The sequence below is a fragment of the Aythya marila genome (assembly GCF_965140915.1).
Source record: "Aythya marila genome assembly, chromosome: 5".
Taxonomy (NCBI): Eukaryota; Metazoa; Chordata; class Aves; order Anseriformes; family Anatidae; genus Aythya; species Aythya marila.
In genome coordinates, this window is record NC_139046.1 from 7,653,020 (window position 1) to 7,941,377 (window position 288,358).

General features: G+C 43.3%; 2 protein-coding genes across 4 annotated transcripts; one reads left to right on the forward strand and one right to left on the reverse strand.

The window, feature by feature from the left end:
* Positions 1–13,496: 13,496 nt before the first annotated feature.
* On the forward strand, positions 13,497–178,666 carry BRF1 (BRF1 general transcription factor IIIB subunit; the record flags this gene model as incomplete). 2 transcript variants are annotated; one of them, XM_082760964.1, is made up of 19 exons in its annotated part: positions 13,555–13,683; positions 24,023–24,176; positions 26,188–26,268; positions 55,669–55,842; positions 80,133–80,164; positions 88,388–88,460; positions 96,320–96,469; positions 98,060–98,153; positions 107,496–107,622; positions 108,957–108,996; positions 109,086–109,178; positions 109,927–110,205; positions 133,669–133,730; positions 135,988–136,069; positions 136,167–136,222; positions 138,068–138,324; positions 173,383–173,434; positions 176,181–176,349; positions 178,491–178,666. In XM_082760964.1, 16 exons carry the CDS (start codon positions 55,749–55,751, stop codon positions 178,526–178,528), a joined length of 1,698 nt encoding a protein of 565 aa, XP_082617090.1. In that variant the 3' UTR covers positions 178,529–178,666. The 2 variants fall into 2 exon arrangements, with proteins under 2 accessions (XP_082617089.1, XP_082617090.1); XM_082760963.1 differs by lacking the exon at positions 24,023–24,176 and having other exon boundaries at positions 13,497–13,683.
* On the reverse strand, positions 88,540–93,487 carry BTBD6 (BTB domain containing 6). Of its 2 annotated transcripts, XM_082762204.1 has the most exons (5): positions 93,157–93,487; positions 92,533–92,824; positions 92,322–92,412; positions 91,896–92,014; positions 88,540–91,654 (listed from the first exon to the last, which is right to left on the reverse strand). In XM_082762204.1, the coding sequence occupies exons 2-5, from the start codon at positions 92,733–92,735 to the stop codon at positions 90,622–90,624; spliced, it is 1,446 nt and encodes a 481-aa protein (XP_082618330.1). In that variant the 5' UTR covers positions 92,736–92,824; positions 93,157–93,487; the 3' UTR covers positions 88,540–90,621. The 2 variants fall into 2 exon arrangements, with proteins under 2 accessions (XP_082618330.1, XP_082618331.1); XM_082762205.1 differs by lacking the exon at positions 93,157–93,487 and having other exon boundaries at positions 92,533–93,128.
* Positions 178,667–288,358: the final 109,692 nt, after the last annotated feature.

Genomic DNA, 288,358 nt, shown 5'->3' on the forward strand with positions numbered 1-288,358 from the left:
TCAGTGTTTTGGACATGTTGCCATTCTTTATTTCAACACTATTTCAGAAGGGCTGCCTTTTAGGCTATTTAATTCTCTGTAGACTTCTGTTTGGAAGCATGAGCGGTTTTTCCAGGCCTGTAGCAGGAGACTGTATCTCTACAAGTGAGACACTCCGTCCCCTGCTGCCTGACCAAGCGGAGCCATGGATGTCCTTGAGCAAAACTCAGAGAGTTCCTGAAGCCTCTCTGAGGATGATGAAAGCCTGGGGAGTAAAGCCCCAAAAACAACTGAACCTAACTTTGTAGTAAGGATTGCACTTTAAACAGGAGTAAGTTGTGTGTGCCTACTAGTAATTAAATGGACGTTTTATATCATTTCTTTGATCAGTCCCTCTTCTTGAAGTTGTGTCTGAATTATTGGCTGATGAAAGTCCAAATGGCAGTCCCGCATACAATCTTTCAGCAGAAGTTGTGTGAATGTGGAAAAGGGAGAAACCTTGCTGAGAGCATATCTGCATGAAAGTGATAGGCTTTGGTGCAATTCTAAGGGTTCATTTCCAAACGGGGCCTGATTCCTGTGCTAATTTGCACTTGACATGACTACAACCATATTCCTTTTTAGTTTTAAAACCTTCTCTCCCCAGTCAGAAACACCTGCCTGTTGTGACACAGGTGCCACTCTAGAGAGGACATTCTCTTCAAGGAAGGGACAACTGATGTACAACAGCAAGCAGAAGGTCGGGAGCAAAGCAGGGAAGCCAGGTAAAAATCCATGAATCAAGGTTCAATATTAAGACTCATTTATTGCCTAAATGGTTGTACTTGTAATACAGTAAGCATTACAGGCTAAGAATTGTCTCTGGATATTTTTTTAGCAAAGATTACTGAAAGATTCCTTTCAGAGTAAATAACACTGTACCCAGTTGAGCTGAGTTATTGGGTGAGAACGAACATCTAGACTTGGTGTGAATTTTGGATTTCTCCATAATGTTCTAATTTAAAACAGAGGGGAAAAAAAAAAAAAAAAAAAAAAGAAAGAAAGAAAGAAAACAACAACAACAACAAAAAAACAACAAACAGGAAGCAGTGGAACAGTAACTTCATTGTGACCATTATTAATACAAAACCATGGCGGTACCTTTGAAATGAGTTCTAGATGTAAGTCTGTGTTGTCAGTTACACTGAAGATTAGAAACATGCCTGCGTAATATATTTTGTCAGAATATTCTTCCATGGTTTCACATTCTCATCCAAGGTACCACCCAAACCAAGCCTGTCCCTGATGGACTAATATCAATGGAGTCACATGTCAGGATTGTGACTCTTTCAGTACTCATTAGTCCAGGATTAAATTGGTATTGAATTGGCCTGGTCTGCAGAACTAACCCCTGGCTCTCGTTCAGTGCACATGTTGCAACAAAACACAAGCATTTAGGACCTGTCGCATCCTTCTCTCCCCTCGCTTTCTCAAGCACCACGGACTTGTTAACCCAAACTGCTGAGGTACATTCAGACCAAATACGCACCTCACCTTAGGCCAAATATTTCTGCTTTGCTTCTGCTTTGCTGAGATCACACTTTTATATGTTTTAGTTCATTTGCACCAAATGTAAACCTCATTTGGAGGCATGGAACAAGCACCTGGGGTGGCTGGAACTCCCAGAAGAGGATCTGGGAGTGGGAGATGCTGGTGAGACCCCATGGCTTTTGAAGTCACTCATGCTTTCTGCCTTTCGGAGAAAGACAAGGACCCTGGCTGGTGACAGCAGGTACTCGCCAGAGGTACTTTCAGTGCATACCATGGGGTTATTTCGGTCTCACAAAATCCACTACCTATGCTATTTATCCTTGAGAGTCTTTTACTAGCAGTGTGTCTATTTATACTCACACAACTATAGCACCCTCCGTAACGCCCATAATTCTCAATGCAATGGTATTTGTCACGGTGAGCAAAAAGCAGAAGCTGTCCCCCCTCAGTGGCAGGCTGTCCGGTGATGTTGGCAGCGTGTCACACAACTCGGTGACTTGTGGCTTGTTTCTACCTGGAAAAGAAACAGAAAGAGGTGGACAGAATCATAGGGCAAGCGGCAGGGGCATTCCCATAAAGGCTTAGTGGTTTTGCCAGGACAATTAAATTTGCTTTACAAGGAATCCGGTAGGTTTAGAGGAAACTTGGATATCTGTGAATGCCAAGAGCTTCTCATCCTTACAAGGAAAAGCTGTTAGCACTCTGCTTTGTGTTGTTACTTCCTGAGGTATCCCATCCTTATCAAATTCTTCAGTTCCCTCAATTCAGTGACAGCATTTTAGTTTGATAAAAGGGGAAATAATTGCACCCAACAAGCTGTCGTTTTACTCTGTTCATGGAAGAGATGATAGAGGGAGGGAGCAGATTCAACATTAGTTCACTAGTTAACAGTTACATCAAAGAAATTAGCTAGTCTTCTGGCTGACGTCTGAAAAAAAAAAAGTAAGATTAATTTGTTTGATCAGAGCACTTAAAAAAATGTAAAATCCTATTTGATAATGTTATGCAATAACCAAGGCACACAGAGCATCTGGACCTTCATGCTCTGCTGGTAAGTGTGTCTGCCTGTTCAGAGGCACACAAATTTCCTGGCACTGGCATGAGCTTTTTGAGGATTAAGCCTTGGTTCCCCCAGCTGACATTCTCCGTAAAGGTCAGTTAGCCTTTCCCGTGTCCCCTGTCAAACTCACTGACACTGAGCCCCTTTCCTTTGCTAAAGATGATCCAAGCCTTGGAATATGCTCTTGACTAATGAGCTATTTTGGTTTCTGAACCAGCTGTTTCACTGGAGCAAGTCAATGTAGCTCTGATTTGAAGTAAAAGGAGCCAACTTTGGCTTTGATGCCCTTAGCTGCTTCGCCAGCATATCTGTTTCAGCAAAGCCTCCCAGCAGACACACAGCTTGTATCCACCAGAGTGCTTCGAGGAGTAGGTCCCATTCCGGCTCCCCGCAAGAAGGGACGTAGAGCAGCAGAGGCTGCTTGGCTGAGGTATCTCATCAATATCTCCTTCATGTGAGGTCTCCCAAATGCTTCCCTTCTCTCCCTGCCTTCTGTGCCAGCCTCAGTGTCATGCTGTCCCCTGAGACCTTGCTTGGTAAATCCTGTGTCCTCCTCCCAGGCAGATCTTTCCTCCCTGCCATGCTAATGCTCCTGACAGCTCTGCAGCAGTCTCTGTCCCACCAGCTCACCACCATGACATCTGCATGGATGAGGCCTCTCCTTCAGTCCCCAGGCTGGTCAAACCCGTGTTCTGCTTGTGTCTTGGATCAGGTCACATTCATCTTTGATTCTTCCACTTTATCCTTGCTCTCCTTTGTGGTCAAAGAAATCTCTTTCTTGGTGTATGTCTCTATGTAATAATCTAGGAGAGCCAAACAAATTATAAGGGGTTTTGAGTATCCATATCTCCCTTTTATAGCTAAAGAACTTGGGCCCAGCAATATCTGGTGTGTAGCCCAAGGCCATAAAGAAAGTCTGTGTCAAAACCTGCAATTATATCCAGTTTTCTGACTCTCATACCCTTCTCTTAGGCATTAGAGTACCTATAATGGCTCTCTTCTACACTGCTCCTTGCACATACTAATGAACGTTTTCTTATTCTATATTTAATGATTTCTTAAAAACATGCTTTCTCTTTACTAAAGCAATGGAGGCATATACTTCTGCTGACAATTAGCTTCTTCAGCTCATGGATCAGCAAAGTTAATTGCTGAATTGTCCTTAATTCCCGAAACCAGTGCTGAGACAAGTCCATTCACATAGCGTTTATCTACTGATGCATTGGAATTGTGAGCATAAAATCCAGACTTCTTACATCAGTTCAAACATACCAGACATTCTCTAGTTCAGTTTTGGGAAAAAGCTGTCATGTTGCTTATGGAGCAACAGTGAATTTTATACATATGACTTACACTCTGGTTTTAGCGTAGGAATATCTGAAGCATGTATCAGTGAGTCATTTGTTAAAGTATTGAATCCTGAAGCAAGGGAATCATTTTGCTGATTGTGTTTCTGTGCTTTCTAGTATGTGTCATGGAAAACATTGGCTATCATGCCAGACTTTGCCTCAGAGGAAGGTCATATTCCTTTAGCACCTCTTGATTAACACAATACTTGAAACTCCCTTCCCTACTTTTAATTAGTAAGCATGATTGAAACCTCTGTGGGTATTTCTAATAGCTGCAGGAATGCTGAGATAGGGGATATTTACCTGTTCTGGCCTGCTGGGGTGGAAGAACCCAGAAGTCATTTGTTTACATTAAATTTCCAGTTCTGGTGAAATTTGCCCAAGAAGACTCCACAGCTGTAGGGTGCTATATCTGCTAACGTGCTGAGAAGTGCTGTAATGATCTTCCAGATCTTCAGAACTGGCTGATTTTTGTCACTTGAATCTTTCAGGCACCTCCTGTAGTACAGAAATAATGCAAAGCCTCATGCACCCTGGAGGAAATGTCGGCTAAGTGGGATTATGTGACAGTGAAGGGCCAAAATAGTAGAGCTGTGGGTGGTGGGAGCTCTGATGAGCCATGGTCCTATGGCAAACAACAGGCTGAAAGTATATATGAGCTACTCTGTGAAATTGTGTGGAGATGTCACCTCCTGAGCCTGGCTTTCTCTCTGAGATGTGGCAGGGCAGAGGTAGTCTGGTGCAGGAGGGCAGTCAGGCAGAAGGAAAGCAACCATGGAGCAGTACCATGGGTATGTCTGCTATGAGCCTGTCTGCAGAAGAGCTTGGCTGAGAAGATCTCACGCTCAAATCATGAGATGTGATGGATGGAACTGGGCAGATGAAGAATGAAAGAGCCATTGGGTGAGCTGGACCATGGCATCCCAGCCACGTCCTTTTGCTCGGCCTGAGGATGCTGCAGGGAGCAAGCAGTGTCCCATCATGTCAATAAAGGAAAGCAAGAGCTCTGTTGGTGTAGCAACTGTACAACTGAAGGCAGTTACATCAGCTCTGTCCCAACTACCTAGCAAGTCGTAGCAGAAACTCAGGATTTCAGCTAATGCTGTTCAAGGTTCACAGGCTTTTCTAGAGGACTGTCAACACTGTCCAGTGCTGTTTGCTTTACAACTGAGTAAAAAATGGTGTGGAGGATACTACATTGGTAGGGTAGGATTTTATTTCATCTGTGTTGTGATTTCACAGCTCAAGCTCTTTGTGTGAATATTGGGCAATTTCCCCCATTATTCTTATAAGTTAATTGCGGGAATTTCTCTTTGAACAAACAAACAGACAAAAACAAAGCAGCACAACAACCATTTGGTTTTGTTATTCAAATGAAAAATTATATCGGGATGCATGCATTTATTGAATTAGAACATTTATTAGTTGCTCATTTATTCCTTTAACTCTGACAGGAAATTTTCTCTTTCTGATCTTTCCCAGCATGGTTCTGTCTGGGAAAGCTGATAATATCTCACTTTTTAGCTGCTATTTCTCATCTTGCTTTTGGCAGACACGATGGTTGCAAATGAAAGGTGACCACGGAGGGAGTGGCTAAGAGGTCATTGCTGTATGGGCTGGTAATTATTAGTCACAATATATATTGGGAAAGGCTCTTCGTACTTCATAATTTTATATGTCACAAAAATAGTTTGTTTTTGCTCTGAGCCTGATAAATTGCTGTTTCAGCTGGATAATTGTTGCAGCTTGTTTGATTACAAAATCTTTGGTCATCTGGATAGTATTTCTGTAGCACGGGTGAGAAGTCATGGTAGTAGCTCCAAAGCTTTATTAGGAAGAAAGTTCTACTGTTGCTGTTTAGCGTGGGATAGGCTATGAAGAAGAAGACAGGATATGTTAGAAATGCCAACAGTATAACTGATTTCTTTTTTTTTTTTTTTTTTTGACATTCTTTCTACTCATATCATAAAGAAAGCTCCTTTCATTAGGGGCTCTCTCTATATAAATTATCATGGGTGAAAAATATATGGGAATGTCTTTCTTCTAATTTTCCCTTCCAAAGAAAATCATATATTAATTAAGCTTAACATTTTCTGAAATGCTGCATGCATATGGGTGTGGGATTGAGCATGCAAAGGGCACTCCGAAATGCTTCTCATGCTGCTATTAATAAAGAAACCTTACTGACAACATGCATTGACAACGTTGTTGTCTACTGTACTCGTTTAAAAAATAATAGTTTTGTGAATTTCTCAGCAATATGGTACAAACATAAGTCATGCAAAGAACAGTGGTTCAAAAAGGGACTGAAAACCTCATTGTTTAGTGGAATACATAATCTGCTGACAGCTCTGTTCAATTTGGGCTTCAGACTGTAAACTCCTAGCTCAGGTTTTTTATAATCTTGGTGTGAGCTGACTGATTGAAGAATGGACAATGGAAGGGCAAGCCAAGGGCTCCAGATCCTACTGGCATATTGTTATATCACATTCTCAATTTCAATTTGCTGTACAAAATGCATGTTTATCCCATGAGCTTGGGAAGAAGAGCTCAGAATTGAGATTTTATTGGTGACAGTTGCTAGTGTGAATTGGCAGCACCTGGAAACTAGATATGCTAAGAGATGTGAAGAGATGTGGGCTAAGAGATGTGAACCGGTGATTCCTCCCAGGGTGGTGCTAGTTCCCAGAACTGCCCCTCAGGCAGACTCTGTGCCATAGCTGCCAATGCCCTTCTAAGAGGATGTGCTGAAAAATGCAGAAGCAAGCGATCATCCTTTACCCTTTGAATAAAGCAGAGATTGGCACTGCCATGGTTATGGTGTTCCCCCTCTGTACTACTGACTTTGACAGTTTTCTGAAGAAATGGCAAGATATACTGCTTTGGGAACCATCCTGTCCTGATTCTGGAGGTGCAAAAAGTATTTCCTGCCTTTGGGTGAGAGCAGAGAAGAAAAGGTATAGCTAGCACTGCACTAGAATTTTTCTCAGAAACTTTTTTTTTTTTGATAAAAAAAAAAAAAAAAGATGCACTGTGATAAAAACTGAAGTTAAATGTCTCATTTTGAAAATTGTGGCAGTTTTTTTTTTTTTATATATACTCTCTCTTTGAAAGTTTCACATTTTAAAAAAGCGTATATATATATTTAACATAGGCTAACTGAAATTATTGGCAAGAAATAGTTTGATTTACTCCAAACATTTTTATGGTGCCCTTTGCAAAATGTTAGGTCATCTAATTTATTCATCTAATTCAAACTGGGAAATCTGCCAAATTCTTGAAAATTCTCCAGAGACAGGAAAGGATTATACTGTGGCTTCTCTAAGCTCTAGCGTTGTCTTTATTTAGCCCACTCATAGCTTTAGACATTGGACAACAACTACAAGTACTGACGGATGGTTTCTTTAGCCCTGGGTTAGCTCTGGCCTATTTGAGGGACTGGTAATCTCTCCTCAGAAAAGCAAGTAATGACACACAGCTCACTGAAAGCAGAATTCTTTGGGTTGTAAAAGACATCCAGCAGGAGAGAGCTGCCCTTGTCCATAGGTCTTGCTATTTTATCTTGCTTGTCCAAGCTGCTTGCTATTTTATACCTTTTCCTGATTCTAGTGGGCTGTTTGAAGGAGGATGCTGTTCCTTGCCCTGTTCCCTTTCCCTCAGAGGCAGAGGCTTATGTGTGACAGCAGCAATGCTCTCTATTCTCTCTGCAAGTTTCTCTGTGAAGGGGGTCCCTGACAGCCAGAGGAGTTGTGACATTACCGTACATACATGTACTCCTTCCAATCTATGTTGAAACACACATTTCATGGTCTTAAAGGACAGTTGACTGGCATATTCTGCTTTTCTGCTAGCACAGCCATTTAGACTATGGCAGACTCCTGCCTATGAAATGCCAACACAGAGAGTGTGGATTATTAATTCCACCTGGTGACCTCAGGATTTTTAACATCCAGCTCTAATGTAGCTAGCTAATCCGTGTTCAAGAGGTTGTTTCTTCTTACAATCCTACGTGTGACTTGTTAGGTATCATTTCTAAATCATGGAATCATTTTGGCTGGATAAGATCTCTAAAATCATCAAGTCCAACCATTAATGATCAACAGTATCTTAGGCACTTCACAGGCATAGTTTATAGCCTATTTTTTTTAACTGCATTGAATTTACTTCAACGCTAAGCAGATAGTCCACTACTGTGTAGCTGCTTTTCCAAATCTATTCTTCAAAATGAAAGGAAACTCATCTTATTTTTGATGTGCTTCTACAGTTTCCCACACACTGGTCTGAAGGTCTGGGCTGTAATTCCAAACTTAAAAAAAAAAAAAAAAAAAAAAAAAAGGAAACTATCAATAAGACACGTGGCTTGTGCCTGCATTTGAATGTGTAAAACCATCTGGTGTAATATACCTGTTTGGGTTTGTTTGTTTGTTTGTTTCCTTTTAAGTGAATATTAACATTGAGTGAAAGCCTCACTTTCAGTCTATATAGAAAATGTATTTGCACCAAAATAGCCCCTCATGAAGTATGCACACAGCAATGCACTTATAACCAGGCATTTCCTCATTTCAGTTTGATTTCTAGGTATGCAGGCAGTTGCTTAAATAGGGAATTAGCTGACTGGAAGTGTTCTCTGATGGTGAGTGAGGATTTCATGAACATTTGAACAAACCAGATGCAGAATACCACAGCTGCAGATAAGCAGAGTTGTATTTTTCACAGGAATATTATTCTGCACTTGCAACCTGAGGTGATGGAGGCCTTCAGTTATTCAGTGCAGAATATAACCAATGCTATCAACAGCAATACTATGTCAACAGCATCCTGGCTTGTATCAGAAACAGCGTGGTCAGCATGACTAGGGAAGTGATTGTCCCTCTGTACGTAGCTCTGGTGAGGCTGCACTTCGAACACTATGTTCAGTTTTGGGCTCTTCACTACAAGAAGGCATCAAGGCCCTGGAGTGTGTCCAAAGAAGGGCAATGAAGCTGGTGAAGGGCCCAGAGAACTAGTCTTATGAGGAGTGGCTAAAGGAGCTGGGGTTGTTTAGCCTGGAGAAAAGAAGACTCAGGGGAGACCTCATTGTACTTTACAATTATCTTAAAGGAAGTTCTTGCGAGGTGGGGATTGGGCTCTTCTCCCAAGCATGAAGTGATGAGGGGGAATGTCCTTAAGTTGTGCCAAGGGAGGTTTGCACTGGATATTAGGAGAAATTTCTTTACTGAAAGGATTGTGAAGCACTGGAACAGGCTGCCCAGGGAAGTGGTTGAGTCACCATCCCTGGAGGTCTTCAAGAAATGTGTAGATGTAGAACTTAGTGGCATGGTTTAGTGGTAGATTCGTCAGTGCTAGGTTAAAGGCTGGACTAGATGATCTTGGAGGCCTCATCCAACCTGAACAATTCTATGATTCTGTGCTTCCTTAAAAAGGGTTTCCTCTTAAGCGACTGCCTTGAACAGATTTTATTTTTTTCCAGACTGCTGCTGATCAGCATTGCAATTTTCTGGAGGAAGAGTTGCTCTTGTGAAGTGATCCTGACTGAGAGAAGCTGTAAAACAGGAGTATAAAATCCTGAATGGCATGAAGAAGGTAAGAAGGGAGCAATTATTCATCACTCGTTATAGCCCAAGAACTAAACATTATCAACTGAAATGTTTAGTCCGTTTTAAAATTTTTTCACTTGCTAACCAACTAAGCTGTGATAAACCCTAAACCACCGGATGTTGTGGATGTTGAATGCATACACAGTTCAAAAACTGATTAAACAAGCAGATAAAAAGTCTCCTGCTGTGTATTAACCTTCAGCTGATGAAGTTCTGAAGCTGCAGATTGCTGGAAACTGTGAGGACATATGTGTTTGTTCCTTGCTTTATTTACATCCTTCCTAAAAGCATTCAGTTATTAGATGTATATCTTCAAGTAGTGTGTGTGCAGGGGGGATTTTAGGAATAGAAGAGCTAGACAGCAGTATTGCACACAGCTTCCTACAATTAGCTGATGAGAGGCTTCCCAAACTGGTGGTTGCTTTGGGACCTTTGTACTCAGTAACTTTCCATCTGCTGATTTCTCTGTGGATTTTCTAAGATGCAGCATTTGAGCTTTCTCCTCACATACTAAGAATTGTGCAAGGCACAGATCCTGGAACGGCAGCTGTGAGAGCCGTTTGGTCTCTCTGCCACTTACCTAGGAAATAAGGCTCAGTTGCAAAGTGCTGTCACTGAACAGCAAAGACGTGATTGCACAGAGATAAATTCAAGTGTTTGCTAATCTGCTTTGCCACCTGATTTAACAGATGCCAAGAACTTTACTTCTCAGAATGTTTTTCCCAAAGCTTTTTTAATTTACCCTTTATTGATAAACGTCACGAAAACAATGTCAGGAAATAATTAGAAAAGACGCAGGAAAAAAAAAAAAAAAAAAAAAAAGGAAAACAGATGGAAAATCAGTCTAACCCGGGGAGCATTGCAGCTCCTCGACCATTTCATTTTCCTTGGGTGCCCCCTCGTGTCCATCACTAGTATAGCCAAATGCATTTGGCCTGGCACAGACAGAAAAAGAAGCATCCAGCTGCCATCACTATCCTTATAAGGTTAATCCATTTCGAAATCCTTTGTTCCCCCTCTATCTAGTTTCCATATGACTTCAGCTCCAAAGAATCTGTGTGCAAATTTGCAGGTTGAATGCATCATTTATTTTGGCTTATTTTGGACAGTCCAGAACCAAAGAAGGTTTCCTCTGTGTTTTGCCCCCACCCCTGTTGTGGGCACATCCCAAACTTATCGTGAGAGTTCAGCCAGACTCTTAGACCAGATTTTAAGGTGCATGATCACAGCTGAAATCCCAGTCTGCTGTGGATACTCACATACTCACAGCAGCTGATCAAGTCAAGGGATTAAACTCTGTGCCTCGAACTTTAACCAAAAATATTTCCCACGCACTTGGGTGCTCGTGGTTGGGAGGCTCAGTACGCAGAAGGTTCAGCAATGATGACAAGGCACAGAGTCCATGGGTTTTTTCTCACATGGTACGTAAGAATCTGCTTCAATTTAGTTTATTTATAGAAGAAGACTTGTTCCTTGTGAAAGTGCAGTGAGTGATGTGTCATCACCTTGCTCTAGCATAGTCCCCGCTGTGCTGTTCAGCATTAGCAGAGTGGAATTCCCTTGCACTCCCGCCTGTTTTTGTACAGCCCATTTGCATTCTTCCTACTGTTGCATGAGCAGTAGGAAAAAAAAATACTATATTTTTCAAGCAAGTGAGAATAGTTCCTTTCTTTAAAACCCAAACATAACCCCAGGGTGGGGGGGGGGGCTTGGGGTTATATTCGGGGTTCCTGCAGACACAGCAGGAAGGAAATCGGTCAGTCTGGGCTAACAGACATCCTGATCACCATTTTTTATTATTTAGAGTGAAAATAAGAGGTATGAAATATGAGGGTAGGTAAAATGGAAAGCAGGTTCTTTCCTCCTCTTGACCAAAAGGGGAAAATGGTGCAGATACTGGGGTTCTGTCAACACAAATTTTTAATCTGTCAGTTCTAACTCCAATTCCAGCTTGAGATGGTTTACTAATAGGTTATTATGCTATCCTAAGTGAACTGAGTAAATGGTCAAAAAGGGTTTAGTTAATACTCTTGCAAGCAGAAAGGACAAAGATCTTACAGTGGTAACGAATGACTTTTGTATAAGAAAGCTTTTCATGAGCAGGAGGCAAAGGACACATTTCCTTATTCAGTATCACATTAAATAACCTTTTTTTTTTTTTTTTTTTTTTTTTTTGGCACATCAGCTGTATGTGATACTCTCACTGGGGCCCTCTGCTGGTCACATTCAAAACGAAAAACTCAAAACGCTCCAAACTTCTTTGGGACTCCCAGGAAAGACTGGTAACACTTAAACAGCTAAAACACCACTAATTTTGGAATGGGGATGCAAAATTTAATTCCTCATGGATCATAAATACATCATCCTCTACTTAAGTGCGTTAAGAATAAACTTTTTTAGGGAAAAGTATTTCATAACTGTTTGCTGCAGGGCTTCTTGTGTTGGTGCTGATCTCTGTCATAGAACTGTATGATGAATGATCTGGTTTCGTAGTTGTCAATTAAAATGTTCTGATACTGCAGAGACTTTTCTGACTGAGAAAAAATATTCTTCTTATTTTTTTTTCATGGGGCTTTCTCCTCCTATAAATAACAAAAATATTTGTTCAGGAATTGCATCTGGAATATCATTTTCCTCTGACATTATCTACATGGTGTATAATTTTGTGAGATTTCTGCATTAATGGACTTGTGTATTTCTAATGCCAACAGCTCAAAGTATACAAAAATCCTGCTGTGGTATCTATTATGCTCAGTTTCGGTCCATGGAATGCCACACTAGTTCATGACATATGGGCTGCATGATAAAGCAGACAATAACCTTGGCTGAAAGTGTATTTGTTGGGTTCAGGAACGAATAACCAAAACAGTTACAATGCACTAGACTTAAATGCTATGGTACCTTAGGCAAAACTCAAAGTACCTACCTGAAACCGATTCATTATGCCCCATAACATTTTTACCTATTTATTATCATAGAATGGTTGAACAGATTTGATTGATGCATAATTTTTGAAGAATAACAGATGCGCTATTTTGAAATAAGAGTTTTGTAGCTCCAATTTTATCTTCAGGGGAACACAAATTGGCATACAGATGAGAAAATGAGGCCCACACTTTTCTCTGCCGCATATTTTTACACAACTTTTAGTTACTGATGGCGTATACACACCTTTTAATTATTATAGGCTTGATAGCATGTCAAGAATAACAGAGAGCAGTCAGGCATGGGAACGGGTTGCCCAGGGAGGTGGTGGAGTCACTGTCCCTGGGGTGTTGAAGGAAAGGTTGGATGTGGTGCTTAGGGACATGGGTTAGTGGATGACATTGGTGCTAGGGGGATGGTTGGATCAGATGATCTTGGAGGTCTTTTCCAACCTTAATAATTCTAGATTGTATGATTCTATACCACTTGCTATCCAAAGTGCAAATTTCCTTGTTTAGTGATACTCTTTTCCCTTGAAATGAAACCACCCGAATAGGAAGGACAAAGACTGGTAGAGAGGAAGCATTTTATTGTACAGAAACCACATCATGAACTGATTAACAACTTAAATAAGCTTAGATAAGAAGCCTATGATGAAATGAACGAAACCTGGGGAAACTTGAATGAATTTTCATACAGCCTGCGACCTCTCACTTTCCCGCAGCTCAACACGAAAAGCTGACGGGCTGGCTTCACAAAACACTGAATACGTTTGAGACGCGCATTTATAACAACCCTATCGGCGACAATCCCCACAAACACCCCTGTGGTGACACCCCCGGGGCCCTTCAGGCACCGCCCCGCCGCCATTTCCTCGCCCCCCCTCCCCGAGGGGCGCGGCCATGTCTCGCGAGAACCGGCGAGGGGGCGGCCGCCGCCGCGCTCCTCCCCGTGCCGGTACCGGCGAGCGAGGCCTGAGCGGGGCCGGGCCGAGCCGGGCCGTGCCGGGCGGTGTCAGTCGGGGGGTGGCGGGGCTGAGGTGAGGGGGGTGCCGCGATGCCGGGCGGGCGGGTGTGCGCCGCTTGCGGCTGCTCGGAGATCGAGGTGGACTCGGCTCGCGGGGACGCGGTGTGCACGGGCTGCGGCTCGGTGCTGGAGGACAACATCATCGTCTCCGAGGTGCAGTTCGTGGAGAACAGCGGCGGCGGCTCCTCCGCCGTGGGGCAGTTCGTGTCGCTGGACGGTGAGCGGGGGGCGAGGAGGGGACGGGGCGGGGGGGGGGGTGGCAGTGGTGTGGGGGTGAGGGTGCTGTGGGTTTTGGGGGCAGCACGTGGAGAAAAGAGCTCTGCAAAGCACGGGGGGGGATGTGGGAGAGGGGCAGTGCCTGCTGTGTGGGGTGGGGGACAGGGAGATGGGGTGGGTGGGGAAAGGTGCTGTGAAAGGTGGGGAGATGCTTCGTGTGTGGCAGGGATAAGTGCATGAGGGGCTGGAGCTGTGTGTGGGGTGGGCTGGGTGTGCGAGGGAAGGTGTCCAGTGGAAGGGGTGGCTGTATGGGGAGCTGTGGAATAATTTGGGGTGGGAGGTGGGACAGTTAGGTGGCTGGTGGGCAGAGGGAGTGAATGGAGGCGTGGAGATGATGTGGAGGCAAAAAGAGGCTGGAAACAACGGGTGAAGGGGCTCATTCTGTAAATAGGGGGGTTGGGGTGTAGCCCTGGAGGATAAGGATGTGTGCATGGCACAGGGCTGCATGCAGAGGACAGGGTGGTTGGAAGAGGAGAGGAGGAAAATAGCTGTAGGGAATAGGTATAGGGAGAAAGAAAAAGCAAGAAACATTGGAAGGAGCCTTGTGGAGGAGCTTAGTAGTGAAAGAAGGGGCCTGAAGTGTTTTATGGTCTGTGGGGAAGAAAGAGTCGGTGTGGTGGAAAGGCCAGCACTGCATGGTGGAGTTTGGGGGTTTGTAGTGTAGGGTTCCTGTAGATGTCTGGTGCCATTGCCAACTTCCATCTCAGGGCGCTGGCATTACATTTCCTCATAAGCTCCTGACTAACTCACGTATCCTGCGCTTTTTCTTGTAGTGATGTGGGGACTCCATTTTTACGGACTTGTACTGCTTTTTACCTCCCACCCAAAATTATGCAGGACAGATGGCGTGCAAGCTAAAACTCATTTTGGGAGCCCTGAAAAAATATCAGGAGAGAAAGAGAGAACTGCACCGTCCTGAGGTTCTTTCCTCTTTGGGCTGAGCTGCACAGCAGTTTCCGAAGTTCCTTTAAGGGATGTTTTGTGCAAGTGCTGGGATGCTGTAATTGGCCTCTCTTTTTAATGGACAATGCAGTAATGAATTTTCAATAGGCAGTTCCTTGGTCTCGTGTAAATAGTTACCTATTACACATCGCACTGAAGAATAACTCTAGCACTTGTGAAGACATAAGCACTGTGAAGATAGGTGGGTGTGTAATAGTGAAAAGCTAATTGGGGTGTGTATTGTGGCTTTATCTGGCTGGCACAAGGTGTGGTTTCAGGGGCTTCACTGCATGCTGATACTGTCATCTTCCAGCACTTAAGTCCCCGTGTGCATTAATGTTTGCATTTTGGTGAAATTGTTTGTGAAAATAACAGAACACGACTTTGAAACCAGTGCTTCTTGTAGATTTACAAAGTTAACGTGAGGAAGAGTGAGGAGTCCTATTTCACACAGTAAATGTTTTAAGGGAATTTGGGTATGATAATTTATATAGGTACAATTTGTTATGCTCCAAGACAAATGCTTCTGTTATGTCATGGATATTTTTTTCCTTGATTTTAAACTGAGGAATACAAGCTAATCTGAAAAGGTGTATTTGAGCTGTAGTAACAGTGTCTTTGTGATGTATGCTTGTCTATTATGCTAGTATGACATTGATTTAAGTACTTGGGAATGGGGATGAAACTCGTTTCCTATATAAGGAAGACAGAATTCATCCTTCTCTGAGTGTTGTCCTGTCTGGGTAGTTTGCAGTGGAATGTACATTTCTTTTAATGTGTTTGCTTAAAACAAGGTTTTCTGGTAAGCTGTAGCTTTCAGTGATTCTTCTGATTATATAAACAGGATTCAATCAAAGTTACCTGTTTTTAACTTATTTTCTCATCATCTCTGTAGGCTTTTTAGCGCTGTGGCTCTGAGGGATCCCCAGTATAAGAAATGCCTTGGGCTAAGTTTCCTTCGACTGCAGTCTGGTGTTCGTGGGCAGCCCCCCAGTGTGGAGTGTTGCAGTGTTAGAGGTGCCTGGGCTACCATTTTTGAGACCCTGACTTCTGATCAGTAGAGGTGGGCGACTCGGAGACCATTGCCTAGGTTTTGCCAGGTGTGAGGGCTGTCAGGTTCTCTGGTGCAGAGCTGGGATTCGAGTGGGTCTCTTTTGTCTGAGGAGTTTGGATTTCCTGGTTGTGCAACAAATCTTGTGAGATTCCCAAGCCCCTCCAGGCTCCATAAGAGCTCCCAAGTGTGTGCTAATATATGTAGAATAGCTATAGATGCCTTTATTCATTATTTATTTTCATATTCATAGAAAAGGAGGAGGAAATGGAAAGCAATGAGATACTGTTATTGACTTCTCTTCGGTACATCTGGCAAAACCTTTTATTTTGCCAAGCTGCGTGTTAAAGATTCAGAAACTTGCATTTGTTTGCTGAAAGAGGGAAGAGTCCTGTGCTTCTCAGCATTGATGCAAAACGGCCTGTCTGCCTCCTGCCAAGTCCTTGACAGTAAGCCCAGCAACCGACACCTGGGAAATCCCTTCTTTTGTCCTCTAAGGGTTGGAGGAAGGTGTGAGATCAGTTATGTTTCCACAGGCAGTACTGAAATTTGGATGTCAGTGTGCCTAGCATAGGAAGCTGATGCCTCTCACAGAGGGTTGGTATTGCCAGTACTTTCCAACGCCCGTGTGTGTGTCTGTTTCATTGTTCAGACAGTTTTAACAACTGAGCATGGGTGTGCTGTGAAAATGAGGGGATTTGAGTGAAAGATCTTGGTTCGCTACTAAAGGGAAGTTTTGAAAAAATGCAGGCTAGTTGGGCAAAGGGACAGAAATGGGCAAAAGGACAGAAACAGTGAAAGACAGAACAGGTGGATGTACAGGTAAATATGGGGGAAGAATGGTTTATGGCAAGGTGAAGTCATGCCTAGCAGAGTTTTTGGAGCTTTCTAAAAAAAGTCAGTAAGTATGTAGACAAAGAAGATTGTTGGATTTGCAAAAGGAGGTCAGTGAGATCCTTCACCAGAAGCTAAAGAGTCTGAGCTGTCATGGGTAAGAGAAAGTCATTACAGAGAAACTACTTAAACACTACCTAACATAGGATATAACTAAATAATAGTAATTCTCATGGAGGAGGTGGCAGTGAAGTTCCACAGACATTCGGGCTGTCTGATAATGTGGAAAACAAGTGAATGTTGTGTTAATGAGACTTGCTGACAACACTAAATTATTTGGGATAGTAAAAACTGTACAATAGCCAGTTGCTAGGAGTAGTCTGGGTAGTAGGGTAGCACATGGGGTTAAGAGTTGTGTGAGAGTGAGGATTGTTCCTTTCCTCCATGTGTGAGATGATGGAATTTGGACCAGTCGTTGTAACTTTAGAAAGAGGTCCTTTAGGGTTTCAATGGATAACTATAAAAATATTTAGCTCAATGTTCATTCCCATTACAAAACAAACAAATAAAACACGGTATGGCTAAGGTAATGTTAGAAGTTTTCAGGAAAAGGCTATAACAGTGCAAGTCACTGTTCTGTATCCACAGCCCTGTCTGCAACTTAAATACTGCGTGCATTTCTGGTCTGTTCCTCTGTTTTTCTCTCCATCTTCAAGAAAATGTCTAGTAGAGCTAGAAAAGAGAGAGGGAGATAAGGTGATCAAGAGGAGCGTTTCTCCTCTTGAGAAATGACTGAATACACTCAGCCTCTTCAGACTAAGAAAGAGGTGATTGAATGGGAACATGATGGAGGTCTGAAATTGCGTACAATATCCTGGTTTCAATGAGCAATTGTTCAGTATCACATAATGCAAAAACGGGGGAGCACTAAGAAAGGTAGCAGGTAGCTTTTAAAGGTAGCAAGTAGGATGTTCAGAAGCATCACGAGTGGTGGTTGTTCTTTTATTTTTGTCTTTTCTTTTTTTCTCTCCCAGAAAAAAACAAGCCAAGCCCCTATTTCATTAAATTGTGAGTCTTAAGTGGTGGGTGTTAAAAGTTCACACGGGTTCAGAAAGGACTGAACAAACAGGACAAAAATGTGGCGTGGCCATTAAGAATAAGATACAGTTTCTGGCTCAGGAAATCCATCTGCCTTAGATCTCTAGAATCAGGGCGATTGCAGGAGTGCTGTATCATGAAAAGGCAACATGACGAGCTTTGCTCTTATGCTTTGTGCTTGTAGGTATGTTTGTTAATGGCCATTACCTTTCAGAGGCAGGATACTGGACTAAGACCTTTGGTCTGACTTGGTGCAGCAGTGCTGAGTCTACAGAGGAAGGTTGTGTCTTTTTTTTTTTTTTTTTTTTTCTGAGCTCTACCCAGATGCTTTTGAGGGTTTTGACTGTCCTGTTAAAACTGGTCTAAGAATCTGAGGGCAATAGTTTTTCATTATAAACATCAGGTGTCCCTCAGTATCAATACTGTTTTCTTTCGGCTTTTGTTTGGGGAAGTGATAACAAAAATTCTCTGATGTTGACAGTTATCGGTATGTTATCTCTTGAAAGCGTTTCACAAAAAGATCAGAATACTTAGTTAGAAGTTGATAGTAGAAATATTTATGACTATGAGAGAGTCTTATTATTAGGTGTCCAGATATCCAGACTGCAAGACAAAAACTTATTTAGAGTGAGGTTTATCAAGTTCCATATGCCATCCTTTGTAATTGGGATCATGAATTTTTCCCTGATGGTAGTTGGGGGCATTTAAAATGAGGTATTGTACATTTATAGATACACAAAGAGGGTGCTAGGCCATGTCAGTCCTGGTGAGACACCCTTTGGAGAGGGGCATGACCTGCCTGTCTCATCAAGACACCAATGCTCTTCATGGCCATGATCTTGATGGAAGAGGAAAATGTGGTTGCAAGTTAGCCTAATCCCACAATTCTTATTACTGCTGCCCAACAGGGAGTGGTGAGTCTTGTGAAGCACCCACCCCTTGGTGGGTGGTGGGCTGGTAAGTCCCTTCAGTGTGAAGGATGCCATCTTCATGCCCTATGAGGGGGCTGATGTGTATCTGTCCATTCTCTGGTGGGAAAGTCCTCCAAGCACGAGCTAGTGAAAGCTTTGGTAAGCCCCATGCTGTTCCAGTTAATTGCACTTCTAAATTCTGTTGCAAGTGGTCACAACCAGGTAAGAACCTAGCCTCAACACTTGATCCTGGCCATGTTATTCTCTCGATGCTTGTGAAGGCCATGCAGAAGAGTGTCATTCCTGAACTTTATTAAACTGATTCAAAAGTCTGCAAGTACCAGTGGAAGAGAGTTGACATGTACATGTGAGCTCCAAGGAACTGTTATCTGCACAAGCTATGTTTGAAATATGTGCTTTTCATACAAGAATCTAGTTTTGAAGAATAACAGTTCAGTTTATAATTGATAGCAAGTTCAGACTCTCACAAAATCATCCAAAGAGGTTGCTGTTTGTGTCTTTGCGCCAAATTTGCAAAGTGATTGAATTAAAATTCCTCATTTTCCTAATTGAAATTGATATAATCTGTTTTTTTCATTGTACCCAAGTTCTTAACAGACTCCTATCAGTTATAACGTTTGAATGCACCTTGACACTGAAGTACAGTGATGCAGGGTCTGGGAATGAGCTACATTTCCACCTCCTCATTATCCTGTAATTGTACACTGGAAAAAGGAGCTCTGCTGAGCCCTCCTCAGCATAGATTTTACAGTCACTGCTTTTGTAGAAAGGCAAATTTAGTTGTATGCCGCATCTGAAAGCAGCGTATCCTCTGATCACTCCTGTACTGTGTCTGTACAGGAGTACCCAGTCTTGTGGTACTTGTTGGGAGAAACGGCTTTCTCAAGTATTTTCCCTGAGGCTGACAGGAAAAATAAGTACGAAAGCGAAGATAGTGTGGAGAGGAAAGCTCAACGTGGAGCAGACTTTGATAGTCCAGATCTCTTCAGATTTTCTCTAAAGAAGCTGAGAAAATGGAAGTCTAAGGCTTCAATCTGACACTAATCAAAGGAGAAGAAAACAGCTCCGTGCTGATGCTCAAGCAGTGCAGCAGCGAGCTGGAAGACATAACTGAAACAAATCAGCGTTGGAAGATAGCAGTGCAAGGCACACTGAGCTTGTGATCCTGAAAGGCACTGTGCTTGGGGAAGCTGAGCTTTAAGTTTCAGAAATGGTCCTTAAACACGTGGTAATTAATTGAGAGAAATAGCATCTGATAAGCTTCGTAGGAGTAACCTGCACGGAGATGCCTGATGCTCTGGGCTGGGGCTGCCCCCAGCCTCCTACAAAGTTTGTGGTCGTATCTATAGTAAAAAATTAAATTAGAATTATTTTTGCATAAGCTTTTGACTAGCTCTTACTCAGCATTGTCTTCCCTAACCAGCTGTGTAGCTTTACAAAATGTAGAGAAACTTCATAGAGACCTCTACCTCAGTTTGTATTAAATTAAAGGTCTTGTCTTTGCTTTACCTTGGTCATTTAACGTCAGATGCAGTCAAGAAGGTTAGCGTGGAGTTAAGTGAAAAGGGGACTTTGTTGCTCAGATATTGGTGGCTGCTATAAAAAAGAAGTCCCTGGTACGTAATGGAGGTAGTGGTGTTTCTGATTTTTTTTTTTTTTTTTTAAATGCTGTCTGTGTCTTTTCAAGTTGGCTAATTCATAGCAGCATGAAAGGAAATCGTACATCCATTTAGACACAGTCATTCTGGTGACGAAACTGTGAAATGGAGAAGACAAGTTAGTGGAACTAGGGTCGTTTCCCAACTCCATATAAGACCTACAGGATATTTTATCATCAAATGCATGTTGTGGAAAGCCTTGATAGGAGGGTTATGGAATGATTGTGGGCTGGTCACCAAAATAGGATTCTTGCCCCAGAGGACTTAGCTTGTATTTGGGATCTGAGATGTGTGTACATCACTAGCATCTACACGTGAAATAGAGCAACATGACTGTCCTGAAATAGGTTTATTTGCAATTTCTATTGGGTTCGGTGACTTACGATTAAAAATGTGATCAACTAAATTACAACCGTGTACCTTTCTCTGAATGCCAGCTTGACATTTGTTGTTTGAGATGTACAATAATGGTGCGAATTAAAATCTTGTTCTTATGTAGTAACTAAGCCAGGAGGGTTTAGGAGGGTTGCAGCTGTATAGGCATGGTCACAGAAATGGGAGGTTGCAAGGGGCACTGACAACATTAGTCCAAGTTCGGCACTGAATCAGGGTCAAGTAAAGCTCATGGCTCTTGTGCAGCATACATATGTAAGATTCTCCATCTGCAAATGTACATAAGATTGCAAAATACCAAATTAAGGCTGATAGGATGAATGTCACTTGTAGGAAGTTATCTGCTTGCTTTTGCTCATAAGGTGAAACGCAAATTGTGAACCAGTAGCCCTGAACGCACCAGCAAGCATTTGTTAAAACTCCTAGAACAGGAGGTTCCACAACTTTAAGTAGTCTGTTTCAAGTATTAGAATATCAAGAGAAAGTTCTGCTAATCCAAATCTTTGCTTGCAAGTATATTATAAGCAACTTACTGCAGTGACCCATTTGTGGTGTCATATATGCTGAATGTGTGTTCTCACTCTGGAGCGTCCCTTGGCAAATTTAACGTAGGCTACCCTTTTGTAAAGCTATGGTATGCTCAATTTTTCAGCTGTGCATGTGGAAGCTTAGTGTAGAGTTTTGTATTTACTACTTTATCCTTAAAAACTACTTTGTTCCTAGATCTGAGAGTGTGAGCAATATTGACCCCAAGTGCAGTACGTGACTGCAGTTTGACTTGATCAAAGTATTTGAGTCTTCTGGGGTTTGTGGAAATGAAGTATGTTGAACAGTGGAAAGCTATGGTCAGCAAAAAGAAAAGACGAGAGGGACTAGACACAGGGAGGAGAATGCTTTCATAATACTTAAGCTAAGCTTATTAACTATTTATCTTCTATGCCTTTTTTTCCCCTCTAGAACTTGAAAGTAAGTACTGACAGAGTGGGACACTTGGTAAAGATGATGATTTCTGTATTCCTATCAGATTATTTGTTTTTTGAATGGTGACTTGTATACAATAAAGGATTATTATGTATTTTTCAGTCTTACAGAAGTGGTAGAAGTAGGGGTTTTGTTTTTAATTGGTAGCTTTTAATGGGTTTCCATGTAGGATGTATTGATAGACAAAGTCCTGGCATAAAATATTTTTTACAGTGCAGCCTTGAACAGTTCTGAAATGGATTCCAGCAGTAATGCACATACTAAACTTGAAACTCTGTGAACTGAAAATAAAAATATCAGCAAAATGCCTCTTATTTGTGGTCTGGATTTCTAGAGATGACAAATTCATGGTTAGTGTTAAATTATGTAGAGTAGTCATGATGTAACTTGCAAAACAGAAGAAAGTATTGGTATACCAGATTTGCAGACCTTTTGGGGAAGTTTTGAAGAGTATATATGCGTTTCACTTTGTGCTAGGTTTTCACTTTTCTGATTACAAAACTAATCATCTTGCATTGGGGAAGGAAGAGGGGAATCTTGCATCTGCTTCATGCATAAAATAATGACTGCAGGTTTGTGACTTGAGCGGAATCACTTTTTGCTTCTCCTCTTAAATCCTCAAGGTGGCAATCTTGCATCAGAGCTGAGCATAGGATTTTTTTCCTGCACTGAATGTTTTCTGTGCTGTCCTTGTGATGGCAACAAGCGCTTGCTTTCAGTGCTGCAGAGTATGCTGCTGTCGGTTGGGTAGATGCTGAGCGTTGCACGTAGCTTGGACGCAGACTGACTTTCAGAGACTTGTGCAGTCTTAAACTTGGGTGTGGTGGACACAACGGTATGTTTATCTCCCTGGTTGGTAGTTACGAAAATAAGCACATAGAAAACTAGCTATGGGTGGACTAGATTAAAAGTTTTGTCTGTATAAATTTATTCAGCAGTAGTGTTTGCGCTGGCTGTGGTGCATGCATGCAGGTTTGTTAACTTCCCTTTAAAAATGGCTGAGAAAAGAAGTCTACTGATTTTAGTTGTTTTTTATGCTCGGAAGACTTTAATTACATCATTTTACTACTGTAGGCATGAATTGTAACGGGACATTGACCTACTCTCCTTTTGACTTTTGTGGTCTGACTTTAATAGGAAGCTCGTTAAGTTTTATGATAGATTACCTAGAGCCCATCCTGACTATGAAACAGCTGGTGGGATGCAGTTTGCATTATTTACTGATTTTTATGATGGGTCTATAAATACGTCGGTTTAAACTGAAGCCTTTTCTCCTATCATGTGCAGAAGAAAGGGCTGGAGTTCTCAAGTTTTAATTTCACAGGGAAGGGTTTTGGTAGCCCTGGTCCTATTGAACAGCAGATATGCTTCAGTTCCACTTGAAGCAGCTTCATTCCTGGTCTTCACTTGCTTGTTCGTTTAGAGGAAACAAAATCCATCTCACTGGGAGTGGTGCTGGTTCTTTTCCAGGTGTTGAATCTGAAGCTCAGAAATAGCCAAGGTGCCAGGGTCTGACCCTTCAGAGGGGAGCTGTGGGGCTGGGGTTGGAAGGGGCCCTTCAAGGTCATCCAGTCCAAACCCCCTGCCCTGGTCGTGGGGTTAGGAGCTGGGTCTGGGCCTGTGGAAGCTTTGCCCAGGTATCGTCACGTTTCCAGGTGTATGACCTCCATCAGCTTTGGTTATCCTCATTTTGTGTCCCCAGGCACTGCATCCTGCCGAGATGACCCCAAAAATTTGAGTAGCTCCTCTTGATCTGCCTAGCACATCTCTCCACGCCTTTTCTTGTCCAAAGACTTGATGTTTTTTTAGGTCCCATCCAACTGAAGCCTTCCAGTTCAAGACTTCAAAAGTATCCAAAGCTAACAGGAAGGGGAGAGAGAGGAGGCTTCAGTGAAGCAAAGCTTGAGGATCTGAGTTGTTTTCTAAAAATAACCAGTAGATGACAAGGTGCCCTGGGAGGCACCACCTCTCTGAGGAGGGTATTTGAGTTGGCTGCGGGAAGTGTTAGTGTTCACGTTGAGGAGTTGGCAGGCAGCGCTCGCAGACACCAAATACTTCTCGGATGTATTCCTTTTCCTCCGTCTCGAAAGCTGAATGTGAAAAACCAAAAGCCTGTTTAATTCATTTCTGAAGTTGTAGAGGAAAAATAGAAAAGGTCAAGAAATGTAAAAACTTCAGTGAAGCTGGAATGTTAATTCAGTTGTGCCTGGCAATCGCTGCTCCCTGCCTTTGTACTTTTTAAATGACTAGCTTTGTAGGGTTTTTTGGTCTTTAAACGAATTCGGTGATTTCACAGATTTTTTTAAAAAAATCTTTTTTTTATAGTTTCTCTTTTTAATACCCAGCTGTACAGTTGTATTAATGAGTGTGCTTTGCATTCCCCTTGTAAAGATTAAAGCTGAGGGTGAGACTTCATAGTCCGTGGAAACGTCAGTTTGCGGCTCTGAGCGTGCGTGCCCCCAGCAGAGCAGCTTTCTGTCAGCTTGCAAAGCCAAATGCCAGCTCCAGCTGAGAAATGGACGCAGCAATTCTGCTGGCAGAGTTTGTAAGTTAAGTTTGTTGTTAATAGTATTGTTATCACCGCTGTCTGATTGTTTGAGTGCAGGCTTTTTATTGGTAACACAGAGACCTATTAAAGAGCGATGTAGCTCTTTTGACAGTCATGGTCTGATAGAGTTGAGTGTTTTCATGTCTTCAAAGAGCAAGAGGACTGGAAAAGCATCGTGGAGCTGTGAGGCAGCTGCTGTATGAGCCTGCTACCCCCAGCACGCCCTGCTGCTCCGTCCCACTCCTGTCCTGTGTCTCTGCTGCTGTGCCCTCTCCTGCTGGAAGTCAGACGAGGGAGATACCCTGTGGTAAAGCAAACCTTGAAACAAGAAAAATGGGAGAGTAGGAAAGAGAATTTCTGGAGGTAGATTTGCTGCTGAGGAAAAGGTGCATAAAACTTTGTCACGGTTCACATATTTTTGTGGGGTAAACCATTCTTACTAGTCGTACACCAAAACCAGCATGAGTACTGGGATAATTTGGTAGTCTCTGTTCTGCCTGATCTGTTTGTTTTGGTACATGTAAGAATAGAAAGGAGATGTTGCTGACTATAACAGGCAAAATACAGGGTTGGGAGGCTTACCTCTGTATTCAGCGTGGAGGTCACCATTGACTATTTTTATCTCTAATTAGGATGTTGAGGTACTTAAGCTTTGGGGCATTTATGTGAGAGCTTCTGATTATTGTTTGTTGAAAGGATCTGTTAATGAAGTGAAGGTGAACTTGGTTTCTGTTGTGGATAGTGCTGGAAACCTAATTGAAAGGTTGCCTGGAAAAGTAAGCTCGGAAGACTTGTAGGCAATTCTACCAGCATATTAGCTGTTCTGTTCTTTCTCAACAAGATATTTATTAAATACAGCTAGGAGAGACTAGCTAAGGAAGTCTAATAAAAGTTCAGGCCGTCGTTTCTCATGGTTTGGACTTGCTATGGAAGTGTCTTACTCAGGTGTGTAGTGGAAATGCCCTGAATTGCTTTCCAGTGGTACTCCATGCCTTCGTGTATGTCTGTCCCAAAGCCACTGCAGTTTGCTCCAGAGAGCAGGTGTAAGATGAGAAAACACAGCGACAAGAACCTGAGTAAAACTGCAGGCATGGCAGGAAACAAGATGACTTTGCTTCTTGTTCTGAAGAGCAGACTAAAGTCCAATTACTAGCAAATTTCTTGTTTTCAGTCCTGTGCAATTTAACTTTTTGGTCACGCTGTTAAGCTGATAGATTCTAATATCCTGCTTGGAGTGGCCTGATTATTTTTTAAAAACTTCCTGCTTTAGTAAGAGACTATTTCTGTCCTTAGTAGTTTTAATTCCCTGCTCTGGAAGATTCGTTTGCATGAGCAGCTCCATTGACTCCCAGAGGACTCCGCATTCAGACTCCTCAGCATTGGCACAGACGCATAAACCAGCCTCTAGTTGATGTTAATTTACAACACAGACTTATTTTAGTCTCCAGCCTTTCAGGGTGTAAACATAGCAGTTCCAGACTTGTAGTTTTTGTAGCCAAAGTTTCGCTCTGTGTGTCTGATGTTAAACCAAAGTTATTATAAAGTGTGTATTACGTCTGTAGTAGCCAACACAAGTCATTATTGAATGCTAACTATGGTTTTATGTTCTGTAGTGCCAGTGATTAGCTAGTAAAATTCAGTATTGAATAGTCTTCAGACAAAAAATATAACTAAGATTTTTTTCACATTTTACTTTGAGCAGTGTTTCATGATACTGATTTTTGTTTTCTGCCCAAAATAAGGGATGTGACATTTTTGTGCTTTATTTGGAGCTGAGTTTAGGGGGACTTACAGAGTTTTGTATGTACAGTGGTATCCTGAGGAGGAAATAAATGACACATGGTTTGCATTCTGTCTTAAGTCCTTCAAGCACTCTACAGTATCCTTTTTAATGTAATTTGGCATGTTGTAAATTATACAGATACCAAGTTCAGTGGCTCATTAAGTTTTCTTTCAATGTTTTTATTCAGGTATTGTATTTGACATATTTTATTTCCTTCCCTAATAGGTGCAGGCAAAACACCGACCTTAGGAGGAGGATTCCATGCCAACCTGGGAAAGGAGTCACGAGCACAAACTCTACAGAATGGTATCCACAAGCTTTAATCTTATTGATGTGACTTTTTTTTTTAATTAACATGATTGATTTGCTATTAATTTGTAGTTTTGAATGTGACCTCAAAACCTTGGCAGGCCCCTTGCTAGTCACTAGACAAGTCTGCCAAGTGCTGATTTTTCCTTTGCTCTCATTTGGTTGTTGTACCTGATTTATGAGGTCAGGTAGATGGCTGACAAAGGGTAATGGCACCGTACAGTACTGTTGGAGTTTAAAAGGGCTTTTTCAAGGTTGATGTGCCAATTGCACACTTTTGCTATCTGTTAACCTACTTCAGCTTTTTATTTCATCAGTTTTCAGCATTCTTGGAGTGTTTTTAATACATGTTTATTTTAAATTATAATTGTTGAAATGCTTTTGTTTTTATACACTATAAAAGTAAAGATAACACACATTATGCACGCTTCATAGTAATCACATGCTTAATATGTGACTGTTGAACAGAGAAGAGAAAAGTAGAAAGAAGATTTTAGTGTTCGGAGAATGTTTAAGGAAATGGTCTGGTTACACGCTATCCATTTTAAATGAGTTCTTCCTAAAGTACAGTCCTTAAAGAGAATGAATAAAAACAGCTTTTATTCCAGAAACCTAATGTTCTTCCAGTTTCAATTGCTGTTGCTCATATCAATGGACAGGAGTTGTCATTTTTCAGCTAATTAATACTCACGTCTCGTGACTCCTGGAGATGACAGCTGATGGACTGCCATATCAAAGGCTCGGAAGCTGACGTGTAATTAACCAAGAGCATTAGATGGGTTTCACTGATATGATGCTTGTTTTGGGGGGGTATTTTAAATAAAGGTATTTTCCTCAGTTCAGATCTTAGATAAACAATTAAAACACAGAGAATCTTGGCTGGTATTGTATCTGCATTGATATTGAAAGGATAAGATTGATCTGTTATATCTGCATACGTATAGAAAGGGTAAGATTGATCTGTGCTATTGAAACATACCCAGATTGCTTTGCTCAGCAGTATTTGGCTGATTTATGTACAGATTATTTTACTGGGCTGTTTGTACCAAACAGTGTCAGGCCCTGCTTATTTGACAGAGTAAAGCTTGCAGTTTGTGAGCAGGTCTCATAAGACAGTAACTTTGGACGTGACACTGAATTTTGAAAATTTCTGTACAAACTGTTCTAGTGGAATAAAACCACTAGAATACCATTTACAGCTGGTGAAGTTTGTCATTGGATGAAGTTATTCTAATCATAGCTGTAATTTTGCATAGGTATTTAAAAAAAAATCTGCTTGTTGTGAATAGGGACTGCTCAGTTACTTCAGTATAATTGTAGAAAAAATAAACTGAGGGGAGAAAGTGCACTCTTTTTTGTTCAAAAACACGTTTTGGTAACTGAAATTAAACACAGCCTAGGATTGTTCTGGAATATAGACGTGACTTCTTTCCTGACTTGAATGTTTGCTGGCGAAGGTCTGAGCATCTTTCATCCCAACAGCTTTTGTGTGTACTGGACTTGTCAGAACAGCCTAATCATTTACTTGGCTAAAGTCTAACAGCATCATAGAAGAGAAATTACAGTTGTTTGAAACGAAATTTTTCCCAAACAGTTTTGAAATAGGAAAATATTTTGTCTTTTTAGTTATACCTGTCTGAGGCTTTTTACGTTTTTTCTTCTTTTGTGGTGATCCTTTATATTAAAAAAAAAAAAAAAAAAAAGGGGGGGGGGGGCATTTGGTCTTTGATCTCCTCAGCCAACCTGTATTTGTCGCGGTGCCAATCTGTCTCTGAGAAAGTTCGTTTCAATGAGCAAAGCAGTGTTCTTGCTCAGTCCCAGGCTTGACAACAGCGGCTGCTATTTCAGGTAGAGCAATTGGTGTCTGAAAGGCCCTTCTTTCTGCTGCTCTGTAATGAGCTAGTTGTCTGCTGCATTTAATCACGTTTTTAGCTTTGTGTAGTTCTCAATTGCAAATTGAGCTATGGCAGTGAACTTATAAAATCTCACCCTGCCATTGTGTTCACGATTGCTTTTTTTTTGTAATTGTGTTAATATCCGTTGTATTTATTCTTTACAGCATAGCAAGGTACATGAATTTACTGTATATTTTTGAAAGAAAAAACGTGAGGTTATTCACTGAATGAAACTGAAGCGCTCTGATAGCTGACTGCAAGAAAAATGGGCAGTTGTCCCTGGAGCACTGCTCTGTGCGTTTGGGAAGAAAACGCGAAGCTAATTGTTTATTTATTTGCTCGTACTCCCATGTTTACATTTCCAGAGTTACCTGAGTTGCACATGGACTGCTGAAATGAGCTGCCATGGGGATTCTGGTGCAGTATGACTTATAAACGTGCTTCCAGGAGGTCTGCTCCTTACTTAGGTCCAGGCTGCGTGCTGCCTTCAGTATATGATTGCGCTGTGTCCTTCTCTATGTTGCTCTGTGTAGGCTGCTGCCCAAGGGAAGAACCGGGCTCTGTGGAAAGCAGCAATGGGTAAGGGAGCCCAGCTTGCTCTGGAGGTTGTCCCTGGTGGCTGAGAGCAGCTGGGAGCGCGTGTGTGTGGTCTGAGCGTGCTGGCAGGTCTCGCAGCGTGCCTGGTCTGCTTGCCAGCAACCTGCAAGCTTGACATGATCCGGGGAGAAGTCCAGCAACGGAGCAGGAACTTGTTTTTTTAAAAAGCAACAACCTCCCCCTGCTTGCACTTCCCTCCCCCATGTAGTTTGGGCCAAATTCTTCCTGCCTGTAATGTCTGTCTTTTCAGGGGAGGTGAAAGGGATGTGATTTGGCCTCACTGTCTCTTATTTAATCCCCAGTAAAGCAGCTGGGGTTGGCTAAATGTGCGATGCTGCCATCTTTTGAGGGTTATAATTAAGGGATGTTTAGAATTAGATGAAAAACAGTTTTTCATTAGAATATCTAAAGTAGTAACTCATGTTTTTTTTTCTTTTCCTCCATTCTGAAGTGAAGCAATGCCAAAGTAAAGTCTCCCAACAACAACTGCTTGAAACTTTTCTGCAAAATCATTATTTTGTGCATTGGTACTTACATGTATGCTCTCAAGAAAGTCACGGGCAAGCCCTGAAGGTTTTACAGTTTCCAGGCTTGTGTAAGAATATCGGATACACGCCACTAGTCTCCCTTATCACACATGCCTTTGCTGTATGTTTCCTCGCTATTTATAACGTGGTGGTGCGTGGCAGTTCATATTCTCTGCCTTTCTTTACTGAACCAGCTGATGTTTGTGGGTGTTTGGTGAGGAATTGGCTGCAGTTATAAAAACTGGAGTCTTGTTTACACTCGTTTAAAATATGTATGCAAGAAAGACCTAATACTGTTGTGTTTGTTCATTACCAGTTTGATTTTCAGTGTGCTGCGCTGTGCTAATTGAGCAGGCTAAGCTCCACGAGTTCTGCAACGTCGGGCCCACAGAATGGCTCATCTCTGCTCACGTAGAGCTCCTTCTTGTTGTAAAAGCCTGCACATCTGTGAGATGATACGGAGAGGTGTTTCAGCTTTGTTTTTAAAAGGTTTGACCAAATAACCACGCAGTCTTCTTTCTGTGAGAAAGAAGAGCAGTGAGAGAAGAGTTAGCTCAGAGAGGGGACCCTGTGACAAGACTTTCCTTTGTTGTCTGAGCCTCTTCAAATTGCCACAGGATTGCCCAACTTCTGTGGGCATTTACAGGGCTGAAATGGAGAGTTCTGTCTCTTTAAATCTCATTTTACAGCTCTGCTACATTACATAATCTCTCTAAATAGCTGGTTTATTCTTGCTTCCTTGCAGGCAATCTGCTCTCACTATATCCATGTCAGATCCATAGTTACAAGGGAGTTGTTCTTGACTTGGAGCTCTGATACTTTCAATAGTCTTCAGTGGCTGAAAAGAAAAGGGAGAGGGGAAGGAAGGTCAATGGTGTGATTATAACTTGAAAGCTTCAGTTGCAGATATTCAAATTTGGTTAAAACTAAGTTTGAGGATTGCAGCTGCATCTAGCTTAATCCAATTTCTGAACTGTTGTGCTGTGTTTTTAATCATTACTTTAAATGAATGTGCTTTCCCTCAGTCCTCTTAAATGCCAAAATGTAGCTAACAATATTTTAATTCTACATGGGAAGGCATTTCTGAAGATGTTTTCTAATGCACTTTTGACTGCTTAAACTATTTACTTAATTCTTTAGCATTTGTTGTCATCCTTAATTTCATAGCTGGTTTATTGCAAGTGATTATAGAAGGCCCTATTTCCTACCAGAACTGTCCAGTGTGAATTATACCGGGACAATATATTATGTGCATGAAGAACAGATGTATCCAAAGAAGAGAACTGGAGAACACATCTTTATCTAACAAAACCTGAAACAACAAGGGGGCAGAAGTGAGTAGAATCATACAATAATTTAAGGATCTCTGGAGGTCTGCAGTCAAAGTGGTGGCTTTGAAGTTGCATTAGGCTGCTCAGGGCATAGTGCAGCTGAGCTTTGAGTATCCCCAAGGATAGATATGATGCAGTCTCCCTGGACAACCTGTTCTAATGCTTGACCACCCTCACTGAGATTTTTTCCCCTTATATTTAATGTGATTCTTGCTGCTTGTCCTTTCGCTGTGCATATCTGACTCTTTATAACCCCCCACTGAGTAGCTGAAGACACCAGTAAGACCTCCCCCTTAGCTTTTCTTCTGAAGACCAAACAAATCCAGCTCTTGGCCTCACATCATGTGCTGCAGTCTCCCAGTCATCTTAACGGCTGTTTGCTGGACTTGCTCCAATATGTCAATGCCTTTCTTGTGCAAAGAAGTCCTGAACCAGACAAAGGACTCAAAATACAGTCTCACAAGCACGGAACGGGATAACTACTACTTACCTTGACCTGCTGGCTGTGCTTTTAATAATGCAGTTCTAATATAGAGTTAGCCTTCATCACTGCAATCGGGTGCTGCTCAGTCACGTTCATCATTCCCTAAGGACTCCAGATGCTTTTTCTGCAAAGCTATTCCCTAGTCAAACAATCCCCAGCCTGTATTGTTGCTGCTGGTTCTTTGTTGGCAAAAAGAAATAATTGCATTTGCCTTGTTGAGCTGTGTGAGGTTTGTCAGCTTGTATTTTGTGGCATTTTAAGGTCTCTCTTAATGATCTTAAGGCTGAGGGGAGCCTGACTCACCTGTGGTTTCCTACTTCCTCCTCTGGAAGAAAAGTCTGAAACACTTGTAATTCTTCCAGTCGCAGAGAACCTCAATTTCTACAACCTTTTAAAGATTTTAGAGATACTGCTTTTTACCAGCTCCATTAGCATCCTCAGGTATATCCCATCCAATCCTGTGGGCTTGTGAATCTAGAGTTTGCTAAGTGATCCCTTGCTCAGTCCTTGTCTGCCATGTATAGTACTTAGTTTCCTCCAAACTCTGGTGAAGAGATCTGTGAGACCCGAAAATGAAGTGCTGAAGACCAGTGGGAATCGTGAGCTGCTCTGAAGCCAAGTTGGCCCCAAGAACATGTCAGTACAGAATGGCACTGTGCAGGATCACGATGTCATTATCGGCCTGGCACTTGTTCTGCAGCAAAGCTTCATGCATTCGTTTAGGACTAGAGGGAATGGCCTCAAGTTGTGCCAGGGGAGGTTCAGGTTGGAAATAAGGAGATTTCTGCTCAGCAAGGGGAGGCAGGCGTTGGGATGGGTTGCCCAGGGAGCTGGTGGAGTCACTGTGCCTGGGGGTGTTCAAGGAAAGGCTGGATGTGGTGCTTGGGGACATGGTTTAGTGGGTGACACTGGTGCTAGGGGGTAGGGTGATGGTTGGACCAAAGGGTCTTGGAGGTCTCTTCCAACCTTTATGATTCCATGATTCAGGCTGTTCCTTTGCATAAAACGAACACCTCTTTTTCTCCTTCCACCTTCCCTGTCTGTCCTTCCCATAGAGCCTGTAACCATCCGTTTTACGATTCCAGTCATGCTACCTGTCCAACCATGTATCTGTGATTCCCAGCAAGTTTGTAGTTTTGCAGTTTTGCATGGTCTTTAAATCCTTTCTGGTTGTTTTCTTTGCTGAGTGCAATCTTTTCTTTGGCTCTTCCTTGTCTATCAGCTACAAATGTATCTGGCCTTGATTTCAGTAATGAAACTTTGAGTCTAATCTCTCTGCCTTATACTTAGTTGTCCTTCTTGCTTTCATTTCTGTTGTGGTACAAGCTAGTCTCAATCCTTCCACCTTCGATTAGTACCCCCATTGCGTTTTCTTTTGTTTCCTCTTCAACTAATCAATGTTTAAAGTTTTCCTTGTCTGGGTTTGTCATGTATTTTTTTATTTGCTAAGGCTTTGAAAGACTTACTCTTTTAGCCAGACCATTGCTTTGGTCTTACCCTCTTTGACTGATCTATTGACTTGTCCCTTTATTAGTCCTTTGTAATTAAGAACTTATTTAACTCATTTTCTTCATCTTTCCATTTAGCGTGTCAGCTTTTGCCACGTCTCCTTGGGGAGGATGTATGATTCCTTTTTCATTTGGGATAATCTTTTCTACTTACTAAGTGCAGCTGTTTAGTCTGGAAAACATCTTAATTACTTCATACCTCTTCCATCAAGTTCATGGTAGGTTGGGATCCAGCTGCCAAATCTTGGATGTCTGCGTGAGCTCCTTGTCCTGAACTCCACTGAGGGTCTCTGTGCAGAGGTGGACAGATTCAGGGTGTGATTAAGGAGTGACCTGAAAGGAAGTCATACATGACTCACTCTTTGAAGTGCCTCTTCACTCACCGAAAGGAAGTCTGGATTGACCAAGCTCAGATGCTCATCTCTGAGGATAAGGGTGATGAATCCTACGCTTTGGTGTCTGTGTTTGGGGATCATCTTGACAGAGACCTAACATGGTCAAAACTGAACTGCTGAATCACATCCTACTGTCCTGTTTTTTTGCATGTTAACAAGCTCAAGCTTCCCCCTTTGAGGTCACTCACAGCTTTCCCTCTTTCTATTTTGTAGATTCATCCTTTCTGCTAACATGGATGGGTCTCAGACATAACACTCACATATTTGTTACTTGCACAAGCGTCTCTTGACCTTTGCTCTCACTCTTTGGTCAGAACATGCTACAGAGTTGGGAAAGCAGAAAAGTTTTGAGTTGGGATGTTAAATCTTTGGTACCATAATAACTTAATGGAAGAATTTTAAAAGGAATGTGTTTTTTCCCAACCTCTTTGTCCTTCCATATTTGTGATCACTGTTACTTATCCCATAACTTTTCAACAGGGAATTTTTCTGTTGTTATGGGGCTGCTGTGCTTGTGTTCCAGTGTGTCGCTCCTCTGTGCTTCTAAGTTTTGCTTGAATCTCAGTAGGTAATGGCTTTCCTGGTCTTCTGCCCTGATGCAGGCTCTGGTAAGTCCCAAAAGTACAGCCCACAGCTCAGATGCTGGAGGCTCTGCTGGCTGACCTTCAGGGTATCTCAGCAGCTTACATCTTTCTCAGAGCTCCAGCTTTCTGGGATTGTAGGGAACTTCTTCAGCAAAGACTTGAAGAAACACTAATTGAGAAATATTATTTAAAAAAGGGGAGGGGAGGGGGAGGAGAAAAAACAAACCAAACAGGCAGAAAAACACTTTGTAGCCAGTGATAAGTTATTCCAAAAAATATGATTTGTCCTGCTGACTTTGTCCTCACAGGGTTTCCAGGGAAGAGGGGCTGTGATTCTTCAAGTTAACAGTAGAGGATCTGCTGGAAGTACAGTAATGGTTGGATTTTGCCATCAGCAAACATCAGTAAAACTTTCAGCACAGCATCCTGACCAGTTGGAATACATGCATCAGGCTTTGTCTTCCCTACTCTGTTCATGTGTTCGCGTATCCAGAAAAAGGAAAAGTTAGAAGAGACTTCCAAAATAGTTTGGAGGTGTTGGTTTCATCTGTATGTAGACTCAGGACAATTTTTGTTGTTGCTTTCTCTTAATTTTCAAGATTGTTCTTAAAATTAGGAAGAAAAAAATAGTCTTAAAGGAGTTAAGAGCTGCTTTCTGTTGTATTAACTGAGACCAAAAAACCCCTTGGTGTTCAGCCGCTTTGAGTTGGCCTGACTCTGACTGGCGTTAAAGGCGTCTTTCATGACTCTTGTGCTCTGTCTCCTCTCCTGTCTCTTCTCTGTCTCTGAGTTTATTAGTTGGCTGTGGGCAAGAAAACTGTTGTGCCAGGGAAGCACAGATCTCTGCTTCTTTTTGTCAAACAAAAGAAGAAATGCACGCTTGTGAAATTTCTTACTTGGTATTAAGGTTTTGGTGTCTTGTATCTTAAGAATTTTCCCCGTTAACTTTGACAATGTCTATGTGACACAGAGTAGGACAATACCTAGCACGTTTGTGGGATTCATTGACAGAGATTTATCTCCCTACAGCCTTCTGTAGATAATTGGAACCTGTCGTTTCTCCCGAGAGCAATCCTTTAAGTAAAGACAGTTTATCTAGCGGGCTAATGTTTTTTGAAGCATTCACTTTTTATAGTACCATTCATAAGGAGGTGAACTTGGATATTAATAGGTCTAGCTTCCTACTTGCACACTGTGACAGAGAATAGGTAACTGCCTCTCTCCCCTTTCTCCCCACCCCTCTAGTAATGTCTATGAATTTCCGTGCTGCCTCTCTTAACCAGCTTCTGAATTAAACCATTTGAGCTGTGGAAGGTTGTTAGACAAGTTTAAAATGCACTTTGAGTAACGTAGCTTTGATTTCAGTTCTCTGTAGCTGCCACTCTTTTTTATCATGAAAATGTACATCACTTACAGGGCATAGGACTGTTTTTAAATGCTTAAACGTGATTTTTGAAGTGTTTGTGTCATTTCTAGGCACTATGGCTATACCATAATATAACCCAGAGGGGGAGAACTCTTTTGTTTCTTCTTAATGCTGTTCCCTGATAGCACCTAGTTCCTTACTTCACGTGCTGAAGCAGTGCAGGGAAGCGTTATCTCAGCCTGAGGATCTGCAAGCATGACTTGCTGATGGAGCTGTTGCAGCTTTCTTGGAAGACGGCTGTTCCTAAGTAATGGCCCCAGCCTTGACCTTCCGGACCCCTGTGCTACGGGATTAACAAACGCCAGAGTAAACTCAGGGTCTGTGTACATTGCTTTTAAAAGGAAGTTTTACTTGTTTAAGTTCTTGCAGACATGCTTGTGCTCGTTGTCACCTGCGCTGTGCAGCTGGAGGCGAAGAAGCTGTGATCCCGAGCTGCTTTCTCCACGTCATGGTGAATGGTGTCAGTGTAAGCACGTAGTGGCTGCAGCGCTGGAACCGGCAGGTGTCATTCAACGTGGGATTGGGATCCTGGAGGTGACAGCTCCGGCCTGCCTGCCACAGGTCATGCAGGCACACTGTGTGCATCCCTCTCATAGGGATGCAGTAACACCTCCGGGCACATCTGGCAGAGCGTCTGTCATGCATCCTGCGGTGGCTGAGGGAGCAGTATCAGAGCGGTGCGTGTGGTGGTGCTTCCCCACTCGTCTCGTCTCATTCTCGTCTCGTTCCTCATGCAGAAGCTGATCTGTAGCTTTGATCGTCCTCGTTGCCCTCCTGGTTCTGCAACATCCTCTCCCAGATGGATGAGGGCTGCCATCGTATGTGCCATTCACAGGTAGCTCAGGGAAAGGCTTTGGCTCCTGCTCACTGTATTGCTGCACCAGCCTTTCTCAGACAGGTGTAGTACACGGGTGAAAGACCCAAACATAAAGGCAGCTGCTATTAGTTACAAATGAGTAGAAATGACAGGGTTCTCTACCAGATATGAAACATGTTCCGTGTGAGGGTCCCACATCCAACACAGTGGCAGACTGGCCAACATCCAACACCCACCCAGAAAAACAAAGCAACAACAGAAACCCCTCAGGAGTTTAAAAAACAAACAAACTTTCCCAACCAGGACAACTCTGTGCATGCATGCAAGTTATTTTTAACCTGAGTGATCTCTGTCATTTGCTGTGCTCCTGTGGGTAGTTGTGTCAGCCTGGGAGCTGACGTGCTGTGGTGCACGGGTGGCAGTGAGGTATTGTGTAAAGGGTTGGGAACTTCTTTAAGTGGTATTGCTATCCGAAGCCTTCGCTTTGTACAGCTACAGCTCTGGAGGCTGGCTCCATGGTACATGCCTAGCAGTAAAGCCGGTTTGTTCCCTGCCTTTCAGTGAAAATACCTGGGTTACACAAGAAAAACAAACAAAAAAACAACAATAAAAGCAACCCACCAGCCAAAACAAAAAATAAATATACCAACTCTTTTTTTCCTGCTTCACTTCGTTTCACTCCTCTGCATGCTGCCATAGAGTAGATGAGGGAATGGATGCTACAGAGATGAGCCTCTTAAACCAGCTTTGCAGCAGGAGAGGCTGAACGCAGGACCACATTGTTCTCCTTTATATTTTTACATGTATTTATAACTCACCGTCCTGTTACGTTCAATCCTGCGCAGTCAGAGTGAAGGAAGGTGTTTTCTGTTCTTTTGGCTTGACTTAATATGAGTGGGAAGCTTTCAGAAATGTTCTGTTCATTGACTGCTGCTGGCAGATGGATGCTCTCTGCTTGAAGTGCCTCAGGCCTTTATATCTTCCGCTTCCCCCCCTCCATCCTCCCAGCACACACCCTGGAGTGTGCAGGCTGTGCTAATTTAGTCGCAACTTAAAAAGGAATGATGAAGAAGAAATGCTCCACTCTAATAGAATTCTTGTTGCTCGCTACGTCTTCAGGGAGTACTTTTTCATGTCAGGATCCCTAAGGATTTTTTCAGCAACATGTATTAGCTGTTCTGAGATACTCCACTGGAACAGCAGTAAAATTCTTAATGCGTTAGGACCAAAATGCTAATTCTGTTTATATATTTAATCAATTAGAATATATAGCATACATGACATTCAGTTTGATTTTTCAAGTGATTTTAATAACTTAGGCTTGACGGTTTCTAATTCTGAGGTGGCCTTTCGTCTGTATGAACTATAAACCAAACCATTAAATAAACAGTTCATTAACCTGTTATACTCTAACATTTGAATGAATTCCAGAATTTTACTAAATTGGCTGTTGCTGTGTCAAGAGCTTTCCCCTATTTACCAGCAGAAATCAGCTGGTGTTTAGCTCTTTCTTTAGCAGAATCATAAAATGTTACTATTTACTGATAAAAAGTGCATGTATTTCTAATTGAAAAGAATCCAAATTACACAGAACCAGAACTAAAATGTTTTTCTCTGCTGATTACTGTACCTTAACTGTACAGTTTTTATAAAGCACTAAAGAAGGTCGCCAGGTGGTGCTGTTACACACGGATACAAGCACTTGTTAATAGAGTTCAAATTCTAAAAGAAAATGCCGTTGTCGTAATTATTCAGCTGTAATTTCATGGGAGGAGTGGCGAGAAAGAGTTCTGTTTTCTTCTTTAATCATGTCTTTAAAGTAGAGCTCTTCCTGAGAATTTTGGTTTTGCTCTTCTGGCTGCTCGGTGTGAATTTCCCACGTGTTGTTCCTGCTGTAAAAATGGAGTTGTGGGGTAATGCAAGAGGTTGCGTGCTGGGTGTGTGGGACTGTAGCTGGGCTGTAGCCTTGGTGATTTCTACTTGGGTGATGAGCTTATGAAGTTCCTCATTAGATAATGAGGGAGGATAACATGCAAGTACTGCATGTTTTATCAAAGATTGAAGAATGAAGAGTGATGTCTCTTCATAAGCTGAAAATAACCTGTTTCCTGAATAGCAGTTAATTTAACCTTACAGTTTTTGAAAGGCAAGAACTCCAGCCTCCTATGGGAGGAGGCTCCTTAGACAAAAAATAAAAAATAAAAATCAGGCTAAGTGACTTTTTTTTAATATGTTCAATACATGTCATGTTCCCCTTCTTTTTTCTAGGAAAAAAATAACTTCATACACACAAAATAGTCTTTTTTTTTTCTAAAGCTGTATAGTAATTATAGTAATTAGCGTTGTAAAGAAAGTTCCTTTTTTCCAAAGGTTCTGTGGAAGTGGCTATTCACGGATGAACTGTGAAATGGGGGAAAAAAAGTTGCAAACTGTTCCTTCGAGTGAAGATTTGTAGGGTCTTTTTGTATTCAAGTAATTGAATAATTTTGGACAATACGGACAATTAAATACTAGCCCATGTAGACTAAGCCTAAGTACTGTTGAATGTGTAGGTAAAATGAAGGAAGGTTAAGTAATTGTGGGAGAGAGAAGGTTGTCAAAGGATAGCTCTCCTTAAGGTATTGGCGTGGCTATAACTTTAGTTGTGATTTCCTACATTGAGAATGTAACACTTCAAAAATGAATTGTATTGCTTCACACTTATTTATTTTACTATGCATTGATTAATTTCTGATAGAAATTACAAGCAAATGATGTTTATAAAGCAGAGAAAAAGTACAGCAAGATCTCCTTGAACCCAAGCTGCTGTGTAGGTAGGATGTTAGGTTCAGCATGCTTCAACCTGTTTTTGAGCTGTGCTCTTTAGACCTCCTCTGGATGTCAGCAGGAGCTGTGTTTGCTTGCCATTGTTCTTTAGGATCCCAAATATGTATCTAGAAATCTGGCTTTAATCACCTAGATCTAAAGCCTTTATACTGTTAAGACAAAGCTGTCCCAAACAAACACAGCATAAATTAAGTGAAAAGGTAATTGATTGCTTAGCTGTTCTAAAGTCAGCTCAGATTACTCCTGCTTCAACTGAAAGAGGCTTCTCTTAAGTTTGAGCAATAGAAAAATCAAACAGACGTGGATCTTTCTTCAAAGAAAGGCCATTAGCACTGCATGCAGCTAAGCAAGTGGCTAATTACCTTCAACTGTGTGACTCCCTAAGAAATATTATGCTAATGAACCTGTGAATTTTTTTTTTTAACAAAATCAATTAGAGTTTGGATTTTTAGGGTAAGGCAGTATATTTTTTCCTTCATGTACTCCGAAACTACACAGTTGATTATTAGTACTTCTGGACAGTATATTATGAGATGTGTAATGTTGAGGAAGCAGGTTAGGATCTTAGTTCCAGATTTCAGGGGTATACAGGGATGGGTTCTGGTACAGGGATTAGACACAGGTTCTTGTGTGCGGTTGTCACTCATTAAAGTACATGAATATTTACATCTGTACCTTTATGTGCACTATTTGATGACTTCCATAAATCCCTATTCAGGGAAAACATTCCATGCTATTTTTATGGTGGGAATCACGAGCTTATTATTGCTCCAAAGGGAGCTGTGCAGGGTTCAGTAGTTTGCACTTCACTTTGTAGCCTGTTTTGGATGAATTTCTGAGAATGGGTAGCTCTCCAGAAACCAAGCAGTAGGTCTGGTCTGAGGTAGTACCGAGCTACTTTGGTCATACAGAACGTGCTAAACCTGAAGGTGCTAAAACCTCTTTCCTGTCCTTGCAGAACTGATGTATAAAACAGCCATCTTTGATGCTCTGGCCTTTTGGGAAGCATCACATTGCCTTGTCTAAAAGGGAGACAAAAACACTGCAGAGTCTCGTGGGGCATAGCATGGGTGCTAACCATTGGAAGCTGTCTTGTTTGTTCAGGGTGTTACAGAGCCCCCAGTGCAGAAGGGCATTTCTGGTTCCTTTGGACACGTGCATGCACGTGCAAGCCTAGATTTAAGGAGATCCTTTTACGTGGGAGAAGATGCTTTCTAAATCAGGTTAAGAGATTAATTTGCTCATAGAATATGTATACTGCACGTTATGAGGCAGTGCAGACAGCTGTAAACTTCTGCTTTCAGACTCTGGGTAGCGTCTTAGATAAATCGGAGGAGCTGCATGCTGTGGAACTGCTCTCGAGGCTTGCTGCTGTACTTCTTGCATGTGTCTCACTTCCCTTCCTTGCTCAGACTGATGTCTTTAGGAAACTGCCCACTTTTTCTTTTTTTCTGAGTTAGTGGCTTAGCACAAAATGTGAGGAGTGCTGGGAGCTGGTGTGAGAGGTGTGTGTTGGGGGGGGGAGGATAAAAGGGGGCTGGGGGTTTCCCCTTTCAACTGCCTTGGGTAAATTCAAAATTCATCCTCTAATACTTACCTGAATTCTTATTTTAAAAGAAAGTAAAAAAAAAAAAAAAAAAAAAAAAAATCTAATTGCTGACAGATTAGGAAAATGTTCTTGCCAAATACAAATGATTAACAGTACAGACCAAGCTGCTCCAGTTGCACCTAGTCTTCAGGCTGAGGTTTTTATATGATACCTCTCCTGTTTCTTCCCCTAGGTCTGCTGTGAAGTGAAATGGAGGAAGCTGCCTTTGTGTGAGAAATCAGGAAATCAGTAGTAGCCCTTAGTTTATCATTCACCCCTCTCTAACTAGCAGCCTCCATTTTAAATGTGAGATGAATTGTCAGCATTTGCTAATCCAAATTCACCCGCATTTCCAAAGGTGAGCACAGCTGTCATCCGCAAATCAGCATCTGTAAATGAAGAAGATTTCGGAGGGGTTGCCTTGTTATTCTGAGCCCCATGCAGCCTGCCAAATCCAAGCAGGTGTTGTGTTTGCTTATTTCCGTGGCCGGGAAAGCTCCGTGAGCTCAGGGAAGTAGCTAGAAATAAAATTATTCAATGTCAACTGAAATCTTGTAAGTGATTTCATAAGCAATACTAATGTGGGTGAATAGCTTTGCAAGTGCAATCTCTTTCCATCTCAGAAAATGTATTTCTGTACCTAAAGGCTTCTTTCTTTTGGGGGGTGGGAGGTGATGAAGTAGTCTGATATTTTTTAGCTGCATGCAATCTCTGTTTTAAAGTTTAAATACCGGGAAAATAATTTGTCAGCTTTCCTAATGATACGGTGGGAAAATATGGATCCTGAGACCATTCAAAATCATCTCAAAATAGATTTAGAGACTATAATTCCTACCATGCACTAGAGAAAAATACTGCTGCTGGTGCAAGCTGAATCAGTCCTTGAGCGTGTCAAGGAAGAATACCACTTTTCAAGTGATTTTTGGAACAAATCCAGGGTGCTTGTGAGGTGACGTTTGTTGTCTGAGTGGTCTGTGTTGTTCCAGCTGGCCCTATACTGGAAGTTAACTCTTGCTTGCTGCCAGCTTCTTTCTTGAGAGCAAGCGGGTATCTGTGGCTTTGGTCAAAATAAAGTTGTTTGGCATCCTGTGGTCATAAACGTACTTCTGTCTCTGTTCTCAGTCCACAGTGAACCTGCCGTTCGTTGATGGAAGATAGGGTGCCAAAATGTCCTTAAGGAGACTATTTCTGGCTGTGCAGAACTGGGAATGGAAAAAATGTTCTTTCTGAAGGGTTGCAGGGCTGCTTGCGTGTTCTTTTTGTCATTGGTTAGACACTTTTCCTACTGTATGTGTGGGTAGGTCTCTTTCTTGAGAAGCTTGTGGTTTTTTTGTTTGTTTTTTAATCAAGGTCTTTGGCATAGAGAGCTAAAGCTCTAAGGTTGCTTGGGATTTCTGCGAAACGTTGACTTGTCGTGCTAGGAAAGTCAAGTTGTGAGCTTACAGTGACACTAAATACTACCCTAAGAAAACTTCAGAGTACGAGGGAGTCTAAGTGGTGACATGGAAACAAAAGTCAAGTTCTTCAGAGAGTACCCATGGAACATTTTGTCTCACAGCAGAAGAGAGGACCTGCCTCCATGGTGTGGTGCGGAGAGCCGCCTGTGTTCTCCTCCAGGTGCAGTCACTCACTGTCAAGCTACGAGGGATCTTAGTCAGATACCCGTTCCTGATTTAGTCCGTGGGAAGGAAGACATAAAAGGGAGACAGCGTAATAGCAGCCACTTAGAACAAAATGCTGCGCTGAAGTTTTGGAGTGTTCCTATTTCCAAAGGATAATAGGCACAGTGACAAGAAACTGAGCCCGTGATGGATTTGGAGCCCTCAGAAATGTGTGGCTGTGCCAAGGTCAGCTCCCCCTCCACATGAGCATGGCTTTCAGGAGGAAGTTGAGTGCTGAAGCTTATGATAATTAAAGCTGGTTTAAACAAAGTGGGGCCTATACCTCTTGTTGTGTGATAAAGTAGCAGGATGGCGTTTGATCATACGGAAATGCTAACTTCTGCACGTCCTGGAGCTACTTTGTCGGCCGGGCCCGTGATTATACAGACATCGGGTCATCATGAACAGAGCTAGGCTAAATTTCATCTGCCTGTCTTTTCTTACTGCTCTAGAGTGAAATACAGAAGGTAGGAAGGAGAAAGAGCCAGTTTGTGATTGTTCTGCAGAGGGAAGCGGGGTCCTTGGGGTTGGTCAGTACAGCGGTACAACCTCTGAGGCCTTCAGAGAGGAGGCCGCTCGTAGCGTTAACAGATCCGAGGCAGGCAGTTGATTGAAGAGTTGTTTTTTTTTCTTGTGGGTCTTAAGAGGTTAGTAAGTAGAACTTACTCTGTGGACTCTACCAAAGCAATACATTGTGTTTTTTTTAGGTTCAAGATGATGCTGATGTTAAGTGATTCCTAAGGGAAGCTTCCTTGAGCGTAGCTCCACAAAGTCAAAGAGGACAAAAGTAAAAAATTAATTTTGGTGTTTACAGCACCTACCAAATGGAAACTCTGAGGCAGGTAGTGTTTTATAGCCAGCTTATTAAGAAAAAAAGAAATCGAAACACTGTCACTAATGAGAAAAATGTTAAAAAGTTAACACCTGTCTGATTCAGGCTTGGATGTTATTGAGACAGATCATTCTCATGACTGGTATAAGAGCAATTTTTGAGATAGGTTACGATCAATATTCCTCCTTGTGTGAAACATCAGTGCCTACCCTGTAGGAGCAGTGGCGGTGTCAGGGGAGGAGAATCCATATCTCCTTTAATGAGGTCCGTTAGGTTGCTGCATAGCAATCATCACGTAAATCCACTGATTTCTGTTTAAGTCTTTAGTCAGTATGTTCTCTGGTAGCTATTTTTCACCATGCCATATTACCTAGGGGGAAATGAATTAATAATGCATCTAGTCCTGGATATGTATGTTTAATGGGTAATCTCACATCCTGTCTTGGAGTCAGACTGCACAGAAAAGTGTGTTGCAGTTGATCTTTGAGGTTTAGCACGTGAAGAGGAGAATGTAATTGTCCTTACCTGAAATTGTCTTTAACTACTAAGGACCAGCACCCAGGGGGTAGGTGGATCATCTAGAAGAGCCAAGGAAGTTGGTATCTAAAGATTTGATTGTGGAAGAAATTCCACACAGTTTGAGTGGTGTTGTGTTTTTATTGTTGTTGGTTGGTTTGCTCAAAGTGTCATTAATGCAATATTTAATTTAGAATGGAGTGGTGACTATGGAAAAGGTTTTTGAAGAGGTGGGAAGTTGAGTAGGTGGATCTTTGCTCTACAGGCTGGGTTGTTCTGTCAGATTGCCCTTGGGTCTGTGTTGATGTGCTACCAAACTGCAAACGGGCTGAAATGCTGCTGTACTGAGCCAGCAGAGATGGCAATTTTGGGAACGTGGGGGGAGGATGTTTCCTCCTCTTCTGTACATTCAGAGCACACAATGTTTCTGTCATAGAAAGTTGCCCCTTTCTCTTAAGCTTTACAATTTTGCAAAAACATGAGAACTTCAACCTAGGAAATCAGCACGGCCTATTTTTCTTCTATGGAATCGCTCCATGCTGTGTGGTTTTTCTTGTGTCTTGCTCTTCCTGGATTCATTTGTTCCAAGCAGCGGGGCTTTCCACCAGTTCCCTTGGGAAACTGTTATGAGGTCCAATGAGTTGTGTGGTAAGTTCTTGTTAATATGGTGCTTACATTTTCCTTTAAGTTCATGTCATTAGGTCTTAGTCACGAGCTCATGTACATTTCTATTTATGGTTTAAACTTCCATTATCTTCCAGAAATCTACTGATCTTCTGCTCCTCTCTTAACAAATCATGTTCAGTGATGTGATGAAGGCTGGACGTTCGATCCCTGGGTCTTTCACAGTCGTCGTTGTCCCCCCACCACCACGTTCTCCCTCTTTAATTTGAGGGTGTTTGGGGTTCCTGAGGAAAGTAAAGCCTGGGGATAATTTGCTCCACCTGGAAAAGTTGTTAATGGTATATTGTATGTGCCGCATAGGTTCTTATAAATGGAAGAGATTACATACATAAAGAGGGATACTGCTCAAATATGCCAAATATTTTCCGAGAGGGACATGTTGGCTCTGTAGGAATACATAGATGGCATTGTAGTTCTAACCCTTTACTGGAACAGTCTGTACATCTGACTTACATAAATGTTATTGTTTAAAGAAACGTAGGACTGTGTCTGAAATATGTGCCTTCTCTCGTTGGCCATAAATCTCCTCTCAACTCCAAGCCAAAGCAGATAGCACAAGAGAGCGGTTTGATAAATAGCATCACCCATCTATTTCATTGTTTAGCTGAGATTTGTGGCAACCTTCACTTATTTTTAGTTTCAAAAGGAAGGAAATGCAGAAGTTGAGGTTGAAGCTCTGTCCCTAACTTCTTCCATCGTGTAGGGGCTGTGCGCAGATAAAATTATCGGGCAGTCATAGCTCTGATCTAAATAGGCCTTTTGTAGCAGTAAAGGAGAGCAGCCCCCTCACATTCATGCTCCTCGTTATCAGTAGCTGATGGACTCAGCTGCCAGGGACAAACTGAGGGCAGAATTGCATTCTTTAGCTGCAGCCCGAATAAAGATTGATGCTCTTTTACCTAACCGCTGGGCTTCTTATCCCTTTTAGATAAAGGAATGAAATATTTGACTGCTCTTGTCAGCCTCACATAAAAATACCTTAAATAAGTATTAACCTAATACAATCTTTCTTGTTTTTGTTATGGCTCTGTGCCTTTTCCAGCTTGATTTCACTTCTTCTCTTTCTGCTTCCATTTTTAGATCGTGTTTTATCTCTTATCCCTTTGATATTGTTAATAACTGCCTCTTTTTCTTCACACCCCCTCCAACTACTTCACTCTGCGTCCTTTTTCCCTTGATGCTTTTTCTCCGCATTTCCCTTTTTGAGGTGGCTTAAGGAATTTGCCAATTAGTTGATATTTATGAAGTTTTTACTTTTGCAATTACTGTGTCATTCGTGTTTGCCAGCTGGGTATGGTCTGGATGGGGAGAGAGGGCCTTTTGTTACATTTGCGTGTAGAATTGGAGAAAACAAATACATTTAAAAAAAAAAAAAAAAAAAGAAAGAAAAAAGGCAACCCCCAAGCCAGATGCTGGAAGTAGCATGAGGCTTGCAGGCCTTTTCCAGTCCTGAAGCAGCAGCAGCAGCAACCTTAAGGCCGAGCACAGGTTGCGAGCAAAGCGGTGTTAGTCTCTGTCAGTAAGGTTTTTCTCTGCCTGCACAGTTGGACGATGGGGAGTGGAAATAATTTACCACTGCCGGTTGTATTTTGATAGAACAACTGGCATGCAGAAGAGTGGAGCTGAACTCTAGGGGAGCAAAATTGTTCTGCATGTGTCTGAGGACAAGGAAATTCTCAGGCATGTAATAAAAGATAAGTATTAAAAGGTGGATGAGGAGGGTAGGGAAGGCTTACAGAGATGCACAGGAGCCTTTCGTCAGGAAAAGGGAAGGGCTGTGCTGGCTTTTATAGCAGGGAAGGTGGATTAAACTTTTTTTTAAAACATTCTTAGTATGTATGGCTCTAGCTAATAGTCACTGCAGTGCAGCGGAGAGGTAATTGCTCAGCTGCAGTCACTCGATTGCTTCTGCTCCTCTCCATCTCCTTGCCCTCATCCAGCTGCAGTTCTGGCCAGGGGATACCTCCAGCTCCTGCCTCCTTGCCCAAGTGGATCAGTAATATCTGGGGTTCCTGCCTCCTTCCGCGGTGTCCGCAGGACTCTGAAAAACAGCTCCTGTCAGTTTTCAGTTCTCACTCTTTGCCTTGCAAAAGCCCTGATCCGCAGGGAAGGCACTAGAACTTGCTGTCAGCGAGCAGATAACATTGCGCTGATTTATACACCCTGCGCATCTATAAAGTTTTCCACTGCTGCAGTGAATCCTGTTGTGTTCAGCCCTCACTTTTTTGTTTTGTTTTAAAGGTTCTGACAACTCTCACCGATAGGCAACAGATTCTGCTTGCATATGATGCTGCATTCTTGAATTTTCCTCCTTGTGTAGATTGGACAAAGTTGTTTGTTAGTTAGATGCTTTTTGCTTTGTAGGTGGGAAACAAGTTCTGACCTCTCTAATAATACTCAAATTACTGTTTTTTAAAAGTTAAAAAAAATCCAAACTGTCAGGTTATGTCACAAGCAATTTTTTTTTTTCTTGCAGTAATATAGAAATTTTGGATGGTTGAGCGTAGTGCTTGGATCAGCAGTAATGCTGTGTGACAGCAGAAATATTTCATTTCTTGTTTTGACAAGAGTAACAATTGGTAATTGGTAAGCATGGAGGGGAAAAAAAGCTTTACGTGCATAAAGGTATAGAAAAATCAGAAAAAACTGTCATTTAAAGTGTAATTAAAAAAAAATCACTGTCCAAATAAAACAGAGGAAGCTTAAAGCATAGCCTAACTGATGGTGCTGTCAGAAGGATGCCTTGCATGCTCAATAGCTACCATGACCTAAAAGCTCCTGATACCCTAATTTTTTCATTCTAACTCCTGTGATGTCAGATAAGCAAGGGGTATCTTATATTAATCATGCGTGTACTCCAGGTACTTGCCAGCAGTGCGGCCTTCCAGCTGTTTCAACTTTAAAACAGTAAAAAAAAAAAAAAAAAATCAGTTGATAAAACTTCAGGAAATAAAAAGGGTCGTACAAAACCCAAAACCCATTTCAGTGCACTAACAACTAAATGAATGGGTTAGCACGTATTTAAGCTGCGATAAGTCAGACTTGTGCAAGCAGGTTGGATCAGAAGAGCAGCAAGGGCTGGGAGCAGTAGCCGAGAAGCGGGAGGAAGCGTAGGGATTGTGTGTACGCTTCTCTCTGACCCATTTAGGCTGTGCTCTCACATTCGCTTTAAGTCGATCCACGTGTGTGCTGCTGCTGACAGCACTTCTCCTCGCCCCAGCCACCTTCCACCAGCTCGGGGCTTGGGAGGCCACTTGTTGAGTTATGGGGGAGCTGCTCCAAATGAAAACTTGACTTTCTGTTCTTCTTCAGGCTGATTTTCAGCAGGGCAGGTTCCCTCCTCTCTGTCATAAACGTCGGGCTGGAGGTGGGAGCGCTGCCTGCAGCAACGGCTTGGGCTTCAGCTCGGCTCAGTCGTGATGCCGTGCCTTCAGATGTGAGTGAATCAGCCACGTGTTGCTTTTCTGTGTATTTTTTTTTAATGTCAGCATCAAGCGTGGTTTTCCTACTTGTGATAGCAGAAGTAAAGTTCTGTAAGGATTTTATTAGCAAAAAGTTCTTTAGCTGGATTTAAAAAGCAAGTAAATGATAATTAAGGATAAGAAGCAAGCAAGCTACTGTCTAAGGATGATGGAGAAAGAGAGCAATCGGTTAGGTACAGCCCATGAACAAACCCTAGGGCTTCAGCAGCCTGTTGTTGAACCCAGAGTAGTGTTTAGATGGATAAAATGGGAACAAGGCTGCAGCAGCACCTGCAAGGGGAGCAGGGATCCAGGAACTCAACGCAGCAAATCAGAGGAACTACTCGTAGTGCCAAGGTTTTCAGAACTGCAAGGGAAATGAATTCAAATGGCCAGTTGCTGTGTATGAAAGGAGCCTGTCCATGTGGGAGTGATATCTTATAATCAGGGAATGGAAAAAGGGGTTGGAGGGGAGTTACGTGGGCATTTTGCAGACCTGTGTTGGCATTAATGGAACACAAGGACCAAATTTGAGGGAATGAATACTTAAAGAAGTACAGATAAGTGCTGGGAAGAGATGTTAACAGCAGATTTTCTAGGTGGAAGAAAAGTAGCTTAGTATCAAATATTTAAGAAGTAGTTGGGGCAGTGACGACTATTTGAATTTTTAAGCCATTAATCGTGACGGTGCCTGCTGTAGCTCTCTGTAGCTGAACGAACAAGCCTCTGACACACGACAGAAGGGCTTCTTCACCAGGAGGGATGGAGAGCTGCAGTTGGTGGTTGGGGTGATCCCGCAGGAGGCAGAACGGCTGGGTTGAGTGGATGTCAGCAGGCAGGGAACTGAGTGCTGCAGGTCGGGACTGACGTAGCGTGGTTCTGGCCATAAGAAAGTAAAGTAGAGGCATCAATCCTTGGCTAAACAGGTCTGGCTTAAGTCTTTTTTTTTAATTTCACAAGGATTGTTTCTCAAATTGTTTTTGTTTTTTTTTCAGTGCATCCCCCCAGTCGTGCAGGCACAGCTGTGGGAACGTCCAGGGACAAGGCTGGGATCCCCTCCATTGCGTGGAGACCCCAGTGGCAGCCGGCTCCTCCAGGAGCTGCCTCTGAAGCGCTCAGCCCCAGGCCCCACACCTCTCCTGGGGGACCTGGGGCTTGTTCTGGGAAAAAAGACACAGGTTTAGGGACCACGGGCACCTCAGCAACAGTAGGGTCAGGGTTTGAGGCTTGGCTGAAGGTGGGCAGAGCATGGGGGTGAGGCCAGCATCTCCCATCACTCTCCTTGCAGGCAATGAATGAGGTGTTGCTGGGAATGCCTCTTAGCCATCCTTAATAAAATTAAAGCTGTTGTGCTAGGTCAGCGCTGCTATAATGCCCTGCTGTGCTGCTGCTTTTAGTGCTCGTTGGCTGTTTTCCTTGCAGGCTCGCGGAGATAAAGCTGCTTCTCACTTGCCTGTGGTGCCAGTTGCTGGAAAGGCTCAGTGCGATCGCTGCAGTCAGCGCTGCGGTTTCCTCCCTTCCTCCCGCCATTGTTTGGCCTTTAAATGTTTTTCTTGTCTTTGATCATGGGACCCTACTCTTGATTAGGCTTCTGGGACCGGCCTTCATAAATGTAGCCGTGCTGATGTTCCTGGACTTTCCCTGTTGTGGCTTTGTTTGTTTGTTTTACTCGTTTGTAATACAAACAGCACAGAAGCCTGGCATGGAGCAAAGAGCAGGAAATTCATTCAGGCTTTGAGCTGGGACTTACTGAAATTGAAAGATATGACAAAGCATGCAGGGATACCCACACATAAGAACTGCTCTTTTTCCTTTTCCAGGGAGTTCTTCTGGTGAGCTTTTTCCAAGCAAGAAAATAAAAAGGAGTGTAAAACCAAATGCAGAATGAAATCTGCACGTAAAATTCAGTCAATAAAGTAATTCAGATTCGGAAAATGAATACCCAAGTAAAAGTCACCCAAATCATTTCCTTTAATAGAATCCAGTGTTTGTTACCATAACAATCCCTTTTTGCAGAAAAGGATTAGTGCTGTTAACACGACTCCATCGCCCAATTCAGGTACCATTAGTTTCCAGAGCCCCTCGAGCAAATAGCAGACGGGGAGGAAATCTTTATGCTTTGATTTTGATGATGCAGTTTAGTATTGTAATAACAATTCATTTAGGCTCTGGCTGTGTGTTGCCTGTTATTTCCCTGGAAACTTATGAAACTTATAAAAAGCACTACTTTGAAATAGCAGCAGTACGGCCTTCGTTGGTCGGAGGGAAGAGCTGCGGATGAGCAGGCAGAAGCCAGAGGAGAGTAATAAATAGCTGCAGCTACTTGACATAACTGACTTTTAAGGGATCCAAAAAAAGGTATGATCCCTCTTGAAGAGTGGAAAAGAATAAGATGTTTCTGTAGTAACGAGATCATAAAAGACAGAAAATTGCTTGTAAAGAATGGGTCTGATTTTTTTCCCCATTTTTCTATTTTGCTTCTATAAAAAAAATGGAGCTGCAGTTTTGCTATCAGCTGCCACTTGTGTAAGCATTTAATATTACCAAGGTTTTTCTTCAGATCTGTTTCTGTGGCAGTGATTGCTAACCTCTACATTTTATTTTGTAATAACAAGTTTCCTCTGTCCAAAGTGTGTAAATTTTCTGACCTAAAAGGACAGAGGAATTCAGCTGTCCTATCTGAACTTCTCGGTTTGAGGCTTACGTGCGTGTCTAAAGCACTGAGATTGGCATCAGCTGAGAAGAGATGAGAGTGTTTGTTTCTTTCAGCGTGCTGGGAATTGGATGAGTAGAAACACTTTTTTTAGTAGACTTGGAACTAAAACCAGAAAAGGGCCTTTTGTTTGTAGATGCAGATTCAGGAGCGTGATAAACTTTACTACTTGGTAGCCTGGGAACTTGATTTTGTGTGCTGCTTATAGAAACGCAAGCTTCTTTTTCTCTCTTCCTTTTTTTTCTTTCTCTATTCCTCACCCTGCCCAGTATGATGTGCCTTAGAGAAGTAAATGGGAACTGCTTGGTATCTGTCCTAAACATCATAAAATTTCTGTTGTTTCTAGACTTTTTTTTTTTATTATTTTACTCTTTAAAGGAAAATAAATTTACTGTTTTACTGGTGAGGGAAGGGGAAGGATTTTTGTAACCTTGCTGATGGGCTTGTGCAGCCTCTAAAAAGACAGTTCCTAGTCCTTTTCCCAGAGATACAGACACCATTTGAATGCCATCACTAAATTGCAAGGCCAGCATAAAGTGTAAGCTTTGATCTTATAAACTACTTCTGGTTCAAAAAGAAATCCCAGGTTCTGTCAATGACCTGTAAGGCCCAAGAAAAGAAACTATTTTTGCACGCTACTGATACACAAAAAACGTACCTAATGGGGGTGTGCTTTACCTCTGTCTCCTTGTCTGCTTGTTCTCGTCTTGTCTTGCAATTTAGAAAAAATTCAATATGCATTTATGACTGTTTCATACGATGATATTACTTTATAATACTGGGATGGTAGTTGCCAGTTTTTTGTGTTGTCCTCTCAAGCTTTTTTTTTTTTTTTTTTTTTTATCGTTCTACTGGGTATAATGGATAAGAAAGTCAGAAAGTTGTCATGCATATTGTTTTATAACCCAGAGCATGGTGCGGTTTAAAGGTAAATTCTTTTCTTTTCCAGCCAGTAGAGCAATTCAATTTATTTGATGAGTTTGTAACACTGCAGTGTAATCTGGTGAACGCTGGGTTGAGCAGATTGCTAATAAATTGCATTGCGATGCTGGATATTCCTACTGTTTTGGCTGAGATCATGAGGCTTGCTGCATCCTTGCAGAGAGCTGGACCAGCTAGCTGCACGCTGGGACCATATGGTCAGACCAGCAGCACGGGTATCAGCCAGCACTTCGGGCTGATTGAAGCCATGCTGGTAAGCGTAGAGCAAACCAGAGATAGTCAGGAGAAGAACACGAAATAGCAGGCTATAAAATGCCACCCGGCTAGCAAGGAGCAGGGGGAGTGAAAGTGCATCCAAGGGCTGGTGGGCATGCTTGCAGTATCGTGGGTTTGCTGGAGGGAATTACTCATCTTCTGAGCCCCAGGGCTGGCAGCTTCTCGGCAGTTCCTCCCTGCACTGCCCGTACTGCTGCGGTAGGCTCTCTGAATGCTTAGCAGCCTTGTAGATACCATCGCACTCCTACGAGGGTTTTTCATGTTGAGGACCGGCAGTACAAATGGGAGTTTGGTCTCGGTTCATATTTGTCTTTCTTGATGCTATCTGGAGTGCTGTATAGAGAATTTGTTTTGATGAGTTATTTTCTTATGCCCTATTTTTTCTTAAGTGCAAACGTCTGCTCTTCACATGCCAACAGAGCAAAATTGCTGTACTTACAGTTAAATAAAATATAACATCTATATTTTTCAGCTCTGGAAATACCAAATCGGCGAGATTGGCAGAACAGATAGTATATTGCTCTGTGATTTCCATTCGGTTGTCATCTGGCTGAGCTGAGGGCACTGTACAACAGTTTACTACTGCAGTACTGGCACAAAAACTGTTTAGCTGATACCTGCCTTCTCTTGGCTGCTACCTTTTGAGTGGAAATGCTTCTTGAATTTGTAGAGGAACCAGGAGGAGTACAAGGGATCTGATGTTCCCTGTGTAGGAATCCAGAAATGCAGTTAATATTGGTAACTCAGCTCTTTGTTTTTGTTGCTGTTGTTGCATAAGATACCAGGAAAATAGAAATTTGTTGTCATGTTAAATTCAGGGCAGGAGGGAAACCCAACATATCTTTTGATCTTCCTTTGGTAAATAGGAGACTGGTTGCTGAAAGTAAATGTTTATCTTAGCCGATGGTGCTATAAATAGTACATTTATCCCTCTTCTGTAGCAGATGAGGACAAAACCAAGTTAGTCATCGAGACACATGTCGCTTCTAAGATGCTGCTGCTTGTTCTGCGTAACGTTGTTCGTTTGGGGGGGGTCACTGGCAGAATCACAGCCGTATTTTTGCTCAAGCTGTCTGCCTGACAATACTGCAGAGCAGCTTGAGGAAGTACCAGCACACAGATCTAAAGCCTTTGCTAGTCTGCAGAAGGCTGTATATGGCACGTAATGAAATAGCATTTCCTAACAGGGATGAGTACCTTTCTGGGCTCTCGGATCTCTTTGGTATTTGTCCATAGACAATGACTGGCCACCCCGAAATTAATTGCATTTTAAAATATTGATGCTGGGTGAAAAGCTCAGCTAAAAAAGTGTACGTTATTCAAACAAGCATACTATTTGCCTAGGATGGATTACGATGAATTCTATTTCAACATTTGAAATTAAGGTTAAATACTCAGAGAATATTAATGGTAGCTTGGGGGTGAGGCCAGATAGTGGGAAAGACTGGGGGGAAAAAAAAATAAACACCTTTCTCAATGTTATTGAGTGCCCCGTGAGGTGTGGAGCTCTGACTGTATGGGAAGGGAGTTCCTGGGAGGAGGAATGCCTTGCAGTGGGGACAGGCCAGGGGGGTGCTGGGGTAATACCCCTCAGGGATGCTTGTCCAGTTTGTGCTCTGCATCCCCAGCTCACTTGGGCTGGTCCCTGGTGTGTGCCCTGGGCTGCCCTGGTGGCGACGTGGCTTCCTTGTCACCTTTTGTGTGGTGGCTGCACCCCACAGGTGCCACCGCCCTGAGGAGCCAGGCTGGCCCTGCAGGCCTTCTGCCTTCAGCCCAGGAGCCTTCGGAAGAGCTGGTGGCCCTTCACTGGCTGCTCTTATGTTTGTTATGAAAGCTTTACTCAAGTGTTGTCCGAGTTTTGCTTTTAAAACTTCTGGAATTGTTTCCTGTTAGTTGCCTTTGTGACTTTGAAGACGTTGAGTCGGAGGGAATGACGTGCTCTCGCTGCTGAGGTGATTCCGGTCTGGGTCTCCTGAAGCTGGGGGAGGCGCAGTGGTGTGGTCAGCTCTCCTTATTTCTTCATTTATTTTTAAGTGGTTGTACATCTACACATAGTGCGTAAAGTCTCTACAGATGACAGTTCTTTGTGTCTTCATCTCAGCCTGATGAAGTGTGACCAGAATGGAGAACACCACCAGTGAAAGGCACTTCTGACCTAAGAGCCCTAATGGGCTCCATTTGGACTCCTTGGGGTCACAAACCACAGGGGAGCATCTCCTTGCCTCTCCTTGCCCGTGCTTCGTGCTCTGTCAGATGGTGGATTGCTTCTGATGGCTCTTTCTCTGTTGCCTGTCTGTTTTCTTGGCCCAGAGGCCTGGGCAAGGTGGATCCAGTGTGTCTCTGCTTGAAAAATAAGTTTGGAGAGCAGGAATCTCTGCAGTCTGTCCCCTCATCCTGGGGCTCGATAGCTGCACAGCTCCTGCCGTCGCTTTTGTACCGTGGTGGGGGGATCTGTAAGCTTTGGGGATGTCCACAGCTCTTTGTTTTTCCTGTGTGAGGAAAGGGTAGAGGGTGGCTGAAGATGGGGTCCCAGTCTCCAAACTGGGGGAGACCTGAGGCATGAGCTCTGCCTGCATGTCACTGCCAGACCAGGACCTGCTCATGTCTTGCCTTCTGCTCCATTGGGTGGGTCTCTCAGGATCAAGTTGGGGGATAAAATAGGAAGCTTAGCTGATAGGAGGCACCTCTTCTAGCCTCGCTGATCCCCACTGGCCTCTGCTAACTGAGGGTTGTAGAAACCCAGAGCCTGCTTCAGAGCACACGTCGTCGACTGTGAAATAAAACTCAGGGAGGAAGAGTGCTAGGTAGTATCTTAATTGTGGGGAGATGTGTATGAATTTGAGACTCTAAGGCATCAAAGCCACCAGTCCAGTGCCTGCTGATGTTAATGGAAAAGCAATTCACTTAATGGGCTTTGGAATACTCTTGGGTAGCTTTTTGTCCCAGTACCTCCTGTGGAAGGTGACGTATCCTTCCTGTCATTACTTCTTCATCCAAATGTGGTGTACCCGATTGCCCCAAGTGACTTTGTGCTCACCACCGAGATCTCCTCCATTTGCCATCCCTACAGAGAGCAGGAGCAGTGGCTTTGCTGTAACTTCTGTTTGTCCAGAGTTTTTCCGGCCCTGGTGGGTTTCTGGAGTCACTCTTTATTAAAGCCAAGTTGAGCCAGCGCTTTCGGCAGGAGGTTGTTCAGAGGTTAACCATTTTACCGTGTTATTAGTGATGATTATGTAGGAAATTTGCATAAAATTAAGAAGTGCAGTGTTTGCAGGCGTTGTTGGGGTAAGTGTTGTGCAGTCACCATTGCTTTCTGCAGGAAGGGTTGCTGAGGCACACACAAGCTTTGTGCCCGCTTCAGCAAAGCTGCTTCTGACATCTCTGAAGGGAACAGATGAGTGTTTCCTGTAAATATGCATACTGGAAACATCTGTCCAGCACGTTGAATTAAAGGATTTTTCTTGATGTGCTGTCTGACCCCTTTATGGCGAGGAACTTCAGTACTGTTTTCCTCATGACTTCCCCCCATCTTTTTTCTTAAGCTGTCTTTTCGGTGCACTTTTTTATAGCTGGACTTGTGAGAATGGACTGAATCTTGCTTTCCACATCTGTCTTAGCAGCTGTACTGCTTCCTGCAATGAATCATCTGAAGCACTCTTTTTTTAATTATTATTATTATTTTGTTTAAGGGTGAAGGCCCATTTGTTTTCCTGGAGCCACAAACGAGTCTCCGCAGTCTGGCAGCCAAGCCTTAAATGAAGGCACTGCTGTGAAAGTGTTTGGAGGAAGGAAGTGCCTCCCTATCAGTGGTGATCACAGACCGGCTCTCAGAGCAGCCCCTTTCCTTATGGGCTTAGGCTGTGGTCAGAGGAACTGCAAACTTCATCAGCTCTTGGAGAGATGAAGCAAAATGTCTCACTTGTTTGCACGCTAACACCAAATCTGACATGATCTGATGCTTTCAAAAGCTGAGCTCTGTAGTGCCAATTTTCAAACTGTGTTTGGGGAGGGGGGTGTAATCTTTCTTTCTGAGGTGTCTTGACTATGTTTTTGATCCTCTCTTGGAATGATCTTTGCAACTTCATTTTCCAGGGCTCATAGCTTGAATACATTTCGGTTTAGGAGTGCAAATCCAGGCTTCTTTTTTTTTTTTTTTGGCCCACCAATGATGTAGCTCCCTGGAACTTGATTCATTGCTGTGTTCTAACTTTTGTATTTAATACAGAGATGAAATCCAAAATCCACCCTCTTGGTTTTGTATTCAAACCCTACCCTGAAAAGCACTTCAGTTATGAAGTTGTTAAGAATTTATTTTTCCTTGTTAATTTTTCTAGGAAAACGGCAGATTCACCACTTGGGAAACCAGCTTCAACTGAATCAACACTGTCTGGATACCGCCTTTAATTTTTTCAAGATGGCTGTGAGCAAGCACCTAACCCGGGGGAGAAAGATGACCCATGTAATTGCTGCGTGTCTCTACCTGGTGTGCAGAACAGAAGGAACTCCTCGTATCCTTTCACGCTTGTGCAATCTGAGAGTTATCACTCGGTCCCCTAGGTAACACACCTATGATGGAGGGCAAAAAGTTCACTGTTCAAGCAGTGACAATAAAAAACATACTTTTAGCAAGTTAAGATCATTTAAAAAAAAAAAAAGATCAGCTAGATAATTTAAAAAAAATAATAAAATTGAAAAGGTAAGTGTTTAGGACCTAATTTTATGTCTGTTGGTTTTGTATAATGAAGTGAGTGGGATATTTTCCTGTGGTTCAAGTAAAATTCTTCTCTTTCTAAATACGTAGTATTATTTTCAAGGATCCATAAATTTATGTCTGCATACCCTTAGTAACTTAATTTCTTGTTTCTCAACATTTTCTTCTAGTGAAAAGCTGTTTTTTTCTTGTGCTTTGCTAGTTGTTTGTTTTTTTTATTATTAAGGAAAAACAGAAAGTAAACCAACTGAAAATTAACCCCAAGCCTTGTGCACCGTCAGCATTAAAAACCAGATCTTAATTCCACTGGGTTTTCCAACAAGATACTTGGATATCTTTCTTTTAATGCTTGTGGGAAGGACGGTAACATGATTGAGGTTGGGGGGAAAAGACATTTGACAAATTCTGAAATTTGCTTAAAGATCATGCAGGAAGTCAATGGCTGGAGATGGCACGGGTTAGAGTTGCAAGTAAGTACTCATTGCTCTAGACATCAATATTTTTGTTTTGTAAATATTCTTTTAAATCCCTATAAACTTAAATACTGATGGGTATTCAAATTTATTTGCTTTATATATGTTTTTTATATTGTGTTGCAGTAACTGCAATTTGGAGTTTAGTATCATGAACCCAAGAGAATACAGGCAATTACTTCTGTATTATTTTAGCTGTCCTTTTCTGCTTTAAAGCAGTTTGTGCATATCATCAGTATTCTATTTGATGTTTTTTCTAGATTGCTTGTTTTCATTCTATATTTCTTTTAGCAGTTGAACAGCTTATTTTTCCTTTTAGGATCTGAGTTATTTTTACTTTTGAGATCTATCTTTATCTTAAAACTTGTGTTTTCTGATAATGTTGTAGTCATCATGTTTATATGTTAAAAAAACAAACATTTTTGCAGGAATAATGGAATTTAAAATAAGGCTTGCCTATTACACTAATCTTTTCTAATGTATCTTGTGCAAACTTTTGAATGGTATAACTCCGTTACTGTAAAGACAGTGTTCAGCTAGAAGCATTGCCACTTTTTTATGCCCATGTCACATTTTTATATTTATAATCATTATCTGATATTACTAAATCATAGCCTAACCATAATATACAAATCCATTTTTCCTAATTGGCAGTGATAAAAGTATTTGGAACACTAAGCTGTAATAGGCAAGTAGGTACATTGTAATGCAGCAGCTATCTGTGCAACAAGTATGTCTAACTCTTCTAACAAACAAACAATAATTCTGTTTTTGTTTGACATATACTTTTTTTTTTTTTTTAAATATTTCAGCTTCTATCTCAGTAATGTGCAAGACATACTGGTCTGGTCAACACTTAAAAAATACCTAAATTAATTTTTCCACCTTTTTTGTTAAAAATAGGTCATTTCCTATGTAATCTTGCATATAAAACGGTAGAAGTATGTTATGAATAAGACTACAAATATAGGCTCTGTATTTTTATATTAATATCCCCCAAAACTCCATCTTTACCTGCTTGGTTACTGTGTGACCTGGGAATCAAGATGTGATAGTGCGTGACTCTATGGCTCAGTTCTTTTAGTGCTGATTTTTTTTTGAAATCAAACTTCATTTTGTTGTTGATATTAAGTATGTAACTGTGATCCTTTGGGAGAGTGAGTTCAGGTTCTGCCTGTGTTCTGCCGGTTTGTTTTTCTCGATTTTGTTTTAAAGTGTTTCAAGGCCAGTGTAGTGCAAAAACAAATCCCAGATTACAGATTCTGAACATTGAATCATATATTGCTTTTCTGGTTTCTTACCCTTTCATTAGAAGTTTGAAAACCTGGGAGAGACAGGTACATATTGCTGGCCTTTGAAACTAAAATACATTCGCATCTCCACAGATTAATTATGATGATCATTATCAGTGTGTTATATTTGTTTCCAGCCTAGATCTGTCAATATACAGATGTGCTATAGGAGGCAGACTTGCTCCCACAGCAAGAAAGACCAAGAGCAGGTATAGAGAATGGCAAAGTGGTGAGATGCTTTAGCAAGAACAAAGATGCATGTTCAGGGTAATAAGCCTGCAGTTGGTTTTGGTCTTGTGGAGAAATCAGTAGAGGATAGCACGTAAAGAGAAGAAATGTGATGTACAAAATATATACAGTATTTGTAACACTTTTAGGTTTATATAACACTGCTAAGAAGATTTACAGACTTTAAAATGTTCATTGTCATTGTGTTGGATGTAGAACTCTTATGAAGAAATTATTTGGGAGAAGTTTAGAAAAGGAAGTTAAAGACTTTGAACATATTTTAGAGGAAAGAGATAACATGGAAGAAGATGCAAAGAGCAGCATTTTTGGGGCTTAAAGATAATGCCATGGTTTTGGGTGGCCTGCGTGAGTGGAGTGACTGGAGTCATAGAGGCAAGAGAGATTTGATGGGAACAGATTAGCCTTTGAAATGGAAGACAATGCATTTAAAATAAATATATGTGATGGCAGAAGGAGCAAAATATGTATGTGTCCTGGGGAGTTATACTCAAATATAGCCAGGGGCTGAAGTGATGAGAAATGGTGGCGTGCACTCACCAGTGCCAGGACCAAAGGAGTGGGAAGCATTTGGAGAGGGAGAACAGGATTTAATTGTCTGCATTGAACTCAGTTTGAGGGAATGGAATGTATTAATCTTATGTGGATATCTGCTTATTCTTTTTTTCATAATGTACATGTTGCCAGCCAGCCTCTGTGAAAATGTGAGGAAAACTCTAGCCAAGTCTGCTGGTGCAGTCGGAATTATGCCTGAATAACCTCAGTCTGAAACAGAAAAACATTAAGTTCTCCTTGTTTCTTATGTGTTGTTGAATTAATAGCAAAATGCAAAATACTCATGTAATACAAATAACAGTTTGTTTTCTTTAAGTTATAGAACTATTTTTTTCAGTTTCAAAAATGATTACAAGTACAGCTTTTATTTACAGTTCTTTGGAAAGATTAACACTTCATCTGAGATCCGAGTTCATTTTACATCAGTTGATGGCTTTTAGCTTATTTGACACAAACCCACAGTGCAGTAACTTTGACACGGCTTTTCCTTTACCTTGTTTATGTTACTTGTCAGTGGTAATGCTCCAAAGGAAGACGGCTCGCTAGCCATTAGCTGGATTTGGGAGGGGTTTCATCCTTTGGGCGAGCTACCTCTCAAAGCTTTAATTTATTATTCTCTTTGTAAAACGTGTCTGTGTAATCAGTGTCAGAGAAAAAGAAAAAAAATAAAAACCTGTATGGAGGGGTTGCTGGTTTTAAACCATCGGGTCTGCCGGGGCTGAGCAGCTCTGAGCACTTCCAGCGACATCTGACTTCAGCTGGCACTGCGAGCGCTCAGGGCACTGCCGGCTAGGGCTGGTAATTTGTTTCTTGGAATAGTAACAGTCCTCAGTTGTTTCTCTTTAATGTTTTGAACAGCTTTTCCACCCCTACATATGTTTGAATGGAAACAAAGGGCTCTTTCGCTGGTCCTGCTGTTCCCGGAGGGAGAAGTTGGGAAGCGCCAAGCCGCGCTTGGAGTGGCTTCGGGCCGGGCCACAGGCTGCGGCTGCCCCGGGGTCACCCAGAAACAATGGGAGGCTGGCTAGGGCTTTCCAGGTGGGATATCGGTTTGTTTAAATCGAGGCACATTTCATTTTGTTTGTGATCCTTTTTACTGTATGCAACTGCGATAAAAACTGTACGACTGTCCACAGTTCTGTTTGTAATATTTTCCAATGCTGCCACCTGGGCTTTTTATGAGTAACATTTTGCATGGTAGATACCTTTTATCTCCATCACCACCTTTTTTTCCCCTTTTTTTTCCCCTTTGATGCTCTTTGGAAAATGCACCCTTAGCTGTAAACCAAATCCTGTCATACTAGACCTTAGTAAATAAAACCTTTTCCACATGAGGAGTCCTCACAAAGTTCCCTCACCAGCTATCTTGTGTAAATATCCCAGTGTTTGCCTGCAGAGGTAAGTTCAGGGCAGGTTTTTCCCCCTGGGCAGCCTTCTCAGCTTGATGTCCATGTTATTCAGGTGGCTTCAGTGGTGTTTTGTAGTCAGAGGAAAGATGTGGGCTCCTCCCATGGTCAGTGCAGGGTAGCCAAATGAGACCTTTTCTCTGGATTGTTCATGGAGAGCCTTTCTGCCAAACATTCAAGAAAAACACCTCTTAAATGTAAGCGTTGGGAGTTTAAGGCTGACAGGAGAAAGTTTGGTGCCTTGGTTTCTTGTGTGTAAACTTGTGCTGGGTTAGAAAGTGTCAGGCACTTTTCCTCCCCTGCTTCCTCTGCCCCCGAGCCACCCTTTTGTTTGAGGAAGGATCACAGAGGCAATGCAGGATGCCAGCAGGCAAGGGTTTGGGAAAAAAACCTGGGCATCTCTTCACTGAATGGGGCAGTACTTTGTTATTTCCTATTTGTCTGCAGTACTTGCACTCTATTGCCAAGCTATTTGAATGCCTCCCGGTTTAATGTGTTTATTTTCATGTCACAGTAAGGGAAGTTGAGAGTATTTATCTTCATTTTCCAGGTGCAGAACAGAAGCTAAGTGACACATTCAAAGTTACCCAGAAAATCTGAGATGGAGCAAGGAATTGGTTTCTTTTCTCCTGGATTAGGCAGTAGCCACTGAACCTTTCTTCCTTTTTGGATTTTGCAAGAGGTGTTCAGCTAATTTCCTTTAGAGCAGTGTCAGGTTCTGTTGGCTTCCATACTGTCATGGGAGGCTTTGTGCAGCCTCACCATGAGAGCCTTTGATGGATACATCTTTGTTCCCCTGCTAACACTTCAAGGTCCATCTTAGCAAGGAAAAGGGCAAGACTTCCTTCTTTATTAGAAATGAAAAATTAGATCTCCAGCAATCTGTTGACCTCTGCTAAGCTTCCAGGAAGCCAGCAGGCCCTAATGTTCCCAATTAAAAAGTTAACTTTTGAAATGAGATTTTCTTTAATCAACAAAATTTCAGAGCTCTAGTTAGGTAAGTTAATAAAAATAGTTTCTATTTCTCTTTGCTTATGGACAGTCTTTTTAGTCACTGATTTCTTCATTAAATATGATTGCGGTCAAAATGTGGTTTGCCCAAGTGTTGAATTTGACAAAGGCATAAGATATTAAAAACTGATTTTAAATTGTATAGTTAAAAATGCATGTAATATGTACCAAAGCAAATGGCTTCATTTCACTAGACTATTTTTGTGGTAAAAGATGCTGTGGTCTTACTTCCTAGAAAGGTGCTAGGACTTAGTCTTAGAATAGCCTTGTCCACTGCACTTCAGAATGAAGTTTTAAAATTGGCAAGCTTTTTTTGTGGCTGGATTTTAATTGGGAGAGTCTCACCCTGTTAATGAAAACTTGTCACGTTAAATACAGTGCAGCTCTTGTTGTCCCATATTAGTTGCATCTGTTTCCAAAGAGCTCATATATTTTGTAGTATGTGGCTTGTGTGATTCCTTTTTGATACCATAGGTGAAAGTGCTAGAGTTATAATGAAGAAGGCCGGTATAGCAACAGAAATTTAGTTTCAGCTAAATTGAAGAGGTGCTGTTTCTAAACAGCACCTGTTTCTCTGTTTTCTCCTCTAGTTCTCCAGCATTTCCAACCCTTTCCTCCAGCCAGGGTTGGGACTGCTGGATTTCAACAGCAGGACTCATGACCTGAAGCCAGCATATCCAGTCTCCTTTTCCGTGTATTGAAGGGAAATCATATTTTTTCACTTGACAATACTGCCTCACACTTTTTTTTTTTTTTTTTTTGCCATAGAGAGAGATGCAAGTACGCTTCTGAGAGGATGTTTTATGTTTCCCATTGATGGCAAGGATGGACACATTTTCCTTTCCATGTGCTCATTTGATGTAGTATGCAGGCTTGTTCTCTCTCTGCTTTTGTCATGAATCTGAACCCATACAAAATGCTATTGAGAGATTAACTCTGTTTTGGGAGGAAAATCTGTGGCCACTGCTCTAGCTATTGCATATGGGTGCTTGTTTGAAAAGCATTGTCCACCTGCAGGCATCTGGGGCCAGTCCTCCATCTTCCAGGTGAGCCAGCTCCATTCTCATCCCCACACTGCAGGGGCTGCTCCTGGTGCTGCCCTGCGCTGCTGGACTTGTTGGGACAGTCGGAGCTGCCTCACTCAAAGGTATCTTGCCAGGCAGAAGAGCCTGTGTTTCCCTTAGGCCTTCTGCCGTTCCTGTCAGTCCCCTGTGAACATCTTTGTAGTATCTAAAATGTTGCTGGCTACTTGCATTTAATGCACAGTTTTGTTCCACGTGTATCTGGTGGTTTGCAGTGTCTTTCAATGAGAATTAGCTCAAGAAGAAAATGTCCTGAAGCCTTTCAGACTGGTGGAATGGCTCTGCCCCAGAGGAACAGAAGCTGAGTGGCCCTCAGCTTCTCCTCTTGTCCCTCAGGGACAAAAAAAAAAAAAAAAAAAAAAAGCCAAAAACTTCACTTCTGAGTCATACCAAGTGGCAGGAAAATAAGGAGTGTGACTGGCAAACAGCGTTATCCCCCAGGGTGTCCTGCCTCTGAAAATTATTGAAGCTTCCCAGAGGGACACCATGATTTTAAAGTGGAGATTCAGTACTTGAGTGATTTTCTTTGTTCCTTTAAGATTTTGGGAATGTAAGAAGGGAAGGGAGCCTTACATTGTGGAGTGTGTCAACTCACCATCTTGCTGTTTCAATTCTCCTGCTTAATGCCCGTTATGGATGCTGCAGGGAGGGAGGGGAAAAGCTGCTGTAAGTGCAGTAGTGATAATTGACCCACTTAAGAGAGCTGCTCTAATTTCGCATGTTACAGCATCCTGGAAATTCAGATAAGAATGTTGATCTCTCCAGCTAATAGGATTTCTAAATATATCATCCAGAAGAAGCAGGAGGACTGTAATTTTGCATGTCTGTGTGTATTGAGGCTAACGTTTTGTTTAAGAACTGCACACTCTGAAAATCTGCTCTTTTATGAACTTGCTACTAACGCAGGATAGAAAAGTTGTTTGACCTCTGGGGCTGGCGGGTGCGGGGGACACCTGGTCCTGCTCTCATCAAATGCGGTGTCAAAATTCTCACAGCTTCTGTGTGGAAGAGTGACCAACTTTTTCCCCTCAGGATGCTGGCACCCAGCAGGTGGCTCAAATTGTCAACTTTTCCATAATGCAGCGTTAAACAAAGTGTCTGCAGAGACAGAGGGGGGGGACAGGGTCACAAGATGGCCTATAAAGATTACAGATTAGGCAGTTTTTGATAGTTTTGCTATTTCTGTTTTTCCCATTCAAGTGAAATTTTGAGCAGTAAAGGTCAAAATAATCCTCTTCTGAAATTTGACTGCAGAAGTCCTTTTTTTTTCTCTCTGCTTTACAGAGCAGAGTGTTTCAAGTCTGTCTCTAGGCAGTTCTTTCTCCAAGCACACTGATGGATGTGACTGCTAAAAACAGAGCTTTTGCTCGCAGTAGAGCTGTTGCACCTAGATTGTTTTAATTTTTTGCAGGTACTTTGCCCTTGCCCATCATACCTGTCCGTGCTGGGACACAGCCAGCAGTCATTGTCCCTCTTGGGAAGGAAGGAACAAGCTTTGCTCTGAAAACTTCTGGATTAGGCCCACCGAAGCCTTTGTTGCTGTGGGTTTGAGTCGTGTTATGGGCAGGTAGAACAAATGCTTATTGTTTGGCAGCCCCGTGCTCTGTCACTGCGTCGGGCCTTGTGTAGCACAGAAATACTTACAGCAGAAGAACCTGGGCCAGATTTTTTATGCGTGCAATAACAGTCTGCTTAAATTCATTGCATAGTCTGCCCTCTTAGTAAGTGGCTTCCAGTTTGGGGTTTCTGAACTGATGAGACATTCCCGTGGTGGAGGTAAAACGAGGAAAGAAACAAGAACAGGAAAGCTGTGGAGGCATTGGCAGTAGTGGGGTACAAATGCTGGGGACTGCAGCCCTCAGATACCAGCAGCACAGAGTGGGGGTGAGGCTTTGAAACACGGTGGCAGAGCCCCAGGAGCTAATGAGGTGAGGGAAGGCAGGGCGAGTTCTGGGTGGATAGAGGGGGTGATGGATGAGGGGAGAGAAATGTGATGGCAGAGGGGCCTCCTTCAAGTGAAACAAATACAAAGGAGGGGCGATAAGGAAGGGGATCCCACCTCTGATGTCTTTGACCTTCAGCAGTCCTTGCATGGTTGTGAAAATAAATATTTAACAATCTCTTAAAGCTTGTTTAAAAGAGGAAATGACTGGGTTGGCTCTGCTTAATTCAGAAGTTTCTCCCTGCATCTGAATTCTGCTGCTGATGTCAGCAAAAGCAGCATTATAAATGGGGAGCGTTTTGCCCTGATGGGAGTTAATATGTTGCAAACACTAGCTAAATACAAAGCGGTGTGGTGTGGCCGGTCATTGTATAGCACGTTATTGCTTTTGTCAGAGGATATGCTGGATGTGGTGAGGGATGTGAAGAAGAAGCTTCCTCTTCCTTCTCTGCACCCCCACCTTCCCCTTTTTTGAAAGGAGAAAAAAAAAAAAAATGTTACCTGATGCTTTGTCTAAATAAATCCTGGTAGCAAACACGATCAATTACTGTTAATGCTTTTGATGCGTTCGCTGAAAAATATTCCTGATTGTAGCCATCACTAATGATTTCTGCATTTTAATACTTTGGAAATCAATTAGAAAATTAAATGCTCTCTTCCATTAAAATCATTTTGAAGACTGTATATTTGCATTTTAATGCAGTAAGAATGATGCCTTAGCAGGCAAATTCATATTCTTAAATAGTTTAATTAAGATAGGTAATACAAAATAGGGTAAATAAAATCCACGGAATTGAAAGCTATAAGCGCTAATATGCTTGCTGTCTGCAAATACTGCTTTAACTTGAGGTCTTCTAAAACTGTTTCTGCTTTCATCATCCTCTTAAGTCTTACACTTTTTTTTTTTTGTCTTGCACTTCTTAATGTTTTAAGAATAAATTAAAGGTGTATCAGAGAAACAGTGTCACCTTTTGAATTTGTTTTGGAAAAGTACAAGTCATTTTCATACTGGTCTTTCCTTCTATCTTGGAAGTAGTCCTGAGAATGATTTCTTAGATCCTAATAAAGTATAAGCCTTTTAAAAAATAGTAAAACAAACAAACAAAAACTCTTCAAGAGCTCTCTTATTTCTTCAGATGTTTGTCACTAGGATTTTGTTTGCATGCTGTAATCTTCATACGCAAGCTTCATACTGGAAATGCAATCAAGGATTTCTAGCATTTTGTAATATGGCAAGTATAACTGTGAGCTGAGCCTTTCCTAACCTTCTCATTATTAGCCTGCCTTTATGGCAAGTCCGTGTCCTTCCTCAAAGGAGAAAGAGAATATCTTCTAAATTTAACTGCCAGATTGGCTCAGTATTGTTGTAAGACTGAATGATGTAATACCCAGTCACATGGTGGTATAGCTGCTATATTCCCCCTTGAGAAAGAGAATTTTTCCATATTATTCAGTTTCAGTAGTTTGGGGAAAATGGGAGTCTTAAATGAGACCCAAACATCCAAAATCTTGATTTCTTCCAAGCTCTGCATTTGAAGCCAAATGTTCCCCATGCCTTCTTTATTTTGACTTGCTAATTGGAAATAAGATGTTGAAGATAATGTGTGCTTTGAAGCTAGTGTATTGTGTATTTTATTTAGACTTGATCCTTTAAACATTTGACAATAAAACATAAATTGCAGAGCTCTCGTCTTTAGATCAGCTGTAAGTGAATCATTTAAGTTTTCAACATCCTTCCAGTTTGGGAGAAACACAGTAGTATCAGTAATGTTTTGACTGCATGTGTTGGTAAAGTGCTATGAGATTTGCTAATCTGTGTTTTTAAATGGAGATATATAACTGTTTCTTCAATGGTGGAGCATCTTGTCTGCCAAAAATAAGATTTTATTCCTAGACAGTAGAAATCAGTGCTCTTCAAATTCTCTTTGTATTGATAAGCAGGGAGGAACGGTAAATGTATCTATAATATAATTTCTCATACCGCATACAAATTACTAATGATGAAAAGCAAGTTTTGAAAGAGGGGAAAACCTTTTAAGTATATAAGCTGAAAAAAGAATATGGTGAGAAAATAAGGCATTAAAAAGGCATATTCAGCAATGTGACATGTACTGACTGAAATACACAAATATATTACAATATATTAAAAAAAAAAACAAACAAACAAACAAAAAAAACAAAAACAAACCACTCCAGAAATTGCCTCTGTCTTATTGTCAGGAGATTTTCTCACCTTTATGTGTTCTGCCATTGTGGTGGTGTTTTTTTTTTTCATTCTGTAATTGGTCCTTTTAACTTTTTATTGTGCTTGTAGAGAGCCTTTTGGCCTTGCAGTTTCCAAGAGGAAACAACGTTGTTATTGTCACTTCAGGTACTGTACTGTGTGGCCCTATTGTGGGACAAACAAAGAGCTGATGGTTCAGGTTAGACTGCAGAAAATTTGAGACGTTGCCTGAACGCGCTGGTTTGTGAGAAATTACCACTGTGCCCTTACTTTGCAAGGATTTTGTCCCCTTTTAGCTAACTTGCATTAAGAACAGTTTATTTATTTTCTCCCTAATGAAGCCATGCCTTCGGAGTAATGAAGTTCTGCCTGTTCAGCTCCAAAGATTGTGAGGCTGTAGATGCTCTTTTCTGTGACTTTTCCTGTTGGGCAAAAAGGCTGGGCAGTCTGCACTGAGAATATTTCCATTTGAAATGTGCTGTTGAAATTACCAGTGGGCCATCCTTCATCTTCAGGGAGCTGAGGGAAAAGTCATAAAATAATTGTAAGTTATTACCGAGGAAGTTTTTTGAAGAAACATATGGAGTTTTCAGCTGCTGGGTCTCAGTTGGTACCTGACACTGGAGAACATCCTATTCTGTACTTATCTGGAGTTGAAAGTTTGGGTTTCCCATGTGAGTGCCATTACCTTCTGCAGGATCTAAGTTAAATTTTCTTTTCTATATGACAATTTCTGGTCCTTAAAGGATTAGTCTTCTAGGGAATGCAACAGATGGACTACATCTGTGCTGCTGTTTCTTAGGGACTCCCAAATCACTGCATTCTTACTGCATCTGGAGGACCCAGTTCATTGCCAATAATTACTTCCAGTGCATATTCAGATAACACTTTTCTCAGCTGAAAAATACTTTTGTATGCTTTCAGTATTATATTTATCCATCTCTACTTGTTATCTTCCACCTAGAATCTAGACTTCTGCTGTGGCAAAGAAAAAACCTCAAGCATTAGTTGCTACTCTGTTCATTCCCCAGTCCTGGAACTGATGGCTTCATCGTTTCAGCTGTTTCTTGAAGTCATTCAGTGATGAAACAAGGGTGCTCCAGTCCTTGTTTTTTTGCTGATAATGTTGGCAGCCCTCCCAGTGGAGCTGTAAGCAAGTCACTTTCCTACTGTTGCAACTGGAAAAGTTGGGAGCACGATCAAGAGCCAAGAATGTTGGCTGAGGAGTTGCAGCATCCAGAAGCAGAGGACAGTGTCAAAAACAGAAGCTGTAAAAAATATTGCTTGAAAAAAGTATTTGTTCACAAGAATCCCTCCCACCAACGTATTCGGAGGGCTCTAGGGTGGAAGGGAAGAGAAAATAGAGATTTTTCCATCAGTTTCCTAGCAGACAGAGACGGTGGGATGCATACAGGGAAATGCTTACATAGGCAATGTATTTGAAACTTAGAAAATGCAGAAGAGACAATGCCTGTGCTCTCTGTAGGATCACAGAATAATTTAGATTGGAGGGGGCCTCTGGAGATCATCTGCTCCAATTCTCCACTCACATCCTCATTAGATCACTGAAGCCCTACTCAAGCTGAGTTTTGGTCGTCTCTAATGACGGACATATCCTACTCTCTCTGGACTATGTATTTCAGTGTTTTGCTCGCTTCATGGTAAATATTTTTCTTCCTAGTATCTAATCAGATTTTGCCTTGCTGCAACTTGCATCAGTTGCCTTTTGTTCTGTCACCGTGTCCAAGAAGAATCTGGCTCAGTCTTCTCTGCACACCATCGTGAGGTAAAGACAGTGCTTGGTCTTTCTTGATGGAAGAGTGTGCTGCTTACTCCTGCTCCCCTTGTCCATGGGGACCTCTATATCCTTTTCTGTGAGCTGTTCAGAGCCGGTCAGTCCCCACCTGCACTGTAGCAAGGGGTTGTAATGCCTCAGGCAGAAGACTTCTTAAATTCAAAGGCAGATGCAGTGCCTGCCAGCCCTGTTCTCCAAGTCGCAAAGGTTCCTCTGAACTTGGCTTTTATAATGACCTCCCTCCTGGTGCACTGACTGCTTCCCCAGCATGATGGCATTGCAGACCTGCCTGCGGTGCCTTCTGCCTTGGCGTCTCCTTCTGAGTGAAGACAGCTTGGCCCCGAGGGGTGCCTGGAGTAACTGTCTGCAAGCTGGGCTTTGTACCACTTGTCACAGCCCTTGGAGCCTGGCAGCCCAGCCAATTCTGTGCTTACCTCACAGATCTCAATCGTAATTTCTCAGCAGTTTGGCTTTGAGCACTGTGGCAGGCCATGTCTTCATGTCCCCCATGCCATCAGCCAGGTTGCCACCTGAACTTCATGGGTTGGTAACACCGCGCCTGTGGCGCCTCCGCACTGCCCTCCTCAGTCGTTCTGTTTTTTGGCCAGTCCTGCACAGAGACCATCTCATCTCTCTTCTGGTGGGCAACACAGGGGCAGGTGCTTGCTGATTTTTGGGGCTGGTGCCTGAAGGCCCTCCCAGAGCAGCAGCAGGCCGGGGTTCACTCCCTGAGGGGCGTCAAGGCTGAGGGAGCGGTCGGGCCCTGGCCATGGCCCTTCTCCTTCTGAAGCTGTGGGTGCTGTGCAAGCCCAAGCACCACAGCTGTGGGGCGAGGAGGAGAGCAAAGAGGAAGCTTTTCTAGGTGAATGGTCAGGCTTTTTGGCTGAGAGGGTGCATACTTTTCTCTCAGGTTGTTCCTCTGTTTGTTTTTTTTAATGTATTTATTATGTAAGATTGTGATGACCCAATACATAAGCAGCTCTGGCAGCAGGGCTGTAACTCCAGTTTGCTCCCTCCTAGCTGAGGGGTAAAATTTGCAGTGCTAAGTGGAGGAGGTCGGCATTACAATCCTCATCTCCCAATATCAGAGCAAGGGAGGCACAGAGGTGAAGCCAAGTGTCTTGCTCAGCAGGGCAGTACCATGGTGCAGACACATGTCCCTTGGGCACCCAGCAGCACGCTGCCTCCCAAACATCAGAGTCCTGTCCCTGCACACTGTTCCTTTTTGTGATTTCATGAAGACCCTGGAATATACCTTTCCAACCATATTTTTAGCTAAAATTGTGACAAAGAGCAGGTTCTGAAGGCTCACTGGTGCTGTTGTGCTGAGCTTATCAGAAGTCTGCGCTGAATTTGTACGTCTTGGCAGTAGGGGGAAAGAAGTTATCATTTTTCTTGAAAGCTCTGCAAATATGACAAAATCAGCAAGCAGCTGTAAACACGGGACCCACAATAGCACTCTCAGTTGTTGTTCGGAGCAGAGATGTATTTTAGGCGCTTGCAGCCAGCGTGCTGCAGAATGTTATTTGAAATTACACTGCTTGGTTACAATAAAAATGCTGCAAGACTGTGTGAAAGGAGTCTAAAGAGATCTTTCCCAGCATATCGCTGGCAGTTTTTATTTTCCCAGAGGCAGATGATATGTACATCACTACTGATTTTTTTTTTTTTTTTTTTTTTTCTGGCGAAGAATTCCAGCAGCTGAGATAAGTTTACAGCTTCTTAAAACTGATAATGAAAGAGCAGCCTCTGTGCTGTAAGGGAGACATGAGATAAGTGCTTGCCATTGCTACGGCATTCAGAAGATAATACAGGGATAAAAGTTAAAATGACACTTGAATAAAATATTCCTCGTTTTCCATCTTGATTAAAACCATCTAATGAAGGTTGTTAACTTTTAAGAATGTGAGAAATGGCATTTGCAAGTAAATTACCTTCAGTGTGTTCGCTAACTGGTTCTGTGCAGCATTGTACTGAGATGCTGTGGGAGTTCCTGTTTAAGCGAAGTAAATATTGACAGTAATGTCAACAGAACTGCAATATCCATGACAAGTAGAGAATTGCAGCAGACTGCTTACTGAGGATTTGAATTTTCAGTAGGACATTTGTATGTGTATTCTGGCCACTTCCAGCCCCGCTCTCCCCACCCCATGCCTCACCCCAGGAAAGTGTTTTCCTTTTGCTCCTTAAGGATCCCTTCATAAACATGAGTAACCCAATAACAAGGAGTTGACTCTTGCTTTACCTTTTTAAAACACTTGGTACGTGTATGTTCAAAGTGATTTTAGTAAATTGGTGCAAAACTCAAATTTTAAACTGAATAAAGGGATGCGGCAGGGTTAATACAAGAGCTCCTTAGCGATGTGTTTTGGATAACAGATCTGTGGAAATTAGAACTGGCATACTTGGGGGTGAATATCCAATATGCATTGCATCTATTTTCATCATAAGGAACTCAGTATGTAATTTAGCTCTTAAGCCCTCGTTGCATGTTTTGGACAGGTGGGCAAATTTGCATAACCCACCAGTTATATTAAAGCACTGCATTAAGGCAGGGTATAGCCTGGGTCTCTCAAGGGCAAGGAGATGGTCTGAAAAATAATGATTGACCATAAAGCTAACTAATGGTACATTACACCAAAAATACAGTTGACAGCTTCTTTTCTCTGACCCTTTGGAGATACTTGGGAGCCCCAGAGTGAAAATGTTTATTATAATAGTAAGATAATTAAGAAGATTTAAGCATTTTATCTTAAAGGAAGGGAGAACTATTTTTTATTATTTTTTTTTAGATATAAAAACCATAAGATAGAAGGATAAAATGTGTTTTGCAGTGCATTGGGAGCACTGGAAACAGAAACCCAGTGTCCTGAACCACAGCCCAGCGTCCCTCTGGGCTATGCCTTTCATTTTCTTGGGGAAAACTGATTCCAAAGGAGAAACTTCTATTTTCCCAGCCTTTCATATAGATAAAGTGGAAAGTGTATCAAATGCCTGTGACTGTATTTTCCCAGCTGAATAGATCATCATGAAGATTTACTGTAGTAATTGAACTCTCTGAAAAGTTAGCTACCTTAAAATCTCAGATATGTTGTCTTTCTGCCCTGATATGGGAACTCCTCCCTCCACCTGCAGTGTTATACTTGCTCAAGGACCAAATTTAATCTTGTTTTGGGGACAACTTTTCAAGACATAAATTTGCTTTAAATTTAAAATCTGGTGTTTTATGTCCTTGAAGGGGAATGTGTCATGCTGAGAACTGTATCCATTTCAAAGCGTGATGTATCGCTTGTCCCTTACCCTGAAAGGTACTTTAAAACTATAAAATATCAATTTTAAGTTAGGAAAACTATTAAGTTGTTGGTGGTGGTTGTTTTTTTTCCCCCTCCTCCTTCATCTTTTTCTTCTTGAGCCTCGGCTCGCAGGAAGTGAAGATATCTTCTCACCCTGACCGTGACAGCTAGCGGTAATCTCTCCTTTGTGCATTGCTGGGAAGTAGAAGTGAAGACAAGGTTGCATATCATGTCTTGTCACAGGTTGGTCAATTCAAACACGCTAACTCTCTTGCCAGTGTTTGCTGCTGCATCCCAAGATACCTGGCGAGCTGTCTGAGGAAGTAACACGAGTTTTCTGCCCACACACTTCCAAATAAATGTCCCTCAGATACTCTTACAGCAGTAGTCTGAAGCATAACCTGTGCAAAATGCCTTAAGCTTTATTTGGCAAAATGCTTTTTTTAGTAACTCATTTGGGATAAGCTGTTATTTATGAACTGCAATGCAAGTCTGATTTAGAAAACATAAATTCTTAATGAGATAGCAAATTGTGTACACCTCTGTGCTGTTACTACTTATGTAGGTTTCTCCTACGGCTAATGGTCTGATGTAGGATTTTTTTTATGTTTAGTGTAGGCATTTCTTAAAGTGAAAGCATGGGTTGAGACTTCCCCAACCCATTGATACAATGCATCAGTTGAGCTCCATGTTTTTGATTTGTTTTATTGAAAGGTGACTAAACCAGAGCGCTTTGTGGAGTTCAGCCAGCGTAAAAGTGGCACGTTGTACTGACTTCCAAGCGAGGCTGATAAACTAGCGCTGAACACCGAGCTTACAGCTCCGTGTTGTTTTTAAGATGTGTTCCAAAGGCAGGTGGGTGATTGGAGCAGTGCCTTTAATCAGACGTGCTTTGAGCACTAATTAAGTTTGGTGGTGTTTGTGGAAGTGTTGCCACGTCCATGCCCTAGCAGGGAGCTGGCCACGTGCACAAAGCCACCACGATCGCTGTTTCCCACCAGATCTCTGTGGATTTGGGTAACTGGGAGTGCAGAGCCTCCTCACCTGCCAAGAGTGGGGGTTGCTGGCCAACAGGAATACCCTGCTGTGGGACACGTGTGCCTCTCCTACCTGCTTTCTGAATCCAAGGGCACCCTTTGGTGCACTTTTGGTGATTGAAAGGGGCTCCTGCAGGCATGTGCCCACCTGCAACTGCTACAGAAGGGCTTGGGACAGCTTTATTCCATCACTGTGTTACGTGATACAGGTTGATGTGATCCTATTAAAGACCTTTTACAAGGGGAACCTGAACACAACCAACTGCTGGACTTTCTAGCAAAGGCCATTAAGGAGTCAGCAGCCTCAGAATGGCAAGGATGCAATTAATTTCTGTTTAAAGCCGTGCTCTTATTTTTTAAAATAAAGCCTCCAGCGTCAGAAACTTCCTGCTGAGTGGCGGTGTTTTACGTGTGAGATATTGGATAATGCATGTGCACGGATAAATCAAGTTCATTGATAGTGGCAGGAGAGCAGTGTTTGAGATTCTGGGCAAACTCCGCTGTGTCCCAGCGCAGTTGTACAGCAGCTGCCGCGCTCCCATCCCTGCAAAATTCTGTTGAGCTAATTCTCCCAGGAGCAGTTAATACCAGTGCATTAGACGCAGCGTGGGCATGAAAGGAAAGATGTAACGCTTGGCTTCTAGCATGGAAAATGTAAAACATTCTGCACCGATACAATTTGGTTTTGTTCTAGTTTAACAGAGCAGGGCAATGGTACATTTCTAAAGGTAGAGCTGGGCGTTACCATGTGTACACCAGAGCAATACTACGATGAATTTTGGCACGGGAATTGTGTATGTGCCTAAAACAAAGGTGTTAGCCAGCTTCACAAAATCGTGATATACTATAAAGCAGTTATTCTGCAGACTTCTGCTCCTTATTTGTTTTAAGGTTTCTCTTTCAGATAAGGTGGGGCGTTGTGTTTTGGAGCCAGCCGGGGAGGACTCTGCAAACAGCATTACTTGAAAGAGAAATTGGAGAAGGTGGGCCGGGTGACGGGGAGATTGGCTGGGGCTGCAGTTGGGATGAATGCTTTGAGCCAGGGTGAGCTGGCGCGGCTTCAGAAAGAAATCATCGAGCTCTGCCCTTGGCTGGGTGTTCCTCCCCCAGTCCGTCCCCTGCCCTGTATCAGCCCAGGTGTTTGTGCAGTTATGTGTGAACTGGGGGGGAGTTAATCCAGTTGAAAACAGGCCCAAAAAAAAAAAAAGTAGGGGAGTGTATTTGTATCAGACAGTTCCCTCGGCTGGTGTGCCCTATTGCTGCACAAACAGCAGTCCAGGGAAAGGGGTGGTGACAAGTAACAATCAAGCCAGTTGGAGCAAGGCTGAGATTATTCTCTTTGTTTGTGGTGGTGTCAAGTGCCAGACAAACCATAGCCTTATCTTTTATCCCCTCCGCCTCCCCCAAATCTTTCCAAACACTTCCATTTGGACTTTTCTGAACAGCAGAGTGTAAAGGCTCACGGCAGCTCTGGTTTTCCTTTGCCACTGCTGGGCAGGGAATGATTTTCTCTGCTCCTTTCTTCCACTTTTCTCTCTGCCAGCTGCAAGCTTACCTGCCACGTGCTGTGCTGAATACCTGATTGTCAGCTCAGAGTAATTCTTCCAAATCTTACATTTTGTGAAATTTCTTTCAATGTTGGTACAAGTCATAACCTTTATAGACTCTGGATACAGGGGAAAGAGAAGACTAAACTGCTTTACTTTTACCTAAATCGTTACTATTGTCCTCCTTCCCAGCTGCTTTTTTATGTCCTTCTATTACTAAATGGCCATTCTGTGCAGGGTTTTTGGACTGTGCAGCTTCATACCTGCTTATGTGCTTGAACTTTCTTCAGACTCACGATGTTTTCTGCAGTGATTTTTCCTATTTACTATTTCTTTTTCTCCTGCAGCCTCAGCTCTACTCCTTTCCTGGTGCCACTCTCCTGTTCTTGTCCGCCAGCTCCACTCTTCTTTTAACCTGCTTCTCCTACCAACCTCACCGGTGCTTGTTCAGGGGAAGGGGTCTCTTTCTTCTTGGGAGACTTTTTGTTTTTTAATGGTAGCCAACTGTTTGTACATCATCACATCACCCAGGTTATAGATCAACTTGTCTCTAAAACCTTTAAAATTAACATTTACACTTTCAGACTATGCCTTAATTTTCTTTTCCTAAAGTGTACTAACTAGATTATCTCTCAGTGCCAGAGTTCACATATTCCTTGTGTAGTTTATCCGTCTAATGTCCTGAATAATTGAGAGTTAACAAACATTTTAGGATAATCTTTTTTTTTTTTTTTTTTTTTTTTTTTTTTACTTTTTTGGTTGTGTTGCACTGTGAATAAATTTACATGCGACTATGTAAATACTTTGTAATATCACACAAAGCAGGTTACCTACTTGAAGTCAGTAACACTAGGACTAGAGCCGAGCTGGAGCTCTTTGAAGACTATTCTCTAAGGGAAGCATTTGGAAAAGTGCTGAACGCTCACTGAATATTCAGCTAGCCTGGCATGCTTTTGAAAACGGTACTGTAAAGGGGGATGTGTCTGAAGACAATTATTAAGAAAAGCTACAGCATTAATTTTGTAAAGGCTGAACTGTACGTGCATCAGGGAGCTGGAAGTTTAATGTAGCTTGCAGGCGGTGGATTCATCCCGTCTCACTGGTGGTGGCGCCGAAGTCAGCAGCCCAGTTGCCCTAGATTTTGTCTGCAATCGCTGGGGATAGAGGAGGAGAAAGAGAATTGGTGTCAGAGGCTAATTCAGATCCTAGGTGAGCCAGAAAGCTACTTTTCTCCCCATTTCACTTACTGCTAAAATCGGGCAGGCTGAATGCAGCCCAAAATGTCTGTCTCCTTTTTAATAGATCTGCCTAGGTGGCTGTGCAGCACTGAATTACCACCGCTGACTTTGTTGTAACTATTAACATAAAGGTGTTCCACGCACTAAAAGGGAGCAGCTATGGGAGAAACACTGATTGACCTGGGGAAGGAGTCCGGCAGCGCTTTTTGTCCTTAACAACTAGGGATTTTAGGATATAGTTTTATGGTATGCAGACCTGCAGTTATGTGAAAAGAAGAATAAAAGGAAGAACCCATACAGACCAAAATCTAGTCCTTTTTTTTTTTTCTCATGCATTGATCTGCACATAAATAAAGATGGCTTTTTATGAAAATGGCATTAGGAATGTTTTTAAGTGCTGTCTTTATACTGAAGTGCAGACTGTGCTGTGCAGTCTTGTTCTTTGCACAGACAGAATTGCAAGCTTAGGAAACTTCAGAAACTGGCTCCATAGGATTTCGGCCTCAAGGCAAAGCGTTATTAGAGTTATGAGAAATGAGTTTTCTACAAAAGAATTGGCTTTTGTTATTATTTTCTAATCCTGTTAGTTCAACGAAGTTAGGAAGAGAAATGTTTACTTAAAACAATTAGTGCTGTCGGTCAGTTTTAATTAATTGCTAATTAAAATGGCGAAAGTTTGTAAAGCAGCAGACATGTAATTGCGATAAGTCATAATCAGACATGGCTAGCTGTATGAAAATATGGAAGGACAAGGATGTTGATGGAAAGGGTGATGGAAAATTAGGTTCAGGGCCAGGCAAATGCAGTCACTAATTTTTTTTTCCCTGATATCACTGTACTTCTTTGTCCACCCACTTTTATCTTATCTGCATATGTTTGTTATTGTAAGTGCTGCTGGGAAGTTCATGTCTCTTACATAGTGTATTCAAAACTGTAAATAATTAGTTTTGTTTAGAATTTGAAGGGGGAAAAATTAACATTCAGAACTTCTTGTTTGCTTTCCAGTCACCTTTCTTATTAAACTTTGCCTTTTTTGTTTGGTTGTTTGCTGCCAGCTGAAATGTTCTTGTTGAATACAGAGAGAATTCAAATTTAATTATTTTATATACCTAGTGGATCTGTGAGGAGTTTTTTGTTAGAAGCAGAAAGCATTTTAGCTTCAAACAAAGAAGGTGGAGCTTCATCAGTGGACAGCACAGGATTTAGGGACGTCACATTTCTGCTGAGTAGCTTGCAGTCATGATTCCTTGGCATTAAACTTTATGGGCTGTGACACATTTTGTAGTACGCTTGTAAAAAAAAAAAAAAAAAATAATAATAATAATAAGTTTAGAGGGTAACTTAAGAAAACTTTAAAAATAAAATAAACACCATGACCCCCAGATAAACCCCAAAAGAGAATGCAAAACACAAAGCCCCACCAACCAAACCCAGACTCTGCCTTCTCCATGCTGTGCATACGTGCCTGTATCTCCCAAGCATGACAGGGCAAGTAGTGCAAGATCCTTGACACACTAAAATTGACACAGTAAAACCCCACAAAATTGTTTGAGGGTTTCCTGATTACTGTAGACTTTGTCAAACATTAAAACCAAGACGTTTTTAGGAGGGGCACAGTTATTCCTGCATTTCTGTACATGACTTTGTCAAATGGCAGTTTTGCCTCCTGCTTAATGATACCCAAAACCTAGGGGATTTTTCTCCATATAAGTACTTCAGAATTGCTGGAATACATAAAATGTGGGCCTGTCTAAAGGACAAATGCATTCTTGTTTTGGTATTTGGGGTTTTAGGTTTCCGGTAGTATTCATTTCATCATGAACTTTTGTTTCCTCTGGTGCTGAGAATGAGATCATTATTGCTGTGATTCATTGTGCTCTCACATTATCCCCAGATTACCAGATTATAAAGGCAGAAAGGGAGTGCTGTGACCACTCAGACTGACCTCTTGCATCATGTTGGTCAAAGGATTCCCTTGAATTAAATCTTTTGAAGTTAAGCCTTTAGACTCCTCTCGTTTTGATTTTAAAGTTTCCATGTGATGGACAATCAGTTGCATACCTTGGTGAAATTAGCTAAAAATAGCAAAAGAAAAGCAGCTGAAACCATTAAAACTTTTAAAAAATAAAATAAAATTGGGTGCATTTATAACCTTGCCCCCCTTGTGTTTATATTCTGTCATTTTGCATGTGTGTATCTGCAATATCGGTAGCTTTCTGTCCCTTTGAGAACTTTCCTGTGTGCTAGCAGGCTCCATATGTAAAATTATCATTGTTTTCTTTCGGCTTCAAAGAAAACATTTATCTTAGGGTTGTATAATTTTTGAATACATATTAAGTATTATCTGCTGCTTTCAGCTGTTGTGTGTTCTCCTGAACTGTTCCAGCTCTGAAAAGGAGTTTAAAAACAACAGCCTGTTTTTACAACTACTTCCTGCTGATAATTGTGCTCACAATATTCATAGTAAAGGCCAACCCGTTGCTACTGCATGACTCAAGTTTCCCCTTCGCTTTTGCTTCGCAGTAGCAACTGCATACACATCGAATCATTGAGAGGGATTGCTGGAGGCTACCTTAAATGAAATCCAGAAATGCCACATTTTTACGGTGACCTTTGCTTTTACAGTTTCAGTGGACACTTGAACTAACTTCTCTATGGAGCAAAGCAACTGCATGCTAAAGCATCTGTAGTGTAGCTCCAAATTGTTTCAGAGTTGCCTGAACCCTGCAAGTGAATTTCCCAACTTCTTAGCTCTCATCTGTTGTCCCTACAGCTGCATGCACGTTCTCTGTTTCTTCTTACTTAGACAAAAAGGAGGATTTGATTTTTCTTACAGTAATAAAATCTGGGCACTTGTAGTGTGTTATTAAGTTTAGCTCTTCCACCAAAGTGTTTTTAGCAGTTTGAGGAGGATGAAGATGACTTTGCTGCACACAGTTCATAACTCTAATAGAAATGCCTAGGTTAGAAATGTAGCTTTCTCTTTCACCTGAGATCTGCATTAGCCTCTGGCAGTGATTCTCTATCTGCAGTGGCAGTAGGCAGCCTCAAGGGCAACATGTCTGCCCACTTTGGTGTTTCAGGAACCCGTAAGCTGCTTTTTTTCTGGTTTCTTTATGTATTTGTTTATTTTCCCCCCTAAATAGTGATGAAGTCTATCAAATAGAAGTAATAACTTTCAGTTATCTCAGTGGTGAAAGTATCTCCAAGTGGGCATATTACAACCAGACACTTCAAGTCAGTAACGAGCCAAGAATGTTTTTAGGTCTAGAGTATTTCTCAAGCATAAAATTGGTGATGTCTTTCTAGATCTGTTTGAGGAGCTGTCAAGAGCTGTGGTTGCTTGGCAGATTCATTACTAAACTCATTCGGTTTCTTTTTTCTCACCACTTTGACCAAAAAGCTGCACTGAATTCCGTATTGCTCTGCGTAGATTTCTAAGCTCCATTTCTTACAGATTGGTTTAGTTAGCAATTCCCATACTGTCTTAAAATTTAAGATTACTTTGATATCTTGCATAACGTTATTTATAATAAATTTGGGATTTTTTCAGAGACTTGGTGAGGTCTTACCTAATAAATTATCCAAACAGACCTACTGTGTGTTTTTTAATGCTGACAACTTTCACCAAATATTATTAACATAATGTATGGAATTTTGTAGCGAATTTGGAATGCTAAGTTCCTATAATTTTAAATGCAAACTAAGGATAGAAATGCTCAAGGATAAATATTTTTAGTGAGACAAATGTGTATGCATAAACTGACTCTATTAGCTGAATTAGTCTTCTTCCATGGCTGATACTTAGGAGAAGTTTGTCCTCCAACAATACCTTAAAAACAACATACGCTAATATTTGTATTATAGTGGTGTACTAAACTAGACTGATGTCCCTCTATTTCTTAATACTCAATTTCTTCACACATTGTTACATACAAAAATTTGCATATACCTCTGCATACGTGTTTCCTTTGCCTTCCTCTGTCTCTCATGTGTTTTACTTTGACACTGCTTTTAATGGCAATACCGGAACTCCTTTCTGACTGGTAAAGGAGTGGCCGATGGATTGAGCCTGTGATTGTTGCTTTGCTATCAGCGACAGGGCTACCTTTGCACTTTAAGCTTAATGTTTGTTTGGGTTTGGTTTTAGGTGTTATTAAGACAATGCATTTCTAAATGTGCTTACTTTCAGTAAAATCCGGTGGTAACTTGTGGTTTTGGCTTGGTTTTGGTCTGTTGTAAGTCTCAAATGTGCTCATAAGGTATAGTAAATGGTGACCTGGTCTTTTAGTTGTAACAATATAGGATTACAGTGAACTCAGTGGTTGGACCAGATGATCTTGAAGTTGTTTTTTTTTCCAACCTTAATGATTCAATGATTCAAAGATAACAGCTGATTGCCCTAGTCAGAAGAACGAGTAGCCAAAGTGGCTTTCTGTTCCTAAATCTTTGGCAAGTCATGCTAGATGAAGGCAAAAAAAAAAAAAAAATGCATTGCCATTTTCCTAGTTTGCTCTTCCAACTGTTTTTCAGTGCAATGGGATCCCTGATTCTTGAGCTAGCAAAGGAGATGGATGATCTTTATACACCTGAAGTGGGAAAGTATTTATCTCATTACTAATATCATTGTTACTGTTTTCTTCCTAGGCTACGATATATGGTGAGTATTTGTAAGTCACACAAGGTATTGGCTTTTCTTTCAGACCATCACATTACACAGGCAGCTTGTGCAAGAACTTCAGCAAGTGCAGGCAGGATTTTTTGGGCAGCTGACCTGTTAGCTGGGTGCTGGCTCTTAGCAGAAGCACTGCATCCACGCACCTCATCTGCATTTGGTTTATGCTGCAGTTTAACCTGGGTTTGTTTCTTCCTTGTTTGGGTTGCTCATGACACTTAGAAATGCTGTCACAGTCAACAAGAGTGTGTATTCCTTGACTTCTTCACAGACATGTTACTTGACCTCAGTGATCTTCTCCAGGTATTGTATCTATTTTTGTTTTGAAACTTTTGCTGAATTGTTAAACTTTGATTAATTTCAAGTGAAGAGCTGTCAGCATGGGCTATTTGGGATGTTTTAATTACTCTGTAAAAATTCTAGTTTGGAAAATCACTGGGTTTGTAGTTCAGTAATTGTTCAATGAAATTATTTTTTTTCTTTTAATGTTGCAAAGTATCAAGAGTTAGTATGATGCTTTCTTCAGGATGCAGTGGCACAAAGTAAGATGTTACGCATTTTTTTAAAAAAAACAGTTGAAGTTCTAACTTTTTTGTAGGTAATATGGTGTAAATGGATTAGTGCACTAAAGTGACGTGTTTTATAAAATGTGTTTTCAAAGAAATTTGTATTTGCTCTTTATGTGGAAGTAGAAAGCTCTGCTGACACACGCTGTCTTACTCTCGTTTTCCATGTTAGGACTGTTTTACATACAATGTGAGTAGGTTAGTTACATCTATTTTTGTCCTCCCAGCTGTCCTGGTAAATGGCATCCCTCTGAAGGCTATTTATTGCTTACAGCAATCTGCTGGAATTGCAATAATCGAATGAATCTTTAATTCTTAAAATTACTAACTTTCTTCATTGTTTCCAAACTCTCATTGAATTATTTTGATTACAAGCAAATACTGCATCTATAGAATGGGGGCAGGGGGTGATATTTCTTTTAAACACAGGTGATTGTTCATGGCAATTGTTATGAAATAGAATGATCGTAGTAAAATGGAGCATATTCTAAACATATGAAGAAAAGTGGGTATTGAATCTGTAAAAGAAAAAAATGAGCAGATGAAGATTGAATGATTTGTTTTTTCCCCTCTGTACATTCCAGCGAGAAAAGGTGTCAAGATGGGGGCATATGGGAACCAAAAGGTTAAAGAGGGGTAACTGAAGAGATGGGAGAGCCAGAAATAGACCAGTGGTATGGAAATAATCAACACTGGAAGGAAGAAAATGCAACATTTAACTATTGTAATCTGTATTTAAATATGCAAGATTTCTGGTATGCTCCAAATTCTAGTTTCTGAAAGATGAATCTGAGCAAACAGAGATGTTAAACATTATTGTTAACTCTAGCTAGCCAGAAAGCCCTGTTTAAGAATGCATAAGTGAGCTTTTCAGGTCTTCTCTAGATCTCCTCCCCCAGCCTGAGTTTGCCTAATAAAACAAAAAACAACCAAACAACAAAAACCCAACCATTTCCAATTTCCTGTTTTAGGTCAACTATATAAAATAAAATTAATCTACCTGCCAACAAAAGCTTCCTAGATGGTTCTTAGCTTTGCTGCTTTGTTTCTTTGTAAACTTGGTGGCAAAACATTTACTGCCCAGGCAGAAAACTTTGGTGCATTCTGCTTTAGATCAGTCTTTTGCTTACAGACTATATACTTAAAAAAGAAAAGCAACTGATTTATTGAATGGTACTATTACCTTGATAAGGCTTTTTCTTTCAAGCTCAGCTCTCTTATTGTAAAGTTGAGGTGTAAATGTCATGAATGAATAAAGAAGGGTTGCCAGTAGCAGTGCTGTTTCTATTTGATGCAGCTCTGTTGCTGCAGGAGGACAGACCTCTGCATCAGTGACCTTGAAGCAGTGTCCTGCAGGCACTGGGGAGCTAAGGCCCTCTGGGAGCTCAGTGTAAGAGAGTTGGGTAGCTGAAAGTAAGAGAAAGATGAATAAGATGCAAATCTGCTGTTACCTGCAACTCGTTATCTGTCTCGAGACCTGCCATGTACATGTTCTTTCTCTCTCATTGTTCAGTTTAGCTTTTCAAAATAAATTAAAAAAAAAAAAATGGGGGGTGTGTAGGTGTGGAAGGGGAGTAGATGAATCTAGGAGAGAAAATCTGAAGTTTGTCCTCTGAGGTTCTGCTCTGCACCTCTTGTGCATCCACTCTTCCTGTACTTAGTGTGCTGCTTTGGGATTTGGTTCCCAGTTCTCAATGGAAAAGAAAAAAGAAGCAAACAAACAAAACAACAAACAAACCTATCCCTTATAACATTATATGCTTTTAGCTTAGCATTATGCTGCTAAAATTTAGCAATAGAAGAGGCTAACTTTCACTGTTAATGGCAGTCTGTTTCTGAAGCCCTATCAGTTTTCCTCCTGTACTGATGACCGAGATGGGAGAGTTTGGCTTGTTCCACTGGGGAACTGCACGTTGCATAGCAACTTTTGGAACTCAAATTGCCATCAGAATAAAATGCCCCCCTTTATTATTATTTTTTATCAGACAGGCCAACTTTTTGTGTTTTGTCTTCCATTTTATCTCTTGGTGAAATGTGTCCCATGTCTCGGAAACCTGTTGAAAGCATTGTCAGATCCCATATGCCTCTGGTGCATTTAGACTTGGAAGCGTTATCTGAAATGACTGAAAATGCACAGAGCACTGCTACAAATCAGGCTCCTTCCTCGTGCAGAGCAGAGTCGTGCTTCGTGTTGATTGAGTTGGAAGGATGATCAGTCATCAGGCTCTGACAGGGAAAGTACTTGTTTATATTTCCAGATATTGCATTTTACTTGCAAATACACTCTTTAGAGAGGTCTATAATCAGGCCCTTTGTTTGCTTTTTTGTTCTTCCAATCTAAGTGACAGGACTTGCTTGTTTAGGAGAGTAGGGAAGCTTGTCTAGCCTTGGCCCAACTTTTGAACAGTTTGGGTTTGCCAGTCTCTTTCAGAGCACTCTCATTCCTTTCACCTGGAGAACTATTTGGCTCGAGTTTTGATTGCTGCCTTTCTAATCCTGGGAGATGCCCATCTCTTTTTTAGCCTCTTGTAATCTCCAGTGTCATGGTCTTCGCGACGTAGTCATAAAAGACTTCAGGAAGATGTTGGCAGTGCTTTGATCTCCCATTTCAGCCTAGTAGAATATCATTTCAGTGTGCCTTGTGGTGTGTCCTGCTGTTAAATAAAGCTAATGCTTCCTCAAAAGATGTAAGACACAGCTAGGCTCTTCAGAGCAGTGCGCACTCTCTTCCACTTCAAAACATAACTCTTAGCTTCTTCTGTTTCTTCCTCTTGAATTTGTTCAATCAAGTAACAATACTATCTTGTCCGGAAGGATCATTATTATGACTTATTTCTGTAAACCTGATTTATTTTATTTTTAAGGCAGCATTAGCCTTCCTGATTCCACTACGCTTGTCACAAATTACTCTCGTACTTTGTTGCATAGGTGGTATGATTGTAGTTTATTGTACAGCTGTGGTGTGGGAGGACTGCAGCATATGCCATTAGAGAAAGCAGACTCTCTGTGGGGTCCCTACACTGGAGGCAGTGCTTTAAAGCATAGCAGAGAAGAAGCTGCTTAATTTTGATTTGTGGCTCTTTTTCAACTGCAGTCTGACAAGCTGGGGTTGGTACATCTTTGTAGTTTCACATTTTGTTTGTCTTTTGAGGTTAAATGTAATGTTCTGGTTGCAATATGGACCCAAAAAATAAGACACTTCAGTAGAAGGAGGAAGAGGAGGGTAAAACAGTATTTTTTTTTTTTAAGACAGTACTAATTTGCCTCAGTTTTTGATACTCTTTATTCATTTAAAGATATTAACATGTTGACGGCATTTGCCTTTATTGCCCCTATGCAAATTGCTATTTTGATTGAGTTAATTTAAACAACCTGGCTGGGACCCTCAGGCATTACTATACTAGAAATGTTAATAATGAATCAAATAACCACAGGTGCCTCTTTCCCCAGCAACAGACACTCTCCTTAAAAACTCATTTGCTTTTCATGCTTGCTTAATTATTTAGGCAAGCAGCCACGGATATTTCACAGTGTGAGTTCTCATTGAGTTCCAACTGCCCGGTCTTCGTCTCTCTGAACGATAGAAGACCTTAAGCACCGTCACCACTTAGAGTGTTTTCCACAGTGCTGCACCACGGTCTTGGAAAGCCTTTTTGGAAATTGCTCGTAGTGAAAGGGTTTTGATTCATAAACTTACGGAACTCGTTAAATGAAAATTTTTGCTTGCCCATGATCACAGCTTTATTGATTGCTACTGTCGAAATTACCATAATCTGGTATCGATGGGAGATTCCCTGTTTCCCAAAGAGAGTTTAAAATCCTGGAACGCGTTAGGCTGATGAACAGATGAATTCCCGTGGTACTGGGAAGGAAGGATTTGTTGTTATTTGTAGAAGTGGAAGTATATTGGTGTTTGTGAACACATCGGGCATGATGTGAAATCGAGAGGAAATTATGAAAGGATAAGAGTCCCTATGGAAGTGTCCCTTTGAAATCAGCATCTGATGACTGACAGATGTGAAATGAAAAGGCTGTGTCTCCGAAAAATACCGTGAAGGGCAAAGAGTATAACAAGTAGGAGGATCTTTCTATAAAGATGTAAGTGAATAATTGGAAGCCGTTCCTTCTCCAAGTGCCACTCTTAACTGATATAAACTGTGCTATAACAAGAGCAGAAATTATCGGTACAGGACAGCATCTTGTACAATCTGAATTTCTCCTGCAAAAGCTTAGGGGTAAAAATGGGTTGTGTGCAGTGCTTTGGAGAGTGTATACTTTTTGTCTGAAAAACGTCTTCCTGCTGAAGTACCTAGTTCAAAACCAGGACAAAACAAAATGCGTAGTGACAGGTCCGTGCGCTTGCAAATGCATTCTGTTAAATGCGAGATGAATGTAAAACTATGCGGTAAAACATATTGGGGCATGCAGATATGTAACAATACTCCCTCTGGATGGGATCCGTGCTGCTCTCTGTTGTTTCACGTGTTGATGCTTAAACCTAGTGACTGCATGGAGTTTAGGAGATTTTAGTATTTGACCAAACTATGAAAAACAGCACAGAGAGCACAAGTCTTAGGAAAGTCTATAAAACAATTGCTATGCTTTCAAACTATCGACTGGAGACAGTTGGGGAAAATACAGTCTTTCTCTATGATCCTTATAAATCAAGAAATGGGGAAAAGAGACTGAAGTTAATGTGGTAAGCTTGAAAGCTACAGCAATTGAAGTCTAAGCCAGACACAGCTTTCTAGAAGGGCATTTTTGTTTATTCACTGTTCAAAGGACTCATAAAATGAACGCAAATGTCATATGGTTCTAAATTTGGAGCATTAAGCTTTTGATGGATTGGAGTATATGAATTTTTATAAGAAGTTCTTAATGAAGAAAGAACTAGAAATTAAAGTAGGCCTTTAAATGAATTCTCTTAATTTTCGAAGCTTAATAGAGTGCAAAAAAAAAAAAGAAACATAGAAAAGATGAGTAAAGAAAGATAGACTCTTTCCATATGCCTAATATAGCTATCATCTCATCCATCACAGGAGGGGTGTGTGTATGGAATAGTTCAAATTAGTGACAGCAGCATTAAAATTTAGCGGAAGGGCCTTCTTCCACTAAAATCAGAAGTTAAGTGCCTCGTTTAAGCAGTTCAGCACCATCACTGATTTCTGAGTGAGCTTTATGTCATCTTTAGTTCTCTGCCTGTAGGAAATGCCCCAGAACTTCTGAATATTTGGTAACTTTCAAAGATGAGAAGTGTTTTGCTTCAGAGGGCCTGAATTGTCTCTTCCTACTGATTTGCCAGGAGAACTGGAACCAGTTAAGTGCTCCTGATCCTTTTTGTGACTTTACCTTGACATTAAAGGAGCGTCAGCTTCATGAGGAAAACAATACAGAGTACGTAATGCACTGTGTATCCTACTTCTTTCTAAATTGGTAGTAATGAGAAACTGCAGAGAGCACTTGTGATCAAAAGAATGAAATTTCCCTGATGTACCATTTCTATTTGAATTTACTAGTTTGTGTAAATACACTGTCTACACCTTGAAGTCAGCCATAAAACACCGGCGATGTGCATAAAGTGGAAAGGCAGGTTAGTTTTAAAGTACCTTACTTCTCAAATAGACCATGGACCTGGAGACTTTTAGGCAGGTAAGGATAGGAGGATGAAAAGCAATCATGAGGCAATTTTATAATGCATTTGTCTTTGCTTTGTATTTAATCCGTCTGTTTTTGTTGCTAGAGTGTAGCTTTAAAAAAAAAAAAAGTTTTTGTCTCTTCATATCTGTTTGGATTGCATTTATAGGAAGTTTGCTTAGGAGGAGTTTCTTCCAGTGACACGGCTGGATGGGGATACGCACAAAGTATTTGGATGTCCTGACAAAAAAAAGCCAGAGGGAGAAATGCTTGTCTGAATTAGAGGTTCTCTCTAGACTAAAATGAAGGAACTAGATTAGTTTGTGAAGCCTCTGATGGAAATATCATATGGACTTGGCTCCTCTGAAGTAACTTCATTGATTTGTGCAGTGAAATCATCCTTGCAGAACAAGATCTAAGTGATGAGGTTTAAGATTTATAGTAACTCGGTCAGCCAACTTAAAGGCTGAAACTACAGCCAAAACCCCACTCTTTATGCTGATATTTTTTAGACAAAAGGTCAAAAAAAGCCATCCCAAACTTGCAGTGAATGTAGAGCATCGAAAGCCAACTGAAACACTGCAGATATTTTAAGTAATGTCTCTGTGGCTCATGGCTCTGTAGCCTAATGTATAGGCTACATTGTGCTCCCAAACGCCTATATGAACTGCCAGGTTCAGAGGATGCTTGGTTTTCTGTGTAAAATTCTGTGACTTATTTCCTATTTACACTTATTTCTATTTACACTTGTTCAAAAAATATATTTTGTTTTTCTTCCTTGCCCTAGAATAGTATTTCTATGTTGCCTGGCATCTGGGAGAAAAAAGGAGTGGTAAAATTTCAGACTATCCTATGGAGCCTTCTAGGGCAGAGAAACCACTGGTCAGACAGACAAAGCATGGGAGGTATTCAACATTTTCCACTAAATATGGCCTAAATTAACATCACATCATACACACTTACTTGTTTGAACAGTCATTTTCAGCATACATGTGAATTCTGAGAATTTATTTGAAGTTTTCCTTTTTTTTTTTTTTTTTTTAATTTGAGTTCAGAAAAAAAAAATCACATTAGGAAAACTTTCACGTAAAGCAAAAAGTTGTTTTTGCAAGTGGATGGCTAGGCGAAGATGTGTCAGAATTTGTTTGTTGCTTTTTTTTTTTTTTACTAGCTTGGCAGCAGCATCTATACACTTGGGAGGCCGGCTGCTTTTAAACCAGTGTTGGTAAAGCTCCATGAAACTGGAAGACAGTACTTAGTAACAGATTATTAATTTCCACGGGCTTGTACCTTAATGGACAACTCCGTTGTGTAATTGCTTAGTGAACACCTTCATTATGCTGGCGTAGGAAAGAGAGGGGCAGTTCTATTACATGAAAGCAACGGAGGGCATGCTACTTACCCCTAAAACTAAAAATGAAAAGTTTGCATTGTAGGAGGTTGGATTTATTTATTTATTTTTTAAACTAACCTTTATATGCCCCTTCGGGGGAGCAAGGTATGCCAGGAGCTTCATGGGAACGTTTGGGGATAATTGGGATTTGAAATACATGCTGCTTTTCTTGCTCACCACAAAAACACATCTTCAGATAGTGAAATAAAACATCCTCAGACTTTTCAAACGCTGTACTTACCATGCCATAAATTGCAAATCGGAGTATGAGGAACAGCTTCTTCCATTTACATCCTCCTGGGCAAGAGTGGGACTATGCCTGCTCCTTTGCTGTGGTTCAGGGTGGTTTTGTGTTTGTTTGTTTGTTTATCTTTTTCATGTGGGGCAATGTCCAAACAATCAGAAGTGACAAATACCCTTGGGGCATATAGCACTGCTACTTTCTTTGGCAGAGAAGCTTGGTTTGTGCTTGTGCAATACTGAAGTGTCCCACTTCACATGATTTTACAGAGATGTGAAAGATGATGTAAAAGCAGAGATGCTTGTGATTTGCTGAAGTTTGGTTACGTTACAAGACAAATGACACTATAAAGTCTACTTAATACTTTAACATGTTAGGTGACAACTGGAAATTTGCCGAAGTAGTACAGAGTGACACTGAGTCCACTGAAGAGCATAATGAACAGCATTTTGTATTTTTTTTTCAGTATAAACTTAGGCTTTGATTTACAATGCTAACTTATGCTGCTTTTGACAAGCACCAGGTATTATTCTGTATCTGTGAATATTTCTTGTATTACTTTCATTGAATTTCCTAAAGCAGGCTCTTTACAATTTCAAAAATGTTTTTTTTTTTTTTCCTTTCTACATAAATGGTCTGTTTAAAAGCATTTGTGGTTTAAGATTCAAATAACAATTTTTGTCTTTTAATAGGTGAATGTCTATGTGCTGGGAAAAACTTTCCTTCTGCTGGCCAGAGAACTCTGCATAAATGCTCCAGCCATAGGTATTTTTTATTATTTAACTTTTGGTTTATTTGCTGCATGGTTACTTAAAACAATTGTGTGTGTGTGTGAGCAAGATGCCGTTTTCTTTTCCAGCTTTGTTGCTTTTCTCAGAGCAGTTTAGGCTATACCAAGACAATGGACTGATGTGTGGCATCTGTGTTCGTCTACAAGCTTGCACAGGCCTGTCAAATTCAGTTCCGTGAAGATGCTCCATCTCATAAACATTTACCAAACTTACTGTCAGTCCATCACCTGTAGCTGAGCAGTTCAGCACTTGTATTACAAGTGACTTGATGGAAAATGAGGTGCAGTGTTTTCCAAGTTGGCAACTTTTTCCCAAGTATTTTAGTAACTTTTTAATTAGTAAGTTATTGTTGAAATTATAGCACACGGTGATAAGGAGGTGGGTTTTCACCTTGTTAAAAGGGTTAAAAAAATATTCTTGCCTCAGTTGCAACTTTGGAGCCAATTTGGAATTGATACCAATTCCAGCTATAAAAGGAGGAGTTTACAGAGAGGTCTTGTGACTGTTACCACCTCTGTGCACCATTTTTTCCTGTATTTTAATCCACCCATACTCCCACTCTCCTTAATCTGCAGTGAGAATCAGATGCCTTTGAGTTCAAAAACACATGCATACTCCTTCAGAACTCCTTCAGATGTACTCAGCTGGTCATATAATTGTGTTCTTGCTCGTTTAGTTTGCAGCAAGAGAACCAGCAGCTCCTGTACTGAGCTTTGTTTTAATGGCACCCAGACAGCATATGGCAGGACATGGCTATCGACCATCACGGCAGCAAACTGCCTCAGTTAACAGAGGTTGATGTCTGGTACAAACTACTTTTTTTTCAAGATTTAGTTCCCCTTTTGAGAGGGAAAACAGGCACTGTATTGCAACTTAATTTCAAGGTGCAAAAATAACGCAGCTTAGGTAAAGACAAACAGAAAACCCTTCTAAAGTAAATCTAGAGGTACCTGTTGTACAGGGGGAAAAACAATGGTTTAGCTTGCTGTTTGAATAGTCTTTCCAAGGTCATTATGAGATTTATAAAGAAAAGTACTTCTAAGCGGTTCATCTCTAATCATAGTCAGAACTTTGAGGAATACACCTACTTTTGTCAGTCTTTGAGACAATTAAAGGATAGTAGCTATTAAATGCTGATAATGGATGGAAGGGACTTACAGTTCTCAACAAAAACACAGAGGGAGAAAGGAGATGCAGCATCATTTGCTTAAGGCAGCTTCCACCAATTAGTAACTTCGAGTGAACTTAAAGACCATATTGTAAATATTTCTCTAATGTATGCTCCTGTGATGTGTATTTAGATAGTGGCTGTGAGTGGTAGAGCTCTTGGCTAAGCCTGTGATGAAGCTTGTTGCTGTATTAAGCTTCATAAGTATGTCCTGACTGGCTCTTTGAGTCTGGTGCAGTTTGACAGGCATCAGCGTTGCTGTTTGCTGGGCAGGCTGGAGGTTAATGCAGATGATGCCAAGAGCATGTTGTGAACAGATGCTATAAGCTTTCAAGTATAACTACAGGGTGATATTAATTGGCATTAGATACACTCAAGTTTTGTCTATGTTAACTTAGGCAATACACAAAACACCTCTAAGCTTCTATATCAGCTTCCCTGTGAAGGAAAATAAAAGCAAGTAAAAGCTGCCTGCTGGATAGTCTCAGCAGGCAAGGGAGCCTTCATAGGGGCAGGGATACACCCCCACATGTAAGGGGCAATGGCATTATCAACTGTAGTTGAATTAACAGACACAAGCCATAGGATCAGTAACAATCAAGTACACAGGAGTTAGGGCAAGTAAAAAGGTTTTATATTTCACAGATTCATAAACTGCTCTAGTTTAGAACATTCTGTTTAAGTCAGCTGCAGTCTGCAAGTTAGTTATCTATATACAAAATAAATGCACAGTACGTGCGGAATTTAACATTTTTCTGCTCGTTGCAGTCTTAATTAAGTCAAATAGCTTATGAATAAATAAAATAAGATTAAATTCGAGAGCATTCCTTCACTTATTTGTATAGGCTGATGTAGCAGATAGGTAAGTAGCATAACATTCCATACTGCTGTACAGTTTCGTAGTAAAATTGGAAAATCCCTTAATGTGCATTGTTGCAGTATCGGAATACAATCAAGGTGAAATGCATCATGCATAGAAGATGAGCTCAGGTATCTGTCCTCCTTGTACTCCAGTTCCGTTGGTACTGTCCGAGGAGCACTGGAACTGGAATGTCACTTTTCCACACTGCACTTCAGTCATTCCCTCTTGCCCAAAGTAACTGAGTTCATTGCCGTCGAGAATAGCACTTACATTGTAAAACGTGTCCTGCTCAACCTGCACAGGGTGTTCAAACCACACAGAGAAAGTATTACTGGACCCGTCGGAGGTAAACTTTGTCAGATTTTGAGCAAGGACAACTCCTAAGCGCTTCAGTTCGATTTTGACGCTGTATTCAGCTTTGCCGCAACTTGACCCATACAATCCCAGTCCCGCTATAAATATCCGTTTGTCTACGGCAAACTGAATACTGTCACACCGCCCTCTGTACCTCCACTGGTTGCTGCGGTACGCGGACGACTGAAATCGATGGCATCGCTGAGGTACGAGTCCTTTCCTTTTCGTCAGGGGAAACTCAAGTTTGGGTTTGTTGGCAGCCGTGTACCATAGGAATATGTTGTGAGTTTCCTCAAGGGTGAGGATGTCGGACTGGGCAGCCCCGTTGGCAAACTCTTCCAGAGTCATAGTGGGAATCCGCACCAAGTACAGCGCTTTTCCTAATACATTCCTCTTGTTGCGTGGCGTAACCGGCAGCCCTTGCCTTTTGCATTCAGCCTCTGCCCAGTTGAGAACGGCCTCGAAAACTACCACTTCCTTGGTGTTGAGCGCCTCCCGGGTTACAATGATCTCTAGCGTCTGTTGATCTATCTCACAGAAGCCTTCTGACTTCAGTGCCATTTCTGCTTGAGCATCAATCACCTCCCAGCAGCGCTGTGTCAGCTCTGGCTCCTCAAAGAGCCTGCTCTGAGACAGCAGAACGCAAGCGTTCTTCGCCTCTAAACTAGTCTCCAGAAAATTGACGCAAGCCTTTGCTAGGGCTGGCACGATGTACTTCTTGGCAGCATACAGCGTAGCCAGAACTGTGTCAGCTTCCAGGTCTATTTCATCACTATACATGTATCTAGAGGGGGAAAAAAAGAAGTTTCTTAAGGGAAAAATATATGTATGTATAGCCCATGAGAAAAAAAAAGAACTCATCTGTAGTCATCTTTGCTGGCAGCGAGTCTGACACTCGGTATTTGTCAGCACATGAAGTAAACAGTAATATGTGCATATTGCACAATGCCAATTAGGAGGTAGATGTATAGTTTAAGCTACTTTGATTCCGTCCACGTAATTAGTAACTTGTAGTGGCCACTTACTTTAATAGGATTAGAAAGGCTGCAGGTTCCACATCTGGTATATGGATTTCAGATTTGACCTCTGCGAGATCACCATAAAACATAGCGTAGAAGACAGAGCTACCGACTGCCAAAACGTACTGGAAAATAGAGAGGGAGGGAGAGAAGCCTCAGTACCGTGCGTCTGCGATGACTGAGCGTGCTGGCTCTTGATAAGAGCTACACTTAGGGAAAGTTAAAAGCTGCAGCTGAGGCAGGCGCCCGCCTTAGACAGTTCCCTTTAACTGCCATATATGCCAATTGCTTCTGGGATTAGGCAGGAGGGATAATTAAGAGAAAAAAATTGAATCGAGTTGTTGGGGTTGGGGGTAAGAAGGGGGGATGATGCTCAGCACTATCACAAAAAGCCGGGGGGGGGAAAAAACAAAAATAATGCTCTGCACAAACCTTATGGGCAGGAACTTTCTTGGATGCCCCTGGCGGGCCCACGATGAAGTGGACGTCAGCCATGAGTTCGTTATTGAACATCAGCGCGTTCCTGCAAGCGAGGGGAAGGGAGGGAGGTGTGGAGAGGCTGCTCAGCGCCCCCATCTCCCCCCCGAAACCCCCAGCCAGCCCGGTGGCGGGGTCGCTTGTCCCCTTGTCCCTCGTCCCTTACCTCTCGCGCAGCGTGGGGTGGAAGGACTGCCAGTTGGCGCTCTCCAAGTTGTTGTTGTTGAGGTTCTGGAGCTGTGGCGGCGGGGGCGGCTGGGCGCTCTGCTGGAGCTGCAGCGCGTTCTTCTTGCTGTTGGCAGCGGTGGCGGCGGCGTTGCTGTTGGCGATGTTGGTGTTGGCGCTGGCAGGGTAAAGTTCTGCAGCCATCTTCCTCTTCAGGGCCAGGGGCACTATCTCATAGCATCCTGGCACCTTGCCGTTTGGCCTCGCGCTCTTTTTGGACTTCTTTAAGGTCTCTGGAAGCAGAAGAAAAAAAGTCAAACACTTCATGATCCTGCCATTGAGGCACCCATGGGGCAGTGGCATGAGCAAGACAACTAACAGATCCCAAGCGCAGGTCCCGCGGTTCGCTTCTAGGTGTGGGGCGGCCTCTCTTTCTCTTTTATTTTTATTTTTTTTCCTTTTTTTCCTCCTTGGCTCCAAGGGGGGCTGCCCGGCCTCGGCACCGCCACGACTGCAGCGAGCAGGGCTGGCCGGCAGCTCCTTCCCCCGAGAGAAAAAAAAAATAATAATAAAATATATATTTAAAAAAAAAATAGAAAAATGGGAAAAAAACCCAAGCACACACCACCAAAAAAGCCACAGATCCAGCAGAGCAGGCGCAGCGTTGAGGGGCGAGCCTCAGTCCCCGGGTCCTCCAGCCGCTACAGCCCCCCGCCGGCTCCCCAGCGCTGCGAACGATCGCGCCCGGCTCCGTCCTTCCCCGCCCGGCGGCGGCTGCTGCTGTCGGGGCACATCCGCGGCGCTGGGGCTGGCTCCGGGGGCTGGCTCCGGGCTGCCCCGCACCAAGTTTCCTCCTCCTCGCCCCAGCCGCGGGGGCGTCGCTGCCCCCTGGGCGCTCCCCTCACGGCGCTGTTCGGGACGCGGCTCGGCCGCGCTCGGCTCCCTTCGGCTCCGCTCGGCTCTGCCGGGCCCTGCCTCCGCCTCCCGCCCTAAGAGGCAGCGCCGCGCCGCGCGTCACCGCCGCCTCAGCCAATCCGGAGAGGCGGGGGGAGCCGCCCCCCCCCCTTCCTCCTCCTCCTCCTCCTCCTCCTCCCGCCCGCCCCTCCTCGATCTCCGACGCCCGCCTGGGGGCGCAGAGCGGCCGGGGCCGTGCGCAGCGCCGAGCGGAGCCGATTGGAGCCGAGCGGTGCCGAGCGGTGCCGAACGGGGCCGAGTGGAGCCGAACCGGCCCCTCCCCGCCCCGCCGCCCTTCCCGGCAGCACCGGGCGGGGGCGCCGCTGCCCCGCGCTGGGGAGGGGGGGGCGGGAGGGGAGGGGATGGGATATGGGATATGGGATGGGATATGGGATATAGGATATGGGATATGGGATAACTTGGGGGAGCCCAGGGCCTCCTCCCAGACCCTATCTGACGGGTACTGCCCCCACACCCCGGTTTCCCACTTTAGTTTTTACTTTAATTTTCCCCCCTTTAGTTTTTCCCCATTTAACTTTTTCCCTTCCACTTTTCCCCCTTTATCCTCTCTCCCCCTTTTTGTCCCCTTTACTTTCTCCCCTTAACTTCCCCTTCTTTACTTTCCCCCTTTATTTCCCCCTTTCTTTTTCTCCCTTTATCTATTTCCCCTTTATATTTCCTCCTTTTATTCCCCCCCCTTTATCCCCACCCTTTATTTCCCCCCTTTATTTTTCTCCCTGTTTTCCCCCCTTTATTCCCTATCTTTATTTTCCCCTCTTTATTCCCCTCCTACTCCCCCCCCCCATTTATTTCTTTCCCCCTTTATTTCTTTCCCCCTTTATTTTCCCCCTTTATTTTTCCCCTTTATTTTTCCCACATTGATTATTTCATCACCCCAAGGCCCTCACAGTGCCCCCTCCTCGCTTCTCCCCACCCCACAGCCCCGTTACTGCTGGGGAAGGCTGTCTTAAATCCTTCACTGGGGGTTTTCACTTTCCCTGCTACTTCTGTGCATCCAAACTGCAGCTGGGATAGGGAGCAGCGCCTCCCCTTAAAAACAAAACAAAATAAAATAAAATAAATAAACCCGTTTGCATCACAGCCCCCATTGTAGAAAGCCAGCTCTGCCCCAGGCGAAGCAGCAGTCCCTGGGCAAGGAGCAGAGCCCCTGGGGACAGGGGGCTCCTCCTGGGGGCACAGCGCGGTGCCAGGCGGCTGCCACTGGGGTCAAACCCCAAAAGGGTTCATTCGCCCTCCTTGGGTTTAGCAGCATCTTAAAAAGTGTTTATTTGCTTTTATTTGTCAGTCCGTGCAGGTCCTGTTAACTTTGGCCCCATGTTTAATTTATGTATTGGTAGCTTTGCATCCTGGCCATTTACGGCCTCTTTATGGCTTTTTGCTTAAAAACCATCCCTGTGCTCATTTTCTGACTGGGAGCTTTCAGAACTGGAATTAACGACTTGTAATGTTTGATCAAATGACCCGTGGGCACGAGCGCTGGCAGAGACCTCAGAGCAGCCACAACGTGGACCGGCCTCACTGCTCCCCGACCCTAGAGGGGGTCGAGGAACCCCCACTGAAATCCTTGTCCTCAGCAGGAGCCTGGTCCCTGCCCCAAAACAGGCAGCCGGGGGTCTTTGGGTGCCAGGCACCCATCGCTCCTGGAAGCGTTCCTTCTCCTGTTTTGGGATTGATGGTTTCTGTTAGTTTTAGAAGCCATACTTTTGTAACAATCTGTAGTTGTGCCAAGAGGCATTTATGCAAGAAAGTGCTTAAAACTGGGTTTTCCTCAGCTGTTCTCCCAGGCAATCTACTTGCAACGAGCACCTAAATGTGGTAGGGATCTACCAGCACACCGCACGGATAGTTGGAAGTACGGAGCCCTAAAAAAAATCACAAGGATCAGTCAATCCCTTGGTTTTTGTCATCACGTTTAGGAGCCGGCTGCACTTGGGCGTTTCTGAAGTTTTGAGGGAGATGCGGTTGGAAGCTTTTGCTTGCTGAGCGCAACGCTTTCCTTTACGTGCCTCTGTAGGACTGACAGGCGTAATCACGTTCGTTGTGATCGTGGTAATTACGGAGAGCAACAGGGCATCATTGTCAGAACTCGGTGCTAAATGAAACCGCTTTGATTAATTGTAAATCTCGAAGCCTGGCGCAGTGATCTGAGCTGGGTTTTCATCTTTATCGGTTTAAGTGTCCACATAGGGGATCAGCTAAGGAAATTGAGTTGAGGCTAATAGTTAACAATTTACCGTACATCATGGATTTTCGGTCAAGTGATAAAAGGCTGGCAGGAAATGAGAAATTGATACCTCAAATAAGAGTAAACATGTGTTAAGCGTAGCATTTACAAGATCGTTTGATAAATTATAAATTGGTTTAGGCAAAGCACAATCCGAACTGACAGATTTCGGTTAGTTTGAAGCTGATAACACCAGCACTTGAAATAAGTTTATACATCACGAGGCAGATCCACGGCTGATGTAAATTGTCATAGTGCTGCTGACGTTAATTGGGTTCCAGCAATTTGTGCCGACGGAGGGTACGCCTGAATACATGCAGCATGTGGAGCTTTGAACCCTGAAAAGCACGTAAGGAAAACATGGTGTGGTGCTTTAAAAGCCTCTTGTCTGCAAAGCAAGAAAGGATTTTGTTTTAGCTGTACCCGTAGTGAAAAGGTGCTTCAAAAGCTTAGTCTGTGCTGCTCTCCAGTTGTTTTCTGAGATGTGAAGCAAGCCGACCGTGACAGCCCCATGGTGCTGCCGTTCAAGTTTTGTGGTTCATAAATCAAGGTTCAGGACTCGAAATAATCATGTTACCTTCTATTTCAGATCCGTGTTTATACATTCCTCGTTTTGCACATATGCTTGAGTTTGGGGATAAGAACCACGAGGTGTCCATGACGGCTCTCAGGCTGCTGCAGAGGATGAAGCGAGACTGGATGCACACCGGCCGCAGGCCGTCCGGGCTCTGCGGGGCAGGTAGGTGAAATGCTGGGCGTGCTGCTTTGACCCCAGCAGGATGCACAGGAGGGTCTGCCAGCTGGGAATGCATGCAGGTTTCTTCATTTCCTAGGTGATCCCATATTCTCTGGGTTTTGCCCTGTCAGGCACATACAGCTTAGACAGCATTTCGTCATTTTTGCCCCTACATTACTTGCTCAGATCCTTCGCCTCTTGCATTTTGCATTTTTAAACCTTCTTTCTGGTGCTCCCCTCTCTCCCACTCTCTGCAAGCTCTAGGTTTTTGCCAGCTAAAACCGCATCACGAGTGCAAGCACTTTGTTTTGTGTCTTCACACTGATTCTTATGCAAGAAATGCCCTCTCTGACCTAATCTGTGAAATTGTTTTCCTCTCCTTCTTCAGCTTTTTCCGAGATTCATTGCCAGCATGATGCTTATAAAAAAATCTGCTGGCTTGGGAGGGCTAAGCTAAAAGGCAGTCAGTACCAGCCAGTGAGGCCAGACTGATGAAGAGTGCACACACAGTTCATGTATGCCCTTGCTTTTGTTTGAAAGATCTTAAACGTGCATGCTTGAATGAGAAATAGTGAACAAACCACAGGGAACCCAGGATTATGAGATGATATTGCAATTTCTAGCCTTTCCTTGTTAATAGTACTTGCTTATTGCACATCACCAAAAAATCGAGTACAGGCTGTGTAGGAAACCAGCCTCATCTTTGATTCACTACATAAACTGTGTCTATGTGAGCAAGTGATTTGATTCAGTAGACATGGATCCAATAGATGGAAGCAGGAGGTGCCAAGTCCCCTGTATCCATCCATGTCATAAGCCTTTCGTGTATTTTTTGTAGTCTGGGCTGAGAAGAGTTCCCTGGCCTAAATGGGCCACAGGTTTGGGGCTATGTAAAGGACCAGTCCTTAGTTCAGCCCCTGATGTTCCATCAAGGACTGGAGCACTTCCCACACATACCTGAAGTAGAGCTCCGCTTTCCTTTCCTCCAAAACAAAGCACTTTTGCCCGCTTAAACCTGTTCTGCCCACTGAACTGCTGTGTGATGAGTGGGGCTGGTGCTTCAACACTGAGCTATTGCTCTGACTCAAAACAGGAACGCAAATGCAGCCTGTGCTGGTTATCTGGCTATATAGAGGGTCTTGCATGAGAGCACTTGGGCACCAGCAAGCCAGTGATTATGGTGACTGCAGTGAGGATAATGGCTTAAGCAGATTCAGTGTTTCGCTTCTGGAGGAGTTAACTGGAGATCTTTTTATTCAAGACTACTAATTCTGCTAAAAAGATGATAGCGTTGAAAATGTGTGATCATGTTCTTCTGCTGTATTTAAGTAGCTAACCACAGTTTCCAAAATGAGCTAAAGCTTAGAGTTTTTTAGGGTGCAATTTGCAATCAGCTTAATTTTTTTGGGTAGGAAGCAACATTTGTAACGTCAAATCAATCACCTGTATTCAAGGATGCAGCTGAACGCAAGAATTTACTGCTCTTCAGCTGAAAGCTGGGACAAAGGGAGGTCATAGTTATCTGACAGTTTTCTGCTTTTCTTGAGGAAATTTTCCTCTTTTTGACATAGACTTTCTCTGCTTATTCCCTAGCCCTGCTAGTGGCAGCAAGAATGCATGATTTCCGACGCACTGTTAAAGAGGTCATCAGGGTGGTCAAGGTTTGTGAGTCTACATTAAGGAAAAGGTCAGTGCAGTTTTATTACTTTTATCTTCCGTTTACTGTACTGAAAAGTGGTGTAGTCTAAAATGGACGTGTGTCAGAGAAAAACATGTTCTTTTCCTTTTCACAAGTGCCAAGGATAAAATAAGTACAACATGTTTAGCTGGTCATTTTTAAGTGCTAACACCTGCCTCTTATGTAAGGCCTCAAATGCTTGGCAAAGATGGTGAGAAGCATTGTGCCTATTTAACGGGTGAAGAGTTTAAGGCGAAAAAATGTTGGGTCAGAAATTTTAGCAGGATGGTCATGAGTTCTCGGAAGCAATAACTGATTAATTCTCAAAGCTGAGGATGTAACGTGGGAATTTTTTTTGCAGTAATCCAGAATAGAATGCTGACAGGTCTTGTCTTTTAGCTGGTACTGAACAGAACTTTTCCAAATATTTTCAAAAAATGGTCATTTTCAATAGCGTTAAACTGCTAATAAATGGAAGACAGCACAATAAGTGTAGCGACGATACCTTCTCTGAGGGGGGTCAGAAGTAGGATTATCAGTAGAATGTGAGCCTGAAAATAACAATTTCACATGAACTTTGTCTTCTTCTTTATTTTTTTTTTCCTAAAAAAGGTCTAGTAACATTTTCCACATTTTCTGCATTTTGATGAAGTAAATATTAATAGCAATCACCCAGTCTCCCTTGTTTTAGTTTTGGAAAGTTGTAACCTTTTATTTTCCCATAGTTTAGTAAAAAAATGACTTAACTGTGAAAAGTTGTGCTTTCTGTTGCCCCTAGTACAAAGTTTTTCTACCACCTGTGTATTTGGAAGTTTGTTGAACCAAAGTTTATCTTTAGAAAGCTTCTGGATGTTTCTCTTTCTCTCAATTGCATTGAGACCAGCTCAGGCACATCCTGCTGGATCTAATATTTGTCAATAAATAACATTAATTTCTTAACCTTGAAAAATGTTTTTACCCTAGATCTTTATCTGTGGGACAGGAGTGATAATATTGCTCTGCCTTTCACTGGTGGTATAGGGATAAGTCTAAATTGTTTAAATGGCTGTAGGCACTATAAGACCAACGATGTATGAGTACAAATGACATTTTTTTTTTCTCTGGTCAACAGGTCATATGTTTTAATGTGCATTTTGTATAATTAATGATATATGCACCCAGAATTGACTTCAAGATGCCTTGGTTAAATAGTTAAAGAGTTCATTCTTACTATGAAAATAAGCATAATAAATTAGAGTTGGAAGGAAAATTAATCTGAGCAATTGTTTCAAGCGAAGAAATCTAGCTTCAAAATTCATGCTTTGAAATGTTTACTCAAGTCACACACGTCAACTAAAATGACAGCGTTATTTACTTTGACAGGGTAAACGTGACAGCTGAATTATTTTCAGGCAGCTATAATTACAACTGTATTTATCACGAATCTATAAATTTGATTGATGTTTTTCAAATAAGAGCACGTTATATAGTATTTAATGAGGGCAAATAAAAAATACCCTTGAATAACCGTTATTTGCACCCCAGTTTTTTCCTCTTCTTTCAAGAATTGCTCTCAAAATGCCATCGAGTAGAAGTAGAAATTGATAAGCACTTGTTTCGTGTTCTTAAAAATTTCTTCGCTTCTCAGCTTTATGTAGTTTTATTTCCTTTTAATTATTGCTGTAGTTGCTCAGATCTGCAAAGAGCTGCTGCTGCTTCGTGCATTGTGAAGGTGTGGAGTGTAGCTGGGTGGAAGTGCAGCCTCGGGTGCTGCACTCATTGCTGATGGCTTTCGTCTGAAAGCTTTGGAAGGAAAACCAAACACGAGCCCAGATAACGCCGATGCTTCCAGCCCAGGCTGGGGTGGGGCTGTGCTGAGCGGTGGCTGAGCAGGTAGGAGTGATGGATTTTAAGAAAGCCGTGCTTGGTTTTCTTCCTGTTTTGGGAAGACCGTCAGCAAGGGGTAGCAACCCTTAGCTAAGAAGTTGTTTCTAATCCTGTGCACTACGAGTCGTGCAGCTGTGTACAGGGGCATTTGTCACCCTGTTGTCCAGCAGCTGAGCAGCTGGAGAGCACCAAGCCCTTCGAGCGTGTGGTCTGCCACCACTTCCATTGCTGTGCATGGCAGGAATGGCTTTTAGGAGGAGGTTCACAAAAATGTGACATACCTTCAGGTCATAAAAACAAATGACCCGATCATAAATTCAGTCTATTTTGGAAGGAAAAAGCAACAAAGCATGGAATTGGCCCATAGACCCCATCACCCATCTTCAAATCAGGACTTCTTAATTTAACTGCATGGCTAAAAATATGTGTCTTTGTTTTTAATATGCATGGTTTTGGTAGGATCTTAGTAAGAAAACTTTGTAGTTACTTCAGAGGGCCTTTTAGCTGTATGTTTTGAAGCATGCAATTAAAATGTAAAGCTTGTTGCTGTTGTTGAAAGAGAGCATATTAAATATTAATAAACGTACTGATAATTCTATCTGTCTCATTTCCAGGCTAATTGAAATGATATTAACTTATATATCACTTTATATATTCAAAGTACTGTACAAATATTAACTAATTAGTCAAATTGTTATTTTTTATGTAATCATCTGTGGAGATAACGGAAATTAACTTTTAATAAATTTAACTCTTTTATTTAGTTTAATTCTCGCATTTCTACCTCTTTCATGCACCTGTGTTTTTTTCTGCCTCTTTAGCCTTTACATACTCTGACCCTTGTTCTGTTTATTCACCTCTTGCATACTTTTTCTGCATACTGAATTATAGTTTATCTGCAATAAGAATAATTTTTTGTGATATTTTTCCATTGTGCATTATCTAATACTGTGCGGCCCTTATTCCTGTTTGAAGATCTTAGGCATTTCTTCAATAGAAATAAAAAAAAATAAATCAGCTTATCTTTGTTAACACTTGCATTTTACTTCTCTGGCTTACTCACTCTCTTTATCTATAAATTGAGCTGCTTTTTGCATTAAGAAAAAAAATGTTTCTTCTCAGTTCCATACTATCTGTAAAAAAAACTATCTGTGGTGAACTTCAGAAAGAGTAACATTTCAGTGGAAGTGATGTAGAAGAATCTGAAATGAAAGGCCAGAATGGGTTTAAAGTGTTCATTTTTGAGGTGAATGTTTCTTTGCACAACCAAACAGTATTTTCAGTGAAGGAAGACCAGACTTCTTGACAAAGGAGCTCCCTTTACCTGGCTGTGTGGAGATACTGCGGAGATTTTCATAATTGGAGTCCTTTGCTCATGGTCCAGGGACCCAGCTGTAGCTCTTGCAATGATTGCGTTGGTAATTTTCTGGAAAAAAATAAAGATTCATGCTCAGAGATGAATGTATTGCCTGCAGCTTTTCTTATTTTCATTGCAGCAGTGCACAGTTCGTATGAACTTCATGTCCAGACTCCTGCTGCAGTGTCCAGCTGGGTAGACTTCTGCGAGCACAAGCAAAGAGAGGAGCAGGTTGATCCGTGAGTTCAGAGTCAGGGTGGGCAGAGATGATAACAGGGCCATGCATGGCTGAGTGGTTGCTGCAAGGCTGGGTTTTCCAAAATACTAAAGCCATATCGAGGTCAGCACTGAAGGGAAAGGCGTGATGTAGTCAGTGGTGTGCTGTGTTACAAGAAAAGCCATATCAAAATCCTGTGAAAGGAACGCGATGGATTAAGCGAGAGCCATTTGTTTAAGGTATTTGAGCATGGAGAGGGGCCGAGGGTGTCCAGGAAGTCTGAGTTGTTGAAGTGTGATTGTTTAAAGTGTGGTATGAAGAGAAAAACTCTCAGAAACCTGGGCAGGTGGCTGTGTGAGGAGCCTGTAGTGGTGTCCAGTCTGATCTCAGATCAGCAGCCGTGAAGCTTCTTCACTGACCTCTAAACTAAGTGAGCTACACTAAGAGAGCAAATGGAGAACTATTTGATGTCTTAAGTAAAATACCTTCAAGTGGTTTACAGGTGATGTCTAGAAATCTTTCTAGTATAATGAGTAAAATTGAACTGGATCCAAGCAAGTTAGTATTACACACCTTTGCAAACTTGATAATCTGATTTAATGAAAAAAAGGTTTTATTTTTGATGAACCCAATTTTACAGGCAATGCTAGAAAGCTAATACATTAATTAGATTCCTGATATATTTCAGTACTTCATACTTACTTTAAAAATTGCCATTTCAAAGTTATTTGGTGGCTGTTACTTTTGATACAATAATTAACTTCTTAGCACTAAGTTGGTCTTAGCTCTTGTGAACAGTTTGCTCTTTGTTTGACTTAGCTCGTCGGAGTGGCTCTGTTACGAAGTGAAGCAGTGTGCTATTTTTCTTTTCCAAGAGATCATAGAATGTTTTGACATATTGCAGTGGAGGAACCATGCAAATGAACCAAAGTTTTAAGTAATGCTAAAGCATTTTGTTTCATTACCGTGATGTGAACGCTAGAATCAGGAAAAAAGAACTAGAACAAAAAATTCCAAAGGGTTCAGACTGACAGATTTCAGGGGCGCCCAGGAAGACCTGTCTATGGGATTATCAGTGGGCTAACCACGTGCACAAGTGTTAACCCGAGTTAACTCTGTGTATGCGTTTGTAGAATCAGAACTTCAAAATTTATGCTAACAGAGCTATGATAATTTCAAATCTCTGTTTTTGTGTAAGCAAGCGAAAGTCAGCAAGTAAAAGCAACTAATTGTTGAGGGCACTTCTCATTATTAAAGGAATAAATCTTTCTTGGTACCCATTCTTATTAAATATTTCTCTTTACAGTTGCATTGGGCTAGGAACACAGGGAGAGTAATGTAGCCCAGCTCAGGTGTTTAGTTGTACTTTGTAAAACCACAATAACGGTAACTAGATCACCTCAGATTTTGTCCTTACTTTTTAGTAATAAGATGCGTGCTCATATAGGCTTTAAAAATACCTCTTTTATGTTGCTGCAAGTAAGCATCAAGTTATATAAAGTTACAATGACTGCACTTCTATTTGTTTACATACTGGTGACTACTGGAAAACTTGCATATCATGTAGGAAGCACGTCATCACTATTTCTGATATATATTCTATATTAACTACCACAGTTAGGGTATGTGTTTACATACTTCTGCAAATAGTTCATGCATGAATATTGCATAGCTTGGAAAAAAACGGAATGGAGGAGGATGTAATAGACATTTGTAGTGTAATAAGCAGTGATGGTTTGCCACAACAATGCAAATTCTGAACTTTTCTTATATTAGTGAGTGTGCGTGTTTGAAGTGGTAGACAGCACAAATGAACACTCTGCTACGATGGAGGATATAGTTAAATATAGGAGGAGTGGCTGAGGCCCCTTGGTTGTTCAGCCTCGAGCAGAGCAGGCTGAGGGGAGGCCTCATGGCGGCCTGCAGCTCCCTCACGAGGGGGGCAGAGGGGCAGGCGCTGAGCTCTGCTCTCTGGGGACAGCGACAGGACCCGAGGGGACAGCATGGAGCTGGGACAGGGGAGGGTCAGGCTAGGGGTTAGGGAAAGGGTCTGCACCCAGAGGTGGTCTGGCACTGGCTCCACAGGGTGGTGGTCATGGCACTGAGCTGCTGGAGTTCAAGAAGCACTTGGACAATGCTCTCAGACATACGGTCTGATTTGTGGGTGTCCTTTCGGGACCTCAGAGTTGGACTCAATCCTTGTGGGTCCCTTCCAACTTGGGATATTCTATGATTCTAAATATTTTTGTACTTAAGTAAGATAGAAAAGTACGTCCTTTACTTTTCCTGAGCTTGCAGATGTTGGAGCTGTGAAATCAGCTGATCTATTCACCAATTTATATACATTTTTAAAATTGTCTCTGAGGCTATAATCTGCTTGCCATTCTGTGCCGAGGTCCAGCCTGGGATACCTGTGTGCTGTGCTGCCTGCTCTCCAGAGTTCGGGGTTGGCCGTGTACGTAGGAGGGCAGTCAGACGATGTGCGGCTCACCAGACTTCTCCGGTCTTGGCTGAGCTTGGCCAGCAGTTTCAGATGCTTTTCCTCTTCTATGAACAGGGAGTGGAGGCCAGTGTGGCTTTTTCTAAACTGTCCCTGCTTAGAAGTCCCTCTTGGACTTTGAACTTGGACTCCTGAAGCGATCGTGAATTGGACTTCAGAAGACCTCGCGCTTTTAAATGCTTCATTGCACCCCACTACCGCAGAATTTCACATAAACACTAAAACTGAGCATTCAGCTGCACATGGGAGTCCTTTTTTTTTTTTGTCCTTAGCTGTAGACTGGATTCATAAGTCTCCACTGGACGGTGTCCCTGAAACAAAACAAAGTGAAAAAAACATTGCTCAACTTCAAAGTAACTGACCCATTTTCCCTTATTGGGAGCTAAATTAAGTGTGAACAGAATTGGTTTACTGTTTTGTGCACAAAAGTGCTTTATCAGAGCACGAGGTGTGTTTTTGTCTGTAAACTGACTGAACAAAAGCCGTGGAAATTTTTCTTTGAAAAAAAAACGTCTGGGGTTAGGGGCAAATGACACCAAGCTTTGGAAAAGCTTTTCTCCCAAAGGAATTTGCTTGAAAGAGTCTGTGAGAAACTGTAAGACAAGGGTTTGGACTGGAAGTTGAATCTCAGCCTGAACTGTAGCGATTGCCTCTCCTTCAACTATAAATAGAAAATACTTATCTGCCAAATTTCAGTTTTTAGAGCCCTTTTGAATTCCTGCCAAGGAAATAATATCTTAATTTGTATATCTGTTTGTTTTCCTCCTCCTGTGGATGACTTAAAATGGCTACACTTACCAGAGATTATCGAAATCGAATTTTTTTAGAGATTATCGAAAGTACAAAACGAACTTGGGTATCAGTTTTATGCAGAACTTAAAAAATAGCCTGCAGCTATTTTTTTTCATGAGGGCACTCCCTCGCCCCTGAAACTATCGTGCTTATAATTAAGTCTGCATCAGCTTTTCTTAGCCGCCAAACTGATGTTACCTTGTTCCACGCAGCGCAGACTGCCGCGTGCATCAGTTTGTTGCCTTGGTGGCATGTGTCCAAACACTGGATAACATCAGAGAAATGTTTAAAAATATGCAGACAGGATATCAGCCGATGTAAGACGTTGAGGCAGGCGGGCAGTTGGCAATCACGGGTATTTATTTATATCGAGTTAAAGGAGAAAGCACTGAGCGAACGGCTCACACTCCCGCAGCATGGTGCATAGTACTGGCTCGGAGCAGGACTGAGATCAGACCACGTTGGCTTGCCCTGGGCTGACACCCAGCAGGTACAGAGCAAGTGACCTGAGTCACACAAGGTGGACAAGGAGAGGGACAGACGGAGCCTCAGGTGTCCACAAGGACATGCGAATGATGTTAGGTGCTGAAATCCAAGAGTGGTCATCTCATCCTTAACCCGGCTTGTCAATCCCTGGTTTTGCCACTGATGTTCTCCACGTTGCCCTGAAGGCCTAGAAGGAGTTGCTGCTTTGGCTGAGCCTGGGTGCTCATCTCAAACTCTGAGCAAGCATGGGATAAACAGCATTGTCTTTGCCAAAGCACGTGCTGGTTTGTTATGGTGGGAGGAGGATAACAATTCGACTCGGCGAGGCTGGCTGGGAGGAGAGCCCTGCCAGGGTGGGACTATCTCTACGTGCGTGATTTGTCATGAAGAGGTGGTGGCTGCAGCTGAATGAGGACGGCTGGGAAACTCCCTGCTTCTAAAGGGATGCCTGGGTTTGGTATTAAATGAATCCTGAATTAAAATAGCATCAACAGTGCCCTGGCCAGGTCTTTCCTTTGGCCTGATAGATGAGGCCCCCTCCAGTAAGGCAGGTAGTGCACACTGGAACCTTATTAATGCTGCGAGATTACACGTCTGTTAATTAAAAGCTGGGTGCTGCTGCCACCAGTATCATCCTCTGCTTTCCGATTTGATTTAAAAGAGGGGAGACGAGAGCTGGTCAGTGGTACTCCGAGGGAAAGTTCTGGGCTGTCGGTCATGCTTAAGTACACAGCTCATTTGGAGCTTCACGGAGATGCCTTAACCCCAGACAGGACTGGGCTGCAGAGCTTTCTTCTCCTTGGCAGCAGTAGGGCTGGTGGGCAAAGCTGTGCATGGGCTCGGCAAGCTGCTTGCTGTCGGCTTTGCTTGGAGTCGGCTCTCCTTGGGAGCAGGGGCACAAGGCAAAGTCTGCTGCAGTTACAGCAGGCCTGGGTCCTTTTGTCTGAGCTGGCTTGTCTTGCTCCTCCTTTTATAAAAAAAGATAATTTAGGTAGTGATAAGGGTATGGGGAAAGAGAGTGGCCAGGTACACTTGACCTTGGCCCTGGAGTTGGAAACTGAATTTCTGCCCTATTGAAAATTTCTTCCTTGAAGGAGTTTTCTTGCAATCAGAAGCAAAAGAGAAAACCATGATTGCTTTTTAGGAGAGAGAAATTCTGAAATGTCCTGGGCTGGGAGGACTGAATCACAGGTTTTTAGTTTCCTAGCTTTGCCGATGGAAGCTGCTGTCAGCTTTGCTTCCTCTGGAAGATGGGAATATTCCAGTGAAGCAGCTGCAGATGCGTCGTTGCGTTTTTCCCATGGAAAATGTTGATATTATTAAAAGGGCACTTTCTGTCAGAAAAGCATTCTGCCAGACATTTCCTGACCTGGCTTTATACTTAACCTTTTGTCTTGCCTTCTCCATCTGTAAAATTGATGTGATCATTCTCAACCACCTGTGCAAAACGCTGAAATCTGGGGATGAAGTTATGACGACGTGGTGTCATTTAAGAGTCGATTTCTTTGAAAGATTCAGCCGCTTTCATGGCAATTCCCCACGGAGCTAGTCACATCTCTCACTTAGGCAGGAGCTTCTCAAATGTGAACGCTGAACAAATACAAAATATGTTATTGCAAAATTACATGCGTTCATCTGTTCTACGTGCGGATGAGCCCTTTATTTTACTGCTGCTTCTTTGTGTCCTGGGAAGATTGCTTGTCCCTCTTCCCATCTGTATTTCTGAGCATACTCTTAAACTATGATGGCAGATATTTTAGGTTGGGAATCCGTTTTGATTTTGTTGTTGATCCCAAAAGCAGCGAGACAGGAGGAATGAACCGCAGTTCTCGTCTCAATTTTGGTTGCACATAATTGACTGTAGTGGCTGTGGTAATTCTCTTCCGTCTTTGTTCATCAAAAAAGTGTGTGTTACATACTCTAATAAATCAAAAGCTAATTTGCGATATGAAAAGATACTTACTTTGCAGCAAATGAAACAATTAGTATCACTTCAGTTTTAATGTATTCTGTATTTGAGCCAAAGTTTCTAAGGATGACATGTTTATTCTGAAAGTCACCAGTTTGATGCATTTTGTTACTTTTAAAGAAGTTCTTAACGATGCCGTGGTAATATGCTGTATGTGTTGGTAGGTTGACAGAGTTCGAAGATACACCAACAAGCCAGCTAACCATAGATGAGTTTATGAAGATTGACTTGGAAGAAGAATGCGATCCTCCTTCGTTTACAGCCGGTCAAAAAAAATTGAAGATACAGCAGGTGAATTCTAAGCTGGATACTCTGTGTATTTCTCCCCTTTCCTCCCTCTCTCTATTCCTTCTGAATTAAACAGCACTAAAGCCTAACTGGCCAGCATCTGATCAGGTAACATCTGTTTTGAGCTTCTTAAGAAAAGAGTGAGCACTGGTGCATATAATGCCCATTAACTTAATTTTTATTATTTTTTTTAAAGAGTATTGTTTTATGAGCAAGGGGACAGCTTTCCATTGAAAAAAATGCTTAGAAATTCTTCTCCCCTATAATTTTTGCTGGTTACTCCAGCGAGGTGTGCTCTTTCAGATACATAGCTTCAAATCTAGTTTTAAATATCCCCCGATGAGGGATTGAAGTCTCTCTCCAGTCCCAGTTAACCACTGCAGGAAGCACAAAGTCACTGCTTTTGCTACTGCAGATCAGGACATTTGGGTGTTTGAGCAAACGAGCACCCGTGGAGCTCCCATGTTTCTCAGGATACCGGTGTTTGGTGCTTAGCACGACTGCTGTGCTGTAGAGGAGGGCTCAGTACATGCAGCCCAGGTGTGTTCCTGTTTGCAAGGTGATGCAGTTACTCCCAGCACTATTCTCTCCCTTATGCTTGCTTTCCGATGACGTGCGTGTTTCTCTTCTTGTGCTCTGACCTTTCAGCGAGGCATCAGATCTTTGTGTCCTTACAAAACTGGAGTCTCTCATGTGACAAATAAAGCTGAGCTTGTGGCTTGAGAAGCTGTCCTAATGTCTGGGCTGCTCTTGCCTGTGCTGTGCGCGCTCTCTTGTCCTACTTAGCCAGAGTTAAGACACCAGAGTTGAAAAGGTTCATGCCTTGTAATGGAATCAGAAACCATGCACTTTTTTTAAGGCAGTAATATATAATATTCTAAATATACTATCATTTAAAGGGCTGTTGATGCGTTTATGATGTTCTCAAGAGTCTGTCAGATGCTGCAGGTCAGTACTTCAGTCTGCCATTGCACACGTGCTGTGTGTGGCCTCTGCACAGCGACTCCAGCACTGTTTTGCACTCACCCTCACCTACAGACACAGTCACAAAGTCTAACTGTTGAAGAATGAGGCCTTTTGTTTGCAGCTCGCCAGAGCCTAAAGTTCCTTTTGAAGTATAGAGATTTGTGACGTAATATTTGAAATGGGTCAGTATTCAGAAACTTGTTTGTCTTGCCTGGCTGATAATACAAAATAAAATAATTTGAATTGGGATTTGAAACTTGCTTATTACTTTTAAAATACCCTATGATTCTGTGTCAGCGTATACAGTTCACAAGTAGGACAGAGGTATTTTTGTAGTAATTTCACGTTTATTTTGTTTGTTTTCATTTCAGCTTGAGAAGGCGTTATCAAAAAAGCTGGAAGATTTTGAAGGTATAAGTTGTGTTTAGTGTAACAGATCACTCATTTCCTCAAAATTACATCAATGATTGCTGAGTTTTATTTTTATTTCATCACCACAGGTGAAATATCTAGCTATCAAGATGAAATAGAGATTGAATTAGAAAATAGTAGACCAAAAGCAAAAGGCGTATTTGCAAATTTCACTAAAGATGGTAAGTCTATAAAATGTTGTGACTACTTAAATAATAATGGGTTCATATCCTGCAGACAGTCATAAGTGTATGAACTTGATTATGATAAATGTGATCACGTATATGCCTGTGCAGTAAAAGATCTCTACTTATTGCATCGGGGCTCTCTTTGCTTTTCAACACATCATGCCAAGTAGTTGGTTCAAATGTCAGCCTCCAAAATAACTCAATGCAAAATAATAATACAAAATAGCAATAACAAAATAAAACCTGTTCAATTCAATTATGGTACATTAATGACTTTGGTTGTTTTTCATTCCTGGTACAGTGTAAGTTTGGCACTGACGCCTGAGTTGCAGAGGACCTTTGTGCAGATCCCTTGGTCACTGAATGCCCTAGTTGACAAATTGGCATGATGGGTCTCTGTGCAGGTTTAATTGGCTATTTTTTATTTGTAATTATCCCAACAAGTAGTTGGCTTCTTTCAAAAAAACCTTTTATCTGGCATAATTCAATAACACAATACTTCTATTTTAAGTGATGACTATGTTCACAAAAACACATTTTAATAGCCAGGGTAATGAATTTGAAGAGCATGTGGAAACTTCATATATTCATACATAGTACTAAAATACTGTGTATATTTTCTACAGCTTTTCTCTGCAGATTTTAAATCCTTTTAGTGAGTCCCTCTCTATTTACTTAGGTTCTCTAACAGATGGTATGCAATGATGTGTTGGTTTGTTGTATTTTTTTTTCCGCCTTACAGAATCTATAGAAGATAATGCGTCTAGCATATTTGGAGAGGAAGAGGCAGAAGATGAGGAACTGGAAGCAGCTGCTAATCACTTAAACAAGGACTTTTATAATGAATTTCTTGAGAAGGATAGACTAAAAACAAGTGAAGACGGAGAATGCAAAAATGGAAATGAAGCTCCTGTAAGACCACCCGCACTAGAATCCTTACTTGGTCCACTCCCCACTGCAGCTAGTCTTGGCATAACGGAGTCCATAAAAGAGTGTATATCCACCAAGGACCGAGAACTTGGTGAGTAAGAGATCAGTTCCAGAAAAAGCTGAGAGAGGATATGTTGTGTAATTTCCATGTATCTTGATGGTTACTGTGGTAGCAATTCAGTGAATTACTGTAACACTGAGCTGCAGGAGTTGTGAGGCTGGATGAGACCCGTGGTCTAAGTTGCTGATATCGGTCATTGACGTCTGTTCCTCAGGAGGCTGAAGGAAAATCTGGAGTGCCTAATTATTTTCTGAAGCCTGAAAATGTGTATTTCTTAGTCAAGTAGATCTGCAGTTATACGATAGCTGATGGGCATATTTTAAGCCTTGCGGTCTCAATTAGGAAATTGGAGGAAGCGGATTTGTGTAAGGATGGCTTGAAATTAAACCCAAGTACAAGAATTTTAGATGAAGGGAGGCTTTCATAAGAGACATTTAGTGGAGTCAAACATGATGCAGTCTGTCTCTGATTGAGCATCTTCTGTCATTTGCAAATGACAAATGTTTAAAATGTTTGAAAGAGAGAATAATTGGATGTATGTCTTGTTTTTTTTTCATCGATATGGACTTTGTTGTGTATTTTGGCGGTTTTACTTTTTGTCTGAAGTCTGGCTGTAATGTATTGCTCTGTACAAAACAGTAAGACCAGGGCTGATGAAAGAATCCAATTTTGCCAGAGCCATAGGGCAGCCAGTAGTGCAAACAGCCAGTCATTCAGGCAGCTTTGTTTGCTTTCTCTTACGTGTGCTTGAGCTTTATGGAGATGGCATTTTTTAAAATTCCTTTTGCATCTTAATGACACCGAGAACTGAACATGTCTAAAGGGCACTTTATTCTTTTCTTTATCAGAGTTAATTTTTCCATCACAAGACACACCTGCCCAAATCTGTTCTGTCAGCTTACTTGGAGGCTGACACACCAGAACATTTTGTTATCCAAACAGTTCTGATGCTAATTTCTGTTCAGCGGCACCTCCTTATAATAGGGTACTCCCTGCCTCAATGGATGAAATGAATGCATGCAGATTCTTATTATGTTAGTGCTCACATCCCAGAAACATAGCAGGATGATTGCACGTTTATATTTGGTATCAACTAAAGCATACAGAAACACTTGAGTGGTTTTGTGTTTATTTTAATTATGATTAAGAAAATGGATGGCTCATGGCTCATCTTTCTCCTGGAAATCAGTGGTTCGTGTCGAAGCGAGGTCAGTAATGGCTAGAAGCTGTTGTTGCCTGGCTGGTCGCTGACCTGTAAAGATGAGCTCCCGGTGATGGACGTTTCTCAGCTGGCATCGCTATTGACCATTTTAATGGATGGAATGAGGTCTAAGTGAGTCTACAGATGAGCTAAGCTGATATAACCCCGTGTGTTCCTCTGAGCTGGGCTTCAGGCAGGTGGGCAGGAGAATGCATGGCTGCTCATGCTAGGGCTCGGCTGTGGTTTACTGTGGTTTTCTGGTTTTGTTTTTTTCCAAAAGTGGAGGATGTGCCAAATTAACTGAATGTTCAGAACCAGATAGGTTTCAATATCTTCATTATTTTTTAATGCATCTGGGAAATCACTGTGAGCATTTGAACATGTGCTTGTATTCTTGATATGCTGTGAAGCTGGTACGTTGAATTACTGTTTTGGTTGTGTTTTGATTGTAGATTGTGTCCCAAACTTTTTTTCTTTTTACTGACTCTGAGGATTTATTTTAATTTTTTTTAAATTTCCATGTTGGATCAGATTCACTTGTCCGTACTGCAGGTTAAACATGTTGTGGTCCCAATCATCGGTAGCCCGTGCTACCTTTTTGCTGGGTGGTGTGTCTGCGTTGTCTCTGAGGTCCTGGTTATCTTTGGGAAGCTGTCTGGGTGCAGAAACAGTACCAAAGCCTTGGTGTGTTCTGGGTGATTGGGAACCAGGCTCGCAGTTTGCATCTTATCATGTAGAATAAAGAAAACTCCTTGTAAAGATGTGTGCTGCTGGTCACCTGTGCATCTTAGCACTGAGCCTCATCAAAAAACGGCAAAGACGTCTCTGCCATCTCAGGCACTGATGCCTGGAGTTCTGCCTCACTGTGCTGGGAAATCTGGGAGGGGTTTGTACGCGGAGGTGGTGTCTTCCATCAGGCCAGCTGGTGTGGCTGTAAAAATCAGACGGCTTCCAGCCCCCCCAGCAAGGCTGAAAAAGAAGCAGCATTTTTCAGAACTAGGATGAAGGCAGTTGCTGCAAGTTTCACTCGAGATGGCACAGATCATCTCTGGAAACAAAAATAGTTGATACCTGTGGAGAGAGGAGGAAAGATAATACAATTTCCGCTTTCATCCTGTGTGTCTGAATTGAGTTCAGTGCAGTTTATATTGTGAATCTTGGCTGGCGACGGGTTTGCTGTGGTATTTCATGTTCTAACACCTCAGTTGGCAAAGGGAGAGCAATCATAACACTGAACCCTTAGGGTGACATTTTGTGCCCCTTCCACAGCTGTATAAATCATAAAACAGGAGCCTTGCCTGTGCCTCATCCCCTTCCAACCCAAAGTCACCTCCTGCAGCGCAGAGCGGCTGGGTGAGGCTGAGCTGCAGACCTTGGTGGCATGGTGCTGCAGTTCCTGCTGGGCTCCACGTGCTGATGGGTACAGCACAGCAGCTGGAAACAGCGTGCGTGCTGCTACGTGGTGAAGATTCGTGGAAAACCCTTGTGGTGATACACGGCGTGGCTGGGCAGGTGGCTATGAAGCAGAAGCTGGGCGAGCAGGTGCACTGTGTGCCATGCTTAACCTCCTTAAATGCATGGTATCCTCTCTCCTCTCTGCATTAATCTCTCTTCCACAAAAGAAAAAAAAAGCTCTGCTGTAGGTACCTTCTACAAAGTCTTCTTATTTGGCTCATGCATATGGTATTTCAGTTTATAATTGCCCACATCATCTGCTTTGGGAAATCTTCCACCTTTGTGGCTGCAGCAGCAGCAGCAGGTTTCTCGCAAACTGCATGTGCAGATAAGACTTAGGTGCAGAGCCTAGGTATTAAGAGAAATTCAGTGTATTTTTGCTTCGCTTACAATTGGTGTTTGAGCAGTGTGAGACTGTCTCTGTGAATGTTTTATGGAAAGCACAGTAGTTAGGAAATTTGCATTACAAAGAGGGCATGTAAGGTACTGGGTTAATGAGACAGGCAGTAAAATGCTTAGAATAAACACTACATTTGACTTTTTTTCCTACAAAGTATATTAATTTGCAGAGACATTTGAGCTGAAATCTCTTTGAGTCGTTGCAAACTGCTTCTTATTCTTCACGATAAAAAAGCTTTGTTATGAAATCACAGTTTCGGAGGTGGAGATGTGGTAGATCCGTCTCTTGGTTTTCCTGGCGGTGCAGCATCCCAGCGTCCTCTCCACGCTGTGCGTGTGCTTTCTGGATCTGAAGTTCCTCCAAACAGGAGGAACTGCCATCTACAAATACCACGGACTCTTGTTCTCAAGAAATATATTCTTAGGTGTAAGATTTCCCCTTGCGATTTATTTTTATGTCCCTTTTATATCACTCCAAGTAATTTAGCATTTTTCTTGGTGTTTCTGGCCTTCTGGTGTTTGCTGACTGTCACCTTGTCCTTCCTGTGTCACTTCTAGGCTACACACAGCCAGTTCATCGCTTTGTGCCACATCAATCAAAGTCATAAACTTGATTCTGGCCAGGATTAAAGCTGAAGAAGGTCTGATAACAACAGAGATAAAGACAAACTACAGGGGGTTGGTTACCAACTAACTTCTTGTAACTTCCCCTTTGTAATCCAGGTAGCGTTTCAGACCTGATTTAGTTTTTGTTTTGTATCAAAATTTGCATGCAGTCATTCTGGGCAATAGTTTCAAGTGATGTATGTGAAGTGGGTGGTAACACGCTCCTGCATGTCCTCGTGAAAGTAAGTGGCTCTTGCAGTGAAAAATCGCTGTGCATGTGCTGTCTTGCGCTCGGTTAGGCATCCAGCGAGCTGCATTCGGCGCTAATTTCACCAAGTATACATGAGAAAGGTTTTGTGCGTGTCCGTAATTAATAGTTTGCTCATTTATTACTCCGTGTGTTTATGCCTCCATTTCTGCCGCAGGCATAATCTGACACACGGGCCGAGGTCGAAAGATGTTTCCATTGATTTCTGGGGGTGTTAAAGACCCCATGCAGACAGCGCTTATCGATCCAATAGTTGTCAACATCTCTGGGTACCAGCACTTTCCGACTTCTTATCCAAGAGGACGTGGAAAGTGACCGAAGATGGGGTTACAGAGGCAGGGGTAGGCTGATCTGCCAGGGTTTTATACTCTTTTCCTCCAGCTTTCACCCCCCTCACCCTCCCAGCTGCCTGCTCCCACTTCTTTTTCATCCTGGCACTGGTGGAAACAGGTCGAGGAACGGCTCCTGGCAGCAGCGTGTGTGACTCTGAGACAAGCTTATTTGCTCCCCATCAGGGAGCCCAGACCTGGCTTCCTGCGTGATGGGCAGGAGGCTCATTGAAACATTACTCACCATCGCTTCGTAATAGCTGGAGGAGTGTTGACTCCCTCTGTCTGTTGATTTCTTCTGTGATCTTCCTTTCTTCCTCAGATTTTCTGAGTACATCAGTGCCAGCCGTTTGAGAATACATAAATGTATATGCACGTATGAAAGTATACAAGAAGATATAATCACTAATTAGAGGGAACATTATGAAGCCCTATTAAATCATAATTACCACACAGATGAGAAATAAAGCTGCTGAGTTTAGCGCTAATTGTGTTATATATGCAAAGTGCACTTGGTCATCAGTGTAAGCACGTGTGTCCCCATCCTGGTGGCTCCTCTTCTTGGCTCTGACTTTAATGGTGCTCTTGATTTTGTGGCTTTAAGCACCACCTGTGGAAAGGAGCAGCGTGTGACCTGCTCGGTGCCACCATCCTCCTGTGATAGCTCGGAGGGTTTGCTCTTCCTCTCGGTGTGCCATTGGATCACCGGGGAATATTTTCTGTGGCAGGGCTACCTCTTCACCAATTTTGAGAGAACTAAGCACTAAAAACCTCGATACTAGCTCATCTTTCTAAGCCAGCGTCCATATTCCTACGTTTGGCAGTCCTGATAGACCGTATCCTTGATTGAGCCTTCATTATGCTGTTAATGAGATGTGAAGAGCTTGCTGCAGCCAGCATGGTAATAGGAGACCTCCAGCTGGTTTGAATACAGTTTTCTGATACCTGAAGTCTTTGCCTGGGATTACAGATGACACAATTTTCTTTCTTGACTCTGTACGGCCCTCCCACATGAGTGCTGTGTGTGCATGTGGTACTCCAAAATCCATGGACACGCTTTTTGCACGCAAGATCTTTGCATATCATTAAAGGATAGGAATGCTATAAATTTGTTCCTATTCATATCGTGAGTAACTAGGAAGGTTAAGGGATGGAAAATAGTCATATAGTTTGGCTGAAAGACTTCCAAAGGAATCTGGAAGGGAATTTTTTAGAGAAACGTGCAGGTTTTTTTTATAGGCATCAGGGAGATAAACTGAAGTGGCAGCTTAAGCTGAATCATGTATTTTACACATTCATGGATAGATCTGTTAGGAGTTTTCCAGAGGCTTATCAATGCAGACACTCCTTGTAGGAAAGTGCATGCCACTTTTGGCAGGATCGTTGGTCAATAAAAGCTGCTGCAGTCAGCAGAAAGTGTTGGCGAGGGGGAATCGGGCTCCTGAGGGGAACTGCACAGACCCGAGGCTGCCCTGAGCCTCCAGCTGGCCTGGCCTGGCTGCTGCCTTACCCTGACTGTTCCAGAGGGAATCTCTTTACCCCCTTCTCTCCCCTTCCTTGGTTTTCGTTCTGTACAATTCTGGGCATGGTTTTGAATCTTGAAAGCTTTTCCAGGCTTGGATATTTTCCCTGACTCCCGCATCGTCCCAGCTGCAGGGTGGGCAATAGGCAACGTGTCTCTTCTGCCTTGAATTTTTCCAGTAACAGCCTGACAGAAAATCAGCTTTATTTTTCAAGCTGAGTAACGTGAAAGCCTCACGTTGCGCTTGGTGAGAAGGCTCAGCTGCCACTCAAGGCCTCACCCTCCCTTGTATGAGGAAAAAAGGGAAAAAGCTGCCTCGTCCCCTCTGCTTTCTTTTTAATGGAGCAAGGAGAAGCGATTGGCAAGGGCAGGTTTGTAATGCGTTGTTTTCCTTCTCTTAGAGGGGAAGTCAGGTCTGCCATCGTCTGCTCTGTCTGCTCTCCTGGCTAGATTTAGGGAAGTGGAAATGTTAGAAATGTCCAGGAGCACAGCACAGAGCAAGCAGGGAGAAGGGGAGAAACTCAGCTGGGTCCTTAGACATGGTTCCTTCCCCACAATTAAACAGCAGGGCTGTGAAACCACTTGTTCCCTGAATACTAAAAGGGACTTGTGTTGTGGGTTGGCTTTGGTACGTCAGAGTTTGTATGTGCCAGTCTAAAATTTTCCTTCCTTTGCGGCTTCTTTTTAAGGTTTTCTCCTGTCTGCACACCCTAGTGCTTGAAAAGATGCTCCTTCTCAGTGTGGGAGATACTTTTAGGGGCATTTATAATTGCTCCCATCCTTACACAGGCCTGTTTCAGGGAACCTGTGGAAACTTCTCCATCTCAGGAGTAGCTCCCCTGCTCTTACATCGTTGTCGAAGTAGGCTGCGGATGGAAAGAGAGCTGGGGGAGGTGGTTTTGGGGGCTGACGACACAGACACACAGGAAACCTGGCTAAAAAACCTGAGTAACTCCCTGCCAGCATGCGAATTATATGACATTTCCTTTTCCACACCTGCCAAAATGTGAGCCTATTAATGCTCCCAGCTATTTGGTTAGGTGGCCTGTTTTCTGAAGAAGCGGACATTCCTGCCCTACCCTGCTGCCAAAAAGGACGAAAAATCTTTCACCAAAAAACTTGGTGAAAACTGTAATTGTTCATTAGAGAGCTGTGGAAAGTGAAATGTGTGGAGGCTACACGGAGAACATTAAATTCGGATGGAAAGCTAACTGCTTAAAGGAATGTTATTTGAGCAATTCATCATGATATCTGCAGTGTCAGGAGTGGAGACCTGGGTTCAGTTCAGGGAGGCTTCATGGTCCCAGTTGTTATTGAGAATAAAGACTTATTAACCTAGGTCAAGAAGCCACAAAACATGCCCTTGGAAGAAGGAAATACAGCGCAGACAGATTTGCACAGCTTAGCTACTTTGGGTTTAATATGATGGACGATAAATCCATGCGCAGTGCTGTGGTGGATCCTGACCACTCTGCGTTTGTCTTGCATCTTGTGAAAAAGCTAAAATAATCCTCCATTTAGTGCTTTATTTTCTTGTGGTACAGGCGCAGCTGTTGCAGGCAATACCTGCAAACTGAAAATGCACTGAAGTAAAGCCTTCAAACGATTTGCCATTTCCCTAAGGTTTGATTTATTTTTTTTTTTAGCAGTTTTCATTTTCCTTTTGTTTGGTTGCTTTGAATTTAGTTTGAAAAATTAATTCCTGTATCCTCTTAAGGATTAACTTCATCACACCCCTAAATACTTCATCTGTTTTGTTTGTTAGTCTGAAATCCCAGCACTGTCGTAATGGTCAAGAAAAACATGTATATCTATGGGTTGGACCGCAGACTTGCGTAGATGACCTTTGTAATTAGGGATTTTCAGATACGATGCTACAGACTGTTGGAGGAAACTGTCACGAGTTTCACTTTGTATGATAGCAGTTTGACATTTTTGTTTTTCTAAATGCTTTCATTGACTAAAATGGATTTATTATCCAGTAGGCTAATAACATCAATGTTGACAGTGCTGGCAATTAAAAATAATTTTGGAAACCAAATTTTATTACTCCCGTTTGCATCTGAAACAATTTGTTTTTCAATGTTACTTTAGGATCGGTTCATTTATTAGGTCTTTTTTCTTGTGTGACAATGAGATAATTGCTATTTATTTTTTATTGGGTAAGCAATTATAATCAAAACAGCCAAAAATAGATGCTGGTTTGACCTGGAATCAGAGTGACCTGTCAACGTGAGGCTACTGTAGTCTTCAGCTTCTCAATTTAATCTTTTTTTTTTTTTCATATGTGCTCACCAGAAAGCATTCAGTAGGGCTGAAAAAATTGCTTTTAGAGTTTTCAGTGTTCATTAATTACAGTGGTGCAAAGCAGTAGAAACTGGCCGATAAGAACCTGCATAAGGTTGGTTATTTATAACAAAAAAGTGATTTTTTGTTGAGGATTGTGTGGACTGTAGAAAGTTGACTCTACAGATTTTTTGCAGCTACGTTTTGCTAGAAGGAAGCAGAAAATCCTTTATTTTTAAGTTAGCAGATTGAAGATAAGGCTCATCTTTCAAATCAAAATGTCTGTTTATACTGAAGATCGTGGAAGTTGTTTTCTGTGATGAAAGACCTACACATATACAACTGGGTAGTAGAAATAAGGGAATGAATATGAAATGAGAGAGTAAATAATACTGCTAAGCAGTACCAGGAAAGAAATTCAGAGCAAGAAACAATGCTCTGGAGATAGGTGTAAACACATGAGCCAGAAGTAAACAGCTGTACAGGGGGGTGGAAGGACATACCATTTTCCAGAAAATTCACTACTATAATGCTGTATTTAATGCAGTTATGGTGGGGAATCCACCATGTCTTCACAGATGGTGAGGAAGTAAAACAGTTCTCTGTGACCAAATTGTTAACAATCACAGAATCACAGAATCACAGAATTTCTAGGTTGGAAGAGACCTCAAGGTCATCGAGTCCAACCTTCAACCTAACGCTAACAGCCCTCCACTAAACCATATCCCTAAGCTCTACATCTAAACGTCTTTTGAAGACTTCCAGGGATGGTGACTCCACCACTTCCCTGGGCAGCCTGTTCCAGTGCCTCACAACCCTTTCAGTGAAGAAGTTCTTCCTAACATCTAGCCTAAAACTCCCCTGGCTCAACTTAAACCCATTCCCCCTCGTCCTGTCACCAGGCACGTGGGAGAACAGGCCAACCCCCACCTCGCTACAGCAATTATACAAGAAGAAGATGATAGGAGCAAGATGATAGGAGGATGATTTGTGAAATTATGTTCCTAACTGCTTTTCTGTTAAAGGTAAAAAATGCATATCCATGGTATTACAGAAGTCAATGTCTGAAATGCAGCAATATTTTGGATGTGGACCTTAGGGACATGGTTTAGTGGGTGGTATTGGTGGTAGGGGGGTGGTTGGACCAGATGATCTTGGAGGGCTTTTCTAACTTCTCTAGTTCTGTTCTGTTCTGTTCTAGTCTAGTCTAGTCTAAATATCCTTATCAACTTGAAGTTGCATCACCAGTAGTGCTGCTGTATTCCATCCTTGTTTTTCATTAAATAAAACATAAATAGGAAATTGCTTTTCCATAAAGCCTCTCGCCCCTTATCTTCATTACAGTTTCTGTCACTTGGTGGAAGAGCTGCTCTCCATGCCTCCACAGCATCTCCAGCTCTGTAGCTGCAGCAAAGCCAGTGCTGAGCATTTAGTTCTTCACCAAGCCCAAAGATGAAACCCCTGCACCGTTTGAGTTTGGTCTCCAGCTGTATCACAGAGCAGGTGTGACCAGACTGAGAAGTGTTGTTCCACCAGCTCAGCCCCCTCAGATCTGCTGCCCTAAGTGCACGTGTAGTTGCCTCCCTCACCTGCTTGTGTCACAAATACCACAGGCTCGTGCAAGCATTTTAATAACAGGGCCATTCAGATGATGTGGGCAAGGGAATGACAACTTGTCTGGTATAACAGCAGGTCTGAGGGAGGTGGTACCCACTGTGGGAAGGAAGGGGCATGGGTTCTGGGGCTGGAGGAGTGCTTTGGACCACGTCCATGTGGAGGAGAAGCGCAGCTCTGCCTGTAGCACCTGGGTCAGAAGGCCTGGTGCTCAGGAGGCGTTTCTGAGCACTCCCTTCCAATGCTTGAAATGAATCCCTTCCGTCTCCCCACTTTCTGCTGGAAGCTCCAGCTTGCCAGCTTTTTGTCCCGTGCCCATGTGAGCAGACCTGTTCTGATAAAATCCCAGGTCTAGGCTCTCCCTTGTAGTCTGACGATTAAATCCACCGAAAGTTACACCCTCTGCCTTCGTAACAGCAGTTTCAAGTCATGCAAGGACTAGTTGTTGCTTCAGGTCCACCTCCTGCTTCTAGGTCTCATGTGGCCCCTGTGGTGTGCGGTGTCCCTGTTGGTAGCTTTGTGCTGGTGCCGGGGGGATGTCCCCTTGTGGGCTTACTGAGTGTGGGGTGTGCGAGGGCTGCGAAGTGACTAAGGGCTATTGGCTCTCTGGTGAGGCTCTTGAAGGCTGTTCTTTTCTTGTAGATGCGTTCCCAACATTTCCACCACACCCTCGGTTGCCCATCTTGGCAGCATCTTAAGCAGGAACGCAAATTTTGGAGGTTGAGTGTCTGTCATGCCTGCACTGAGGTACGAGTGCTGGAAAGATTTTAAGGCCCTCCAGTGAACTGGAATGGGCAATTTCAGATGTGCTGTTGTCCAAGATTGTTTTGCATGTGTGGTCTTTCCACAGGGAGTAAGGTTCATACTTGCCGTTCGGCTCCAGCAATGCAGCACTTAGAAATCTGTGAGCAATGGGAAGTTTGGCTTAACAAGGTGGGGAGGGGATTCTAGAGGTATGCTGAATTCTCTCCTGAGAAAGCCTTCTTCTAAATTTAAAGTTTGTTGCTTTATCGAGACTTTCAGAAAGCTTGCATGAAACCTTCTTGCCTTTGAAAACTTGATAAAAACTCTTGAAGTACTTTGACTGAAACAGAAAATTTAATATTGAGGCATTTTGAACACGGAACAATATTTGTGGGCAAGCAATTTAAAGAGGTACTAATATGAAGCGGTGTTGTACTTGAAAGGATACAATCCGTGTACACAAACTGGGTAGAATATCACTGGGAGCAATAAACTCTAGGAATTCTTCATACTACTTTCATTGCAAACAATTTTTATGGTATGGCCTGTGAAGCAATTGAAATGCAGAGAGCTGGCACATCACTAGATTGATAATTCCTCCTGCTAGTTACAACGTATTCTCGGTACAGATGTCCCCAATTCTTTCTTTCTATCACATTAAAGCTTCTTGTCTGTTTCAATTTCATGCCTGCCTCAAACGTAGTTTTTTTTTTTTTTTTTTTTGAAATTGTCCCTCTACTTTTCTTTTTTCTCTTTAAAAGTTTATATCAGATGAAATCTAGCCACTGTTTTTTATCCTAAGGTTTGCACTTAAACTTTTAACAAGCTCATTTTTAAGAACAGTCTTTCCTTGAGAGAGCACTTGGCTCGTGCATCAATAATTATGTAGTAATAAAGCAACTGTGTAAAAATGGCACCTACTTGCTGAACAGATCGGTTTGCAGAACCAATGACAAAGATAAATGTTTATTGCATTTTACTGCTTTTGGTTCTGCAGATGCAATACAGCTATTTTCTTTTTGGCTTAAGCATCACGAAAAGTAATTTCCAATTGTGGAATGTTTATGGTAATAAGGATGCATAACTAGAGAGAGCCCACATTGACTTTCAAATACCAGCATGAGTTTGCAATGCTGGTGATTTAGAAATAAATAAACAAAGAAAAATTTTTATTTTTTTTCTTTGCTTAACGGATTTTTCAATCGCTGGGACAGAAAACAGACGGAATTGTACAGTGTCACGTAGTTACTCTTTTGAATTAAATGGTATGATATTAATTGTCGGTTCCCCAAAATTTGGCAAGCTTCCTCATTCTTCTTGTGTCCAAAGTTTTCTTCTTTTAATTTACTACAATACAGAGAAAAATACAGGGTCTAAAAATAGCACAAAAGCTTGAAATTGTTATTCTTGCTTCCTTCCTTTTTTTTTTTCTAAGTGCCAGTACAATTAAGGCTGTGATTTAGATGACTTTGTGTTGTTCAAGTCTATCCTCTCCTTTTGGGCAAAGCGGGGGCTATCAGAGCCTGTAGCCTTTCATGGCCTGTAGATGCGCAGCCCGTCACGATGACCGACTGCAGCGTCACCGCAGCGCTGAAATCGTCTCTGAAAAGCACTTGAGCACCTTGGGAATCAAATTTCTGCAAATACAGACACCTGGATCCCCGCCGTCACAATCCATGATGGTGCCCACTAGTGTCACTTGCTGAGGGGACGCCTGAGGTAGGGTTGCCACGGGCCTGGTCATGGCTGCCTGTTGGCTGCGGCCTGGCTGCACGCTGCTTCCCGTCGACTTGCAGACCTCTCCTGAGGGCAGGCCGAAAGTCGTTCAGTCCCTGCCATCGCTGCCAGAAGCAGTGATTTGGCTCTGGGTCTGTTACGCCCTGTGTAGGGTGAGCAATACAGCTGGTCCTGCTCCCCCAAAGCCCCCGAGTGGCATGGCTCCAGCGCCATGCCCACGTTCCCTGGGGGCGATGGCACAGCTGAGGTCCGTGTGCCTGGTTCATCTCAGTGGTAGGTGAGGAGCTGATCCATGGACCGTGTGCTGCCAGAGCCCTTCAAGTCTTTGTGGCAGCTTCTGGCCTTGCCAGCAAATGCTTTCAACCTAGATCCTTCGATTTAGTTGGCAGTCACTGGCAGTAATGTTTCTTTGCTAGGCTTTGTTTCAGCATTTGAAGACTTATATGTTGATTTTGATGGCATAAGGGAAATTTTTTGTGTGGCCTTTAGTATCCTCTGCTTTATCTGGCGAGTAGGACTCAAAATCCTTCTCTTTCAGGAGGTAGGGTTTCTATCTATGCAGTTAGCTAGCTCTTCCCTCATCTCTCCCATCTGTTATCCCATTTTCCCAGGCTGATTTCATGGCACAGTTGATGATGCTTAAGTCTCCTGTGGAAAGAGTTTGCCTAGTTAAAGCAAATGTAGAGAACAGTCCATCCTTGTCTTATCTAAAGAAATAAAATATAAATAGCTATTCCATAGAAAAGAACAGTAAGTCTGGGGTTGAAAAGAGGATCTCGTGGTTTTTGTTTCATTTTCTAGAGAAAAAGGAAACCAAAAGTTATCTAAATCTTATTTTGTAAAGGTAACTTTGACTTAGTTAATTGGAAGTAAACTTGAATGATTTCGAAGAAATCAATATAGCATTTAATGCCGAATGTGTGTAAGTGGCTTGGTACATGAAATGCACATCCCTCTCTCCAAATGGGCTGCAGACACGTAGTCGTGTTTCTGAGAATTGTTGCCATAATACAGTGTGTTATGGTGAACTTAGATTTAGCCTCATGGGAAAGCATCGTTATTCAGTTAATTAAAGAAGAACGACTTTGATACTGTGCCATATGCTGTAAAATAAAATGGGTGCATGGTGGAAAGAGCCATGAATCCTCTTAGTGTATGTAAGACAGCCATGATTTGTGATTTTCTTCCTGCCTCTGCAATACCATGTTAAGTAAAGGCCTAAGATATTTAAATAAAAAATAAATTACATTTAACAGGGCATGGGACCTTCTCGTTTCCAGTGCTCTCTTTCAAATATGTTAGCCCTCTACCAGGTTTTTTAGGCTTCCTCAAATCTTCTAAACTCATCACTTCTTTCTGTATCTGATCCACGTTCAGACTGGGTATTCCGTGCACCCACAACCCAGAGAAGAATGGCAGCTGCGTGGAAACCTGTAAAATCAGCAGTACCTAACCTAGCTAAAACGACACATGAAATACAGTCTCGGTACTATATAAACTTCATATACAACAGTCTGATGTTAAGATTAATCAGAGTGACAGGTTGTGCAAGCATATGGCTGCCCTTCCTGGTAGCCATTAGCTTGAAAGGCTGGCTTTGAAGCCGGCTCCGTTATTAATAGGTGAGTCACGCTGCTGGGCTTTGTCGGGGAAAGGTTATTTCTCTAGAAACCTTCTGTGCATGGGAGCGCCTTTTTCCACAATTCCTGGAGAATGAGACAAATTATTCTCCAGGAACTCCTCCACAACTTTCTTCTGTTGGAAAGTTGTGGTATCAGAGGGCATTCCAGTGCTCTAACGATGTATCCCAAGCATATGGAGTACACATGCTAATTATACTCTGCTCGGCTCGGTCTAATCAAATGCCAAGGCATTGGGGCCTCGGAGCTGCTGCAGGCAAAATGTTACAATCCTTCACCACGGCCTACGTGCATCTGGGAAGATGTTCACTCGAGTCCCTGAAACGTCTGGGGAGAGGCAGAGGGAATGGATGCCTCCTGAGGAGCCTGGTAAAGCACGACTGCTGCTTGCAATGGGAACGAGCTGCAGCCATGCCCTGCTGTCACCTGGAGCCACCCGAGCAAGGCCCATGCTTGGGGCTGCAGAGATCCATCCGTACGTGCTCCACAGGGCTGCAAAATGACACAGAAATAAATGCCTGGGGCCCTGGGGCAGGGCTCCTGTCTGAGCCTGGTTCCCACCCGCCTGCTGCCTTTTAAAAGCTTTTGCTTTTTGTGGAGGAGCTTCCACTCTTGCCTGTTATTCTACTTTAGTAATAATAAATAATAATAATAATAATAATAATAATAATAAACTTTTACCTTCTCTTTCCTCTCCCCATCTCTGTAATTCCCTGCTTGCTATTTCTCATTAGCAGCGAAGGAAGGAAGAAGCTGGGTAGCAAAATGAGAAATTTCTTACCTGATAATTTTCTTTCAGTTAACAGCTTCTCGCCATTCAGCCCGCCTGGACAGCGTGGTAAATAGCCAGCATACAAATTGATTTTTTTTTTTCTCCGAATGAAGACTCAGATATATAATTTAATACACTATATTGTGTTGTTGTCTTAGTGCTAATAATTGCTGGCTGAAGCATTTCTGTGGTCTGGGTAGCTTCTGGTGGCCGGCGCTGAGCTTGTCATCTATCTACCGTAGGCCAGCTCTGAACCTCAAAAGGAGGGGGTAGACATTAGGCTGCTTTGCTGAGAGAAGGTGAGGATGATTAGAAGAAAATTCTAAGTGGAAAGCTCACCTTGTTCCTCTTTCTCAGGCCGGCGTGAGTTATTTTGCTGGGTTGATCCTAACCTGGAGCAGCTCTTTGGTCCACATGGCTGTACCTGGCTGCACAGAGGCTGTACCCTGCAGAGGAGAGGAAGCTGCTTCGTTAATGGCAGAGCTGGCGTATGCCAGGTTAAAGCGTGCAGGAGTCTGTGGCCTCGCTGGCCTGGGGCGTGTTGCTGTTGGGTAAGGGTGCAGGGACAGGGACAGGATCTCTGACATGGCAAATGATGTGTTGGAGCTAGGCTGGGCTGTGTTTTGCACTTCATCGTGAAAGGTCGAGCATGCGTACTTCTGCTAAAGGCAATTTCCTCCAATTTCTTGGGCTATCATCTGAGCCAACCTTGAATTTCCAGGATATCCTAGGAAAATCAGTTAGCTTTCCTTTACAGTTCCAATCAGTCAAAGTCAGCCTCTAAAATATTGTGTTTTGAGCCTCTTGATTTCTTCTTTCTTTCTGCCTTACAAACTGTGTGTATATATGGCTGTAAATATTTAAGAAATTTCCTGTTGGAACAGAATTTAATTCATAATTAAAAATACATAGAGAAGAATAATCCAAGCAGAATTCTCGGATTTGCTTTTCAGTTCTCATTTCATTTAGGGTGCAGAAAGTGGTACATCGCAGGAGTCGATTTAAGAGAGACATCACAGGGGTAGGTTTAATTCTCACTAAAACATATGTCCTTCTGCTCAGGCGGCTGAGTGCTGGCCAGGCAAGGATCCTGGGCTCGCGGGGACGGCCAGCGGAGCATTTAGCGCCCGCAGCAAGACCTGGCTGCGTAACCGGCTAGCTGCAGTTGCAGAAATGGTGCCCAGCACTTAAATGTAAAACCAGCTGTTCCTTCACGGCTGGCTCCCGTGCGAAGTGCTCTCGCTGTTTTACACAGTGCTCTGGCAGCACGGAGAAAGGGAGCCGGAGGCTGTGATCTCAGCCTGCTTCCCTTTGCCGTCGGCTCTCCGGGGCGTAACGCAGCCGGCGCCTGCTGCAGGAGGCACAGCGGCACTTTGTGCTGGCGGGGTGTGAAGAGGGGAGCTGATTAAGATGCCGGTCAGTTCTTCTCCTTGGCCTTTCCCTTTATACGAACTGTTACTGTTGGATACCCCTGCAGAGATTGGAAAAAAAAAACGCAGAAAATAGAGGCCAGAAGGCACCAAAAAGAAGGAGGGCCGGGGGGAGGGAAAGGAGAGAGAAGGTGCCAAGAACAGCAAAAAAGGGAATGGAGGGAAATACAGCAGGGGACTGGTGACTTTTCCAAATCAGATGGAAAAGAGGACTAAGCAGGGGAGAGCCTCTGTCTATGTAGTCTTCATTGTAAAAATCTTTTAAGTTCATGGCTGCTCAGGCCAAGGAGCTGAATGTATGGACAAAGGCTGAGATGTGAGCGTGTGTCAGGAGCTGCACTGCATCTTCCACAGACACGCCATGATCAGGGCTGGCATCGTTAGACACACAAATCACGAGCTGGAGGGGGCTTGTGTCTTTGCACGGGAGCTTGTGCCATTGCTTTGGAGCTGAAAAATGTCACTCGTGCTAGGTAATTAGTATGTTTCTGGGCGCTTGTCAAGGTGGTCATCGGTGGTTACCGGCATCGTCAGCAAGAAATAGCTTTTGGCACGTCGTGGAGAGCAGCTGTCATCTGAGCACTTGGTCATGACAGCGGAGTTGTGATCTTATAAAAGAAGGAAGAGTTGGAGCAAGTAGGTTGCATAAAGGATGCTCTTTTGCACCATTTTCAAAAGGTGCTGCGGGCACACGAACGTTATGAAAAAAGAGGAGCATCTGCTGCTGGTGCTGAGGACAGTTCTCAAGGTGTTCTCCAGTTCAAAAGCTTAACTTTCAGCTGTATTTATTTTGGGAGGTTGAAAGGATTTTTTTCTTAAGGGCTTTTCATGTTGCTGTGTAGTTCAATAAGTGTGAGCTCACCTTCTCAGAAAAAAACTCAGGAACCAGAGTGGCATTGTTTATTGCTGGACTATTTTCTTACTACCTGCTTTAAAAATACACGCTGCAGAGGGGATCTCTGAAAAGAACAGAACGGCTAACTGTTTTTCTGATGAATTAGTGCTTAAGTTAGCAACTTTCCATGTCTGGTAGGCTAGTGGCATAACCTTTAAATGGATATAAATGTCTGGATGTGGTTTGGTGAGATCCTCCATGCGCTGGGAGGTGAAACAATTTTTTCAGTGTGGGCATGCTACCAAAAAGTGGCAGCATTTTTTTTCTTTTTATCCCAAATTGAAATTTAATTTATAAAACACGTGAGATCCCATCCTCACGACGGGATAACTGTTCTGTGACCGCTGTATGAAAGCGGCTGCTGCAGGAGGGCCAGGAGACGTCAGTCAGCTGCGCGGGAGAAACCTAACACCTGGAGCCTGACTCTCAGCACGAGGAAATAGAGATGCAGATGCTTAATAGAGACGGGTTTGTAGCCGTGCACCGTGTTCAGACCAAGTCTCGAAGGAAAACCTTCGGTGTACAGCGAGGTGGCTGAGCCTGGTGCAGCAACTGCAGAGCAGGCGGGCTGATCCCAGCTCTTGTTCCTGTTTGCTCTCTGGCAAACGTTTACAGTAGACGGGAGCGGCGACAAAACTAATGAGCCTGCACATCCCTTTTTTTGGAAAAGCTTGCCTTGCAAGCAATAATAATGCTTCCACCTTGCTCCTGCAAGCTGTTATCTCCTGCTTGCACTAGCACGGTGCGTAGCAGCTAGGTGACATGTCTTTGTTTTTATTAGCTCAGGCTTCTTCCCTCTTTGCCCTTCATTTGTCCCTTCTAGGGCTTTGCCTTCACACTCCTTAGAGCCCAAATGTGGGTGTTTGGCCGTGCCAGTGCTTTTGGCCGTGTGCTGCCGGGCAGCACGGCGCCAGGCAGAGCCAGCAGCAATGGGCATTGCTGGGCAGAAGGGGCCTCGCTGCCCCTGGGCTGCCCCGGGCTTTCTCTTAAGAAGCGAGGAGGCTGGAAACTTGGCTTCGGCTGGAGAGGACCCCGTAACCTTGCCTTGGCAGAGGGAAATAATAATGTGACAGGCTTCATCTATCTTTGTGCTGTATGCGTGGCCTCGCGTGCTCTGTAGTCCTTCGGAGCTAAATCCTGGTGTGAAATTGGCACTCTGAAGGGGGAGACTGTAATTTTCAAGGTGGCTTCGGGTACAATAAAAAAACCCACATTTTCACTTAAACATGAAAATACAGGACATGTATTTTTGTGACACTTACATTGTCAGTAGGAGCGATGCATTTTGCTCTGTCCTTACGTTTTGGTTTTCATGGCTGGCGCACTTTTGCTGTGACAGCACATCGGACGTTGTCAAAGGTGGCTGAGGGAAGTCTGAGCCCTCGGCAGCGACTGCTCTGCCTTTGGGGCATGGCAGGGCAGGCTGGAATTGCACGGAGAGGTGCCTTATCTGGGTGTAATACGCAACGAGCAGCTTAAAACAGCTTAAGCTGCCGAGATGACCTCCCAGCCTGCTCAGTCAATGTTAATAACGCTGGCAGCAGCCCCTGCTCCTGCAGGCACATGGGCAGCACACACCTGGACCCAGCGTGGGTTTTGTTCACCCGCAGACACAATGTCTGTACACGCACACTGTGCTTCGTGCTGTGCTGCTGCTGCAGCACCTCCCATCCATTTCTGCTGGTGCCCTGCTCTCTTCTGTCCTTTGCCCCGTGCTGCACCCACTCCCCTCTGGTTACTCCAGCCTAATGAGGGCCGTCCTAGTGCACCTCGGTCCATCAGCACGAACCCTTGCAGATGGGTTCTTGTCCTCTCTGATCAACTAATCGATTTTACTCCAGTGCAGGTGGTGTAGCTCCTTCTTCACCTGAAGCTACAGCCTCCTGCTGAGGTCCTCGCAGCTCCCTGGGTGGTACCAGCACCGCCAGACCTGGCCGCAGAAACCCTCCTGCCCCGGGGGCTCCCGCTGCTTCTCATCCCTCCCTGGGCAGCAGCAATCAATGCGGCAACTCACGATGCCCGTGCTCAGGGCTCGGGTTATCCGGCTCCTTGCTGAAGTGTTTTTCTCAGTGAAAACACCGTTCCCGGCTGTTTTCGCACGTTGCCTTGCCCTGGCACCAGAGCGTTTCTGAAATGCTCCGGGTGTTTGGCGCTGTGCTGGAGAGGGGGCAGGCTGCTTCGCTGAAGCTCCTCCAGCTCTGCGGCTGCGATGCGGTCGTGTGGCTGAGGACGTGTTCGCTGCGTGGGACAGGAGGACCCGGTGCCTGCCATTATATAAGCTTCAGAGGATTTCCTGAGAAGTGCTCAGCCTTCATTTCTGTCTGCGAGGAAATCCTCTTATCTGGGCAGCGCAATAAATAGTTCTGCCTCCCGCACGAGGAACAGAAAAACACATCCTTCAAACGTCGGTTTTCGAAACCGTGGGTTTTTAAAATATAGCGGCTAGAGTTATTCTTCCGTAATAAATCCCCATAATAGCGGGCTATGTATACATTTAACTGGATCCACAGAGGTAGGAGAGGGGGAGACTGCGTTAAAAGAGGGCTTAGTATGCATTTGGTAATGACGAGAAGAGTAAATAATCCTGCAGGTTTACAAACCTAATCCTCAATGTCTGTTTGCAGCCCTCGTGTCTGTTGGAGTCGGCTGGCAGAGATGTTAAAAAGCTGGAAAGAAAGGGCTTTTTTGCTTTTATTTTTAAATATGCAGGGGGCCAGCCAGTGACTGGCAGTGGTAAGTTCCACAAATGGTGTTTGGGGACCTTGCTCGAAGGCTCTGGAAGCGCCGTCTGCCCCTGCTCGTGGTAGAAAATCACGGCGAGGATGGAGCCGGCTGCTTCGCTTCTCCTCTGCCTCACTATCCACTCCTCCAACTGTAGTTTCCTTCAAATACAGGAGCTGGGGGGCTGCTGCTTTCAATGCAGGACTTATTTTTTGCCTATGCCCTGCAGAAAAGCATTTTTTTTCTTTTTTTTTTAACAGAAGAAATCCGTGCTGCGAGCCGCGTCACATGGCACCATTGCTTTTAAATAAGCTTTTAAGAGGTTGGACCAGATGTTGGTCACATCTGTGTTTTCATTTCGTCGAAAATTTCATTTCAACCCTTTTATTAAAGGAGAAAATGATCATTTGGAAATTGTTTCGAGAAGTTTAGCAGCTGGGAAGATCTTTCTGGTGTATAAAAAGGGAAGGGGTATACTTGCCGTGCCCCGGAGTGAGCGCCGTAACGCGCAGCAGCTGAGTGTTTATGGCTGGTAGGGTTTGCTCGTGTTGGAAATGATTGCCATGGAAATTTTCAGATCAAAACGAATGTATTATTTTTCGAACTGGCACTCTGTGACAAAACACTTTTTTTTTTTCCAGTGAAAGTGTTAAACTAGGGATTGGAAGGCACCTTCTCTTCTGAAAACCTCCTTGCACTTAATGAGTGCCTATCACACTGGCAGAAGAAAGGGGCTACTTGCAGGCGGAGTGGATATCCTGCAATTACTCCCTCTACTGCCGTTATGGGGTCTAAGAAATGCTTATTACGTACAACTTGCTTCTGGATTTTTCTCTGCAATTTACCAGTTGGAGAATGAGTTTTCTGTCCCTGTTGCTAATTGATCCAATGAGAAGAACTGGCACCTAATTCAGTAACAAGTTATATTTAAAATGACATGTGAAATTGTTCATGGTGCCTGAAATTACATCATTTTCAGTCTGGCATATTAGGGCTGTATAAGGAAACAGACATCTACTGTGCTGTGCCATATTAAATTTTAAACCTCTGATCCAAAAATACAGCAGACTATAGGCAAAGCGAGGTGTTTAATGATGAATAAAAGCAGCGGCAGTTGATTTTGGTGGGATATTTTGATTGTTCCCAAGGCACTGTGACAGTTTTTGCAGCAAATAATTTGGGAATGCGCAGAATTTTATGTAAAGTTGGGCTGTGACTTGAGTCCAGAGTAGTTCTCAGACACGACTTCCAGATTTTGATTTGCTAGCCATGTGATTTTCAGGACTTATTAGTGGTTGTTGAGGCTGGCTCCTTTCTAATTTTATCCCCAATGTGTAATGAATATGGGGGGGAAAAAAAAAAAACCTCACTTGGTTCAGATAAACCAGCTACAAAATTTTATTTTTTCTCCAAAATCTTTTACAAAGGGCTGGTAAAACAAAGACGGGAGGAGACCACCCCCTTCTGCCCTACAGCTCAGTGCCTGCAGCACATACCCAGGATTTGGGAGGCCAGGTTTGGGGCCCGCTTCTGCACAGCCTCCTTCAGACCCAGGGGATGGGTTGCCTTGCCCTGGGCACACTTGCACTCCGTCGAGCCATTTTATTTTGGGTAGGTCACGAAGCATTTCTTGGAGCCAGGTGTGCAGTCTCCTGGGAAGGCGTCTCAGACACGAGGCTGCAGTTCTCACTGCCTGCCCTGGTGAACAAGCCGAGCATTTAGCTCGCTGGAAATTCATCTTTCAGTTCCAGCAGGAGAGAGCGGCGGTGCTGCTCTGCAGAACAGCCCGGCCTCCCGCTGGGGATGCAGCACACAACGACTCCTCTTTGCGCTTTGCCTGGTTACAGCTTGCTAAAAAATTCCAGTGGGTTACATCCAAGTTGTTTTAAAGAGGCAACAAACCACCTGGACGCGTTTTTTTCACCTTGATTTTCCTCTGCAGCCTCTCGTAAGGGCACGTATTGCCATATCCTTGGGTCGCATCCCTGTGTGCATGGTAGCTTGCACGAGGAGCTGGTGGCCCCAGTGCCAGAGCTTTTGCTCTTCCTGCGCAGTGTAGAGATAAGTACATGTGATGACCGATTATGTAGGTCTTATGAAATCCTTACATTCTCGAAGTATTTTTGGGAAAATAAGTTGTAAAGCAAATCTTTCACACCCTGGGAGTGAAGTCCAGTTGATTTGCAAATATAACTAGGGAGAAATGTTCCTTAAGGCCTTTTCTGTCCTGTTTGCCTCAGATTAACTGAACTGGTAAAGTTGTTACCGTGAGACAACCTCAGAAGATCAGAGCGCAGCGTTAGGCGATGCCTTGCCACAGAACGTTTTCTTTGGGCTGAAACCCCTTCCGTGTTTGATTTGGCGTGGAAAGAATTTAAAACTTTCTGTTGATTAAAGTGGATTTTGAAAAGAAAATTGTAAGCGCTCAGTGTCTGATACCAGTAAGTGCCTGTAGAGCTGAGAGCCAGCTCCTTTACACCACCTCCAGAGGCTCACCCATTGCTCCTACACAAGCTGTGGCAGGACTCCCGGCGCTGTGATTTCACGTGCTTCAGGCAATTGCTTTAATGCCCAAGTTGTGCCCAGCGGAGGATCACTTGTAGCTCTGGTGAGTGCTCCTCATTGCTACCTTTGCTCCTTGGCCCCAGCTGACGCCCCTCAAGGCTCCACGTTGCCATTACCTGCCAAGGACCGAGGAGCCCCAGCTCCAGCAGGAGCCACTGAGCTCTACGAGGAGCCACCAACATGAGCAGCCAAAGCCATTCAGTGGTCTTGGGAAGTTGGGAGGCACGTGGCTGGGAACGGGGAGCTGTATCCCTACAGATACCGAGCTGTCCTGCACCATTTCATTCTTCATTTGTTGTTTTGGGTTGCTAAAACTCTATTTATTTTTCCTGTATGGCAGCTGGTTGGGTTATCAGTTGTCTGGTCTTGATTAGACGTAACGGAGATGACCAAGAAGCTTGCTTCATTCCCAAAAATAAGTTTTTGCTGAGTCATTTAGTTTCTTCTCTACCTGGACTACATTAATAGTGCATTACTACCGTACATTAATATGATGTGGAAAATCACTTTGCTGCTGTAAGTTATGCTGGTCCCAAATTTGGCCTCAGTTCTGTGCTGTTGTGCTTTTTAGTAGATAAAATATTTAAAAACAGTGTTTTCAGAAGAAGTCTTGGTAACTATGTAACTATAAAAATGACAGTGAAATTGTAATTACAGAAACTCATTATCGATGAATGTTTATTTAGACCCTTCTATAGCTTTCAAGTTATTTTAAAGTTTGGAAATGTTTTAATAATTCCCATTTACAGACAAAAAAGACTAATGCACATCTTTTTAGAGAACTGCTATGAGTTAAGTGGTTCAACTGATGAGAGATCAGAATCAAGAATAAAGCCATGCTACGACTGTCGGCATGATGTATTATTCACTGGCCCATGCTGTTTCTCTGTAAACAGAAAATATTTTCTAAGTCATAATTTACAGATGAATCAGCAGCCTATAGGCCCCGACAGAGAAATTCATGTGACGATGAAAGAAAAATGGTGTCATCTTCCTAAAATGGTTTCCTCAGCTTCATGGTGAAAACCTGTGGCTGGAAACCAAGAAGGAAGAAAAAAGGCAACTGGAAATGAACGGCAGATTTTTAGTACCAAAGAGAACTCTGCTGATTGCTGAATTTGAAATTAATTCAGCGTGGTGAATTCTGGTGCATAAAATACCCCTGTATTGAGAATACTCAGCAACATGTTAAACCTCACTGGTGAACACAGAAGGGAAGCAATTATGAAGTGTTATTGTACCATAGAACTTGAATTGCGATTGATTTTGAAGAAATATCTAGCTAATTAAAATGTGTTCTTTTATGTAGGTGAAAATGCAGGAGATGGTGAATTAGATCTCAGTGGAATTGACGACAGTGAAATAGATAGGGTAAGATACCCTTTTATCCTGAGTCTCTTCTGCATTTGGATATCTGAGAAAGAAAAATGGTTCTTATCTGGTGTATCCTCTCCTTCCCTGCCTCTTCGCTCTGGCTGCGCCTGCTTCTGATCTATAGAGAGGTTCAAGTGATTGCAGTGATCTGCGGTCAAAACTAATGTTCATGCAAGGCTGTGAATTTAGTCTGTTCTTGCCCATTTTATAGATATACGGGACTGCTGCCGCTGCTGCTTTCTTTCTGTGCTGAAATAATTATGTTTTAGAACGTCTTTTATTCTTCTGAAGAAGTTTTAAAAGTTCGTTGGATCTCTAAATTCATTATTTAATTACAATATATTCAGCTTGTGAAGCTGCCATGGAAACCAAACTGTAAAAGCAGCACATACGGCTCCTGTGTTCTTTCAAAGATTTCTGTAACATTTTCTTGATTTATTATTATTTGTGCGGCAACGCAAGATACCCTTTGCCATATAGCCTGACTATAAAAGACAGGCAGCTGTGGAAAATGGCTTGGTGGAGGCCACACAGCAGGTCAGCACGTGAACACACAACAGAGCCCAGATCTCCTTGATTTTCAGCCTGATGCCCTCTCCAGCCACCATGAGAGTTTAAAGTGAAAAGTGTAATTTGAACAGATGCTAAAAGCTCCTTCTAGGGTACAAAGTCACTGAAAACAGTGGGGTTGCATAGAGGTTGCTGAGAATTGAGCTTGATCTGCAGGATATTCTTGGTGATGGATGGAGGAGCAGGCAAGCGCTCAGCTTGAGGTCAGCAGTGGAGCAGAGTTTGCCAGGCTGGGTGGTAGGAAAAGCGTCCTGGAAATGGAGGAGACACGGCATGGGGGCATGGGGACCTCACAGGCCCGATGCTGAAGGGATTCAGTATAGCAGATCCATCCTTTAAACACAAGCGGGGAAAGCAAAAGCACGTTTTCTCCACCTTCTAGACTGTAGTGAGGTCATAACTCTGCTTTTATGACCTCATGTTCATTTCCATGGCAATAGACTGTAATATTGTAAGCCCAAGATTATGAACTCTCCAAAAGCATAAGAAGGATGAATAACTGAGTTATGAGGAAGAGAGTTTTACTGTTATGACCCACCTTTAATAGAAACAGATGAAACAGTGAAATACTGGTCTGATAAACCAGCACTTGTGCAGCTCTTTGCTCGCCCCGTTTGCCCTCCAAAGAAGGACTCCTCCCGGCATTAGTTTCATTTGAATGGAGCTATTTTTCCCATAAAATCCTGATGTGTGCATTGTACTTTGGAGAAAATCTGGAATAGTAAAACCCGTAAGACGGAGAAATCTCAAATTGTTTTTCTAGCACTTAAACATTGTTTTATTATTCCTGGGTCCATTGCTTAAAAATAAAGTGTCACGTTCATGAAGGATGATCTGGTTTTTCTCCTCCGTTCTGCAGCAGTTCTTCACTGTCAAATAGCATCAGCCATAGGGACCCTTCTCTTTGTAGACAGTTGTGCTAAATACTGGGCTTACTTTTATAGCTGAGTAGTTGAAGGGGAGATCTATCCAGCAATCTGCAAGCCTGCTCGCTACCTACCCACCTATTTATTTATGTAACTTACATGAATAGTTCTAGGTGTGTTTTACAGCTCCATGCTTCCTAATAATATTACTGTGATTAAATAGGTTTAACTGAAGGAAGTTTAGATGTGGGTTCTAAATCAAGCTCTCTAAAATCTAGAGGACTAAAGCTCCATCAATCTAAGCTGGTTTCCTTCATGTAGAGTGGCCATTGAACTAATAATAATCTTAGTAACTGTGCCTAAACCTTCCCAGAAACCTACCAAGAAGACACGTCTTTCTCTTTTGGTAGCAGGGGCAATGGCTCCCTTACTGTTTCAAATTTAAGACTACCATCACCTTACAGAATCACTTGCAGACTGCCATTTGTCATGGTACTCCCTCCTATCACCTGAAAAAGATCATAAAAGTGATAATTTTAGGTTTATCACGGATCACATACAATGAGTCCTGGGTGGTTGTTGGTCACCATAGTCTGGAAATCCAGCACTGTATTTTGAAAACAGGTCATAGCTTTTGCTACCTTTAGAAGTTTCTAGAAATGCTCTCTTCTAATTGTTGCATCTTGGTCATATTTTCTTTTATTAATTTGTTTTAAAACAAAACATGAATTGACCTTGTTAGTGGTTTTTCAATTCAGTTTTGGTCTGTGGTTTTCACGTTGATTTCTGAAAGCAGATGAACTTGTTTTGTCTTTTAGTATATACTTAACGAAACAGAAGCTCAGATAAAAGCAGAGCTGTGGATGAAAGAAAATGCAGATTATTTGAAGGAACAAAAAGGTAAGTGTATAGGACTGAAATTCTCCTTTTGGCTAGTGTTGCTGAAATACACAGTCTGTGTAATCTTCATGCCGGTTATCTTTTTGTCATCTTTCAGAAAAGGAAGCAAGAATAGCAAAAGAGAAAGAACTTGGGATTTATAAGGAACACAAGGTATTAAACTGTGTGCTACTTGTGTCTGTTCAAAAATGTCTTGTAAATTCATTACATCTGTCGATCAGCTCTCTGTAGGATGTATGGGAATAATGGTACAGGTCACCACTAAACAGGCAAAACCTAGCATATATTTACATGCTATAGAAACACAAAACTGTATTTTTTTTCAGGTGGTGAATAAAACACTTTCTTGCCCAAACTTTTATTTTGAATTGCTATTATGAGAAAATTCTGTGCATGGCAAAGTCAGAGCTAGTCCTTTGCATTTATGATTGCTGTCCTAATTGCTTGCTTATTTAAATGCAATTCTTAAGGCACGCCTGACTTTTTTAATGTGTGCATGGAGAATTTGTTTGTACTTGCTGTACCTTCAGTAGCTTTATTTGCTCTTTCAATTATGATTTCTTTATGGAGAACTGACCAGGTCTTTGTTAGTCACTTGAAGGAGTATTTCACTGTACCTTTCATAAAGAATGTGACAGCTATGTTAACAAATGGCATGTCCTGTCTCCATGTTTAGCAGTTTAAAAAGCCTAATTGGCCATATATTCACAATTTACAGCATTAGTGTTTTGTGTAATTGAGCAAGTGACAAGTCAAATCTTCCACATGCAACTAAAATCCACGTTAGATTTTTATGTGTATATCCTGTATCTTTTTTTTTTTCTGGCTAATGTGAAAGACAGAGTTTCCTACTTCCCCTAGGTATTTCAACAATAAAAACAAAACCAGACAATGAAATACTGTTTTAGGCCTCAAAGTTTCTCATTCATCCCACCCTTACAGAGACGTGGCATTCTACCAGCAATTTTCAAAATTGTATAACTCTCTGGCACCGAAAAGTAGCCCAAACAACCCACCTTTTTGTTCTGACAACACAGGAGTTTTTCTCTAACTCTGTATTGTTTCCGACAGCTAGAGTAGAACTTGATTAATATAGTGCTTTCCAATTTCAAGGTAGCACTTGACCCATGTAGGTAAACAGAGGGGCTATTATACACTAAAAAATAAATCTCCTGCAGAGCTCAGTGTTAAAACCTTCCTTTGAAAAGGAAAACGCTGAATGAGAAACAGAGGATCTTTATTTTCTACCTACCCAGGCATTAGACCTGGATAGAAATGTTCTCCGGTGTCATTTCTCTGTCTGGGTCTGTGCAGCATCAGGCGCTGCGGGTTAAGGTCGGGCTCGGACCTGCAGCCTTTGGCTGAGAGGGGAGGTTGCCTCTCTGCAGCGTCCTGCTTGCTATCCATCAGCATTAATGCCAGTCCACGCTTAGAAAATTGCTTCTCATTTTCTTGGCTTTTCTTTTTTTTCAGTTTTGAGGAAGAGTTGGGTGAATATTTTTGTATTTGGCTTTCGAGCTTCATATAAAATGCTGTTGCCGTTTTGATACAGATTTGTCGGTGCCTAGGGAAGCAGCGACCCAGCTTGACTCTAACTTTGAAGGCGATTTTAACAGGGGCGGTTCTTTATTTACGTGCTGGGTGATGTTATCAGGGTCCCTGCTCCTGCAACAGGAGTCTGCTCCATCTTTTTCACATGTGAGAAATGGCCCACATTTCTTTTCTGGCAGCATTACAGATACGCAGTGAAGAATTTGTAATAAACTGCGTGGGCATTTGGCAAAAATATGAAAGCCAACACTTATCTCTTGGAGAAAGAGAGAAGCCCTTTAGCCCTTAGTCCTGCTCAGTTGCAGGCCGGCAAGCACTGCCCCAGCTCAGCCCATCCTGTCCCCGAGTCCACGGCACCTGTGCTGGGACTGCCGAGCTGCAGGTCGCCCTTCTGCTGCACAACAATTTTGTTTGTGTCTACATCACTAATTTTATATTTTAATTAAGCCAAAGAAATCTGCAAAGAAGCGGGAGCCAATTCAAGCCAGCACAGCAGGAGAGGCAATTGAAAAGATGTTAGAACAGAAGAAAATCTCAAGTAAAATTAATTATAATGTGCTAAGGGACCTGAACAGCAAAGGAAGTAACACACCAAAGAAAGAGGATGACAGCACTGATGACAGCACCAACACCAAGAAGCTGTCAAGAAGAAAATCTAATGCCAGTAGGAATATAGCCAACCCTGTAAACAGTGTGGGAAAAAGGTACTGCAATTGTTCATTTCTATCTCTGTCTGTGAGCCTGTCTATGTATCTTTCTAAGCCAGACAATGTAGGTACTGAAACATTTGTTTGAGGCTAAAATAATGCTGGGGCTCTGTTTTTATTTATTTTGCCTGCAGTGTCACAGTGGAAACTTATTTATAGTTCCCGTATCAGAGGTCTGTTTTGGTGTGAGTTAATCATTCTGGAGAAGAAAAAAAAAATCAATGGGAATTCATAAACACAAATCTTTTGGCCGTGGACACCTTTTCTTCACATATCCGTGACATTTGCTGTCCTCCCTTTCGGAGTTGTCTGTATCTGCTGACATGACACTAAATGTTTGAAAGCTTTGGCTTTTTGCTTGATTTGAAAAATACAGTTCCCATCTGTTTTGACAGCTAGCTGTTTTGATTAGCTTTTATTTTAGTTTTATTCCAAACTTTCATTGTTAATTGATGACACAAATATAAAGCTTTACAGTAAATACGCTTGTCGGTTTTCTGGTCTGCATTTGCAAATGTTTTATAGTGTGATGAAAGCTACTATTTTAATGAGTAAAATATTCAGACTTGCTGGGCAGATTTGTAGTGTGCTGTAAAGTGTATAAGGAGATTGATGTGTCCTATCTGCAATATTCGACTGTTTTATTAGCCTGCAGTTCATGAAATCACATTGGATGATCATTTGAATGGTCTCTATATGTAGTCATTTCTTATTTAGTTGTTAGATATTTATTTACTCCTTAAAAGACACCATTTTTTTGCTTCCAGGCACTATACCACAAGGAAATTCAAGCGTTTAGTTTGGAAATGCTGGATTGTTTCTTCATGCCATAGTTTAGAGGATAAAGTAGAGGGGAGAGATGGAGGGAGTGGAGGAAAGCTGGGGTTAGGCCATGGCAGGGGAGCATGGGAGGGATGTGGGGGTGTCTGAAGTTAAAATCAGGGAAGAGCTGTTCTGGTGGTGCCTCAGCAGTGTTTTCCCATCCTAACGAAGCAGCTTTTGGGAGAGCAGGACAACCTCGAGGTGTGAGAATCCATCTCTTCATGCAGGAGCGGGAGACGCAGGATACTTGCAGATGGGAAGGTGGGAGGGGTGGTGAGGAGACTTCCCTCAGAAGCTGAGCAAATGCAGATGACGAGACACAAGCTCCTTATTTTGTCCTGATTTGAATTAGCTTTGGCCAATGCATTGGCTTTGGCTTAAGCATTAGGCTTCTCAGCCAAAACCATGTCTAGCCTCACTGTCACCGGCATACAGATTTTTTGCAATGTAACAGACATCTTTTCTTTTTCTGCTGCTCCTTCGTCATTCTGTATTTTACCAAGATGGCTTCGTTCTCGTTCAGCTTCTCACCCTTAATATCAACAGCTTTGCTTTCCAATTCTTTACTCACTCAGGGTTTTAGTCTGCCGTGGATATTGCTACCTCATGTCCTGCCTAATGACCCAAGCACGCACATTTTCCTCTGGTGACAGAAAGCAAAGATGCATTGAGGATTAACTAACAGCACTGCACGTATGTTTTATTTGGATTTAACAGGTATTAGTGAGTCATGTTTCTGGCATCTCTAGTAAAACATGGCTCTGATTCAGTTGTCAGAAATGAAATGCTGCGTTGGGAAGTAGGGGGAACCAGGGGCTTGTGAGGTCCCCATTGCTTTTCAGGACGTAGCAGTAGTATTGATGCTCGAGCTTCTGTGCCACATCTGTGCCTTGTCCATACGAGGCCCAATTTTCAGAAATGTTGGGCACTTGGAGCTCCATTTGAAGCCAGCACGTTAAACTCTTCACAGGTGTTAAACTCTTTGGAAAATCATGCCATAAATATTTAATTTAACAGTGGTGCAACTTGAAAAGGTTTCTAAATAAATACACAAATCAGTATTTTCCAAAAGCATCTAATAAAATGTGTTTATTTTTCCTCTTGAGAGTCTAAAGTACGTCCTTAAGATGCATAACAGAGTTTCCTGATGATGATTAGCAGATCTTAGATACAATGAATTTTGCAGCAGAGCACTTCAGAGAAGGTTGGGGATACATACAGATATGTGAGTTAAGATTTTGCACTCCAGAAGTAGGCAGTGTTCTTGCTTAAATAATATCGAGGACTTGGCAAACCATTAGTTCTTTATTTCTTACAATTAAAGATTTATGACATATTTCTGATTTTTTTTTGCTAGTAGTCTAAATGCCATGCCTTTTAAATGGCATGCATAAATTTCTGCGTTCTGCATTGTTCTTAGATGCCACGCATCCATTTCCTTTGTTCAGCATTGTTCCTCGGAGAGGTGAATGGCTAACTGCTTTCCTAGTGATACAAAAATCGTGGTGATTTATATGCAATTAATAATAATAAAAACCCTGAACGTTGCTCATTAGAAAATGAATGAGGCACGTAATGTAGCTTTATCCAGGAGGCATTTGCGGAAATCTTGTTAACTGTTTTGGTTTGGAGTGATTTACAGTCCTACATGTTTATCTTTCTGGGTCTGAAATACTTAGTAAGCTGTATTTGACTGCTGCAGCACCTTGCATAGCCATGCTTTGATCCAGTCCTTTCATTCATTTCAGATACAGTCAGTTTTTAAAGAGCTCCTGATTTAGTCCCAATCCCAATTAAAAGGCCCTGATACCAAGCTACTGGGAGCTTCACGGGCTAGGAGAGGAATACTGGTTCTTGGTGACTGAGGCAGTACTCTTGTAAAGGTATAAAATCAGGCAAGTAGTTTTTATTGCTTTCCACTTGCAAGCCAAGGTTTTACATCCCTCACTAGGTCTGGACAGATGATGCGGCTTAGTTTGGCAGGTGTCTCAGAAATCATCTTCATATACAGCATGTAGCACTCTGGAAGTTGATCTCCTCCATTTTCCTAATTGCTTCTCACAGTAAAATGTGCTACCCTTGTATTTCTGGGAGAGGACTTCAGATTATCTCTTAAAAAATGGTTGCCCCAGCCAGACGTGGTGCAATTTCTGTTGATTTGTTGTTGTTTTGCAATATGGCATAAAACAGCAGTTACAGAATTGTTTGGTGGTTTCTGAAATTTTCTTGGGAAGGTGATTTCAAAGAATTATTCCAAGGATCACGCAGCGTTCCCCCTTTTTAGATGAGTAGACACTACGTACATCACTATTTTCAAAGGCAACCTGGATTTTTGAACAATTTTCTTCCCCGTGAATGCTGTGCAACTTTCTGACTTTCAGAAAAAGATAGGCTTTGTTTTTCAGATGCATTTCCCAGAATTATTCTGGGGTTGTACTTACTGTATCTGTCAACACAGTAGAAAAATGATAAAGCCAACACAAGCAATTTTAAGAAACTTTACTTTGTGTAAATGTGTTTCATTACATTTCTTAATGCATTGGGGTTTGGGTTTTGTTTTAGTGGGCATCACGACTGGTGCTGTGAAAGGAAAAGACGTTTCATTGTGTTATAGAGACGTGGCACGGTGGATGTTACCATAATAGATATTGCAACTTTAATTTCAATTACCAGTTGCTCAGTTTATCTTCACTAATGTCTTCTGTGCATATGAAACAGGTGTCACAGAAGACTAATATGTTGAACTCCTGGGAAAGAGCGATTGCCACTTTGAGCTACTTAAAACCTAAACTCCAGTTCGAGCTGTGTTATGCACCAAAGCTCTTCAAGTCCACTAAAGAAGGGGTTTAGGTCTGCAAGCTTTTGGTTAAAAGCTTAATAATTTACCTTATATTTACTTGAGCTGAATCTAACAACAATATTTGCAAAGTGAAATGTGTTGTACCAAGAAAAAGTGGGACCAGAAAAGCTTTCAAGTCACTCCTTTTTAAAAATTTTCAGCCTATTTATTGCTATGTACTTGAAATTGGTAATGATATCAGAGAGGACAGGATATATTATCGGGGGAATAAATGTGTCAGGTTAATCTCCTGAAGAATTTGCCGTGGAAGAAGTGAAGCAGGACTGCAAAGCACAGCTGAATCCACTGTAATGAAACAAGGTTGTTCTGAATGGAAGCATATGAATATATAATAGAAAACCAAATCAGGCTTGCTGCAAATATGACTAAAGCCCTTGGTAGAGAATTCAGATTTGATTAGATTTTAAATTTCACTTCTGAATTCTCTCCGTGGCCTCCCTGTTTATTGGCCATCATTGGCCAGGGGCAATGTCTGCCCCTGGCAGCGGGGCCCCACGGGTGCTCCTGAGCCCCGAGGTCTGGACGGAGCAAGTGTTGTGTGGGAAGGGCTGGGTGCTTGTCGTGGCCCTCGAGGACACTTTGCATTGGCATCTGCTCCAGATACATTTCTGTTGGCTTCACGGCCCCAGAAATGCCCCTACATGATGAGGGAGGATGCGCATCATGCCGTCTACCAGCCTTGTGTTGGGTTTCTTACTTGAGTACATACATTGCCTGGTACTTTCTTGGCTCTGATTGAAATCAGATTCCCCAAGAGGGTAAAATATGAGCAGAAATCTGATTTACTAGTTTTTGGTAAAGTTGTATCAGAGAAATAGCGTTAGCAGCCACAGGCCTTGTCGCTGCATTGGGTATCTCACCGTGTGCCAGCAGCAGCATGGCTGGGTGAGGGCAGCGAGCACAATTCCCCATCCCACTCACCTCCTCCTGCTGTGGGTGCCCAGCAGGACCTGGATGGCTTCTTCCTGGGGAGTAAGAAGGGAGGAAGCCCTCACATCCAGGATTACTGACGACAAGCCCTGTATTTTGGGTTTTGTGGTCCAGGCTTGTGGCGGTGCGGGGCTGGGTGCCGTGCCGTCGTGCTGCTCCCAGCCCAGCTGCAAGTCTCCATCTCCGTGATGCTTGTCGGCATTTGCCATGGCTTATGATTTGTTTTCATAAACTCAAAGCAGACTTTTTTTTTTTTTTTTTTAACGTACACTTCTTGTAGTTTATTTTACATTACGGGACTGGTATTTGTGGAGGGGAAGGGGGTGAGCTCAGTTTTTCCAGATTGCTTAGATCACTCCAAAACTGCATGAGACAAAGCCCAGCCTGAGTAATCCAAGGGATGCCTGAGTGTCTGAAAAACCTCCAAAGTGGTATTTCTGTTAGGGTACTGCCTGCCCTTTACACCAGTTAGACCCAGGTGATCATGATGGTTACAAAGCACTCTTGATTCCTTGCATCTAGAAGAGAGTTGTTGTTTCAGAGCCCCTCTATTAGGAAAAATAACCTTGCAACCAAGGTTTAAGAGATTTGGAAATGGGTATCTTCGAGGTTCCTGGATTGCAGCAGCCACAAGGGGGTCTGGCAGGCTGATGGTGTCTGCAGGGGTGCCCCCGGGCAAGCTGTGCGTGATGGAGCTGAGCTGCTGAAGAGGGAGAAGTCCCCGTGGTTGGCAGACATGAAACTTTTGAGTCTTTTCTGTGCTGACTTCAGTGTGTATTCCCCTTACAAATTGGTCCTTTGAGATGGGATCTTAAGAGTGTTTTTATATGCTTTAATTTTTCCACCGTTTATTTTTATTTTTTTGCAGCATTGCCTTCAGCTCTCTGTCTAATTTACCTTTGATAGGCTGTTTTTCCCTCTCTGCTTTGAAGTCTATTACATGGCTTGGAATTCGTGTGTATTACTCAAAGTGAGATATTAAACTTTATTTCTTGTCTTGTGCAGCGCTTCAGGCCTTCTTTCCATATGTGACTAATGTGCTAGCACAAATGTGCTCCCTGAGACAAAATTCCTTACAGCAGATACTGGGAGTGCTTGCTGAGCTGCTAGCTGGGACTTTCTTCTCTGAGCTTAATTATTTTTCGGTCAGCGTTTTGGTGTTTCCTCCCAAAGCAGTCCCGTGTTGGCTGGGGGATGAACTAGCTCCGGTTCCTGGCTATGAATGGACATGTGGTAGCCTTCAGCTTTCGGTTTGAGTCTTCTGTGCTTGGTAAATAAATCCTCCAACCGCTCCAAGATAACTGTTTTCTTATGTGAGCTCTGCTTGGAGAATTTCTGTGGAGTGTAATTTGATGTATGTTTGTGCTTTGCTGTGGTATATAATCATTTAAATCAAAGGTTAATCAAAATGATTAGTCATTTTAAACAGGAAAATGGTGACATTTGATAAGTACCTCCACTTAAAATAAATCCTGCCAGTATTTTTCAGTCTTGTAACTTCAGAGGGACAACTTCATACAAATTACGGCTAGCATTTTATTTACCAAAAACAAAGCCAAGAAAAAAATGAATGCAACACTTCCAGGCTTCTGCTTTTCGAGTCATGCATCTGCCTTATTAAGGGTACCTGTCTGGGGACAGAGAGCTTCATCAGTGACCTTGGAGGGAGCTGACATCCATTTATTTGCTTGCTCACGGTAGGTCTGGGGAGTTGATCTCTTAAAGCCTGCTGTAATGTTGTAACCTGGCTAGCGCTGCAGGTAGCTCTCTTCGGGTGAGCGAGGAAGCCTTTTGTAACAAAGAGAAATCAGAGGCGAGAGCTGTGCAGGAACTTATCTGACCCAACATTTTTTCAAACAAGCGTGTGTGCTAAAATTTGTGAGTGCTAAAATCAGATAGCCAGCAGTCCTTCCCTCTTCATTAACACGGGAAGAAAAATGCATTTCTTTTGTGCATGCACCACAGTCGGGATCGGTGGAGTGGGTTGGTTCTCTGCCCTCCACTTCGTTCCTCCTCATGCTGAGGTGGGACAGAAGGATGGGGAAAGATTTTTTATAAAAGAAATCCCAAACCCATCCTTCCAGGAGCTGGAAATATTTGTCAGGATGTGGTGTTTATTCTGATTACTCAGGATATTTTGAAGATCGATTCCCCGAAAAGTTTTGGAGTCATTTCTTTTTGAGTACTGGGATTTAAAATACCAGAATTTCGGTACTGCAGCAAACCCGCCTGTGTTTTCACTCTGTAAGATATAATTGGAGACAAAAGCCCCTGGAATGACTTAACGATAGGAGAAATAACATAAAAAGGCTTTCTCGTGGTGAACCAGTTAATGTAAGCTCAGTGATGCTACAAAGCATCTTTAGTTGTACATCATTCATTAATGGCATTCAACTTTTATAGTGCAGCCGTTTAATGTTGTCAGGAGTTAGCTTAGTGTAAGCGTAAGGGAACATGGTCTGCTGCCACTGCAGAGGGGAGTTCCTGAGCTGTCAGTTATTTAGTCGTACGAGAATCTTGGAGAAATATATAAAAATAAACCCTTCAAGACTGGGTGAAGACACTTCTAGGCTCTGTGTGAGCGTTTCAGCAGTAACAAGCTTCTGCCAAATTCAGCGCTCGGTTCCCTTTACCCAAAATGATTAGAGTGCCTTCAATTTAAAACTCAAAAGGCATTGATCTGGCTGACCTTGTGGCCCAGACCCAGGTCAAGTCTCCGTATTTTTACAGCAGCCTCCGTGTTTGTTTAATATAAATTGGATATTGCTTTTCCGCCTCCCACTCAAGAAAATCGTCTCCCCGTCGGATTCCAGGGGAGGTCAGCTGGGCAGCACGAAAATGCAGAGCAGACTTTAGTGACCGTCTGAAACCATCTCATCTCGCATTTAAGGCCAAATAGGAGCGATTTTAGCCCAGAAGATAATTTTGTGTGACACTTATGCTGCGAGCTCCTTGTTATCTCTATTCTCGTTTTCAGGTTTATTAGAAGAAAATGCTCGGTGGTCTTTTACTTCCAAATTAGCTGTGGTACATGTAGTGGGAGACTTAATACATATGCACACATTAACAGTGTGTTAGCAAAATCAGTTGTGAGTGTCTTGGGTGTAGAGGGGAGTGGGAAGAAGCAAAGAAATAGAAAGTGCACGTTGCTGTCAGAACCTAAAGGTGTGCATCCGGCTCTAACAGCCCAGAGTCTTGGGCACTGTGAGATGCTCAAGTTGTTCGTCTGCAGATTTTTCTGATTTTCTTTTTTGTTTGTTTGTTTTTATGGCTTTAAAGTGGCTGGTTTCAGAACTGATTTTTCTCTTGACCCTACCCCAGCAGCGTCTGCTTGTTGATCTGCTCTTTTTTTTTAATGTAAGGCGAGGGAACCGTGTGGCTGGTGTGCTTTAACATTTGCAAATGAAGTTGAATTTTCCATGGATATTTATTAAATGTTGAAGGAAATGGGACAAAACCAAGAAGTTACCTTGTTCTCAGTAGGATGGGACATATGTTACCATACCAAGGCTAATACCCAAGCCAGGAGAGCAGTCACAGAAGCGTTTTGTTTCTTGATGTTTGCATACATTGCCAAGCTGGGTAAGTGGCAGTCTGTGCGGCTGTGATTGCTGTTCCTTCACTGTAGCTGGGTAAAGTATTGGAAAGTTATGGCAGTTTGTTGCAAAACTTGAGGTACTGTGTTGTTCACAGAATATTTAACAGAATCTACATAATTAGTTTTAAATTGGCCAGTGTACTGTAACTTAGTCATTTGTGTAAGTGCTGTTCCATTACCCGGTGATGTTTCTGGTGTGCTGACTGATTTCAGCTTTACCTTGCTGCATTTGCTACTAAATATAGGCTGAAACATATTGAGATGACTTCTAAATGCGTTCTTGGAAGAGACGTGCAGCAAATTTAACTTCTTCTGTTGTTTAATTTCCAATTCCTTCTTAACTCAGAAATTCCTGCCCAGCATTTCCCCCTCCCTCCCATCCAGCACGGGGAGAGCCTGAACGAACCGATTGCCGTCTTTAGCACTTGCAGCAACCGAGGTAACTTCCCCACTTGATTCAGAACAGCACGACTTCTCTCATACAGACCCCTTCCCTATGACCCAGAAAGGTGTAAGGGAGCAAACCACTGACTTCTGCAACCATTTTCCTCTCCCCCCATGTTTTTACACTGGAAAAGAAACCCGTGCAGCTACAGAGGTCGGATGGGAAGGCACAGAGGGCAGTCAGTGTACGTGGATGTAAGGACCCGCAGCCCGTCTCCCAAGTGCACATTCAAGATCCTCTCATCCTGAGTGCTTTTTCAAGGCATGCTTGGCTCAGCAGCTGTCAAAAACTGTAAATGATTTGAGATCTTTCTTTTTAAACAGGGCCCTGATAGCTGGCAGTGAAAGGATACAATGAGCCCATTATAGCCCGCAGCGTGACATGGTGTGACAGATTTGAAATCTGTATTGATATTCAAAGTTGAGTGTAACCTTGCTGAATTGGAGCACTGGAACCTTGGACACTGAGAGCACTCTGAGGTCCCATTCAGGATGGAAGGATTGGGTGTATATTAACAGGCTGTTGTCTCTTTTTTCAGAGATGTTTTCGATGCAGCATTTCATGTGAAAGAAACCTATGCTGCTTTACAGTGCAGTGTTCTCTTAAAAAGATATCAATATATTTAATCTGGGTGTTTGGGGATCTGAAGTATGAAGGAAGCGCATACAAATTAGGAAGCAGAATGGAGGGGCTAGCATATTTATTTTGTAAGGTTATCTTTGCCTGCCTAGGCTGGTGGCACGGTAGCTTTACTAGAAAAATGGCGTGTGCCTCGGTGTGGGTTTTATCAATGCAGCAGTGAAGAGACGACATGATTTGGAATCCAAACTAAACCTGCTGCTGCTGAAGTTGAGCAACACAATCATCAGATTAAAGCTGTAGTTCAATTAATCAATCAATCAGCTGATGAATTAATAGCAGAGATTAAAATCAGCAGTGAATCAAATGATTAGGTGTAGAGAAGCACGACAGAAATCAGGAAGTTTTATGAAACAGGGCTGCTTATTGCAAGGCAGAAAGGCAGGATACCCAGCGAGCATCGCCTGCTGCCTGCCCCTTGGAAGCAGCCCATGGACCCTTCCCATTTGTGCATTAGTAAGTCACGTTAGGGGTTAATTCTGTGCCTACGCGTGCTACTTAGATGACGATGAGTTAGACACTTGCTCTTTTTCCATTTTTCGCTAAATGAGCTGTGTGCAAACACTCTTTATTAAGCAATATTGGCTTAAAAATATGATAGGCAAATATAGCACGTATTTAACATGTTTGCACTTTATTCATACCTTCTAAAATATTACAGGGAAAAAAAAGTGATTGGAGCAGAGTAGAGGAAAGGTGAACTCCTTTGTGCAGGCTGTTGGTGGAACATCACAGGTAGGCGAGACTGATGGATGCCTCCTGCGGGCTTCTCTGGGCTGTGCATCAGGCTGTGCCCTCCAGAGTCCCTCCTCTTCTTCCTCCACTTCCTCCTCCTCCAGACAATGTTCAGGAGATTAGGACCATGAATGTCTCCCAGTAATGTGGCAGCATAAAAAAGCCCTACCTTTATCACCGACGTGTTTAGTTGTGGTACTGACTCTGCTGCACCTCTTCAAGTCTCCAGAATGCTTTGGGGAAGTATGAGCTTTCTTTTCCTACAGCCTGGTTCAGTCTAAATGTGATTTTGACCTTTGGACAATCTGGAACATAAAATCTGACAGTAAAGTCCAATCATTTCTTATATAACTTATTTTAAAAGTCAGCACATAATGTGCTCCTAAAGCGTAAGAGGACTTGCTGAAAAAGCTTCAGTCTCATCATGGGAAAAGTTCAGAGTACATATGACTTAAATTTCCTTAAATTCCTGTAGTAACAGGAGCTACTTTTAATCTGTGGAACCATTTTTTTCATTTTCCTGTTATTCCTTAAAGTATTCCCATTCCTTTTCACCAGGAAGGAATTGGAGGAATGAAGGAATTTGGTTTAACTAGGTTAGAAAAGTGTCCAAAGAAAAGTAGTTGGTTGGAGTAGCACACAACTAATTTCAGTTAATATACTAGCACCTCAAGAAAATTTGAGGTCTGTACATATATCAAGTGTAAGCAAATGAGCCTTCTCACAAGAATAGTGCTGGGCCTATTTGTTGCCTTACAGAATCCATTTAGGGCTTTTTTGATATCTCTCTTTTGGTCAGTGTAGTATGGTGTAGAGCTGCTTTGTGTGCATTGTTGATTTTACTGCATAACGTATAACAAGAATTACAAAAATATTTCATACAGGGAAAACGTAGTTATCGATTTTGATTTGTATATGACATTTCCTTGCAGTTCTCTTCTTTCTGAATGCTTTTGATGAGCTACTGCTCAGCGTACACTGATGTTTTATGGCTCAGATAGACTGTGCCGTACATTTCATGAAAATAAACCTGAATACTGATTCATCAGCTCTAAAGGCAAGAAATGACCGTGTTCAATTCTGTTCTATTAAAAAAACACCACCAACAACAACAAAAAAATAAACAGAGGGAAGGGAAGAAAAGAAAAAGAAAGGGATAATTAAGGACTTAAAACCACTGCATTTGTGTTGTTTTATTCCTGAAACGAGTGAAGTGAGTCCCATGTAAAGTGTGGTGTGTGTAAGCCACAAGAAAGCATGAATTTTGTATCATGCAAAGTACCTTACTGGCGAGTGACCTACTCGCTGGAGAGGTCTGGGCTGGGAGGTGCCCGCTTTGTAAAAATAAACCTCATCTTGCTGACCTCTGCAGCCCCTGGCTGCCTCTCTCCATCCAACCCGAAGAGATTAGGAAAGCCCTTCTCATCAGAAGGCACTGTGGACGCCGTTGTCTCCAAGGGTCCCGTTGTGTCCGGGTGTGATTTATCGGGGCAGCAGACTGCCTGCTCCGGAGCCTTCACCCGCTGGCACCAGCAGCTCAGCAGCAGCCCTGCTGCTGTCGGGCAGGCGTTCAGACTCAAACCTCTGCCTGCTAAAAGCAATGCACATCTCCAATCCCAACGTGATGGATGGGAAATCTGACCCCCTTGAGGCAATCGCCCAAACTTGTTCCGAAGGCTGGCTGCTTTTGTTGAATCGACGTTTTCAGGTGCTTCCTGTATTTTCTCCAGGAGTGGATAACTCGTGTTTTTTTTCAACACAGAAAATAGGAACATGATTAAATCTCACAGAAAGTTTGTCTCTCAGCACATGGTAATCTTCAGCTTCTGGATTTTATATGGATACACATGCGTTATATATATACATGTGTGAATATATATAAAAAGAAAAGTCTTAAAAATGCAGTTTTTATACGCTTATATCTATCTCATTGGGAGAATTGGCAGAGAAACGTTTGTAAGATCCAGTGATTACTAGGCTGTAGTTTTTCTATTAGCTTTGGGTTGCAATTTGAAATTGCTCCTTAAAACATAAGCAGATCTTAAATCACAGAGCAGCAGGAAATTCTGGGACCCAGGGCCTGGAGTGAGCTTGCAGTATTATTTTGTTGCAGCGTCAGTAGCTAACAAACATTAAGCACAGCATTATATTAACTTTTCTGTGAAGATTGGAGACTAGAAAACTCAAGTTTATGGCTCAGCATTTGCTGATAGGATTTGCAACTCAGGAAAGTCCAAATGCAAAAATGCTTTTTGCAGAGTGCTAGCGAGAGGCCAGCCTCAGTAACAGATGTGGTTTTGTCTAAATGACTTTCCCTCTCTTTTCAATCTCAATATCTGTTGATTTCATTTTAGGACCCATTTTAAAGCAAATGAAACAGCTAAGGCTTTTTCTATCGCGGCCTTGAATATCCCACCTCTCCACAGCCCATAGTTTTAGGAGCTGTGGGAGGCACAGTGGAGCTGAGGGTACCCGTATTGGGCTCTGGTTTCAAGCCATTTTACACGTTGGTGAAGATTTCAGGCTTTTATAGCAGGACTTATCTTTCCTCAAGCAGGCTCAAGAGACCAGTGGAGCTCCTCTCTCCTGTACACCATGCCCTGCATCACAGCTTCAGAGGGATCTGGCTAGCTCCCAATTTAAACTGTCCTAATAGGGTGAATCTGAACTGATTTAAATACTCTTAATTTACCACCGTAACTAGAGGGTCAAAGGCAAGAGCACTAATATTTAAGAGAAGTTTTAAAGAGGAATTTAAACCTAGCTGCTTTAGAAAGGTCTCTAAGTTGGGGTAGGGAAGGTTATAGATAAAAGATTTCAATCACCCAAGTTTTTTATTAATGGATCACCCTAAGGTTTTCTGTACTGTACACGTCTAGGGCTGGATTTTGTCCCACTGACCTCAGCGGATGGTTCACACCATGGAAGGGTGGAGCCGTGTGTGCTTTGGGATGTGTGCAGGCACTGCAAAGAGTTGTGAGAGCCGGTCCCTGACGAGGCAGACAGTTAAACAAGTGTACGTTCTCAGGCTTTGTGCATGCTTTTGGAAGGAAATGGTAAAACAATCTACTTAAGAGCATCTGAATTTTTGCCAACGTGTGTTATAGCTTTCCCTGATAAATTACTAAACATGCTTTCCATAGCTATTGCTATAAATACTTTCCAGTCTTTTTTCTTTTCTCTTCTCTTCTCTTCTCTTCTCTTCTCTTCTCTTCTCTTCTCTTCTCTTCTCTTCTCTTCTCTTCTCTTCTCTTCTCTTCTCTTCTCTTCTCTTCTCTTCTCTTCTCTTCTCTTCTCTTCTCTTCTCTTCTCTTCTCTTCTCTTCTCTTCTCTTCTCTTCTCTTCTCTTCTCTTCTCTTCTCTTCTCTTCTCTTCTCTTCTCTTCTCTTCTCTTCTCTTCTCTTCTCTTCTCTTCTCTTCTCTTCTCTTCTCTTCTCTCCTCTCCTCTCCTCTCCTCTCCTCTCCTCTCCTCTCCTCTCCTCTCCTCTCCTCTCCTCTCCTCTCCTCTCCTCTCCTCTCCTCTCCTCTCCTCTCCTCTCCTCTCCTCTCCTCTCCTCTCCTCTCCTCTCCTCTCCTCTCCTCTCCTCTCCTCTCCTCTCCTCTCCTCTCCTCTCCTCTCCTCTCCTCTCCTCTCCTCTCCTCTCCTCTCCTCTCCTCTCCTCTCCTCTCCTCTCCTCTCCTCTCCTCTCCTCTCCTCTCCTCTCCTCTCCTCTCCTCTCCTCTCCTCTCCTCTCCTCTCCTCTCCTCTCCTCTCCTCTCCTCTCCTCTCCTCTCCTCTCCTCTCCTCTCCTCTCCTCTCCTCTCCTCTCCTCTCCTCTCCTCTCCTCTCCTCTCCTCTCCTCTCCTCTCCTCTCCTCTCCTCTCCTCTCCTCTCCTCTCCTCTCCTCTCCTCTCCTCTCCTCTCCTCTCCTCTCCTCTCCTCTCCTCTCCTCTCCTCTCCTCTCCTCTCCTCTCCTCTCCTCTCCTCTCCTCTCCTCTTTCTCTCCTCTTTCTCTCCTCTTCTTTTTTCTCCCTCTCCTGTGCAGTATTTTTAGGATGGTCATCAATCTTGCGTTTAGTGATCCTACTTGCCTTCAGCTCTTATCAAGTGTATCTCAGTGTTATTTATTCTCTTTCTGTTTCACTTAGGCTCATAGGTGCCGTTTGGACTTCAGTCTTTCTCAAAATCTAGAAGAAGAACCTTTCATTTGGCATGAAAAGGGAAAAGTAGCTTTGTTTTTCTTCTTCTTAGGACTTCAAAAGCACAAAATAAAGATTAAATAGGAAAATGGAGAAACAAAACTCAGAAACACTGAAAGGTGCACACTGATTAAACTGTAGGGAACATTCACATATCTGCCATTTGGTCTCCTGAAGATCAATACTATGAGACTAATCTATGATGCTGCAGCAGTCTGTAATAACTCTAACATATTATCTTTCAGTGTATTATTACTGGACTAAAAATTGCTGTTTTTACATTTTGAAGGTACTGGGATACTCATCCTGGCGTTCATTATTTCATAAAATAGATCAACACTGTTCTCTGTGAGCACACAGTTCAATATTCTTTCAAAATGATATTGAAGGGTGATCCTGCTGTTCCAGTGATCCTGGCCAGCACGGTTACGCCTGAATGGACGCCAAAAAAGCAGAGCTCAGAGCAAGCAAAATATGTCTGGTTGTGTCTGATGCTCGGTTGTTTCAAAGGTGTCATCCCTCTTAGCTGGGTGATAAATAGAAGGAAGAGCAGCATCTGTGTTGTCGTGATTTTGCCCAGCGAGAGCCACAAAACCAACCTGAAGTTTTTTGTTATGACTTCTGGTCTTCATAAGCTAGATTCTGGGAGTTTGTAATTTGGCAAGGAGGTAAAAACATCTTTAGTAATATACTTACTGCTGTACTGATAGGCAAGTTATGAAGTTTGGGCTAATTATAATTTCCTGAGTCTTCATAAGTGGATTCAAAATGACTCGTTTGCTCTCGTGCTGTAGTAACTTTTTTTCATTTATTCTTTTCCCTTTCAAGCAACTGAATACCATATTGCCTCTAAATTGGCAAAATATTAGATTTCCTTAGCCTAATCTTAGAGTCTTGTTTTTCCAATTGTATTTCGCAACACTGATGGACAATAGTCAGTAAAAGCAAAAAGACAGAATTCTTAACAGAGGCTGGATTTGGAAGCCTGTCAAAAATGTGGTTATAAAACAACCTGTCCCATGAGCAGAGTAACCAGCAAAGTCTAGTCCTCTACCAATTGCTGCCTTTTTTTCCCTTGGTTCTTCCCTTCCTCCTCTTGAGCAACAGCTCCAGCTCAGCTCTGTGAACCTCTGAGAACAGAGCTGGGTTTTTGTGCTGTGAGCCATGTAGCTGAATCCTGCATGATACCTGTGTGGGATATGGTCAACTCTTTCTCTTTTGGTGGGAGAGCAGTTTGGGTCTCCTCTTCTTATTTCAGATTTTCACAAAGGGCATAGGGACTTGGTTAGTTTTGTGACTCCTACCTCTGTTAGATTTTGTGGTCCCTAGACGTGTGCAAGGGTTGGAATGGAGTGAAAGAGAAATGCCAGCATGTCCTATAGCTGTCCTTTTATAATTATCTTTTATTTACAGTGGAGAGTGCACCTTGTGCGTATGGGAGGAGATTTCAAAATGTGTGGATTACTATTACACTGATTTAAAAGGATTTTTAAAGTTTTTATGTGTTTTAACTGGGCTATCTAAATGGCTTCTAATGTTTAAAAACTGTTGCTCTAGTGAGCAACTTTCAGGCTGAATCCAAAATCACAGCATTCCTAGGGAAAAAAATAATCTTTAACGCTCAAAAATACCAATGTTTAAGTTGCCCAGTGTTGGCAATGAGTACGTAGGCGTGATGCATTTTATCAGCTTTGCTTGGAGCTAACCAAAGAGAGTTTGTCATAGCACGAGTCACTTATTGATGACACAGTTGTCCGTGATTGATTAAAAGTGGCAGATTTATTTCAGCTTCAACTCTTTCCATTAGCATTCCTATCGACCATCTGGCAGTGGAAAACCTTACTTGTGAGATAGACTTAGATCTTGTTAAAAAAATTACAAGATTTCTTGGGGCTTTTTTTGCCAATGTCCTGGTGAGCTGGAAAGTTGTCAGCTTTAGTTTCTAGACAGTTTTGTTATCTGAAGGGGTTGAGACATGTAGGGTCAGGCTGTGATTTGTTTTCAATGGTTTTAATGTATTTTAATTATTGCTTTGATTGCAGCAAATATTTAATTAGTGGTTGTGCAGGTACCTTTTTTGGGGGCTTTTTTAGCTCTTTTGTATCATTCGCTTGCTGGTTAGGGTGAGAAGGGCCGTGTTTCTGTTTAAATGGGAGCAAGAGGACAAACAACCTTTTTTCACAATGGTCCCTACAGAAAACCAGAACTTCCCCTGAATTACTTAATTATGAAAACGTCATGTAATAATCAAAATCAGTTGACCATGTTTAGGTCACCACAGTCAAAATCACTTAAAGATTACATACCAAAGAGGGATGCCTGAGGGGCACAAAATGAATGCTAAATGAATTGTGATCTTCCAAAATGTGCGGTTGTCTCTGTGCCTATTACGTGCTAGAGATATATACTGATATGAGAGATGTATAGACCTGTTGTACAATGGACGATGAAGCCTCAGGACATGTAGAGGAGCTCCTGCAGTGGCACTGTGAATTACATCACGCTCTGAAGCCGAGCAGCTGCCCTGGCCCTACCGTCCCTGATGAGTAATGCTGTATCGGGGCTATCGCTGGTAAACAGCTTGATGTGGCTTTGCTGCTGCAGCGTTTGGCACCTGGAACCGTAATGCTGCCTGTGCCTTCCCACCTGCAGCATGCCCTGCTTCCCACAGACGTAGTAAAGCCTTGACATCTCGTTGGTAGGACCCCTCACATCTAAATTTTATAGGGGACGCTGTAAAGATTAATTTTATCTATGCGCTGCAGAGAGGTGAGTAATGGATAGGGAAAACACATTCTGCATGATTTTCCCTGTGTTTGCAGGGTTTGGTTGTTACACTGCTTTGAAATCTTCATTGAACACATTTTTTAGGGGGGTGTGGGAGTTGAAAGAAATCCTTCCATTTTTCAGAGCGTGATAGATTTCTGTCCAGGATCTCCAGAGCTTGACCTTGTTGGCTGTAAATATTTTAAACGGTTCCATGGCTATTTCAGGCTTGTGGTTTGCTGAGGCGTAATGCGCAAGGGACTGCTCCTAAATGGGCTCCTCGTGGCACTTAGGCTCACACAAACACTGCAGCAAGCGGAGGTGTTAAAATACATGGCTGAAGGTCAAAGTGCCAGGTCTTATTAGGAGATCACTGGTGAGAGTTCTCTTCAATAATCTCCTAACAATTTATTTTCAATTTTGTCTGCGATTTTGCAAATCGTGTTGAGGCAGCGTTAAATTTACGTAGATGCTAGTTATTCGTGTGATATTTAGCATTAAAAAGGGAACGGATCCCTTCTGGTTTTATTTTCCGTCATTAGTAATGTTTATGCTGGAAGAGTATGCAATTGCTGCAAATCAAGTGTTTTTGGACAGTTAGCGGGGATTATCTGAAACACATAAATAATGTATGGTGGAATTCATTTGAAGGCCTGCGTTAGCCTTTTTTGGTCTTAAAGAGGATAATATTGGAGGAAAAAATTGGAGGAAATTTATTCAGCCACTTGAAGGTGTTTTATGGAGGATCAAGATTTGTTTGGTTTAAGTATTTCTCAAAAAGTGCCTCTCAGGTCCTCTGTTTTAACTGTGCCATCACGTCTGTGAAAGATCATTATCCTTTTCTTTTCTAAGGGCACACGTCAGAGCGTTGCTCGCTTCCAACCGTCCGCAGACTATTTGGTACAACCAATTCACAAACAGAACTGCTAACAGGCAGGGCACCATCCTCCGATCAGAAAGTTTATTAAAACGTCTCACCTGTGGGTTTATTTTGTCCTACTTACTATATTTTCTTTCAGAAACGGTGCCTTTTGGCAGCGCCTGTTGTATTCATACCGCTTTTTGGATAACTGACCAGACTCACGCACGGCACCATCTCGGTGCACTCTTGTAAATCACTTGCCAGTTGTCTGCTCAAACACCATCTGCTCCTGGCAGAAGTTACCTTCAAATACCTAACAAAACAGGTCATGGGAAACAACAAAACCTTCCAGGAGCTTAATGGTGTTAGCATACCCTGCTTCTCCACCTCCACGAGCCCTTTCCTCGGAGCACTTCAGGAAACTTGCACTGTTTAGGCAGATTCTCTTACCCTGAGATCTTTCCTTTTGAGGAGTACCAATATCTGCCCGAGCTAACAGTGAGAGTGCTGCTAACTTGCAGGAAGATGCTTAGTGGAAAGCTCAAACAATGTGTGAAACCCAGTCCTACTTCATAATGACATGGAAAACTGTGCTAATGAAATCTGCAGGAGACAATAAAGTGACTCATACAGTAAAGAACACTGAAAACAGCCGTGCAAAACAGGGCCACTAAGAAAAAAAAATACAACTGAGAGCAGGAAACAAAAAGAGCATCTTGGAAGAAATCCAGACTAATGCATCCAAAGAAATATAATCTGAAATGCAGACGTACATGGGATCACAAGCTGTAAAAGCCATAAGGCTGAAAGAGATAGAGAGATAGTGGGCTGCAAATTAGATATGAGGCTCTACAAAAGGACCAATTTGGGCCACGTGTTGGAGCAGCACCACGTGACGGATTAGGGAGGCATTAGGCCTTTCTTGGAGAACCATTCACCTCCCTGGATGGGAGAATTGGAGTCATTAGGGTGATTTCAGCGAGAAACAACGTGGCGCTGATGTGGAGGAAATGCTGAAATACAGATATGTAGTTTGATGGTAGGAGCCGACGTATACGTGAACATGCAAGCATTTAAAGCATAGCTGAGTGAAAGAGCAGCATATGGCATGGCAGAACTAGAATGAAACTGAGGAAAAGGCAGGTTTCAGTGGGACAGCAGAAGGTGGCGGTCAGGTTGAGTGCCATGTTGAAGACAGCGCAGTCAAAATACAGGTTGAGGGCCAAATACAAGAGAGGTATCAGGAGATTCGTGCCTTTTTTGAGCTATATGTGGTTAAACCAAGCCTGAATTTGTTCCTTAAGACATTCATAGGCTTGAAGAAACAGATAAATGTTCCTGGGCAACCTGCGCTAGGTGGCCCTGCTTGAGCAGAGGGGTTGGACCGGATGATCTCCAGAGCTCCCTTCCAACCATAACCATTCTGTGATGGTAAAGCATTTTTGTATATGCATCCTCTGCAGCTGGAAGTGAACTTAAATACACCGTGGTAATCCAGAGGGTGCTGCACGTCCTGGTCACTTGAAGGAGTTTGTCAATTCAGGTCCCGGGAGAGGAGGACACTGGACTGCTGCGTGCAACTGCAGCTCTGGCCCCATTTCATCTTCCCGTGTGGGAGTCAGCATCCTCAGACTTCTTTTTTTTCCTTTTTTCTTCAGCTAATAACACAAGTAGGAGTGTTGAAAGGATTTGAAAGCATCTTAAAAGATGCTTGTAAGTGACAGGAGCTGGTTCGTGTCTCCTGCAGGTGCTTAGTGCTTGCCTGCTCCTCCAGGTGAGGAGGCAGCGGCAGCCTCCTGCTTGTTTGCAGGAAAGGCAGCAGCTGCCCCCATGTGAAAGGGAGTTGTCCTGGCCTTCATCCACCATTGCTTCTGCTGACCCTGTTGACGTGGGTTTAGTCTTAAAGAAACAAATCTTCAGGTAATTATTTTCCCACCCCAGTTGCCATTCTCAGAGACATTTTTTCCATTTTAAGTTGGAACAGTTACTTTGACAAGCTTTTTTTCCCGATGCAGCAAATCAAAGTTAAAAACTAAAATCTGATTTACTGTGATCCTGGACACAGTTCAGTTGCTCATATGGAAAAAGATCTATATGAAAACAGGTTGTTTACTTGCTAATGTTTAGAAGTGGTCCATCTTGCTGCTCGGTAAAACTGCATTTCCCAGAGCCTGATTATTCAAACTCCTTTTTCTAATATTAACATTGATTCCCTTACAGCAGTATGATAAAGTTGCTTATTTCTCAGCCCTTTTAAATGTGCAAGCCTGTCTGTAAGCGTGGTAGGCAGCTTATCAGTTCAGCAGTGCTGCTTGCCAATGCCATGAGTTTGGTAAATGCTTGCAGTCAACCTTGAGAGTTTATGGGCACTGGCTTGCATTTCCTTTTCTCTTTATTTTACTGCACCATTTAAATCAGGAGTGTTACAAAGCCTGTTAAACTTGGAAAGAAGAGGGGATCAGCAAATACTCCACCTCTCCCACAAAACTGCCTGTCCCTGGCCAGCCAAGAGGTGAAGGTCTCAGGACCTACCCTTAGCAGAGGTTTTGGGGGTGAGAAGCAGCCCTGGAGTGTAATTTATGACTTTTTCACAGAAATGGGGAGGAAGGGACTCCAAAATAACACTTTTAATAGCTCAGGGTTGTGTTTTGTTTTGTTTTTTCCTTTCAAATGTTTTTGTTTATTATAGCTGACACCAGTCAAGGAGAGACGAAGCTCTTTAACCTTAATGCAAATAGAACAGTGGTGCCGTAACAACAAAATCTGTTCGCTTTATACCTCTGGGCTGATGACCCTGACAGACTGGAGATTTTAAAAATAAAATTTCTCACTAGTCGTTTTTTGTTCTTAATCTGTTTAGCTCTATCAACCCATTTGAAGCCTGATTTTTGCTTAGGAGGAGTAAAAAATTACCTATAGCAATAAATCCATCTGTCTGTTATGCTGTTTATCTGTCTATCTATATATCCCCTGAAGACTTTAAAATGCTGTTTTTTATTTTCATACTGTTGCTGAAAATCAATTGTGACATTTTCTGTTTAGGCTGCTAAAGGTTTTGGCAGATAGAACATGGATTTTGTCTTTTGATGGTGAATTCAATTCAGCATTTATTGCAAAGTCCTCAAGTGTTTAAACGCGTACTGATAGACAACTAAAACTCCTGCTGTGCTAAACTCCACCAAGTCTCTTCAGTAGTTCTGCTATTCAAAAAGAATTGGGACTTGTTTCATCTGTTTTTAATAAATGTGAGGCTTGCACGCTCTTTATGTCAGAACTAAAGCCAACTTTGCATTTCAGTTTGACATCTAGGATCTAAGTTTTTAGCTGTTACTCCTGAAGACACCTACTCAACTTCTGATGTTGTTATCTGTTAAAAAAAGGTGAGGGCATCATCTTGAACATCATCTTATCTAAGCTGTGCTGCTGAGATCTGTGTAATGAAGGAAAAGCAAAGGCTGGTCTGAAAAATACTGCTCATGTGAGAGAATACACACACTGGCCAAGGTGAATGCCAGCATTTGGGAGCAGTTTGCTTTGGTTATGTCCATCATGCTTTTGCTAAATTTAGCTCTTCCCATGGGTGAGAGTCTAATGGAGTTGTCTTTTGAATATCAGGACATGAGGGGAGGGCAGAGCCTGGCTCTGTGGGTCAAGCATCAGCCTGGCACCTCTTGGACGAATCGTTTAGGTGATGTCTGCAGGAAAAGGGTTGGTGATCCCAGCCTTCCCAGCCCATGCCCTGAGCTCCCTGGAAGCTGGAGCACACCATAGGTGTAATTTTGTCTCTGAGCTGAAGTGCATTACGTCTGTTAGCAGGGGCCACGGGGTATTGCAAAGATCAGCATAAGGCAGATGAGCGAGGCCTGTTCCAATGGGGTTTTGCCAAATGTGCTTTCATGTTGCCAGGAGCGCTGACGGGCCAGGACCCCGGGGTTCGACTGCTGGGGCAGCACTCGCTCAATGGCATCCACCTATTTCTTTTGTAGGGAGATGAGAGAAATCTGCTCCGGGCTTCTCTGCGTGGTGCTGCCATTTGGTAAAAACATCACATTGCTCATATGCCGCTCTGAAGTGTGCGTTTTCCACTTGTGTTGGGCAAGATGAATGAATGGGGAATTTGAATGCTCAGACTCCTTGCATGGATGTTGTAACTCAGTGGGAAGTTGTGGAGGCAGTAAATAAATTTGGTATTGGTTGGATCAACTTTTTTTTTTGCCATTGTTGGTAATTAACACCTTTGTGTGAGACAGGTTCGTGCTAGAAGGATGTATTTTGGTCATGAAGAAACTGGAGGTTTATGCCTCTTTCTTGTTCATCTATTAAGATTTTAAAATAAGGTATTAAAATTCAAAAGCCTAGAGGTAACAAGAGCCTTTGAGGAGCTTCAGCTGTAATTTTCCCATTGAGGGCGGCCAAACCATTTCACTTCTGAACTAATGCATTCTTGCTCTAAGAACGACTGTGAAAGTTCACGTCAAAGGGTCGTAAATTGCTACCAAACTAATTTCCAAATGTAAGTCTATCATGCAAGTGTTTAAATTTGATTCAGTTCCTTTAAAACAGTTTACTCTAAAAAGCTTTTTCCATAAAAAAAGGCACATTGAAAAGTGTTTACATTACAATATGGCACTTACATTACATCGCACTAAAAAAAAAAATACTTTGTGCAACTATTTATTTGTTGTAACATTTTGCTAACCGACCGAGCAAAGTAACAGCGAGCTCTGTAGCGTCATGCTAAAAAACCCAAGTGTGAGGTTGCCAAGGAGTGATGTTCCCACGATACTTTGTAGACACAAAAAACTCAGGCAAACTGGAATGATGCTGTAGTGCTGATAAAGGAAACGCAGTGTATGGAGATTAAACAACCGAAAGGCAGACATGTATTACAAGTGAGGCTGTACAGACTGTTGTCACACTGAGGTCAAGCACTTCTTAGGCATTTGTTGCATATTTTGACCAAGTACAGTATGTAGGAAATCTAAACTCGACACTTTCAGGACTTACATTAAAAAAAAAAGAGAGGGCAGGGGCTCTCTTTTTGTTATTAAACTAGCGTTTCTTAACTGATGCTTCAGAAATGCCTTTTCAAGCTCACAGAACAAAACGAGTGTGGTGATGGAAAAGAACAAAGGCAAAGTTGCTCGTTAGACTTAGTTATAGCTACGTTGATCATCGATACAAATTTGCATTATTTTCCCAGCGTGGCATTCTGTAACAACTTTCCTGGGTGTGCTTTTGTTCCAGCTGACATTTGCTTGAATGGCGAAGCAAGTTGGCAAATTTTGTGCTGCTGGTCTTTGAAGTTGTGACTTCAGCCCAAACAGCCTCCTCTTTGTGTGCAGCGGGGAGCCCTTTGGCTTTGGAGAGGGATGCGAGCAGCACAAAGGCTAGAAAGGGTCTGTGCATGCGAAGGCTCACAATCCTTCCTAGCACTTAACTTGAAGTAGCTCAGGTCTTGGAGGAATATTGGGTTGTTTTCTGTGAAATTTTCCTTTGCCATGCGAGACGTTCAAAGTGCAGCAGATTAACCTGAAAGTACATTTTTTATTGATCTTCAAACAGAGCTTAGTATGCAGAAGGATTTAAACTACAGTGGGAATTCACTGTCTTCTCTGTTCAGTACAATTGTTTTTTTCAGGCTGCAAGCTCTCCAAGGTACAAAGGAAGGAGCGGGGATTTAGTTGAGATGGATAAAGTTTACTTCATGTTTTACTCGTTCTTACTACAGCTGTACTAAAATCTGCTGTATGTCAACACTTGTCTGAAAAGCTTGTCAGAATACAGGGACAAAATATGAATGATAGGATGGGAAGGAGGGACTTTATATGAATAAGACAGCGTATAAGTATCTATTTATTGTAGTATTGGCACATTTCACGGTCAGTTAAACTCCTTTTACTGTTCGCAGTCCCTATCTTAGTAACTGTGATAGGAAGGTAGCTTGCACAGCATCCATGTTCCTCCTCAGGTGACCTGATTTGGTCTTTAGTTGTGCGTTTCCGAGGGAGCACACTGCTGAAAGATAACCACAACTGTTAGAGCTTTCACTATTTCCATGTATACAGAGTTAAGGATGTGCATGAGCAATCCTAGGATGGAGCCAGAAAGCTGCAGCTATTTTCTTTTTAATGAATCCTCTAGCCACGGTTAAGTGGACTTGGGTCGGCAACACGCACTGCTCGCCTTGCTTTTACACTGACCCTTCTCAGTAGCTCAATTTTTGGTGACTGAAGGCCTAAGCACCGGGGCCACAGCTTCTTTAAAAGGGAAGGGTAAAAAATGAGGTGGGGTAAGGATTTTTGGACAGATACTTACAAGTGAATTTTGCCATGCTTTGCTTTGCTAAGGAATTAACTTTAGGGACCAGTTCCCAGCTACAGAAGGCTTGGCCTCCCAAATGCTTGCGATTGAGGTCAGCCTTCCTCCCGTTCAGGTGTGGGTTCGGGGGGAGAGGAGGTGTCGGGAGCCATCTGGATGCTCTGTAAGGCAGAGTGCTCTGCCCGCCCATCTCAGCCCCTTCCCAGTGGCCCTCAGATCTGCAGGCTGACCTGCTTTTGTAAGCCCCCTTTAACCAATTTCAAAGGGTAATAGGTAGCAAAAATCTATTTAGGCTGACTCAGCTGGTTTTGTCTGAGCCAAATGAGGGGCTGGTGGCCCAAGCAGACCAGCGGAGTGACCGCAGAGCAGCTCCATGCACCTGACTGTGGCCAGCACAGGCTTAACCTGGGAGGTTTTCCAACTGATCCAGTTAAACCAGAGCAAGAGGCTGCGAGAGGCATCTCCCCTGCAGTTTGAGTGAGGTTTCTGTTGGTTAATTCGTATCGGTTAGCATTAAGCTGTATTAAAACAAACCACTACTAAATGAAAATAAATCTGCTTTCCATGTAGGATTCCCTTTCAACAGGTAAGCAAACTTAATTTGAGCTGTGTGGCATGGGGCTTCCCCAGGCCAATGGAGAAGACATTACTGTCTGCTCCCTTCATTAGAAACAGTGTCCTCCTCTCTTGAAGGGAATTGCACATATTGTACACAGATTTTAAACCAGCAATTAGTTTTGTTTTCCTTATTAACACTTCCATTTAGAATTTTCTTTCCGTAGGAAAATGTGGCTACATTTTTACCCTGCTCTGTTTGTCTGTACCAAATGCATTGCTAAGGGGACAGGCTTTTTATAATGTGAAGAGCTTCTGGGACCCAGTTCAGTGATTCATTAGTACATAATAGGATGTGTAAGCAAGGGCTTACAGTGTGTGGCAACTCCTTTTTTACACTTGTATCATGTTCATTGGTAAATGGCTGTTTTCCCGGTGATTCATACCATATTTATAATTTATTAAACATGTATGCTTAGACCCAAGTAGAGATTGCCATGCAAGTAGCTTCCAAGGTTGGAATAAAAGTGTACGGTTTAGTCTCTGGACCATTATTGTTTCAGTAGACATTGGATCCAACGTTGTGAGAGACCTGCATGAACCTGTAGATTTACAGAGACTTTGACTTGGAGTGATGCTGTCGCAGCAGAACGTCTTGTTGGGCTTTTGTTTGGTTTTTAGAGATTTTGGCTTTGAGGTAAGACGTGAGATCAGCTTCATTTTAACTTTGAAATAGGCTGTAAAGACTAATCTATGACTCATGCTCGCAGTGTGTGCTGGTATCTGAGAGAAGGATGTGCTGGGCACATGCTGTGGGTGAAATGGCACAAGATTGGCCACATCGATCGGGTTCCCGGGTCCTTCTGGTATCAGCATGTCCTGGTGAGGTGAGAACAGGTATCCCACAGCACACCGTACGGAGCAGGGAAGGCAGACACAGGCACACAGAAGATCACATCACTGATGGCAGCCAAGCCTGGATTATCCAGCTGGGAGGAAGACCTGGCAGACCGGTCCTTCAGGCTTCCTTAGGGATGCTGGTTTGCACAAGACAGAAAGTACTCCAGTGGTTACAAGGCAGTCACATGCCAGCCTGACTTGAGCCATCAGCAGAGCATCGCTAGGATTATTAGCTAGGTATTTCCATAATGTGTGTCTCTACAAGTTATAATTAGAGCCAAGCCTGTCCCTAGCTAATTACAAGCTTACTTAGAAGTATAGTTTATATAAAGCTTTTAAAACTTTGTATGGGGAAGATATACATCCACAGGCAGAATAGGAATGATGCCTTATTTTCAAACTGAAATGTATGAGCTTTGGTCTCTGTTTCTCTCACCCTTTACACTTTTGCATAGGCTTTTTTGTTGCATCCTCATCCAAAGTTTTTGCCAGAAGTCCTGTCCAAGTTTCACCAACATCAAACCAGTGATTTTTGAGCTTTCTTCCAAGTGCTTCATTCTCACTACTGAGAGCGTAAACCAGATGCTAAGATGTCTTTGAGCTTTGTGTTTGGAGAAGATTAATAAATAATACTTAGATCTCTTTTATAAAGAAGATAAGGAGTCTTGAAAGTCACGAAAGTATTTGTTGAACACTCGGTACAAGGTGTACATAAATAATGATCTGTCTATGGGGACTTGCTGTGTGTTTGCCTAGATGTTGCTGCACCTGCATGCCTTCAGCTCTGGCTCTTAGGAATAAAGTGAAGTTGGCAGCATAACCACATAGGCTGTGTGTCATGGTGGTGCTGTGGCATCGCGTCCTTCAGGGTCTGAAAAGGAAAGCAAATGGTACAAGGAGATGCTAGGGTAGCTTCTAACATTATGGCTTTTTGGGAAGAAAAGTAGGGTGGGGTGCATAACCCTCGTGTGGGGATAAGGAAAGGAAACTCTTGAAAGAACTCCAGCCACTAATGAATTATCTCTCCTTGCTTCTGTCTAGCCGTATTTGAATTTTGTATTAGTTTGATTATTCAGGTCAGATCAGATTTAGGTCAGTTGTGATGGATTTTTTCCAAATCCAGTTCCCTCGATTCCTACTGTAAACTCTTACCAGATGACACGATGCGAAGCTGGAACAGACTTGAGCTGTGTGATGACCAAATAAAATCTCAGTGGGAACCACTTCCACGTTCCTGAGATCAGTTTCTCATGTAATAAATTCTGCATCCAAAATTATATCAAATACTTTTCTGACAAGAGTTCTTTCTTTCTTTTTTTTCCTAGCAGACAAATCCCAGCAGAGCTATTTATAAGATGCCTCTCTCTTGTGTTTGCTCTCACATGCCTGTTATTCAGACCTACAGTGAAGAACAAATACATTTAAAAATGTCTCAGTGTCCTTGCCAGTGCTCTTGGACCCACCTTGTTTTGTCTCGTCTGAAATCCTCCAGTACATTTCTTTGATAATTCTTCTGTCAGTAAGAGTTGTCGTAGGAAATCACCATTAAAGACTTCTCCCCAAAGGAACAATCCGGATTTATTTGGTGACGCCTTCTCTTTGCAGACCGTTTCATGGCCTTGTTCTGCCTGACCCTCTGCTGGCTGTGAGGGATGGAGAGGAGTCATTCAAGTGAATGCTGTGCTCGTGCCAAGTGCCACGCTATAGGATAAAATGTGCAAAATCTTGTTCAACAGAGATAACCGAGGGGGTGAGCGCATGGGTGTGCGTGATGGTGTCCTTGGGCTTGCAAGGAGGAGGCCAGGCTGCTTGTGAGAGCTCAAACAAATGCTCTCACAGGAAAAGTTGCTTTAGTTTTTTTGTTTTGTTTTGTTTTAGTATTAAATTTACAGCTGTGTACTTTTACCTTTGTAAAAACCAAACTAAAAACCATCCAGAACTTACCCCTAGACCAACATACAGCTTCTTCTCCTGTTACAGCCTTTTCATTCAGTTCCTGGTATGTTCAAGGGAAGTCTTCACACCAGACTTCCCTGAGGTGCCTACTGGCTCACGTTTCACAACGTGTCAATCTCTTCTGCATTAAATCAGGCGGATAAGACCCGTGCCTTCGGTTCTGGCAAGGCCTGGCATACTTAGGTCACACGAGCAGGGCAGGTTCCTCCCTCTGTGACTCCTCCCTGGCTGCAAAAGCCAAGTCAAATCGTCATCTACCACTCATCTGCTTGATTAGATGTGTGCCGTGCGTACCTCAGAATGCGTGATGCTTTAAAGCTAGATTTGCTATTTAAATAAGAGGTTTGCCTTAATTGGCTGTTATAAATTACAAGCAAGAGGGAATGATTTATTGCTTATAATTAGAAATGAGTTACGAAGGGGAATGTTGGTAATCATAAAATAAAGCTTGGAATACATTGATTTCCAGATGGCTGGCAGTGAAACTGCTCTTTAATGTAGAATAGACCAGACACAAGGAAAAAAAAAATCTGTCATCCATCTTTATTCCTTGATGGATTACTTGGATGAATCTATAGTTACCTGAATTTTGAAATATTGGTTTTGGCTGCGTAATCTGATGAGAGAAACTTAATTTGCACAGTGGTATATGTTGTCAGAGGCAGTGGAAGTGGTGAGTTAGTGTTATGCCTAGCATGATTTTTGTCCTTGTAATGTCACCAAGGAAGATCTAATGATAAATCTGGCAGCACCTTTGGGTATAACAGTCTCAGCGGATTGTTCACAGAGGCTGCAGGTTACTAAGATGTTTTTCTTTTCATCTTTTGCCTCATTAGCAGTTTTTATGAGGTTGAGATTGATCAAAACACCTGTCCAAAAGCAAATATTTGTAATCCTCCCTTTGTGAGTCTAGCAAATACATTTGTATCAGAAATAAAGACGGCAGTGCTACTGCTGAGATCTTTTCAGTAATACGTTTCTGTTGAGATGATGGGTTTGTTTGACTTTCTGAATTTCATTTCTGCTACTGTAGTCCCAAGCATGATTTAAAAATGATTTATGTTTGCCTTATCTGCTAATAATAGTGCTTTCTGCTATAATAGATGCATTCTGCACTGTTACCATTTGAAAGACCATGCTATGAGATAGTTGGACGTATTTGAATTGTCACCACATGAGTTGTCTCACGCTTGTGTCTTAAAAGTGACATTGTCATTAGACTTGCTTAACTGAAACCATCATGATTAATCATTTACCTTCATTAAAATGCTTCACAGCTTCCTTATTTTAAATAGTTTTTCCCAGCAAGGTGCAAATATGCCTCGCTGCCATCATTTCGTCTGGAAAAATTTGCCTGGTGAAAGGAATAGCATATTTTCAACTAATATTTTCCTGACCTGTGGAGAGATGAGCTCATCAGGATCTTTATTGACAAGCCCAGGAAGAAGGTGTGTCAACCAGAAATATTAGATCAGTCAGCCTTTCTTGTCCTGGAGCAATTGTAATTTCCCATGGTCTGCAGCAATTTCCTTTAGAATCTGATATGTGCAGAGATTGTTTTGGATCTGCTGCTGTAGTATAATTTCATTTGGTCCCAATAAGGTGGCTTTAGATTTCATTCTTTTCATTTTTGCTGTTGAAAATCTTTTGTTTTAGTGGAAAGAATAACAAGGTGCCATTTTACGGCACCTAAATGAGGAATGATTGCTACAGCTATGCAGAAGAATATTGCCCACTCTGAGGTGGGTTAGTAACAGCAGGTGTTGGTAACCTCCACCCCCCTCAGAAAAGTCTGAAATGGGTGTTTAGTTCACTATACTTGTGAACAAAGTACATTTTTTTTTCTTGAAAGCAAAGTTCTTGTTTTCCAAGAGAGATGCAGGAGTGTATTGGTGAATGGTGTAGGTGCTTATCTCTTTGCTGATAACTGTTTCCTGTAGCCAGTGATAGGGGTTCTTATTTTTTTGCCGGTTTACTCCTATGAGTTGTTGGTCCCTAGGTACTTAAGCCTGGGTATTTGCTAGAAGAGGCCGATCTCATTAGCACTGAGGATGTTCTCGGTGCCGCGTTGTCTGATGCTGTGCTGATGAAAGCACTGCTCCTCTGATCCAGCATTAAAGAGGACTGAGTAGGAATCAAAAGTGGGAACAATTTCTCATTTTGCTCCAGTTTCTGTTGTCACTTTAGCTTTGCTTTTTCGTTCCTTAAAATGGCTCTTTGTGTGGTGTCGCATGCTCAGAAATAGCAGGAAGACGTTGGCTACCTTGGTGTAGGTGACGGAGTTCTTGCAGGCGTTGGGCTCAGGCGGTGCTCAGCGCACCCTGATCTTGCTGCCAGGTGCCTGGTTGTGTCTGGTAGGGTTCTTACCCTGCCTCATGCCCCGTCAGCCTCTTGGTATGGCTGGCAGTGCTGGGTTAGCCAGCTCCAAAGGAGCTTAGTGTGTGTGAGCTGAGGTCACTGCAGTGAGGACATGCTCTTGGTTGGCGTCTCGGTCATTAGCTGAGGTCTCCGTGGCCCTATCACTAGAAAGAGTGATTCAGAGAAGATCCCTGAGGCCTTCGTGCTGCTGTTGAGCCGGGTTGGGCTAAGGGCCGGTCAGCCTGGCTTCCAGAAAGCCAAAAATAACTCTCTGCCTCACGTTCAGGCACACATGGTGTCAAGGTGTGAGCATCAGAGCTCTTTTGTCTTTCTGTAGAGCTGACATTTCTGTGGCTGTATCTGAACTTCTGATGTGTCACAGTGTGCCTTTACACCCTAGTCCCTGTTCAGAAGCCATCAGGCAGACGTTTATCAGTGCCACAACCAGCCATGGCTTTGGTTTCCCTTCCAGGGGAAGGGAATGGCTCCTGTCAGGGCCCAGCTCACAGCCATGACAGGATGCAGAGGACGGTGGGCCTGCAGCTCTATATATGTATGCAAACCCTGAAGTGCTGTGGGATTGGGGTCATGATTCCAGTCTGTGTTTCATCTTCTGGAAAAGAGCCATGGACCCTGCCCAAGTGGGTCTCTCTTCCCTCTGGTGCTGATGGTAGAAGGATGGGTCCGTATCTCCTGCTGCTGCTGTGTTTCCAATAAGAGCATTAAAGCCTCGCAGGGAGGTAATTCCCAGCTTTCCGGTAAGGATAACATTGACAGTACCTAATTAAAGGGCACTTTTAGCCGGGATAAACATTTATATTAATTTCCTTCTCACGCAGATGTCTGGTAAACTGACTTCCTGAGGCAAAACCATCTGGCCTCAGGTGGGAGGAGTATCTCAACCAGCACGAAGAACCTGACCGGTCTCCCAATGAATCGTTTCTAAATAGCTTTTTCTGTCACTGAAGTGGCATACATATGAAATGCCTGTGGTATGGTTATATAGGTTTTATACGCATTTGTCTTAGATGACCTGCATAATTATACCACAGGCTTGTGGCTCTGGGCCCCATTGTATCTCTGCTTGCCATCCTATATCCTAGGTTTGTCTGCATATAAAATTAGTATGTGCGGTAAGCAGCAATAAGATGTTCCCTACTTGGATGGACTAAATTAAAATTCAGTAAGAAACAGAGCTTTGGGTGAGTTTCCAAATTACTTTCAGGATTTCACTGAGGAGATTGTTACAGTATCATAAACCTTTTCAGTGGGCACACAGCCTGATGTGAGTTAGCTGCTTTTATTGCCTCGTAGTATGCCTTCTGCATTATGTTCTGTGCGGTGTAATCCTTTGTTATTAAATAATAAGCAAAATAAAAACAGTTGTTTGTCACAGCCAGCTTGTTTTTCAGAGAATTTGTTCACTTTGAAAGTTCAGTCTGTGTGATCTTCAGCCCTGTCAGAAGCTATTATACCGAATCTTCTTTTAAATTGTTAAGCTGGAGGACAAACCGAGATGTTATCGTGCACATCTTAACTGCGAGCGAAGCGCAAGCGGAGCAGATTCGGCGGGGAGCAGCCTCTGATGCCATGTACCGTGCCACTAGTTTTTGTCGGGAACATGTCAAGATTATATGCTTCCAGTGTTAAGTGTGTTGGCTGACATGAGCATTTGTAGATCTGCATAATTTTCGAAGCAGTTTGAAATGTGGATATAACACTTAGGGCTGTGTGAAATCTTTTTTTTCCCCTCTTTTTACAGATTGTATTGCTGTTCAGAAAGTTGCTTGTTTTGTTACTCCCTCCCACAGTGTACTGTATTAAATTGCAGAGTTCATAATGAGAGTGCCCCAAACCAGAAATTGGCATCACTAGTGAGCAATAACTGAAATGTTTGGGAAGGCCAGGGGCACCACTGCTCTCTAGTCACAACATTACATTTTAAATCATGGCATCATAGAATCTTTTAGGTTGGAAAAGACCTGTAAGATCATCAAGTCCAACCGTTAACCCGGCACTGCCAAGTCTACTGCTATTAAACCATGTCCCTGAGAAAACAGAGGCTGTGGTTGCTTTAGCATATATGGGGTTGTATCTCGGTGCAGGATAGGATGCTTATTTATGGGACTTGGCAACCCTGAATTCAAAGTGGACTTAAATGGACAAAATTGTTCACAGATAAGGTCTATGTGCACATGTGTACCTTGAAAGCGTTTTATAGATGAGATTGAGTAATGCCCATTAAAAGTTGGGTAAGATGCTTCAGTTACCTGTTTTTTCAAGCTGCTTTTTTGATCCTTAATACTCAGACCTGACTCAACCTCGAAAGCAGTCGTGCTTCTCCATGAGGACATCCTGCACTTCTTTCCACCCTGTGTGGTGCAGCCAGACAGCAGAAGGATCCTGTATCTGTAGCCATGGCAGCCAGTAATTTATTGCTCCATATGGCTGGTGTGGCAGCAGCTGCTCTGGTTTAAGGAGGTCAAGGCATCGGGGCATTTGAGAAACAAAACAAAACCCAAGCGCCCCTATAAAACCCTCCTGAATGGTTTTGTACAGTAATAGGCTTCTCCATAGACCTGAGAGAGCCAAGGGAGAGAAATCAACATTTTATTTTAATCTAATTGCATTGAAAGGTATTATTTTAGATGGAAAACAAGTTTTTCTCTCTCTGTGATGGTTTTAGCTTTTTTCAGGGCTCAGCCCATGTGGCAAGTTGCCACAGCTCGCCGAGGGGGGAGACCAGCCCCGTGCTTTTGGGTGCATTAAATACTATGCTGAGGGAGAAACTGAATTACCCAAATTGGATGACAACGCTATATTTCTAGTAATGGAGTGAAGAAGTACGCTTTGTGAGCAATTATCACGGAGCAGAAATACACCTTTAATTTCAGAATGGGTGTGAGAGTCACTCGCTGCTGAAAAATGGTGTGGAAGGGCTCCTGGATTTAGCATTAGTTTGCAAATAGGCCTTTCATAAGCATGAATCTTTTTATTTTCATTCGGTGACCGTTTTAATTAAAATTAAACTGGAATGTTTACTTTCTGCTTCCTATAGCTGTGATGGTTTTCTTCACTGTGTGAGCACATGCATAATTTGCTCTAAAAGAAGTGTCAGCAGTTTCTGATTACCTTGTGAGTCTTACTCAACAGCTTGATTTTAATTGGGGGGAAGGAAAGATTTCAGAGTGCTCTAGGGAGGTCTGAAGTCTTCTGGTAGCATGAAGCAATAGTTGCTATCTTTGGTACAATGTTAATTACAATAATCACTACTAGTGGTTTAAAATAAAGGTCCTTCGTTGCTTCCCCCTGTTGTTTTTTTCCCAGTTATGTCAATGAAATACAACCTGGTTGATAATTAGCATCCTTCAGCTACTTAACCTTTTGACACCGCTGCATTTGTATGTTTGTAAGCATCTAAACAGGGTGACTTTTGGAAAGCAGTGATTGACAGGTAGTCTCAAATTTTGGGAAAACTGTACGGTTCACATTAGAAAAAGAAAAGAGGAGGCCAGGCATGTAGGGAGATGTTTGTGTGTACCTTGAAATGCATTCTTTCTAAGCCCAGAAGTCTGCCAGGAATTGTAAGTAACAGATAATTTATGTGGGTCAAGAATATCTCTTTCTTGAAGTTTTTGATAATCATGAAATATGACAAGAAATATCTGTAGCAGAATAATTTGTTCTGGACCGTGCAGTAGTACAGCTCCTGAAATGTTCCTGTGCCATCTTTTCATTTAGATCTATTGTAAAGAGTCACCTTGGGCTGCTTTGGTTGCTGAAATGCCCTTCAGGTATTGTGAAGCATTCCAGAGATGACCATTTTCTGACCATGTTTGGAGCTTAGCCAGGGTCTTGTATTTTAATATTGCCTTCTCTATCAGAGATAATGATCTAAAGTCTGCCCTGCTCATTCTCCGGGGTTTTGTTTCCTCCTGCTGATCATTTGAAATATAGAAGTAGGAAAACAACCAGTATCTGCGTGTTAACAGGAAGGAATGACTAATAGAAAAATAAGAAAGATACTGCTTATCATAAAAGACTGTATCTCTAGAGACATAAATTGGTATTCATTAAGTTGTTTGTGGAGATTTAGTTAAAAGACAAACTTGAGGAGCTGTCTGAGCAGTGTTTCTGTAGAAAACAAGTCATCCTTTTCATGACTGGGTATGTCTCGATGAGGAGGAGAGACCAGAAAGCAACAGTAAATGATGGATTGAGAACAGCCTTCATGGCACTAAGGAGACAACCGGCTGTGAAATGCTTTTCAGAAAAGAACAATATTTAACACTTAGCTGTAGAGTAATGCTGATCCATCTTTTCTCCCCAAATATGCAGGTCTTTTTGTATCCGCTGCAGGGTATTTTTAGTGTTTACGGTTCAATTTCTGTCACTTCTCATTCAAGGTATGCAGAGTCCCCTTGTTCTTGATAATGGTTTCTGTAGCTGGAGGTTAAAATTCAGTTTGTGATAATTACGGTATCCTTGTGTATGTAATCTTACTGGTATCCTGCATATGTCATCAACTAAAGGGAAGTAGAGTAATGCCGGGCAATTCAGAAAGTGGCTTATTTTTGTCATGTCTGCATTGTTCCAAAAAATCTGTTGTTGTGCCCAAAAGCGTGACCTGCCCCCCTGGGTCCATCCCTGGTGCTTTCTGGCAGACAGCCTGCAGGTGCAGGTTTTGCTATGCTCCAAAGTGCTGCGGCCACACATTCAGACAGCAACAGAGGGATGAAGCATTGCTGTTGTTGGTCTTCTTTTCCTCATCACTTCCTTGAGTCTGTTGACTTTTGTAATATGTGATAAAGCCATCTCTTTTACAGACCTTCAGGATGAGCTGGAGCTGCAGTCTGAGATGAAGTTTTGCTACTGAGCTTGTTGATTGGCATTTTTTCTTATTATCCTGAATTGGGGCAGATGCTTACAAGGGAATGTGTGTATTAATTATTGTGAAGTATGTGGCTATCCACTGTGAACTTTGTTTTGTATCTTAAAAGAAGTAATTGCACAGTATAACTCTAGTGAAGTGTTTTCGTTGTTTGGATAGTGAATAATGTGTGTGTCAAACTCTTGTGTGTGGTGTATCTTTTCTGATGTTCACCGTTTCTTCTTTCCTTTTTTTCCAGATTAAGACCTTTGATTTCTACACAGCTAGCTAAAAAGGCTGCCACCGAAGAGGTATGTAAAGTCCAGCACTTCTTGTAGTGGCATGGTTAGAGTCTGGAAATCGTGACAAGCATTTCTCAGCCTGGCTCAGGTTATGTGGTAGATATGGGCAAAAGAAAGGAGAATCTTGTCTCGGTGATCAGAGCAGGAGCTGCTTAATGCAAACACTGCAAAGCTGAGGTTACTTGCCTTCTAACCAGGATTTGCCCTTACTTACCCACCAGTAACCTTAACCTCATAATCCCTGGTTAGACAGGAAAAAGAGAAAACTCCCTGCAAGCTCTGAAAGGGCACGTTTGAACAAGTGGGTAGGAGCAGTAGGAGAGGGCAGAGCTTGTGCCTCTTTCATCACTTGGACCGTACCCCCAGAGAAGGGGGACAACGCAGTGCTGCTTCTGTGGAGCTGGTGGGGGCTCAAGGAAAGGGCTGGGGTCCTGGGGTCTGCCTCAGGAGACTGGTGAGGAAACATGAACCGACAAGGTACCCAACAGAGCATGGCTTACTCTGTTTTGTTTACTTTGGAAGTAATATTTCCATAGAAAAGTTAGTGCTGGTAACTGGCCACCATCAGAAATCTTCCCTGGGTGGCTTTGTGAATGTGTATGTTGGGACGAGGGGGTTGTGATTGTTACCAGTCACAGCAATCACAGCTTTCCTCTGCTATTGTACTTCCACTGTACGAAACAAACACCTGTGTTTTGCAGATGATAAAAGAACTGCCTACCATGTATCTGACAATCCTGTTCCTAATATACCAAAGGAAAGCATTCTTGCTTTTCCCATGTGTGTGTGACACTGGTGCCCTTTTGAAAGTATGCTAGTATTCTTTGATAGTCTACTGGGCTTTCACAATGCCTACGTGAAAGATGTATGCCCATGGAAAGGTACAAGCCAAACAGACGTCCAGGTTGTCTGGAAGAATCCAGGAAGTTCTATTTAAAGGTGTTGTTGGACTGCCTTATTTTTAAAATTACTAAAACCCATTGATTTTCAGAAACAGTTTGATATCCTGCCTAGGGAAATACATTTCCACTTACTCTATGCTCATTAGAAAACCCTGCACATTTTTAGAACTATAGCAGTCTGGAAGTGGACATGATAATTAGAAGAAGGTCACATTTTAATTAGCATGGTGCAATTTAAAAAAATAATGACTCAATTGTAGCTCTTTTATATTCAGCCACTTTTTCAGAGCAGATGGATACTTTAAGCAAAAAAAATGATAGACATTATGATGCTGATTCGTCTCAAACTGTTGTGTCTATTTCTACTTATACCTAAAGTGTAGCTGGACTCAGTGTGATCACTCTATGGGCAAAAACAGTGGTAGGAAATCTAAAATAAACTGGAGGGAAGTTCCTGTAAATAAGATGATTAATTTGAGCATTAAAAGATCATGAAAACCTGTCTCTGAGTGATCTGAATGCCTAAATACTTGATTTTCTGTTAAAATTAATGGGTGTCTTGTGCCCTATTAATGAGCTATTGGAGCAGACCCTTAGGTGACTTTGAAAATCTCTGGCAGATTCCTTAGGTTGACTGGCATGGTATGTGACAAGCTTAGGAGCAGCTTTGATGTTTGAGTAATTAGCCCATCAGCTTTCTGGTACCGGGGCTTTCTGTTACGGTGTATCTCTAACGCGCCTGGAACTGGAAGGATTCTGGGGGTCACTTCATCACAAGTAAATACATTTATAAATAAATGCTTCATGCAAGTCAGACCTTAATGCCAACAGAATCGCAGCAGCACATTGCTGTGTGCTGTGATTTAACCCTAGAGCCCTGTAGGACATTTTTGTACAAACCCCAAAGTACAGAACAGAGTGGAGAAGTGCCCCGTTACGAAGCTGTGATGTTCCTTCCCTGGATGAGACGGGGAGGCAGTGCCTCACACTGAGCATAGCAGAGCACACCCCCACGCTGCAGGGGCTGGAGCTGGAGCCTGCCCCATTCCCAGATCAGTCTGTAGTGAACAGGACACACCATTACCTTCAGCTCCAAATTCACCTCTGCCTCCTTGCTCTGCTACTCTTTTTTATCCTCCCTGCTTTGTCCTGCCTCACCTTAGAGCATCTGGGCAGGTGCAGCTGCTGGAATGGGCCCATCAGTGTCCAATTCCTCAATTAGAGCTTGGAGCTCATTACTCTGATGAATCCCATAGGTAATGTTACAGGTGCTGATATGTATTATCAACCTAGTGCTCTACCATAGCATTAAGTGCTGTCTAAAGAGTGCTATTTATTCATCACCATTTTCATCATTATTCATCATTTATTCATTGTGCCTCCAAATAAATCCAACCAGAGTTGTCAAAACTAATAGTCTTTTTTTTTTTCTGATTTGAAGGGTACATTTCTGCTGTCATTAAAGTGTCAATAATGTTGTTACTGTATAATAGGCCTGATATGAGTCAAACACAATGAGAAGGTTGTAAGTTTTCCTGCAGAGCTCTGCTGATGAGCCTTCACTCCCAAATTTCTCCTTACCTTGTGCTTGCAAGAGGCTCCTGTTCTGCTGTTGCTGTCTCTGGATACTTCAGTTGCCTGGCTCTGGAATACGTGAAAGCTGTGAATGTTTATTCCTGATTTGGATTCAGGCAACATTTCACTGAGCAACTCGGATGTTCCCTGGAATAGTTTAGCCTGTAGCACTAGATGTGGGCTTCCAGCTTTCCTGCCCCACTTGGAAGCTGCTAACATTACATACAAATACTGAATAAAGGAAAGGCTGCAATGCTGTCCTGTCTTTTTTTTTGCAGGTGACCTTACCAACTGCACAAGCAGAAGCCCCTGACTTATCAAAACCAGCAGCTGTGCTAGTGGAGAGTGGCCCAGTAGCTTATAACCCTGACGAAGAGGTGGAAGAGGAGGAAGCAGAAGAAGATGACGATCACTGCATGAGCGCGTTGCAGTTAATGGGAGGAAACGGTGAGTTGGGATGTTGCCTAAAGCACAGCCTGTTATTTCTCTGCCTGTGCTGCAAGGTTCGTTGTTGCAGGGCTCGGGACAGACAGAGTTCCCCTGCTTGTCCCAGCTCGTCCCAAGCAGAGCACATTCCTGCAGAAAAGCCCGGAGTCACCCCCGTCAGAAACATGACCTTCCTGGAGACTTCCAGAGAAAGCTCTGCATCTCAAGCTTTAGGCTAAGAAGGCTTCTCAAGAACGAACCAATGTTATGCGTTCTTCAGAATTCTATTTATTAAAGCAAATCTGAGGAATTAAGGGGTCAGCAACCCCTCAGTTAGCAGTGCTTGGGGCTCCTTGCCTCATGATTGTGCATGAACCCTGCAGACTTGGCTGTCCAGCTCAAAGCAAAGAGAATCGTCTCGCTCCATTTCTGGGGTAAGTGTTAGGAAGAAGGAGTTCTCCAAATACAAAAATGACATTGATAGTGTGTGGCATGCTGTATGGCACACAGATGTGTGCTAATTTCTTTGGGTTACCCAGCAAAGCCACTCATTTAATTAGGTTTCTCTACTGACAGGAAAAGTCAGTATCTTCCCATTGTGGTTTTTTGCAGCTGGACACATCCACATTTATCCTTTATTAAAAACTTCCCCTTGGAATTGAGGTTTGAAAATACACTAAAATATATATTTTTTAAATAAGGGCGGCTGATTATGGATTTTGGAAAAGCAAGATGAGAGTAAGTAAGGTTTCCACTGAAATTTTATTTACTCCAAAAATCTTTCCAGAACTATTAATTTAGCTTTCATAGACAGTATGTATACATTTCATAAGAGTCTGTGTTACTTTTAAATTGATTTCTCCACTGGAAAATAATTGCTGAATGTCAGGAAAAACAGTTTGTTGCCTGAATTTATTATTAGAATAACGTTCCCAAGAAAAGGCACCCATGTGGGGGAGGGTGGGTCCATGTTTATTAATAAAACCCCCACAAAAATAGAATAAAGGTCACTGAGCTTTTTTTCTTTGTAAATGTTACTATTTTTAAACCATTCTGAGAACATTCCACTACTCCCTGTCTGGTCTGGACAGCAGCTGAAAAATCAGAGTTTAAAAAAAATAAAAAGGAAAGGAGTATTCCCAGAATTCAAATGCAGGTGTGCAGAGCTGTTCAGCAGAACAAATAACTCCTTGCTAACTGCTTTCTTCATGGCTTTTAGACCTGTCTGCCTGGAATAAGTGCAGGAATTACAAATGGTGAACTTCACCCATTCTACACAAATTATTATAGATTACACTTAATTCTGCTTCGGAGCATTTGCTTGACTTTGGATGAAATGTTGCACTGTATTAAATTTGGAGTATAAAGGTTAACTTTACTGAATGCTCATATGTAATAGTTATCCTTTGGTTTGACTTTGCAACAGAAAATGTTCACTGTTTCACTTTTTTCAGGAAGCACGTAGGAGAGAAATCAGTGCATTAGAAACACAAACATGCCTTCTGACACACAAAACACGCAGTCTTCGCAATCAGCATTGTTTTAGAAAACAGAACTGGATTGAAAAAATGGGCAAAAAATTAAGTTGTTCCTGTAGGAGTAAGTAAATGTGGGAGATCTGAGTCAGATCTATCGGTCACGATTCATTGCAAGACTCATTTTGTTGTTGATGGGAACTCTGAGCTATCTCTGAACCCTTGCAGTTTCAGCTTATAAATCTATGAATAATATAAACAAGCCAGCTCTTTAACTGGTGTCTATGTCTAGTGAGAATCATGCCTACTTGTAAATGTATGCTGCTGCTTCTCAGCTGCCGTGTTCCAAATTACTTCTGACAATCAGGCTTGATCACCTTAACCTCTAAATTAAACCAGGTATTTCACATATCCATGTGCCAGATATCCCTAAGTGAGGGCTCAGTGACAAGTGAGAAGAAATATTTACACATACATATTTACAAATAATTTTATTTAGTGGAGGAAGAATTGGAAGAACTTCTTTAGCCCTAGAAAATACATGTTTTTTTGAATGCCTGCTTAGGGCAAAACTTACCATCTAGTTACACAGCAGGAAAACAACCTGAAAGTAACAGTACTTTTGTTGGATACTCCATCTACCTGGAATATTTGCATTTTTATATGCCTTTGTCTTATGTGTTTCAGATTATGGCTGTGATATGGACGACGATGATGGCTATTAGTTCTATTTGCTTCTAAAGGACATGGACTGTTTCTTGTTCCCAGCAAGTCTGCAATCTTCAAAGTGCGTGAATGGTGAAAGAAGCTGTCTATGGTCAGCAAATGGCATCAAACAATCCTTACTTCAGTACAGTGAACTCCAGGTTGGCAGTGACTCAGGCCAGTTTACACTGACCCACAACCCAGCACTAAGTTTGGGTTTGTACTTGAATTTTTTTTTAATTTTGGTAGATCATGGTTTGAGAATGAAATTCCTGGGAGTTGTGTTTCCAGAGAGCACAAGAAAAGAGACAAAATAGACTGCGTATAAAGTATGTGTGGCTGGAAGCAACACATCTCTTATTTATGTGACTTTGCTTTTACACACACTGTTGAAAGGGAGCGCATAGAAGGGCAGATAGAAGGACAAGTGAAAACCAGAAGCCCACCCGCTGATTATTTGAGTACACTTGGATTAATTGTCTTACAATACTACAACCGAAAGAAAACATTTTCAATCTTTATTGTAAACTTGACCCTGTCATTGTATGCAAGCTGCCATACCCAAGCCTATCAAAAATTGATGACAAGTTTTATATCATAGGGCAGTATCTGTTTCTCTGAAATGAAGTAAATACTTCTTTATTTTAATCAATTCATAGATGTTCTATAAGTTATGACAATAGAAGGTAACGGTGGCAGTGAATAGTTGTCTTATGCTGTGAGATGTTTATGTGGAAGGAGGAAAAAATCCTGGGTGAGGCAAGGATTGTATAGGGAAAGCAGAAGACAATGCTGGTGTCACGTACCTTTGCTTGGAGTCCTGAGGGACAGCCAGGTCTCGTTGTGGCTGATGTTGCTGCAGGAGAGTAACTCTTGCCACCTCTGTAGAGCTGCTCCTGTCCAACTGAGTTGGAGTGCAGGTCTGCTCCCCAGAGCTGCCTGGCTCTAAAACCACTTGAAAGCAAGAGAAAGCTGAGCTTTTTAATAAATAAGCTAGCATCTGCTTTGGCTGAATTTAATTTAATGTAATTTATTTAACTTTCTATGGGTAAATTAAAGGTCACCATGCAGCAGTCTGACTCTCATGGCTCAAATCCCACCCTTGAATCGCTGCTACATGGAGCTCCAGCTGCATGTGCCCCAAAATGTCAGCAGGTCCTTCTCATCCAGATAAAGCAGCCTTTGCAAAACGGTGGGACAGGGGGTCAGGGATGGAGCCAAATCCTACCCTGTCGCCTCTGACCCGACACCGCCATGGCCTGAGGCTCTCAGCTCAGTGTGAGAATCATGGCACTCTGGGTTTTGGTCTTGATGACTGCAGCTGCTTGTGCAAAGATGTTTTTATCTCTCTCCCTTGTCTTGAGACAATCACGAATGTAGATTTCTCTTCTACCGGGGAAAGATGAATGTTCATCCTACCAACGTGGTTTCTGTTAAGCTGTCTTTCCTGGCCGGCTCATCCTTCCTATTTTTGAGGAGCACTGATCATTAAAGCACCTCTCCTTCTCCTGCCATCTTGGGTGGCTAGTGGCAGGAGAAGAACCTGCCTTGGGAAGCTGTGTAGCTCCTCCAAATCAGAGTGACAGAGGAAAGGACCGATGGTGCTTGTACCTGTGGTCATCACCAACAAGGGGAAGGACCATATGGCCTTCCATACCTCTTCTGTCCCTTTCAGTAACATGCATAAGAGAGATTGTGTAAATAGAGCAAGAGCAAGTGCTTGTGTTAGGAGCAGACTTGATTTTCTTTGGCTAGTAAATGTAGTTTGTTGAGTAGGTTGTATCTGCTAGATATTTCTGAGTAGTGAGTAGCAGCGTTTCTGCAATGATTTCTCTTAACAGCAGAACTTGGTAACAAAAATGATGTAGTGAGGCTAATGGGAAGAAAAGCTCTTCTGAACCAGAGATCAGTTACTTGGTTCGCAGCACTTCAGTGGGAAAGAAGAGATTCCGTGTAATTCTTAGGGGAACAGCTGGTGTTTTCACCCAAAAGCGATAGATTTTTTTTCTGATACTTTATAAATACTGCACAAAAAAAGTACATTGAGGAGATAAACCTTTCTACCTCTCTTTTATCTATACCATAATTCAAAATCATGCTGTAAGCAGACAATAAAAAGAAAAGTAGTTTGTTTTATCAAAGTTCATGGTCTGCAAGTCTTTGAGACAGCTGAGTTTGAGCATTTGGGTTTGAATTAATCTGCCAATAGCACTATTACAAATACCCGTGCTCTCAGTATATTCTCAAAGCTGGGTTTTATTCCAAGGTACACATTATTCTCTATGCAGGAAATAAACATGCATAAATAAACATGCGTATGACTCATGTAGGTCGAGTGCTTTTCTCAAATGCATAATGTTGGTTCTTAAAGAAACCGCTAAGATGAGTTCTTTATTGCTAAGGGTCTTTCCTGCAGTTTTCTGTGTAGATTTTCATTGGTTTGTTCCCCCGAAAGAATACTAAACCTGCTGCCAATGTAGTGACATTATGTGCGAGAGCTGAGAGTCCACTCAAATAACTCCTGCTAGTAAATTTGAATTTCAGTAGCACATTGCACTGCTGAGAACATTGCTTCCTGCACTGGGAGTAGAGGATGCTTCTCTATATAGGAGAGGAAAAAAAAAATGCTGTTTTTGAATGCTCTCATGTGATTTGATTAGAGAAGGCTATCACATAGTCTGCCAGAAGGGCACTTGGAGAGCAAAAAAAGGACCTGCAAATCCATAGCATCTCAATATTGCTGGTGAAGTTAATGGCACAGTTTCTGTACAGGAGTCCTAAAGGAAAAGCCATGGTATTGGGTAGGGAGACTTCACCTTGAGCATTTTAAGGCTTCTTAAACTATAGTGGTTATGTATATTTTTAATTTATTGGTGACTTACCGGGACTTTTATAATGTTCATTCCTTCTTGATTTAACTAAGCTCAGGAAATGTAAACAGATTAGAACATGCTAGTTTCTGTTTTTATAGCTAGTCATTAAAATGTAAAAAGATTAACACTGCATTAACTCTGTTTACTACTGTTGATGTATCTGGACAATTTTGTTGTATGTAAGTGAGCCTGTATTCTCTTGGAGTAATTTGGACCCTGCTTTTTTCAGGATTCTGATTATAATGAAGAGAGATTATAAGGCTTCAATATTTGTTGTTCCTCGTTCTTTTTTCCTTGAACCCATACAAGCTGTATATCATAGGTTTTATTCCATGAAGCATGTCTCGTTGCAAGTCACTTTGCTTGACAAGCAAAACCCTCCAGCTGTTGCATCCAGCTTGTCTGCCGTGCAGCCTTTTAACAGTCTTTTATTGTGGGGATAAAAAAGAAAAGAAATAAAGAAAATAAGGGGATTCTTCACTGTGGTGAGTGCATTTTCAGTGTCTTAATCATCCATGACATTTCTTTAAAATCACTGTGTTCAGTACAGCAACTTTTAAATGGTGCCAGACAACCTTGTCGTGAGGGTTAAATGTGTTCGTCTACAAAGTTCTTGCCATCCTGATGGCTTGTTTGTATTCTTTGGATTGCGTTGAAGCTCTAGTCGCAGATGTGTACAGTTAATGTAGAGTTTTGCCTAATAAATGTTCTGTTTCTTATTTTTGTGTTGAAACCTTGCATTTGGTTCAGTTAGTGCCAAGGAAATTAAACCTGTTTGATGTAAGCATATGTATCTTCCTTACACACCACACTATGAGCCATGTCAAGCTTTTTTTACTGTAATATATTTGCTGTAAATAAAAAGTAAAACCCTTGCAAAACCCATCGTTGATGATACTTTCCTTCTGATTTCTGATTCTTGTCTTCATTCTTATGAATGCTCATTTTTGATTGCTGCGTGATTGGTTGATAGTGGACAAAATGCTTGCAATTCAGAGCTGTCTTTTGTCTCTAAAAGCAGAGACAAGTCTAATCAGGTAAGTGTTTTTTGCAAGATACGGTTCTGCTGATAAATGTAGATACTTTCTGTAAACTGCATAACACTGACGAGGTTTTACACCGAGCTATATAATTAAATGACTGTGGGAAAAATATACAGTGTATGTGTTTAATGGAACTGTTCCAATGCTTGTTTCTGAAAGCAGTATCTTGATAAATAAGGTGTACGCTGGCTTAAATATCTAGTTATTTTATCAGCATCTGGTCACCACAATTTGGAGGCCAAAATCCTCATCTACCCTTTATGCACTTGGGTATTTGCTTCTTTTATGTTTCCTGGTAGTGGAGCTTCCTGGGCCCTCAGGAGTGTTTACTGCAAAATTTCAGCATATAGTAGAGCAATTACCAGTAGTTTCAGTACAACATTAAGCATGTCTCATGCCAACATTTTACTGGGTTCTCATCTAGGTACAGCCTTGCTCTCATTGACTTCAGGGTGATTTTATCTGTAGTTTCTTTTCAGCTGTTCCAACCCTTTCCACTGGTGGTTGGGTATTTCTCCAGTGATATCCATCATTGATGTTCTCTCAGTCCTAACATCTAAGCTGTTAAAAAGTACTGGCCACCCAGGCCTCATATCTGCTCTTCCCAAACAATACAGTTTATTACCTTTGTCCTGTATTTTTTGTCTTCCCTACAACACTGGGCTTTCATAACCAAAACCATGCTGTCTTCCCAACTGCCTTCATCGAATATGCCTCCTTTAAGGGTCTGGAAGTAAAATAATATTAATAAAGCTGAAATCTTGCAAAGCTTCACATTAGCTTCATTTGTCACCAGTAAATCATAGCACACTCATTCTTAGGTTCACATATTGTAACACAGAAAAGGCTGTTGTAATTTTCTACTCCAGTCACATGTATAAGAAGAGTTATAGCATATTATTTGGTAATTTTTTTTTGCTAGCCCTGATCCCTCGCTGTGGTCTTGGTGAGTGGTTGTTTGTTTAGTGAGAAGGATGAAGTGCTTGAGAAATGAAGCTGGAGGAAAACTCATGGCTTACAGCCTAACAAATTTACTCGATGAGTTTCCTCATCCTAATTGTTTTACTCTTTTGGGACTGTTGTGCATTTTCATGGAAATGAGGGAGGCATATACATTTCATAAAAATGCAAACTGAGATTCCCGTCCTGCCATGTGACTCTAGGAGCAAAGGATTTAATGACTTCTAGTCTGAATCTAATGTTTGTTATTGTATGAGTTGGCAGTAAATGGCATTGTACTAGACACCAGGACGGCAGTCATTTTATTATCTGTCTCTATTGCAGCAAGGATGCTTTCTTATTGCTCTTAGTGCTCCTAGTAAGGTTTCTCAATTCTTCAAACCCGAAAAATACAGCAAATTAGAGGAATTTGAACAAAGCAAAGAAAAAAAAACAGCACCAACACTGCTCTTACCAGGTAATTTTTCTTCAGTGCTCTTCTGTGGGAATGGTAAAATGTATTTATACAGAGAGACTAAGAGGTGCTAAAGCTGCATCTTGGCAACAGCAGAGGTGAGATAGCGTTGTCCATTTTCCACACATGAAATGTTGTCCATTTTCCTGACTCCTTTTTCATGGTATATCCCGCTTCATTTCAATAATGTGCAGACCAGTGGATCAGTCTGCTGGGGGATATTAAAAGTAGTAGGACACCTGGCCAGGTAAGGAAAAGGAGATGGCGAGGTGTCACTAAGGTACAAAACTGAATATAAAAATATGAGAAAAAATAGTTAAGATTTCTTTGCAGTGAGGTATTAGAGTGTGCAACAGGCAGTAAACATGGGAACAGACCAAGGGCAATTTTCACATCTTTGGAAACTGAACGGGTCTCACAGCTACATTAAAAACTGAAATCTTGGGCCATACAAACAGTTTCTGTGATACCTCTGCTTTTTCAGGTCGTGGCGTGATTTCTAACCCGACCCTGAGATGTCAGCTGCCCTGCTGTGGGTCATGGGTGGTGGAGTTCCCCAGCCATGGGCTCATGGACACGTTTGCAGCTCGGTGAGGATGCTTCCTGCTCTCCTACCAATAGCCAGTCATTCCCAAAGAAAAATCTGTGAGGTTTTCAGGAAAAAAAGGCAACACGCTCATTTCTTAACTCTGCCTTTTTATAACCAGGACAAGACACAGGCCGAACTGCTGTTTGCACGGCCCAGTGTTGGAGGATAACACCCACGGCTGGTGCAGCCGTCCATCCTCAAGTAGCCTGGAAGGAAGTGGAGCTGGCAAGTCTTCAACTCCTGTTCTTTCCTGAGCCTGCCTTTATTGCAGAGGTGCTGCTCCTGGTTTTGGCTAAATGCCTTTGTGCACATGAGGAGTTTGGAGCAAACATTTTGAGTAGAAGTCCTGTGAGAAGAGCATGATCCATGCCCTAAGCATGGTCTGTTGGTAACGAGGAGTCTGAGGTTGCTAAAAATGCAAAGGACTAATAAAAATAGAGGGGCACATGAAAATACCCATGATAGATAGTCACAGCATCAGGCCTTACATCAGCTTCATGCTTTACATCAGCTGAGGATCTGCGCCATTAACAACAGTCCCGAGGGCTGGTAACAGTCGGAGAGGAAGGCAGGAAAGTGCTCTGGGGTAAACACGGGTTTGTGATGCTGAGGAACGTTGCCCAAAGCCAATTCACACTCTGTTTGTCAAGCACATCAGACTGCCTTTCCTCATTAACCAGCAGAGCAGAGTTACCTATTCTGCTGGTGTTAAAATAAATGAGGAAAGGGAACTTCAGTGGCGATCCTGCTGCAGCGCGCAGCACATAATGCATTCCTCTTCAGCTCTGCATGGGAACGGCTGCGGCTGTCAAAACTTTCTAGGTGGTAATAGACTACTCCAACGCGGATCTGTAATTGAATAATGATTCTTCAGCAGCACTGTGTCTGGGAAACAGTGTAGATCCTTGTATCTGCTTTGATTCCTCCCTGTTCACCAAGAGCCCACCAAAGGAGGCTCTACACACACACCCCAGCACAATTCAGCTAAGATGCTTTGGCTGACACAGGGTGAAATACAGCTAAAGCAAATGGTTTCAAAACTCCAGTCACTGTTTTCAAGCAAACTCTTACACAAGGCCACTGGGAAAGTGCCTGATACTGCTGCATGCTGCATTAAATCAGCAGGACCCACTGTAGGCTCTGAGGTCTCTCAGTGCCATGTGAATCATTGCAGTTTCATTCTGGACTACCTGGCACCAAGAGAAAGGGCCTGAGTGGATTTTGCTGCCTGAGGTAAGATGAAGGATCTTTCATCTTTTTGATCTTCCCTGTATATTTTAGATAGGTTCAGAGGAGCTGGCTGCACTGCATTAATGAAGTGCCATCTAAAACACCGTTAGCTGGTGTGCTCGGCACAGCCGCAAGTATAAATTTTCTGATCTCCCCTGTCCTCCTGGGAATCGTGGAGTCTCTATCCAGAGGAGCATTGCCAGACCTTGTAAAGCAGCCCAGGAGAGACCCCAAGCATTTTTGGTGCCTGCAGGTATAATTCTGGTGTGAAGCCACATCTCAGATGGCTGTGCTCGGTGGGGTATGTCTATTAGGAGATTATATTGGTCCCAGTCTGCTGCTGACGTGAGTGGGGGAAAGAAGGGTTGGGGCTCCAAGGTCTGTGTTCAGCCCGTGGATTAGTCCCGTCTGTTTATCCACCTTTACTATCACAGCACATGTGCTCGGAAGGAGATAAGCAGTTGAGACCATCCGTAGCACCTCAAGTGAAGATCAGAAGTGGGCAGAATGAATACAGAGCAGGACTGTTGGTGATTACAGGATGTAGGTAAGGTTTGGAAGGAAGCATCATTTCAAACCTGCTTTCCCAGTTAAGCTTAGCTTTCATTAAATTTTTGTGTAGATCTTGGATTGATTGGAGGCACAGGTAGCTTGCCATCCAAGAAAATGTGGATTTTTAATATATATATATATATTTGCATTTACTCTGTCCATTTCTGTACATTGCCATCACCTTGCTGGAACTTGCAGCTTTCTTTCTAAGCAGAGTCCTCAGTGCCCAGCAGGAGCGAGCTGTCACTACTGAAGAGCAGTGATGTCAGATGGTACAGGAAAGAGGGGCAAAAAGAAGCATGGGTGGAGGATTGTGGTGAGACTTGGAGCATGAAGACATCAGTTGCTCCATGAGCAGCATGCAAGAATGGGCTGAGCTGGGAGCAAGGCATAGCAGGGGATGCCATCAGGCTTTCCCGGGTGACAGCTGCTCCCCAGCCAGCTCCAGAGGAGAGCGTTAGGGACAAAAGTGGGTTTTGCTTCTGGATAGCAGCTCATCAAGACCTTGAGCTTTATCCTCAGCTGGTGCAGCCATCGGTGCTTGGTGAGTCCAAACCTGGTGCCACAGTCGGCCTTATGGGCGGGTAGAAGTCCTCCCGTGTGCTCACCCCATCTGCCAGCAAGGAATCTCTCTAGAGGAAGCAAAATTACCCACTGGTGTCCCTGGGATCTGTAACAAGTATTGGAGGTGTAAAACGCTAACAAAATGGAACCAAGTCAGACATGAAAGTGAAATCTGCCTTTTTTAACTTGAAACCAGTGTGATATCAGCAATGCTGCAGTGTCTGGGAGCAGTCTGAATAAAAATGTGGATGCATTTCAGAATTATGGTATTTGTACAAGAAATCGTCAAAGGGCTGAAGTCTTCAGTCTCTTTAATTTGTCATGGGAGTGAATGCCATTGGCTTTCTGTGAGAGAACAGCAGATTGTTGCTGTTCTGCCTTTCTAAGTACATGTCCTGTTTTCCCTTAGTATATTTCATTATAAAATACAAGACTTAAGCTTTAAAAAGTCTTTATTAGCTAGCAGATGGTTTTTCAAGTTGTTTTAATGAGATGAAGAAAACTTTAACAGCAGACGTTTAGAGTTGTGCTTAGGCGGGCTATTGCCTTTAGGAAAAATCCTGGGAATGTTTTCTCCTTGTTTTGGCAGAGCTTGGCACCAGATTATGTACAAGGAAATAGAAGGGGATGATTTATGGTGACTGGCTCCCTCCTGAGAGCGATTTTACATCAGCGTAACATCACCGAGTTCCTCACTCGCTCTGATTTACAGAGGTGCAAAGGGAGAGTGAAATGTCATTAGGATGACGCAGTTCAGGAGAAATATTGCATTGCTCAGATACTTGCCTCATTCCATTGCAGTGGCCAAGAGATTTGGGGGAGAAGTTTATAGGGAGCCCTCTCGCAGGCTGGGCAGCAATGTGCCAACCCCTTCTGGCCATCGCTCCTCCTGGATGTTGGCACATGGGGGATAAGAAAAAGGGGATGGTAGGACCCTGAGGCCCTGTCCACACAGGACAGTCTGGCAAGTTTTGGCTTTCTTCTTCCACCATTGCTCAAATTCCTGAAGGTGGTCGTGGTGAAAGCCAGGTAGGAATATGGCCGTTGTCAACAAAACCCCAAAACCTCAAGGCCTGCGTGGTTCTTCCGGGCCTATGTTTCTTCCTTGAGTAACCAACACCACATTCTTCGGGGGCATGAGCTGTCCCTTGATGAGTATCCTCACTCCCAGGCCATGACAAGGAGGGTTTATGTCCTTTTGAGTCTGTGAGCTCCTGGTTGTGATGTTCCATGGGTTGTTGGCACTCAGACCGGCCTCCTGCGAGGGTTCGTGGTGGCCATGTGGGGCCTTGGCCTCACAGGAGCATGTGGTGATTCGTTTGCACAGGCGGAGGACTGGCTGTCCCCAGGCATATTAGGAGATGAATCAGGCTTGACAAAACCAGTAAAATATGCCTACTAAGCGAGTAAGTGCCTGGCTCCCTTCTTAGTCTTCCCAGCCCTTTGTTCCTCCCCTGGACTGCTGGCCCTGTTACACCCGGCCAAGCATCAGTGTCAGCTCTTTGCACTGCTGCAGACCTCCATCCTGCTGGTTTTTCTAGGTCTAGCTGATCTTATCTCAACAGCTGCTTTACAGATTTGGGACAGCCCTGCAGCTATAGGCACTACACAGGCCGTTAAGGAAAGCTTTCTCCTTTCTCTGCAGATAAAGTGTGTCACCTACACACTTATTTATCCTGCTGACTGCCAGACTGGCTATTCCATGCTCCAAGATGTAGCAGTGCCAGCCATGCCCATACACGTGGACACCCACACTGCAGAGCTCTAGACTCTTGAAGAACCCACTGCTTCATTTCAAGCTGTCTCCTTTGCTTGGCGACTGCCCGGGTAGCCTCTTTCTCTCCAGTGAGCATAAAGGACTGGGTGCACTGGGATGGAGCTGTCAGCCTTGCAGGCACTGTGAGGAAACCCCATTGCCCTGTGCCTCAGCCTTTTGGCCCTCATTGTCCAGAAGAGCTGGAGAGCCTCCCTCCTGCTATTAACTGGCCATCACGTGCCATGAAACAAAAGAGCTTTTCATACATAGCCAGGCTGACGAGGCATTGTAAAACGTTGCGCCACAAATAGATTAATAATTTGTTTATTTGCCACTTCACGGAAGGCAGAGCGAGCATTTGGGAGGCTGTTAAGCAATGCTCACTGCAGCTAAATTTGGTGCCTGAAATGTGCCCGTGCGACAGGCATCACAAAAACTTCGTGAGGAATGGAGACAATCTGAAATGTCTGAAGCACATGCAGAATAAATTGCAGCTGGCCTACTTGCCCTGCACGTTAATTGCTGCTGCTAACTTCTTTCCCCGGCATTTCCCACACTGCAGTTTTATTAGTGAAGTTGTCTCATGTCCTCCTACACGTGCGTGTTTAATCAGGGAAACCTGAAGTTCGTGTGAGCCAGGCTAAGCCAGTGCTGGAGCCAACAACCCATGAGGAAGATGGGGAAATCTGAAGCTGTCCCTGAACGCTGCCTCTGCTGCACAGCACTGATGTCCCCAGCAGTGCAGGTGCCTGGTGGCTTCGCTGGGTCCCATGCCGCCTTAAGGATGCTCATGAATATATTTTTATTTAATTTCTCCATGACTTTTACAAACACTTATGACCATGGTGCCTGTTTTATAGGCTCTGAGTAAATCAGTGCTGCTAATGGCATTTTACCTTCACTTTGGGTGAGCCAAACATGATTTAAGGTGCTTTTGTAGCCCCATGGCTGGGCAAACCTGTGAGCAAGGCTGCAGGGCTCACATCCCTGGGCAGCACCTCCCTCCCCCAAGGGATGGGGTAATGGAGTGGACCCTTGGGGTCAGTCTTGGGAGATGCCACCAGCAACGCTGAGAAAAATGGACAAAAAAGTTCAGCCCCCACCGATCATCTTGTGCTTTGTTTTTATATGGCTGCTGGGGTTTGAGCTATTTCCCTGATGTTTGTGACTGCTCAATAATTGCTCATTGTTGCAGAGGGAAAATGAGCCTGCCTGTTCTCTCAGGAAGGACAAATGGCCCCATCCAAGTTGTCCAGCGTGTTAACATTTCATTGAAAATTCATGCATGCATTCATTGACAGAGCCTTGTCAAGACCATCCCGCTGCATCCCCCTGGATGCTCAGCCCCTGCTTTACCCCCGCAGCCAACATCCCCTCCCCACATGAGGAACATTCCCTGTTTTGCTTCCCTCTGGTTGCCCAAAACCCAGCAGCAATGCCAAGGGTTTGTGTGCTGCTCCCAGCCAGATGGGCTCGGGCTGCATTTCCCTTCTACCCGCTTCTAAACCCGGGTCCAGGGCGAAGCCACCATGGAAATTCCCCTGGGAATTGGGGCCGAGCCGAAACGGGAGGGTCGTAAAGCGCCTAGCGCTGCTTTTGGAGCAGCATGGGAAGAGGAAGGTATGTCAGCCTTAAACTGGAATTTCCTGTAATTTGTCAGTTTTCACAATTCTACAATTATCACAATGAGAATTTTCTCCTTTTCCTCTGCGTTTGCTGGACGCCATGAATCAGAAAGTGTCTGGAACAGTTATCTTGCTCCAATGTAATTTGATTCTCACCTCCCCCCCTTAGTATTTGATGAGAAACCTTTGTATTTTCATGCTTTAATACAATCTGGCACATAATTACAAATGACTCATAGATAATCTCGGTCATGGAGCTCTCTGAAATTAGATGATAATTTAGCCTGGAATTTCTGTAGAAAGAACGAAGGAAAAGACAATTATAATTATTCTAATCAAGATATCTTTTTCTTTGCCTGGGGTATTGCTCTATGAACTGCCAGAGGCCTGAAAGTATTTAGACCATTCCTGCCGCTCGCTGTTTCCCAGACAAACACGGCTGATCACTGCGGATTTTCATCACCGTGAAATTTCCGTAAGCGCTCCTGACAGAGAGGAAAGATGAAACACGTGGGGGCAGAGCTGGTGGGGTGTGAGCAGAGCAGCGATGGGAAAGAGACGATCTGGGAGCTTTGTGCCAACCCCTGGGGCTTCTTCTGGGGAGGAACCCAACCGTGTTCGCAGGAAATGAAGCTGCCTGGCCCCTGGGATGCTAAGCAAGGGGTCACCATGAGGTATGGCCCTAAAGGGGGATGAGTTGGTTGCGTGAGGCCATCCCTTGCATGGCGTGTGGGGCTTGGCAGCCCAGTGGCCTTGAAAAGTGGCCTCAGGACATCACCTGCCCTTGCTGCTGGGCCAAAGTCTTCCCAAAGTTGCAGGCAACTACATCCAGATCTCATGTCCCGGTGACTGCAACAACGTGGATGGAAATGCCAGCAGATCGGTAGGAAAATAAAGCATTTATGAGTGACTCGTAGGAGCGTGGCTTGTCTCACCCAGCAAAGGCAAAGAGGGGATCTGAGTTCAATCTATAAATACTTCAAAGGGGCAAGCACCAGCAAAGGGAAAAGCAATGAAAACAAGGTTGCATAAGAATAAATAAGAATAAATTAACCGTGAAGTAATCTAGGCTGAAAACTGGAAGGTTTGTCGGCATTCTGTGAAGTCTCTCCTGGTTTTATGTTCTGTTTGTTTGGAGAGGGAGATAAAGGCTGCTCCCTTCATCCCAAGGATGAGTCTGAAATGTAATGACCGGCGCTGGGTGCTTGCCAGCATCGCTGACCATCCTGCTGCTGATTGCTCCTGGCAGCAGCATAAAATTAATGTGCTTAGGGCTGATGCCGAGCCCTGCCTGCGCCCCGTGACGGTCAGCACCCTCCTCCCATCCCACCACCAGGCTGGCTCCTGCCAGCGTTTCCAAGAGGGTCAAGCACTGGTGATACGGCACCTGGCCTGGCCAGAAACCAGGAGGTGGGAGGCCAGTAGGGAAGTCAATGAAAGCGAACAGAAAAATGTCACAGGAAGATGGGGCTGGAGAGGGGAGGGATGGGATCGTGCTGATTGGCATGCTCTTGGCTTTCTGTCGAGTAAAATAAAGCTTCCCATTGAAAAGAAGGGCACTGGTTTCCCAGCCTGCTGCCCTCGCTCTGCAGGACCGGGCACAACAGTGCTAAAGGGGTCCCAGGGAAGTGGTGGAGTTCCCATCCACAGAGTTGTGTAAGGGAAGTGTGGATGCTGCACTGAGGGACATGGTGTCGTGACAGGACTCAGTAGGTCAGGCTGATGGGCAGTCTTGATATTGAAGGTATTTTCCAACCTAGATGGCTCTGCGAATCCATGACCTGAGCCACAGGAGAAGGGTCGTGGCGTGGCCCCTGGGGGCAGCACCCCATGGGCTGTGTGGGGACACAGCTCCCCTCCTCTCTGGCTGACTGCCCAGAGCCTCTCATGCTGAAGCTGTGTGTCAGCCACCAAAATCTCACCTTGTTTTTTTGGTTTTTGGTTGTTTTTTTTTTTTGCTTTGCACGTTTATAGCTCCTGTCTTTTCTCCTGCCAGCTGTTTTTCCACTTCCTCGCGCACGTCATGCTGCAGGGTCATGCTGATCACCTGGTGAATGGGCCCACTGATGCAGGAATTGAGCAGAAGTTTCCTTAAAAATAGCCTGGCCAATTTTCTTTCTTTCTACTTTTTTATTTTTATTTTTTTATTTTATTATTTTTTTTCTCTCCTTAAAGTAAGAACTTTCCTTTCCTGGGCACGGCCGCACTGCCAGCACGGTGCATGCAGGATGCCATTTCAGTGGAGCTGGCAGACAAAGGCAGGGTGAGATATTGTGACAGGGTGAGGAGAAGAGGCAGGAGTGCTAATGTGCTGCGAAAACCACTCTGAGACCAGGGAAGGTGCGAAGGTGTTTGTTCTGCCTGCCAGGCCACCGTCCGCTCCTGCAGACGTGTCCCCAGCATCCCACCAGTGCCTGCTCTCACTGTGAGGCACGGGGCAAGGGGCTCTGCTTCAGCGAGTGGAAACAGAGTCTCCCAAACTGCATTTTTCATCCCAAATTGGGGTTAGCTGTAAAATGGGGGGTTGTTCGTGAACATTGGGTTCAGTGTTTTGGGGGAAATTGTGTGCTTTTTGTGTGCGCGTGCCTGTAAATCTGTAAATCCTTATCTCAGCAACAGCACGAACAAGCGGGTGTGCTGGGAAGCAGCGTGGGAGAGGAGGGCCTGCCCTGCCTTCCCCAGCCTCTTCTGGGATGCTGGAGTGGCAGGAGACCGAAGTCTCTGACAGATGCAAAAATAGCAAGATCACAGAGAGATGAGGCGGGATTCAGAGCAGCTGCTGGGAAACGAGCTCCTTGTGATGAAGTGACATGCTCCGAGTGCTCGGTGCGTGTGTTACAGGGAAAGCCTTGCCGGTACGGAGGGCTTGTTTTAGCTGCGTGGGACAGAGCCTGTCAGATGAATGAACGGCCCCTGGTGTGACTGGGTTCACTTTCACATGCATGTTTTTTCAGCCCCTCGGCAGCTCTTGCAGGGCTCGTTGGGGCTGATTCCCTCACGCTTTGGAAGGTGGCTTCGTGGGAAGCCCCTGTAGAGATGGGAGGCTTGGAGCTGCCCCATGGGCTCGGGGGGGGCAGTGATGGGTGCTCGGGTCTGCCAGCTGAGCTAAGGGGCTGCAGGGAAGGAAACGCAGTTCTAAGTGTTTCACTTGATCTAAATCCAGATATCTTATTACACTTCAGATAAACTGTGTATTTCTGTTTACTTCCACCCCCCTCAAAGTTACACTTACCCTAACATTTACAGTAAGGGGCTGTATGGAAACTCTGGAAATGCTGCTTCAAGAAGAAAAGCCTTTTTATTTCTTATATAGAGAGATTCTAAGAAGTACTGTACAGACTTTCCCCTGCCAGCAATCCTTTGGGTTCTCTTTTGCCTTAACGACTTCAGCACAGATTTGTGAATTCCTTGGGCCCACCCAAACCTTCATTTTTGATTGAACAGGCCCTGAACAAAGAAGTTTCCTGGTGACGCTGGGCAAAGCCACTATGGGGCCTCTGCCCCCAGCACCAGCACCTTCCCCTGCTCCCAACACCTCTGTTCCCAGCATCGTTCCTTTGCCCTGGTGGTGATTTCAGCAGATAAAGCAAGGCTGTGCTGTATTGCACTGACACACTCGATGTTTTTTGGGGTGCAGCCGGGGCTGTGCGTGGCTCCCTGCTCCTTGGCTGTGCTCTGTCTCCAGGGGTAGCGCCTGCCTGTCCTCCTGCTGGTTTCTGCAGGAGAAAATGAATAGGCACGGAGCCAGCAGCTGTACAAAGGTGGGACGTCGTGACAGAAAGGGACTTTGGCGGCGCTGTGAAAAGAGAATTATTTCTATACAATTTAACATGAATGAACGTCTCCTGAAGATTTAAAAAAAAAAAAAAAAAAAAAAAAACAACAACAAAAAAAAAAAAACAGGGAACAAAAAGGAAAATGTTTTTGCCTTTAGCACAGTGGTGGTTGCACTGCTCAGCAGTGGACACAGGAGGCTGATGCCTTCTTCCCCCAGGCAACAAGCAGGAACACATCTAGCAGGGCTTCTGTGGACACAGCCGAGGTGGGTGTAAGGCCTGTTCGCATCCAGAGTGGCTGCCCTGGGCTTATGTGGTTTTGGGGGAGAACATCAAAAGCTTGTGGGCAGTGGGAAAGTTCTGCAACACTGTGGTGGACCCAAGTGTGTAACGTGAAGCAGGCAAAGCCACCAGGTGCTCTCCATCTTGCTCAGCCCTCCTGATGTTATCCTCCGATTCCTGTAATTAATCAACATTTCCAACGAAGAGCCAACCCAGAACCTTGTAAGCCAGGAATGAGAAAGCGATTGCTCAGAGATATGTATCTAAATTGCTGAACTGGTACCAACCAAATAACAGATGTGATTTTGACAAATGCTCCTACCGCATGCAGATGCTACGCCACTTTGAGGAGCGGAATAACTCAGCCAGCCAGTATCTGGCTGTAAAATTAATGTTTGACTCTTGGTTCCATATTTTTTTGAGGTGTTGCCTCCACTGTAGTTTCCCCTTCTTGGAGATTATTGGGTAGAAAGCACAAAGCTGTGACAGCCTCGTGCAGCATCGGTCCTGGAGCTGGAGCTTCGGCAGGAGGAGCAGGGCTGGGCAGATGCGGCGTGCACATGGGCAGGGGAAGAGTTCCTCCAAATGTGATTTATGGTAAGTGGAGAAAGGGCGGGCCTTCCCAAAGCAGCTAAGGGAATTAGGTGCCTGATTCCCATTGATTTCCCTCTGACAGAGATTAATGTACTGTTTTCCACTTTGTGATGCGCCCAGATGCATTGGCAGGGGAGGATAATATATCAATCAGTGAGCAACGCGTCGGCTTGCTACCTTCGATGAATGGTAGAGGGATATTTTACATGAGGTTCTGAATCAGGTTGGCTGCTTATCATATTTTACTTTCGTTGTGCATGTCTTGTGGTGTTTTTTTGTTTGGATGGTTGGTTTTGGTAGTGATTGCAAGACATGTTTGCGGGGTGTTATGGGATGCTGCACCAATAGTGGGTAGGGCTGAAACGTGGGCTGCTTTTTGCAGGGGGGACAGCAGAAGGTTTTAGAGAGGCGAAACCAGGTTCAATTCCATTTCCCCAAATCTACAGGCGAACGCAGGAAGAATAATTTGACTGAACGGTATTTTCCGACCACCTTGGGCGTTTTGCTGAGGCTGCATTTGCATGACAGAGCTTTTTATTTTCCACTTTCTGATACTCAGCAGGAGAGGGACATTATTGTCACTAGAATATTCCCGATTCAGTGAAATTTGAGTGGGCTAATTAAATAATGTAAAAACCTTGCCAAAGCCCAACAGTTTTGTGTGAAAGGAAACGGCATGGCATCTCCTCTCTTTATTTAAATGGGAGGAGAGGAAATATGTGAATCTAATGAACTCTATAAGTTCCTGTGGCTTATTCTGAGCAAAGCAACCTTTAACACTATTTGCATTATTAATATCCCAGATGGGCAAACTGGCTGACATTTGACACCAGATAAAAATCGCATGAAAAACTTTATTAACGTCTTCCTGCTGTCTTCTTTGGATCCCTCCTCAGGCTCAGGGAGTGAAAACCGCTCCTCGGAAATGTGCTGGAAATGGTGAGCGCTGTCTGCTTGCTCTCCGTATTAATTTCATATTCTGTTTGTTTAAGGACTGTGAGTTTCAGACTTGGACGTCGACACCAGGTTCCCGTTTGGGATGGCTGATTTTGGACAGGGCACGTGTTGCTCCAGGTCTTTCTATAGAAGGCAGTGATCTTCCATCTAAGGAGAGAGGGAAATGGAAATGCTTACTGGTGGTTTCTTCATCTCTCGGCGATAACTCTTTCTTCAGCTGCTCTTGGCAGAAAGAAGCAGCCAGTCTCCCTTTGCCACCAGAGAGCCATGCCTTTTGGCTTGGTTTAGTTATAGGGAAAATTGAAGTAGTTTCATGCCCCTTGGTATGTCTACTGTTTCTGCAAACCCTTCTTGCTTATGTAGTGCCACTGGAAAACCATCCCTAGCCCTCGAGCACTGTATGGATGCACCTTGTCCAGAGTGCCTGGTTTGGAGCCTGAGGATATTGCTGTTCCTGTTGCCCATCTTTTGTCTGTCCATGTGACACAGAATGAAAAACCAAGGGTCAGGCAACATTTCTTGTGTGCAGAACCGTACAAGGTGCCTACAAACTCACAGGGAGCCTCCTGGTACTCTGTTATGTCCAGGCAGGAACCATAAGGGAAACCCCAAGCAAGACCTTGCAAATTGCTAGCACAAATCCCAGGCTTTCCCAGAGGGGAGCAGTGGGATGGTCCCACCTCCTGATGTGCCAGATAACCCTATGGAGAAATGGTGTTTTGCTCTGCAGAGTTTGGGATTAGGAGCACATCAGATTAGATTTGTATGAGGTCTCGTGCAATTTTCTTTCCTGTGTGACATCTGAGATGTGGTGAGAAGAAATGCGTGGATTGTTTTGTGCCTGAGTTGCTGTTGCCAGTGAGCGCCTAAGGCTGGATGTTTCTGGATGGTTTCACTGTCCGGTCAGGGCTGCTGATTCTGCTCCATCAGCCGCTGGCAGCTTGCTGCCTGTGTTAAGAAGTGCAGGGCTTCTAAATGGCCTTAAACATATAGCCTGCCTTTGCCAGTGCTGTGATAAATATTTTAAGGTCCCTCAAAGGCAAAGAGGACCTTGGAAACGTCCCAGATGTTTGCAGGGATAAAAGCTGCTCCCCTGGTTTCTCTGTCCCATGCAAGGATGCTCTGCTGCAGCCTGCCAGCCCCTCTGAGGTCCTCAAGCCCCACAGATGCTGCACTCTGCAGGAAGGATTTCTTGCACAGTCCCAGGACACTGTCCATATTCCTGCACAAGAGAGGGCGAGGAAGACCTTGGGGTCTCTGCCAGCTTGCCTGGTGACAGGTTTAACTCCAAGGCCCTTGGAGGCTGAAGGAAAACTGTGATAAAGCTGCTTTCCGTGCTGGGCTGGTTCTCAGCCTCCTACTTTACGCGCTTTCTATTTTTATCTGGAGTGCAGGTTTGCTGAGCAAGGCTGCCCTCCACCTCTCCTAATCAGCTGCCTCCCTGGGCCTGTCTGGATAAGTAGAAGTGTAACACATGCTCCAAACGGCAGAAGAACTGCAGAACTTCAGCGACTAATCACGGAGAAAGGGTGCATCACAGCCACCAGAGTGATTTCTGCTAAGCTCAGGCTAAAAATCCCAGGGCAGATGCTATTTGTGTTGCACAGCACTTCAGAGGCAGCGCTGCAAGGAAGCAGATAGACAGAAATGAAGGTCAGCCCAGGCCTTTTAAACACTACATTACTTAAATGGCTTTTCCTGCCTCAGCTGTCTTGCTCTGAGATTAGCCCAACTCCAAATGAGAAGTGTTTTTTTTTTTCCACTTTTTTTTTTTTTTTTTTTTTTTCCCTGCTTCAGTAAATTGCATGCATATTTCCATGCTAGTTCTGAGGCTGGGGGATTTGGAGCAGTCCTAAGCATTTTTGGACAATTGCTCAAACTAAGAGCCTGGCTGGGCGATCCCTTCCAAAGCAGTTAACAATTGCAACATATCCCCAAATTGCCTCAAACCTTTGATCTGCTTTGTGTTTAAAGAAAAACAACAAAACAAAACAAAAATCCAGCAACTCATTTTCTAAATTGTTGTCAAGTCTTTAATTTTTTTAGATACATAAAGCTGATGTGAACACACCCATGTCTGCAGCATAACCTTGGCTTCTCTGAATTTATGAGAAGCCTTGCAAAATTTGAATGTTTGAGTTACGAAAATAACTTTCGATGTAATTAACATGCATTGCCTTTCCAGGTACCGGGGAAATTGGATAATTGAGGTTCAGGTGATGGAGGTTGCAGGGCTCTTTGTAAAAGCACAGAGTGTCCGCTGTACCTCTTTGAAGCATCCTCATTAAAATCAATAGAGTGGCATAATAAAGCACTGTGTAGTTTATGTTCTGGGAATAGCTTCTGCTCTTCTGTTGTCTTTTTTTTTTTTTTTTTTTTTTTTTTCTTTCTTTTTCCTGATAGACCAGCTGGGAAGCTGGTCTGATGCTTGTGGATTTTGGAAGCTGCTGCATTCAGCGAGCTCCGTGGATGCTGCAGTCACTGTCTGCAGTGGCTGTGCTTTCCAGCACCTTGCAGGGGCACAGGGCCAGACTCCATGTTTTGAAAGCAAGTGCAAATCCAGATTTAGCATCCTACGGGTTCCAGATTTAATCCAGTGTAACAGAGAGCAGCATGTGGCCATGCCTCTGAGCCATCAGTGGTTATCGAGTGCTAAGGCAGCGGCTCAGCCCCAAATGCCTCAGAAACCTGGGTACAACCTCGCCCTGACAACTGCGTGCTGTGGGAGCGCTTGTGCCATGGATTAACATTGCATTTACCAACACAGACATGAACACGGCGCTTTTGGAGCATTTGTAATTTGAGTGGTGCTTGCCATGTGCTTGCAAAGGTCTCCGTGCACCAAAATGAGAGTGTCCTTGACCTCTTGCTATTTAGGCAGATTGCCAGGTTATAAAATCGGTTATTTGTTCCTATGTTGCCTTGAAGATGTGTAAAAGCGAGACTGCCCTGTGAGCTCAGCTGGCCGAGCCAGGCACCCCAGAGACCTTTGTCCCAGGCTCTCAGCAAACTCAAGAATGCATCAGCTGCATTTGTTTCACACTTTGTAGTTTTCCCTTGGAAATAGAGTATCTGGGGCTTTTTGAGACCTCTGGGACACTTGCCTGTGCCCAGCTTCCATACGCAGGCAGCAGAGGCTGGGTAAGGCAGGGGGTGCTGGGGCTCCCTTTCACCAGGTACCAGGGGAGTGAAAGATCAGTTTTGGTTCATAACAACACAGGACATCTGCCTGAACAGAACTGTGTAAATGTCTGGGTTTTGTTTGCTTGTTTGTTTGTTTGTTTTGTTTTGTTCATTGACTCAACTGAAAACTGAAGAGGAAGCTCAAGCTAGATCAATCCAAACAAGATTTTTCAAAACTATTTTTGCAAGGTGAAATATTAAACAAAATGCTTTGGTTTACCAAGAATGCAATGACTGACTGCTTGGATACTTAACTTTTTCTTTTTTTTTTTTTTTTTTTCCTTTTTCCTTTTTCTTTTCTTTTTTATTTATTTATTTTTTTTTCTTGTTATGTAGTTTGAAACAAAGCCATGTATTTCAAAAGCAAGCCTGAATTTCCATGAAATCCACTCCCTGCCCCCACTCCTTTTTTTTTTTTTTTAATATATATATTTGGAACAAAACCAAGGAATTTGGTCCAAGCTAATAAACCTTGGCCGTCTTGAAAGCTTGCTTTTGTAGTAAATCTTTGTTTCACCTTAACATTTCTGGATGTTTTTTCCTACAAGGAGCACCCAGCCTGATACACCCAGGTCTTGCCTCTTGTGCCCTGCCCCATGCGGAAGCTCTGGGTGAAGTGACATTTGTGGGGTTTGTGTTTTCAAGCATGACTTCAGCTTGAAGAGCAGTGGGTCCGTCAGCATGGTCTCCAGTGACAGCTCAGGGCAGCTTTCAGAAATCTGGAGATTTCTGAGGAACCGAAGGACTAAAAATGTTAGGAGGGCCAAAATTCTAGGCTCTGATCTACATCACTGTCATAGTGAAAAGTCGGTGTGTTGAATGCATCAAAGACGTATCAGGGCATCTTATTTTGTTATCTGAGTGTGATATCAAATCCAATTAAAAAATGAAACAAAACATAAGTCTTTAGCCCTGACTGAGAAAAGAGTTATGAAGTTGATTCAACTCAGCCCTAGCTAGGACAGAACTTAAATGTGTTCCCAGCCTTCATTTTGTACTTAATTTTTATGTGTTTTTTCAGCGCCCAGTTCACTTCTGCTCAGAAGATCCCTGCAGAAGCTCTTGCCTCCATGGGTACCTTGTATGAAGAGAGTGAGCCTAGTACAGTTTCCAGAAATGTAAAAACTATAATTAAACAAAATCGCAATAATTTGATTTATCTCATCTAAATAGTCTTTGATGTGAAATCTCCTGTCTGTATGTGGGTGAAAGAATTTCTTTTTGCATAAAAACCGTGAAGTTAGGGAAGTGAGAATGTATAAACATATCCCTCAGCTGTGAGAGTTGTATTGAACTGGCAATCCTTCAGCAGATGTTGACTATTACTACCTCGTAGTGTACACATTAGTAGAGTATTACATAAAATCTTACTGTGTTCACTGTTCTCCATTAAGCAGAGGTATATATGCATTTAAATAGACACATCATGACTTGGGTTTATTGCACCAATATTTTATTTATTTATTGCAAGCTTATTTTTATTGCTGACAAATATTTTCTCTGTAGTTTGAAATTCAAAAGAAATAGTCACAAACAGTCATTAATGTTTAAAGTCACAGGTTATTATTTAGTGTAGTGCTAGTTATATTATACATTATGCATTAAATACTTTTTGGTGGTACACTTATTAAATACAAATTGAGGCAAAGCAGTCCCTCAGTGGGAACAGAGCTGCCAAATGACTATTTTCTTTTTACTTTCAGCCTGACATACAAATGAAGATCTTTTGGATTTCAAAGCTGGTGCTGTTTTCCCCCTAACCCCCCCCCGCTCTGTTTTCAGGGCAGATTTCCAGGGCTATGGGGACTTGTTAGGGAAAGATCAAACATAATATATATGTATTAATGCATGAAACAGATATATTTACCTCACAGGGGCATTGAGAATTAATTAGTCGCTGATTAGAAAGCAGTGGAAAATGAAAACCACTATCTAAGCACTTGATAGTGTTTTTCCTTTGAATGCGCAGCTGAACATGGAGCCAGTGAGGGGCTGCGTGGGGAGAAGCGTGGGGTGCTCTGAGGCAGGGCGCAGCTCAGCCTCGCAGCATCGGGCCTGCCCACCTGGCTGGGCCCAACAAAGTTTACCCGATCCCCTTTTTCAAGTCATTTTCTTAGGCTGCTTAAGCACAGACACGTTTAATGAACTCAGTCTCTGCCTCGAGCACCTGACTACGTTACTGGTGTCCCAGTGGAGCCGTTCCTCCACTTCTGACCACGGAATCGCCTGGTTTGGGTGAGCACAGGAGTGGTCACCCTGAGCCAGGCCTCAGAGCAGAGCAGACCTGGGACAGTGGTTCCCCTTCCCAGCCCCACAGCCCATACCAGTTTTCAGCTCAGGGACTTCCCTGGCCAGATGTGTAACCATCCCCAGAGGATTTATTTTGTGAGGATGTGCTTGTTTTTCCTTCAAGGCCGGGTAAACACTCAGCACCCTCAGGGCAATTCTTTGAGGAGCTTCTAGAGGTCCCCTATGTCATTTGGAGAAAACCTTCTTTTTTTGTTTGGTTTTCACCTGCCATCCACCCATTCGATGCCAGCTCGTTCCTGTGCTATGAAAGCAGCAAGCCATTGCTCCCTGAACACCTTCTCCATACTGATCTCGCATTTCTAGGCCTTTTATAGACCTTTATCATAGCTCCTCTCGGTCATTCCTCTCCCAGCCTGGGCAGAAAGTCAGAGCCTATTTAGCTGTTTCTTCTATGTGTTAATTTTCCTGAACTATCCTCCAGGGACAAGGCCCATTGAGCCAGTGCCAGAGGAAGGAAAAGCTGCTTCCCTCCCACATCTGAGACTGAGTTCAGCAAACAAAATCTGGGTTTCTGTGTGGGCTGTGATGGGTGGGAAGCGGTGGGTATCCAGTGCATCCCTGTGCTCACTGGCAGACTTTCTTGAACCATGGTTCTTCATCTCCTCTGGAGAGCACAGAACACCACAAAATCTGTAAAAATAAATAAATAAATAAATAAATAAATAAATAAATAATTCCAAAGAAACAAAGTAAAGCGCTTCAGAACTGAAAAAGAACAGACTGTGATGGTTCTGTGGAATAAGAATTGTGCTTTCTACACACACTTTAACCCTTTAATTCACTGCCAGTGCCCTCAGACATCTCACCTGGACATGAGCTAGAAGTGGGTCTGACTTTTAGAAATAGAGCATGAAGGGGGGCTCGCAGTCCCTTCCCACCCACCTGAAATGCACAGACACTGCCCTACCCATCAGCCCTCAGAGATGCTGTATCTGAGCAGGGCTTTCATCCCCTGGGAAGCAGCTGCACACCATGCACTGGCAGCAGCCAGCCCCTGACACAGCCTGGCTTCCTTCTGTCCATGTGCTGAAAATGCATTGCACTCTAAACACAAATTTTAGAGAGCTATGTTGAGGCTTGCTCTGAACTTCACCAGAGTGCCTCAACATGACATTTTCCCTTCCCTTGGGGACATCCATATAAAAGCATCCATATAATAGCATCCATCCGCTGGCACCCTGGGAGAGCGTGTCCATATGTGTGTGGCTGCAGGCCATGAGCTCTCAGGGTGCTCGTGTGCTGTCACTCACATGGGACTCCATCAGTTTTACACAGGAGCCTTCGGACACAGTGGGGACACGTCTCTCAGCACACAAGAAAGATCTCCCAACATTGGTCTTTCTGCTTCAGCAGTAGGTGGATTGAGCAGCAACTAATTCTTTTTTCTCTAGAACAGACCGAACCCCAGCACATGAATCCCTCATTAAACAAGCAGAATCACTGCCGTCTCCTCTCCTATAGATTTCTTTTCAGCCCCTTCTCAGCTGTGCCTCCAGCCCTGTCAGCTCCCCGTCGGATGGCAAGTAGCAGCAGATGCTGTGATGCACTTGGGGCGATACTGGCTGTGCGGTGGGCCAATGCATGCATGCTGCTTGCCAGCTGATCACCGCCTTTAACCATCAGTAAGGTGTGAGTCTTAGTGACCTTTCTCACCGTAAAGACATACGTTTAGGTCTCAGGCTGCTTTTAACCAACTCTTTTAGGAACTTGATGTCTTTGGCTAAAAAGTCAGGAAAGAGGAGAGGCAGGGAAGTGGGCAGGCAGCAGTAAGCAGGCTGCTGAGACCACCAAGATAAAAATAGGCAGAATAGGAAACAATGATAAAAATAACTCCAATTTTCTGGGGCCAGCAATTCCTCTGCAGGATTTGTGGGAGCTGAAGGACTTTCTACACCTGCAGGGAGGGGTGTTAGGAAAGTGGCTGGCAGGTGAATAGTGTCTGCCAGGAGGTGGAATGGAGCTCTGGGAAGAAGCCCAGCCGAGGTGGCTTTGCTGGGCTGGCTCCCAATTAAAACATTGGCGTTGATCACTCCAGCATCAGCTGGAGCAGCAGCACACCTGGGCTGGATGGTGGGCCAGAGACAGCAGCATGGGTTGGCACCAGCTCTTTTCCAGGAGAGGTGTGGGCATGGAGGAGGCAGAGGTTCCTATCCCATGTCACTGCCCACCCTACCACCTGGTCCCACCCCGCTGCTGACTGGGACCCGGAGGGCTGAGATCCATCTGCTGGTTGTCTGTCTGGAAGAAGCCATGAGAAAACAGCAAGACCATGAGTCAGAAAAGAGCCTGTTTACATCTTTGGTAGAGCAGATGAAAGCGCCCAACCAGCCCTGTTTATTTTAGATAATGTTTTGTAATTCAGCAGGAATTTTCATTAAAGGGTTATTTCTAATTTTGCTTTTAATTCTTCTGATTCAGGGAAAAGTGCAAAGCCAAGGAGACCCTCTTGAGTCTTGACAGCGTGATTAATCCACCTTCTCTACAAAACTCTCCTTCAAGCCTCACAACTTCAAAGAACGCCCCCCAGTACCTTTGGCTGCAGGGTGTCCATGCCTCACTGCCTGACATTTGATGCGAAGGGGATTCATTCTCCCACATCCAAGCTGAAATTCCCCAGGTGCTAATCAGTGATTTCACATTTTCAGCTTGAAATGATTCGTCTGAAAGCCATTAGATGCTAGGAAGCAGTGTGTGTGAGAGACATGCTCGCTTGGTCTTTCCAAAGAGGAAGTAATTTTTTATTTGCCTTCCTTGGCTGGTGACATTTAAGATGTTTGCCCCCAAATTTTAAGCTGTAGAAGGAACTCGACCACCCTGTGCTTCAGCATTGATGGGAACAAAATCTGGCTGCTGAGTATTTGTGTGTTGTCTTAAACCTGAGCTTCCTTGCTGAGATATCTTCTTTAGTGGAAATTAAATAACATACAGTTGCCCCTGTCTACAAGGCTCATTACTGTCTGTCAGTTCTGACCATTATATGCACTTAAAATACCACAGGGAGAGCTTATTGGGATTCTTCTGATATACTATTCCTCCAAAAGTCAATCAAAAACCAATCTAGTGCACTTAGGGCTTTTACTGCTTTGCTGAAGACAATCTCCCAGTATCGGCTAATCTGCACAGTCTGCTCCGATAGCGCAATGATTTTTAAGGGCATGTGAGAAGAGATTACCTACCTGTTTGTAAATGAGAATAATGGCTCGCTTTCAGTGGCTTGTGGGTGTAGGAACAGAGGTGACAAATGCAATTACTCCTCCTTCTCCAACCGGAGGGGGAAAAACCCAAGCGCAAGACGCTTGTTTGGGCTGTGCTGTAAAATCAGGGGAGAGTTGCTTGGTGGGAGGGAACCGTCGGTGGGATCGCTGATCAGAGAGATAAACGGCAGGCAGAGGGGCTGAGTTATTTCCCTGAGGTGCTGCTATGTGTTGCAGAGGCCAGTGTAGGAGGGGAAAGGTTTGCTTTCAGAGCAACTAATAGTCCCACGGGGTCCTGCACATCACTCTCTGAGCTACAGACAGGGCAATGGGGAGATGGAGGCAAAACGGCACTGCAGGGGAGGTACAGCCTGCAAGAGCAGGGGGCTGGGACAAGATCCCTCAGCAGGTTGCATGCTCCTGCAGATGGAGGGATGGATGGACAGATGCATGGACAGGTGCAGCACTGCCCAGTGCCACAAGCATTAAGAAAACATACTGTCCATACAGGGGTTCTGAGTACTCCTTGAATGCTTCTCAGGAGGGGAGTAACATCCTCCCCATCATGAAGATGAAGAAACTGAGGCACAGAAAGCCTCAGCAATTAGCACAGATAATTTACAGTAAACCAAGGAACAGAGCAGAGGTGTCCTTGCTCACTCTCCTGCTTCAATGGAAAAGGTGTCTCTGCTCCCTCAAAGCTGAGGATCCTTCAAATGGCTTGGAGGTTGTGTGTTAGGGAGCTGGATACTTGCTATGTCTCAGGACCCCTTTTTAATATTCGTGGTTTAATAACCCAGTTTCTATTTCTTTTTCCCTTAGGTGAATCTGGAATCACCCTCTGTTATCTCAGGCTGGAGTTTCCTTGCCTTGTTTGTTTACCATAGGGGAGGTGAAGGCGCAGGGACAATGCAATGCCATCTGAAGTTAAAATGCTCTGGACTTGCCTGTGCCATCCCTCAAAGTCCTGCCTTGCTTGCTTGCAGAGGTGGGATGTAGGAGACCACTCAATACTCATCAGAGAGGAATGGATTCACCTTGCCTGCTCCTCCTCACCAGGGAATTGTTGAGTGTTCATTCTTTTTTATGCTTTAACTAGCGGTCCAAACATTAGGCTACTTGTTTCTCTAATTCCATTATGGAGGTAGTCTGGTAAAAGCTCTTACATCATATTATGAAGATATTAAATGCACAGTCTTTTATGATACTTCTGTGCAACAAACACTAGTCAGCAAGCACAAGAAAGGGGTCCTTGTACCACAGAGTGCTAATTGAGGAGTGTGTTTCCTAATCTGAGCAACACCTTTCAGTCCTTGTGGAGATTTGCACTCACAGGCATGTGCTCTGGGGTGGCAGCAGTCCCCACAGCAACTGCAGGTGACCAGGTGCAGCCAGGGCTGCACTTGCAGTTAGTTCGTTACTAAATAAATCTACAGCAGAGAAGGGAGCCGGATCCACAGCCACGCTCACAGGTTGCGTGCCCAAAGCTCGTGTCCCCATTTTCTCCCCTCCCGGTCCCTCCATCTGGGACGACCTCGCTACCTCCTTTCCACCACCTTAAGCACACGCTGCAGGGGAAGGCAATCCACCACTCTGCGTGTGATGTAGTGAAGTCTGGGTGCTGTAAATGCTTAGCCAGGCTTAACTGGGTGGTTACATGTTGTTTTCTGAGCTGCTAAAAGCTGCATTTGCAGTTGAAAACTCAAACAGTGTAAAAATTGTAAAGTGACTCATAAAATGACTAACATGACATCTATATAGTCTTCAGGAGACATTTTCTACCCTTTTCATACCCAATCGCAGATTAATTCATCAGTTTGATAAAATAAAAAATAATTAATATATTTCTGTCATGTATCTCCTTGCAGTCAGAATGATAAAATATTCACAAGAGAGGTGGCTTGGAAACATGAATTTGATGAAGATGATTTAAAAAGAAAGAAACTTTAATTAAAGTCTAGAAAGGTCATTGAGCCCTACCATCAGATAATGGTGAAATTATAAAACAGATGGCAAATGTCCCCAAGAAGAAGAGAAGCAGTGGTCTGGAAAAAAAGAAAGAGATATTGTTAACAAAGTAAAACTCCACTTAGCAAAGGCATTGCTGCCAGTCTAACAGCCTGTAGAGCAGGGAGAAGCTGTCAGACACTGTGGACATGCAGAACTAGACATTTTACTCCTGTTACAAAACAAATTGCACTTTTGGAGAAGAACACTGTATTTAGATTTGTCTCAATTATTTTACTGATTTTTTTTCTTTTTTTTTTTTCTTTCTTTTCTTTTTTTTTTTTTTTTTTTTTTTTTTTTTTTTTAAGTGCACTGTGGTAGAGGAAGGACCTCTGCTGTCCCCACAGATAGTAAGCTTGAGTCATGATGTGAAGCCTCATTTTTCAGCCAAGCTAAAGGTGAGGACCAGCTGCCCCTGCTGCACCTGGGTGACTGTTCAGGGCAGAAACAGAGTGAAAAGGTCCTGTTGGCAACGGGCATCTGCGTGTCTTAACCCACTGACTGAAAGGGCTGTGTGTGCTTGGGATGTGCTGAGGGCTGGACTGTGGTACGGTCATCCCGGGGTTAGATCCCCATTGTAATAGAAGTTGTAAACACACAGAGCACTTCTGTGCTCTTGCTAGGACCATTTAATCCAGCTACAGCTGGCAATGCGAACAGTAAAGATGCAGTGGCAGCAGTTTTAAATCACGCTGGCAGTCTGGCTGCATGCTTTGGTTGACCTGTGCTGTTTCCTGGCCCACCCTGCCATGTCACTGCAGATAAGGAAGAGAATAAAAACCACCAGCATCATTCTGCCATGGTATCGAAGCAAGGTCCCCCTGCACTGAGTGCTCTGTGCAGCCCTGAGTGTACACACCTCATATTAGATAGGCAGATCCAGAAATGCTGCAGAGATGAGGGGAGGTTTGGAGTGGCTTCCTTGTGATGTGCGCCTGGCAAAGGGCTGTCTTCAGGTTGTGTGAGGGTCTGGAAGACAGAGGCCATCAGCTGTCCTCTGAGGGCGGGATAAAGTCCTTACAGCATCAGGAGCAGATAAATAAAGAATAATTTGGCATTTGGACTCTTTTCTTTCTCTCAAATACTTTAGGAAAACTAGGAATTCCCCACAGGGATGCAGGTTCAAAGCAAACTGCAGGAGGCCGTTTGTCACATGGCTCACAGCTTCACTGGAACTCATCAATGGAAATTTTAAAAGGGATGGAGAAACACTTGGAAGAGAGCCCACCAGAGTTAGTTTGTAGCAAAGATGATGGTTTGGGCTCAAGAAATTTTCAAGTTGAAAAACTTGGGATCTAGGAGAGCTTTCTGAGGAGGTACTTCTATACGCTTGCCCCATCCTCCTACCTTTTCCCTAGGTGTCTAGGGAAAACTTGACTGATTGATGTTAGAGCAGGACATCAGGTGAGACAGACCCATGGTGAACCCAGTGTGGCCATTCCTGTAACCTTACTGCTGTGTTTTCAGCCAGGTTAATGTTACACACGTTCTCATTTCTGTGAGTCCTGTCTTACACCAAGGCCTTACTGGTGGCCACAAATAATGGGAGCAAAGGCAAGAAGGAAGTTCAGGAACTTCTCTGTCCGTGCTCCTGGTCTTTGACAGGATCAGCTCGACCTAACCTGTACCTGGCAGATGCCTTTTTCTGGCCTGAGAAACCTCTGCCATCTGTCTGAGAACTCTCACAAGTGGTTTGCTGTTCTGAGCATCAGAAAGTGTTTCATAGGCCTCAACCTCTTGTTCTACAGCCTTGATCTATTCTCTTTACTCTGTCCTCGGGGAGCATGAAGAGAAGAGAATGACACTTTCAACTAACCTTCAACTACAACCAGAAATGTTTACCATTTTGGAAGATCCTGGACAGAGACAAGAATAGAGGAGAAAAAAAAAATCTTCCATGTTGTAGGATATGTGACCTGTTGTAATACAATATTTGGGGAAGAATTGTGTGGCTTTTATGGGAACTTGGTGCTGAGAAGGTCTTATATCCTTTCTGTCTGCTGGTGAGGGAAGTAAGAGGAGGAGTGTTTTTTGTTTGTTTGCTTGCTTTTCTTTCCTTTTTTTTTATTATTATTTAAAAAAAAAAAAAAAAAAACTGAAAACCTGGAGAATTTTTAGTCGCCCTATCCATATCGCTGTGATTACTGTCCTGTTCAGTGTGAGCTGTTACACGCTGCTTCCCCACAGACCCCACTGCTGCTCAGTGTTGTGCAGGTCTTAGCGTTAAGGCCAGCCAGACTCAGGATTGCTCATGCAACCTTAATTCACCGTGATCTCATCTTCCCTTAACCTGTCACAAACTATTTTTTTTTCTACTAAACCCTGTCTTAGCTAAAGCAGAGAACGATGGCTCTCTGTTACGGAGCAGCTATTTGAGACACTTGGCTCCTTATTGTTGGACGCACAGCCCCAGGCCTGAGCTATTGTGCTCTCTTCAAACCCTCCAGGGTTCTTGTGCCCATTGCTGCCCAGTGAGTGAATGGATGGCTGAAGGGAAGCAAAGAGCCAGGAGGCTGAGTTCCTGTCTGAAGTGCACCTCCTTTGTCCAAGCACCTTACCTTTACACCACCACATGTCCCATGGCTCCCAGCAGGCCCCCAGGGACCGAGCCGTGCTGAGCACACCACAAGTGACGGGTGAGGGAAGTGACAGGGATCACACTGTCAGTCCCAGCTAAAACAAATGGCTTTCTCTTCTCTCCCCAGCCTTCACGCTCCTTTCTCTCCTTGCAGACAAAGAAGGCAGTAAATGCTCTCCTTTGCTGCCCAGCATTGACTCATACCTCGAGCACATTCATTATGGTGAGGCAGCGCTGTTGTGGAAGAAATGTCAAGTGGCTATGTAATTAAATACTGCCAGCAAAAATATATATACCAAATGACTTCCCAGGCCCTCATGCTTCACAAACCAAACAGTATGGCACTTCGCAAAGGAATCTCATTGATTTCAGCAGAGGACGAGTTTCTCTCATAATCTGAGTCAGCCTTGATGTTACTGACTATAAAACAGCATTCTTGGCATCTGTCTCAGGCTCTCAGCGGGGATATGTGCAATTTGAAGTGACGGTCTCAGACATTTAAATCACAGATCCTTGTCCCACACAGTAGATGAAAGAAAGTGAAGACGGGCAAAACTAAGCTGTGACACACATGCTGGCTGGCAGGGTGGGCTGAGGGAGACGGGCCAGGTTCTGCCCCCACTTACCTGCAGCGCTCCTCTGCCTGGTGTGACCCCTCCTGGAGCTGGGCTGGCTGAATGGGACGTTTGTCCTTGAGCAGCCACTCTTCTCAGGGAGTTATTTAATACTAAAACCCATTAATTAACAGAGATAAATGGAAGTTTTCAGAGATATCATGTACTATAAAGAGGCAGATGAGATCCACACCCCACGCAGTAGCCCTGCTAACTGCAGCTGGCTGGGTAGCCTGAGTGGGGTACTCAGCTCCATCCACTGCAGTGAAACTGGTCTGAGACCCTCAGCTGGGGTCTGGTTTGTAAAATGGCCTTCAAATGTCACCAGTTGTGCTCTCCATCCTCTGACCCAGCACCCGCTTTGCTTTCCAGTCATCTCTGTGCTTCAACATTGGCTCTGTGTCCTAGTAAACTCAAGGACCAAGCTAATTTTCATGTGCAGTGTTTTGTTTGTATATCTCGTGTATGAAAGATCAAAGGTGGGCTAACAAGGCTGCTCTTTTCCCTACTATCTTCAGCATCCCTTTGGCTCACTGAGATATTAAATAAGTATGACAGTACAGACCAAACACTCTTGGTTACCTTTTGGGCACATACTGGATGGACTGAGGCAGACAGAAACCAGATCGACATGCCTCTTTCTTTTTCCTTTTTTAAGGAAAATCCTGCAACCAGGGAGCAAGGATCTAACACACCAGAGTTTGACCTTTGTTGTTGTTGTTGTTGTTTCTATAGCAATTAGCTGATTTCCTTTTGGTTTGTCTTTTATCTGGTTTTGCATGTCTGTTCCGTTTTCCAGAAAGTGTCTTTGATTTACAGTGTGCTAAAGATTCTAAAGGAAATTACTCCCTTTTCTTTTGCCTATTTAAACTGGTTAATGTGTTTAAACATCTTCTCCTCCTGCCAAAGGCAGTGTAAAATGAAGGTTTTGCAGTGGCGTCCATGGAACGACTCACTGCTTTCATGTGCATACCCAAGTTTACATAATTTCCCTCCATCAGTTATAACCTTCCATCATCAGGAATGGGGTGATTTAGGCATGCTTCTTTGCCAAAAGAAAATCTGAAGGCTGTTGCTCACAGGATCTTTTTTTTTTTTGTCATTTTACCCCATGGCCAATGCTTAAAAACAAAACAAAACCTACTGCTAGGCTACTGAAATCTAGAACATCTCTGATGTAAGTTAGAGCTAGGGAGGATGTGTCAGAAGTTTAGAGAATTTGAGGAAGAAAAGGGGAAAATGAGCATATTTTTGCAAATCCCTTTGTCTGATCAGGGGGGCTGGAAAAATACTGTCACTATTTCAGTGTGCTCCAAATGAACTTTAACTGCTTACAAGTTTTTTTTTTTTGTTTTTTGTTTTTTTTTTTTTTTTTAACGTAAATTAAGTACAACTGCTCTTTGTGATAAGTACAAATTGGAAATATATGGAGGCACTCCCTTGCTGGTGCTCACACCTGCAGCAAGTTTCTAGGAGGTATTAAAGCAATTCATCTCCGGCAGAGTAGGAGGGTATTACGGTATTTCTCCTGGAGAGGATGTGGGGGGTCAGTCCCCCCAGAGGGCATTTGCATCCTAAAGTGACTGATTCTGCTTGGGTCTGGTCTCAACCAAGAGGCATTTGAGAGCACCCCGCATTAACATATGTGCATGTTCAGTCAGATTTGAGCCGGCAATTTGCACTTTCCTGCGATAAAGGATGGAGAAAGGTTTCACGCTGAGGGCTGCCGAGCACCTGCCCAGGTAGGAAAGATCAGATTGTTCTTCAGGAGCTGAATGATTTGCTAATGGGTTTCAAGCACAGGAGATGGCTGCACCTGGCTACCCAACTGCATATTTGCATTTCCAAGAAGAGAAGAGCTCTCCCTAGCCCAGAGGGAAGATTGGTGAAATTACCTCCAGTTGGAGGGGGATCAATGCATCCTCGATGTGATGACTTAGTTTGAATTTGAGAAGGTGAGGCAACATGCTGTGTTCATCCAGGACTTTTTTTCCATGAATGCAAACTGAGAATGCAGAGCGGGCATCCTGTGACCAAGCCTGGTGAGGTAAGAGTCTCCAGGCTCTCAGTTAACCCCTGTGGAGTTGATTTTTCTACAGCTTTTGAGCTTAAAGCAACGACATGAAATGTCCTTTTATTTCCGTTGTCTAATAGACGTCTTTACAAACCTTTGAAATACCGTGGTCCACTTTAGATTTTATTTTGCTAGGTTTTGGCATAACCTGGCTTGTGTCAAGTGTGATTTCAAAGTGATGGGGTAAAATCCAGGGTGCTCATCGTTATGGATGGAGGGTTCTTCAGGCTGGGCACCCTCCCAGTCTTGCAATGCTCTGAACCCAACATTTTGCTCCCTACAGAAATGTGCAGGTGAGCTTTTGGGCAGCAGGAAATGAGCGTGCTTGAAATCCTAAGAGATTTTAAGGTGTCTGTAGCAGGGTTGCAAGCACAAGCATACATACACACACTCAAGTGTGTAAAATGTAATCCCAGTCACACAGTATACACCAAATAAATGCCAAATAGATACATTTATGTCCACAAACACTATAATGAATTGCTAAAAGAAGCAAGGCATATCAGGATATATAGGATGTAGGGTTATGTCATTACAATGTACTTATCACCAGCTGGATGTGATAGATAGCTATGTAAGTAGATCTTGTTTATTAACTCATACTTGTGGTATAAGGCCACATGAACACAACGTATTCACAGCCACATAAAATCTCTCCCTCTTATCAGCTCCTCAACTCACTTCCCATCTTAGCAGAAAATGTCTTGTCTCTTACTGAATCCTTCTGGCTCACTCTTCTTACTTAGGGGAATGTTTCTGTCCTTTGGTTTCCCGGAGGTAATGTGAGGATAGAGCTTACATGAAGCCACTCAGCATACAACCAGACCATGGGGAAAAAAGGCTGACAGTTGTTTGTTTGTTTGTTTTGTCGAGTTATGTTGTCAATTCCCTGCCTATCAGTGAGGAGTGGCAATGCTTAAGTTATACTTGTGGAAATTTTGTGACTAGCCTGATGTTTGCCCTGTAAGAGAAGGGGAGCAAAGCACTGTGGGGACTGCCAGCCTGGGCCTGTCCCAGTCCCCCAGGGAGGGACCAGGGCAGGCTGGGGGGGGGGGGGGGGGAACAAGCCCCTAGAGGTAGGGATCTGTGCTTGTAGCCTCAATACTGTGGCTGTTAAAAGGTGGATGACAGTCCACTTTCGCACTTGATTTTATTCTCTCCTGACTTCTGGTGGTGCCTAAAGGACAGCTCGTCTACACCTGTACAAGTGTTATTAGTTTTTTATTGCTGTAACAAGTCAAAAAAGTGCAAACGTTGAAGGCTATGTGACAGCAGGAGGTTTTATGTAGTTCACAGTAACCTTTTAATATCAGTTTCTGTTTCTAAGCCCTTTCTGAAGCTGGTTTGTTGCTAATATCCCCATTATGTCGTGGGAAACCTGAGGCACAGGAGCCTGTGAAGGTCTCAGACCAGGCCTGATAACAGAACTAGAATTAAGACTTCAGAGCCACTGCACTACCAAATAGTTTACAGAATAGCTGATTCAGATGAAAGATGCTTGTCTAGTTCACTGATTTACACAATCATCTGTGACCCTGACGCTGTAGGACAGATGATGCTATTACTACCTCATAGTAAGGAGATATTACAGAGGCTTTGTCAGGCTCATTTTGGCCTGATCCTTTAGTAAGGAGCATCCAAGACAAAAGTAATTTGTGATTTGTTCCTCCTAGGCAAATTGCCATTAAAATCTTTACATCTTGTTCCCTGTGAGGAGTGGTGGATATGCAGTATATTTCCCAGCAAAGCTGTCCTGAAGCATTTTAAGAGAATTTAATCCCTTCAGTCCCATCTTTAACTTGTTTTTCTAAAGGAACAAGACAGATGCAATTGCAGGAGCCATACACCTGCAGTCTCTTATCTTCCCCTTGACCTTTAATAAGGAGGAGCCCCTCTGATGCCAACTGGAGCTGACAGAGGGGGAGAGATCTCAGAGGTACTTCAGTCTTGAGTTTTTTGTGGAAGTGGCAGCAGAAAGAAACACTATGGGGACCACCACCAGAGATTCCAGCATGACCTTCCCAAATTCAGGCAGGGTAGAGGGTGGTAGAAAGGGGAGGATCTGAAGTATCATGAGCTTGGGAGAAAACATGGACTGTTACAAAGGGGTGTAGTGAATGCCATTCAAGACAACCACACAGCTGTAGTTCTGTTCTCATGGACTACCATATTCCCTCTTCCAGCTCTCCTGTGATACCCATCTGGGAATCATGAAATCCAAGAGAGTGGTAGGGAAAGCTGAGAAACCAGGAACCTGCTCTAAATTCCTTTAAATCTTACTAAGATTTTGCTGTGCTGCAGTGGAGAGATGTGGAACAAAACCTGCATGCTCAGGGAACTCAGGATTTTCCTTCCCAGGAATGTGATGCATCTTCCATGATGCACATCACTGGGACATTGCTGCCTTTAACACTGCCCTGCCAGCATCCTACAGGTGAGGACCTGGCCATTCACCTTTAGCCCTGAGATCTTCTGTGATGGTGACTGTCAACTCCCTCAGTGGTCTGTCCAGGACTGATTGCAGCTCCTGCAAAGGGGCTGGCTGGAGGAAGGAGATAACATGACCCACAGAGCAACTACATGGAGCCATGGTCCCAGACAAGATGCACTGGTGTGCCAACACCCAGCTTGTCCCACCTTATGTTCATCACTGTGCTCTTCAGTGAGAGCCTCAAGTGCAGCTAACCCTTGATAGTTGCATGGTTAGAGGCAGACAATTGCTTGTGGCTCACAAAGGGTTCTTGGTTTGGTTTTTAAAATAGGAGGAGTAATAGGGAAAGTCTCTTGGCCAGACTGTCTTGGGCTGTTCCTTGAATGCTGTGAGGAGGTGGTTGTCTTTTACTAATGAAAGCCCTAAGGAAACCTGGGCTAATAAGGAACTGAGGGGATCTTGCTGTTTCCCAGTTCATTGCATGGTCCCCACAGCTCGTGTCTAGTGCACAACTCAGTGTGGAGAAGCTCATGCTCCTGGGGAGAAACTGATCTGTCTGCTGAGCAAAGTTGCAGCCCTCTTAACTGACTGGTAAAGCTTGAATTACACTGACACAGCCTCCTGGTTTTGCCCTTTTTTCTCTTTTTCACCCAGTGCATTTCCATGAGATGAAAGCCCAGTAAGTGACACTCAGCTGCTATCAACTCTGTTTTAATGTGGACTTTTCTGAGAGGCAAAAAAAAAAAAGCGTCTCCCAAGGTCATTAGCTGACAATTGCAGCCTGTTTGAAAATTGCTTGCACTCTCTGCTAATTGGTCTACCAGACCTGTTCATTTGTTAATTTGATGCCATTAGGTAACCGGCACATCTCTGCTGCAGATGGAGGGAGGCAGGGACTGAGGCGGCTGTTTTGGTCTCTCTCTTTGGTTGGACCTGCCACCCTGGGCTAGGTGGTATAAAACCTGGCCGGTGGGGCGAAGGGCACAGGCTGAATGAATAAATTGATTTAGGCTGAGTCAATAGCTCAACCTTAAAGTAATTATTGCAATTACTTAGGTTGGCCTCCAATTGACTGTTTTTTGAATTTGCAAAGTAAAAGGAAAAAAAAAGATGTTTCAGGGTTAAATGAGTGCTTTATTCGACCAAAAATGCATTATGCATGAGTCCTATAAATAAGACTGAAGGGCTGGACTCACAGAGTAGGAACAGATACCTGGCCTGACTCTCTCCTCTTTCCTTTCACTACATGGCTCCTTGTTTATGAGACAATAACCTGGGGTGAGGAGGTGGATCCTCGAGCAGGGTGCCTCTGCTGTGGGCTGCTTTCCACCTCTGCTGCTGCCTGTAGGAAACATGAGATGGGGGGGAAAAGGGGAGCTAGCTCTGCCCTTGGTCTTCTGGGGCTGAGCCCAGGAGGGGAGCACAGATCCTGGTGAATGGAGAGACCATGTTGTGCCCACCTCTGGATGGTCAGGCTATTTTTGGAGGAAAAAGATCTTGAATTCAACAGGGAGGGGATTTGAACTGAGATTAATGCCTGAAATGCTGCAATAAGAGACATCATCCGTGTCCGTCTGTGAAGGGTGCCAAATGCCCTGAAACTGTTTATACACTTAAGAGTATTTGTTGAGCGCAAACCAAATTGTTCTAGGTTGGTCGAAAGAGGATCTTTTAACAGCTTCACTTTTTTTTTTTTTAAATAATTCTTCCCCTATGTCAGGTCAGCCTCCTACAGTTTGTACGGCTGCACTAAGCAGAAACACAGCCCATCAGTAAACTGGTGTTACTGGTTGATGATATCTTGGTGTTAAGAACCTGTAGCAACTGTAATTTCTTTAGTGTGGAGAAGGAAGATTAACTGAAGATTAATTAGCTTGGCTGGTGGGACCCACCTGGGAAGGGCTCAGTTTCAGCCCTCTGGTGTTCTCTGATGGTGGGGGGAGACTTGTGCTGTGGTCAGAGCCAGGGGTCAGCCAGAACTCTTTTGTTCCTCCACTGTCTGGCAGCTCTGCCTCACTTCAAACAACAGCCCTAGGACCAAGTACCATGTTGCCCATCCCAGCAGAGTCTCCCTCCATCTTCCTGGTAGCCTTCATCCCCAAAAGACTGGGAACACTTCACTCCCCAAAATAATTACCTTAAAAGCACCTGCTGCTTTCCACACAGTGTGTTTGAACACTGCAGTTTACTGGTGCACAAAAGTCTTTGCTGCCTGTGCCCCATTGCATCAACAGCAGTGGATGAGATGGAAGAGAGGAGTTGTATCCAGGTGTGGGGGTGCAAACCTACTCTCCTCTTCCATCTGAGGGGCCTTGCTGATGGCAGCAAGTGCAATGACTTAAGAAGCTGAACTTAGAACAGTTTTGCTTCTTTTAAGTCAGGTGGAAAAATTACTCTCATTGTTACAGGTCACTTGCAGTTCCTTGATTTTGCTGGCTGAACTTCACTACCAAGCACTGGTGCCTTTTTCTTTCCTCCCTGTACATGCACCTCAGAAAACACTTTTTGTGTGGGGCCCAAGTGTTGGGCCCTGTGATTAAAGCAGATTCCAGGAGCATCACCCCAGGGTGGGATGTGTAGGAGACAGCAGGTTCTACCTTAGGCCAAGTCAGGTCTGAGCCAGGTCCATGCTCAGAAATCTAGGGGTGGGAAACCAGCTGAGCACCCTGGGGAGGGCCTGGCTGTGAGTGGGCAACCTGTGCTTTGGTGATGGAGAAGGAAAACAAGCAAAAGCCCATGTAATTCTCACCAGACTGGGGCTTTTGCCAGCACCGCTACGTTAGTTGCAAATCACACCTCATCACACCTGATGGTCACAGCTAGGCTGGAAAAATCTTGTTGTCTTGACCCAACACAAGGAGTTGGAGGATTTAGCGGCCTCTTCCTTGTTGTGTTTTGAGAATTTTTTTAAGAAAACACTTTCCTTCCATGGGTGATTTCACAGGTTGGGAGAAAAGCAGCTGTTGGTGGTTCACAGCTCAGGTTTCCCTGAGAAGTGTAAAGTCTCAGCTGGACACTGTGATGATGGATTTTATAGATTTCCCCTCATTCCCTCCACAAGCACCAGGCAGCTAAACCCAACAGTGAGCTACAGTGCGTTTCTCTGTGTTTGACTTCTCCTTGAGATAATCCATTTGCCTCTGTTCTTTGAAAACTTACTGAATAAGCCACTTGTTTCACACTAGTGAGGAAATAACACTTTGGGGGCCCCTTTTGTGCCTGTCTTATGTATAACAGAAGCGTGGAGTTTTATAAAGTCTAATAAATACCCAGCTCTGCCAGATGTTAGCTTTCCTTTTTTCCCCCTCCTAGAAAGGAGGTCAGAAATTGAGTTCCAGACTTCAGCTGACTGCAAATAAAATGGGACTGTTTCTAAGAGACATGTTGTGACAGTGTAAATTATCACATTTTAGCTGGTGTTAAATATAGAAATGCCACTTAAGAGGGGATGCATTTTGTTCAGCGTCTGATATTTGTCTCATCAAGACATCCTTGTGAGATGGTGTCTGTTTATTATCTTCCCCCCCCCCCCCCCCCCCTCCTTGCTTTATTATTCTGCTCTGTCTGGGGACAATGGTTGATGAAGTATTTTCTGTGTTTTTCAGTGCTTGAGAGATGGGGGGCAGATCACTGCAGTAGCCTGTGGGGGCTGACTAAAAAGCCCACTAAAATTTCCCAGGTGGAGAAATTCCCACTTGCAACATCTGCCCCTTCCTCCTCGTGGGGAAACTCCTGGGTTAAGTGCAGGGAGCTGAGGCAGGTAAAAGATGCCAAAAAGGCTGTGCAAGTTCCTGGCCTTGTGGCTACAGCTGGGGTTGAGGAGCTGGAAGGCGCACAGGAGGCGGGGGGAGAGACAGACCCAGTGAGGAGAAGTGATACGGACCAAGTCAACAGAGCCAGGATAAGGAAGGAAAATATTTCCCTTAGGTTGGAACAGGCAAAACTCACTGGAGTGAATGGTTTTGAAGTTCGTTCAGTTATTTTGGCTAAACCTAGCTCAATGATGGATCTATTTCCTTCTCCCATTGGAAAAGCATGTGTTTAGTCTCATTTATAAAATTAGAAAGTGCCATTTTCTTTATGGTGTGTGCTCTCCTCTGCTTCTCAAGAGTGGTAATTGCATGGAAACTTGCATGGTTTATACCTAAAGGAATCTTAATTTTAATACATACAAAATTACGTCTATTTAAACCTCATTTAGTTAGAAGCAGTGCAGTTTTCCATCAAACACCTTTCCAAACAGAAGCTGGCTTTGCACTTAAAGTGGATTCTCAGTTGTAACTTTATCTTCTCCACCTTGGACTCTGCTCCATTAAACTTAATCACCATCATATCCTATTACCCGTTCAGTTAATGAAAAATAGTTTTCTCCAAAGGTAAAGTGTTATAATTAAGGGCTCTGTACAGCCACAATAGCTTTTGTGCCTTCAACCTTTTTTCATTTTTAAAATTGGTTCATTCTGTGCAGACCAAAAGGCCAGAAATGCTTATGATACAAGCTACTTCTGCTCAGACAATGAGCAAAGTAATCAGGTAAGATCACACAGCCACAGATAACATTTCTTGCAACAGGTTCTTGTCCCTGCTGTGGATCATCAGTCAAATCTGATAAAACTTGCCACTTCTTGTGCAATGCTGGCCTACTTACAGCAGTGTTGGTTTTATTCAGAATGATACCAGGCTGCTTTTAGAGCAGCAATGAGACTGATGCAAGAGGGGGCACGCAGTTTGGCCAGAGACAGTCTAGCCCTGGGAGATGAACTTGTCTTCCCCTCAGTCCTCAGCACCTCAGGCATGCTGGCAGTGTACAGAGGTGATGGTTCAGTCCCAGCTCAGCTAAAGTGAAATAATCTGACTATTCACTATATCAATTTTTTGTCAAAATCTGTTTTTGGCCTATGGACTAAACTCAATTTGTATTTTCTCCCTCAGCCCCTAAATTAAAAAAAAAATCCAGCATGGAAAATTCCTGATCTGTGGTAATAAAAATGTTCTTGTGTATGTTCTTATGATGCATGTCCAGATATATAAATATAGATGATTTGTAGCTCTACACAAATAAAGCGGGATTTTCAAAAGCAGTCTAACTGCTCCCAGCCTAAACTACTCGGAGTAAAAGCAGGGAGAGTTTATAATTAAATTCACTGGGAGCTGTGCTAGACCCCTGCTGAGTGCTTTTAAACATTCTTCTCCTCAGACTCTACTGGGAGAGAAATATACTGTATTTATAGCCATCTTGTTTCAATATAAACATGTCAAACTGTAAATCTGATGCAGAGATGGGCTCAAGCTGAAAAATTAAGATCCAGATTTCTGATGCTCTCTCTTTCAGATCAGCTCCTTTGTGGGCTTTGGGTTTGAGGATCTGGTGCTAGTTTCTAATTTAGGTCCAGCTTCCTTCCTCATGCTGGGAGATGCTTGCTTAGGCCCTGTCCCACCGAGCCCCAGTTATACTGCCTGTACTGGATAAGTGCCCAATTTCTCAGCTCCAAGGTGCTCTCCCAGCATGAAATACCCTTTTTCAGCATGCACGTCCCTTATAACCTTTCTCCTGTTCAGAGTATGGTTACTCATTTCCTTTATAATGGGAGCAGCGTGTACCTGCCTTTGGTTTCACACTTCTGTTCTGCCTGTCCCTGTGTCTTTATGCCCTGTACAGAAAAGAGTCTAATAATATAACAGCAACAACAAAAATAGTATAATGGTTATTATTAGCACCAGGCAGGTTTTGTGCTGGGAACAGATCGGTCTGTGAAATGGGCTGTATGCCATAGCAGAGGGCGGTCCTCCTGCATCCGTGTGCTTGCAATAGGAGATGGAGTTTGGAGAAATGCGAACCCAAAACAAACAAACTTTGGCTAATTTGGAAGGCAACAGCAGCAATTGGTGCGTTGACAATCCCAAGCTTGTTTAAGCATTAGATCTGAGGAAGAAGGGGTGGGGGAAATAAAAATGTTACCATAACGACTGAGACGTGAATGCTGTTAGCATCCCCACAAGGTGCAGGCATGTGTTCATGACACATGCATCTCCTAAAAAAGGTGTGTATACTTTGCAGATGTTTTCTCAGAGCAGGAGATGTCCTAATAAGCAGGTACGTTGTTCCACATGTTTAATCATGAATGGCAATGAATGCCTGCTTCAATTCTCCTGACCCTTTTTTCTTCACTCTTGACCTTTTCCTTTCCTAGCCTGTCACACATAAAGAATGATTATTAAAAAAATAAAAAATAATATAAAAAAGAAAATAAGATGATTGCATTTGAGGGAGAAGGGGGAGTTGGGAACATAAAGGAGTGGGGAAGCGTGTTATGTAGCATTTGTTTTCTCTGCTGCCATTTTATTGCTTTTCTGGGCGCCCTGCCAGAGAAATGGCGAGTCGCACTTTAATTAAAGAAGGTTCTGTGTGCACTCCAGCTGTTCCTCATGTGACTGCCTGTCTATGGGCAAAGCGAAGGATGCTCCCGCCAGCTCACCCCAATCAATGCTAACCTAATTCCCGACCACACACTGTCAGGCGTTCGTGCGAACCTGCAGCCTTTTGGGCACTGCCTGCGAGCCAGTCGCTCAGCACCACGTCCTGGTCCCTGTCTACTCACAAATCTGCTGGTAGAATCTGGCCGTGGCATTGCCAGGGGCGCAGGAGTGTCTGGGGCAAGGTGTGGCTTTGCTTAAAAATATTTTTCTCTGCCTGCAGCGATGTTTGTAACCCATAAACAGATTGTGCTGCCTGGAAGGAAGGGCATTTGGGGCTTGGTGGTGGAAGATCGGGCCCCCGCTGAAGTTTCTGGGAAAGCAGAACTTGGCTGTGGATGAATGACTAATTTTTCAGCAGTAACCTAGATCTGAGACGCCCGAGGCTCAGGGAAGACCTGTGTTTTTCTTTTCTTTTTCCTCCTCCTGACTTTGGAGAAAAATAAGTTCAGCTTGAAAAGAAGAGACCAGCTATATCAATGCATCTTAGCTGAAAATCCAGCTGTGCTTCTGAAAGGTGCTATATGGACTCAACATCTATGTTCAGAAAATACTAACAGAGCAAATCTGCATAACAAGAGGGAAATTGTTGTGATGACCCTGTAAGAAAACTACCATGTCATCCTGTAGCTTATATGCTTTTAAATTAATTTTGTTGTCCTCTGAACCTAGTTTCTCGTGGAAGAAAAAAGTTTACTGTGATAATGCAGGCAGTATGGTCCCTTAAGAGAATAGGTTGGATGGGGCTCCAATTTGTGCTACAGGGCCATGTTCAGCCCCCTGCCAGAGTGAAGGGTGCTATGATGGTGACGTTTGTGACCACTGTGAGACTGTTCTGCTTCCCCAGACAGATGACAAGGTGCCTTTCTGTGGGTGCAAGTGGAGGCTGTGACTTCCAGGGAGGACTAATGCAATGAAACCCTATGCTTCTGCTGCAGCCTCTCAGTGGCATTACAGCCATTGTGAATGTCACTTCCTTGTGCTAATTCAGGTGTGAGGTGAAACATCCGAGCGTAACCTAAAGCATCCCCCAGATGAGGTGTTTATTGTACTTTCATGCACCTCACCTACTGGTAACATGAAGCTGCTTCCTCCCACACTGCTACGGAGCTGAGCCTCCTGCACTGACCTGTGTGAGACCTTTTTTGGGAGCTTTCCAACACTTTTTCCTTTCATAGCCTGTGAATTGTTCCTTCTATGTTGGCCCGTCTCCCTGCACACCTAGCTCTATTCACATGGTTTATGGCAGTGGAGATGAATTGGCATAACACACCGGGGAGGGAGATTCAAGACAAAGCTATTATGTTGCTGGAAGCCAACTTCAAAGCGGAGGAGATGGGCTGGATTTCCTCCCCCTTCCTGCAAAAAGGAGAAGTGGAGGCAATCATGACAAAGGGGAGATGTTATCTGAATAGAAACACAGATGTATGGGTGAAGGCTTGATGTGCAGGTTGGGATATTAGAAGTCCACCTTGCATGTGTTGTCCAGCCAATACAAGCTTGCAGAAGGCCTCAAGGTGGCTGAAAAACTGTTGATGTATGTCAGTGTCCCTTAAAAAAAAAAAAAAAAAAAAGGTGGTGGGGGGGGGGGTTAGCTTGGTTCTTGCTGGCAGAAAAGACATGCTGCCACCTGTGGATAGCTCCTGACCAGTAGCTGGGGGCCTTTGTGCAGTGTTTTGTCTGTGTTTACTGTGGAGCCCAAGTGAGGTTTCAGGCCCTCTGTTTGCACACCCAGCAAGTTGTCATTGTTGGATTTGGGGTTCCTTCAAATAAAGCAGTGTTTTTCGCAGGTAGGGAGGTAAGTGCAAGTCCTGGTGTTAGTGGCCCAGAGTTTGGCCATGGTCACCTCCTTGGCCTGTGAGCTGGCTTCATGCTCCTGCTGCCTGGGAATCCAGGGAGCATGGGGCCTTTTTCCTTTGCACACAAATGCTGATCTCCTCTCAGTGACACCATCTGTTTGCTTCCTTCTCAGCTCTTCTGTGAAATAACTGATCTGCTTTCTGCAGTCCAGTTTCTCTTTGGGCGATGATGTTATAGGAGTCTTTAATTTCTCTGGTGCTGCCTTTCAGCTCATTACCAGATCATTTCCTCCATCCGTGCAAGTTTATTTTACAAGAAAACTTATAAATTTTCCCTTTTCTAGACTATTTTTTGGCTTGCTAGGCACTTTACCTTTTTCTTTACTTACATCTGAGTGAAGTTTGTTTGGCCTGGCTGCTTTGAAGTATAGGCTTGGAAGCAGCAACAGATTTATGAGCTAAAAATGATCTGGGTAGAGTTGGTGTTTATATAAGAGGCCCTTTGTTCTGTGCATCAGGTGCTGGGGAATATGAGACACTTGTTTCTTGTGCAATGACATAGGTTCCTTATTAGCAGAATTTATCTCCAAAATGTGTCTGGAGATGGCATTCATAGCATCCTGGTTTACTTCTAATGCTTCTCATAAGTTTTTCCCTTCTGCAGCTTGGATACCTCTTCTCCTGGTTACAGGCAAGCTACTGCATCTTTTGGCAACCTTTATTACTTTGGGTATGGCATTTTGTTGACTTCCTGTAGCCAGTGGTTGCCAGTATGTAGGCTACCCTAAGGACATAGCTTTTACTGTCGTTCTGTTGTGGTCTAGCAGGCGCCCACATCCTATGGGCATGCTGGGCTTTGAAATAGGGCTGTGTCATCTTGGCATAATTGTTATTTGCAGGGGATCTGCTTCTGGTGTCTGACTGTCTCCACTGGGTAAGGTTGTCTCTGGATGGTCTTCCTCTGCTTCCTCTGACTTTCTGGCATCTTAAACAGTTGTAGCTGAGGGATTTTCTTGATCTAAGCCCTGCTCCTGCAGCCATCCTTGTGAGCTTTGTCTGCCTCTGAGCAGTTACCAGAAACTATCTCCCTTATGTCCTGAGTTGTACCTAATTTCACATGTTGTGTGGTTCCCACCACAGCTTGGGTTTCTGCTTCTTGGTGTTTTTTTTTTCATACGGCATTTGATGACCAGATGCAGGCTTGCCCATCTAAGCACAGCAGTCTCTAGCCTGTGGCATTTATTGTAGCTGGCTGCTTGGCTTGGCACTTTCTTAATTCTGTTTCTTTGATCCTCTGTTGGGCTAAGGCAAATTACCTTGCATGGGAAACACAAACATGATTTTCAGACTTAAAAATCCAGGCTTGGAAAATTGACTTTTCCCAGTGGAAACATGGGTGTTATAGGAAGGTGGGTGTATAGGTTTCATTCCAACACAAAGTTAGGATGTGGCCAAGCTATGTACCCAGCTGGCAGCTTCAGCACTCCCTTTCTGCTCAAAGGTGGATGTTTTCTCTGTTTTTTGTCTGTTTGATGCAGAGGAGAGCTCACGAGGGTAAGTGCAATGTAATTAGTTACACATTGCAGGGAGAGGGACAATCTTTGGTACTGAGGGGTGGCGGGGGGAGGAAGAAGGGCACTTAGGGGAACAAAAAGTAGGCAGAGGTGACTCCGGATCAACTCAATTTATCTGGCTAATGCAACTTAAAGGCCTTCCAGGTGGGGTCATAGCCATAGCTAGCTGAGGGCACATCTCCATCAGAACAGAGCTCACCAAGGTGCCTCTGAGCAGGCTGGCCTGTCTGTTCAGCACAGGGTGACATGTGGGATGGCTGGGTCATCCTGAGTGTCAGGACCTGTTTAGGAGGGCAGTGTTCTGCTTGGTGCAGCTCCGGGCTAACCAGTTTTCTCCCATGGGGAGCAGGAATCTCAGGATGGAGGCATGTCCCATCACTCAGCATAGCCCTAACACCTGTTCTTCTGATCCTCCAGATCATTTTCTACAGCTGTGTCTTATAGAGACCAGCAATATCTGAGGGTGAGCATATGGAACTGGAACCAGCTGGGATGACCATACCAAACAGAGTGAGCAGCCACCTCTGGACTTCCTATGGCCAAAATGAGAGCCACTGGCTAACATGGGATTTGAACAGTTAGGTGAAATTAAAATCAGACCCATTAAACAGACCTTGTTTAGTGTCTGCAGAGCTTGGTCTCTTCTCAGTGAGCATTATCTCAGAGTTGAAACATGCCTGACTCTATGGCTGTAACATACTGTGCCTCTTAAAGATTAGTGGCACTGTTTAGCACACAGCCTAAAGAAACTGCTGGATGGCTTCCTGCACAGGAATGATGATGCTGCAGGTATGGTGAGGTGGCTCATAAAAATCCACGTGTGGCACAGTCCATCAAAGCTCATAAAAACACTGTGTAGGACAATAACACTTTTCTCAAGCAGGGCAAGGCAGCTCACTGGATTCCCATCCAGAAGGTGACTTGGATACTGATCTGTCCATGCTTTGAGCATGGTGCTTCTGGGGTTGGCCATAGTTTGTGCTGTGGTACCAGCCTGATGCTGGTGGACTTGAGGAAGCTGCACTGGGAGGAGAGTGATGGGGAGCAGTAATGTGCTTAGGGAGTGAATGGATCTGATAAATATGAGCTGTCTTAAATCTCTTTCAAAAATAGTTAAGCACACTAGTCCCTAAAATACTGATAATAGTAATAATCATAACTTTTTTTTATCTGAATACTGCCAGAACTTGGTGGTGCTAGGTGCTGTACTAACAAAGAAAAACCCAGGCTCTCCCTCACAGTCTGTATCCTGTACATAGGATTAGAAGCAGCAGGCAGGTACTGGACAGATAAAGCCTCACAAGGAGGCAGTAATGTGATGACAGCCAGCAGAGTGGGCTGTGGTGGCACCTTAGCAGTTCAGGAAGGATACAGGTTTTTGGAGGTGTTGAAGCAAAGAGAAATCTGAAGGATCTGCTGAGAGCAGGATGTGGCAAGCAGTGTGGCTGAAAGTGGCTATAGAAAACTGCATGGCAGGCTGAGCCCTTAGAGGTTGCCTCTTGGCCTAGGGATAAGTTGTGGGGAAAGGAGATAGGAAAGAAAAGTGGCCTGTGTTGTTGATGGGGTGGGGGGACAAAATATGTAGGTATGAAGTGTGAGTATTGTTTCTATGCAGCAACATTCAGAGTGGCTCTGAAAAGGGTGAGGGTTGTATTGACGAGTAGCAGAAGAGATGATGCTGTAGTAACTGATGCTAAAAGTTGGGCTGCTCTTATGGCCTTTTCCATTAATCTGTACAGCTAAACCTGAATGGTATCACATGGACTTAACCTGGAAGGTTTGGCTTGGTGGTGCTGACCCTGGAAAGGTAATCTTGAACTTTGGTGTGGAAAGAAGAGCGAGGCTGTAGTCTGTCTGAGGGCCTTTAGCTAGGTTCACGCTGGAGGGACAGTGCAAGGTTTTGTTTGAGCAGGTCTGGAGTCAGGATTGAGCCAGGATTCATCCACATGGAGATGATGGTTGAATTCATGTCCAAGGTGGAGGTGGCATCAGAGGCAAACTTCAGTGAGACAACACAGCATTGAGGGCAGAACCCAGTGGGGCCCTAATAAGAAGGTGATGAGAGATGAAGAGAGCCTTCAGAGAGGTGGAGGGAAGTGTGAGTAGAAATAGGACAGAAAAATATCATGGAAGCTGAAAAAAAATAAATCCTTAGGAAGGCAAGATGATTGAATGAGGATGGGGGAGTGTAAGGAGAATGGAGGTGGAGAGCTGGATCTGGGACTGTGAAGACAGTTATCTGGAAGCCAGGCAGTCTGTTTGGCCAGAAGTTTTGGTTTCTGTATGTCTGCTTTTGATCTCACTATGAATATAACTAAAATATTTCCAGTTTTTTGGCAAAGTGGATGTCCCCAGACCATACAGCTGCTCAGTGAAGGCAGTTTTGTTATCAGGATGGTGGCCAACACTGCAATGACAGTATACAGCTGTTTGGGGCCCTGCAGTCTTGACTGTATCCATCACCTGCCTTAGAACTGGTCCCAGCTTGTGTTGCTGACCTACTGGAAGCCTCTGCCTTATGCTGAGCTAATGTTTATCAGCCTGGAGGCTTTGAATAAAATAGTTCTCATTCCAGTGAACTTGGATGTTTTGACAAACTTTGGTTTCATCCCTAAATTTCTGAGCAGCTCAAGCCACTGATGGCTTTGGCATCTGTGAGCTGAGCATGAGGGGATGATACAGTATTTCTTCAGTTGGTGCCAGGCTATTGTGGTGGCTGATGCAATGTTTTGGCATCTGAGATATAGAAATGAAGGTTTGTGTTGCAGGACTTGGTTCTAATAGGAATTTTAAAGCCTTAATCTTTTTTTTTTTTTAAATCCTCACTGAACTGGCAAAAAGCCACAGCATAGTACGTAACCTCTGAGCACTCCAGGAGTTTTTTCACAGCTGGATAAGAGATGAGTTGATGGAGACAGAGCTGGAGGAGTTCAAAGTGCAGCACTTGTGGTGATTTTTCACCACGCTGGATTGCCTCTCTGCTCCCTTGGCAAGAAACCCAAACTGTGCTGCGCTGCCCCCACAGCGGAGCTGCCGGTCCCTCCACGTGCTGGGTGTGAGGGAGAAGTGTTCACACTTTCCATCCAGTGGGGAGCAGCAGGGAAGGTGAGCACAGATGCTTCAGAGTTTAATGGGATAATGGATTTGCCCCCATTGCTCACTTACAGTGCTAGTAATGAAGGGAAGGAAATTCCTTGGGCATGTGGGATCTCTGAGCTGTGGAAGAAACCACAGTCCTGGTCCTTCCTGCTTCTTTGTCAAAGTCAGCAGGTGAACCATTGTTTATAATACAAGTCAAGGTTGTGAAGCTAACATAAATGGAGAGGTCAACACTAAATACATCAGTGGCAGGTCTGTCAGAGAGGCTAAGAGCAGAGGGCTGCAAAGTCTCTTTCTTGGGAGACAGGCCTGGGACAGGAGAGCAAATGAATACAAAATCCCTAGCAGAGCTGCATCGCTCTGATGGCAGGGGAATAACCTTTTAAAAGCATGGCAAGATGCACAGGTCATGGTGGGTGAGATTATGGGCCTCCTACTTTTCTGCTGGTCAGGAAGCTTTTTTTGTAGCTCTCAGATGCTGCTACATCTGTCCTCCCAAAGCTACAGTGGCCTGTCACATTGGATGCTGCATGCTGGATTTGGATGGCATGACTGTATGATGCCTTACTTCTCACTAAATCCACCAGCAGATGAGTTTCCTGAACCAGTAAATTAATGAGTGCCTGTTCTTATAGGTGCTACAACCACGTCTGGTTCCAGTGAGGCTTGAAGGCCCAGCTGAGGTCAGGACCTGTTTCCAGTGAGGTGCTGAACACACACAGCCCTGTGACAGCAGGCTGGGGCTTCAGAAAGGAGGGAGTTATCACAAGTTGTTCAGTACATCAGTGCTGGGGCCATGGAAGGCAGAATGCAGTTGTCCTGAGATGCCTCAGTGTCCTCTGCTCACCCACATTGCCTCCTCTGCCCAACTTGAACAGATACAGATGTTCCAGTTTTCTAAAACCTTCAAGATTTTCTTATGTATTTAAGGTCAGCATATACTGACAGCAGTTGAAGGCAATCCTTTGGCCATTTGGGCTACACGAAGTTATTTGGGGGGTGTTGTTCCTTCCTGTGAAAGCACCCTCACAATCTCTTTGTCCTTTGCAAGATGTCTGGTCTGGTTGACACACTCAAAGGAAAACTTTGGATTCGGGAGGTGTTCCTGTGCTGGGGAGGTGAAGTAGAAGATCTCATCTGACAAGAGGAGAGAGACGCTGCTAATTTTGGAGAGCCATGGTCCCCCCACATACTCAGGGGCCTGTGGAGCTCCCCCAGACCAGCCCGTTGGGGTGTGGGGCCAGGCTGTGGTGTGGAGACACCCAGTCACTGGGACTTCTGGCTGCAGAGCCCCCAGGAGCAGAACGGAATAATTGTGCATGTCTGCATGTGCATCCATTTTAGTCTTTTTACATGTGTTTCCCAGCTTCAGAGTGTTCCTGCCCTCTTCTCAGCACAATATTTAAAGGCAGTAAAGGGGAGCTCCCAATTCTCCATCTCTACAGGCTCCTCCAAAACCTGCTCATACCCTCTCTTGTTCCTGAGAAATTGCTGCAGAGGAGACTTTCCTTCTCTCTCTATATATTTTCCTTTTCCAATAGGAACAGTCCCTCATTGTTGGGTTTTAAAATAACCCTCTTCTGATGAAGTCAGCCTCCTGTATGCAGCACTGGTTGGTCTCTGCACCAGTGATCTGTGCTAAGGAAGCGATGCGTTTCCCACCGCCTGTTGCTTTTCCTCTGTTTCCCAGGAGCTGTGGTCCATAGGGCAATGGATTGGAAAGGTCTGGCTCAGAGGCCATTGAATGGTGTGCAGTCCACAAACAGGAGGATTTTGGACCAAGTCTTAAGGGAAAAGGCTCGGGAGGGCTTTGGAGGAAGAGCCTCCTGCCAAGGAGAGCAGCAGTAGCCCGAAGCTGGGGCTGTCCCTGAGCTCTTTGTTCCTCTGGGTGGTCGGCACAAAGAGGCTTCAGCATTGAGGAGCTGGCACAAAACCAAGGAGTGGCAAAATGCAGTTAGTTCCCCTGCTTTTGTCCAAGGAATGTCTGGCTGCCAAAGGAAGTTTCCGTATCCTGCTGCCTGGGTTAGCTGGGGCTTAGCTAGTGTTTGCTAGTCCACTGGCTGCAGGCTGGGAGGTTTGCTCCTTCCTTTGTACCCAGATGGAGAAGGCAACAGTCAAGTGTTTTCAGCTTTTCTGGCTGATTCATGCTTAATACAAAGCTGGCTGCATGGGCCAGTGTCTTAATATGAGTGTTCTGGGCGTTTGCTTTGCTTCTTCAGGGGCTCAACTTGCTCTGGAAACCGGGTGCTGTGGGTGGGAGGGTGTCCTCCAGGAAATGCCTTGCCCTTGGGGCTGGGGCTGTGTGAGCTGCCTTGCTTGGGAAACAAATGTAGTGTGGGGAAACAACCAAGGACTGATGTTGCTGAAGACACAAAAGGCAACCTTCTTCCTCATTCTGCTTTGGCTTGAAAGACTTGTGAAGGTGATCTGTAAATAACCTTTTTATTAGGTGAGAGGAGGTCTTTAGCCCAGATCCTTTTCTTGTGGTGAAAAGGCAGTTTTGCCCATGTGCAAGGTGTGGAATTGGGACAAACCATAGCACAGGCTTTGTAAAAGGGAGCTATGGAAAAATCTGGAGACACATGAGATCTAATGGCAGTGTTAGCAGGGAATTACTGTCATGTGGAGAAACTTCGTGCTGATCGGTGCAATTAGCTGTTACCAAGATGGTGTTTAAGCTGTAAAAAGCATCCGTGATAGTGCAATGGGCAGAGGATTGTGAGGATGGAAGCAGGCTGTCATTAAAATGAAGATGAAATTATAGGATGTGCTTTATTTCAAGTTCATACAGTGACAGTTTGAAGAGAAAGTTTCCTACTTGGGGAAAGTTTGGGGCTTTTCGTTTTTGTTTATTTTTCTGATAAGTCAGAGTTTCTGGTGTGAATCTGTGCATTGAAGACTATAGCCTGAGGGCTGTCTTCTACAAACACCTTTCTGGCAGTGCAGACAGGGCTTGGGTCCATTAGAACAGAAGTTGCAGGCAGCAATTGTACTGGATCAGCCCAACATAGGACAAGCATACTTAATCTTAGATGTGTGCATAATATGGAAATAAGTGAAAACCTGCCATTTGTTTGTCAAGAGCATCTTCTAGTCTGGGGAACGCTCTGCTCAGTGGCTATGTTTCATGCGGAAGAGGACCCAGACAAGCCACAGCACATGCAGAGAAACTCTGAAACATGTTGTTTGGTATAAAAAGCATGTAAGACTTTTTTTTTTTTCCATTTTCTAGAGAGAATTAACATAATAGAGATGTCACCTTTCATCAGTCAAATTTGGTGGCAGCTAAGCTCAGGGGTGGTAGCAGAGAGATGGGCATGGGAAAGGTGTGAAGAATGCTGGAATTTACATTGCAGGGAGGAAGGGATTTTTTCTGTGCATCTGGAGGAGTGAAGGGCTGTTCTTCCAGGCTTGCTTCTGCCAGAGATCCTGACAGATTTTGGGCTGGACTGAGGCGCTGGGGTGGGCACAGGGAGTAGCTGGGTGTGCGGCAGAAGTTGCTGCCAAAGGAAATGGAACTTTTTCTTTTTGGAAAGATTGTCAGGGTTATTTAGAGGTAGGTTTAACATGTTTTCCCTGCACTGAGGGATGCCTCTTCCCGGAGGATATGCTCAGCTACTGAGTAGGAGGGACACATCCCTGCTGGAGCTGGCACTGCAGTACATCCCAACCCTGCCAGAGATGCCACTACTCAGCAATCCAAGGGGCACTGCAAGACAGAATTTGATATCCTATGTATTTAATATCCTATATAAAACGTTACATTCTCTATAGTGAGAATTCTGTGCTAGGTATGTATAGGTACAGTGTCTATCGCACTTAGCTTTGCTCTTACTTGTTGCAGACTCATAATTTTGCAAGGTACTGTATGTTCTGCTCCTGTTAACTTAAGTTTTGGCCTTACCTGCATTTTGTCACCTCCTGGGCAGAGCCAGCTGCTGTGAGGTGTCACAAGGAACCGTACAAGCAAGAGATGCTCACCAGGAAGACCTTGTCCCCAGGGCCTGGCCATAGTAAGTCCTGGCAGCCCCAGCAGAGCATTTGGAGGGGTCGTGCAGGGATTTTTGGACACCAGCCCTGCCCTACTTGCCCCTACGGAGCTGATGGCACCAGAGCTGCTTCTCTGGGGCAGGTTTTGTTATCTATGCCTTGGCATCAGAGCTTGCCACAGGCACAAACCTGCGGCCCTCCAAATTGTTGCCCCCAAGGTTTTCAGCTGCGCTTGGCAGTGTGGAAGCTGCCTGCAGTTCTCAGGATGTGTCAAGCGTCTTTTTGTCTCGTTACAAGAGCCTCTCTTACCCAGACAGCAGAGCTGGGCAACATCAGAAGAGCACGAGGCTGACTGGAATTAACAAGAAGGTGAGGAGAGCAAAGCTCTGTTTTCTTCCTTAATTTTTTTTGGAGAGATGTCTGAAATGTTGTCCCAGTGTTCCAATGAAGGGTGTAATTAACAAGGGGTGAGCTCAGCTTGGCATCTGTCAATGCCTTGAGAAGAAGGAGCTGTGAACAATCCTGTTAAAGCTGCACATCTGCGAATAGGAGCTAATGCAGAGTGCTGGATCTGCCCACTTGTGGATGCCAGAGGTTTCTGTCATCCCTGGGCCACATTCTGATATTGCCTCTGTCCTGACTGCCCCCCCCCCCCCCCCCAAAAAAAAAAATATATATACATATATAAAAAAAATTAGGCTGAGTCTTGGCATTTTCCAAAGGAGGTTGGATTAGAATGATTGAATTAGAATAAGACCTGGGGCTCTGAGCATGTTTTATTTTCTTTCCCAGGCTTAAAAAAGAAGAGAGGCAGAAGATAAGGTTTTGGTATGGGGGTGGCTGGATGGGGTAGTCTCCTCAGCGCAGGAGATGTGACGGTACCTATCTCTGCCTCTACCCTTTTTTCCTCTTGAATCATGCATAGCATCTTAAAATCTCTACAGGTTGTTTAGGTCAGGGTCTGGCTTCATGCAGCTTATGTCCAAGCACAATTTCATAGTGCCTAGCAGATCCAGGCTGGTACTCTAGGGCCCCCAGGGTGGATGTCTGAGGTGTCCTTCTTTGGTATACGGACTGTCACTTACCCAGTGCTTGGGTAAAACAGGTGGCCCTGACTTTTTTCCTGTTCTCTGATCAGTCCCTAATCCAGGATAAAAACAAGCAGGTGCATCCATCTCTCTTCCTGCAGTAGGCTTCTGTCAGCAAAGCAGGGAGCAGTGTAATAACCAAACTTCCCAGCTCAAAACCAGCCAGTTTTGACCAAGTTCTAGCTTGGCACTCACTTTCTGAGCAAGAAAATGTCATGGCTGGGAAGCTGTTCAAGCCAACCACCTCTTAAACAGGGGGCAGCTCCTGAGTCTGAAATTGCAGCTGGGAATTTCCTTAATGGAAAATCAGTGATGAATGTAAAACACAGAGATCTGCTTATCTGAAGTATGTCACAATCCTGTCCTTCTACCCCCTGCATCTCCAGTTGTGATAACCAGTCTCTGGAGCGTATTGTGCTCAGGGTGACCTTGAGAAAAGCAGTATTGTGACCTTAGTGCTATGCCCAGAACAGCTCTGTGCCTGCCAAAATAACCCAGGATCTGCCACACAGAGCAGAAGGTGTTGCTTCTTGGTAGACCTGGCAATTGGCTTGAAACCTCCTGTTCTGTTTGAATTTCATTCTGGCGCAGAATGTTCTTTTTTAATATTATTTTTCTACCTGATTTCTAAATGGATAGTGTGTTTCAGTTGTGTTTTGACAGGTAGGTGTTTTTATATAGTGTATATTTGCAAGGACTGGCTTTCTTATGGATTGGGCTTATCCTGCTGTCATATTACCAGAGTTACTACAGGCCTGCTGTATTTTTTTTCTTGGTGGTTGCATAAGAAAAATGTTATTCAGGACAGGACACTGGCAGAACATGTGACATGATTTGTGAGGTTAAGGTGAAGCGTTTGATGATCTCTTAGCTATTTAACCTGAAAAAGATGTCAAGCCTGTCCTCCTACCACTGCACATGACATGTATGAGAAACTGGGGAAAAATGGCTGTAGATCCGCTCCTCTACAGACAGCTAATGTACATAAAAAGGATTTTTTTATTATGTATTTGCATAAATAAAGGAGAGACAGCATTGCTGGTAGGTAGTACCTGGCTGGCATTTACATCTGTCAAGCCTAAATGAGAGCTGGGTGTTTATGAAGTGGAATGATTTAACATGCCAGTCTTCTCTCAGCTGTCATCTATTTCAGGAATTTCAAATCTTTCTAAATTAAGCTTATTTCTCTTTCTTGCCTGGCTCCAGAGTGGAGAAAACTTTACTGGAATAAACAAATAATTAATTTTACTAAAATCACCCTGGTTGTAGGGGGGGGGAAGGGCCAGGGCAGAGCAGAACGACTACTCTAACTCAATTAAATATCCACATGGACAAGTGGAAGAAGGAATAAGAGGGAGGCTGAACACAGTTACCCAGCACCCCAGATGTGCAGAGCAAACACAACTTTCACAGTGAGGGATGGCTGGCGGTCAGCTCCGCATATCAGGGTGAGAGCAATTGTTCAGCCTGCTGGGAAGCCTCATTGCTCAGGTGATGGAGCAAGTGCCCTGTGTTTATTCTGCAGCCTTGCTGTGAGTTGGGGAACCAGGTCCTGGTGTCAGGCTTGGACAGGGAGGCTGGCAATCCCTCTTTCCTAAACCTGAAAGATTTTCTTGTAGTGTCTGCTGCTGTGTGGTAGAAGCTAGGATGAGTGCTGCCCTTACATGTGGTTGCTCCCTCCCCAGAAAGGAACTGAAACTCCCAGCTGGAAGCATCTCATGGTTAGTCCAGATTTTGTTCTCCTGACATCTAGCTCGTACCAGTTCCCACTGCTCCTCACTTGTTCTCTCCTCGCCTCCCTTGTTCTGGGTCAGATCTTCCCCCAAGCCACACCTGACCGGTGTTGGTGCAGGCTTTTCTTCCAGGGAAGCTGGATGCACCTGGTAAAATAAATCCTGCTGTAAAATAAATCCTGCTGTGCATGGTGATCATTAAGCAGCAATTAGCATGCCCAGATCTCTTTGTGCTGGTGCAATACTAGGAAACCCGAGAGCGTGCAATTCCCCTTGGTGGATTTACAGCAGCCACTTGGTGTGGGTGAGCCCAGGATGAGAGCACTGCTGTTGGCTAACTGCACCTCCTCAGGGGCCTTGACTTCTCCTGGAGGTCTTTCTCAATGCTAGACCTCTCCAATAAACTCTTAGTTTCTTGCCAGCTCACCTGTCTGGCTTCTTTCCAGCTGCTGAGCCATGAATCCCAGATGGGCGGTGAAGGACCTGGGCACCCAGCAAGGCTGGGGGGCTGCTTCAAAAGACCTTGATTCACACTTGCAGACTGTGATGTGCTTTTCAAAGGTTCAGGCCTTTGAAACAGCAGCAACAACGGATTTTAAACCTAGTTCAAGGGGTAGGTGAGAATGAAACAGTGCCAATTTTAATATGAAGCAGCTACGGTTTCATTGCTGCATGCCAGACAAGCAGCTGGAGAGTGCTGGGGAGCATGTTGGGCTTTGAAGTTTCCAAAATGCAGTCCTGGGGGATTCCAGTGTAACCAAAAATGTTTGAAGTGCTGGCCTGTGGCCAGAGCTTGGGATGAATGTTTCCGAGAACTGTTGTGTGGAGCTGGGGTGTATTTTTCCCATGTGGCCCACGGCAGGAGTAAGGTGGAGGTGCCATGGGCTTGTCTCATAGCACCTCCAATTTATAACCCTAGGGCAACAACAAAATGCAAGGGAGCAGATTTCAGGGCTTCACTCTAACTGAAGAGCTCATTTTTCCTGGAGAAGAGGTGTATCCAATAATTCACATTCCTTGAGTGCAATGGGCTTGTTGATCCCTGGGTTTTATAAACTAGGAGAATGAGTGAGGTTTGAGTATTGTCTCCACTTCTGCACATGTAAAAAGCCTTACATAAAGCAATGATCTTAAGTGTCTGGAAAAGATAAAATACAGAATGCAATCCACTAGATTAATTGTATTTAACGTATTTCTAATTCTGGTCTGAAAGGAGTTCAGTGTCACAGCAGAAGGAAAATAACTGCTGTTTTGTCATTCTTAATATAAATTACTTACCTACCCATTAGATAAAATGAATTCTGGAGCTCAAAATATTAGCAGTGAAGAGACTGTTATCCATTGGTATTAGTGTGGCTTTAGTCAGCAGAGTTTGGCTGGACTTTGTCCATGTGATTTATAGAGAAATCTTACAGCCTGTTGCTGCTCCATTCCTCCTCACCTGCCTTTGACTCTGTGTGCACATGGCTTGCTGAGTGCTCACTAGTCACTTAGAGGTCAAGAAAGGGGTTAAATAGCCTCATGGTAGAAAATAAGTCTCTCTGGCAATATCCTAATTAATCCCGTTATGAGGCTTTGACAGTTAATTGCTGTAGGTGGGGCCTGACCTAAATGAAAGCCACCCCTTTGGCACGGTGCCTCCACTGTGCCACAGCCCGGGTGACAGCACAGCAGATGCTCAGGATGGAGTTATGGGGATTTGCCTTTGCACCACTCCACCAACCACCACTACAGGTGGCAGCCTGCAAGAAGCAGCATAGGGTGAAGCCTCCTTCCTGGACTTGTGGGCAATTTGAGTCCAGTGCTGCTGCTGTGCTGTGTTTGCTCACTGGAGCATCCCAGGCTTCAGGTGCGTGGTGTGCTGCTACAGCCTGCTGCTGATAAAAGGCTTTAGATTAAAAGCCTTCATCACCTCCTGTTAATGCTTCACACCAACGGTGTTCTTAGATTGTCTAGATGATAAAAATGAGTGACCTTCACATCTGAGAGTTTCAGAAGTGCCAGCTATGCCCTCCCATTAGATTGTTATTACTGGTTATAATGTCGTGCGATAAATTAAGGTTAGGTGTAACACCGTGACAGAGCTATCCGTTCTCTCCGTACCACCAGGAGCATGTTTCTCTTTGTGCTGGCCGAGTGACAGTTCACACCTTCACAGTTTCCTGCACTTCACCCTGAATTTTGCTCTTCAGCACTTTTTTTCAGCTGGGTAGAGTGCTTCATCCTCCAAAACAGCTTCAATTTTCCTGATAAAAGCAGCTCCTAGCCTCATGCAGAGGGTGCTTCTGGCCCATCAGCCAGCTGTAGAGCCTTTTCCCTTAATCCCCCCAAATAGGGGAGAAGTCTCTAGACATGTCTGGGGGGGAGGGAATGAGACGAACCCAAAGGAACTGGAGTAGTGCTTTTGTGTTTCAAAGGGCCCTTGCATGCTGAACAGGAACCTCTTGATTTTCAAGGCTCTGCATGCACTTGAATTGGCTGCTGCTGATGCCTCTGGCTGAGGATTTAGCACTGGAGCATGTGACCTCATCTCACTGTGCACAATGCATCAGGGAGGGACGGTGCTGGGTTCAAGAGCTGCTCTGAAGCATTAATGAAACACCTCAGCACTGAGCAGGGCTTGTGCGCCAGGAAAGTTTTGAAAAGCCCATTTTGCTGCTCACCGTATGGGCATGGTTTGAAAGAGCCACCTGTGTTTCTGTCCTGGGCAATCATTAATTTTTCCTTCCCTGGCTGTGCCTTACAGGGTTGAGTACTTCTCTTGCAAGTTGCTCCTCTGGGAGAGGCTGCTTCTGTCCTCCCTGCCTCGGGTGGGTTGTGCCTTGGCTGGGTGCTGCAGCAAGTGATGGTGACTGCTGGTAATGGTTGTGCCCAGGTGGCTCACCTGGACTGCTGCATCTGAAGCCCTTCAGGCTTTTCCAGGCACACATCAGATTCTGCTTTGTTGGATGGCTTCAAAGCAGCCATGAGCTGTATGTTTTTGGTCAGCTCAGGGTGTGCTCAGTATTGCTGTGAAATCTCTTAGCACTAAGGGCAATCTTGGTTTTCTTCTTTTGACACCAATTTTAGGTTGAAATCAGTAAGGCTTCTCCCCTAGCTCCAAGAATAACTTCCTACATGGCAGTAGCAAGAATTAAATCCCTGTGCTAGGTCCAGCTGGCAATTCACAGCCCAAGATTTGCTTTGGACACCTTCAGCAGAGGGTTAATTCTGTAATTCTTACTCCAAGCCATCTGAACCCTTGGATGCAATGAAAAATGAGACAACTACATAGCATCTTCTTACCTCTCCAGATACAAGATGGTTTAGACACAAGAAAGATGCATGTGTGGACACTTGCAGAATTAATATTCACATGGTGAAAATCCTCCCAGAAATGGCTTTTCAGTCAAAAGGTTTGATTCTTCCACTCCTACTCAATATATTAACACTGCATTAGTGCAGACCCTACAGACCAGGGGAGAGGAAATTGCTGTGGGATCTCTCATGAGGTAAGGCAGACAGGGTTTGGTCCATCTTCTGGATCCCATCTCTCCTCTGGCTTTGCGGGATCATATTTCTGTCCACATTTATGACCTACTTCTTATGGGTTTTCTCAGTGATTTCTGGAGCTCTTTCTAATCAATACATGGCAGCAGGTCCCTCACTGGAGGGCATGTTTTGCTGTGATATTATCCTGCTATTCATTCTGCTCTCAGTTTATAACTCTCCTTAATATTTAAATGGGCTTCATGGGGTTCTTGCCACAGTTCTTGCACCCTATTTAGCCAGATAATCTATAACTCAATGACTTCTAAATCCACTTCACAAGTTGTTTTACTCATTATGGATGAGTTGTAGTGCAACCTGCATCACAAGTAGGTATCCTCATCTGGAGGGCTGTGCTGAGACCCAACGTGAGAAGCAAATATATTAAAACCCCAAAATGCCCTGTACCATATAAAATGAGCTCTGACTAGTGTTTTATTTCTTCTTATTGTTTATATTCACCAGCCTTTCAATGGAAACGTGCTGCACACCCCATCAGTGGTTATTTGCTCAGCCACAATGCCTTGTACATCTCCTACTGGTGTTCTGCTGGCACTTTTAGCAGGGTTGATAGCATGTCTCTGCCATCAGCCCTGTGAGCCTGACTCACAGGAGTGGCTCAATTTTGGTTAGGCATTAAAATGGGTCCTCCAGGGAGGTGGAGGAGTCACAGTCCCTGGGGGTGTTCAAGGAAAGGTTGGACATGGTGCTTAAGGACATGGTTTAGTGGGTGACATTGGTGGTAGGGTGGTGGTTGGACCAGATGATCCTGGAGGCCTTTTCTAACCTCAGTGGTTCTGTGTTCCTATGAATCCAGCTGCATCCAGGGTCCTGAAGCCCCAGAGGAGCCAATAGCCTGTGCTCAGTGCCAGGTCCATGTCTGGTCTCACTGACTGCAGCAGCACAAGGCTTGCAGGCTGCTTTGTCAAAGTTGGAGGCATAGCAGCTCAGTTTTGTATGGCCAAAGGATTTGAGGAACAAGGATTCAGACAAGTCTCTGCATCTTTAGGGGCTTAATTATTCCTGCAATCAGCTTCATCTGTCCAAGAGCTTTGTCTGGTAGGATTTTAGCAACTTTTTAATCTCAAATCCTGGCTGATTGAGTTAAAGCCAGCTTCATGACTGCTTCACTCTGAAAACATTGTGTGTCTGACAACCCTGCATAGATGTCGCTCTTGAGATTTTAGTTATTTTTTAACTCTTATTTTTTTCCTTCCCCACCATGGAGTAGTAGCTTAAGAAGGGATTTGAAGAAAGGAAATATGGAGCTTGGATGAGAGTCCCTGCCCTGTTCTGACAGTGAATGCAGAAGAAATATTAGAACTTGGCAATATTCCTTTGCTTGTAAAATTTGATAGATTTAGATTTGACTGGTTTGCCTTGGATTGAGTGGGAATGTTATTAGTGCATGAAATTCAATGAGCTCTAATGCTATTTAAAAAGCCCTAATGAGAAGGGTGCTTTTGTGTCAAATTCTATTGTTTTTTTTTTTTTTTCTTCCTTTTCTGCTTTCTCTATCTGAAGAGCTCTAAAAATATTTTTTACAGCTACGAAGGGAAATAGACTTTTGTCTGAAGGACCTGGAGGAGGGGGAGAGTCTGGGGGAAGGAGAGTGAATTGATCTGGTTGGTAGCTTTACTGTATTTATGTGTTCTCCTGTGAACCATTAAATTGGGGAGTTCACTTGGGTTACAGCTGGTGCTAATTGTGATCAGAGTTTACTGACTGTCCTCCTTGTCTTTCTGATCAAGATTCATTGTCTTTCCTGTCTGTAGACTTTTTGTGTGACTTACAGGAAAGTATCAGCTTAACGGACAACGAATCGAGATATCAGGTTTTACAGTCCTAAATGTTTTCTTTGAGGGGGGGCAAAAATGATCTTCTGATTATTTTTAATAACCTATCCATAAGACTTAAAGAATAGTACTGTTTTTTGTATGGGACACAGTTTTTACAAAATTATAATTTATTGTAAGAAAAGAATATTAAAAAAAAATTCACAAGGTAGGAGAAAGATTAATGCAGTGTGTTTTTTTTTTTTTTTTTCCTCTGAATAAAAATACTTAGCTTGCTGAACCAAACAGAAGCATCCTGTTTTGAATCAGCTTGCTGTTAAATTGGGTCTGTCCATGCCTTAGTGCTGCTAGCTGCACAAACCTGGCCCATTGACTGCTATTTCTGTTTTGACTGGGCTTTGTGGTGTGTCATGGTCCTCCCTACAGAGGCATCATAAGACATGTATTCCAGGTATGAAGCCCAGCCCACCACGAAAAGGATAAGAGTAATGTGCTCACAAACACCCCCTTGCAGTAGGCACCAAGGACTGTCATGTGAGTCATTTGCTGCCAAATAGCCTTCGAGCAAGCTGTTCCTAACGACACATTAAAATAAGATCTTCCATGGTTTAAATAATCTTTGAACTCAAATTCTGAGAAGGTCTTCATCTTAGCTTTTTCTCCGGATTGGAGAGAAAAACAAACAGTGAAAGTTCAGAATTTACTGTGGAATATGAAGTCTGATTTCTTGCTTTGTTCTGATACTATGCATACAACCAAAATTGATCAAAAACTCCTGCTTCACATTTGTATTTTTGTCCTTGAAACATTTCAGCTCCAAAAGCTTGACAGATCTCTACACAGAAAGCCTCAGGACAAGGAACCCCAAATATACCATTTCCTTCTTCCTCACCAACATCTTAAAACAAAGTCCGTATTTTATGTCAACGGACAGACCAGCCTTTCTCTAGCTGCAATAAATCTGATGACAATTTACGTTATATGAAGTCTTATGTAATGCACACTTTGTCTCCTGGGTAGAATTTCCTTTGACTTTTGACTTAGCTGGAAATACAAACAACTACTCCTGCAGGAGGGTGTAAGCTGCCCCCTTTTGCAAGTATTTTCATTTTGTGTTTACCCATCTTGCTTCTGCTGCACTGCATGGATGGGAGATGACACTTGTTTTCAAAATTCCTATATCAGTCAAAAGCTGGGTTTTAAGGTGGATTTTTTGCTAGACAGATCTGTTGTTCAGATCAGGCTTCTGGGCAATTCAGCTAGGAAGTAGTGGAATAATTGTTTGTACCTTCACAAAACTCAGCTCTGGGCTGAGTCCCAGAGCAAGGAGATGAGCTATGCTTACTAGGCACTGAAAACTGGCTGCCCCTCATGGCCACCTTGGCCCTGAAGATGTTTGCTCAGCTGAATCTTTCCTCTTTCCTAGAAGGAAAAAAAACAAAACAAAACACCACCCATGAAGTCATAAGGTCTGCCTTGTACAGAACCCAGTCATGTCACTGATGGGGCCAGCCTGGCAAAATGCTGGCAATGGTCCTCTCCTGTTGTCTCCAAAAGAAATGCTGCAAGCTCAACATCTTGCAGGATGCCACTGTTTTAAGATCTCCACTGACGTTGCTCATGGCATCATGTAGAACATCAGAAATCAGCAGATAATTATTACTACTTATGTTCAATAGTGGTTTCAAATCTGTTGCTTATTTTCCATTTTCAGTTCTACTCTGGTTGTCCAAAGCAAAAGTCCTAAAACATTTTGCATGGGCTAGGAAGCTCTTGCAGTACCGTGTCTTCTCTCTGGAAAGGATAAAGTCCCATAAATAGTGTACAAGAGCCTCATGTTTGCAATCAGTTAGTCCAGGCTACAGACCTAAGAGTGAAAAAAAATCAGTGCAGTCTATGGATGCCTCATCCCCAGAATTAATTGTTCAGATTTTCATCATTATCTCTTGGCTCTTTTGCAGATATTTTTTTCCAAGTTCATTTAAGAGAAAGCTAAAAAAACCTTTCATCACAGTATCAAACATATTTCTGTATACATTAGAAACAAAACAACCCCCAAACCCTCTCTATACAGTTCAATGATCTATTATTGTTCTATGAACTGTGATATCTGCATATTCACACAAGGTTTCATGCCCTGGTTGTTCTCCGGGGACTATACCACTGTTATGTTGCTGGCACAGTCATTTTTCTGGGGTAACTGGTACACAAGGGCAGTGCTATATTAAGTGCAACATATGCTAGAAATCAGAAATGGAAATGCCTCATCATTGCAGTAAGAGCACTAAGCCAAGGCTTAGTTAGCAGCTGGGACACAATATAAAAATAGTAAACCTGGGTGAGAAGGGCTCAGTGGAGAAAAACACAATAAAAGAAGCAGGAACTTCTAATTTTCATTTACAGAACTGACTGGGGAAAACATTCTCACACAGCTTTTCCTTCAGCATAGAAACAATGGACCCCAAAACAAGTCTGTTGAAATTGTCAGAGAAAAATCTCAAGGGTTTTGACTGAATGCTCTCATTCTCATCTGAAGTGGTTGTTCTTTTTTTTTTTTTTCAGTTAAAAATGGAAACTTTCAAAGAAAGAAGATGCTTCTTTTTAATATCTTCCTTTCATCAAAAGACTCAAGTACAAGCAGAAAGGGGAAAACTTCTGTGATAAAACTTCTGCACATTTTCAAATGTCATTTATTTACAGTTATTTGTACAGCATATTACTGTTTTTTATTTTATTTTTATTTTTGGCTGGGAGAAGAGGGTAAATATATTCCAGAAGTGTGTCTTGTTATAAATCTTACTGTCACATCACAGAGGAAAAGATCTTCACTGGCTCTGAAATAACTGTAGACAGTCAGGGAACCTTGAGATGAGATAAAACCACATTGCCACCAGAGTGGATGTAGAGCAGGGTAGAGATGGTTCATGCCTCAGGAAGGCTCTGGGGTGGTGCAGAAGTGGCTTTAAGCTCCTTTTTGTCCATCAGCAGAATGCTATGGGATGTGTTGCTCTGTGCCTGGGCCTTTTGATGGTTGGGATTGTTGCTCTGATGCTTGTGGACAGTCAGAAAGAAGCTAGCTCAAAAAGCAGTTGTAGGCCAAACCTGGCCAGTGGTGGTGACTCTTTGGTTTGTGGTAGCCAGTGTAGCAAACTTTCTGAGCTTCTGACCTTAAATCCTTGAAAGAGCAAAGATTAGCCCTTTGGGACTGCATGGAGTAGGCTGCAAATTGGCAAAGCTGAAGGTACCTAGGAGGGAGCAGCCTGAGGGACTTGTTGATCACAGAGCCTGGGAAAATGAAATCTTTGGGTTGGGAAGAAATTTTTCTGTTCAAGGGAGGGGTTTGTGGTCAGAGGGAGCAGAATGGCTATCTGTGAGCAGCTGAGCTGTCTGCTGGTTGTAGGACTGGCCCTAACTGAACTTTGTGTCCCCATATTTGAGCAAGTTTGCTGATGACACCAAACTTGGAGGAGTTGTGGACTCGAATGAGGGCGTAAAGGCCTTGCAGAGGGATCTGGACAGGTTGGAGAGCTGGGCGATCACCAACCGCATGAATTTCAATAAGAGCAAGTGCCGGGTCCTGCAACTGGGATGGGGAAACCCTGGCTGCATGTACAGACTGGGCGATGAGACGCTGGAGAGCAGCCTAGAAGAGAGGGATCTGGGGGTCGTGGTAGACAGCAAGTTGAATATGAGCCAGCAGTGTGCCCTGGCAGCCAGGAGGGCCAATCGTATCCTGGGGTGCATCAAGCACGGCATCGCTAGTAGGTCAAGGGAGGTGATTGTCCCGCTCTACTCTGCGCTGGTGCGGCCTCACCTCGAGTACTGTGTGCAGTTCTGGGCACCACAGTATAAAAAGGACATGAAACTGTTGGAGAGTGTCCAGAGGAGGGCTACGAAGATGGTGAAAGGCCTTGAGGGGAAGACGTACGAGGAACGGCTGAGGTCACTGGGCCTGTTCAGCCTGGAGAAGAGGAGGCTGAGGGGGGACCTCATCACAGTCTACAACTTCCTCGCAAGGGGTTGTCAAGAGGCAGGAGACCTTTTCTCCATTAACACTAGTGACAGGACCCGCGGGAACGGGGTTAAGCTGAGGCAGGGGAAATTTAGGCTGGACGTCAGGAGGGGGTTCTTCACAGAGAGGGTGGTTGCACACTGGAACAGGCTCCCCAGGGAAGTGGTCACTGCACCGAGCCTGTCTGAATTTAAGAAAAGATTGGACTGTGAACTTAGGCACATGGTCTGAACTTTTGGGTAGACCTGTGCGGTGTCAAGAGTTGGACTTGATGATCCTTAAGGGTCCCTTCCAACTCAGGATATTCTATGATTCTATGATTCTATATGCAGCCAGTGGGCAATGCCTGGGGTTTGGCACCCTGAGCACTGCTATAGGGTCTCAGGCTGCCTCTGTTCAGCTAGTTAGGAGTTCAACAGTGAACTCTTCTGTTCAGTTTAATGTTATGACATGCAACTCTTCAGGATAAGGTGCTACAAAAAGCTGGCAAGCCATGGAACTGTGGGCTAACCAGAAATAGGGTCAATATGGGCAATTTCTCTTAAGACTACACGGCATCGTTCTTGGAAAGCTGGCTTTAAGAATGGCTTAACAAAAAATATTCTTGAAACTGTTGGTAATAGGAATTGTTATGCCTTTAATAAACCTTTAAATAATAATAAAAAGGTGTTTTTTTGATTGACTTTTAAGTGGCCCTTGTGCCCCCATTCTGTGCTCCTCAGATGTGCCTCCTCCTTTTTGGTTATATTTCAGTTCTCTCACTTACCTTTTCCTGGATACTTTATGGGAAAATAGACATTTGAGGACTGGGCACCATGGAAAAGAGGATCTAAGAAAGGAACTACAGTTCCTTTAACTATGGTATGCCAAAATATTTTTTTTTCTTTAAAGTTTTAGGGTAAAGAAAAAAAAATATTTCCAGTAAAGATTTAATGAATGTTGGGGTGGTAGCTGCTGCTAACATTTTGCACTTGAATTGTTGTATTTTCTCCCACTTTAGCAGTTCTCTGTTGCATTGCTGTGTAGGAGAATATATCATGATTGGTAAACAAACACTGAAATCTGAGTTTTAGTTGTGTCAGGAGATGCCGGTGTTTTGTTACCGGTATACTCGGCTGTTTGTTCATTCTGAATACTGTCTGATCAACAGGTGCAACATTTCTGATAAATATGGAAGTGCTGTTTCACTCTGGCATCACTCTGTAGACTGAGACTTGGTTGTTATGGCTGTTTTTGTTGTGCAGACTGAAGATCTTTAGGCTCGTGATATCATTCAGTTTCCTTTCTATCCTTGTGTCTTCAGCATTCACCCTGTTTTCACAGCAGTACTGGCTCTTCCACTACACATTTCACAGAAAAATCTGTACACTTGCTGGATCTGACCACAGTCACGCATCGGCAATGTTGGCCAGGCCCCCACCAGCCCTATCAATGTTGCTGTAAGAAACCTGGGTTTCACCAGATGTACAGTAGGAGTTTTTTCTTCATGCAAGCTGGAAAAGCTGCCTTGACAGATTGCTTGTCACAATTGACTTAACCTTCTAGGTGGCACCTGCAGTCCAGATGCCTGACCTGAAACCAGGTCTGTCTCAGGTGTCACACAGGGCCAGTAACATGAGAAAGGCTGGAAGAACAGGAGATTCCTCATGCTATCTGCATGCTACCTCAGCCTCCTCCCACTCCCTGGATTCTGGGTACTGGTGCAGCACAGGTTTCTATTCATGGTGTGTCTGTCACTGGTCACAACAGCCTGGCATTTTTAATGTGTTATATTGCTGTAGGTATCATATAAAGCGTGTCTTGAGAAAGCACTTGAGGGAGCAGGGAATAATAGCTTTGTGAATTAGTTCAAGGACACACTAAGAAAACTTCCCTCCCTGGCATCATCCTGCAGTGTGGTACCAGCACAAAGACCAGGCAGTTCTGTGTCTTGCTCTGTGCTGAATTTGCAGGCAGAAATGTTTCATCAGGCCAGCTCTGCTGGTCCTTTGAAAACACCAATGTGCAAGGGAGGAAACGAGGCACATGAAGACAGAACTATTGTAGTGAAGCTGTGACCTTACTAACCTCTGGCCCCCTATTCATGCAAACAATAGTGTGACCAAATAAAACTACAGCCTTCTACAGAAGGAGAGTCAATACAATATTGCTGAAGGATAACATATTAATTTCATTTACACAGCTAAGAAAATCCAGAATACAGCGGTTATAGTGAAAATGTCCTGCCCTCTAAGCTGACCTTTTAGGAAATTTCAACAGAGCTATATAACAAGCAAGAGAGACATAGTAGGCACTCATCAAATTAGAAGAAGAAATTGCATGAAAATGGCATTTGGGAGAGCAAGCTAGAAAATTCTTAAATAATAGAGGTGGAAACACAATGAAAATAGCCCTATCAGAATGTGACAGAATTTTTATAAAGCTTCACAAGGCTTCTGTGAATATAATATGCAAGCTGGGAATATTGGATTCAAAATAATAAGAAGCTCCCAGTCAAGCCCCATCTCATTGCAAAGAGCTGTAGTGGCTTTAGGCAGATGCTAAGAGGTTGCGAGCAAGTGCTTAAGCAGTCTTATACAAGAGATAAACATTATGGATCCACATGTGGTAGAAGCACTTCTTAGGATAAAGAGAATCTCCCCAAAACCACAGTAGAGGCAAAGCTGAACACTGTGATGGATTCATCTGAGGCTACTGTATGAACTGCAGCATAAGGGGCCAATTAATTCGGAGGCTATATGGTGAGTAGATTATAGGATCAAGGGATTCTTGCATTTGGAAATCAAATGCAAGGAAGGTTACAGCTGAAGAGATGAGGAAGCAGGGAAGATCCTTGGAGAGGTTAACCCGTGGGTGTTGGGTCCAGCTGCTCCCGTGGCTGTACCCATGAATTTTCTGTGTGCTGAAGAAGTGCTGCAGGTGCAGAAGTACCAAAAAGGTTCGGCAGAGCAGGGCCGATTCTCATCTTAGTTCTGCAGGTATGAGTTCGCCCTGGCACTGTATGGCTGTACATCCAAAGTTAGGTCTGGATTGCTATGCTGGGCACAGCTCGCAGTGAGGAGGAGCTCACACTGCGTGTGGCTCTAAAAATATCTGTGTAGAGGCCCTGCCCGGTGTGTGTGTCTGCATACGCACTCCCTCGTGCACTCCTGTGATGAATGAAGAGAAATGTATGCAGGCTGCCTCTCCCAGCCCCGTGTCTGATGTTTAGTTACACTTTTAGAGACTGACACCGTAAGTGATGCATCCTACTTTTTTCATAGAATATTTCCCCAAAATAAGATGGAAAGTTTAACCCCCCCCCCCCCCCCCCCATTTTTTTCCCCAGCCTTCTCAAATGATGTTTCTTTGTGCTGTAATTTAGGATCTGTATAAATATATTCTGCTGCAGAGGGTGATAATTACCACACCCACACAATTTTATAATACACACATCTAATTGTAGTTCAGTTATTTGTGGCAGGCAAGCACTGAAAATATACTTTTATTGTATGCCTCTAAGCAATGGTAAAAAGTCTTTTTATTGCTACCTGAACGTATACTTTCAGGACTTTTTTATTTCATCTTAACTAATCTGCTTTTAGATTTTTTTTTTTGTGTGGCTTTCAAAATTTCCTTCCTGCAATTAAAAATATAGGTAATTAGTAGGGACACAAAAAGCCTCTCTGAGAACGTCTTGTCAGTGCGTCATGCTGTCCTGCAGAGATGCCCAAGCTGGATCCAAAAAAAGGTGAAAGACCTTCCCTTTGGTACAGCAGAAGGAAATTCAGATTTGTTATTTCTTGTGGGTACCTTGAGGCCAGCCTGGTCAAGGCAGGACCTTTCTGTATGTCTTGAAGGCAATGTCCTCCACTTCTTTCTCTCCCAATAAGGCACCTGCCTTTTCCACAACTAACCCGTACTTTTGGGGGTGTTACCTGCACTGCCAAATAAACCAGTGCCCTGGTTTGCTTCCACCCCCTGGTTCCTGTATTGCCAGTGCTCCACAGATGTTGCTCTGGTCTGAAAAAGTCCATTGGAGGAAATCAGCTATTTTCCTTTGGGTCTAAATCCAGGTATTGTTCTGGAGATATTTCACCCCTGGAGCTGTCCCCTCCAGGCAGTCTCTATGGTGTCCCTACAGGCTGTTTGCTCGTCTCCTCTGAGCTCCAGACCTGCAGTACCCACCCTTTCCTTGACTATTTCCTCTCCTGACTCCTTTGACTGGTACGGTTTGCTCTTGCATTGCTCCCCCAAGCCTGTATTTATCAGCTCTTGTTTCAGGATTTGCTGGATAGCAAAGTCTGAGCCTGAAACCCTCGCTTTCTTATGTAGCCTTAGCTCCCAGGATTTAGGATGTCTCAGAGGATTATGTGAAATACTATAGGCCTTTGCCATCTGAACCGACTGCAATTCCCTTGCTGCTGGCCTTTTGCAAGGCAGAAGAGTGCACCCAGCACAGCTGGAGTGAGCTCTGGGTCAGGTCACCAAGACTCCTGACTGTGTGGCTGTGGCCATTTTTAACCTGGGGAAAAAAAAAAAAAAAAAAAAAAAAATCCTCTTGGGCAGAAAGCATAATTTAGCAATGTACTGCCTGAGTGAAGGAGAGACCCTGCCTCTCTGCTGGTGGGGATGAGACAGGAGCAAAGGGCTGTGACATGACAGAGCGAGATGTCCCAGGGATGAGTTCCCCTGCGTAGTGTCCCCTGTGATGCTGCACTGAGGTTAAGCTGTTACAGTTTTGACTGCAGAAGGAAAAAGGAAAAACAAAACAAAACAAAAACAGTTCAAAGGAAGAGTTTCAAAGTCAGGCTCATAGACGGGATTATGGCAGGATTGGGGCCAGAGGGAGAAACGGAGTGCTGTGTGACAGCCCATTTGGCTGCTGGAGAGCTGGGCAGACCCCATGTGGACCTCTCCTTAGAAAGGATGCACTTGCAAAAAACCTCATCAGCAGGGTTTGAATGCACTCTGCTTCCTTTGAGAGGAAACAAAAGCATGTTCTTAAAGCCTCTGGCTGTGCAGAAATCCCCCACCATGGTACACAGAGGTCTCCACACAGAGGCATGGTGGTGGTGTGAGGATCCCGCTGTCCCCTGCACAGCACCTCTCCTGTGGCTGCAGCAGGGCCAGCACCAGCCTGCCAAGCCTCTAAGGGCACAGCTGCAGCCCAGATGCCTCCTGTCATGGCTCGCTGCCAGGAGGCAATTCAATTAATTTAATTGCCTAATTTGAGGGACTGGGTGAAGAAGCCCCTCAGACCCTGCCCCCCTCCAGCAGGCCCTCTCTGCCATCCTTGCTGGGCACCCAGGTGGACCAAAGTCCTCAGGCACCAAATGTGAATGTCTGAAGGTGGGCAACATGAGTATGCCACGATGGTCTAGGTTTCACCCTGGATTGCCCATGTCTTCCTGTCCCCCCTTTCTCCTCTTACCCCTTTCTGCTCCCTCCCTGGGCCTCCAGCACAAATCTCAGTGTCAGCCCCTCCTGTCCCTTTACCTCCTTGGTCTTCCAACGCTTCCTGAAACCAACCTCCAAACCATCTCTACCTGTAGATCTGTTCTTCTGAGCCTGCTGCCTACCAAATCTTTCCACGATTACTCTCTTGATGAGTTTATAGCGGTGTTACTGAGGCCCAGCCCCAAGGACTTCCATCACAGAGTCTCAGAGCAAACTCCCAGAACATCAGCCTGACCCAGCAGCCCCCTCCATCTTTCCAATATGATGACAGTAATAACTTTGTTGATGGTCTAGCTGTCTTCATTGATTCATTTAGATTATTTTTAAATAATCTTGCTCAGCACCTTCTTAATGCCCTGTGTGATATCGATTAGAAAGTCTTGAAAACATTACTTCATTGTAGGTAAACAAATATGATAGAAGCACTGAAGAGAGATATGTCAGGTGTGCCACCAAAAGATAGGTCAAGTATTGATTTTTTGTCTGTCTCTGAGCCAAGGTGAGCCAGCCCACACTGAATGAACAGTTGGAGGTAAGAGGAGACAGCAGAAAGTTACTGCTTTAGGAGCTGGAAGCAGTGCTGTAACACCTAGATCGGTAGTGTGGTGCCAAGTCCAGGCCACCAAGGTCACTGCTCAACCAGAAAGGTGGCACAGCCTGGCCACCTACAGCGGTGTGGTAGATGTGCCACAAGTGACACAGTAAGTGACGTGGCTCTTCAGTGCCTGTGCAGGGTGCTGAAGCTGTGCATTCCTCAACAGAAACTCATCTGAAGAACATGTTTGTTTGTTGAATGTGGGTCATGGAAGTCCTGGATGATACAGTGAGTGGACTGAGTGCAAATGTAGGATGAAGATGATCCTTCATGAGGAGGAAGTGCTGGAAAAGAGTTATTAAAACAAACCAACAAAAACCACAAATTGGATATATCCTGTAAGGTCTGTAAGCTGTGAAGGGATGTAAATGTCTCAGCACTGAGTATGACATGGACCATGCAGGCATTTTGGCAGTTAGTAGGGCCTACGCCCCAGTTTGGATGTATGGGGTCTTTATTCAAGACTCTGGGAAGACTCAGGTGCCTAAGCTAAGCACAAGACTGTCTGCAGGACAGCACACAGTAAGACAGCTTAGTGTGGAAATCCTCCTTATGGCTGGGTTACAGGCATCATGCTATATCCCTTGGGAGACAGAGGTAGATGTCTACCAGAGCCCTTTTCCACAAAGCTTGACTGGAGGGTTTTCTGTTTCAGAAGACAATGCTGTTGCTCCTTCTCTGGTCTGACGCAGGCTGGGAAGTCTTCCCAGGCAGATATGCAGTACATTCACTCAGGGCTGTGTTGCTCTGTTTGTTCTCCAAGACGCAGGACCCAGGTGTCCTGGGTTTTGTGTCTGCTCTGCATTCCTTATAAGTTATTGAGTGATTGGGAATTGAGAATATCCCTGTGAATATTCTGATTTGACAAGTACATGCACAGATAATAACAGAAAGCTTTTATTATGGAAATAGAGATCAAGTTAAAAAAAACACCAAGAGCCCTGTTTATTAGAGCTTCAGTTGCACTGTAATATGTTACATTTGGTGACTCACCCAGAGAGTCACTGGGACATGCATGCTAATGCTGCGATGCAGTAAGCTGGGTAATGAAGAGCGAAAGATCATTCCTGTTAGGAAGACAACTGAAACAGCTCTGCTCATTCACTACCTGCTTCCCTGTCACAGCTAATGCGCAGAGCACCTTATCTGTAGCCCTAATCTGCTTAAATGCATGACTCACACAGCAGGCCCATGCCAGAGGGATGATGGCGAGAGATCTGCTTACCAGCAGACCGAGCCCTGTCCTGCTGCCCCGAGGCTGAAGCTGGGAGCCAGCGATGAGGTGGCAGTCCAAGTGCTCTGGGCATCTCTACTAGCACATCTACTGAAATGCCGGGGCAGCATGGTGTTTGGGATCACCGCCTCATGCCTGCACTGTGGTCCTGGCTCACGGCATGTGTCTGGGAGGCTTGGGGTGGGGAGGGATTGCTGCAGCTGACAGCTGAAGTGTGTTTGAAAATGCAGCTATTTTAAGAGCCTGTAATGGGCTGGTAGATCCCCTCCCTTCTCAAGGCAAAGCTTTATTTGGAGGAGCCAGTCCTGCCATCTGACAGGCATCCTGTAAATGCAGACCGTGGGGGTGCTGGACATGTGCGTGCAGCTTGAAGTGGCTCGTGCCTGTCCATTGCAAGGTGTGGGGAGGTGCTCCTCATCAAATCCAGGAGCAGGGCATTGCAGGAAGTCACCCTGACTCCTCCTGCAACATGTCAAACCTACCCGGGCCCTAAGAGGGCCCAGAACTGACAACCTCCTTTAGGAAATAAAATGAACACATGCTCCCAAAATGCCAAACAGCTAAAGACAGTGCTAGCAGGGATTTGCAGGGATCCTTCACAGCTGCACTGGGAGGATGGAGTGACAGAGGTGACAGGAATCAGGGAGGCGAGTGGATTCACAGAGCAGTGCCTGCTGCTGAACTGCTGCATGGTCACAGGAATATATCCACAGCAATCCTCAGCTGGTCCAGGCTCACTGTGGAATAGCCTGGTGTCCTCCCTTGCTGCTGCTGCTGATTTTAACTCTGAAGTTTTCCTGGCTGAGGGATGTCTGCGTGGATCAGGGCTGGGTGATGCTGATGGAGTGTTGCAATATATTTCCCTCACTGAGTGACAGGGAGCACATGAATCATCGGCTGGCACTGAAGGGGGGATGCTGTCTCCTGCAGCCTCGCTTCCCCTTTGACAGGGCTCCCCAGGGCTTTTCACATGTGGGGCTTGTAAAGTCAAGGACTTTGGGTGTTACCCTGGGAACAGTAATTGAGTAATTGTCTGGATGGGATGGGGAGATAAACATCCCGATGGCCTTTAGGAAAAAGGTCCAAGGAAAATGAGATCCTGAAAGCCAGGTATCACAATACCTAAGTACAAGGTGCCTGACATCTGTGCTGCAATTCAGTATTTAGTGTGAGCATTCTGTGGGGCTGAGATGTTAGCCCTGAAGAAACCCCAAAGGGCTTTTCAGGGAGCTGTCCTAGCATGCCGTCAGAATCCCAAGAGCAATCAAATCCCCCCTTGCCATGAGAGCAAATAGCTCCGCTCTGCTCCTGCCTGGCAGAAGTGGCAAATAGCCAGCCCTTCCCATTTCTCTTGAGCATCCTGATTGTCTCCCCCAGCTCTGAGAGGGGTGCGCAGCACAGGGTGGAAAGTGCTGCTGCCAAAAGCCTTGTCCCTCATTTATTCCTCAAATAAACCCTTCAGTTTATTAGCTGACATTTCGGCCAAGCTCTCTTTCCTTGGGGCTTGGCAGGAACTGAGTGAGAAACTTGTTTAGCCTGGTGGAAGGGCTCTGCAGTAGTAACGGGAGCCCAGGGATGCTGAAGGGTGCTGGGGGTGTCAGCTCCCTTTCACAGGCACCGAAGGCCTCACAACGCAGCAGTCTGCTCCTAACAGTTTGTTACCTCCCGATGTTCATCTACTTAGACTTCAGCCTCTTCACTGGGCAAATGGGAGTAATTTAGTCATTATTTCCAGCAGCAAATTGACTCCATTAGAGTTCAGCTGCCCGATGCTCCAGCTGCTAAAGGGGTGGGAGTGGTGCTGTCTGGCTGCTACAAATTAGGCATCTTCTTGGTTCCTGGTTTGCCTTTACCACTCCACTTTTCCCTCTATGCATCCCTTCCAACTCCATGCTTGGTCTGATGCTTTTTTAACCCTTTCTCAAAGCCCTGCTCTCCTCTTCATTCTCATAGTGCAACACTGGCAGGTTTGTTGGCTTTGCCACCTTGTTCCGTGTCCTGAGTCACTCCCTTTTGGGCAGTGTGTGACATGGTCGCTGCAGACATCTGCCATTAGCCAGGCCCCCTTGGACTTGTACCGTGTGCCTCCTTGCCCACCCTCTGCCTTTTTTTCCCAGCAAAAGGCAGGCTTGAGGGAGGGGGCAAAGCCTCCCCTCCCCTTATGGCAAACTCACCATGGGCACAGCTACCACTGGGGCTTTGTATTCAGGAACAGAAACACCGGTGGCTTTTTTTGTGCTGTATTGACCATTTGTTAAATCTTTAACGTCCATCTGCTTGGGCTGAAATCATTTTAATGACCAGACATGAACAATTTTGTGATGATTTTTCAGGAAAAAATTGGCTGGATTGGAACTTTGGTGCCTGTTGCTCCAGCTGGTAAACTGCGGACTCTGGTTCAGGGACATAAACGTGGCTGTGCTAGGGATCATTAAAGGCTGGGGGCCAGCCCCACCAGCAGAGCACAGCAGATGTGATTTTCTTATCTCTGGCACTCTAAGGGTCTCCCTCCCCGCACCTCCTCTCTGTGTGCTGGGGACATGCTATTTGTTTTGCTGATTGTTTTGTTAGCAGATTACAATTCTGTTGTTAAATGCTGGTATTTTTCCATCCTCCCCCTCCGCCCTCTTCCTAACTGATGCTCATACTTGGTGTACTGCTATGGCTCTGACAAGTTTTTTCCAGCCATTTGTATTTAAATCGCTGCCCTTCCTTAGCATATGTCGGTGCCCCAAAGGGTCAGTCACAAGGAACTGCATCTTGGAGATGAAATATTTCAAATCAAGCCACTCTCAAGTGCTTTGGCTTTAAGTGGTTTCTGAACAACTTGGGGGTCCAGAAGATTTAAAAACAACAACAACAAAAAAAACCATGAAATTATGCTGAGTGGAAAAACAAAACAAGTAACAGTTCTGATAGAGTCAAGCATTTTTAAAAATACAAGCTATCTGGGGGGTGGGGAGATGTATCCCCAATATTTTACACTGTGTCTGCAAGGTACAAGTGCCCCCCAAACTGGAATGTGGCAGAAGGCAGCCTGATTTCAATTATACTTTTTTTTTTTTTTTTTTTTTTTTCCTCCCTGATGTTTTTACTAGTTTTTCTGTAGCTCAGGACCACAAACATGAAATACTGAAATTTAAGGAGAACTGGAGTTTATGGTGGATTGGGTGCTAGTCTGGGACTGAACTGGTTTAGCAACAGGATTTAGGTTCCTGAGATCCTCACTGTATTCGTAACTGTGGCATGGGGCAAGGATAACTGAAAAAGAATGAAACTGCACAAAGTATTGTTTGCCAGGACAATGAAGTTATCAAGCCTAAACTGAAATATATAGAAAGCATACAGTAATCCAGAAAACTATAAGGAAGGTTAACCTAGAAAGGAGAGGGATGTACCAAAGAAAGAGACCTACTAGGCTGGACACGCAGTGGGACCACACCTGATTGATAGCACAGCACTGCTGTCCTCCTACATCAGCAAACTCTGGGATGAGACCTGTCACATCTATTTTGAGTAGACTTATTAACTCTGACAGCGATCCAGAATTTCATGGCGTAAATTTAAGCGTTTTGCAGTGAGCGCATATTGCTGCTAATTCCAATTATCTGTAATTCCATGGGCTGAAGGGAAGCAATGCCAGTCCTGTAAGTTATCTGCTAAACAGGTCTCCAGGCTGAGGCTCTGGCCTGGCTGTGGTTTGGTGAAGCATCACTAGCACGGCATGAGTTGTGGCCTGCTGAAAAGCAGCACATCAATGGCAACTTGCTTGTGTATAAAGTGCTGGGTAAAGCACAGGCAGCTGAAGCCATGCATGCTGCCAGGACTTTGTGAGGATGCTGCTGCGAGTATCTGAAATCAGAAACAATAGCTGCAAACAGCAGCACTGCTATGAAAGGTGTCCCAGCAGCTGGGAGGTGCTGTTATTTAGGAAAACACTTGCTCAGGGTAATGGGAAACATCTACAAGTCCCAGGAAGAATGGTGAAATGGGGCACTGAGTCGTAAGGCCTGAGAAAGTGTCAAGTACAACAGCCATAGCAGGCTGAAACGGCTGCAGCTCAGGCATGATATGTGCAGAACTGATGGATTTACTACTGCTGGGAAACACTTGTGCTGATATTTCAGGGTGATCCATGGCTACATGCTAGAGATGCCAGAGAGACTGATTTAACGCTGGCTGAGTAAGGCAGTGTTTGAGATGTGTTTTTGAGAGTCTCTCTGCCCTCCAAAGCAATTTACAAGCCTTTGTGCTCAGGGTTTTGCTGCATAGAGCTGGCGGTACAAAGGGGTGACACGGAGGATGCCATGGCCAGCAGATGGCACAGCTTTTGGTGATGCTGCCTCCTGTTTCTGTGCTGGGTCACTTCCTACTGGTGGTACAGACACCACGATCTGAGAAGCTGCCTCAGAAACAGCACTCTGGAGAAGTGTTTGGGCTGCAGATGATGGCAGATCTCCCACATCTCTTGTAGGTCAGTTAGTTCTGTAACAAACAGCAGCAGCAAAGGGCCGATCAGTGCCTATGTTCCAGCAGAATCTGTCTTTCTCCAGCTCTCGTCCACTGGATCATGTTGCAGGCTCGTCAGCTAGATGCCATGAAATACAGGTCCCCACTGGCTCTTCTGAGCCGAGCATCCCCGGCTCCTCTCTGCTGCACGTCCTCAGTTTTCATCAAGCTTCATTAAGGAAAGCAAACATCCGGTGTTTACATGAACTGGCACCTCTTCGTTATTGTTTGAGAGGATGAAATGCAATCACTTGCTGCAGTTTGTGCTAGTATTACAACAAAAATGTAAAAAGAAATGTTCAAAACATTTGTATTTCCTTGTCCCATTCTGTTTAGCAGCCCCAGTGCTCCCGTGCTAATGGGGAAACACCTTATTGGCACCTTCTTGTCTTTTGGTCCCCATCCTTCTGTCTGTGTGTGCACTATGCACATGCACTCATATGGTCCCTGCAGCCCAAATGTTTAAGAGGTGACTGACAAACAATTTGGACATGCATATGGAGAAAGCCCTCTACTTTGGAAGCCTTTGTATGCTTGTTACTTAGGAGAGGATATATCAGAGCAGCTTGTTTGTTCAGCTCTCTTCTGTGTCAGCCCTGAGAACCTACCATGTAGTGGTCAAACCATCACAACAGCTAATCCTCAGCTTTGGGTTGCTCAGACCTCAAGCTTCAGTGCCTGTGCATGTTCATTTAACCAGTCACTAAATTTTGGCCATGTGGCTGAAGGAAGAACAGCAGGAAATGAACGGTGGGCTGCTGGGTCTGGGGAAGGACTGGAGGTATGGGGTAAAGGTTAAGGTAGGCAAATGTTTTTATTTTTAAAGTGGGACCTTATTAACAAGGATTAGGTCAAGGAATGTTAACAGCTCAGGAAACAGCTCTTTCTTTTTTATTTTTGTTTATTATTTCTATTTTTATTTATTTTTCAGCTCCTCAGCAATATTAAATACATGTCTTGGCTAATAAACAATGATGATGTCTGACCTATGTCAGTAGCTGCCTACTTTTTGATTTTTTAAATATATGTATGATGATATATACTCAAGCCTTACACTGAATGAAAAAGTAGGAAGGTCACTGTGAGAGAGTACCCCTCTCCTTCCTCCCCACACATCCCATGCAACTCAGCATCCTCTGTTCAGCCACAACCTCCTTCAAGCTGTGCTTCCCTCTTCCCTGCTGCTAACACTACTTGAAGTTGCTCCTCCAGAGTCCAGCAGGAGTTTACCCATGACTTCTCTCTGCTTCTGGCCTTTGGCTGCTTTTCCTCACTTTGCTTACAGGATTCGCTCGTGTGTTTCAAGTGAGAGACCTCTGCTTTTGCAGAAGGCACTGGCAAAGCTATGCACATCAATCCTGTGAATATTTCCAGGTCAGGTACCGGCCAGGCAATGGCGATGTGAGATTTGCCATGCTGCTTCACACAGCACTGACCTCTGCAGTGACCTGGACTTTTTACGGAGGGTGAGAGGTAGTTCAGCCTCTGTGTTTGCTCAGCCCACAGAGCACCATGCGGGATGGCTCAGATATGCCAAACTGCATGTTGTGATTAAGTGGAACGGTCCATGATCTATTAAGATCAGAGCAAATTACAGCCACATTAATTAAACATAGGCTCTCTGGTTGAACCTAAGCCACAGATGGCATCCCACAGATGGAATGCCACTCTTGATATTCACAGAGCCACTCAGCCCTTTAACTTCAGCTTTTGCTGATTAGCAGAGCAATTTATTTTAGGTGCAGCTATTGGCCTCTGCTGAGGAGAGTGCTCTTAAATGGATATCACTGACAAGGGCCCAGCGTACAGAGAGAAGCGCGATGGGGAGCAGGGATAATGGAAGCTCCAAAAGTTATCAACTGTTCTTCCATCCCGGCCTTTCAAAACAGCAGGAAGGGGATTGGGCACCGAGATCCCACTGATGTTCACTAGCATTTGGCTGTTCTGCTGTTTTAGGTGCTATTTTTTGACTGATTGTAGCTGTGATGTGTTGGAGGATGTCCTGATTTGATCTTGTACTACTGAATATGGAGCTCTTTTACAATGGAAACATTTATCCTTTGAAGCTGAGTCCTAAAATCATCCTTGTCTCTCCCACCAGAAGGCTCAGGTTATGCCTCATTGGTTTTTGTGTTGTGTTTTTGGCAGTGCTTGTGGGAAAGATGCACAGCAGCATAGCAGGATTTATTTAGCAGTAATGCCTACTGGTGATAACCTAAAACGGGACCATATTCTGTTAAGCACTATGCATCCTGTGAGCCAAAGAGGAGAAGGAGGTTATAAAGTAAAATTTTCTTCATCTGGCCACATGGAAACCAAAGAATGGGTATGAAATGACTTTTCCAAGGTCATACAAGAATGCTGCGGCAGAGCTAAGACCTAGCACAAGACAGTCTGAGTTCTAGGCCAGAGCAATAATGTCAATTATAATTATTAATGTCAAAGGAGGAGGAGGGAGCAATAGAGGAATGACATTTCTGCAAAGAGGAGGATGGCAGGGAATTATTTAACACTTTAAGGCATCCTGACACTGTGTGTAAAGATAAGTGTGGGATTCTAAAATCAAAATAGGTTTCTTTTAAAATACGCCATCTCATTTATAATCTTAATTTTTAGTTAAAGAGGTGGGAGGGAATTCGCCATTACTGTCTTTGAAAGAAGGCAGCCTGTTACAGCACTAATTAAAAGCATTTCTGGAAAGGGCTTGCATGCTTTTCCTTTGTCTCCTTCAGGGCCTCTTTTTTAACTGTGAGCGGCCAGGCTTGCCTGAAGATGCTGTGCTTGCCCTGATAAAGGGTCAGCTTCAGAAATAAGGAGAAAGCAGTTTGGAAGTTTAGTGCGTGTTTTCGCTGGCCACCTCCCTGATCAGAGCTGGCTTGTATCTTCCAGTCTCTTGCTAAAGGCAGCCTGGCCAATAACCATCATGCCTAGTGCAGCTTCTGGAAGAATGAGGAGCATGGTAGTGTGAAGTCCAGGAAATTTGGAAGCTCACAGCTATCCTCTCTGTAAACAAGAAGAAGAGCAACCCAACATTTGGGCAACTGTGAGGTAGATGCATATGTCTCTTTGTAGAAAGCAGTGAGGCATGACACACTTGGAGACAGCTCACCTACTTCTCATGAAGAGGTATGAACTTAGTATTTGAGGCAAGGCATGGACTACAAAGACTGGAGGGAATATAAGACTGTAGAGACTACACTTCCCACTGGTTCCCTCCCTCCTCTGACATTTCTAGGGTACCGTCCCTATTCTCTAACAGAAAGTTAAGACCCACTAGTTTAGAGCTACAATGAACCAAGGGCAATTGGCTTTGGACCTTCGTTCTCTTCACCTGAGGCTAAGTTAAAGTCTTTCATGTGGGCTGTGGTTGTTCAGGGAGTGTTTTCTTCTGTAAACAGCTGCTGTGAACACTGAGTTTCTTTAGGGCAGCACCTACAGATGCTCCTAACTTGTCCAGTAATAGAAGGCTGTGAATGCGCTGTGGGTGTTCGTCATCATGTCTCCTGGCTGCAAGCCTAGACCTTTGGGAAGGACTGCTCACACTTTGCTCCTTGCCAGTAAAGTTTGTATATTTAAATCCTTGAATTGAATGCCTAGTATTTAAATATTGCTTGTAGGTAGGGAAGACTGGGCTTTGAAGGAACATCCCAGTATGGTAATCTAGTTTTCTAAGATTGTAGGAAGAGAAAGGTGCTGGAGTAGTATTATTTTCATTACTTTTGGGGTGTTTTATCTCTCTCTCTCTCTCTCTCTCTCTGTCATGAGAAATTTAGGGTCTAGGGAAAACTCAGGTTGTCCTGAGAAGCCTATTGACTATTTCTTATTTCAGTGGACTTCACTGAAACATAGATGAAGTTGTCTTGGGCAGGAACTCCAGGTGTAGCCTGGTGGGAGGTTTCTTTACAGCACTAAGGTTAATAGCAGCAGTACCAATGCGCAGAGCTGCCTTCGTTCCACCGGCTGGAGACCTGGGGGTTGAGCTGTGACAAAGAGTCTTCTGTTTCACAGTGGGAGCTCATTTGATTCCAGGAGGCAATTTAGTTTTCCCTCAAATTTGTGGCTGCTTGGAGGATTTCTTGGAGCCAGGACTACCAATTTCTGCAGCTCATTTGGAGAAAAAAAATAGAAAAAATTATTTCAGAAAAAATTAATTAAAATCTTTTGCTTCCTACAAGAACCTGAGGTTTTTAAGTTTTCATACATACTCTCAATAAAATCTGTGAAACGTTTGAATTCTCAGCAGCAGAGAAATACTAAGTTATGACCAGTTCTGAATAGAATTGTGTCTTTCTTTTCCACTTTGGCCTGGTCGTGCTAGTTCATTCACATTTTCATCTGGAATTTTTTAGGCTCGTGCTAGCTGAGCGGGACCAGGTGATTATTCCTGTTCTACTAGAAGCCTGAAGACTTGCAGGGAACTATTAATTCCATGTCTTTTGAAAGATCAGTGTATTTCAGTATATATCAATATATTTCACTGTCTTACTAAGCTGCTGGGTGCCCTGCTGGGTTTAATGTTCTCAGATGATGCGTCCTTGCTCTTGGTCACCCTGAAGTTGTACCAGAAAAGTCAGGTCATTCAGTATCTGTTAGTTAGCTATGGAAGTTTTGCTCTGAGACATACTAAAGTGCTTGGAAAGGCTTCTTCCTGTTTTATTGATTATGGAATCAGTACCAACATTATTATTTTTTAAATACAGAGCAACCCTGATTTTTTGCCCTGAATATATAAGCAGTATATATTTTGCCTTCTGAATATATAGCTTTCAATACAAGCATGAGCAAAATTTACTTGTATTAATTTTACAATAAGGAGTATTTAATATAAACTCTCATAAAATGGATTTTAGTATAAGACTAATAGTCATCTTTTCCTTTGAAAAGCTTTTTAGCTTTTTTTTTTTTGTTTGTTTGTTTTTTTTCCTATGCTTTCCTTCCCTGGCTTAATAATGTTGGGCTATCTGTTCTTTCCCTGAAGCGTAGTATTGGTATAGCTGGCTGTTACTGGTAATTACAGTCTTTCACAGATTATTAGTCTCCTTCAGATTGTACTCTGGTACAATCCACTGGTTCTGTGGATAGGGAGCAGTGAAACTGAGAAAGATGCAAATTTTATTTCTGAAATGTTATTGTGTCTGAAAGTTTTTGTCACCTGCTTGCCTTCGTATGATGAGGACCAATAGAAGTACAATGGATAAACCTAAGTTTACTTGGAAGGAGATAATGATATGAAAGGAAGAATTTGTCATCATAAGATAGCATCTTAACAGAAAACTGAAAACTGGGGCAAACCAAAGCCCACCAAAATATTTCATTTTGAGGTGATCGTTCTGATAAAAAAAAATAAAAATAAAAAATAATCCAGTCTTGTCCCAGCTCTGTTGATAGCAAAGCTTATTGATTAATTATCTGTATTCATGGTGCCCTTCCTGACTCTATTTAATTTGGATCCAGTGTGGGCACTTGTATTTATCTTTGTGGTCACTGTGGTTTAATGTTTGTGACTGAAAAATGATACACAACTCCTAGAGCTTGCCTTGCAGCCTCAGAAGCCATTAAACCCTATCACCTTTGGTCTCTCTCTCCTGTCGTACCCCAGGAATGATAAGCTTCCTCTTGGTCTAATGATATCCAACGGCATTTTCACTTTCGTCTTTGGAAAGAGACTTTCCATCATTTCTTATCTGGGTGTTTAGATTGTTAACCCCATGTGTATGATGAAACACAGGGAGCCTTCAGAGCTGGCATCCCCTTACTATCAAAGCCAATTTTCAGCGTGTCGTTGAGGTGACCCTGGTTGTTTTGTAGGTCTGCAGTGAGTAAGCTCACTGTGCTCTAAAGTCCCTCGCATCCAGCTCTTGGCTGGAGCTGGATAAAGCCCCAGATTGTGCTATTCATGCTCAAAGCACTGGAGCTGCGCTGGGCATCCAGGAGAGCTCAGGATTCATGTTTAATGGCTGAGAATTTGGCCAACGCGCTGGCAGGAAGCGAGCCCGGGCTACGGGCTCCCTGTGCGAAGTGCTATGTGGAAAGGTTCTCCTGGAGGAGAACAAGGAGCCTGTTGTTACAGCAGGGCCCGGCTAGGCCAAGGTAGTGGTGGGAGGCTTCAGAGAGGAGGTTGTTCCACCAGCCTGTAAGACAGCCCAAGGCAATGAGCCCTGGGAGCCTGGGTATACAATCAGAGAAGGAGGAATGAAGAAAGCTGCTGAATGAAGACTTTGAGGCCGCGCTGTTATTGGTTTGGAAGTATCCCCGACAATGCAGGTCTCCTGAGGAGTGTGTGTGTGTGTGTGGAGGGCTGCACAGCCCTCAGCGATACGTTGGCTGGATGCTGTTAAATAAGGTTTTAAGCCTCAGAAGACAAAGCGTTACAGACTGAAGGGGCTGGGAATGCAAGCCCTCTGCAGCAAAAGACTCTTTCTTCCTGTGTCTGCAGCCTACCTAGCACAGCGGGGTCCCTGGTCTGTCGTAAAGCTTACTCAGCACTACCTCAGTCTAAATCACCAATGTGATGGTTGACTGGCAGGAGCTTTGGAGGGGGAAAATGGCAATTACGAATTAAGTGGAAGGGGGGGAAATAATGGAAAAATAGGAGTTATACAACAAAACTGACCGCAGAATGGAAAGAGACTCTCTGGAAATCTAATAAAGCATCATTACCTTTTCTAGAAGTACGTAGAGAACTGCAGTGGTAGAATATGAAACGGGAATAGCGATTCCTTCCCAATGTCAGTCACAGCTTTGGATCAGGTGCTACTGGCCTTCTCCATCAGTCTTTTCTCTGTTTTCACAATGAAGTAGTGGCAATGAGGGGAAGGTGCTGCTGCTCCTCTTATATTCAGCTACTTTCCCCTCTTCCATTTGGCAGCAGCAGCATATGGGAATACAGGAAATTTTCTTTTTCTATCATTTTCTGAAGAATGCTAGTCTTCACCAGCTCTATATTCCCTGGGGTGCCAAAGGGGGCTAGGGAGAGGTGACAAAATTAATGCATTTTCAGTTCTCTCTAGATAGCTGTTTCATTTTACTTCAGAGTATGTATTTGGTGCTTTTTTTTTGCTTTACCACCAGAGATCTGATTACCTTGCAGCAGTTCTGCATAGTTTTCTATTAGTATTTACAAAGCCATAAGAACTAGAAATGGAAATAAATCTAGCTTAAACTATTTCAGCTGTATAGAAAACCTTATTTACTGTGAAATTAAACAAGGATAGATACCTATTTACAGTCTCTGGAGTGAAGTCAACAAATGTGTTTCATTACAATAGCTAGAAAGAAAAACATCCTCTATAGAAATTTATTTGACCAAAGTAAAAGAAGTCAAAGGACTGCAATGACTTTACTCCTTGTATTAGATTAACAACTGAAAAGCTGGCAAAATAGGATTATTCTGTTAAAAAATTATCTTGGGTGATGTTTACAAAACAAACAAGCAAAGCCAACAAGCCACTAACTTGTCCATTATACCAGAATTCTTACTGAATAATTGAGAAAAGAAAAAAAAAAAGAAAAAGGAAAGAAATGCCAACAATGATTCCTTAAAAAAAAGAAAAGAAAAAAAGAAGCCCTTAGCTATGTGCTGTGCGTCAGCTGTTGTGTTTGATCAGCAGTGCATTTTGTAGGGTTATGCACTATCATTATAACAGCTGATTGTCACTCAGAAGTAAAATATTAGCATGCATTTGATTGCAGACGTTCAGTAATAATAACAGGCAGTGGTAGTACACTGGAACCAGGGACAAGGAGGGAGCAGTCAGCAACAGTAGCATGGTGGTATCTAATTGTCTGTTTGAGGCCCCTTTTGTCTCTTAATTTAGCAAGCTGACAAAAATTGCTTTTATATCTTACTCCAGGTTTCTGGGTTTGGATCAGTTCTCAACACTGCCCGTGTCTTTCTTAGCACCGATTGCTGTGACTTTGAACTCTACCCAAGGAAGTCTCACCCATTTTACAAGCTCCACATATTCGTAAGCAACTGGAAAGCCAAAAGTACTGCTTTTCAGATGGGCACGGGCCAAACAAGCTGAAAAAATCACGCTTCTGTTCAAAGGTACTGCTGCTGGGCGAACCCCTTCCACAGCGTCTGGTGCACAGCTGTGCTGTGAACCCAGGGCAGAGCCTGTTTTTCAGTGTGCGTTGGTGTGGCTGGGAGGTAGGATGAATGTACAGGAGCAAAACCAGATCAACGTTGATACCACAGGGTGTGCCAGTACATGATAAGCATCCTGAAACCCTTCAGCCCTGCCTTTCTGCTTGGCATCCTGCTCTCCCTTCCTTCTACCTGCTCCTACCCCAGCCCCCTCACCCCCTGGCCCTACAGTTCTCTGTTTCGGTCTCTTAGGTGTTGGCAGCACGGTTGGGTGCTGGTGTGTGGGTTACTTCTGCCCCTCAGAGCCAGACAGGCATCAGCTCACTCCTGTTCAAAAACCCTGCACGGGGGTGAGCCATGCTGAGAGACAGGAGTCATTAGCACAGGCTCAGTGTGCACTAATGAGTCTAAATAGGTTCTGGAGGAAGCTCGTGGCTTGCCAGCACAGAGTGTGGGTGGAGAGCTGCACCTCATGGTATCAGCGTCTCCTTCCCTGGGTCTGCTTTACTGAAGTGCATGTTTCAGTGGGAAGGGCAAGAAAAATGGATAGTTTTCTAATTTCTTGCCCGCTCCTTCCACAAACAACCCTTCCCTGGAGCCTGTAGATTTATCACAGCTGAGAGGGAATTTTGTGGCAGCTTCTTATTAAAATATTGGCAGCCTATTACTGTTCCTTACGAATGATGCAGATGGATCACCGTCTGAAACAGTGCTGAAAGGCAGCTCTGTCTGAGGTGAAACGCTCTTTGTCCATCACTGCTACCTGCACTTTCCCTCACCGGAAAGCTTTTTTTTTTTTTTTTTAAAATTTTGTCTACCTCAGCAAATCAAGATCCTGAAAGTTATTTCAGAGGCTGCCTTATCTTTTAACAAATATCTATGGTCTGTATCTGTCCTGACCTTGAATTGGTTACCCGTGCATTTCTCACATCAAGATTAGATTATTGTGACTCCCTCCTGACAGCCTGGCCTGATAAGGCCCCGTACAATTTCCAGCTGGTGCTGAATGCTGCTGCCAGGCTCTCGTAATAGAGAGATGATCTCCACATTTCACCTCTGTCCAAAGCGTTGTGTTATTTGCCAGTTAAGCAATATATTGACTTGAAGAGCTCCCTGTTAAAGATGAACTGCACTTTTTTATCCACAAACACACGCGCGTGCTTTGAGAAGTGAGATGAAAGCCTAGCTAGGTGCTGACTGCCCCGTGTAATGATGATAGGAAGGTTACTTGGCACCTCACTGCACATCACCCACATTACTAACAGACTGTCTGCAGCTCACCTCTAAACAGGATGGCACGAGCCCAGCCTATTTTTTTTCCTCTATCTTTTTAATTTCCTACCCTAATAGTAAAAACCTGACTTGATGTTGGCTATGTCTGCCAGGTCCTGCCTGCTCTGCTGGCTGATAAGCCCTGTGTTTCGCAAAACTGGATGCTGGAGATCCTCTGTGGCTAAATGCAGCAGTTTCTGTACCCTGCGCTGTGGAGCTAAGCCTGCACACAGCCTGCATCAGCAAACACGTAGATGAGAAATCATCTCACACCATGCACCACATTGTGGTACCAGAAACACTGGGAGACTGCAGGAAACTGCCAAGTGCCAACCAAAAAATGAGTACCAGGGGGCCTTGCAGGCAGAAGAGGTGCAAGAGACAGTTGAAATGGGGTATTGTGCACAATCTAACTAAAAACAAGGTGGTTGAAGGACTGCTTTACTGCTTTACTTCTAGCATTTAGACATTCGTGTTTTTTTTTTTGTTTGTTTTGTTTTGTTTTGTTTTTCTTCCCCCTGTATTTAAAATATTTTCAATTTCTGTGATTGGCTGGAAAAGGGAGACTATATTTTGGGAAGGAAGTTTTTGATGGTTTTGCCCAATTCCTTTTTCTTTACAGCTATAACATTTTACAGCCTTGATATTTGGGGCATAGAGGAAGCAGAGGAGCATGTTATTCCCTGCATGTTCCAGGAGTTTGCAAAAAATTCTCCTTGCCACCTTTCCTAGGCTGACCTGTTTCCTCCCTGAACCAGATAGGCTTATTTAACATATCTACTCCAGATGGAGGGATTAACCCCTTTCTCAAAGGGTTGGTGGATTTTCCATCACCAGAAACTTTCAAATCTTCTCTTTAAAGATATACTCTAGTTTAAGTAAATATATATATATTTTCAAACAGTGGTCAGACTTAGAGGCAGAAGTGGGCCCTCCAGGCTTCTTAATCTTTGATAACACTGTAAACCACTGGTGATTGAGACCAGGTGGATCCTTCTCTCCTTTTTCTGGAGGACACTCAGCCTTGACAGAATGGAGTTGTGTTAGATTCATTATAGCTGCTTTGTAGTTGTACAGATCCTGGCAGAATCAAGTGTCACTGAAACCGGATTTTGCTGTCATATCCAGGAGGAGTTTTTTGCTGTTACCTGACCTGATTATCAAACAGAAAATTTTAGTTGCCATTAGCTGCAAAGGTAAAGTGAAATGCCATACGGATTCATGGAGTCACTTTTCCCTCTTCAAGGTTCTGCAAGGGAGAAGGGATTTTGTATTGCTTTTGTTGTTTGAACTTTAAGAGTGGAGAAGGATGTCAGTGCAGTAGATATTTGTCATTGGTGTGACTCTCCATCCCTTGGGATTACACCTCAGAGCAGCAATGTGGTAGGAAGAAGTTAGTAAAAATTATGTGGAGGTGCTTTGCATTAACTTCCTTAGCCAATCTTTTGCCATAGTTTTTGTTGCTTTCACAATCCAAAGGTTTGTCTTAAATATTAAAAGAGCAAAAAAAAAAAAAAAAAAAGAAATGCTTCTAAGCAGATGAGCTCAATCTGTTTCAAGAAATATCATGTTCACAAAGCATATGCACAGTACTCAAAATTTCTTTTTAGCTAATTTATTTTTAGCTATGATATCTCTAGAATGCCCTTGACCTTCCAAAGAGGAGAGAGTTATACTACTGCAGTATATAGGGTTTTAATATTAAAAGAGGTTAAATAGTAGAAAGTGAAAAGCTCTTTGCTTCTTCTTTGGTAAGAAGTCAGCTAATGCCAGCAATTTCCATGGCAACTGCAAACAGACCATCCTGTTCACTTCCATGTTATAAATAAAACAAAAATATTCTCTAAATTACATGCTGTGCCTACATGTATTTGCTATCACAATGTTCAACAGACACTGGGAAATATTTCTGTACGTGATTTGTTAGAAAAGATTACAAGGTTTATGCAAACTAAACAGTCTTAGTGGGCTATGTTCCTTTGAGGAAATAATAAAGATAACCTCAAAACAATACCATCCTTCTCAATGCTGATATTCTTTGAGTTTTGCAAATAATTACAAGTCCAAAAATGGTAATTTATCAGCAGCTGGTGTAAACAATAACAAAGTTGCAGTAGCATCATGTTGAATAGGGACAAAAGTAATTTAAAAAAGGGCAGGCAATGGCTGGAACTTTTGCCTTTAAATTTCTGATGGGACACGATCACTAGACAGACAGTTGTTTTATGCCTTATTTTTTCACTTATTGCAGTAGAACAGAGCTACCCTGTGTACTCTTACTGGATCTCATAATTTGGTCTGTTTTCTAAATCCAAAATGTAAGCTATTCCACTTCATGGTAAGTCTTGATGCATGGCTAAGTTTTCATCCTGCCCTCCTGTACACCTATGAAGTGGACTTTCCCATGTGTACCGCTGAGGGCTCAGCCTAGAGAAGGGGTAAAGCAAGAAGAAATCCTTGTGCAAAAGCAGCTCAAGAACTTTCCTCCAAATTCCTCAGCCCCAGCTCGCATTCAGTCAGAGGACAGGCCCTGCAAAGGCATCTGGGGTGCTGCTCACTCCCAGCAGTACTCCAAAATTGCAGAACTATTTTTTGGGCATGGGGTGATGGTCCTATGTACTGCTTCCTGGCTGTAAGACAAGGGTTGAGACATGTGAGAAGAGCTTTCTGAGACAGCTGCTTCCATTAACTGCTCCTTAAGGTCTGAGGTGACCTTGTGGGAACAGCCCTTGCTGCTAAAAGCAGAGAGATGCATTAGGCTGAACTTGTGTCTCTCTGTAGGGTTCTTGTTGCTGGGACTGCCCTGTCCATTTGCAGCTTGTTCAGAATTCAGCAACTTCATCGCTTGCTGGTCTGAACCGTTACAATCCCATCATAATTACTTGGTGTCCAGCCTGCTGGCTAAGTATTGCTGACCAGATCACTTGACATGAGTGGGTTTTTAAGCACTTAGTACTGGCCTTACCTCTTCTCACACCCACATTCTCAGGGATATTCCATCAGCAAATATGCTCGCATCTGTGTGTCGAGTTAGCAGGAGATGTAGATGTTGCAAAGGAGACTCTTGTTTCCACAAAATTATCTATCATCTCCTAACTTAATATAAGAAATTGTAATGATCAGCCCATTGCTTTCAGACAGGTATCCCTAGAAATGTAATATCCTTCTTGTGTCTGTGAATGTTTCTTGGTTTTTTTTGCTCTCTTTATTACAGGGAGATGTTAATTCAGGTTTGGTTTCTTAGGTTAGTTGCATTTTACTGTGCTTGTGTGTGTGTAAAGAAGGGCATAGGTAGATAAAGATTTATTTTTGTATCATGTATTTTCATTCCTGTTAAACCTTCCAAAGGTTGAACGGAAACTTGTAAATATGGTATAATAAACACCTCAGAGTAGCGGTGAGTATTTAATAGATTCTGTTTATTGGAGATATTTTTTTCAATTAAAATTGCAGGCAAGGTTTCTAATTACAGTACAAATTATTTCAAGTGTATTTTGCTCTGTTAAAAATCTATGTAGCGGACAGTATTGCATTTGGATTAGAGCTGGGAATCCAGCCAGAAATGTGGCCCTTTGATCCCTGCTTTCTGAGATGCCTAAAAGCACAACTGAGGGTGAGGTAGAGGAGGCAATGTCTCCATTTTCTGTTACTGAGTTTTGAATCCTACCTCATCAACTGGACAAGTTGCCAGCTGAATGTCATTCCATTCACCACCACTCTCTGGGCCTGGCCATCCAGCCAGTTTTTAACCCAGCAAAGTGTGTACCTGTGCAAGCCATGGTCTGCCAGCTTCTCCAGGAGAATACTGTGGAGGACCATGTCAAAGGCCTTGCTGAAGGCTAGGTTTACTACGTCAACAGCCTTTCCCTAATCTACCAGGTAGGTTACCTGGTTGTAGAAAATGAGGTTGGTCAGGCAGGACTTGCCTTTCATGAACCCATGCTGTCTAGGCCTGATCCCCTTGTTGTCTTGCACATGCTGTGTGATTGTACTCAAGATGATCTGTTCCATAACCTTTCCCAGCACCAAGGTCAGGCTCACAGGCCTGTGGTTCCTGCCTTCCCTCCTGGCATTGTCGCCTCTATTACAAGACCAAGCATCTACACGTAACTCTTGCCCCGGAGTCAATGGACAGAAGGATGCAACAGCCTGTCTGCCCCGTTCTTCCTTTGCCAAGTAAATGATTTTTTTACCCCCTATGTGGAGTGCAGTCTTTCTGCACTATGTGGCTGGGGTGGGGGCAGAAGGGAGAGGACATCTGGTCCTGTATGTTTATCTGGAGAGATTGACATGTCTCAGTGGGTACCAGGGGAAAAAGAAAAGGTTCCTTCAAGCTGCTCCAGTTGCTAAGAGACGGATGCTTCAACTTTGAAAGCCTCCATGCACGCAGGGGATATTATCCTGGCAAATTGGACTTTCAAATCTGGCAGCAAGGGAAAAAAGGTGATGCCCAAAAATAGAGGGCATTTAGGTGATCTGATTTCAGAGACATCTGTTCTGCTTTGCTAGGAGGGCAGGGGACTGGTCCAGTTAGTGAACATATGTTACTACATTATGTGTAATAAGTTTACTTGGAGTGTTTTGCTCATAAGCTCACGGCTTGGCCAGGTGACCCCCTTTCTTTCCTCCTTTCCCAAGTTAATTTTTAACTTGGCTTTTGTGTACAAAGCTTGCTTGTGTGGTGAGGCCATGTGTAACGCTTGCTTTGAAGCCTGGAACAGGTTTGCATGCAGATGGAGTGAGTGATCAAATAGTGGTTTAAAGTTTTATACCCATGGGACCTGCGAGCCTCTCCTGCAAGAGCTGTCTGTGGGCTGGCGCAGGGCTCTGAGCACAGAGCCTGCTCTGCTGCAGCATTTGTGTCTGGAATCACAGCTGCCTCCCTTGGTTGCTTAGCTGTAGCTTCTTTGACTGTGTAAGCACCATCGTATATTGCCAACCAGGTGGAGCTTTAGGGAGGATGCTATAAAAGCTGTGAAATCTTTTCTATGTTTAGACCCTCTGCCTCACACAATGGCAGGAGGGTAAAAGCTAACATCATTGCATTGCTCCTGGGACATGCATGGCTCAGAGGTTGGTGTGTGCTCCAGACTGACAGGGAAAAGGCACAGAGAGCTCTTGGCCATTTCTGTGCTGCAGGAGGTCCTAACTTGCACGCTGCTCTACTGGCATGCCCCGGGCCACAGCTGTGTTTGCAGAGCAGAGGGACCTGGGGCTGCTCAGCCCAACACTGCCCTGGAGACACAGCTTTCATGTGCCCTGGAAAACAAAGCTCTTCCAGAAACTCCTAGAGCTGTGCCTGCCAGAGGTTGGACACAAAGTGTTGGCAGTACCAGCTGTGCAGTGGGTTTCTGTATCAGCCATGGTTCACTGGGGGTGCACCGGAGTGTGCTGTGATTAATTTGAAAGTACTGAAAGGACCTGGAGTCTCAAAGGCGTCAATGTGAATTCTGTGACTTGTGCAATATTAAACAGCTACATCGGGTACAGGCTTTGAGGGTGAAGTCTTCACATTGCTGAGTTCTAGCACAAACAATTGCACTATTAAAACCTCTTAATCTTTTTCTTAAAGGTACAGGAAACAGAAAAAAAAATCCCACAAATGTTTGCTATATAAAATATAAAGAATATCAGAATATGATATTCTAACAGTACCTGTGGTATCCTTTTGGTAGCAGAGGATTGCTTAGGAAGACCCACCTCCTCATCTGCTTGTCTTTTTGATGTCATGAAAGAGGATAACGACCTCCTTCTGGGGGAGGAGGTAAGCTGAGCTGGACTAGACCTTCTCTTGTTCTAGGAGCCTGACCGTGATCCCTTCAAGACTAGCATGTTCAAAAAGCAAAGGGGAAAAAAGCACCCACGAGGAGACTGCTGTTTCCACTTCTGTTGCCAAGTGCTATGGACTCTCAGTTGTAGGTCTGCCTGACATTGGTAGACAAGCTTGTATGTGCCAACCTTCTGCTTCAGTTTTCTGCAAGCACAGATCAAGGCTGGGCACCACACCTTGAGGCCAAGAGTTTATGACCTGGTACACGAGCAAATTCCCTTCATGAGTGGATGAGTTGACCCACAGGTAACCTAAGCTTGGCTCAGTGTCCATGGCTTGGAGTCTGAGCCCAGGAAGTCAGGCAGATGGGAAATGAAGCTATGGGCTTCTCTCAGGCTGGTGTTTCCACCAGCAGTAGAGCAATTGCTGATTTTACAAATGATGTTCTTTTCCATCTCCCTGGTCACAGTAGCTTTGGAGAAAGATCAGTGCTGGCCACCTAAACTAAAGGCTTTTTATTTTTCTTTGCTGAAAAGAATATAGAAAAAGAAAAAAAAAAAAAAGGACAGAAAATACATCAAAAGTGGGAAAGAAGATGCACAAATAAGGAATAAGAAGGGGGACTACTGATCTTTAGCCAATGTTTGTGATTAAAGTCAAAGCTGAGAGCTAATGTCAAAGGCCAACTTCTCTAGCCAGTTTCATTTCAAGTTCAGGAGAAAGGGTCAGCCTTCTCATGGTGAACCAGAGACTAAGGGAGGTGACGAATATCACAGGCTGTGTGGTAGAGTTCATGCTTTTCAAGTCACCTGTCCTCCTGGGACTAGCATTGGGTAATGTAGTCTACAAAGTGGTGACAGACCCATCCTGTGGCTGTTTTGCTCGCCAACTTTCAGCACACTCATTTGGGTCTTGTCGCTGTGGTCCCTGCCCTTCCTGTTTACCAGGCGTGGTCTAAACTCCTCTTTCTCCCAACAGAGTCCCTGACCTTCCTCTTTAGCTGAATTAAACTAGTCAATACATTTCATTGACTCTTCTGTGCAAAATCATGCACAAGGCTGATTTGCATTTCTTACATTGAACAATAGACGATGCATGGCCAGTCTTGATGCTGTCCTCATTGTGCTATGAGCTCTGCATATTTACCTGGAGAAGAACTAGCCCAAAACACTATAGTCTTCCAGGAAATTCAGACTCTGTGCCAAACTTTTTAATGCAATCTCTCCTTTTTTTTTTTTTTTTTTTTTTTTTTTTTTTCTTTCTTTCTTTCTTTCTCTCTTTTTTACTTTCCTCTGCTGCCTAATTGGAATTGCCTGTCAGTGTGCATTCCTAATAGACTTTTCTGAACACAGCTCCTGAACCCTACATGGTAATGTAAAACCATTGCTCTGTGCTGTCTGTAACAGATGGGAAATGTAATCTTCTGGGTCCTGTGACAGGGTTTGCTCATTATTATATGAACAATGAGAGAAAAAATGTAAAAGGTGCAATATACATTTATTTTCTGACACTTTGTTTAAAAGACAATGGGCCTGATCCGTATTCACTGTAAGAGCTGCTTGGGGGCATTTTGGTGTAAGAGACCTCCAATAAAAGGAGAATAGTCTAGTATCTTTCTTTTAATACTCTCTAAATTTTTCTCACCTTAGGCCTTTTAATTTAGCTTGTCATTCAGGCAGCAATGAGTACTGGCATGCATTTATCAGAGAGTGGGTGACAAGGTGATTCCCACAATTAAGTGAATCTCAGAACATTTGTTCTCAGAGTCTCTTTAACTTGAAGATTTTGCTTCTGTCTCTGACCTAAAGAAGAGCCGCCTTTGCTCTTTCTGTGGAGTCTTTTCCAGCTACATCTGTGTGTATCTGTATCCTTCCCTCCCTCCCTCCCTCCTTCTCTATCTCTTCCTCCAAACTTGCCTCATTCTCAGACCTCAGAGTTCACCAAGAGAAGCTCTATTTGGGATACTTTTACTGGTGGGAATGCCTCCATCTGCATTTTTGGCTAAGAGTCTGGAGAGATGCAAATGATCTTCTAGCAAAAGTGGATGGTATAGCTCTTCTTTGAGAGAGTTTGTGTGTAGCTATCTGGTCTATGATAAAAGCACTGGTGATTCAGACCAGAAAGACTTACTAAATAGCAAGCAATGAAACCTTAACTAAAGCTAAACTGGCAGGATAACTAAAATCACTGGTAACGCATGTTTTTGTACTCTGCAGATATTAAAGTAGCTTGAATGACATCCTTCAGAGCACTGAAACAACCTGAGTGATGCATTTTCCTGCTGCAAAATGCTTTCCCTCTCCTTCACTGTGCCCTTCTCTGCCTCTGACCCTTCTGCTGGCAGCAAGCCAGGTATGAATTCCCTGGTATCGGATCTTCTGCTCTCCTTTTACCTTCCCAGCCCCTGGCATGCAGATCAGTGTGCTACCTGACCCTGTTCGAAGTTCAAGTGTGATGGACTCCATTTCCCTATCAGACCTGCCAGTCTAGCTGGTTTCAGCATTTCAGCAGTCTCTGTGTAGGTTGCTGTGTTACCTGCAAGGAGTGGAGTTTCATGCTGGAGCTATTGTGCCCTACTTATTTTTAATCCCTCTTCACCATCAGCACCTTTGCCAAGAATTGAAGTCGAACTTTGCAAGCACCACTTTGATCTTGCTTGCACCTTAGGTAACATCTGTATTGCCATTTGCATATTGATTCCTGGTGGAGGGGTTCACAAGCCAGACTTCCTTTAAAAAGCAAGAGCTGTTTTCCACTAATAATTCTCTTGTCTACACATGTACACACAGATGCACACATGCACACGCTCTAGGGTTTTGGACAAACTTATACCTGTTCCCTCCTGTCCGGCAGAGTGTCCTTGTTTTAAGGGAAAATGAATGACACTGGATTCTCATCAGCAGAAGGGAATTCATCCTGATTTCTTTGAAGACCTTTTAAAAACAAACATGGCTAACTTGAAATCCCAAGCATTTCAGTTATCAGGAGTGTCTTAGGCTCACCCAGAGCCCCCAAAACAAAGTTGCTGTGTTGGTATTAGCCTCCCCCTTTGCACCTCTCTGTCCTGCACAGGACAAAGACACAACCATTGTTCCTTTGGTTCCTGTTTTCAGAGGGAGGTAACATATTGTGAAAACTGCTTTTTTAAGGTGGTGTTTTCTGGAGCCAGATGTGCATTGCAGTGCCACCACAGCTGTGCTGTGACATGTCACATCAAGTACGGGTAATTAAAGAGAAGACTGTCAGGTCACCTTGGTACACTGAGCCGCTTAGTAAGTTTTCCCTAAGAAGGTTTTGTGGCTATCAGCCATTTTTTACGCCTTCCCTTCCCCCATTGCGTCATGTTGCTCTTTCTAGTTACTAATATAGGAGCACTGGGGAGGAGGGGAGGGAGAATGGTGTAAAAATGTGAGCTGTTTGTATTTTATAGATCTAATTACTGTATCTTGACATGGAAATGTATACAGGCACGTGAACCGATATTGGAATTAAGCAAACACCACACCAATATATTTGTGTATGTCTTTCCAAATGAGCTAAAACAACTGAAGTTTCAATGATTGATTTTCTAGTGTATGCAATTGCAGCCTGGCTTATTGGCTTATTTGTGAACAGCTGAGCAAGAGAGGTTTTATCCCTCCATAATTTTTGCAGAAAGCAGGAATTGTAGCAAATATGCAGTAAATAATTATACATGAGAATGTTTGTACTACAAATGATGCTGTGGCCTTTTTTGAAATTTCCTTGTAATGCAGAGTGTAGAAAGAAACAGAGTAAGGAGCTGGCCGTTGTATTTGACCGTTGCTTGATAATGTATTATTTCTTCTTCTCTAGTGGAAAAAGAATATTGATATCCATTCAAGAGTCTTAGATATTTACTAAAACTGTTTTATCAGTTCTTATCCCCTTTGGGTTGGAAGGTTTAAAGCAAGTCAATGTTTTTTCATGTAACATGAAATGAAGCTGTGGAATTCCTTGTTGCAGGGTGATGTAGAAGCTGAAAGTTTGTATGAACTTAAAGGGAGACTAGATGAGTTCTTGGAAAAGATTTCCATGTGGAGTCATTAACCACCAGTGAGGCAGCTCTGTTTCTCAAAGTCTGAGGCTCATGCTGACACCAGTTAGTGGGCAAAGAAATATTAAAAATGTTGTGCAGCTCCTTCTGTGGACGTATTTAAGTTCTTTCTTGAATCAAGGCAGACATGAAGAGACTATTTGTGAGCAAGTTACAAAATACAGTTTGCATTCCTAAATGGATATATTGCATGCTTAAAGAAAATAGAATAAAAGTGATGAAAATCACTGCCTTGGCTTGTAATTTGTGATCAGACAAAAGGGTTAAGATTTTGGAATGATGACTTGTACATCCAGCTGCAGTGCATATGCAGACACACATAAAACATGTCAATGAATATTTTATTCATATTAAGATATCAACAACCTCCATGTGTTGCACAGATAACAGGAGGGACCAACGTGCTGAACAGAGATGCCTTGTTGTCGCTCTCTAGGTTTAATTCTACCTTATTTAAATCAGTAAAAATTTTGCTACTGACAATGGTGGATCACAGATTTTCATCTTGAAGAATCCATCTGTGCAGGAATTCAAGCACCTATCTCTACACGGACAAGAATGGAAGCAAAATGTTTCCTTCTGTGATGTACAGAGGTGATGCATTTCTAACATCTCATCAACTTAAATTTCCTCTCACGTATTCCAACAGCAGGAGAAAAAAAAGAACAATGGAGCAAAAGTAGTATGTTGAATTAATAATACAATTTAAACACTTAAAGGAATTTAAAAACTATCTTTCCATAGAAATCACTTCAGAAATACATCAGAGGCACAAATTAGGCCCTCTGAGGTATAAGTAAATGCAAGGATGTAACACATGGTAATCGAATCATGTCATTTCATAGACATGGAGGTGATCAAAGCATTAATAAAAATTCCAAGGTCACCTTGAATTAAGGATTCAGGTTAGAGTGTTAAATGTTTCTTTCAAACACTTATCTTCAGCTTGTGAGACTTGCAATGACTTGGGAGAATTTTATCCATGTGCACGAGCCACCTCAGTTCAGAGAAGCATAAGGCTGTACGTGCCTGTACTTCCCACTTGCTGGAGCTGATGAGGCCTATGCAGGGCTCTGAGCAGCCTCAGCTGAAAGGATAATAAGCAAAATTGAATGGACGGGTCAGGTTGATCCTGAGGGATTCTTGGCCTGACTCTTTTCCTATCTCAGACATAGACTATTGCAAATAGAGACAGCTAAAACCCCAGTGTTTCCAGGTGGTGGAAAACTTTTTTTTTTTTTTTCCCAGACGAAAGCAAGCCTTCCTCAATACTTCACATGAACGAGCAATCCTAAGAAAAGTCTGTTTCAGACACATCAATGCACAGTGTTTCTGAAATGAAATATGTTCCCCAGATGCTGCAGCTTCTCAGAGAAATAGATGATCTTGTCAGTCCTGCTGCTGGTAGCAGCTGCTTGTGTCTCAGGATCTGTGGCTGGGCTAGAGCCAGCTCTGCTCCTGCTTTTGCTGTCCCAGCTCTACAACAGAGATGGGTCCACTTGGGCCCCAACACCCATCCCACGCCCACGACATGGAGATCAAGGCTCTTCTGTCATTCCGTGATGTGCGTGATGGCATGCCCAGGGCTGGAGACTCAAGAAACCCCATCTCCTTAAGCCCGACACAGCCAAATTCAGGAGTCATTCCCAAATCTTGTGTGGATTTCCCCAGCTCTGGGTCAATGGGGTTTCCACAGCATCAGGTTTCTTGGTTTCTGTGATGGATTACTTATGCAAACTATTATTATTTTTTAAATGTAGAGGGCTCCATCAGATATCAGCATGGCCTCTTGGCTATGATGTGGTTCCTGATTTACCTGGGGAAGGGTGAGAGACGAAGCAAGACTTGTGGTGACTGAATGTTTGTCTAGAACTTATCAGAAAATGCTTTGTTTTCTTGTGGCAAAATCCAAGGAAATAGTATATATCTTTAATTTTCATAGGCATAACTTAGTGGAGAAATTTTTCTTAGGAGAGCATCAGGACTTTTTTATTTTTGAAGCTTTGTTGGTTATGAATCCCCTCCCCCCAGACCTCCTAAAATGCCTGAAAATGTTGAATCAAAATCTGCTTTGGGAAAACTGATTTTAAATTAGAAGACTTTCTGAAATAATCTATTTTCCTTGAAGAGATTTTAAGCTAAGTAGAAAATCTGATTTTCCGTGAAGAGAAAAAAAAAAAAAAGCCACTTGTTCTGGATTTTGGGGAAGCCCTTCAGTTCCCCCGGGGGAGAATAGTACAAAGTAATCTTAATGGCTATCTGAAAAATAAAGTGAGAATTACCCCCCGAAGCAGGAGGTCACCTGGCCGAGAAACCAAGGGCAGGAGCAGAGGCTGGAGTGGGAATCTCTGCTGATTCCTGCCTGGGAAGGTGGTGTCTTCGAGAGTGTTTTTGTAGCTTGCTGTTACGCTCTGTGTGGCAAAACTCCACGCTGATGAATAGCAACTTAAATATGCCCCCAGTGGATGATTAGTAAGTGTGGAAACATTTTTTATGTTTTCCAAATAATTTCAAACAAAACAACCCCTGGCTAATGAAAAAGAGAAAAATTCATCACCAAATCCCTTCAGTCCTGTTAAGTGTTCCTGCTCGAGGAATATCATGATCTGTACAAGGATGTGGTCCTTGCAAGAAACAGAATAAAGTGCCTGCATGCTGCTAGTGACCTCAGTGGGAATTCCTGGTTGCTGGAGAAATATTGGTCTGTGCCTATGGGGGAGGCTGTAATGTGCCCAGCCTGCACTTTCAACACCACACTAAGAGTTGTTTGTAAACACTTCCAGCCTTGGTGGCATAGAGGATGCACAATCATGTCAGATATTAATTGCGCTGTGAATAAATATAGGGATAGAAAGTCTATTTTTATCACTAGCTAGGTAGCGGATATTTACTCTACTTTTCTCAGTACCACTTTTCATCTTGGTTTCATTGCATCAAGAAGTGCATTCATTAAGAGATTTTGCAGATTCCATGCAATCTCAGTTATCTTCTAAGATGTAGCTGCTAATGTACTTTATAGACAGCATATAAAGTAGATCGCTCTCCACAAAAGAACAGTTTGGACACTCCTACAGGAAAGTCCTAAGACTTTCCAGAAATGTTCTTTACCCTCACTTGGATTATGCGTGTGGATGAAATGAAATGTGATTATATACCATTGCATATACGGAATGCATATTCACACCTTCTTTATGCTGTAGATTTTTATAGCTGTTAAATTTCCTTTTCATTATATTTGATTTGCTAAGATGAAAGCTTGTTTTATCAAAACTAATTACATGGTATGTATTTAATGTTCTGTCCCTAAGGTTTTCATAGTAATAAAATTGATTGTTACTGATTAAAATGGTTCTATTACATCAGCTTAATGTCACTTGAGGTGAATGTGGTATTAGAAAAATGGCCATTAAAACGTTGAATAAGAAACACAGAGGCAAAGATTAAATAAAGGGGAAAGATTTTTGAATGGACTTTTTTTTTTTTTTTCCCCACAAATGTTGATTATGATCAAGATTTTTAAAACATTGACTTAACAGAAATATGTCTAAAATGCTTACAAAATCATATAGTTGTTGTTACTGCTTTTATGCAACTCATTGGATTGCCATTCTCCAGCTCCTAGGTAAATGTTCAATATGTGACCTTAGAAAACAGACTTTGTCTTAATTTCTTGTGTCATTGTATATGGAAAAACACAGAACAACATGAACTGTCATGTAAAGGTAAAACTCTCTTTAAAGCAGTAAAAATGCAGCTAATATTTGAAAAAAAACAAAACTGCCTAATGATGGAGATTGTTTATTTCTCTGACAAAGCACAGCAGGTAATTAAGGTTTATTACAAGGGGTGGAAGGGTAAGGGTACAGCTGCGGGGCTGTGAGGCTGTTGGAAAACTCTGGTGATGACAGGAGGAGATGTCCTCAGCACCTCTGGCTGGGACAGAGTGCAATGGGAGCAAAGAGGGTTGGTGCAGGGAGAGCACCACGTTTGAATCTGGAGAGAGACCACTGAGAAAGAGGAAGAAACAAAGAAATTAAGAAAGGAGGAGACAACAGAGGGGAGATAAGATCCAGAAAAAAATATGGGATTTTAATAATAGCATAATAAAAGTATAATCTAGGCCTTTTAAAGTGAGAAATCAAGCTGGAAATGTGATTTGTATGCAGTTGCTCAAAAGACAGGAAAGAGGAACTAGAAGGGTGTTGCTTCATACAATCTGCATGGCTTTCAAGCTGCTCTTGTAGGTTAATGTCTCATTTCAGAGCAGCTAACCAGAACTTCCCCATCCTCTCCTGTCAGTCACTTTCCTTTGGGATTTTCAATAAAGTGAGAACTATCTGACCATCATCCATGCCTCCTCTTGCCCTGGTTTCTGACAAAGTTATCAATAATTTCACAGTCTTTTTTCCTGAGCTACCTGCTGACTGTTAGTACTTGATGTGCTTTGCAGCTGACTGGCTTTTGAAAGAAGACCAAAGCGTCCCATCTTATTTCAGTATACAATAAACACCTTCAGAAGAGATGAATTTGATCGTATGCCTAAAGCTGAACTTTGCAGAAGTGGCAGCAATTTTTCCTTTATCTTGAGGCTTAGAAACACAGCGGAGTTGACGTTTGTTCTGAAAACCATGACTAGGAAGTGGAATGATGCAACACCAGAGGGAACGGCTGGGGAGGCTGTTGGAGGAAGGTGGGAGAAGGAAAAGTCCTGAAAACTGGAGTCTTGCAGAGGAAATCCATAAATATATAGTAACAATGAAACAATAAAAACCAAAGTGGGCAGTGTGTCTTTGAGATTTTGGTGACGTTTTACTAGTAATAGCGAATTCAGCTATCTATAAAAAACTTTTGTTAGAGTGTTTTCTGAGTAATTCATGACATACAAAGGCATTTTCTTGGGCTTAGTAACTGTATAGGAGATGATGACCAAATGTGGGGAAGCAAGAATCTTAACCCCCATACTGTGAAATGAAACTGCTGTACAATACACACAAGGAAAGAATAAACTTCTTCCAAGGGAATATGACTTTTTTTCCTATAGATGACTACTTTTCAAAGCTTTTATACGGTGTGTGCACTTTGATTTCCTTCCCCAGTCAGTCTGAATCCGTCCTTGACATTCCATTAAGTTGACAATATTGTTTAATTACCAGAAAGGAGAGCTTTGTCTCCATGGAGAGAATGATTCTTGTTGTTTGCCAAGAAAGCATGGCTGGGTATTAGGCCCTTGAGGGTAGGAAGATAGAAGAGGAAACAAGGAAACAGGAGAATGTGAGGTATCCTAGCTTGTAAAGTGTGTGTGCAAGGAGAAATTATTGCATCTTTCCTGTAGCCAAGTTATAGTCCCAGTAAAACAGGTGTTTTTATTCTAGAGCTTACATGTGACTTTCTTTTCTGTTCTTAGATCACTGAAGAATATAAAAAGGCTGCAAAATAGTGGTGAAATAGGATTTTTCACATTCTGTGCATCAAACCAATCTTTCTTCTGAAGAGTGTCTGGGTCATAGAGGATCTTTGTTCTTCAAAGTAGTCCTGAAAGGGCTGGGAACCTGCCGTGTTTGTCCACTGCTTAAGGACAGTGCTTCAGTACTGCTATGTGTGTGTTTTTACCTGAGTCCCAAATCAGAACTGGATGTTTTTTCATTTAAACTGTGTATTTACTGAAAAGGAAATTTTGAGGAAACTGGAAGGGCTTGTCCATCAACACTGGGTTTGGTCTCTTACACTTTCAGATCAAAAAGAAATCAGAAGAGAACGCTTCTTAATTAAATGTTAAGACTTTTGATTTTTTTAAGTTGAATCTTTAAACATTCTGATTTGCAGTGAATGGTAGCAAAATTTAAATTTAAAATGACTTTGGAAAGAAATACTTCATTTCAGGCTGAAAGAATTGTGTTGAACAAAGTGATATTTTATATAACTCATTTCACTGACACATTCAAATGCTTACATTTAAAGTCATCCTGAAGCTGCTGCAATTTGACCAGGAAATGCATTGTCAGTCATTTACATAATTCCACCCAAAATGCAGCTTTGGTACTAAGCAGTGGGACCTGATGTTCCACAAGTGCATAAATCTCAAGGTCTTAACATTTTAAGAGAACCCCAGACCAGACAAACTTCCTTTCTTTCTCTTCATATGATTAAAGGGTTCAGGAGGGAAATGTGACATATAGGTATTTTGAGAATATTCATGACCTCTTTAGGCATCTAATAAAGGTACCTTGTTTAGAAGCCTAGACAGGTTATATACTCCATGGAGAGAGGTAAACTCCTAGTTTAGGTCTTAAATAATCTCTGACATCTCATTGACTACAAAGCAGCCTAAGCAAGGCACTCAGACTGGGCACTCAGAGGTAGGAGGTATGGGTGCTTTGCTTGGATTCCTCAAAGGATCATGTTTGGGAGTTTGAGATGATATTTTCAGTGTTTAACAGGCACAGGGTGGCAGCTCAGCTAGAATCCAGGAGGTACCAGCACTTTTATTTTCCGGCAACATCTGGCAATGCAACCTGTGAGAGGACCACGGTGCCTTGTTGCATGCTTCACAGTTTACTGAATTTAAACATCTTAGAGTACTCAGACCTGGGATACACGTGTAATATCCAGTGAAATGAGAGTTACCCTTCTGTTTACAGAGTTAGGGAAAACAGACAGGAAGAGAGAGCTAGGAAGTGGGAAGGCTGACTGCTAGCAGTAATTGCCAGCTGTGCATGTGCAGGAAAGGGCAAGAACCTGGCTCCTTTATGAAAACCTGCATTTAGAGCTGTTAAATAAGGGGGAGAGGCAGGAAGTGGAAGGAATAGCTCCAGCAATTCTTAGCTGGATGTTTATAGCAAAGAAAGGGTAATTGTAACCACAGATTGAACTGCAGGAAAGTGGAGCTAATTATATTTGGCTACTAGTCTATCTCTTGCATTTATGAGATACCCATTACAGTAGGTAACTGGGGCCTTAAGAATAGAGTATATCTGCTTTTCTTTTCTTTATATAGAATTTCCGCTAATGAAGATGCTACAGAAGAGTCTGCCTAAAAGTGAAATGTTAGCTCCTCAGCTGATGTAAATCACTGTAATCCCATTGAAGTCAATGCTGAAGATTTAACATCATGCTAATTGAAGTCAATGGAGCTAGGCTGATATATACCAGCTGAGGTAAATTCCCCAGTGCATTCTTCCTAGCTCTCACGAGTGTTTGGAGCCTGAGCTCTGGTTTGAGTCACTGAGAGAACCCAGCTGTGCAGTTCAAACCAGGCTCTCTATTTAGAGCTGACCTTTCCTAAATTTCAATTATGGTGTTTAGATGGGTGATTTCAAGCCAGGTTCATCCCTACTCTTAATTTGCAGGTTTCCCCCCCCTCTCCCCCTTCCATCTTCCTGGTCCTTGTGGTAGCATTCCCTTGTGTTTGCTGATTTTTGATTTTTGGCCTGTGTTATCTAATTAGGTCTGATATATTTAGCTGTCACAGAGTGTAACAATCTGTAGCTAGGCTTCTGTTATTATTGATGGTAATATTGTATGGAAGGATCCCCAGATGGTGTTAAACATAGTCTTAGGAGTTCCTTTTCTGTTTTGTAAGCAAATGTTCAGTCTATGGAAGACCTGCTGTTTGATTTGGCCTCTCTTTTCATTATGCAGTGATCTTTGAGCAGAATAATAGCAAATAGTGAATGCTCTCTTCTTGTTCTCTGTCTGATGACAATTCATACAACATAGCCTCTTTTGGGATGACAGAATTTGAGTTTAGGGTGGTATTTTGGGAGGAGAAACATTGCTTGAGGATTCTTGCGATGGTCTCTCTTCTGAGTGTGTTATAGTCTGAATAATTCAAAATATTTAGCCTTCTGATCTTTCTACCAATGAGATGCCAATATCAGAGACCCTTCCTGTGTACTGGGGAATACGTTGTTACTAGTAGGTGAAGAAAAAAAACTTTTCACATGTATTTTCTTCAACAGAGCCATAAGAGTGTGGAGTTATACAGCTGAATTGTTTTAAAACAACACCAAAGACAGATCCTACTGATACAGAGGTATAATCTGAGCATCAGATGGCCTTTTTGCAGATGATGTGAATGATGTCAGGGCCTCTTTTTGACAGCTCTTTGTGCCAGCTGACTGTGGATTGGTCCTGCCTATTACTCTCACGAGCTCTGGCAAAATGGTTAAGACACAGATGGCTCCAGCAGGATAAGATGCAAGCCTACTGAAAACGAGACTCATATAAGGTAAAGTGAGGAACTGAATATGTACTCTCAGGCTGTAGAGAATCTGAAACCAAGATGCCCTTTTCTATAGTGAATATTGTAATCAGTAGCTTTTACTTGAAAAACATGAGAATTTCAATGATTATATCCATATTTGACCCTCTTGTGGAAAGGACATCCAAATCGTAGCTTTAGAAACACACAGGATTTAGCCATTTTAGTTTCAATTTAGACACTTGAGGCCTCTCTCACTTTTAGCTTTTAGTCCTTGCATGGCGTAGAAATAAATGAACTTCCTGTACAGTGGTGCATGCATTATGAACAATCTTAAGGGTTGCACAGGATTAGTTTAGGTTTCAGCCTTTTTGTGTAATAAATGAAAATGCTGCCCTGGACTTTAGAATCACGTACAGAAGTGTTCTGTGTCACCATTGCCTGTATTTTTAGTCTTTCCTTCAGGAAATAAATACTCAGGACATCACAGCAGCTGGTTCAGAGAGCCCCTGCTGTGGAGTGCCTTACACTGCTAATTAGGTCCTACATGATTGTTTAGCGCTGGAGGGGCTTCCCATGCCCACTGGGAAGGGGCTGAGAGAGCTGGCGAGGAACATAAGGCTTGTGAGAAGCAGTTTGCTGAGAATGGTAGTTCTGCAAGAAACTTTGGGTTTAGCACACAGTTTTCCAGATGGACAGCACCACTGTGAGCAGCTGTAGGTGACATCTTCAGAGCAAATATGGGAGGTGGAGATGAGAAGTAGGGAGGAGAAAACTCTGTGAGCTGCTAAGACCCTGAGAGAAGCCAGTCATTAAAGTCATTTGAAGGCCGAAAGAATGGCAAGAGTGCTCCTCCCCTAAAATGCAACAAACATTTTCTGTCTTGCTGCTTGGGGGAACTCCTTCTCTACTGCATTCTGACATTTCTTCTCTCCTCAGGGGAGTATAAGCATCTTACAGAGACTGTCTGTTCTTACTGCTGCTTTTGGTGGTACCAGAGGTCCTGTCTCTGTGACTGCTACGATCTGTGGTAAAACTCCTTTGCCCTCCTATGAATGTGGGATTGAGCATTAGGAATGGTATTCTGCAACAGAAACCTGATTGGCATCTTCCTAACAAAACTCAGCTGGTTAGATTGAAGACAAGTTATCTGAAAGCCAAAAGATTTACTTGAGTTAGTTTTCCAGATTTTTAGCTATTTTTTACATATTTCATTTTACTTGGAAGAATTTTACTAGCAGCAAAGGCTGCCTCTGTTATCTTGAGCTCCTAATCCCAAAGAGGACAGCCAACCATGGGTGTGTAGAAGAGGACTGCACTGCATAAAACTCTCTTTGAGACTGCAGGGGAGACTATTTTCCCTTTGAGAACTGCAGACAATTTTGCCTCTAACAAATTAAAGTGCAGAAACAATAAGCAGATGGCTGTTCTGCAGAGTCCAGGGATTTAGAAGCTGTTGGGGTCTTTGTGGGAGGACACTGCAATGTGCAGGCACAAGCCCTGTCTGTGAGTGAGTGAGGAGACTGCAGCTCAGGGATGCTGTTCTGTCTGTGCAGGACCTCTTCAGTGCCAATAGGTGCTGATAAATAACTGGCAGCAGGTGTTTTTATGAGCAAATCTGCAGGTAGCTCAGCGCCTTTGAAGTGAGTTGGTACCAGCTGGAGAAGGGTCTGGGCCTCTGTTGCTTGGGCTGGCAGATAACACCTTCGAAAAAGGGGGTTTGCCTGCGTGTTATATGCTCTTACCCTTGACTGAATAAAGCTGCTCTCAGGGGTTATAGAGCCCTTAGAGTCTAGACGTAGAGAGACAGCCAGTCCCAAGGAGCAGGGGAGGCTGATGCTGCTGGAAAGAGACTTCATCTCACTGGCACAGCTGGTGTCTGACAAAACCCTGGGCTATCAGAACTGGCATGTGAAAATCTGAAAGTTCTGCCTGTGTTGACCTATTTGGAGATGTTCTGGTAAGGGATGTCATTAAGCCTCTCTTCCTTTGTAACTGTGTATACTGTGGACAAAAGAGACTGCTTGCAAAGTCTGTTCTGTCTCATTTGCTATGGCTTTGTCCTCCTGCTGTGTTGTGACAGGCAGACTTGGAAATGGATTCTGGCTGTATTACGAAGAGTCTGAAGTTTTCCTTGAGAGGCTTGAGTATGGTTCTGCATTGAAGCAATTCAGAGCTTCCAGCTGGAAAAAATATGTCCAAGGCTGTGCTTTGCTATAACCCTTTCTCCCCCCATCTCTATTCTCACAGTCCACGAGTACAGAAAGGTAAGCAATTTTTGTCTGTGGTCTAACTGGGAGAGTTGTCTCAAATGGCTAGCTTTGTTCCCTTCAGCAGAAACAAAATGGAACGTATGATTTGGAATTAAAATGTCTGTTGCTCTGCTGTAAAAATTTCCCATCAACCGTAAATTTGCTCTGAGCTGTCTCTGATCCATTCTGTGCTAAGAATAGTAGCTAATTACAAAACACCTGAATGAATGGACGTCAAGTGCCCATTACCCACCAAACCTGAATACTTCTCTCCATTTCTTCTTTAGTTGATTTGAAAATAAAGGGAATTATTTGCTGTTAGCCTGTCTGATTTCTACAGCAGCTATTAGCAAAAATGTAGGTTGAAAAGCCCAGCTCTGGTGTGGAGCTGGCCTCATCCTGCCTCCTGTAGAAAGACACTGAGCCAATAAGACAAGCAGAGAAAGGCAGGGCAGTATTTAACCCATCCCAGGCTTGGTTTTCATGAGAGATATTTTGTTGATTGGTCTCTACCAACTTGCATCAGACTTGCATAGAGAAATCCCAAACATCTCGGGCCATTCATGTTCGCTGAATCTTCTTGCTACTCTGCTCTTGTTCAGGCTCTGACAGAACAAGAGCAAAGACAAAGGCTGTCTGTGGCTCCATCAGTGGTGGACTGTGAGTAACATATCTTCAGCAGAGCCAGAAGGTGACTAGGAACACATGGTTGCTTTTGCTGGGGCTCTCCACCACCCAGGTGAATACAGTCATACTTTGAAAACAAACCAAAGAAGAGATAGTGATGACTCCTGCCTCCAGCTTGGCCAGTCCAGGGAGTCACTGTGTTTTCCTAGAGATGAAACCACCACAAAGTCCTGCTCCAGTTTTCCATGATTACTGGATGTGTTGGAGCAGGTACAGATGAAAAACTCCCTCGGTTTCCTCCTCTTGTGCATTCAGTGCCATGCTCAGGCACAACTGAAATCTGTGCCAAGAGACAATTCAGGTTAGGAAAGGGAGATGCCATTTCTCTCTACCTCTGCTTCTTGTCACATTTTGTTAAACGCGGTCATGTAGCATGTAATGAAGACATCTGTTCGTTTTGTAGGAAACTGTGAAAAAATGTGTGCGTTTGCCTTGTGCCATCTGTTGCCATTCTGATAAACAGTTGAAAGCTCTGGCAAACATAAACAAAAACAGTGCGCTTTGGTGCTAACTGCACCATTTTCCTTCTTGGTGCTCTGTATTTGAGCCTGTCCTCACAATTCATGAAATATTTGGGGCTCTGCTCTGCTGTAAGGAGATCTGATGCTTGGCAAACACTGCAGTTCTTTCTTCTGCTTCTGTCTGTGTCCCTCCACTGAACTCTCCCCATCAGAGACAACGGTGGGACTGTAAGGAGAGGCTGGAGCTCCTGAGTTGCTGGAATGGTATGAAATCCTGTCTGTGCCACCTGGACGGCTCAGCTTTCCCCCTCCAAATTTTTGTGCCTCTGAATGGAAACTTGGCTGAATCGAGAAAATGATTTGGGAATATACCACTGATCAGGAGGGATTTAGATGTATTATACAGGATTATTATTTTTCCAGAAGTCTGTCTTGGGAGCAGAGGCTCTGTTACAGAATGTGTTGAAAATAAGTAGCTTATAATGGATTTCTGGAGACTCTGTGAAGATGAAGAACTATTATTTTAAGGAAAGACCAAGAAAAAAAAGGCAATTTTGTGACGCTCATGCTTTCAAAAAAACATATAAGACAAAAGACAATGCTGAAGAAGAGAGTATGGTGGTCAGTTAGAAGCAGACAGTGGAGAAAAAGCAAGTGCAAACTTTCGAGTGTGGTTTTAAAGGCAAAAGCATACAGCAGATCTAGCAGGTCTCAAATACTGCCATACAAACCTTTTTTTTTTTTTTTTTTTTTTTTTTTTTTTTTTTAAGAGCAGAGGTATACTTGTGCAGAAGCCTTCAGCATGTGTTACTTTGCATGCACCAGACTGAATCTACAGAAATAGTTTCTGTGAAGAGGAAAAAAAGACCTCTGTTAACTCCTTATGCTATATTCTTACTAAATATAGTGGTTTTGAGTGACGGTGCATTTTTGCTGGCATATATAGATTGTCAGTTAACAGCTAAATTACTTTTTGTAGCTTTCTGCCTGACTTGCATATAAAGTGGGCTATGCTGCAGGTTGAAAACAAAATGTACTGCTCTAACAACTATGAAAATTCACGTCTTATAAAATACTTATTGCAAAGGAGTTTCACACAGAATGTCTATGCCTATAGAAGACAGGCAGTCTTCCTGGGGCTGTTCTGACAAGGAAAACAGTATCAACACGGTGGTAAAAATATCAAGAAGCTAGGAGAAGATCATAGGAGAAATAACAGATCATCTTTTGAGACAGGCCGTGGAAATATGTAATTAAAAACTTCTCTAATGCATACTGACAAGGAGCAGGGACGAGACTTATATTAAAACTGTAGCTGTTCATAACCCAAACACAGTTATTTTTAGGCTGGTTTCCTTAGGAAACCAGGCTTGTGAGCAAATGGGGTATATGTGTGTGTATGTATATATGTATACCTGTCTGCCTGTTCACCATCCTCACAACTTCTAAATCTACAGGTCTACTCTAGCCAGGTTTGACAGAGAGATGATAGTTTTCATCACAATGTGAAGATTGGATGGGGAGGGACAGGCAGTTTGAGTCCCTCTCTTGTTAGATGTGAAGGAATCCACATGGGCACAGACTAGAATAAGACTAGAATAACGCTGTAGCTACAGGAAGACCTTGGAAGGGAAGGTCTAGCACCTTGTTAGACACAGGAGAATCTGTCTGCAAGACATTAAAAAAAAAAAAAAAAAGTTTCAACAGTTCCATTGCTTATGGAACAACTTTTGAGGATGTGGGACTTCTGGCAAAAGCTCGGTTTTGGCAACTTTAGCAGACTCTGCTCCTCCAGGGACTGGGTGGGGAAGAAAACACGGAACCTAGGGGCAACTGTGGGAGCTCCTGGGAGCAGAGCTGTCAGGGGACAGATTGCAATTTCTGTGAAGATGTTGTAAATTTGAGAGTGGAGGGGTGGCAAGCTGGATAAGCAAGAATTATGCCCTTCTTGCATACTTATATCAGACTATTTTAATTTTTATTTTAACTTCACAGTGGTTTCTAAGTAAAAGAAAAAATGTGAAACTTTCATTCTGACATGTTTTGACAGTCAAAATGCCATTGAAATAGCTTTCCTCAGAAAAATAAATTTGGTAGAATTTTGTCCTCCTGCACAAAGCTTGATTTTTGTGGAACATTTTTTGATCAAAAAAAAAAAAAAAGAAAGAAAAAGAAATTTGTCAGAAAGAGTTTATTGCTTGGAGAGTAACCAATTTCAGTATCAAAAGATAAATCAATTTATACAATTACAGCTCTAATGGGGATTAGGTCACAGTAAAGCTTGTGGGTACTCAGAACTTAATTAGCTCACTGGAATCTGTGTGACTCCATATTGACCTGATGAGTCTTGAATCAAGCTCTGAAGGTTTGATGAGCGGAAGGACTCTGCGTGGTGGTTCCTAAATTTCAGTGACACTTCCCCACCTAGGGCTTGCTGTCATGAACTCTCTCCTGGAATCGGGGAAGGGTTCTACTCTCACAAAGTAGCCATCAGAAGAAATGCCTTTCCCTTCTGCCCCCCACCCAGC

Excerpts from the sequence above, each read along its gene's own strand:
- BTBD6 (XM_082762205.1), bottom strand. The coding sequence starts at position 92,894 with ATGCCACTGCCCCATGGGTGCCTCAATGGCAGGATCATGAAGTGTTTG. Across the intron at positions 92,413-92,532 it reads CACCCCACGCTGCGCGAGAG|GAACGCGCTGATGTTCAATA; the intron begins GTAAGGGACGAG and ends CCTCGCTTGCAG. Across the intron at positions 92,015-92,321 it reads AGAAAGTTCCTGCCCATAAG|TACGTTTTGGCAGTCGGTAG; the intron begins GTTTGTGCAGAG and ends TCTATTTTCCAG.